Source organism: Typopeltis vanoorti, chromosome 1 (assembly GCF_054136105.1).
Source record: "Typopeltis vanoorti isolate ZY-2024b chromosome 1, IOZ_Tvanoo_1.0, whole genome shotgun sequence".
Taxonomy (NCBI): Eukaryota; Metazoa; Arthropoda; class Arachnida; order Uropygi; family Thelyphonidae; genus Typopeltis; species Typopeltis vanoorti.
This window is the reverse complement of record NC_143549.1, coordinates 76584219-76810146: the sequence shown is the minus strand read 5'-3', so window position 1 is coordinate 76810146 and position 225928 is coordinate 76584219. Positions and strand designations below refer to the sequence as shown.

At 36.7% G+C, this 225928-nt stretch overlaps 1 protein-coding gene and 2 non-coding genes across 3 annotated transcripts; 2 read left to right on the top strand and 1 right to left on the bottom strand.

The window, feature by feature from the left end:
• Positions 1–26165: 26165 nt before the first annotated feature.
• On the top strand, positions 26166–26238 carry TRNAR-UCU (transfer RNA arginine (anticodon UCU)). The gene has a single exon. It is a non-coding gene; the product is annotated as a tRNA-Arg (tRNA).
• Positions 26239–28767: 2529 nt separating this feature from the next.
• Positions 28768–28840, top strand: TRNAR-UCU (transfer RNA arginine (anticodon UCU)). Its single transcript has one exon. It is a non-coding gene; the product is annotated as a tRNA-Arg (tRNA).
• A 32707-nt stretch (positions 28841–61547) lies between these two features.
• Positions 61548–194285, bottom strand: LOC150110107 (putative carbonic anhydrase 3). Its single transcript, XM_090414356.1, has 9 exons — positions 194144–194285; positions 191930–191971; positions 191649–191696; positions 166248–166295; positions 143758–143922; positions 130678–130832; positions 108750–108809; positions 84010–84234; positions 61548–61673 (listed from the first exon to the last, which is right to left on the bottom strand). Exons 1-9 carry the CDS (start codon positions 194283–194285, stop codon positions 61548–61550), a joined length of 1011 nt encoding a protein of 336 aa, XP_090270482.1.
• Between the last annotated feature and the right edge of the window lie 31643 nt (positions 194286–225928).

Genomic DNA, 225928 nt, shown 5'->3' with positions numbered 1-225928 from the left:
GGATTTAGACGTTTGGCCGTAGTATACCTTTCTACAATCACATAAGATCTCGTAGACTCCTGGAAACTGAGTTGGAAGATGTTTCCCTTTAGGTTTACTAAAGTATGGAGCGAAGTTTTGGGAGCGTAGTGAAGCAAGTTCTGAAGTTAAATTTCTTGAGAATTTTAGCTAGTTATGGTGAAAGAGAGCTGATGTAAGGCAAAGAAATAAAGGCTCTGGGGGAAAAGGGATCTTCAGAAGCAGTTGAGTGACGGAGAGAAAGAAATTTTCAATCTTATTAGGAGTGAAACCATTATTGATAAAAGTCTTTTTAAGAAAAAGTTCATTTTCAATTTCTGTCTCTTCTGTTAGTAAAGATTTGGCCTGGTGTGCTAAGGTAGAAATAATACCAAATTTTTGCGGAGGGTAGTGTTGGGAAGAAGCATGAAGGTATCTGTCAGTATGAGTAGGTTTTCAAAAAATTGAGATTTTAATACTGTTATAAAATCTGGTAAGCTTCAGATCTAGAAATAATTTATTTTTGGACCACCTAAACAAGTTTCATGAAAAAATCTCTTTTACCTTCGAACTGGAATCCGATGACTGCCTCCCCTTTCTAGAAGCTTACCAGATGAAGCTTACCAATTTTCTGAAAGTATTAAAATCTCGGTTTCCAGGAGTCTACAAGATCGTATGTGATTGTGGAAAGCATACTACAGCCAAACTGCTAAATCCATCCTTCTACGTTTGGAAGAACACCGTAGAGATATTTCCTACAACAGGACTAGAGCCAGCGCTCTCTCTTTAGCCACGTCCTTTTCTCCATTAACTCAGATGAAGGCCGCCAACACATTGTGGACTGGACACAAACTCCTAATATCCATGTGTGCTATGAACTTGAAAGAAAGATTGTCGAATCCAGAGAAATTGCCTTAGATTCGTCCCATATAAATAACTCCCTAGGTATCAATCTTTCTGACGCACACATTGCCTCTGTTCAATACTGGCGCACCCGTGACAGCACGTAATCAACTTTTATTTGGAACTCAAGCTCGCATTACTGTTTTCAAAATGTACTACTGTTTTTTTGGACTAGTACTGTTAATGCAATTTTTAAGTCTCTGTTATTTTTTGTATATGTCTTTGATTGTGATACCTGAAGAAGTTGATCCATTCAACGAAACTAGTAAACTAGTAGTATCTTTTTAAATAAATCATGTTATCTCTTTATCTCTCGGTATCAGTCATTTAAAATAATATATATATATATATATATATATATATATATATATATATATATATATATATATATATATATATATATATATATATATATATATATATATATATATATATATATATATATATATATATATATATATATATATATATATATATATATATATATATATATATATATATATATACCGTATTTTCTGGTGTATAAGACACTCCTATGTATAAGACGCACCCAAAAATTTAATACAATTTTCTGGAAAAAACCTAAACTTTAAAGTATGATTCTGATAAACATCGGTAACTGATTACTCTGATAAGATATTACGAAACTTGAATAGGGACTCCCTGTTCTTAGCCAATGACACGCTAGGATTACTTCGTATTATTCCTCTTTATAAGGCGTTGATACGTCCATATCTATCTGAATTACTTTGCTCAGTTCTGGTCACTTGAATTCCTTGGAGATGAGAAAGTGGTAGAAAAGATTTCGAGGAGAGTGACCAAGTTGATGAGTGGTGTAAGGAATGCTCCCCTACATTGATAGATTGAGAGTTTGCGGATTACAGAGGTTAGTTGATACGGAGAGAAGAGGAAATATGATAGAAACATTTAAATTACTAAAAGGTTTTTATGAGATTGATGCAGAGGAAATATTTCAGCAGTGGGATAGTGGTGGAAGAACAAGAGGTCATCCCTGGAAATTAAGTCAGAGTGTGGTTAACAAGGGCGTGATGGCTAGATTTTTCGTTTGGAGAGTGGTGATGAATGGAATACATATGGCCTAACTCAGTTGTGAGTGCTTCGTCTGTAAATGAGTTCAAGAAGAGGCATGATAGATATTGTGTGGATAGTTAAGGTCTCCCACGATGAGTCTTCTTCTAATAATAATAATAATACATTGGTTTGTGTGTGTGTGTGTGTGTGTGTGTGTGTGTGTGTGTGTGTGTGTGTGTGTGTGTGTGTGTGTGTGTGTGTGTGTGTGTGTGTGTGTGGTGGATTATGGGTCAAAATTTTTAGTTTTGTCACAAAAGTATATAAGATACTGCATAAAACCAGGTGACTAAATTTGAGCACAATAGCTCAAGTGTGGTTTGACCAGTGCTTTATGCAGTGGCTCAACCACTTCCTTATCCCTACATGTTAGAGTACTTCTGATTATAGCATCACTGTGATGTGCAGTCTTTGCAACACTTGCAATATGCCCTCTAAATTTAGGTCTACTGCTAACCATTACTCCCAAATCTCAAATCTCATCCACTTCTTGCAAGTACAGCACCATCAGTATAATACATAGCCTTATATTTTTCCCTTCCAAACTATATATAACTTTTTATAACTATAATATAACTATTTTTCTTTCCAAATTAATTTAATAATTTTAAAGGCAAAACAATATGAACTGATAAAAATAGTTCGCCTATCTTGGTGGAATTTAATGATTACTATTTAAGATCACTTTGTAAATCGTCAAATTATTATTATCATTATTACGATGATTCAGGCCTCCATGGAGTCACAAAACTAATCTTGGGAGACCACCCTAGATCATACCACTACTTGAACTCATTGACCATTTGTGCTCTCACCACACTATCAGACAATGCATTCCATGATTCAATCACCGTCCACGCAAAGAAACCACTTCTTACCCTCTTCCTCACAACTTCCTTTCGTAACTTACAGGGATGGCTCCTTGTCCTCGCTCCTTGTCCTTGTCCTTGTTCCAACAAACGAAAGACCTCCCCAGTGTAAACCCTGTAACTACTTCTCAACAGTTTAAAAAGTCTCAATCATATCACCTCTCCTTCTTCTATCTTCCAAATTCTGCAGCCCACATTCCTTCAGCCTATCTTGGTAACAATATACAGTCCTGATACCATCTTTGTTATTGGCCTCTACAATCTTTCCACAGTTAATTTATCCCCTTCAAATCCTGAACCAAATTTGAGTACAATAGTCCAAATGTGGTCATATCAGGGCTTTATGCAATAGAATAACAACTCTATCTCTGCAGGTCAGCATCCTTCTCAGTATTGCAGTAATCCTCTGGATTACCTTCACTGTTTTTGCCATACATTCCCTGAATTTCAGGTTTTTATCAATCATCACCCCCCCCCCCCTGGATCCCTTGCCTCCTCCCACTTCCTTCAACAGAGTATGCAGCCTCCCAGCGATGTATTCAAAACTTGAAGGCTTTACATTTAGCTGAATTAAACTGCCACTCTCATTCAGTTTATTCAAATCCTCTTGCAGGGCTACTAGATTGCTCTATCTGCACTATTATTAATAACCCTTCTCAAGTTCACATCATCTGCAAACAACTGAATATCCTTCTCCAATCCATTTACAATGCCATTGATATGATTTGCTTCAGCCTTTACGACCTGTTGCGTGGTAGACCAATTTCTATTTGGATACTTGGAATTTGCATACCAGAATGCTTATTATATCAAATATTTACTTTCAGAAATACTGTTAGAAATAAAATATTCAAGAAAAATATTTTGTTCTGTTAATTCTGTGGAACAGTATACTAATTTGGCGTTTTGAGCTAATTTCTCTCTTATTCCATATAAATTTATTTAACTGGCTCACCACCATATCAAATTTGCTTGTTTTATTTTCTATTTTCCAAATTTAACTTGCCATCTTCACTAAAATTGTACCTAAAGAGTGTAAACTATTATTATTATTATTATTATTATTATTATTATTATTATTATTATTATTATTATTATTATTATTATTATTATTATTATTATTATTATTATTATTATTATTAACATCAGACCTCCATGATGTCAAAAGACTCATTACAGAAATAATTTTACTTGTTTTATAGTATCTCTGTAGAGAAAGATGTTTTCCATGTTTCTGCTGATTTTCGGACTTTTTTTTTTTTCTTATTATTACTGATTTTCATATAAGATTTGAAGTAGCAGTTATTCAGTTAAAGAATTAATTAAAGAAACGTGTATTGGAATAATTTAAGAGTATAACATCATCTACACAAAGTAAATTTGGGTCATTATCTCTGATTCTGATATCACGTTTAATGCAACTCTCTCTTTCATAATGTGATTCGCATATTGGATGAATAACAATGAGGATAGTACAGAAAAACCTCGCTTAACGCGATTAATTAATGCATCAATTAATGTGCGCTAAGCGAAATCGCGTTAAGCGAATACAACAAGCAATAGGAATAATTATAATGCATCCATCAGTTAACGTAAATTTGGAAAAAAATTACAGTATAAGCTATATTAGAGGATAAAATCATCCAAGTTAATAAAAATCAATTTCTTAAATTTTTATTTCATGTCTAAACATTTAATTGAGCTACTTTTTTTTTACAAAAAAAAGTAAATAAAGATGTTTGAATCGTGCTTGACTTTTTTATCTTGTCATGCAATTTGCGATAGGCTGGCGATCGCTTTATCAAGAATTCGGCGGACTTCGAAGCTTCGTTCCACATCAGGATCAGCATTAAACAAAATTTCATTAACATACTCAATGTTATTGAAAATTGACTCAAGTTCTTTTGCAATTAGCTTCTTAGTCGTAACATTCACTTCTTGTTCACACTCCTTATCATCATCATCATTATCTCTTCTTCTTCTTCTTCATATGGACGCTGTTCTAGTTGAAGGAGATCATTCTCGCTTAACTATTCTGAATGGAATCGAGCAAGTTTCTCACATCTTTATCATCCAATTCATTAAATCCAAGTTCTTTTCTAAGTGTGCTGATTTATTCAACAATGTTAGATCTCTTGGATTTTGCGCACGATAAACTAACATAGGGTTGAATTTAAACTCGCCTTCTGCATTGCCTCCTAATAAAAGCATAAGACGATCTTTAGATACTTTGTATCCTGGTTGTGATGCTTCGGTTTTAGCTAGGAAAGGTTTTGTTGGCATACGCTTCCAAAAGAGGCCAATTTCATCGACATTGAATATTTGCCGATCGTAATAATCACCCTCCTGAATTATTATTTGCAATGCTTCAGGAAACGTGACCGTAAAATCTTTATCAGCAGTAGCAGATTTCCAAGTTATTCTTACGTTATGCAGTCCAGTTCGATTTTTAAAACGGTCAAAACCGTCCTAAACTCTCAGTAAAACTTTCACATGCCTCTTGAAATTTGGTCTTTTTTAATGAGTTAAAAATATTGAGAACTTTTGCCTGAATATTCTCTGTACTAAGAGGTATTCTTTTTTGATTATAATCCTCAATCCAAAGGGATAGAAGACGCTCCATCTCGATCATTCAATGGCTTCTATTTCGGATGATCTGCATGCTTAAAGAAGCAGTAGCAACTTTTCCTTGTTCTTTGTATTCTTTGCTCTTATTTAACATAGTCTAAACTGTAGACACGCTGTATCCCAGGTCTCGCACAATCACTGTATTACTAGTGCCACTTTCATGTCTCTTAATGACTTCCAGCTTTTCCCCTCGCTGCAGATTGGCGACAAAAAATTTCGGGTAACGTAAAATTTGGCATAACGTAAAAAATCGCGTTAACTGATTAAGCACTCGCTTAAAACGGGAAATAGTATCATTTCACTCAATCGCGCATATCTAATTCGCGTTAAGCGAGGTTTTCCTTTAAAAAGAAGTGATATATGGCAACTTGGTCACTTGATGTATAATTATGTCTTGCTTCTATCCTGTAAAAAATTGGCTGCTAAGGAATCTGGTATTTAATGGTAACATTAAAGTAAGAAACGAAACTTGCGAAATTATTAACATGAACTCCCCCAGGAAAGTAGAAATGATCGTCCTCTGGACGTCGTACCGCACGTGCCAAACAAATTGGTTGCATTACACTTTAAAAAATACGGTAAAATAGAGTTTATATACAATATCGCTACGATTAAAAATGATGATTGGGTACATGTTCTCAGCAATAAAAAGAAAGTTAGTCTAGAATTAGAAGAAGGAGTAAAAATTGAGGAAATTCCGTATGTTATCCGTATAAAGAAGATAATCGGAATTGTGGTGATTCCAGGAAGAAAACCTTCATGCTTTAGGTGTAAGAAAATAGGTCATCTGAGAAGGTAATGTGTGGAACCAAAATGCAAGAATTGTCTTGGCATCGGACATAGTGTTGATAATTGTACAGGAAGTACATATGCATCGGTTTTAAGGAGGAAAGTGGATGACCAGGTAATGAATGAAATAGAAGAACTAGAAGATGACGTGCAAGATAATGAAACAGCAATAAAGTCAAAAACACAAGAAGAAATGATTGAGGATAAGAAAGTTATGTCACAGGGAGTTATTCAGATAAATTTTCATCCTCTGACAGAAATTAGTGGAAAAACTGAAGAGCAAATTGAAGCAGAAGATGATAAAAAGTGTCCAGTACACTGTAAGATTATGCCACAAAAGAACCTAAACAAACAAAAAAATTGAAGAAAGTATTTAAAAATAATAATAAATGAGAAATACTTGGGAACAGAATCTGAACAGAGATTGAAAAAAATAGAAAAACAGACGAAAGTATTAAAAAACAAAACAGAAAAATTCTAAATACACTGGAAACAGAATTCGGACAGGAACAGGAAATTGAAATTGAAATGGAGAAAAATGAAGAAACAAAGGATGTTCCTGAAACTAATGGTAACATTAAAATGCAAAGAGGAATAAAGTATATATTAGTAGTCATAACGAGTGGCCTTTGTAACTCGAAACAGAGAAGGATGAAAATAAAAGTCGCTCCAAATATCACAAGAGCAAGAAATAAAAAAGGCAGTGGAAAAAGAAATCCGTACGAATAATAATATAAATAACACACAGCATGAAAGTTATGAGCTTAAATTGTAATGGTCTAAATGAGTGTTTCTCAACCTGTGATCCGCGACAATAGGACAGGTGGTCCGCAGGCAGATTTAAATTAAGTAAATAAATATATATGTTTTAATTATCCTAACAAAACAAATTAAAATTGAATAAGTAAGTAAAAATTATTGAAATAAAATTGATACTTAAAAAAAAACAAATAGCGGCAGAATGACGAGTAATAAACGAGGAGTGAAGTGAATAACAATATGGTTTTATTGCTTCCGCCTTCCCTTGCTGTTTTGTCAGATTTGAAGTAAACATGTGTTATTCACATTTCAACCAAAGTTAATTTCGAAAGTTTATTTATTATTGAAAGTTTTCCTCCTTCAACCAAGGCTCAGTATATCTTCAGAAGTGCTAAGTGATACTTGGACAGAGTGTATTGTGAGTTAACCTTAATATATATATATATTTCTCGGAAACGTTTTTTAATAATGGAAAAGTAGCTTAGAATCAGTACCATTGACAGGGTGTAGCATAGAGGCAGCCTGCCTCACGGCGCGGCTAAATAAGGGCGCTCGTTCAGCCATTTTGCGTAGGCACCGTCGCTATGCTAACATTTCCTGTTAGCGAAGCATTTGCTACGCTAACAGGAAAGAAGTTCTTCCAAACTTAAACTGATTAAAAATTATTTGCGAACAGCAATGACCCAAGAAAGATTGGTTGGTGTCTAGCAACTATATCGATAGAGGCGGACATAGCTTATAATTTCAATTTAGAAAGCTTATAAACAGTTTTATTGTGCGATATCCTCGTAGAGCAAACATTTAATTAATATTATTATCATGTAATCGTTTTGCATTAATGTTTCTCTTGTAACAAAAACAATAGTAATTGGAGATTTTCTTATATTTTTGTCTTATAATCCATCGGGGGTAATATTTAATTGTTTGCCTCAGCGCACGATCTAATCTAGTTCTAAGCACGGTCCTGCTTAGAACCAGGACTTTGAAAAGAAAAGCGGGTGATGCTAACCCTAATTATGATACACGTGTTGTAACGGCGAGTAAATCTGATAATGTAGAAGAAACAAGCAGTTCAAAGAAAAAATACGGTAGGAAATATAACAGTTTCATATTTGGAATTCGGGTTTACTTGGTGTGGAGATTAAAATGAGCAGAAACCTCAATGTGCTTTGTGTTGTCGAACGAGTGCATGAAACCCGCGAAACTCCGAGGAATTTAGAAACTAAACATTGCGATACGTAAAATAGGCCAATCGAATTTTTTCAGCGACACTTAGGGACATTAAATCATGCGCAAACTTAAGAGATAGGATGCTTCCACTGCCTTGCTAATGGAACCCATGGCCGAAACTATATCTTCCATTAGCAAGGCACTGGAAGCATCCTATCTCTTAGGTTTTGCGCATAGCAAAAACAGGGAAACCTCATTCTATCGGGGAAAATTTACTACTTCCAGCTATAGAAGATGTGGTAAAAACTACGAATATGTTTGGGCAACAAGTAACTAAAAGATGTTGATTTGATTCCTCTTTCAAATGACACTATCGGTCGCAGAATTATTGATATGGCAGGTGGCGTAGAATCTCAGTTAATCGAAAGAATTACGAAGAGACCTTATTATGCGTTACAAATAGAGGAGATTATAATCTCGTCTATCTTGATAGACGAGATATGCGCATGATAACAACATTCATGACGATATTCTGTTTTGTAGAACTTTGTCATTCCGAACAACTGGAGAAGAAATATTTCACATTCAATAATTAAATAATACACCAAGGGATCCAGTGGGGAAAATGTATAGGCTTCTGTTCGGATGGAGCTTGAACCCTTACAGGCAGACATAGTGGGTTTGTTTCTAAATTCAAGAAAGTAGCTCTGGATATGAATCGGGTACATTGTTTCATACATAGGGACAATGTATGAAAACCTTCAAAGAAATGCCACCAGAATTTAAAACTGTGATATACAACGCTGTAAAGTTAGTTAATTTTATTAAAGCACGACTGTTAAATAACAGGTTATTTTCAGTACTCCGCGATGAAATGGGCAGTGAATATACACAACTTTCATTCTGAAATTCGCTGGCTTTCCATGGGCAAAGTACTAACAAGGTTATTTCAATTAAGGCACACGAAGTTTTATTATTTGTAAATTAGCGAAATTTCCAACATTGAATTCCAACATTGGAATTCAATGTTGGAAAGCCTTTTTAGTAGAAAAAAAAAAAAAAAGGGTCAGTCACGAAAATGACCTTTCGTTATCGAAAAAAGAACAGTTAATTAACTGAGCTTTCAAGTGACAGTGGGCTTAAAATGCAATTCCGTGATCTTGGTTTGGCTCGATTCTGGATCTCGCCTTCAGTCAGAAGTGAATTTTTTGATTTATCTGAAGAAGCACTGAAAATCGTCATGCAGTTCTCTACAATTATCTTTGTGAGAAAGGATTTTCATCTCTCTTTCAAATAAAAAAAGAAATCGTCTTAGTGTGTGTGTGTGTGCCGATCTTCGACTGAAGTTGACCAATATTGAGCCAGATATCCAGCAACTCTGCAAGGGCCGAGAAGCTTAATCTTCTTCTTCTTCTTCTTCGCGTTATTCCCGCTTCCTATGCAGGGTCCGCGTGTTACTTTAGATGCGACTTCTTGTTAGTACTACTCCCAACCGACCCGTCGCCTGGTCTGCCGCTGGGGGGATATATTTTTGACTGTAGAGGTGTATGTTCACGGGGCCGGTTTGCCTGTTTTGCGGGATGAAAAACGCCAGATAAACTGGCGGAAAAAACCCTACTGACCATGCCCAAGACCGGCTAACTTGGCTATGCCTGAGGAAGATCCTCAAATTCCTCACGTCTACAACGGGAATCGAACTTGGGACACTCCTTCCCCAGTCATATGGTTGCGAAGCGCAAAGCCACTAGGCTAACCGCGAGTTTAATCATCTCATTAAAATTAAGTAGTGACATAGAGGGATTTGTTTCATCAGGAAACTCGGGTGTTTCCTCCCTCAGAACAGACAAACCGGCCCTGTCAGCACACACGAATTTATAGTTATATAATACATATACTGTACTTAATCCCTCACCAGGAGGGCTCAACACGTTCTAACGGACGGGTGAGAAAAGGGGAGGGAGAGTGGGAGTAAATCTCATACGAATGAATAAAGACCACATCGGTCTTCATATCCGAGATTTTTTTTTTTTTTTTACTATTTCTGTCATAACAACATTCACTATCTAATTCTTAAAGTTTTAAATTTTTTTCGTGTGAGAGGTATATACGAAACGTTTTATTTTCTTTTTTCGTGAAGTAAAATAATCCGAGGTGCGAGATACGACATCCTTTTCAAGGACATGCTCGCGATGACAAGCAGTGGCATTTTTTACGCCAGATCACGTGTCGTCTAGAATCGGAGGAAAGACTAAAACGACTCTCATCTGTAAAAAAATTGCATTAGCTCATTGGTGTCTTGTCCAATTTTTCTGCATACAACACGACTAAAAATGAGCTGTGAATAAAGGGGCGCAGAAACTACAGGCCTTTCGGCGTAGAACTACTTGTCCCAGACGTCTTGCCACAGTTGTCGAGATATCTGCGTATCAGGGGCGAATGCTGGTCTTGAAATTCACGCTTGCTCTTGTTATCATTCAGGGAGTGAGAGGTGTGATTGAAGTCTGATTAGTGGAATAATGAATTACTGACCATTTAAAACTATATATTTAGAAATTTATGTACATTTAATCATACAAATACAGCATTTATTTTACAAATGATATTCTATCATTTGTCCTCATTTGTCAACACATTCTATCATTTGAATGTGTTGAAAAGTAGCTACTTGAATACAAATTCTACCCTACAGTTCTTCTTTATGAACTGGTCAATAACATCGTCATAAAAAGTTGGTTGTAACTTAATTTTCCCAAGCAACACGCAAACTTGTAAAGGCTGGCTGAAGCTACTTTGACTGCGTATGTCCTGTGTTTAAGACGACGTGAATGGAGCGGAAATGGCTATGCGCGCGCATGAAATCACAGTGTTGCAGCGAGGACCTGGAAGCTCTGACAACCTTTCAAGCCAAGGTATAGTACGCCCACAGATTCGAGACCCTTCGACACTTCTGCGCATGTCAACAGGAGGAGAATCCATTCCGATAATAGGGTAAATGATATAATCACGTAATCACAAGAAAGATATTTATTTAACCAAATATTTCGGTCTGGAAATAGCAGACCATCGTCGGTGGTATTACAAGAACAGTTTAAAAAATATACAAGCTAGAATACTAATAATAGATCGTTGAAATTAGAACATGCCGCGTGATGTTATATCACTAAGTATGAAACGAAATATTTTGAAGTAGAAACATGATTGAATTTGCTATTAAAAAAAAAAAAAAAAATTATTAATGAGTAATCTTGATTAGGCTTTCCCAGATTTTTGATATAGATATGCAGTCATTACGATTCAGGTTGGGATGATGGAGCAAGGCCTCCACGCTTTCCTTGAACAAACGTTCGAACCTATAACGGGATCTATGTAAGAGGCGCGTTTTGGACCAAAGGATGCTGTGGTCAGTTTCAATCCCGTGTTGAGCCAAACCAGACTTTTCAGGTTTATTGTGAAGAATGGATGATTGATGTTCTTGGATTCTTTTTTCAAGAGAACGTCCAGTCTGTCCAAAGTAAGAGAGATCACAGTTGCAAGGAATTTGATAAACTCCAGGAAGAGATAAAGTTGAGCGTTTGTCTTTAGGAGAAGGAAAATGAGAAGACAATTTGTTAATAGGAGAATACGTAGCTGTTAAATCATATTTCTTCAGAATTCTTGCGATAGGTTCTGAAATACCGGAGATATAAGGAATAGGTACTCGACGTATTGAATCTTTGTTGTTTTGTGGAGGATTATAAGATGTAAGAAGACGTTGAATACTTTTTTCAGAAAAGCCATTGAGTTTCATGTGTTGCTGGATAGTAGAAAGTTCTTTCTGTAGATAATCAAAAGTAGAACAATTAGTTTTGGCTCTTTTGATGAGACATTTTATAATTCCTGTTTTATGACATGGATGATGGGCTGATTCTTTCAGAATATAACGACCTGTGAATGTTGGTTTCCTGTATACTGTAGTTGTAAGAATATTTGAAGATGATCGGATGAGGAGAACGTCTAAAAAAGACTTACAACTACAGTATACAGGAAACCAACATTCACAGGTCGTTATATTCTGAAAGAATCAGCCCATCATCCATGTCATAAAACAGGAATTATAAAATGTCTCATCAAAAGAGCCAAAACTAATTGTTCTACTTTTGATTATCTACAGAAAGAACTTTCTACTATCCAGCAACACATGAAACTCAATGGCTTTTCTGAAAAAAGTATTCAACGTCTTCTTACATCTTATAATCCTCCACAAAACAACAAAGATTCAATACGTCGAGTACCTATTCCTTATATCTCCGGTATTTCAGAACCTATCGCAAGAATTCTGAAGAAATATGATTTAACAGCTACGTATTCTCCTATTAACAAATTGTCTTCTCATTTTCCTTCTCCTAAAGACAAACGCTCAACTTTATCTCTTCCTGGAGTTTATCAAATTCCTTGCAACTGTGATCTCTCTTACTTTGGACAGACTGGACGTTCTCTTGAAAAAAGAATCCAAGAACATCAATCATCCATTCTTCACAATAAACCTGAAAAGTCTGGTTTGGCTCAACACGGGATTGAAACTGACCACAGCATCCTTTGGTCCAAAACGCGCCTCTTACATAGATCCCGTTATAGGTTCGAACGTTTGTTCAAGGAAAGCGTGGAGGCCTTGCTCCATCATCCCAACCTGAATCGTAATGACTGCATATCTATATCAAAAATCTGGGAAAGCCTAATCAAGATTACTCATTAATAATTTTTTTTTTTTTTTTTTTTTTTTTTTTTTAATAGCAAATTCAATCATGTTTCTACTTCAAAATATTTCGTTTCATACTTAGTGATATAACATCACGCGGCATGTTCTAATTTCAACGATCTATTGTTAGTATTCTAGCTTGTATATTTTTTAAACTGTTCTTGTAATACCACCGACGATGGTCTGCTATTTCCAGACCGAAATATTTGGTTAAATAAATATCTTTCTTGTGATTACGTGATTATATCATTCAGTCTTATGTCGCAAGTATCCTTAAAACAACAAAGATAATAGGGTAATCAGTCCGTCTTGTGGGATGAGTTGTTTATTATTACACATCGGAAAATTAACTTCTCTTTTATGATCATTGTAGTTAACTATGTTGCTTGTATAACTGTTGGAAAATTTTACCTATAAAGCACGTGATTTCGCATGTTGGCGAGCAATTCGTACGTCCTTCATTTCTTTCTCCTTTTCAGCATAAATCGACTATTCTTGGCAAGACGCCAAGCAGAGATCTACAAACTGTGGGCGAACTATAGCTTTGACTAGACGAGCAAGCATTGGCATTCGATACACAACGCAAAGCTCAATTATTGCCGAGCAAACTTAAGACGTCTTCAGTCTACAAAAATAAAAGCCTAAATGGAATGCTTATAAATGCATGCATTTATTAACAAATAAATATTACTTCTTTCTCAATTAATGAGCTTGCGCACCAAGCATGGAGCATTCGTCCCTGCTGCGTATCTTGACAAACTGAAAGGAGCTAACTTGCTAACTAACCTGCCGTGGTGCGTTGATTGTGTTTTTCCGTTAAAACAAAAATCTGTCTTCATGCTCCGTGGTAAAGCAAGCACGACCTCTTAGCACTTCAGTTTTCCAATAATTCTTCCCCACGTGAAATCATCTAGATGCTGTCTTTGGGGGGGCATTACAAAACATCCAAGTTTGCAACTTTATTCCTTCACGAAAAGAGCTCCCGTCAAGCATAATTCGATTAGCTCAGCCTTTTACCTGTTGAGTGATACCACGTGACCACTTTGCGCGATACGAACATTGAATGTTCACCTGCTCTCTACTCGAAATCGTCAGTGACACAAATTGCCACAAGCTGGTTCGTTTGAATTTGCGGTTGTAATCTTCAGAAAATGTTCGTCCTTAGTTTTTGGACACCAGTGTATTTCTAAGGGTATGTGACATTTTTATTTTTCTAGTTGCTTGATTAACGAAGAAGCACAAAATAAATGAAGCCACTGTGTTTGCAGTGAAGCTGAATCTTGAGCCTATTTCCTTGTGTCCTGAGGGAATAAACCATTAGGGATAGTTCCTGATACATGAGACAATCAGTCACTTCCTACAATCAGACACAGAATGGAAAAGAAAATCGTACATAAAATTTGTTTTATTTAAAAATAAAAGCATCAGAAAATCGTTTTTAAAGATTCGCGTCCTCAATGGAATCCTGCCCATGTATATCATGGATAGTAATTGCGCTATGGAGGATCACTGCTCTCAAATATGATTTGATGATAACATATGAATCATATCGATACAAAATTAATAACGGAAAAAACTCACGTACAAAGATTATTTAATAGTATAATTTTCGCCTGTGTGTCACAGGCATCTTCAGTAGGCTGACCAGTGATTCAAATTTGCGTTTTAGCTTGTCACGAGAATCATTAAAGACCTTCAGGTAAGAACTCGAAGATATGCGCATTATAGTATAGTTCGCCCACCGATTAGAGGTCCCTCGACACTTCTGCGCATGTCAGAAAAAGGAGAATCCATTCCGATAATAGGGTAATCAATCTGTCTTCTGGGATGTGTTCGTTTATTATTACAGGTCGGAAAATTTAGCTTTTCTTTTACGAACATTTTAGTTTTTAAAGTGTAACTATTTTGCTGGTATAACAGTTGGAAAAATGTACGTAGAGTATTAACAAAATTAAAAAAGGTATAGCATAAAACAAAAATTTAACTAAGTTTATTTTTAAGAAAGTTTTCTATAAAATAAAAATAATTATACAGAAAAACAGAAAAATTTTCAAATGAACTTTAGATATTCTAAACTCACAGTTGAGAGAAATGAGATACTTGAATGTCCTAAGCCGATTAATTATTTATGACTTGTTGTGACTCTTTTAACAAACCCATGCAAAAAATGTTGGAATACCATTATCAAATCGTTTTAATCTTCATAGTCATCTGAATCACTTTCACTTAAACTGATCACCAAAGGTTCGCATAATTCTTCGATAATTCCGTCTCTGTCCCAATACATATTTTCCAGTGAGGTGACATGAAAGCAATATTTCCCCCAGTTTTGAACTGTAATACTTTCAATCGCCTGTTAAAGCTTAAAAAGTTTCGAGATGTCAATATCTCCAGTTGCATTGCGATAGCGAATGAAACTTTTCACTTCTGCCCAAACATACTTAATAGCATTAATATCGCAATGATATGGGGTAGCCTCAAAGCTAGAAATCCATGCTCTTTGAGCATCGTGTCGAATTTAAATAGTTTAGTTGTGGGCGAGTTTCTTTTGACCAAATTAAGCAATTCAATTTTTCGCATATCTGGGGAATGAGAAATGTTATTTGCAGAGAGCCAATCCATAAGAACTTGCTTCTTATTAGACCAATTTGGAACTTTGTTTAATCGAATAGAGTGATATGAAGCGTTATCAATTATAACAACAGCATTTTTAGGAAGGTTTGGAATCAGTTTTCCTTCTGCCCACTTTTCGAAGATCGCAGAATTCATTTGCCTATGATAATTGGCTTTGTATAGTAAGTTTGAATTCGGTAAAAAACCATTTCTCCACCCGCACACAAAATTATTATGCGCAGCAGGCATTTCCGGTTTGTAGCACTCCACATTCTTCTTTAGACTGCCAACATTTTCCATAAGTTAAATTACTATCAATCCAAGTTTCATCTAGATCAACACAATCGGTCTTTTCTCCTCCCTGAAACGTCTCATTGCTCTCAAGTACTGCGTTCTAGATAAAACAATGTCACTTCGCTCCATGATAAGTTTCCTTTTATTCTGAGACTTTTTAAAACAAAATTCGATTTCATGAAGTATTTTCCTTAAAGTTTCTCTTTTCCAAGGAAAATTATGCGTGCTTCTGATTTCACGCGTGTGCCAATATCGCATAGCAGAGCTGAAAGAGTCCGGTAGATTATAGCTGAGGTTATTATTTATGTGATGAGGTTCCATAACAATTTCCTTAGACTTGAATATGTTATGGACCCTCATCACATAAATAATAACCTCAGCTATAATCTACCGGACTCTTTCAGCTCTGCTATGCGATATTGGCACACGCGTGAAATCAGACGCACGCAGCTACTTAACATAGAACTTCAACACGGACTGTAGCTACAGTTCAAATCTAACTGATTTTGTAATAGTCGTTTTATAGTGATCCGATGTTTCTTATAGTGTTTACTTCCTTATTTTGGAAAAAGTGAGCACCAGCTGAACTTCACAGAGGTTCTGATCTCACTTCGAATCTAAAAGAACGGTTTCGTTTAGTTGAACAGAACCAAATTACTAACACACCGATAACATTACAAACACGCAGATGCATTTCACTCATTTCTGAATAAATACGTGAACATGTTTCATTTCTAAATCTTTGTTTGAATTTCGTTCAAATCTAGCAGCATGGAACGTATTAGAAGAAGAGGAAATGTTTAAAATTCTTGGTATCCCTTAAAATGAAAAAAAAAAAAAAAAAGCTTCATGTAGCAGAAATTTCGAGAATTAAAATATAAATATTAAAAAAATCTGACATAAACTGGCATTTTAAATCATTATCATTATTAGGCAGTACTAAACTTATTTCGCTTTCTGCCTCATTAGCACTAAACTAGCCTCGTAGATTATCCTTGAATTTGATGAAAAAATAGTGCCTTCATTCACTCTAATTAGATACAAGAGTTGAGAGAGAGAGAAAGTTGAAGGAATACTTCGTATACGCCGATAATCTTAAGACAGGAAGATGTGACGTTAAAAAGACAGCTTCAGTATGATTTTCTTTGTGATACAGGATCATGTCAAAAAATTTTTCTGAGTTGCGATATTAGTACTTGAGTTTCTGCGGTGGAAGTGGGGGGGGGGGGAGATTCTACTTAATATTGAGTAAATCATGAATCACCTGTGAGCAAAAAATGAAAAAAAAAAAGACCTTGTCAGTGACCAGAATCGAACATATAAAATGTTATTTACATATAGCATTATTAACATCATCGCATGGATCGTAATAATAATAATAATAATAATAATAATAATAATAATAATAATAATAGAAGACGTAAGAGTAAGATAAAATGTGAAATCTTACAGGTTTATCTGAGCTGTAGACAGGGAATTCTGCTTCCATTTCAAGCGGTCTTCTATACTGTCGAAATGCAGTTTTAAGTTTGTCTTCCCATTCGAAGTAGGAGTTAAGCTAACGAAATAAAAGGAGCAATGAGATTTTAAAAAAATCATTCTGCATGTTTTGCTAAGAACGATTTCAAGAATGCATTCTACCTCCTTAAAATATGCCTATCTATATTTATCTCCAGTTTTCATATCACCTTTATCATCTCTAATTCTTGTTTACACTCTTTCCTCCATTTCTGAGCTTTTTCCACAACCTCCAGAATATCTTGTTTGGGGGCGTTTAAGGGTCAAAGCTGTACAACTTTCAGAGGAGCTCCCCTTCCCCCTCCACACACACATAGCCTTTAACACTTTCATTGCCAAGCTGAAAATTGGAATTTCGTGTGGTGGCCAAATTTTTTTCTTTTTTTATTTAGTTAGCGACGTCCACGCGATAACGCGTGATCGGTCGTTTGGTGAGAGCTCGCAACGCGCGATATCGCGTGATTGGCAATGAACGTGTTAAAGGAATACGGAGAACCGACCATTGCTTCTGACCTAATGTCCAATCCTCACCTTCTCGTGGTGCACCTTGTTAGGTATCTGCCTGGATACTGAACGAACGAGGATGGGCTGGCAATTTGGGATTTAGCCGACTAAATTGTATTCTTATTGGCTTAAACCACAATATAAAAACAATATAAATATTTGTTCTGCTTTTGTTTGTAAACTTAAATATGAACTTTCCTTCGTGCTTAATAATGTCGTATTGAAAACTTAATATCATTAATGAAAAGAATTTTTTGCCTGTGCACTGGAATGGTGGCGACACTTCCGAAGGGTCTGTCTTAGAGAGAGAAGTCAGGTTTTGAGAAATATTCTAAACTGCAGAAAGAACTCTCAATTGATTACGTAGATAGATATCTTTCCTTATAGATCTTCACTGATATTCGAGTGGAAATCAATGTATGTATTAATATTTCAAAAATATTATACTTAAAATATACTTAACTTACTTAAGCCAGAACCTTCTTCTTTCTCTCCTTTGCTCTTGATTCTGTCCTTTTCTGAAATATTAACATATCGAAGTTATAAACACATGTAGCATATATTTCTGTTCTGATTTAAATGTTTACTTATGTTATTTCATATATAGAAAAATGAAGAATGCAAATTTGGTCATTTTCCATTAAACATTACCTATTCATATTGGTGTTTTGAAATCATTTTTAATTGTAAAAATAAAATCGTCTTTCCTAAAATGTCAAAAAATAATTAGTATTGATTTTTATCTAATATGTTTTTTCATTAATTTTCAGTCAGTTGACGATTAGGCCATGATCTAAAAAGATCATGGCCTTACTTACTCATTGCATCAACTCAGGATACTTCAAATTTCAGGATACCATCTATAAACAAAATCATGGTCTTGCAATGGGTAATCCGTTGTCTCCTGTACTTGCTAACATCTATCTAGAAGATCTGGAAGTTAAAGCCATCTCTTCCTATCCTTTAAAACCAATAATTTGGAGAAGATATATTGACGACATTTTCCTCATTTGGAGCCATGGCCGTGAATTTCTCCTGAACTTCCTTGAACATCTAAATAGTCAACACCCAAACATAAAATTTGCGGCTGAGTTTGAAACTAATGGTTCTCTTCCTTTTTTGGACATCAAACTGATCAGTTCTTCAGAAAAACTTAAAGTCTCGATTTACAGAAAACTTACCCACACCAACAGATATCTTAACGGTCAATCCCATCATTATCCTCCTCAAAAGTTTGGAATCATTTCCACTCTAGGACATCGTGCTCGCTCTCTTCTTGATGATAAGATAGAACTTAATAAAGAACTCGATTTTCTCAGGTCTACTTTTCAAGTAAATGGTTATTCTCAAAAAGCTACTGATAAATTCCTATTAAATCCTCCCGGTCGCTATAATGAAGAGACCAATAGTGTAAAAGGTAATATTTCTATTCCATACATAAGCTCTGTCTCACCCAAATTAGCCAAGGTTCTTAGGAAATACAACATAGGAACTTTATTTACTCCTCTTCCAAAAAATCTGCTCCCTAGTGATCCATCCGAAACCTAGACATCATAATCTTAAATATCCTGGTGTTTACCAGATCTGGTGTAACTGTGACATACCTTACTTTGGCCAAACAGAGAAGTCAGTCGAGTTAACGCATTGAGGAGCACAAGAGAGACGTCACTTACAAGAGAACGCGAGCCAGTGCTTTGTCTGGTCATGTTCTATTCTCTACCAATTCTAATGAAGAAAACGCTAACCATACAGTCCTATGGGACAAGTTTAATAACATTTTCCGTTGCCATGATGAATTAGAAAGGAAGATAATAGAATCAAAAGAAATCATTCTCAACCCCTTACATCTCAACGACCCGAGTTATATATATATATATATATATATATATATATATATATATATATATATAACCCTACTTATATATTCCATTCATTCATGAAAAAAACATTCATTCACTTCAACTTGCAAGTGCGATTCTCTTTCTTGTCCTCTCTCCTACAAGATTTTGAAAAATCTCTGTATTTATGCTGCAAAAAATTTTGATTTGTGACTATTTTTTCCAGATGATAATATAATGCATTTTCCCTGTTTCTGCAATCAGTTGATAATGCAATCTGAAGCCAACTTGAAATTACTTATTTAAATTTAAAAAGAAAATCATGTATTTAAATTTTAGATTTGTATCTCAATAAACACTTTTGTATGATACTCACATGTCTAGTTTAATATTATAGCATACTAGGGACCTCCGCCCCCTGGCGTCTTCGGCGCTCCCCCTCCCCTAGTTCCGGACTGGTAGGCCAGTTCTCCTTGAATTTTTGATGACTCAAATTTTGAAGACTCGACACTCAGGGTAGACCCTGAGTTTCAAAACGTTTCAAATAACTTGACAAAAAACGTGACACAAAAACGTTACATAAAAAGGCTTATCATATCGGTCTTGTTTTGTTCATTGTTCTAAAAAAATTAAATATATTAATCCTTTGAGAGCTTATATATGCACACAATTTAATTAATAAACGTAAATCAATACGTAAAAAAGAAAACAGGCTTTATTCGGTAATTTTTTAAGTTTTTTAAAAATTACTGAAATTTTTTTTTAAATTTCATTTATTATTTTATTTTATTTTTTTTTGTATGTTTGGTAGGAGAGAAAAGCTTTTCTCTTCGAGTCCTATTTTTATATAATTCCCAACCATGAAAGGCTATAATCCTAGGACACGTTTATACCGCGAGTACGTCAGGCTCAGGATTTTTTGTTTATTTTTTTTATATATTTTACACATTTCTTGCATTTTATTTATATTTTGTATAATTGGTCATACCTGCGTTGTAAAAACGTACAATGGTTTCAAGCCACTTAAGGCTTCCTATTAGCGGGGAAGTGGTTCCCACCTAAAAGAAAATCACAAATATTTATGCCCTGTTCGTTAGAGCAGTGCTTCCCAAACTTATGGATGCCAAGGCCCCCTTTGAAAAAATTAAAATATTTCACGGTCCCCGTCGAAAAAAAAAATCGTAATATAAACATATATTATTATAATATTTATTGTATTTATATTCAATACAATTTATATTCAAGATTTTACGTTTATAATATTTTTTGTGCTTCTTATCAATACCTTTGAAATGAAACTTATATGAATAAGCATATATTTACTAATGTTCATTAAGCGCCGAAATTCGCAGGAAGCAAAATTTGTGAACCAACACCAATGTGTGATTTTTTTCCATTAAAATATTAAAAAAAAAAAAAAGAACAAAAAAGAAATAATAAATAATAATTTTAAGTACGTTTCTTTTAAGATTAAAAAACATCTACTTAGTCTTAAAACATTTTAAATTTGTTTTCATTATTTCACCCCCCCCTCAACAAAACTTACGGCCCACAGTTTGGGAAGCGCTGCGTTAGAGAACATATATGCTAATAACACGGTTAATCATGCCGTGAAATTTCTAATAAAATGAAGTAAATTTAGCTATCTCTGAGAGAATCAAAATTCCTGTCGTTACTGTGTAACTATAATCTTGTAAGATTCAGCGGAACGTACAGCCACGGTTCACACGAGTATTTACAGGGGTTAAAAGTCGCCGAACTTTCGAAGTTGGATTCAGTGAGTAACTTAATTAAACCTAATTAAAAACAATGGTTATTTCGATTAACAGCGATTCCAAATAGTTTGCACTATTCTTTTGAAGTGGCCTTATTATTATAAATGTTGATTTTCTATTATTTATTGTTGTACCTAAAACGCAAGTAAATTTCTTGCACTGAAATGTGTTCGGGGAGAGAAAAATAGTTTCATTAAGACTTTGATTATAGCTGAAGAGTACTTTTGCGATAACTTTTATACAATAATCTCCATACATGATTTTTTTTGTAATTATAACTTTTTTTTTTTTTTTTACTAAGTGGAACTCAGATTTTGTATGTTGTCAGATTACCAAATCCCACCAGGATACACCGACTGAAAGTTCACAAGAATAAGCAGTCATTCATGTCTCTCATAAATTTTAAATTCTGAGTTTGAAAAACAAGTGCATTTTTTTTTTAAATTCCGACTCTCATTCAGAAAACCAAAACTTGTTGAAATGCCTAAAACTGAATGCCTTAACAAAAATATGTCTTTGTTAAATTTTAATTCTGCATTCCAAAACACACGAAAAAAAAATATTTACACAGAAATGTGTACAGTAAAAGAAAAGTCCATTCCATTATGTATTAACCTACCACTCAGAAATATTAACCTTTTTCCTTTTTTTTTTTTTTTTTTGAAAAAAACACGATTCTTTTTACTTATGAAATGCTTACTCTCCAGCTTGGTGAGGATTTGTTTGTTGAAACATGTAGACAAAGTTACCTCGTTGTGAAAAGCCAATCCAAAGAGAGAAAGAGAGTGACGTAACGTGATGGGGAGGAGTAAATTACAGTCTACACACCAATCCAAGCAACTGAAGTGACATAGTTTTTATACTTTGTTTACGTATGTGAAGTGACGCAATTTATTACTCTGCGGGTAGGGACCACCACAGCCCTTCTATCACTCAGTCATCCAAGAATGGGGAGAGAGAGTTCAGGTTGCAGCAAAGCAAAGAAGCGAAATGCACAAAGTATGCAAAGATTATTTCTAATTGTAATTTGCAATCTGCTTCTTACTATTCAGTCACTGTAGTACTCATGAAGATTTTTTTTTTTTTTTTTTTTGTGAAACAGATATGCGGTATTTTGTTTTAGTCTTTAGGTAACATGCTAAATTAAGAACGTGCAGTTCTTTAAAAATATCGATATGCTCATGTGAAAAAAGATGTGTTTCTCTACAGCAGAATTCAAATAAAATTAAATATGTGTATTGTTTCCTTATTTTTGCAGGGTGGGGGATGAATATTTTTTTCACACTCTTCTCTCTCACGTGGATGGTTTTTTTTTTTTTTTTACATAAATTGTTTCTAGGTTTTCATGGAGAGTTATTTTAATATTTCCGTTTTGCTTTGTTCCGAGTTTTCGTAGTAGCGTTCGGTGAGTCTGAATCAATTTCCAGTATGGAAGGGAGGGGAGGGGGGGTTTGGTGGTTGCGGTTTTATTTTTTTAAAAGATAATTTTTTTTTAAATTTTTTGTTTTGTTTTGCAAGTAGATTCGAAAACTTTCGTATTTCTCTAGTTGTTTGACAGTTTCCGCAGAAGTTAACGGTTACCTTTCCCGAAAACGTAACTTCTTCTCCCCACTGCCCGTGTGAAGAAGGGGAAAAAAAAAACAGTGTATTTAGCAAGAAATACAAAACCCAAGAATGAGATTTTTTTTATCCGAAACATCAATGCATATATTGACTTTTATTATTTCTGGTCGGATATAGCTATTAAACATAATTTGGGTCTTCTTTAGGCCAACTGTTTCTCTAGTAATTTGGAGTTCATGGATATGAGTCTGTAATTCATGTAATTCGTGCGCAGTTGAAGTAAAGATAACCATGTCATCTGCAAAGCAAAAATGGCGTAAATATCTAAATATCTTCCATTTATCTTCAGACCTTTCCCTTCCCAATCAAGAAGTTTGAATATTTCTTCTAGGCACCCTGTGAATAATTTTGGAGATATTGTGCCACCTTGTCTGATACCTCTCTGTATTCCCACAGTAGAGATGTTTCCATTGAAATGAATTGCTGCTGTTGCATTGGTGTATGCTGATTTGATGGTCCTGACGTTTGGCTCCTCCACTTGTTGGTTTCGTAATGCTTTAAGTATTGCACAAGTTTTTAGTGAATCAAAGGCTTTCTCATAGTCAATAAAACCGAGACATAGTGGTAATTGATATTCATTACATCGTTCGATAATCTGTTGCACAACTTGAATATGGTCCATTGTATTAAAGCCACTTCGAAAGCTTTTCCTTTCTTTTAGGCTTACACGGTGATCCTAATGCATTTTTGAAAATTATGGAGACAACTACCGTGTTTGAATAAAAACTTTAGTTTAATATAACTAAAATCTACATTCGACGTTTCGACCTTTATGTCAAGGTCATCTTCTGGAGCATACTACTATACACAGGAAACAAGCTATACTACAATCAAACTGGTTTGTTAAAGACACTGACCAACCGCTACAACAATTGTTGGCCTGACCTCTGGTGGAAAAAAAAAATTATACATCAATGCTAGAGTCCTATTATTAGTGTTATCTGTTGGTTGTAGAAATACGTTGGGCGTAACAACAAGTATCTATCTATACACATATATTAACATCATACTTGTACATTCCAGCCAGTTGGTATGGAATGGTTTCTAATACTAGCTGAAGATTGGCTAGAGTCCGGACTTATGCTGGATCTTATATATTAGGTAGGCTGAATGTGTGCCTTCACCATTACAGCTAACTTCGCACAGTCCAAAAATGTGCCATTTTAGTCCCTTTAGCAATTCAGTTAGTTCAGTTAGCCGTACTTCACTGCTCAGAGTCCTACAGTTTAATATTCCAAGGAGGTCTATTTTCAATGGCAGCATGATCTGGTTACCCGGGGATTCTTAACACCGTCTGCCTTCATGCTTAACTGCCTTCTGCCGTGGTTGGTAGCAATCCGGCCTCCGAGGAATGAGGGCAATTTTATTTCTGTCTGATTCATCTTGGAAGGTTAGGCCATAAATTCACCACGCTGGAACAGTTATGGTGAATGGCAATATTTTGACATGGGATTGCCAGTCCCAAAACCACTGGTCCACGACTCTTTCTTCGACATATTCAGAGCCGCCCTGATATCCAACGGGTGGTAGTCAGGATTTTTCCCCATCCGCCACCCAGGGGACGCGCTCAGTAGCCCATGGGAGCCGCGATATATATACAGGGCCGACGCTACCATTTAGGCAAACTGGGCAACACCCTAGGGTACAAGCCACGAAGGGGCGCAAAACTTCAAGCTATGCTTTATTCATACTTTACTAAAATATCAAAATCAAATAGTGATATATGATTTAGCTATCGATTTTTTCCTTATCCTTCACACATCTCACTATTTTCCTATTTAACTCTTGGTTCTTTTGTTCCTTACTTAAATGATTTCATGTTACCGCAATTTAAAATTCAGTTAAGATAAATATTTTAAAACGTTAACATTTTAAAATATTAAATTTCGGTATTTTATAACCTTTTTTGTAAATGAATTATAACAGAGAATTTTCAAATTAATTACAAAAGAAAATAAAAAAAGTCCTATTAATTTACCTGTTGATTTAACCTGAAAGACAATTTTATTTTGTTTAATATCAATTAGAAACATTTTAGTTTATGAAATAAGGGGCGCACTTGTAAACTTTGCCTAGGGCGCAAAATAACCTGGCACCGACACTGTATATATACATGAAATTCCGTATTTAATTGTACAAAGAAAAAAAAAAACTATTTTTTTTTCCCCCTTATAAGTTTAAATTAACCGGGATTTGATATCTTATTCTTTGGAAACTATAAAATAAAATAGGAAGATTATTACTTAGTCCGAACGGTTAGCCTAGTGGCTAGTGGCTATGCGCTTCGCAACCATATTCCTGGGAAAGGACTGTCCTGGACTCGATCCCCGTCGCCGACGTGAGGAGTTTAAGGATCTTTCTCAGACATAGCCAAGTTACCCGGTCATGGGCCTGAACAGATATCTCCCCAGTTTATCTGAGGGGGTTTTCCTCCCGCAAGCAGGAAAACCGGCCCAGTGAACACATGCAGCTACAGCTATATATATATATATATATATATATATATATATATATATATATATATATATATATATATATATATATATATATATATGGCGATTAGTTTTTACTCGGTTGTTATACATTTCAAAAAATAGATTTAATGACTCCAAGACCGAGATAACATATAAAGATTTTAATGATAAATACTACTAGTTTCGGCATATAGCAGCCTTCTTCAGGTATTTATAAAGGAAAGGAATTGAATTAAATAATTCAATGTTTATTAGTATTCCTTTCCTTTATAAATACCTGAAGAAGGCTGCTATATGCCGAAACTAGTAGTATTTATCATTAAAATCTTTATATGTTATCTCGGTCTTGGAGTCATTAAATCTATTTTTTGAAATATATATATATATATATAGAGAGAGAGAGAGAGAGAGAGAGAGAGAGAAGAAACTAACGAAGGGCATTGTCACCATAGATTACAGGACCAGGTTCTTTTAAAGGCGAATTCATGACAATTGAATATTAAGTTTAAAAGTTCGATTTGTGTTGAATCTTTCTTTTTTGTTAATCGAAATTTAATATTTAAAAAAAAACAATAAAAAAAATAAGTGTCCCTGTAGCGCAGTGGATAGCGCGTTGGACTTCTAATCCAAAGGTCGTGGGTTCGACTCCCACCAGGGACGAACGTTTTTTTAAAGCCTGTGTAGCTCAGTGGATGTGGCGTTTGCACACCACCGTGCTTGGCCGCACGAAGGAAGACTTCATTTCGAGTCTAGTCGGCGACTAGAGGAAATTTTTCTAAGCCTTTTTTCGACCGGTTCCCGAGTTAGTCGATCTCTGGCACGGGCAAGCAGGTTTTTCCTCCCGGAAACTCGGGTTTTTCGTCCTGTAAACTCAAGAAAATCGACCGTAGAACCCACATTATTTCAGACATTAAAAATATATTGTGTTAGGGCTAGGGACCACGAGATGGCGGCACATTTGAGCCGTCTCTCTTCACTGCGTACCGCTTAATTAGTGATAGCTTTGGGCCATCTGTCTCTGATTGGGTACCAGTGGAGATTGAACTGCCCACTCAGTCTCCAAAAGTTAGATAGGGCTAAATGGCCTCGCCTACGCCCGTATATGGGAATAAAAAGGCATTAGCTGATTTTTTTTTTTTTTTTAAATTCGGTACTTTAATAGCAAAAGACGCTAATAACAGAAGAAAACGACAAATAATGTGTAGGTAAAGAAATATCACCGAATCTTATAATGGCCTAATAACAACCTTCTCTTCAAAGAACAACAAGACCTAAATAACTACCTACTTCTGCCACAATTCACTTATAGCAAACAACATTAGAAAAACGCAAATGCTAATTATAAGAAACCCAAGAGTAATCATGCACTCAACATCACTAACAATATGCAGTCAGCCATATTGAATATGGCACTTGCATTAACAACGGCAGCTGTCACTGTTCCGAAATGAAATCTGCAACATACGCTGAAACCTTCGGTCTTTACATAGGCAGCATTTGAAATGGAATAAACAGAGAGATTCACTTCAGTGGAATTAATAAAATACCACAATAACTCAGCCAGCAATGGCCTATTAAATTTAGAAAAAAGGAATTGATAGGTGACTGTTTGCTGTGTTCAGAAAAGATACACGGCAATATATCAGCAGCACACCGATATAAATCGCATGTGTCTCGGCGCTCTATCGCATATGTGTCCCAAGCACAATCTGTATATAGCTGTAATGTGCTATAATGGTTCACACGGTGCAGGCTGTCAGAGAGCATCTCATACCTACAATACTAAAAAACCTGAAGATACAGAAAACTAGAGAACCTGATACAGTCTATTAAATAATTTTCATGGTTATTAGTACTTTAACTGTGTTAGTCGATTCAGCTGACGAATAATAGCGGTAATAAATATGTAACAACTAAAAATAATAATAATTTAAAAAACATGAATATTCTAGACATTTTGAGTTCAATTTTAACGTAGAAATGTAATAAAATATTTTAACTACCTACCTATATGTATGGAAATACACTTTTGTCATCTTTAAAAAAATCTTATTATGATTTGGATGCCAATATTTTACCGTAAAAAAAAAAAAGATGTGAAATGAAAGCTGGAAAAAAAAAAAAGCTGGCTATACCATGGTACCATAAAAACAAATGAAATTTTACACTCTCTGAATATAAAATCAATCAATTATTTCGTAAGTAAATACAAACCAAAATGGATAGAATCTAAATCGAAAATTATTATCCCTCTCCAAAGTACAACACTTGGGTGCATCGAAGATGAATTTCTTAATAATTCAATGCTAATAAACAAGAACAAAATGATTGCTATTAAAAATCCAAGAACAGCACCAATTACACTACTCAGTTACACCTGTCATTCTATTATGAAGGTCAACAATTTCTGAAACTGCACCGATGACACAAGCTACTGCAAAAATACGAAGATACGGCATAACAATCTGTGCAAACACCGCCCTGTTGAAATTAGAAATCGTGCGCAGAACACCTTTTGACCTCATCAAAAGATGGAAACGTTTTGGCGAAAGAAAGTAAACTGCATAAACCGAAGAAAAAGATAGCAGAGTACTGAAAAAAAAAAAGTTGTTGGTTCCTACTAGTGCAGGAGATATTCTTTGAAACAACAGCTTTCTTTGATGACAACAATTCATGGCGTGAACAGATGCTCAAGTTTGTCTGAAAACAATGTAAGGACCTCCACAGTGTCAGTTACCATGAAAAGATTTCTATGGAGTTACTTACATTACGGTATATCATTCGAAAGGACTGTTCTGACGTCGTGGTGGAGTCCAGTTCTTTGCAAACGAAGGGCATTGTCACCATAGATTACAGGATCAGGTGATCAGATTCTTTTAAAGATGAATTCATGACAATCGAATATTAAGTTTAAAAGTTCGATTTATGATAAATCTTTCTTTTTTGTTAATCGAAATTCAATATTTAAATTTTTTTTTTTTTAATTCAGTACTTTATAACAAAAGGCGCTGATAACAGAAGAAAACGACAAGTAATGTGTAGGTAAAGAAATATCACCGAGTCTTATTGAATACATTATAATGAAGATCAAGAAGGAAAAGAATTGCAGAATTGGAAAATGAATATTTGTCCTTTTCTGTTTGCACTCTCATCATTGAGATTCAGCCAATTCAATGCTTAAAGACAAGTGTCCCTGTAGCGCAGTGGATAGCGCGTTGGACTTCTAATCCAAAGGTCGTGGGTTCGACTCCCACCAGGGATGAACGTTCTTTTGTTCTCTTTTCAAGAGAAGTGGTTCTTTTTGGTGTTCATGACCTACAGCGTGTTACTATTGCTTTCTGCAAACAGTATAATGTATATAAATTTTTATTTACTCTTATTATTTTCAAAGCTTATTATTCTCGAAAAAAGGAAATATATATTTGAGATATTAAAAATATGATTTAATTTACTGTATTATTCACAGTTAGATTTATACTCTTAATTATTATATTCATATGGTAATTATATATGGACGAACGTAGAATTTTAAAATGTATTAAAATGATATTGTTATGTTCTTATTTGTACTACTTATTCAATGTTTTAATAAAAATTAATATGAAAAAAGACAACAGAATTAAAAACGTTGGTGGTAGGAAGTCAACTGAAAAATTTTCAGTTGACTTCCTGTCAGTTTTCGGTAGTCCATCACTGTGATGGGCTGTATCTTGATGCTATCGGTGACATTTTTGGTGGTGATATAAGAGATCTTTAGATTGGACATGGTGGCCCTAAGAGACATTATTTTTCGCGGAGTATGGAGGTACCTTCTCTCTGTTGGAGGCAGAGGGGTCCGAAACTGGGCCATCTTCTTCCATTCCATCCTCTTTTGTTGGTTCAGAGGCCGTGGTTTTTCGCTTCTTACGCGCTCGGACCCTCTGTGAAGTCTGAGGGGGGAGAGATCACCAAGTCCAGCTTCTCTTCTATTGGAGCATTGTCGTCACCCTCTTTGTCATCCCCGACACAAAGTAAAAATTGATTTCAAATTTTTTTAGAATATTTTTAAGTATGTTTATGGCTAGCCCTCTGTTTAGTGACTCTACCAGGGCGTCAGCGTCAACTTCGCACATTTTGAGAAACTGAGGTGTAAAAGCATTGTTTAAACTGAAGTCTGCGTAAAAGTTCCGTAGACCCAGTCAATGGTCTACCCGCAGAGAGAAACCCGCAGCCGCAAAGGACTGCCAACAAAACCGAGCGTTGGCAAAACGCTCGAAGTCGCAGCAATGATTTTAATTAAAAATCAACCCGTGATTTAATGGGGGCTGTGTGATTCAGGACCTGCCTTGTCTCTTCTTTCCACCAAGTGTAGACCGGAAGTCGAAATCTCCTCAGGGAACAGGAGAGGGCCTGGGAAATTTGCATTAAAGCAGAACCTTACCTTGCGCTTAACGAATCCAATCGGCAAAATCCTTACAGTCAAGTCCGTCGCATAACCATCACAATTCACCCTCAGCATAATGAAGTACTGTATCGTGTTTATTTATAATTCTTACTAGAGAGTAATAGTTTTGTTTCTTCAATAATTAGGGATTTTTTAAATTTCTTTTCAGTATTAATTTTAAGAATGAAAACTTTTCTAAGTAAATATATATATGCAAGAACTTCCAACATAAATATTTTCATTTTACTGTTTATTTATTGGAGTGTTCTGTAAGGAGATATATCGAATTAAACTATGCTTTTTTTTTCTTTCTGGCGCCATCTATATTGCGTCAACAATACTTTCAATTTATTTATTTTTTTTAAATGATTAACAAATCAGATTTTTCAGCTTTCAACAGACGAACGATGTTCGCCACGATAAGAAATTGGTACAAAAAAAGTATGAATATTTGGTTAAGTGAATAAATCATGTCGATATATAAATATAAAAATTATAACAATTATTTGGTGATGTCCAGCGGAATCCAAACGAAAATATTCAAACATAACCTGGTGGGAGATATTTTAGATGGAGGACGAATCTCATCCCCTGGCGTGAGATAACGTCTGAGCTTATTGGAGGCCTGAAGTGACTTGACCTAATAAAAATAGATAACCGAAAACAAATTAATAAAATCAGTAAACATAGAAAAAAAAAAAAAAGTTCACCCACGGTACGAATGTACCGTTGTGAGAGCGACATATGGAAAAAATATCTTCTCGCATTTGCATTTTCCTTTTTTTAAATTTAAATTTAATCTACTCTAAAAATATATTTAAAAAAGAAAAACGCAAATGGGAGACATTTGCGTTTTTCTTTTTTGACAGTGATTTGAAAAAATGGGTTGAGGAATTTCAACCAATTCCAATTACTGGAATTGGTTGAATTTTTATTGTCTATCCTCTCAACTTAACGTTGACTGATGCATCAGAAACATATTGTTCAGGAGTACCAAACACAATATTCATATTCAGGGTTCATAGATTTTCGAGACAACGGTTCGTTTCGTGGGGTTTATTGCTTTCTTCTGGTATTACCATGTATTGATTTCGATTTAATAAATGGTGTTTTAGAATATAATTAAAATGTTTATAGTTGGTTTCTTAAGTATTCCGAAACTACAACCTGCAACTCTTCAATATATATATATATATATATATATATATATATATATATATATATATATATATATATATATATATATATATATATATATATATATATATATATATATATATATATATATACAACAGTGAAATCATGTAAAAATACGAACATGTTGATTATAAAATATATATGCAAATACATTGTTTGAGTTTTTTGTATTTTAACTCTCTTAGAGTAATTCGTGAAAAGGAGCATCGTTCGTGTATTATCTTTGCAACAAGTACTACCAATCATTACCGTATAATCAAACTTTCTAAATTCTTTTCATTAATATATATTAGCTAAATTTATTTTGATTGAGAACTGTAATAAATAGTACTTTAAAATAAATACTTAAAATAAATAAATTAATTTAAAAAATTAAATAACATGCGACATTTCTCTCTCTTTCTTTCTCTTAGTCCAAGATCGAGGTCAACACTGAAATGAATAAAAGATTGAATCCGTCACGTCTATTTGAATTAGAAGATAGTTTGTAATTGAATTGTAATTGAATTAAAAGAAGAACGAAAATGCTCGGAAATCAAACCTTTTCTTCAGAGAAAGTGGGTATCGAACTTCCAAATAGAAAGCAAGAATGCATCACTTAATATTCATCGCAGTAACCTTTTTCTATGATTATTTAAGAACAATACAGTTTGAAATTATTACTTAAAAATGAAAACTACTCAAAAGAAATGTTTCCCAAACTTTCAGTACCCGCTTACCCTTTTTTAAAATTTTGTAACTCCGAGGTAGTCTTCTTGACAACTCAGGGAAGACAATTTGGGAGCAGTTTTGATATTTAATTATTGAAACACGAATAATTATACAAGAATTTATTATAGCCTTAAATAACCTGGCTGTAATTTTAAAACGGTCCAGTTTAGGTCATTGATCCTGTTTGCTCTGTCTTTTTGTCTGCTTACAGAAGAGCAATCGCAAGATTGATGAATGAATGTTAAGTTCAACTATCTCAAATGGAATGACTCCCAAAAGAAAACCCACAGATCACAATAGCGTAGCAATCGAGATTGTTTGCAGCACTATGCTCCTCAATGGAAGCTTCTTACACGCAGTTGTTAATACATACAGAAGTGAGATGGTTATCTCGTGGATGGACGAGTTTTTTCAAGATTTTATGAACTAAAAGAGGAAATTCTAATTTTTTTGACAACTCAACAATCTGAGTTATCAGATTTTCTTAGCGATGAGCTTTGGTGCAGTGAGGTTGCATTTCTTGCTGATTTATTTCAATCTTTAAATACACTTAATGAAAGTATGCAGGGAGACCGTGAAAACATTCTTACTTCCACTGACAAAATTAACGCATTCAAGGAAAAACTAATGCTTCGGGAAGAAAGAATCAGAAAAGAAAATGCAGTAAATATGTTTGAACTAACGAAAAAGTGCAAACTGAATGAAAGAGGATGATCCTATACATATTATCCTTCGAGTGGATAAGAGATCCGTTTGTCTTAAGAACGTGTAAATTGGGAAATTTAAAGATTACAGAAGAGGACGAATTAACAGATATAAGAAACGACAGAGGTATAAAAGTAAAACATTCAACAACAGATACTACTTCGTTTAGATTATCTCTAAGAAGTGAATTTCCCAATATTATCAAAAAAGCAATAGAAGTACTCCTTCCATTCTCCATGTCATATTTACTCGAATCAAGCTTTTCGCAATGAATATTATTAAGAATATTCATTGCGGAATATTCTTAATAATATTCAGAGCCTTGGAAGATGATTTAAGAGTATGCCTATCTAAAATTCGACATCGCACAAAAGACATTCTGAAACAACATCAAGCTCAAATATCTCATTAAAATTAACTGCAAGTATGTATATTATTTAATACATTTAATATTCATTTAAAAAAATCAATAAAAAATTTTTTAAATAATTTTGAGTATTGTTTTTCTTACTCAAAATGTCAAAAATATAGTTTAAATTTCTTTGGAGCAAAAAGGATAAGTAATTACTCTTATTAATATCTTGTGTGTGTGTAAATCAATTAAAATTATGCCTATTTTTTGCCAGATCGTCAAAAAATTTAAAGAATATATGTTTAGTGTCTCGCAGAATTTTAATAATTAGTCTAGGTGTGCCATATTATGATAAAGGTTTGAAAATCACTGCTCATATTTTAGCTCAATAACACCCATCCACACATTTTCTTCAATCACATCGGTCCATCTCCCAAAAAAAAAAAAAAAAGGAGCTTTCTCTAGTGTCTAAGTCGAGGATAAAAACAACAAAAAGAAACTGATAAATACAGACAAGATAACACAGGCAAGTAAATAAATAAGCGAATAATCGACTAATATAATATTAAAGTTAACTAATAAATACAATATTGGCACAAAATAATTGAAAATGTAAGATTAAATGTAAGAATAACCGTAACGGGATCTAGCGCTCCAGAAATAAGAATTGGTTGCTCATTATTAAAAGTCCATATAGAAAAAATAAATTCGTATCTTGAATTAATCTAAATGTTCAGTGTTTTTGAAATAATCAGATTGTTTGAATTTTATTTACTTAAAACTTTACATTTTGTATAAAGTTTTAACTAAAATACAGTAAAACGTCAATTATGGTAATTAGGAAACGCTAGAGACCGGTTAATTGAAAAACACAGATAATCCAAAATAGGTTTTAATGGGGTAAATACATACAAAAACATAACATAAACATTCTTGTATATAAATTTTACTTGTTTTCTTTTATTTTTCTATTATTTCCAATGTTATTTAAACTACGCAGCAACGACTTCTGTTATTAGACGAATTCACTCATAGAGAATTTGAAAAAGAAAAAAGAAATTTGTATGTACTAAAGAGAACCACGGATAACTGAACCTCGGATAAGTGGCGTTTTACTGTACTTCTTACATAAAAGCTGTTAACTGATAAACAAAGTATGTATTAAATATTTTAATAACACTGGTATTAGTTATTCTTATCTAAACCGCTTTATGTTTACTTATATTTTTGACTTCGTTTGCTTGACAGCGTTTTTAGTCAAATAAAAATAAATTCCTCAAGTAACTTTTCTAAAATTACTGTCAAAGAAAGTATAGGCACGAATCTCAGTAATACATAGTTAAGTAGCACAGTCCTCAAATAGTGACACGCATTTATTAATATAGCTGTTCCTCTAGATTAATTAGTCAAAAGATAATTGCTACGTGCTTGTATAAATAATTATAGAAAGTAGTTACAATATATCATTAATTAACTCGTAGTATTGTATAAATAACCCATCAATTGTAATTGGCGAATTTTTTGGAGGGGAGATGACTTGAGTCCTTGACTCTTTATCCCTTCATCTGATGAAGAAAATGTGTGGATGGGGTGTTATTGAGCTAAAAGCTCTAGTCATGGCTGGGTAACGGCAATAACCGAGCTTCAGTTAAAACTTCATTGGCTACAGCATTGCCATCTGTTACACTGGGTACAACTCTACTTCCTGTTTACTATACCGAAATTGGTGAATATTGGAAAAATTGAAATGTTCTAATTCCCTACACTGTTTTAATTTATGGTGTGGGATAAAATATTTTATTTTATATAATTCGTCATAATTTCTTAAAACAAATTAAAAATTAAAGTAAAATAATCTTTTCACATTAATATTATATAGTTATAAGGGTAGGGATCCCAGATACATTGAAAAAAAAATACGGGACACTTATGACTGAGGACGAAAGTTTATTTTGCGCATCCATCACATATGCCAGTCTTACAAAACGATTCTAACTTTCCAAGTATGTGCGTGGTAAGGTTTACTATGCACACACTTTACTAAGTATAAGTAAACAAATAGTAAATCCAATTATTAGGCTGCATATTTTCATTAAGCCACTTTAAGTTGCCTTCAAATGGTTTTTTTTACTTACTATTATAGATAAAAAATAGATTGCTAATACGTCAATATCACGGCACATGCCAAAATGTCATTGCACATGCGCAATCTTCTAACGAACTTATCATAGTTGCAGTGTTGCCATCACTTGCCTTGAGAAAATAACAACACGTCTACAGTTCCCTGGAATGACAGAGAGCGATGTTTGTAATAGAATAGAAATTGTAACTCATCGATTTTGTTATTCAGTCTTGAACTCTAAAATACAGGAAAAAAAGCTGTCCCGAAAAGTTTTCTCTGGACAACGGGACGCATTAGCCAAAAACGGGACGATCTCGTATTTTACAGGACGTCTGGGATCGCTATATAAGAAATTTCTCGCAAGAAAGCTAGTAAAAGATTGTTGGATTGGGTAGATTGGAATAATTGATGAAAACTTAGATTTAACTCCCAATATGTCATCAAATTGTAATAAATTGTTCATTTTCTTTCTTGTGGCTACATCAATTGCTTTATTTATCAGAACTTCTACGCATTAAATTTGGTCCATTTCTTCGAAAACATTAAAGAGATTCGTAACATTCGCAAATGTTAGCTGTGTTTCTTAGGCATCCGAGATGATTAAAAACATTAACAATCAATTAACCATGTTGTTCGAAAATTGTCATAATTCCTTAAACCATTTATATAGAGCGTTCAGGGGGATATCGCCAAAGTTCAGGGATTGATTACTTAAGTGATTTAAGAATAAATAAATTAAAAAAAAATATATTCAAAGTGGATCTGATTGCTAACTGTATGGAATAACAACAAAACTACAAGAAAGTGTGACATTTAGATAACTGTGACTAACTACTTTCCCACTTTTCAGGTGGGAAAGTAGCTAGCTCACCTGAAACTGTGGGCTAAACTACTTTCAGGTAGTTAGCCCACAGTTTCAGGTAGGTCACCTTCTAATGAGACCATCTAACTCATCCTCATTTGAAACGCTGTGAAAAAGGTTTTGGGCATCCTGGACGGGATTCGAATCCAGTTGTTTCCGATCAAAGTCATCGGCGAAGCCATCTATGATGACTCGTATTTCACTATTAAGGTATTCAAAAAATTTAAATTTTTTTTAAAGTTTAATAATAATAATAATAATATTTTTTAGACCTTAATTTCTACATTCTAAATCTAATTTCATGTAAAAACTTACTCTTAAGTTAAAAGAAATTATTTCAAGGAATCAGCATCAATAGAGCTCTTACTTTTGTCAAAATTGCTTTCTGCCTGGATACAACCCCCCCCCCCCGCATAGTCGTATTAACTATTCCCAGTAACACCATTGTTGCTAATTTGATTCAACTGTTTCAGGGGGATTTTTCACAAGCCCCTAAATGTTTAATACGAGTTTACTCAGTCTATCTCGAGCAGGGTGACCACCACTAGTACTTTCGTACTAGATCTAGTACTTTTTATAAATTTTTAGTGTTCTAGTACAGTACGTTCATCAACAGATCTAGTACTTTTTTCCTTTCGAATAATAATAATAATAATAATAATAATAATAATAATAATAATAATAATAATAATAATAATATGAGAGTTAGACATGAGTTTAATACTTTTCTCTTCTCCCACCTCCCCATATGTCACATTCAGTGACACAAGAATATGATTTCTTTTTCTTTTCCCCCTACCCCTCTCACTGTTCGCTACTCTTCCCCCACCCCGATCCCGTACTCACGCAATCCGAATGGCATTAGCCAATGAAATTATATTCTTGCTGTTCAAACACTTCTCGCGCGTTATAAGAAGTCCAGTGTTTTTATTAATTTTATTAACAAAAACTTGTTTAATTCTTCATAGAAAATATTATTATTTAGATTTTCCTTTTAAACATGGACAAGTGACAAGAAAAACTTTCTAAATTTAAATTCGATTCTAAATCTCAGGGGAAAATGTGTAGTACATCAGTCAGTAAAGTACATAAACGAGCCATTGAAAGTGAAGATCTCAATGCCAGCCCTTCCCACTCACAAGAAACCATTTCTGACAAAGGTAATTCAGATGAAAGAGAAAGTGATGCTAGTTACGATTCAAATTCAGATTCAGATTTACAAGGCTCATCTAAAAGATGAAAAAATCATATAAGCAAAAATTCAAAGAAGAATGGTTGGAGGATCCCATTCTTAAATCCTGGATCAGTTCAGGTAAGAGTAAAGGACACGCTGCTTATTGTAAATTTTGTGATATAAGCATTAATGGTAGCAAATGTCTATTGATTTGTTATGCAAACACTCCAAAACACTAGTAGAATGTAGAATCTAAAAGAAGCACACTAGGTATAATGTTTAAATCCAGTTCCAAATACCAGTCGGAAAAACAAATTAAAGAGGCAGAATTAAGATTATGTGCATATGATGCAGACAGGCCCCTTCCGTACCGGGGTGCAAAGGGTGCAATGAACCCAGGCGGCACAATAGGGGCGGTATTCGAACACGTTTATAAAAAATAGGGAATAAATAATACACTGAACTGTTTGTGCATATTTGTCACCTTCGAATGTGAGAGATTTCAGTGAGGAGCTGAGTCGCAGGGTAGTTAAATAAATGGTACGAGCTTCAACACAACTTACTTTAATTTCTGCTCTCAGCACACTGAACAAACATGCTAGGAGTATCTTGAGTTTTCTTCTTGATGGACCTGTGTTTCACTAAGGATTTCTCCATGAGTGCAGGTCACGAAGATGCCTCCAACGATCTCGATCTTGAGCCTCTCTCTTCCATGTTATACCCATAGATTTCACTAGTGGATTTTCCCATCTTGTAGGTGGTCTTCCTGGTTTTCTCTTTACTCTTGTTGCCAGCTGAATATTCTATATGTCCATCTGTTATCCCTGAGTCTGGCTATATGACCTGCCCATCTCATCCTGCTTTCATATACTGCAGTTACCACATCTTTTATGCCTGATCTCTTTCTTAGTTCCGTGTTTCTAACATGTTCCGTTTTGCTTATGTTACAAATCCTACGTTCTATTCTGAGAGTCTCTTTTTCTTCTTTTCTTGTCGTGTTCCAGGTTACATTATAGGAGTATGTTTGTTTACTATGTAAAAATAAGTTTTTTTTTACTATTTGTGTTTTTTACTTTATTTTAATATACATCCTCTTAATGTGCACTATAATAAAATGATTCGTAACGTGTTATTGTACTTCGGGATCCTTTAATTTTTAATGGAAAGGGGGCACAAAAATTTTGCACTCAGGAGGAGCAAAACAATGGAACTGCCCTGCATGCCGAACACAATCTGCTTTTGTGGCTTATGGATACTCTTCCAACTCTATTGAAAACAATTGCAACTGATAGTGAAATTGCTAAGAAAATACGGTGTGGACGCACTAAATGTAACTATCTTATAAAAAATGTTTTGGCTGTAGATTCACGCAATGAAATCTCAAAAAAAAAAAAAAAAAAAAAAAAAAAAAAACCTCCTTTGGTGAAATGGACTCCTTTTGACAAAAGAAAAATTGAAACATTCATCAGCTACAGATTTTACTATTTCTGAAGAGTTAATTAATTTAGCAAAATCTGATAAAAAATAATGAATAAACTTGTGTGTGGGAACCCCTGTATATATGTAAATAGCATAATAAATAACTGAAAATTTAATGTTACATTATTTTAAACACTAAAATGAGTCTAAAAATTATATGGTAAATTAATGCACATGTGAATACACAACTGGGACTTCTATTATTATGATTGACAACTGCAGCTCTTGGACTCATAGTGAGTTGAGTTTTGACTTTTTTTTTTCTTTTCATATTTGTTGTACATGTGTTCATTTAGCGGTTTTACATTGAGTTCATTTATGATAATAAGGAAGTAATATCGTAAAATGCCCTAAAAATAGAGTGAAACGAAAGCAAATAAAAATGTATTCTTTTCTTTTCTTTTTTTTTTTTTTTTTTTTTTTTTCAGATGTAGTACCTTTTTCTTGCTTAAGTTAGTAAAAAAAAATTTTTGCTGTGTGGTCACCCTGATCTCGAGTGAACGTGGGATCATACACGAATAAAGTGTACCGTCACACATCAGAATTTTATAAATACACAAGGATTAAAGTTTACTCGATGCTCATAATAGTCTCTTTAAGATGTTTGCCTTGCAAAACTGGTACCGATGTACAGTATATATTCTTAATATTCAGACTATTTCATTATTAATTCTTAATTAATATATCAATTTTAATTAATATGCTTCTAATGTATATAACGTAAATTTAGAACACTTCTCTATAAAAGAGTATCCAAAGAAATAAATTGGATTTTTAAAGAAATAATATAACTGTTATGAGTTTAAGTATTAATTAAATAATTAATTAAATAATAACAAGCCGGACTGGTTGGCCGATCTCAAAAATCCTATCCAATAGAATCCATAAGTACCTACAGAAATTAATATCTCCCGCACAGACTTGTGCAATTAAGGGCAGAAATATAGCAGACACAATTACTCATTTAAGATCAGTATACGAGTACTACAGTCTGACTAACAAACCCTGTGTCCTACTAGGCTTGGATATAGAAAAGGCGTTTGATACCATAAGCCACGTATATATATTCAAAGTTGTAGAGGAAATGGGATTTGGCCCAAAATTTAGGAACTGGCTGCAAACTTTCTACGAGAATGCAGAAAGTCAAGTAATCGTGAACAGGAAGCTATCCGCATCTTTTAAAATGAAATGCTCAGTGAGACAAGGAGACCCCCTCTCTATGGCCCTCTTCGTCCTTGCACTAGAACCAGTCATCAGAGCGATCAACTCCAACAAAGAAATCAAGTTGAAAGTTTATTTTCCACTTGGTTAGAGTATAATAAATTTAGTTTAATCCTTTATCCAAGTGTGAGCAAACAAAGTTTGCGCCTGAAAGTATCTTCAGGACTGGGTTAAGGTGGTACACACCAGGGCAACTCGTTGCAAAGGTGGAGCAAGCTACCAACACTCCTATCCTAGTATCTTCTATAATGCAAAACACATCTCCTTGCGGATATGTCTAATGTTATGCATTAAGGGAAGGGCCACTACCCAGACCGGTTTCGACCTTCATTGAGGTCTCTTCAGTGGGAGCCAGGCCCAAGTCGGGATATCAGGCAGAAGCATTAGCAGGTCATCTCCACCTATAGGAATTGCCAATTGGTGTGCCACCCTTTTTTAATAAATTACTCTGGATTTAGAGAAAGATGTTGAAAGTTTATTTTCCACTTGGTTAGAGTATAATAAATTTAGTTTAATCCTTTATCCAAGTGTGAGCAAACAAAGTTTGCGCCTGAAAGTATCTTCAGGACTGGGTTAAGGTGGTACACACCAGGGCAACTCGTTGCAAAGGTGGAGCAAGCTACCAACACTCCTATCCTAGTATCTCCTATAATGCAAAACACATCTCCTTGCGGATATGTCTAATGTTATGCATTAAGGGAATAGGTGGAGGGAATAAGGGAATAGGTCCTATAGGTGGAGATGACCTGCTAATGCTTCTGCCTGATATCCCGACTTGGGCCTGGCTCCCACTGAAGAGACCTCAATGAAGGTCGAAACCGGTCTGGGTAGTGGCCCTTCCCTTAATGCATAACATTAGACATATCCGCAAGGAGATGTGTTTTGCATTATAGGAGATACTAGGATAGGAGTGTTGGTAGCTTGCTCCACCTTTGCAACGAGTTGCCCTGGTGTGTACCACCTTAACCCAGTCCTGAAGATACTTTCAGGCGCAAACTTTGTTTGCTCACACTTGGATAAAGGATTAAACTAAATTTATTATAAAGAAATCAAGGGAACAGACATTCACGGGGAGAGCCAAGCAAAAATATTGGCATATGCTGACGACATCACATTAACCCTAGAGACGGAAACATCCATTGAAGAGTCAATGAAATTACTAGACGCCTTTGCAAGAGCTTCTGCCCTGAAAGTAAACCTAAATAAATCTCATTGCATGCTAATAGGAAAATGGGAAAAGAACCCTGAGATTCCTCAAGGCATAAGAACTCAGGAATACTTACCGGTTCTGGGAGTTAAAATAGGCGGCCCAGAAACGTATGAAAAACAGTGGAAAGAACTCCACGCAGCTGTTGCGTGGAAAATAAATACTATGCGCCCAAGACAACTATCTGTAAGAGGAAAAGCGCGAATATGCAATATATATTTATCCTCTCGCATCTGGTACAAAGTGAACAACATCCCGTACCATGGGCAATGGGCAGACAAGATCCACAGGCTGTGCGCCACCTACATCTGGGGCTCTCGGTACGAACCGATGAGGAGAACAACACTCTTTCACGAATTAGAAGCAGGAGGTCTAGGTCTAATTAATATCCACTTAAAAACAGTTATCAACAGAGCGAAGACGGCAGAAACAGCAAACATCAAGTCATACCACGGATATGCAATAGCATTCCTACAGAAATGCCTTCCACACAGAATAATCAGCACAATGCCAGAGATTCACGGAAGAGTTCCCAGAATGTTTACAGAGATGGCGGAGGGATACGTATTTGTAACAGAGCGCATCAACACTGAAACCTTAATAAGTCAAAAAACAAAAGCAACATACTACAAACTAAGCAGAACAACCATTCCCATACCACAACATAGAGAATTAAGAAGAGGACAAATCACTCTCAGCCCGGTATTAAACAATATCTTCAAGCTCCCAATACATCCAAAGTATAAAACCTTCTTCTTTAAAGTACACCATGCCTGCCTACCAACCAAGATGTGGATAGTGGCTAAAGGCATGTAAACTGGCATGTTGCATGCCCTTGAAGGGCATGCAACATGCCAGTTTTGCCAGGAACCGGAGACACTATACCACCTAATGTTATATTGCAAGGAAGCAGAAGTAACTTGGAAAGCCGTTAAAAGATGGCTTCCAGAAATCAAAGTAATCAATGAAGAAATGTTATTCTAGCTAAAAGGAAAACATATAAACAGGGTGCAAACAATTGTTCTAATCCTAACGATGTACGCAATTTGGGCTCACAGATGCGACCAAGCGTATGGAAGGGAAGACAGTCCCGGAACAATATCGAAATTACATCACTACATCCAGGAGGAGATCACCAATTCGGTCCAGTCCAGAAGAATGACTACAGAAGAATGGACACACTTAACCTCCAACCTTACATCCGACGAACCCTCCAACCAACAACAGAACGACACCTTCATCACTCCTAGTGGAAATGGGGCAAATCGGAAGTAAATTCGGAAGGATACTAACTCTCCACCTCCACCAGAGGAAACAGCACCTGAGTCACTTGGAACAGATCTCCTACCGCAGGAAAAAAAAGTGCTCTCCTACTTCATTGCATGCGAATGTTATTTCGCTATACAGATGTATATATGATTTATCTTGTAGAATATATAGATTGTTAAATATATATAATAAGTGTGATATATAATTATATATATGGTATGTAAATAGAATTAACTGTATATTTAAAAAAAAGCTGAATTATACCTTAATTGATGTAATAGAGAAAATAATGTGTCTGTAACTAACAGATGAGATTCCCTGTTTATAAGCAAATGAAGTTAAGGCATTTTAAGAGAACAGTAATGTAACAACTACATTATAACATGATGATATAATATAAAATGAAACTTCGATTGAAATAATGGTATAACAAATGTATATATTGTATATAGAATTCATTATGATGTAAATAATTGCAAAAGTTTATAATAAAGTTGTTTAAACTGAAAAAAAAAAAAAAAAAAAAAAAAAAAAAGTTGGCCGAGTGGTTAGAGTATCCACTCTCCAGCCAAAAGGCTGCGGGGTTCGAATCCGCCCTGGGCATGGATGTTTATGAATGTCTGTGAAAAGTGGTGGTTCGGCGGTAGATGGCGTTGGTGTAGATGATGAAGGAAGTTGCGGTGGAGACGGAGACTTGTAAAGTAGGTACCCTCTCTCGATGAGTCTTTGGACCTCCCTGGAGGTATTAATGAAAATCGTATATTTATAAATGGAATAAAATTGAAATCCCTACTCATTTTTAAAATAAGGATAGTAAATAATTTCTTTTTTATCTGTATGTCAGTAAAGGAACTGAGTGTCATCCGAGGCAAAACTTAAATGAATAGATTAGAAGCAGGGTGACTACCCAGCAAAAATATTTAGTACCAGTTTATGCAAGAAAAAGGTACTAAATCTGAAAAAAGTACTAAATTTTTATATGCTTTCGTTTCACTCTATTTAGTGCACTTTAAGATATTACTATCTTATTATCATAGATGAACTTAATATCTTCTTCTTCTTCTTCTTCTACTACGCGTTATTCCCGCTTCCTGTGCAGGGTCCGTGTGTTATTTAGATGCGACTTCTTGTGCATCAATAAAAGGTGGTTACTCATATTAAAATGCTTAATTTTTCCACTTGTTTCCTTTGTTGTAATGATCGCGCGAGAAGTGTTTGAACAGCGAAGAATATATTTTCATTAGCTAATGCCAGTCGGATTCTTGTGTCACTGAATGTGACATATGGGGAGGTGGGAGAAGAGAAAAATATTAAACTCACATGTCTACCTCTCATGTTGTTGTTATTGTTGTGGTTATTATTCGGAAGGAAGAAAGTACTAGATCTGTTGGTCAACGTACTAGAACACTAAAATTTATAAAAAAAAGTACTAAATCTAGTACGAAAGTACTAGTGGTGGTCAGCCTGAGATTAGAAGTCAAAAACACCGCTATTTAGACAATATGAGTATTAGTTACTGATGGAATGTAAGAATGAGCGAATATCAAATTAACAAACTAAAGAAAACAGGATAAAAATACAGCGTTATTTTCTGAAATAAAGCTAATCTCTGTATGAAATGTGAAATATTATATTAAGTCGAATCTTTCGTATAGCATTCCGGACTATTTACCATCTTTCAGCAGAGTAATTCTCGACATATTAACATAAATATGCGTTATTATTTTTAATGCAGTTTTAGTACCTATTCTGATTTAAGATTTGCCGAAAATAGCAACCTATTATTTGATTAACAGTTTTCACTCTTAAGGACTAAGAAAAGTAAATTCACAAAATGAATTACTTGCAACAAATAGTAAATATCCTTAAGGAGGTTAAAGCATATGTAAATATATGATGTATATATCTATTTGTGATGTATTTATTTGTTATTGGTTTAATAACATATACTCAGTAGAAGCTGCACTTGCATCCTCTGCGCTGGCCGCTCAAAGATAGAGTTAAGTTCAAGTCTCGCTAACTGGAGGAACTTTTTTCTAAGCCTTTCTTCGACCTGTTCCCGAGTTACTTGATCTCTGGCACGAGCAAGAGGGTGTTTTCTCGTCTCGTCCCGTAAACTCAAAAAATCGACTGTAGAATTCACATTATTTCAGACAATAAAACATCCTGTTAGAGCTTGGTACCAAGAAATAGCAGCACTTGTTTGTCCTCTTCATCGGTTGCTGCTTATAATTAGTGATAGTCATGGACCAATTACCTTTGATTGGCTACTGTTGAAGATTGAACCGTCTACTCAGTTCCAAAAGCTACGAGTCTGGAAAGTTCAGATAAATACTTAGAACAAAAATTATAACAATTAGCAACTGAAAGCCATAAGAAAGAATATATCTTAAAGCCCTTTAACTCCTTCACCCTTGTTTCATAATATTGTCATAATTTGTTCTTTTCTTATATAAGAAGACATAAAATTAATTAATTTTTGTTCTAGGTGTTTATGAGAGAACCTTAAAGAGCCCTCCCCCCTCATAGATAGGGTTAAAAGGCCTTGTCTACTCCCTATAGAATAAAAGGAGTTAGCTGATTTATAATTATAATTTTCATTTATAAAGAGAGTAAAGCATGCAGTATCTTTATGTGCCAAGTACTGGACTATGTTCTATAGATGATGTTATATAGCAGCGTTTTTTTTTTTCCTATGATGGAACACTTCACAAATCCTGAAATTTTCACAAACACCTTGGTTATTTTGTAATGTATTAATAATTAATTATGGCATAATCATAAAGAGTATTAGTACACTAATGTATATGGTGTGGCATGTTGACAAACATAAAATTACATTTAAATCGGTTATCAATCACTGAACTAATGAAATCTTGTAGCATATTGTAGTTTCCTCAGGCCAACATCATTAAATTAATTTGTGCTGATTTTCATTGACATATCCCATTTTGATCACCAAAAATTTATAATATTATTATAAGTACTTACGAGTGAATGCAGACTTTTTCTCCTCTGTGCTGGTAGTTTTACCCTGCTTTTATACATCCTGGAGATCGCTTTGTAGCCTGGTGGTGGATGACTCACTATCTGTTGCGTCACAAACACTTTCAATAAGATATTTCTTAATACCAAAATTAAACAGTCCCTTGTCTCTTATTCATATTAAAATTTAAATCTGTAGGCCTATTACTTTTAAAAAATCATGGCACTACGGTTTCGAAACAAGCACTTTCGCCCTACAATATGAACTTGCGAAGAAAGTATTCAGTGTTACTAGATTTGAGAAGAGGATACAGACTACTTTGATCTTCAATTTTAGTGGAAAAATTTTCTTTATACTTCCTTACTTATTGGGCACTAATATTTGCAACACAGATGTTATTTCATTCAGTTTTGAGAACAGAGAATATGCCGCCCATTATTGTAATCAGCATGCAGGCAATTTTTATGACAGGATCATAAACAGCGGTATTCCCTTTCCCGAATTACTTCCATGTTTAAAAATACACGACTTGGTCACTGACATCACAGAACACTTATTCACTTTTGGGAAACCCTATTATATGGAATATGTCAGTTAAAATAATGTGACCGGCTGTTAATTGTGGTTTATTTTATTGATTCATATGGGGTTTCTCCCCATTCCTCAGGACTGTTAAGAGCTCCTAGTGAGGGATTTAGTATGTATTTTATGACTGTAGATCCGTGTGTGTGTGTGGTCAGTTTGCCATTTCTGAGGGATGAAAAACTTGAGTTTCCTGGTGAAAAAACCTTCTACCACTGTGTTAGACCGCTTATCTCACTTTAGTCAAAAGAGACAGATAAAGGTAGGTTCCTCATGTCATGGACAGGAATCGAACCCAGGTCTTTCGACTATACCGACTGAGCTACGGAAGCTCATGTTAATTGTAGTAATAGGATTATAGTGACGTTATTATCCCATAGGCTCGTGCATAGGCACTGCAGAACTGCAGCATCCCAATTTTTCTCAATATATAAATATATTTATTAATTTATTTATATTTGCTTGTAATATTTAATTTTATCGTCAACAATCCTATACAATTCTCTTGTTTTGTATAAAAAAATAATACAAATCCATCTTGTAACACTTAGGAGGGCGAAGGATGCTAGCAGCACTGTGTTTACCATAGTGTCATATTGCGCAAGCATATGCACGTCATTATGAGATGCGAGCTATTAGCGTAATGCGGCACTGTCCGTCGCGCAGTTGTACTGTTGTTTATATGCAGTTTGCGCCAGTAGTAGAGTGTTCGTACTCCTTATCGTGTTTACTCGGTCTCTTTAAATATTTGAACATTTCCAAAAATTGTAAATCCATTCCTTTAATTACAATTAAAGTAATGGATTCTATTTTTAAGTAATTTTGAATTATACTAAACTGTATAATTTTATCGATAATAAACAATGTTTTTTGATGTTTAATTTTTTTTTTAATTTTTACCATAATTTTGATATTTTATCTGAACAGCTATACACTGTATACTTACAGTGTATAGCATCCCCCACGATTTCAAGCCACGAGCCGCCACTGTATCTCAGTATCTGAGAAATTAGATTAAGCTTTTGTGAACACGGTGTGGTCAGTGCCGCCGCTAGGGTCTTTGCCACCCGCATGCAATGTCTATCTAAGCGCCTTTGTAATGATCCAGGTGTGTGTGTGGTTCTTTTACGATAATAAAAATTTAAATTATTTGAAATTTCTTAAATAAATTTTGACAGAACAGCCACACGTTGGTTCGCTAAATGTAATGAACCGGGGGTGTTGACTAGGCAGGATAATCATTAAAAACCCGAATATTCAAAAAATTCTCAAAAGTTATTCTCAAAAGTTAAAGCAAAATTTGATAAAGCCACTTCACTTTAATCGTTGAATATAATGATACAGGGATTATAGCCATCTCACCGACCCTAATCGCTAACAAAATTAAAATGAATTTTAATTAAAATAAAAATTTATTTGAACTAAAGTTTAAAAAATTCTTGCATTTTACTAAATTCTTAGTAAGTTGTAAAATTTTTTTAATAATTTTTATAAGTGGAACTATCTTTTAGGAAAATAAAAGAAACTTAAGATAGATGACAAAATAAGAATTCAGAAACAATAATTAGAACATTTTATTAATATTAATATAAGTATTCAAAAAATAAAATCTTTACAGAATAACAGAAAATAAATTAAATTACATAAATATACTTGAAACTTTTTTATTAAAATTTTAGGGTTCTTGATTTCATATTGACCAAATTAGAAATAATGTTCTTAACGTCTCATTCCGCATATACATCATTTTCAATAGCTATTAACGCAAAACTAACAAGCCTTTTTGTGACATACTTGTCCTTAAGTAGGTTTTAATCAATTCCAACTTGGAAAAGGAACGTTCACCGCTCGCTACACTAACAGGTAAGGTTAACAGTATTCTTAAAGCAATTGAAAAGTTAGGGAAAGATAAATTATTGGACACAATAAAATTAAGAATATCGAAAGGGTTTTGAATATTTAAATTATCCTTCCAAAAAATATCCCGGAAAGCACATAACTCGTCATATAGTTCTATTGCATTTATGTCTTTATTGTCGCCGTCCATCAAGAGAATCTCTAAATCGTCACAATTTTTTCATAAATCTTCGTTATTCATTTGTAATTGTCAAATTCTCGTGTCTTATTTCGTCGTCGAACTTCCGTACCAGTTTTAAATTCTTGTTCTCCATCCACCTCTTCACTTAGTTCTTTTGCTGTTTTTAGAACTTCTTTAAAATTTGTATCTGATCTTGTAAGAATATTTTTAAGTTTTCGATAGATTCTAAAGCAAGTGTAATGTTCATATTTTTGTCTTGAAGCATTTTACTCACAGGTTTTATTCTGTTAAGTAAATCATGCCAAGTTATAAGAGAACAAATAAATTTATAGTCCTTTATTTTAGCACATAATGTTTGTGCTTCATGCTGAATTTCTTTATTAAACTTTTCATTATTTAAAATTTCAAAAAGTGCATCGTAAATTTCTCCTAAATGATATCGTAGAGGGCGGACTGCATTAATTTTACTTTCCTATCGTGTTTCTGATGGCTGTTTCAATATTATATTTTTTACGAACTTTAAAAGGATTGCCTAACGTTTGGAGGAGAATGAAATGAAATTATATATTTCTTGAATAATTGCCAAGAAACTAATTGTATCTGCATTTACTTTGACTTCATCGTTAATGATTAAATTTAGAGTATGAGCAGCACATGGCACGTAAAAAGCTCGAGGATTTTTGTTCAAAAGCAAATTTTGGAGCCCATATTTTTTTCCCTTTCATATTTTCCCCATTGTCATACCCTTGACCTCGCATGTCTTCAATGGGAAAATTCCATTTTTCCAGTTGTTCCACTATTGTTGCACATAAACCACATCCTGTGGAATCTGATATATCTGCAAAACCTAAAAGGTTTTACCTGATCTTGACAATTCCATTGTCACAGGAAACAAAGCGAATAATAATGGTCATTTGTTCTGTTTTACTTGCATCAGGTGTGCAGTCTAAAATTATGGAATAATATTTAGATTTTCGAATTGATAATAAAATTGTATCCCTGATTGCATTACTTAAAGTTTCCAATATTTCATTTTGACTGTCTTTACTCAAATAGTGTACCCTATTGTTTCCTTGTAGGGCCCTTTCAATATGATTTTCCATAACGGGATCAAACTTCGCAAACAGTTCGACTAATTTTAAAAAATGGCCGTTATTCCTTTCATATAATTTATCACATGATCTGCGAAAAGCTAAATTTTAGCTACCAAGGAATTTTATAATTTCAATCACGCGTTCTAAAACACTCGTCCAATGTTTCTTTTCCATTTCATACAGGCTTTGAGTCTGGCAATCAATAGTAGTTTTTTTTTTTTAATTTTTATCAAGTTCCTTCCATTTTAAGAATTTTTTCATGTGAGCTTAACTAGTCTCATGTCTATGCAAAGTGGTACTTACATTTCTCCAATCGTTATAACCTTCTACAAGACTACTCGATTCAGTAGGTGCGAAAAGTTTGCAACAAAATCAAAAAACAGAATTTAAAGTTTCGAAATAAATGAGCCATGTTCTTGGCACGAGCTCACCTTTTTCCATTTTTCTATTATAATACGTGTCGCCAAATTTACGACCATATGTATCTCTGCGATATATTATATTTTTCTTTTGAATAGGCTCCATTCCAATTAAAACAACTCGTAATTTTTCATCAATATTTCCCCATTCACCTGGATCTTCTAAATTTACAGAGACTAACAACGTGTTAGTTTCGTGGTCAACTACAACTAAATCTTCTCCTAACTGTTTTTCACTTAAATCCTGCGTCTTGTTATCTTGTTCAACAGTTGTAATAGTACTTTCATTCAAACTGGATGATGTGCACGGTTCGTCAACTCTGATTTCTGATGCATCGAGTGGGTTACAATCTGCATCAGAATATTTTAATATTTTAACAAATTTATTAAGAGCCCCAGTTTGTTTCTTAATATCTGCTTCTTTCGCAGCATGACGCTTACGATTTTGTGCACCAGATAACTTTTTTTAAAGTTTTGATTCCATTTCTATTTTATACCCACAAGAAATTATTGCACAACACGACACAGAGACGAAACAATAGTCAGCACTGCACTACTCTCAGTAGCCTATTGAGATGCATACTGTTATAAACCTACTGTTGCTATCCTGTCATTACTGCGACATTGTAAAATTTTATTATTATTTTAACTTTGTATACTTTTAATTTCTATTAATTACTTGTGATGTCTTTTTTCTTTACTTTATACTTTATTCTCCATTATTCTAATGTAACTGTGTGCACTTTCTCTCTCTCAGAATCTCTCTTGTTTATATTATTATGTGCTATGTTTACAAGAAAGTCAAATAACATTTATTTACATTACTATGAAATGTACACGAATTTAAACATTAGGAAGATTGCTTTCTCTATCCTTCTATAAAAACTCTTTAGCAAAATTTAGAACCTTTTTTCTTCAACTTTAAAATACTTTCTTTAACACAAAACGTTATCTACTCTCAGTTTACAAATTTTACTTATTAAACTCCAAGCTTACTTGCAAAGAGGTTACTATATCTCTCTGTTAAGTTATCTTTACAAATTTTATATCAACTTCTAACATGCCAATTGATTCTCTTAAGGACATTTCTTAACCTTATTAGACATTAAACATATATGTTAGAAGTCTTTCTAATACAACTATAAGAGGAATTATATAAAAGGTTTGAACTTACAAAGACTCTGTATCTCACAATTAGTCAAAAGTCTTTCACTAAAAGTTCTATGGCAATTCTTTCATCTCAGATCTTCATCGGGAATTTTGGCTTCGGCTATATCAATTGAGAATGTAGCAGGACTCGTACAGTTCTGGAAAAATGTTATTCTCCCACGGCGAAAAGAAAAACTTACGAACGAAGGTACTTCGGGAAATTTGCCTCGCCTTTTCTCCTCTACTTGGGCTCGTCGAAAATGCCTGGACGACTGCCGTCTCAAGTAGCTTGAATTGCTGCCTCTAAGAAACTGAAAATGATGCCTCCAAGAAAAATGAAACTGTTGTCAACTATCAATCAGAATCCCTCTGGACTGGAAACTTTTCTCTTCTACGGCGTTTGGGACTTCTCCTTTTGGCAATTTGAAAGCTCTGTCTGTGGCCTAGAAGTGGTTTCTCTCTCTCTAGCGAGGTCTAGAACCGAGAAGCTCCTTTCTGGAAGCGGAAAACTCCTCTCTCAACCAACGTCTGGATCTGGGATGCTCTCTGACGATGTCTGGAACCGAGCAGCTCTGTCTCTCTTCGGCAACGTCTGGGACCGGGCAGCTTTAGCAATGTCTGGAACCGAGCTGCCTCCTCTTTGACAGCGTCTGGAACTGGGCAGCCTCTCCTGTCTCTCTGTGAACGTCTCTGGAACCAGGCCCCCCCTCTACTTCTGCAGCAATCTCTGGATCCATGCAGCCCCTTCTGTTTGCTTCAGTCCCTTTTTATTATACCTCCTCTGAGACCTTGCATGAAGTTTGGCAACCCCCAAAGAATCAGTATGATTCTTTCATTTTAAGTTTCAAGTTCGGCACGCCTTTTGTTCTCCTCTGCTTTCTTTTAATTGTAAGTTGCCGGCCATCGGAAAGTTGTTTGAACCTTTCTGACTGACTTAGCAGATGTTAACACTTAGAGCCTGCAAGCCTTTCTCATACAAACAAATTTTAATAACAATCTTTCTAATGCCGCCATGTACCTCTATTACATGCAGCTGTGGCGATATAAACATTGCCTTTGTTTTTAACACTCTAACATATTCTTATTAAAGCAGTATATACAGTTAACTTCCAGGGTGTTATTTACAATAACATCTAAAACAAACTATACAGAGACAAAGTTTATTTTTACAATATTCACATGGGACTTAACCTAAGTAAACAATCGAATGTAATGTGCTTTGGAATATTTTAAGCTACAATCGAGTTTTTACAGTACCATATGACTGGTTACGTAGCAACAAATGTTTTGTACGAAAATTCGTTTCTGCGCATAAAAACCGTTCACCGTTTCACTTTAGATTCTGGAGGCGAGCATTTAGCCTGCTCTCACTGCAAAATTGTAAACAGCCGGCAATATACAATTTTTTTAAAATTTTTATTCGGTGTATCCAGCCTTATTTATTTTAATATTGATCATTCTAAGAATTTTTTGTTTTTATGATAAAAATTTTGTTTCTTAAAAATGAACTTAGGACCCTTTCCCTGGCGCCCCCTTCGTAGCGGCGCCCACATGCACCGCATGTCCGCTTCCGCAGCCCTGGGTGTGGTTATTGTTTCTGAGAAGCTAGATTAAATCCGCGAAGCTAGACTGAGCTTTGGTGAAGACAGTGGGATTATTGTTTACTCTGTGTTTTAGTGTGCGTTTTCCCTTTAGCTTCCAAGCTAACTGATCATGTGTAGCCTTTCAGTGCTCTAGATGTATCGTGCTAATTGTTTTGGAACGACTTCCATAGTTTTTGTTTGAGTGTTCGATAACTAGTTTATTGTTTTAAGTTGTATAGAAGTTTGTTGATTATAGTAGGTATCAGATGCTCTTTCGTAGTTTGTGCCATATATATAATTGAAGCGTTTGGTAAAGTCGAACGTTGCAGTAGGCTGCGTTATTATGAGGTATGTGTCTACGTTTATGGCAATCATTATTGAAGTAGTTGTTTAATATGATTAAGTAGTATTAAGGGGTGATATGGTTAAAATTTTATGTAAGGCCATTAAATGGCATTGCAGGCTTATCATCACTCATAAGAAAAAAAAGCGACATACGAATAATATCCCACAGCACCATAATAGAACACAGAGCCCTCGAGGTTGAAGTGTCTGGGGAGATCAAATAGTGTCGTTAATCAACATCTACGGCCCTACTGATCACAACAACAAGAACAAAAAAAATACTTCTGGGAAACACTTGAAAATAAAATGCTAAACATAAAAAATATCATAGCAGCCGGGGACATAAATTTACTGAAAACAACAATATAGACAGGGAAATTAAAAACACTTCAACAAAGCACAACTTCACACACATAATACAACGATGTAATATGAAGGACACATTTCGCATACTATATCTTACACGGAGGGAGTATACACACTTTTTCCCCCCCCACCAATGCCTCACAGCTAGACAGAATATACATAAGCCAGCATCTAAAGTCCACTGTTAAAGAAGCTTACTATGCACCACATCGACATTGAAAACGCCTTTGACTCAATGAGTCATCTTTACCTAAATGAAGTCATCAAAGCCGCAGGTTTTGTGGGGAAAATTCAGAATCTGATTTCAAATATTACACCACAGCAGAGTCGCGCCTAATCATAAACAAGAAACTGTCCGCACCGATCAAAATTAAATGCTCGGTCAGACAGGGAGACAGCCTCTCTATGATCCTCTTTGCTCTCGCCTTAGAGCCAGTGATACGAGAAATATCAAAACATCCTGGCATAGCTGGCACTCACATAGGAGGTGAAGGAAAAACAAAAGTGCTCGCATAATGCCCGACAAAGTAATACGTTTCCTTCTGCATTCGAGTGGTAAAACACCAAGAATGTTCCATGAGATTGCGAAAGGCTACAACTTTATCAATAAATACATAGGAATAAACGAATTCTTGAAGATGAGACCTGAAGCAGCACACACATCAAACTCACGCACACAGTTATACCATCACCACCACAACACCGGGAGATTGAAAGAGGGACATTAAGACTATCAAACGCACACAAAAAAGCTTTCAATCTGTCCATAAATCCAAAATTAAAAACCTTCTACTACAAAGTACACCACTCTTGTTTGCCCACCAAAACATGGTGGACAGCAAAAGGGATCCCACTTCAAGTCACAACAGATGTCATTTTTTCCCCCCAACCAGAAACACTTTACCACTTAATGATGTACTGCCCTCACACCTCCCAGATATGGAACACGGTTCAAACATTCATAAAACACAAAGAACCCTTAACAGAACACACATTATACTGGTTAAACGAAGATAACATTAACACAACTAAAGCAATCATCATCATAACAACAATGTACTCGATTTGGACATACAGATGCGACAAAATATACGGAAGGGAAACAGGACCAGATATACTCAGGAAAATAAACAACATATTAAAAGAAACAATCACCGATACCATAACCAGAAACAAAATAACAAAACACCAATGGCGGAAAATAGGTCTCATCACAGAATTCAAAAAACAACTGCAAATCGTAGAAATAAAGGACTCATCATAAATAAATACATAAACATGTACTTATTTATGGTGTATTTATTTATTTATTAAACAAACCCACACACGACCTTTTGTAGAACACCAAAGGATAAAATATATTTACATAAGCGAATGAAAAACGTATTGTGCAGTTTTTCATCAAGCTGTATAATCAATTGCACATTGATTTCTTAATACTATAATTAGTTGTATTTTTGTGCATAATATTGATCAACTATAGAGGTTGTAGTTTAGTTTTATGTATCAAGAATATCAATGACAGTCTATATAGTGGAAGAGTGTGACGACACTCTACTGATCCTCTGGGTAATCTCAACTCTCTGCCAAAATGTAACCCTCTCGTTTATGTTAAAGCAACACTGCATATGTATATACAGAGTTGCCATCCAAAAGAGATAATAATGGCGGAATAAACTATGTAATGATGTACTGCAAAAACAAATTTTAAAGTAATTATATGTAAAGAATATGTATGATATGTAAAGTAATTACCCAAATAATGGTGAAGTAGTCTAGGTGGAAATACAGGGTCCCAAAATTCATGCAAGAAGTAATTTTGATAGAAAACACAGGTTTTTAATTAAAAATTATAATTTCTTATTGATTCATAAAGTATACAGTATAGGGTTATGCATGGAATAGCATATCGGGTAAATGGCCTCTATGGCTTTGCTGGCACATACGCACTCTTTTGTCGAAATTTTCCATGACCGTTTTGCATAAATGTGGCTGAATTTCGTTGATACAGCGCTCAATTTCCTCCTTCAAGGCATGGGTGGTCGTGGGCTTGTTGGCATAAACCTTAGACTTCAAAAAACCCCAAAGAAAAAAAGTCCAACGGCGTTAAGTCACATGATCTGGGCGGCCAATTCTGATCACCAAAATGGGAAATTACACGACCAGGAAATGACTCATGCAGTAATGGAATTGTTTCTCGGGCCTGTATGGCATGTGGCACCGTCTTGTTGAAACCACATGTCATCCACATCCATATCTTGCAATTTAGGCACAAAAAACTGGATTATCATGTCGCGATAGCGAGCACCATTAACTGTTATTGCCTTACCAGCCGCATTTTCGAAGAAAAATGGACCGATGATGCCTCGAGCCCAAAATCCGCACCAAACAGTGACACGTTGTGGATGCATTTGTTTCTCAACAATCACTCGTGGATTTTCTGAACCCCAAATGCGACAATTTTGTCGATTAACGAAGCCATCAAGATTAAAATGAGCCTCATGGCTGAAGATGATTTTGTTCGAAAAATGTTGTTCCATAATCCATTCAACGAACTCTCTTCGCTGTGTGTGGTCATTTTTAATAACCCTGAACTGTTAGCTGTCACGCTGTCATTTTTTTTCTCGTTGGCAGCACTTTACCGCACAAATGGCGCTAAATTTAAATCTTGCATGAATTTTTGGACACCCTGTAGATACTGAGCATGTTATAGTGTGGTATATGAAAATAAAATATCAATGTAAAACCATTGTATATAGAAAAACATCGTATGTATGTAAATAGCAATTTATTTCCTTAGATAAGATAACAGCATTGTATCAAATCAATATGTAATTTATACTATATGACAAAAAATGACTGCTTAAAGAAATAAACAGGACTTTGGGTGAAAATAGTCTCTGAGCTTGTCAGTACATGAATATGAAATACCAATATAAAACAATTGTATATGGAAACAAACATCGCATATATGTATGTAAATAGCAATTTATTTCCTTAGATAAGATAACAGCATTGTATCAAATCAATATGTGACTTATGCTGTATAAAGAGAAATGACTGCTCAAAGTATTGTAAAGGACTTTAGGTGGAAATATCCTCTAAACATGTTATAGTGTTGTACATGAAAATGAAATATCAATGTAAAATTTTCCTTTGAAAGGCATGCTATATATATTTATTCTGAATGTATATAGATGCTTTGGATTAATAAAATATTAGGAGCCTGTGTAGCTCAGTAGAAGTGACGTTTGCACTCTTTGGCACTTGACCGCACGACAAAAGGCATTCGAATCTAGGCGCAGCCTAGAAGAACATTTTCTAAGCCTTTTCTCGATTGGTTTCCGAGTTAGTCGATCTTAGGCACGGGTTAGTGGGTTTTTTCCCTCCCGGAAACTCGGGTTTTTTATCCCATAAATGCAAGAAAATCGGCCGAAAACCAACACCAGACATTAAAGAATATTGTGTTAGGGTTAGGGACCACGAGATGGCGGCACTTGCCAGTCGCCTTCACTGCGTACCGATTAATTAATAATAATCGGTACGTTAATAATAATAATAATAATCGGATTAATTAATAATAATTGGGCCAGCTATCTCTGATTGACTACCAGTGGAGATTGAACTGCCCACTCAATCTCCAGAAAGGTTAGATAGGGCTAAAACGACTTTGCCTATTCCCTATACAGGAACAAAAAGGCGTTAGCAATGTTTGTTTTTTTTACGGTTTACAGTGTTCTCGTAGACTGTTCTGCCATATCTTAGTACTATTTCACAGATGCTATGGTAGATAATTTTCTTGATGTTGATTGGTGTCATTCAGTAAGGGAATGATACAAAATATTGGTATCATTCCCTTTATTTGGAACAATTTAACTGCAGTATGCGATTTTTCTTTAACATGTTCATTGCCAATCAAGCGATATCACGCGATGCGAGTTCTCACCAAACGGCCGATCACGCGTTATCGCGCGATGCGAGTTCTCACCAAACGGCCGATCACGCGTTATCGCGTGGACGTCGCTAACTAAATAAAAATAAATAAAAAAATTTGGCCACCACACGAAATTCCAATTTTCAGCTTGGCAATGAAAGTGTTAAAGTATTCAATGTGTTTCGTCCATTTAAGGCGACTCTTAACACAGCCTATCTAAGGTCGACAGGATGTGTTACGGATGCAGTTTCAGGACAACTGCATCCTAACACAACGGCAGTTTTTCATATTGATAGTACAATGATGCGTGTGATTGTGTAGCGTAATTGGCACAGGACATACAATTCTTGGGTTTTGAGTAACTAACTCTTCTGTTTTGGTATTGTTTATGACAGAACTGTTATCAAAATATTGTGTTAATTCATTCAGGTAATGTTGTGCTTTGGAGAGGGTGATGTTAATATCTTTGCGGATTGTTAGTAGTGCAGAGTCGTCTATATACTGATATGTCTAGCTATATATACTGAATATGAATTGATGTATATTTTTTCAAGGTTTATGCGTTTTTGGTTAGCCAGCTGGTAATTAGATTAATGTTGTGTAAGCTGTGTTGCATCATTGTGAATGGACACTATGGCTGGTGTCATCTGTGTATTGGAAGATACCACTTTTTAAGTGAAGTTGGTTAATGTTGTGTATGTATATGTTAAATATAATCTGAGAAAGAACAGCTCCTTGTGGTACTCCACAGCTTACCAGTAGCTCTTTACTGTGTGCTGATCCTATATGTGATGTATTTTATGTTTTCCACATATGCTTTGAACCACAGGAGTTTACTTCTGTGTCTTCTGATTATTTTAAAAACTACATTGTGTTTTTGGGAATTGGAATTTTTCAATGTATTTGGAGCTTTTTCTGAGCCTATCTTCAACCATTCCTGAGTTAGTCGATCTCGTGGCATGGGCAAGCAGATTTTTGGTTAGCCAGCTGGTAATTAGATTGATGCCATGTAAGCTGTGTTGCATCATTGTGAATGGACACTATGGCCGGTGTCATCTGTGAATTGGAAGATATCACTTTTTAAGTGAAGTTGGTTAATGTTGTGTATGTATATGTTAAATATAATCTGAGAAAGAACAGCTCCTTGGGTTTTTCGTCCCATAAACTCAAGAAAATCGACCGTAGTACCCATTTTATTTCAGAGAGTAACATATCCTATTAGGGTTAGGCACCAAAAAATGGCAGCACTTGTTTGCTGGTCTCATCATCAGTAGCTACCTATAATTCATGATAGACATGGGCCAGCTATCTCTGATTGGCTACCGGTGGAGACTGAATTGCCCACTGTCTCCAAAAGCTAGATAGGGTATAAAGGCCTCGCCTACTGTTTATATGGGAATAAAAGGCATTAGCTGATTTTTTTTATTTTGGTATATTATTTTATATCTGACCCTTTGTTGGGGTTCATTTGATGAATTTCAACTGACAGTTCTTCCCATGTTACTGTTGGGAACTACGTTAACTGGATTGCCCGTGGTCCTAAAAGAGAATATTTCTTTGTGTGAGGCAGAATGTTCTCTGCAGTTTTTTGGGCAGAGTTTACAAAGTATTGATTAAAGCTGTTGCCAGCTATTTGAGGGACTTGAGCTCACAAGCAAAGCTGTGTTTTATAATAATAATAATAATATATTTTTTTTGGAAATATACTATCATAGTTCTGTTTTGCTTCTGCACACGAGCAGGGTGAACCTAGAATTGAAACTATCTGGTAAATTGAATAGGAATTTCCTTAAATGGCATCCAGGCAGTGTGAATTTATTATAATCTCGAATCATATTACTTATAAAATGGGCCGATACATTGCAAAATTAATCAACATGGATATCTTCTTTAGGGAAACATTTAAGGTTGTTTGTTGTGGCCCCTAAACTATAACTTTTAAGAAACTTACCCCTCTACTGAGTAAATTTTATATTATGTCTACCGAGATGATGGAACCTTGTAAAGTGTAGCCCTTATGCAACTGAGGAAGAGAGCAGAGATAATGTCTCGCACGCAAGTGGAAGGAACAGTATGAAGCAAAATAAATGCAGTTTAAATTTACATCGTGAAGTTCGGATTGTAAAGAGAGCAAAATAATTCCTTTGCATAAGGCAGGTGTTTAAGACTGCAATAGCAAAGTATAGACTAATCAGTATCTCAGGAGTGGTGGTGAAAGTACTGGAAAAATTAATAAAAAAAAAAGAGAGAATTTGAAATGGGTGGATAAGAATATGATACTCTATAAGAGATAACATGGATTTGTGATGTGTCTGTCATGCCTTAGTATTTACTAACTTTTTATAATAGAATAACAGTAGTTTTGGATAAAGGAAATGGCTACACAATGATTCTGCTAGATTTTGCAAAGACATCTGACAGAATACCACTTGGCTAGAATACTAATTTGTGTAACACATAGAACTCAAATTAGAATAGATGGGGATGGATATGACATGGGTTAAGTGGATAAGTGCATTGCTGCTGGGCAGATATCAAAAAGTAGTATAGAACAGCAGAATCCAGATTAATAGTGTGCTAGGACCACCACTGCTTATTTTGTACATAAATGATACAGGGAATAATCTGAAAGGAAATATTCAATTGTTTGTTGAGGACGCAAAATTAGGTAGAGTAACAGTAAATCAAGAAGATGTGGAGCATTTGCAGGGTGATTTAAATAGGCTATTATGGACAAAAGATAATGGATATCAGTTTAATATGTAAAAATGTAGTTGTGCGTTTTGTGATAAATAGATTACAAGCAGTGTACCACATTGATGGAACAGTACTCCAGTAAGTATATGAAGCTAGAGATTTAGGGGTTGTGTACATAGATTCAGAGCCGTCGCCAGATCAGATCACACCCTGAGGCAAACAATTAAATATCTCCCCTAATGGATTATAAGACAAAAATATAACTAAATCTCCAATTGCTATTTTGTTTTTATTACAAGAGAAACATTAATGCAAAACAATTACATAATAATATTATTATTATGTAATTGTTTTAAATAATAATATTAATTAAATGTTTGCTTTACGGGAATATTGCACAATAAAACTGGCAAGCTCTTCTAAATTTAAATTATAAGCCATGTCTGCCTCTATCGATATAGTTGCTAGACCAACCAATCTTTCTTGGGTCATTGCTGTTCGCAAATAATTTTTAATCAGTTTAAGCTTGGTAAGCACCTCCATAGCGCAATTGGAAGAACGACGGTACGTTGCACTCTTTGATTAGAAAAGGCCTAAGTTCGATTCATGACGGGAGGAATCTTCATATGGACTTTTTCAATTGAAGGTGAGTTAGCCAATCTCATATGGAGGTGGCAGGGTTTTTTCTCCCAGAAACTCGGGTTTTTCATCCCACATACAGACAAATCGGCCCTTCAGAACACACGCAATTTACTGACAAAAAATACTAGCGGTGGTGGTTGTGGGCGGTAGATGGCATTGATGTAGGTGATTAGTAGTAGAGGCTGCGTAGTGGTGGAGACGGAGAGTTGTATAGTTGGTGTTCTCCTGCGACGAGTCTTCAGACTCCTTGGAGGTGTCATGAATAATAATAATAATGACTTCTTTACTGCAATATGGCTGAACGAGCACCCTTATTAAGCCTACTATGCTACACCCTGTCAACGGTACTGCATAGAAGGTTGAAGCTTAGAGGACATATGCTAAGGTAGCTCATAAAGATTACTTGGCGATTGAACACACTAACAAGTACAGATAAGGAAGCTAGTATTCTTCTTTATAAGGCCTTGATACATCCAAATCTGGATTACTGTGCTCAGGTCTGGTCTCTTGGGGATGAAGACATGGTGGAGAGGAGTTGGAGGTGAGCTCCCAAGATAGTGAGTGGAATGTTCCCTATGAGTATAGATTGAGGGTGTGGATTTATTATTATTATTATTATTACATCACACCTCCAAGGAGTCCAAAGACTCATTGAGGGAGGGCATCTACTCTACAACTCTTTGTCTCACTACTCCACCAACCTTCATCATCTAACACCAACGCCAACTACCACCACTGGTACTTTCACAAACAATCACAAACATCCATACTCACGGCGGGATTTGAACCCGCAGCCTTTTTGCTGGAGAGCGGATACGCTAACCACTCGGCCAACCAGGCCAGCATTACAGAAGTTGGTTGATAGGTGAAAAAGAGGGGATATCATGGAAACAGTTAAGTTACTTAAAAGATTTTACATGAATGAAGCAGAGGAAATGCTTCAGCACTTGGCTAGAAGGTGCAGAACAAGAGGTCATTGCTGAAAGTTGAATAAAGGCATGGTTAGTAGATTTTTCGTTTGGAGAATTGTGAATGAATGAAATGGGTTGCCAAAGTCAGTTGTGCACTTGGTCTGTTTATGGGTTCAAGGAAAGGTATGATAGATTGTGTGAATAGTTTGAGTCTCCAGTGATGTCTTCAGACTTCATGGACATGCCCTTATAATAATAACAACAACAAGAATAATAATAATAACTTTTGTGATACTAGATATTATAGTTGTGATATTATAGCTATTATATATTATAATAGCTATATATATGCCTGTTATTACATTATTTATTTTAACTCTTATATTATAACTTTGCATCTTAAAGCATAAGCTAAAAAATATAATTACAATTATAATTTAGTCAGATTATTTATTGATTGCAGGCAAAATTTGTTCACAGAGCATTCTTGAATGATGTAAACTATATTCTTGCATCATAATATTTTTCTGATATCCGCAACATCCGATCATTCAAAGGTTGAACTGGACGAAAGTTGTCTACCAGTGGTTCATGATTTAAACACTTTAGTCTTCTGAATTCTTGAAGCTTTAGAAAAAATAAAAATGAACATCACAGTCTTATAACTATGAATATCAAAAAATTCCATGATTAGTTATATAATAATTAAATGTAATGATGCTGCATGCCAGTTCAGGTTGAATATTATTACTTAAATTACTAGGTCAAGGTCTATATTTTGCAAAGTTAAATCTCCCCCCCAAAAAATTAGAGTTTCGCATTCTTATTTACCCATTCCTGAATTGTGGCCTGGCCATCTTTTCCAAACCTGAATCACCACTTCTGAGATAGTGATAGGTCTAAAATCTGCCCTATCTTTGAAACCTCTCTTATGTAAGTGAACAATTCTATCCTCCAGAATCGAGTCAGTACCGAGACTGCATTTAAACAGTCTGATCAAAAACACTGACAATTCTCTTACACATTCTCATAATATAAGGTCTGATATCCCAACTAATACCATAGCCATATTCATTCAGATTTTATAATAGCCTATGCACCCCATCTTTTTTCACATTAGTCACCAAATCATCTCCACCTGGATGATACATCCATCAATATGATCAATTAGAAATTCAACTAATTCTTCTGTCTCTGTCACTTCTGCTTCTGTCTGCATTCAGTAAAGTTATCCTTCCATTCCTTTTACTCATTACATACCAAAAGATCACTATAAAATTTCCTTTGACCTTCTTAGCTAATTTACTATTATAATATGATTTTGCCTTTCTTAGTATCCTGGTCATATTTCTTCCTGTGCTTTGTATTATCCATAAGCTTGTTCATTGTATTTCCCATTATATTCCTTTCCATAGAATTTTCTTTTTATTGCTTGTTTTGATACTTGATAAGAAATTAAATTCTTACTGTCATCCATTTTTTATGCTGTCATAAGCAAACTATAAAAACTATTATTATTTTTATGATTAATACAAATTACTTGCATAGCGTGATATATTTAGGTATAACACAAACCTGACTATAAACTCCCCAGCAAGAAGAGGAATGCTTGAAAACTTACTAACACAACAACTGTTATCAATCACATCGATATAAGGAAGTAACATAAGTTTAATAACATTGCCTCAACATGCCAACTTCAAGGTCTTCCTCATCCAACCATGTGCCACTTATTCTAACGATTTTGGGGATTAACAGATTCAATCAATGCAACAATTTCCCTCTTGCATCTCTACTTTTGTATGGACATAAATCTTTCTCTATCATCATTCTCTATCATATATGATGATAGAGAAAGTGAGATGTATACTGCAATACATTATGGGTGGGGTCACTACCCAGACCAGTTTCAACCTTTTTTGAGGTCTCCTCAGTGAGCAGCTATTCTTATGGAAAATACTAAGAATAGTGATCAGGGCTTTACCCACCTTTACAATGAGTTGCCCTGATGTTGCACCACCTTTAGACTTGAACTACATTCAGGTGCAAACTTAACTGTTTGCGTACTTGGGATTAGAAGTAAAATAACCAAGTTTATAAAATTACTTGGTAACCCTAATACATTATTCCCAAGATAAAAAAAACTTATTTACATCTATATCTCCTCCAGAGATTCTTATTCAAAATAAAAACACCTTGTAGCAACTTGTATAGGTAAAGTTGATAAGGCTCTGTATTACTAAAACCTTGGTATTTAGGGTCTAGCTACTCACTGAGGAGACCTCAAAAAAGGTTGAAACCGGTCTGGGTAGTGACCCCACCCATAATGTATTGCAGTATATACATCTCTTAGTGAGATGTGCTTTACATTATGGAAAGTACTAAGAATAGTGATCCGAGCTTTACTTACCTTTACAATGAGTTGCCCTGGTGTTGCACCACCTTTAGACTTGAACTACGTTCAGGCGCAAACTTAACTGCTTGCTTACTTGGGATTAGGAGTAAAATAACCAAGTTTATAAAATTACTTGGTAACCCTAATACATTATTCCCAAGGTAAAAAAACTTATTTACACACACACACACACACACACACATATATATATATGTGTGTGTGTGTGTGTGTGTGTGTGTGTGTGTGTGTGTGTGTGTGTGTATCTGGAAAAACTTACAAGCATATCAGTCAACCGTTTTTCACATGGGCTAAAATATGCAGCAATATATCATCCAGCCCTATAATCTTATTAACATCCGGTCTATTCAACACCTTGTACACATCTCATCTAGTCCCTGTAGTACTGACCCTCTTCTGGGCTGAATAATTTGCCCACATAATATTACCATTATGAAAGACACTGATACAGTGCCAATTAAATAATTCCACTACATCATCTACAGTCATCACTTTATCACAATCTCTATCTACCATTTACTCTTGGTTACCACATAACCTTCTCAATGCAACTTGCCATTTTAATATCTTATACATACACCATAACTTTTTCCACAATGCTTGCTTAATTTCACTGTTTATTTCTTTCCTCTCTTAACTTATCTGCCTTGTTCTTGATTACAGGTGTATGTTACAAATGTATTTTAACCAATTCCCATGTTCTGTCAACCACTTTTCCTCCAGCTCTTATTTCTTGATATTGATATCAATTGACTACAGCGCTTTCTGTAATGATGCACATTACAGTTCCATATATTATTATTATTAACATCTGACCTCCATGGAGTCAGGGACTCATCATGGGAGGTACACATCATTGCACACAATGCTCATCCAACCATGCTTTAAACTGATTCAATGTGTCTACATTCACAACACACTCGGGCAATGCATTTCACTCCACAACCACTCTCCGTGCAAAGAACTCCTCACTCCTCTGCTCACACCCTCCTTATACAGTTTCTAGTGATGGCCTCTTGTTCTACCCACCTCTGCCATTCTATGAAAAATCTCTTCCATGCCAATCTGATAACAACCCCTGACTAGCTTACATGTCTCAATCATATCCTTCCCTCCCCATCCTCATCCTATTCATGAAGCTTTGCAACTTACATTCTCTCAATTTGTCCTCATACTAAACATGGCAAAGACCACTGAACCTTTGTGAATCTTCTCTGGAACTTTTACAACATATCCACATCACCATAAAAACCCTTGACCAAATCTGTGCACAATAATCCATATGAGGCTTTATCAAGCCCTTATACAATAATATCAAAACCTCTATTTCTGAATGTCAGGGTCCTCCACATCATTGCCATTATCTAATGTGACATCATCACAACTTGTGCAATATAGTCCTTGAATTTCAGGTTCTTGTTCACCATCACTCGTAGATCTCTCATCTCCTCTACTTCCTTTAAAGTTTCCCCACCAAGTGTGTACTTCGCATTCCATCATTGCTTATCAAAACCTTATACTTTGCAACATGGAACTGATAGCTCCACTTACCTGCCCCATTCATGTAATCTATTCAAGTCCTCCTGTAAGGCCATAACATCTGCTTCACTCTGCATTGCTTTTCCCAATTTTGCATCATCTACAAATAGCTGTATATCACTAGTAAAACCCATCCCAATATCATTAACATACAAATTTAACAACAATGGTCCCAAAACTGACCCATGCAGCACATCACTAGTGATCTTCCTCTTTTGGGATACTGCACTGCCATATACAACTTTCTGATAATACCTGACAGCCAGTCACTGATTCAACTCATAAATCAGTTATCCAATCCCATCTGTTTCAACTTATTTAGCAGCTTGTCATGTGCAGTCTATCAAAAGCTTTTGCAAAATCCAAGTACACTACTCCATATACATCTCTCCTGTCCAAGATATTTGTCACCTTGCTACAGTACACAAGTAAGTTAGTAAAACATGATCTCCCTTTAATAAACCCAGAAAATACTGCTGTTATCAACTAATTTTAGTATCCTATTATCAAACAATCTCTCCAGTACTTTCACCACAATTCCAGATACACAGATTGGCCTATAATTTGAAGCTACAACCTTATTACCACCTTTATGCTGTGGAACAATATTATCCTCCTTCCACTCCCTTGGAACCTGTGCTGTTATAAGACTCTTATTAAACAGGCATGACAAATCCCTGGAACATTCCCTTAAGATGCACAGTGATATGTCATCAAATCCTATCACCTTATTGACATCAAGGTTATTTATTTCCTCAAATACCCCCTGCTCACTCACAATTAAGCCATACTCTCCTACATCCTCTACACTTAAGTTCTTCATGATTCCACCCTGATCAGGATGAAACACCCTTATAAATTGATCACTGAATACCTCAACAATGTCTTCTGTAGCAGTTACCTTTTTACCATTTTCATCCATTAACATCATCTTACCATGATCATTCTTCCTTCTACTTGCCACATATCTAAAAAATTGTCTAGGGTTTTTCTTCGCACGATTTGCTAATTTCTGCCATACTGCAATTTTGTTGTCCTTACTAACTGAGTTACTCTCTCCTGGCTTGTTCTTTATACTCTTCATGCAACTGATTATTACCATTATTCACCTTGTACTGTCTCCATGTGCCTTCTTCTTCTTCCAGATTTCATGCTTAAGCCTCTCCATGATCACTTTCACCAACTGGAGGAAAGTGTGAAACCCCTCTCACAATTACATCTTCTGATGAAATGATCAGATCTAGAACTCTCAATCCTCAAGTATCCTCCTCCACATGATGCCTGAGATAGTTATCTCTCAAGAACTCAAGAAATTCAATTTCCTTATTCCCAAATGCTATCTCTTCATTCCAATCTATACTGCCATAATTAAAATCATCATAATAATTACCCTTCCTTTGTTCACTAATCCAAGTTGTTTGTACATTTCTTCATCACCATCCTCCACGTTTCTGGGCCTATAGCAATATCCAACTAAATATGTCTTCCTTTCAACAACCACATTCCATACTGCCTCATAACCATTGCCAATATTTCCCTATTTCATGTCTACCTTATGTTGACATAATTCCCCTTCTATCATCAGCATTCCCCCTCTCTTCTTGTTCTTTCTATTCTTGTGAAAAATACTGTATCCTTCGATTTTTTTCACATTAGAATATCATCTTTGTTCAACCATGTTTCACTTATTCCAATGATTTTGAGGCATATAAACTCAATCAGTGAAACCATTTCATTTCCCTTATTTCTGATACTTCTGGCATTTGTAAATAAATACAGTAATTCATTTTTAGATCTATAACCAGTCCTATCGAAGCCACTTGTTGGTTGTGATTTCTCCACCACACCTGCCCAATCACATTTATCACCACTTACAACATATATTTGCTCAGCGTCAACTTCCTCACCCACATTGCAATATACTCCATCTTCATACACACATTGACTGCCACTTTCAACATCTACTCTCCTTATGCCATGTCTTTCTGTCCAACCAGGCTCCCCTGGTTTCCCCCGTTCCTCTTGTATTCCTGTTCTCTCTTTCTCTCTTCATCTCTCACACTACTACTGTTTCCCCTGCCAATAATAAAGTGACAATGGAGTTGGATAAAGGAAATTGCTAATCTGTGATATTATTGGACTGTGCAAAGGCATTTGATAAGATTCCACATAGAACTGTGTTGTATAAATTGTATAAATTGGGCTGTGCAAAGGCATTTGATAAGATTCCACATAGAACTGTGTTGTATAAATTGGAGCAAATAGGGACAGATATAAATCTGGTGGTTTGGATTAGAGCGTGGCTAATGGATACATATTAAAGAGATTTTTATGGAGGAGTTAAGTCCAAGAGAAGGCATGTAGCCAGTGGTGTGCCACATTTCCTATAGCATCAGTAATGTGGGAAACGATTTGGCAAGAAATATTCAGTTATTTGCTGATGATGCTACATTGGGAATAGCAATGGTAAATGAAAGTGATCCGGAGATCCTGTAGAAAGACTTCAACAGAGTAGTAGTATGAGTAAAGGTAGATGGTTGCCAGTTTAATCTCGCTAAGTGTATTAAGGTGATGCGCTTTGGAAAGAAGAGATCACAAGTACAATATTCATGCAACTAAACTGCCAGAAACTGAGGAGGCCAGGGACTTGGGAATGACTGTGGACAGTAAATTAAAGTTTCAAGGACATTAAATTAAAGATGCCAAGAAATTATATTCTTGGTCTAATCCTTTTATGGAGTATAAGTAAACAAAGTTTGTATGTGAAGTATCTTTACAACTAGACTAGACTATTTATATAGAGGCTACTGACTTCACATCACTTGTCTTGGTATCTCATAATTTTTTTGGACATGTATAATACTATGCATTATGGGAAGGGTCACTACCCAGACCAGTTCTGAACTTTACTGAGGTATGTTACAGTGCAGGGATACCTCTTTAAAAACTCTGAGTAATCAACAAGATCACTCTAAATCTCACTGAGTGGATCACTACTAAACTCATCACTCAGGACAGGAAACTTAGCAGTGGCTCCACTCAGTGACAGGCAAAAATTCACTACCTCTCTTACTGCCTCTCTACTACCCAGGAAGCCAAGCCAACCCAAAGATGAACCATCATTAAATTGTTTAAGTGCAGCAGGGGGGGACCTCTAAACACTTGGGTGACCCCCCCCAACAATGAGTGATTCTAAGGATCATTTAGGCCATTACTCAGCAGTGGTTCTACTCAGTAACAGACCACCTCACAATTGAACAGAACCCTTAGCAGTGGAAGGCTCACTGTACCAGCAAGTAGAAGCAGAGTGGCTCATATCCTAGGGAAAAGCATTCATTGCCAATGTGGCCACAAGACCACCTCAGTAAACTTCCCACATCCACAGTAATCTGTTTAAGTGTGGAGTTACCGCTTCAAAAACTTGGGTGATCTGGGGGATTCACCCAGTTACAAGTGACCCAAAGGATCATTTAGCTCGTTGCTCAGCAATGGTATGGTCACCATACTATTGAGCAAAGCTGCTCATATCTCAGGAAAAAAGCATCTGCCAAAGCTGATGTGAGACCACTTCAGCAGACTTCCCACTATATAAATAAAGGGAATTCTCCAAAAAAACTCAGGTGATCCATCCAGATCATTCTAATCTCAAGGACTGACCCAAAAAATCATTTAATTCATTACTCAGCAATGGTTCTACTTAGTGACAGGCCCACTCCACCATCAAGATGAACCCTCAGTGGTGACTGCCCAGTGGCAGGCCTGGCCCACCATAGAGCAGAGCCACTCATATCAGGGGAGAAAGGCATCCACTTCAGTGGTATCTTCATGGAAACCACTTCAGTAAATTTTCCCACATCCATACAAAATTGCATCAGTAGCAGCCAGACCCAGAAGGGATATCAAGCTTGCAGAAGTCATATATTTCCTACATACAGTTAGTGAAAAGGTGTATCATTACTGAAATACTCTGGATCAGAGATAGATGTCGAAAGTTTTTTCAGTTAGTTAAACAATTCCTTTATTGAAGTGTCTTCACATGAAGTATCTTCACAAAGGGGTTACTTGTATATAGAGGCTAATAACTTCATATGCCTCAGTATCCCATAATACAAAGCACATCCCCTTTCTTGGACATGTATAAAACTGTGCATTATGGGAAAGGCCACTTTCAACCTTGATATCTATTCTGGGTCTGGCTCCCACAGATGAGACTGCAATAAAAGTTGAAACTGGTCTGAGTGGTAGTGGCCCTTCCCATAATGCATAGTATTATATACATCCAAACAGGGGGTATGCTTTGCATTATGGGATATAGGCAAGTGATGTGAAGTCATTAGCCTCTATATACAAATAGCCCAGATGTGAAGATACTTCACATGCAAACTTTGCTAGCCTGGTTGGCCGAGTGGTTAGCATATCCGCTCTCCAGCCAAAAGGCTGCAGGTTCAAATCCAGCCGTGGGTATGGATGTTTGTGATTCTCTGTGGTGGTGGTAGGCGGTAGATGGCATTGGTTAGGTGTGGTTAGTTGTAGTTGGTGAAGAGTTGTAGAGTAGGTTCCCTCCCTTGATGAGTCTATGGACTCCCTGGAGGTGTTATGTAGTAATAGTAGTAACTTTGTTTGCTTACACTTGGATAAAGGATTAAACCAAGAATATAATTTCTTATCATCTTTAATTAATTGTCTAAGCAGGTGAAAAACTTTCAGCACATATCTCTGGTTTATAGGACATGTTGCAAAGGTAGTCACAATAGCACATCAGATTACATGGTTGTTGAAGAACACACTAACAAGGCAGAGATAGAGAAGTATTTGTTCCCCTCTATAAGGCTTTAATAAGGCAACATCTGGACTACTGCACACAGATCTGGATACCTGATTCTGTGGGGATGAAGAAGCGGAGAGGGGTCCGTAGGTGAATGACAAAGATTATGGCAGCTCTATGAAATCCTCACTATGAGAACAGATGGTCTGTGGGCTTCAAAAACTAGCTGATAACTGAAAAAGAGGAGATATGATAGAAGCAAATATTAAAGAGGCATTAGAGGATTGATAATGAAGACTTTTTTTCAGAAAGTCAACAAGGAGTTGCCCAAGGAAACTGTGTAAGTGTGGTTAGCAAGGATGTTAGGATTAGATTTTTACTTGGAGAGTAGTGAATGGGCTAGAACTGGCTCTGAATACTTTGGTACTGAATGAGTTTAAGGAGAGGTATAATAGGTATTGAGTGAATAATGGCTACCATGTGAATAATCAATCTCTTGTGATGAGTCCTCTGATCTCAGAGATATATGTATAATGATAATAATAATAACTCCTGAAATTCACTCTCTTTCCAGTATCCATAATTATATTCTCTCATTAGCATCATTCTCTCTTTCTTTGACCAGCAGTTTGTTTTAAACATTATTCTTATTACACTTAATAAATATTATGACACTCTCCACGGAGTCCACAGACTCGCCGTGGGAGGTTCATTCAACCGACAGCATAATTATCATATAGAATCTTAAAATCCTTAGCACTCCTTGCATTAACAACACATTCTGGTAATGCAATCCATTCACTGACAATTCTCCATGTAAAAAATCTACTACTTACATTCCTCTTCACCACACTTTTACATAACTTCCAGGAATGATCTCTTGTTCTTCCCCTCTCACCTTCTACTCTTTTTCCCATCACTCACTGCTCTACAAGAAAAGAAAAACTAGTACTACGTACTTGAACTACGTGCTTTAGCTTACGCTAGTAGTCATCGATATGTTTATAGTTACTATATTCGTCATGAAACTCTTTGATTCCAATCTTTGAGTTTCTTATTTGGTTTTAAAACAGTGTGGGATTTAATATCCCCTTAATTTAAATAATGTTTACATTGCCGAAATGAAGCCTATTGGTTCTTTATTTTAAATAATTTATGGGGGTGCACCTTTTTTGACAACTCATATAGTGAGTATAAGTTCTTTTCGTTATACCCTTAGTATTATACTTTGGTCTAGCTACTCACTGATGAGATCTCAATAAAGATCGAAACTGGTCTGAGTAGTGACCTCCCACCATAATGTATAACATACATACATCATACATCTCCTAGGAGATGGGTTTTACATTATGGAAAATACTAAGAATAGTGATCAGAACTTTCTCCACCTTTGCTATGAGTTGCTCTAGTTTTTACTACATGCTTTAGCTTATGCTAGTAGTCGCCGATACGTTTATAGTTACTATATTCACCATGAAACTCTTTGATTCCGATCTTTGAGTTTCTTATTCGGTTTTAAAACAATGTAGGATTTAATATCCCCTTAATTTAAATAAAAGAAAAACTAGTATTCATACCATTCTTCACTGCATTCATGCTTAACTTCCAAGGATGCTGTCTCATCCCCCCCCACCTTCTATAAAATGAAAAATTCCATCGACTAGTGTGCTATATGGTCCTTTCAGGAATTTGCAGGTCTTTATCATATCACTCCTCTTTCCCCTATCTGCTAGTGTCAGCAGTTCACATGTTCTCAATCTGTTCTCATAATCTACATTTCACAGTCCTGATATCATCTTTAAAATAATCTAAATGAAGCAATTAGAAATACAAAAAGACACTGTTACAGAAATAAATGAACTGCAACTCAGAGTGACATAAACAAAACTTGGCATCTGATCAATGAGATGTTAGACAATACACATAAATATGCCTGCTTGATTTTCCCTTTTCAGTCGTTTCCTACTGTAGGTGACTTTGTAGGCATTGCCCACAAAGTATTCCTGGTGAGATTTTTACAGAATAGTTCACCATTGCTTTCCCCAACCCACCAATTTTATCCGGGCTCAGGACCAGCATATCTCTGGGACATATTCATGACTATAATCTACAGGGTGTTCGGGATAAATTTGACAGTTTCGTAAGGAAAAAGAAAATCTTCTTTGTATCTATTAAATTTAATGAATTGACAAAAAAACATTACAGGCAGAGTTAATTACAATACTATCAACAAGATTTACTCAAAATAACCACCATTAGCATCGATCACAGCTTCAATTCTGCTTCGGAACCTCGAACAAGCTGATGCTACAGTCTCCCTGGGAAGGGCCGCAAAAACTGTTTTAATTTTATCCATTAACTGGGCTTTTGTATTACTGGAAGTGCGATTGGTGTCTTTTTCAACTGCGCCCCATACAAAATAATCCATGGGGTTAAGGTCTGGGGAGTTTGGAGGCCAAACATTTGGACTGGTGAAGTCGTAGAAATTTTCAGACAACCATTTTTGACTTTTCCCAGAGGTGTGGCAAGGGGCCGAATCCTGCTGCCATACATACGGCCTACCATTGGCTACCCTTGTTATCCAGGGCTTGACTACAGTTAGCAACTCCACGAACAAAGCCCGAATTCCAATGCCAGGGTTCTTCAACACCTGTTCCTGCAGATTTGCGAGGAATTCTGCTGTACGAACGCAATCAGATCGTCTGCTAGGGATCTTTCTTCTTGCTACATCCTCGTAGTCACCATTGCAAGTCTCTAGTTCATGCCTGATTGTTTTTACTGTATTCAGGGAGCATTGGGCAGCAGTCGTAATATCCTTATTTTGATGGCGGGCACGAATCATCATGATACAAGTTATTCTCTTCCATGATTCAGGTGGGTTCCAGCTATCCATCCTTTCTGACATCTTGTATATGAATGAAGAAGGGTCCAAACTTTTAAATGAAGAGAAGTGTGTGTTAATACATGTAACTTACGGAAAAATATAATTAATTATAAATATGTCAAATTTATCCCGAACACCCTGTATGTGTGTGTTCATGGAGCTGGTTTGCCTGTTCTGGGTGATGAAAAATCCGAGTTTCTGGGTGAATAAACCTCCTACCTCTGTATGAGACCAGCTAACTCACCTTTCATCAAAAGAGACCAGATAAAGGTTCCTCACGTCACTGACGGGAATTGAACCCAGGTGTTTCTGACCAAATGGCTTTGTCTAAACTGACTGAGCTAAGGAGGCTCTACACATAAATCTACCACCTCAAAAATGATAAAACATAACTCTTTGCATGAGTTCAAATCCCTCAAACAGTTGGCAAACAACTTCAATCAGTACTTTGTGAACTCCATCCCAAAACTTCAGACTCCACTAGGACCATAAGCAAGCCAGATAACATAGTTCCCATAGGAATCAAAGGAAGAACTCTCCCTTGTAATCCAACAAATTAACCCAAACAAAAGACTAGGTAGTATAGATAGAATCAGATTAAAAGAAATCAAAAGATATTTGACTTGTTTAGGGCTGATTTAGAATACCAAACATGTTAAATAAAATCTTTGAATGGGTATATACACTCTACCAATAACTGTCTGGACACCCCTGTTATTTGAAGTGATATGATCAACAAATGGAGATGTTCTGCCATCACTAGTGCAGGAAAACACCTAGAGTGACCACTGAAAATGATTGATGGTCTGTGCCAGCTAAAATTGGCACAGACCATCTGTGATGAGTTCCAGAGCACCAGTAACACCATGGCGAGCACGAATACTGTATGAAAAGAACTCCATTTACTGGGTTTCCATGGAAGAGCAACAGCACACAAGCTGAACATCACAACAACGAATAAGGTGGCTCGTCTGGTGCAAAGAACATATGAACTGGACAACTGACCAGTGGAAACAGAGCAATGAATCAAGGTTCATCTGTTTACCAGATGAACCTTGTTTACCAGATGTATACCAGACTGCCTCCACACCCACAAAAGGTGTGGGTGTAGAGGCAGTCTGGTAAATGCTTATTACCAAAGTTTGTTGTACCCATAGTAAAGTTTGGTGGTGGAGGAGTAATGTGTAGGGTTCATTCAGCTGGTTTGGAGTGGGACCATTGATCATTGTCCATGGTTCCATGAAGACAGCTCATCACCTTGATATTCTGGATAATCAGGCTGCCTACACTGTGGAGGTTTTATGGAATGGACCCATGTTACTATCAAGATAACAATGCCCCATGTCACAAAGTTGTAGCTGTTATGGAATGGTATGAAGAGATGGGTGTTAAACAACTGCCCTGGCTGGGCAGACTCCTGACTTCAACCCCATCAAACACCTGTGGGATGAATTGGAGTAGCGATTCAGAGCAGCATGTCCTCAATCTGTTGCTGAAATCAGTGCTGCTTTGGATGGAGGAATGGAGACCAATATCACCTGATGTCTGCTGGACAATAGTGGAAAGCGTTCCTCAAAGGGTGCAGGGAGTGATTAAAGACAAAGGTAGACATACCCAATATTAGGGTGTGCCTGCTGGTATCAATTGCAAATGGCTAAAGTGTCTGGACAATTATTGGTAGATAGTGTATACCTGACACATTAAAGGCTGCTCTCATATGTTTTTTATTTTTTATGGTAATCACATACACATGAGATTGTTCAACCCATAGCAGACTCTGTTATGTGTTGACCACAGACAATGATATTTGAAGAGAAAGTAGAAATTTGTGCCCACTGGATTTGAAGACCTGCACACTGTACTCTTTAAGTAATATACAAGAGGAAATAAACTCTTTAATAGCAGCTTAAAGAATCAATGAATGATGAGGAACACTTGTACTGTGAGTTTGAAGTTTGACTGTGTGGAACATGGAATAGCTACTTCATGTGTTTTAACAGATTTAGAAGAAAGTGAGGAAATTACTGATACCAAACTCTCATGAACAGTAACTATGGGAATATCTGTAAAAAATGCAAACAGAAACTAAATTTTCTGTTTCTGTTTGCATTTTTATGTTTGCATAAAAATCTCAGAGAGTGAGAGAGAGAGAGAGAGAGAGAGAGAGTGTGTTATGAATTGGCTATAAATCAATGTAATTTCTCTCTTCTACACTGAGCCAAGTATTTTCAGGGAACTCTTAGGATGGCCACCCCAAATGTGAGAATGTTATATATTGTTGGATAGATCTGTGATTTCCATAAATTTAATAGTTCAAAGATACAGTACCACTTTGAGATAAAGAAAAAACTTAATTCTTGGATGCTGAAGAGAATATTTACAATATTTTTATGCCAAGAAAGCTTGAAAGAGTTACTACCACTAAATAAGACCACTAAATATTTTTGTTGCCTTTCAACTAGTCAGAAAAATCTTCACCTTAATCACTTCTCCAAAGGACAAGCTTCCACATCTCAGTTATCCAGGTGTCTATCAGATTCCTTGCTCTTGTGGATTATCTTATTTCAGACAAACAAAAAGATCTGCCTTTATTCAGCTAGAAGAACATCAGTCTTATATTCAATACCTTGAACCTGAACCGCCTGGACTTGCAGAACATGCCATCAACACTAGACATAGAGTTCATTGGAACAAGGCAAGAGTCCTACACAAAAGTCATTTCCTCATGGAATGGCTTTATAAAGAAACATGTGAAACTTTACTTCACTCTCCTAACTTAAACAGATCCGATGGTTTATGTCTATCCCCCCCCCCTTTGCGAGAGATAGAACTTTATAAATCAGCTAATCTTTCCTAACTTTTTTTAATTGTATATATATATATATATATATATATATATATATATATTTTTTTTTTTTTTTTAATAAGTTAGGAAATTTATTTACCTTTTTTAGTTATCTTAAATTAGCTACTTAGGTGGTGCCTTTTGGAATTGTCAGTTATTGTTTAATTATCTTTATACATGTATTGAAGATGCCTGTGATACTTAGGCGAAAATTATACTAATAAATAAGATTTTACATGAGTTAATTCCGTTATTATAATTTTAATTAATAGGGTGACTAGTGGAGTGCACTAGGGCTCTTTAATTTGTACATTAACAACAGCAGTATAAACTGGGGAGAGGAAGATGCATGTAGCAATAAGGGAATGGAATTTCTAGAATTCTTGAGGGACAAATGTTTTAAGCAACATGTAATAGAGGGAACAAGAGGTTCAAGAGTTTTGGATTTGGTTATAGCATCAGAAGAGTTGATAATAACTGAGATGACATCTCTCTCACCAGTTGGAGAGAGAGAGAGAGAGATCATATGGTTTTGACTTGGAAAATGAATAACATGCAGAAGTATCAAAGAGACGGGAACATATGTGGAATTATAAGGCAGGTAAATATAATAGTCTAAGACATCAACTTGGAGAAGTTGGTGGAGATATTGTGGGATAAAAATGTGGGAACATATGTGGAATTATAAGGCAGGTAAATATAATAGTCTAAGACATCAACTTGGAGAAGTTTCATGGAAGGAAGAATTGGAAGGCCGGGATATCATTAATGCGTGGGAAATTATGAAAGAATATTTGTTAGCAGCAAGGGTAAGTTGTATACCACGAGTGAACAAGAGGACACAATTTGGAGTAAAGTGGATGACAAACAATATTAAACAGGAATTGCATGCGAAAAAGAGGCTGTGGAAGATATATAAGGAGACAGGTGAAGAGAAGATGCATGAAGAGTATAAGACGCAGGCCAGAAGAGTAACTAGTATGGTAAGGAAGACGAAACTGGAATATGAGAGGAGATTAGCCCTAAGATCCCCAAAGAAAATCCTAGGGAATTTTTTAGATATGTGGCCAGTTAGGAAGTGATATTGTGGGATAAAAATGGGAATAGAGTGACTGATGCTGGAAAGGTGCCCATGGAATGGAAGGAAGGTAAGATAGTGCCATTGCATAAGGGCAGTAGAAGACTGAAAGTGTCTAATTATAGACCAGTTTGTGTCATCAGTAGTTAGTAAGATCTTGGAGAAAGTAGTGAAGGACTGTATACAGCATTGGGCAATGAGGGTAATGTTATCTGTGAGAGTCAACATGGATTTGTGAAGGGGTGCTCTTGTTTTAGCAATATACTAGCCTTTTATGATAAAGTTACAAGAGCATTAGATGAGGGAAAGGCATATACTGCCATTTTCTTATACTTAGCGATGGCATTTGACAGGGTGCCACATGATAAGCTAATATTTAAGTTGCAGCACATGGGTCTGGATGTCAGATTGGTCAACTGGATTCAGGATTGGCTGTCCAATAGGTATCAGAGAGTTGTGTATGGTGGGGCAGTTTCAAGGAAGCAGAGGGTTACAAGTGGGGTCCCACAGTGCTCAGTACTGGGACCTATATTGTTTAGCCTTTATATCAATGACATTTTCAGTGGATTGCAAGGGGATATTCAGTTGTTTGCAGATGATGAGAAGCTGGGAAAGATTATTAGTAATAGTGCAGATGCGACAGCCCTGCAAGAGGATTTGAATAAGCTAGATAGATGGGCAAATGAATATGGATGTCGGTTTAATGCAGAAAAATGTAAGGTCTTGAGGTTTGGGAAACTTAGTATAACTCCTCCCATAGAGTATGCAGTATCCCATCAATGGGGCACTGCATACTCTATGGGAGAAGTTATACTGGAGGAAGTAAGGGAGACAAGAGATCTGGGGTTGATGATTAATAGAAACCTGAAATTTAGGGGACATATTGCAAAGGTGGTGAAGGTAACACAGAGGATTGCTGCAATAATGAGAAGGACACTGACCTGCAGAGATAAAACAGTTATCATTCCGTTGTATAAGACCACTCTTGGACTATTGTTCTGTTCTCAGATTTAGTCCCCAGGATTTGAAGGGGATTAACTTTGGAAAATGTACAAAGGCAGATAACAAAGATGATTTCAGGACTGTACAATGATAGTTATGAGGATCGGCTGAGGGAATGTGGACTGCAGTTTGGTGGATAGAAGAAGGAGAGGTGATATGATTGAGACTTTTAAACTGTTTAGAGGTGGTTACAGGGTTGACACTGGGGAGTTCTTTCGCTTGGTTGAACAGCGGGTTAGACTTTGTGTTTCTTGGGGGGGGGGAGAGCTCTCCCTCGATGAGTCTTGATAGACTTTGTGTTTATTAGGAAGGACCTCCCACGATGAGTCTTTTGACTCCATGGAGGCCTGAATAATAATAATAATAATTAATGATATAGCAGAAGATTTGTGGGGGGGATATTCAGTTGCTCGCTGATGATGTAAAACTGTGGAGGACAATAATTGCTAAAGGTGATGTAGATATCTTAGAGGATGATTGAAATAAATTGGCAGTGTAGGCAAAGGACAATGGTTATCAATTTAGTTTTGTAAAATGTTAGGTAATGCACTTCAGGATGAAAAGATTACATGCTTCATATTATATTGATGGTACTAGATTACAGGAAATTGATGAGGCTAGGGATCTGGGGATGATGGTGGATAGAGATTTGAAATTCAGAGGACATATTGCAAGAGTTGGCAAAATAGCTCAGAGGATTACTTGGATATTGAAGAACACATTAACATGTAAAGATAAAGAGGTTATTATCCCTCTTTATAAGGCCATGATTCAGCCACATGTTAACTACTGTGCACAGATTTTGTCACCAGTGTTTCTACAGGACAGAGACAAGTGATCAAGCTGGTGACAGGTCTGTCGAATGTTTCCTATGAGGATAGAAGGATAGTTTGTCACAGAGTATAGTTGATAGTAGTGGAGGAAAGGGGATATGATAGAAACTTTAAGATTGACACAAAAGAAATTTTTTAATACATGGCGAGTAAGGGGAAAACAAGAGGGTCATTTGGAAATTGTCTATGAGTGTGGTTAGTAAAGGTTGTGAATGAGTGGAATGGATTGCCAGAGGTGATTGTGAGCAGCCCAACAGTAAATAAGTTTAAGGAGATGTATGTTAACTATTGTGTTAATGGATAGTGTAGGTCTCCCACAATAAGTATTTTGACTCCATGGAGTACCTGTATAAATAAGAATAATACTTATCTCTCTCTCTGCACTCTTTCTCAATTCACTACTGTCACATCTGGGCAACATGCTAATGACTTTTCCAACAACATTATTATCCTTTATCTGCCACAACAACTTCCTCAAGTCTCTGTCAACATTCTATTTTTTACCAACTAAGTCATTTGCACCCACAACTACCACTAATTCTGATGCTTGCTCTTTTCTTTTGTTCGAAAAGAAAAGTTGTTTTGTGTACTTTCCTAGTCATTATACCTTTACTGATCGAGTCCCCCTTATAATGACATACAATTATCTTTGACTCTTTCTTCATAATACTAACTTCCTCCTTTTCACTCAGATCAGCCTGTTTCTTCTCAGGTGTTTAATCTCATCTTTCAGATGTTTAATTTCACTTTTCATTTTCACTAACTCTTGCCTAAGCTCTTTTACTATGCATGCCTCTAGTGAACCTCCCATTTCTAATCAATCCAACCTATCAATACTCTTTTCACATACATTAATGCTTTCCTTCTTTTCATTAGCTATGTTAAGTGAATCTGGAAGGTTTAAATTTTCCACATGCAATCTATTTCCCCTTGCTTAATTTTCATGCCTGCCATTTAAATTGAAACTGGGAGAAACATGGAATATATATAGTAATGGATTATAAAGAATCCATTACTATAGTTCATGCACATTGGGCATTTCACACAGCTCCTCTGCAAACAGTGCCCCCCCCCCACGCCTTCCATTTTCAGATCAGCCAGCAAGACTATTTGCTGGCTGATCTGAAAGCCTCTTAAATTGTTACCATTACGTTCAATTCAGTTCAGAACATTATTTAGCAGTTTGTTAGCAGAACAGCTATTTTAAAGCTGCAACCTAAAAAAGAAAGAAAGAAATGTCGTGTCCCTCCATGATGTTTAACATAGCTTTGAAAATATTGCTCATATTGTATGATGGAAGTAATTATTATTATTATTATTATTATTATTATTCCAGGCAACTCCAAGGAGTCGACAGACTCATCGAGGAAGGCCCTAACATCATGTCAAGAACAACTATTTGACATTCACACAGCATCTATCATGCCTTGCCTTGAACTCATTCATGGTCATAGCACCCACAACAGACTCTGGCAGCTTATTCCACTCATTCACCACTCTTCAAGTAAAAAACCTAGCTCTAACACCCTTGTTAACCACATTCTTGCCCAGCTTGCATGCATGGCCCCTAGTCCTCCCACCACCAGTCCTATTTTCAAAAATATCTTCTGGATTAATCTTATAGTAACCCTTCAGTAATTTGAATGTCTCAATCATATCACCCCTTTTCCACCTAGTGACCAATTTTTGCAACCCACAAATCTACAACCTATTCTCATTAGGTTCATTCCACAGACCTGCTATCATCTTGGTCACTCGTCTCTGGATCCTCTCCACATCCTCCCCATCAAGAAGAAACCGTGGCACCCATAACTGGGCACAGTAGTCCAGATGGGGTCTTATCAAGGCTCGATACAGAGGAACAATAACTTGTTTGTCTCTGCATGTTAAAGTATTTTTCAGAAACCAAATGATTTGATGAGCTGATTTAGCCACTTTTGCAATGTGCCCCCTAAACTTCAATTCCCTAGCCACCAACACTTCCAAATCCCTGGCCTCATCAATCTCCTGGAGTACAGTTCCACCAATGTGATATACTACTGCTATTCTTTTCACCCCAAAATGCATAGCCTTACACTTTGCCACATTAAATTGACATCCATTTTTCGTAGCCCAGTCCTCCAAACTATCCAAATCGTGCTGTAAAATTTTGACATCCTGTGCACTCACAATTGCTCTACCTAACTTTGCATCATCAGCAAACAAATGAACACTTCCTCTCAGATCCTTTCCTATATCATTGATGAACAAATTGAAAAATAGTGGTCCAAGAACAGAGCCCTTCGGCACACCACTAGTCACAAGCCGTCTTTTAGACTCAACTCCTGAATAAACCACTCTCTGGTATCTCTCCATCAACCACCCTCCTATCCATCTCACCAACCCTATATCCATCTCCATCTGCTCCAGTTTACTGATTAGGGTTCCAAGTGGTATCCTGTCAAAGGTTTTGGCAAGGTCCACTAGAATCACTGTAAACCCATTACCCTTATCCAGTTCAGCCGTCACTGTGTTATAAAACGTGAGCAAGTTACTGAGGCATGATCTACCCTTCACAAAACCATGTTGTCCCCCATACAATATCCCATTTTTATCTATCCAATCCTGTATTCTTTTCTTGACTAATTTCTCTAAGACCTTGACAACGATTCCTGAAATGCTAATCGGTCGGTAATTTACAAATAGCAGTCTTGGAACCACCTTTATGCAGTGGAACTATTTTCCCTTCTTTCCACCCCCTCTGGACTAACCCAGACCCGAGACTCAAATTAAACAAAATGGTCAAGGGTACTGACAATTCTTTAGCTGCTTCTTTACGACACAAGCTGGTATACCATCCAATACCACAGATGTATTGACATTGAAGTTATGCAATAGACTACTCACCTCCATTTCATTCACCACAATTCCCGTATAATCTACTGGTTCATTCATCTCTGCAATGTCACCACCTGGATGATATATTCTTGCAAAGTGCTCACTCAGTAACTCAACTATATTAACTGATTCAGTTGCCTCCCTACCATCGGAATTCTTTAAAATCATTCTGTCATATACATTTTTCCTTTTACTGCAACATATCGAAAAAACTGTTTAGGATTCTCTTTAGCCTGCATGGCCAATGTTCTTTCGTAATCCTTTTTTGCTTTTCTTACCACACTCGTTACCCTTTTGGCCTGCGCTTTATACCATTCATGTGCCTGCCGGTCACCTTTCTCCTTAAATTCCCTCCATAGTTGTTTCTTTTTTTGCAGCTCAAGCTTAATGGTGTTATTCATCCATTTAACCCCTACTTGATTTATTATTCGGACTCTAGGTATACAGTCAGCCATTGCTTCATGCAAACATTTCTTAACTGCCTCCCATGCACTATCAACTTCTAGTCCTTGCAGTTGTACATGCAATGGCACTGAACCAATCAATCTCCTAAGCTTGTCATACTTTCCAGCCCGATAATTCCACATGTACCCTGTCTTAATTGTAAATTTCACACCTTTAGCTACCTCCCAAGTCAAGATCCTATGATCACTCTCACCAATTGGTGGCATTGTGGTCATATTTGTTACAGCCAAATCCTCAGATGTAATTACTAGGTCAAGCACTCTCTGACCCCTAGTATTTTCCATTACATGCTGTCGCAGATAGTTATCCCTTAATAACCGCATAAAATCCAATTCCTTCCTCCCATGTGTCTTCTCCTCACTCCAATCAATACGACCACAGTTGAAATCTCCCATAATAATTATCCTCCTTCCACTCATTTCTTCTATTTGCTTGTGCATACTGTCTCCACCATCTTTTCCATCACCTGGTCTATAGCAGCACCCAATTGTATATTTTGTTCTGCTAGCCACAATCTCACACCAAATGGCCTCAAATGTGCTCTCTTCTCTATCCTGCAATTCAACTTCTATTCTCCTTGGCTGCAGCTCATCAGCTATCATCAACAATACTCCTCCCCCCCCCCCCATTTTATTCTCCCTGTCATTCCTAAACACACTATACCCATCACATTCAATCCCACTAGCTATATCATCTACAGTTAGCCATGATTCACTAATGTCAATAACCTGTGGTCTGGAAGTGCCAACCATGGCCAAAAACTCTTCCTTCTTGTTCCTAATATTCCTAGCATTAGTGTATATGAATTTAAGACCCTCCATTAGCCCCATCCCTACCTTGATGCCTTATATCAACTATCCAATTCTGATTTGTTGTCCTTATTTGCTCGGGTATATTATACTCATTCATACATTCAACTGCCTCCCTAAGGTCTGTATATCTACTCCCCCCCCCCTTAATAAATCTAGTTTCCCTGATTTTGCACATCCACTACATTCAGCAACACTTTTTCAAGTCTCCTTACACCGTATCCATTCAAATGCAAGCCATCCATCTTATATAGATCCTTTCGCCCATCGAACTCACTCCACACATCCACAAATTCCACACCACTCGTCATACATAACCCATGCATAAAGTCATTTGCAATTATGGCCCTCCTTTTAAACATTTCACTGTCATACCGTGGGAAAAGACTAATCATCCTAACGCTCTCACTCTTTTCTTTTGCTACCTCAAACAATTCATTCAGGTCCTCTATCATTTCCATTTTATCTCCTTTCAAATCATTCATACCTGCCACAACAATCATTTCTTTCACCCTTTCCTTTTGCTCTCTAATAGACTCAGTTACATCCTTTATGGTCGCACCAGGTTGGCATGATTTTGTCAAATCCTCTACTAACACACCTCGTACTAACGAGTCTCCATACAGCACTCTCTCCTTCATTTTGTTTACGTTCACGCTCATACGCTTATTTTTCCTATCATACTTTTTATTATTGGCTGGTACACTCAGTTGACTTTTGTTCAGACGCTCTAGCTGCCGCTTTACCCTTTGTATCGCTCCGCTCAATAACGCGATCTCACTCATTGCATCTATCTCATCTTTTTTTTATTCTCTGTAAAATCATTAATTTGCTCTGCACTACGTCTTTGTTTTGGAATTCAGACATGGTTTTTTAACTGGTTCATGCTTCTGATAAGAAGTATGAAAACCATGTTTGAATTCCAGAACAAAGACCTAGTAATTTTTTTTTTCTAATTTTTTGCATTCCTGCAATATGAGCAATATTAGCAATGTGGTGGTATTATTCCAAGTGAGTAAACTTATCTACTACCACAGAGGTGCGGTCTCACCTCTGAGGGGTATAAGCATCACATCTCAAATATTACTTTCTCTCTTAGATAGTTTCTTCCAGCATGATAGTTCAGTTCAGGCAGAGGATTTGGTTACTGCAGACCAATAGGAATTCACTTCAGTTCAGCAGCTATACATTGTGGTGGGAAGAACGTCATTTCCTGATATCAGCATTTTAGTCTTCTGAGGTTTGGCCTAGACAATGTAATCATATAATCTTATGATTTTAAGAAGAATGTCTTCATCCTCTTTTTGTCCTAGTAATAATAATAATCATAACAAAAGGTTCTGCTGAACACAAAGAAAGGCACTGCCTTTACAACAACATGAATTCTAGGCTAAAAGTAAATATTACACATATATTTTAAAAAAAATTCATATAATGAGATTATTATACATACTTGTTCAGAACTAATGGATATTGGATGGTGAAAAATTGTCCATGACACATTTTCAGTATGGGTTGTGGTAGTCAGAAAGTCTCTGTAGCGATAAAATTTATTTTGATTTTCGGGTAACAATTCTTCTAAAAGCAGACCTGAAATTTTCACTGATGAATGTGCATCCCTTATTATCTGGAGGTTCTCAGTAATAGGCTTCAGAGATGGAACATCATTTTCACATATCTGAAAAACAACAGTGAAAACAGAACAATGGCATGCACAAATTTCATCAGTTATTTGTTGGTGTTTATTGTTTACATGAAAGTTAAAATTCTATAACAGGAGATATTTTCATCATCATCATTATCATATGGACTCTTCATCTGTCTGAATTCACAGAGTCTAAATACTCAGTGAAGGAGACCCACATTAATAATCATTCAATTATGCCAATAATACTTCTACTTAAATTTACTCACTAGCGATGCATTCAACTACACCTGCTAATCCATTCTTCTCTTTCAACACTATCCAAACAAAACACCAAGCCCTCACACCTTTGCTAATCACATTCTTGCACAACCTGAAAGTTGTGCAAGATCTCTTTAGTGTGTTTAGTGATCCTTTTGTCTCCTTTTCCTTCCCCCTTATCATATAGTGAAAATTTTTATTCTACATCTATTCTTCAAAATACTGCCAATATCTTATATGTTTCTATCATATCACCTCTTTTGTATTTATTAACCAAATTGTAGTCATAACGTTAATTCAATCCTTATAGGGTGCATTCTACAAATCTGTTACCATCTTGGTCACTAGAGGTGGTCATCATATTGACCAGGGATCAAGAGGAAACAGATGGAATTGAAAAGGGTTCTAAAATGAAGAAGCAGAAAGGGAAATGGCCCCAATCCAGCATGGAGAGAGATGACATCGAGTGAGTGGTATCAGTGGAACTAGCTGTAGATCCAGAAATGAGCTGTAGTGTTTGTATACCAATGCTAGAAGTATAAGAGACAAGGCGGATGAAATGGTTGCACTAATTGTGTCTGTTCACCCAAAGATTGTCGGAATGAGTGAGACATGGTTAGATGAGGATGACATCCTGACAGGAATAGAGATGGAAGGGTATGATATGTTTCGTGAGGACAGAAGGGGTAAAAAGGGAGGGGGAGTGCTATTGATGATAGAGAAAGAGTTATGTCCATACAAGGTAGAGATGCAAGAGGGAAATAGGGCCAGTGGTTTTGAGGCAGTATGGTGTGAGATAGAGGTGAATAGAATGAAATACTTAGTTGGATGTTGTTATACACCTGGTAATATGGATGGTAGGCTATGAAATGTATAAGAAAAGGGTGATTATTATGGGTGATTTTAACGATGGCAATAGAGACTGGGATGATGAGATAGCAACTGGAAGTAAAGAAAATGAGTTTCATGAGTTTTTGAGGGATAACTACTTCAGACAGTATGTAACAAAGGGCACACGAGGATTGAGTGTCTTGGATTTGATCATCTCATCAGAGGATGTAATTATAAATGAGGTGTCAAATCATCCACCAATTGGTAAAATTGACCATGAGGTGATTGATTACCTGGGTAGTTGCCAGCAGTGCAAGGATCCCTGTGAGAAAAGGGTATATGTGGAATTACAAGGGGGGGGGGGACTGGAAAAGAGATCAATGCAGCTTGGAGGATTTTCAAAAACTATCTAGTAGATGCAATGTCTAAATGTATTCCAAGGGTGAGAAGGTTAAATAAGGTAGGTGTGAGATGGATGAATAAAGAGATTAAGCATGTGATACAAAGAAAAAGGGCATTGTGGAGGCAGCCTAAGAGAAGTGGAAATAACCAATTTCATGAGGTCTACAAGGACCACGCAAGGAGGGTGACTTGGTTGGTGACAGTAGCTAAAGAGAGGTATGAACAGCAGTTAGCTAATGAAGCCAAAAAGAATCCTAAGGAGTTCTTTCGATATGTTGCCAGCAAAAGAAAGAATGATTATGGAAGGATGACATTGATTGGAGGAAATGGTATAAAGACAGCTGTTGCAGGATGTGTGGTGGAGATACTTAATGAGCAGTTCATAAAGATCTTTCAATCTTGTGAATGTGTCTTCATGGAGAGATTGAGAACAGTTGATAATGGGGAGGAGAGACTGACTGTAAGTGAGCAAGAGGTGTTTGGGGAGTTGAGTAAATTAGATGTAAATAAGGCTGTGGGACTTGATAATATATCACTGCGTATTCTGAAGGAATGTGCCAGAGAGTTGACACCTGCCGTGACATATTTTTTTTAATATTAGTCTTGCACTTGGTCAAGTTCCTAAAGAGTGGAAGGAGGGCAAGATTGCACCACTTCATAAAGGAGGTGATCGAACTCAAGCATCAAACTACAGGCCTATCTCTTGTGTCAGGTGTTGTGGTTAAGTTGTTGGAGAAGCTTGTGAGAACTAGGATCCAGAGTTGGGTTGACAACAATGGTATAATCTTCGATGGACAGCATGGATTTGCTAAAGGGAGGTCATGTTTTAGTAATCTACTTACTTATTAGAATAAAGTGACTGCTTCCTTGGAAAGAGGAGAGGGATACAAAGTAATATACTTGGATTTCGCAAAAGCTTTTGATAGAGTACCTCATGATAAGTTGACAGTCAAACTAGAGCAAATGGGGTTGGATATTAGATTAGTGCATTCGATTGGAGACTGGCTATCTGATAGGTATCAACAAGTTGTGTATGGGGGTGCGATATCCAGGAAAAGGAAACGTCACTAGTGGAGTGCCTCAGGGGTCTGTTTTAGGGCCATTACTATTTAACTTGTATATTAATGATATTGGCAAAGATTTGGATGGAGATATTCAGTTGTTTGCAGATGATGCAAATTTGGGACGAACCATAAAGAGTAGTGAAGATGTGGCCTTGCAAGAAGATTTGAATAAATTGAGTGATTGGGCAAGGAAATGGGGGTTTGAGTTCAATGTTGCAAAATGTAAGGTTTTAAAATTTGGAAAACAAAGATGGGATGCAGAATTTATGCTTGGTGAGAATATATTGTTGGAGGTAGAGGAAATAAGAGATATGGGGGTGATAGTGGATAAGGATCTATAATAAGATTGGTGGAAACATAATTCAAAAGTAATCCTGAGCTGTGCAATCGAGGTGCTTGGTGAGACATCTGGAAAGATTAGAGAGCAGAAGGAGGGTTGGTGGTGGAATAATGATGTACAAGTGGCAGTGACAGCTAAGAGGAAGGCAAAGCAGAAGTGGGATGAGTCAAGAGTGGAAGAGGACAGAGAGGTGTACAAAGAGAGAAAGCAAGAAGCCAAGAGAGTTGTCGCCCAGGCGAAGGCCATGGCATATCAAGATCTGTATGATCAATTAGAAACAAAGGAAGGACAGAGAAAAATTTACCAACTAGCGAAATGTAGAAATAAAGCAGCTAAGGACATCTTACATGTGAGGCAGATCAAAGATGCTGAAGGAAGAGTATTATGGAGGGATGTGGACATAAGAAACAGATGGAAAATATACTTTGAGGGACTTCTGAATGAGGAAAATGCAAGGACTCACAGAGGAGATGGGCAGCCTTCTGAGGGGATGGTGCAGAATATCAGTAGAATGGAAGTGACGGAGGCCATGAAGAGGATGAGGAATGGAAAACCGGTGGGCCCCAACAGAATTCCAGTGGAGGCATGGAAGGCACTGGGGGAAGAGGGAATTGACCTGCTGTGGGACCTGTTCATGAAAGTTTGCCAACAGGAAAATATACCCGAGGAATGGAGGGAGAGTACTCTTGTTCCCATCTACAAGGGTAAAGGGGATGTACAAGACTGTAAAAATTACAGAGGAATAAAGTTGATGTCCCACACAATGAAGATCCTAGAAAGGGTTCTTGATGGTAGATTGAGGGAGGAGGTGGAGATTGCAAAGGAACAATTTGGCTTCATGCCTGGTAGATCAACAACAGATGCTATCTTTGGGTTACGACAGATGATGGAAAAATATCGAGAGAAACAAAGGGAGCTACATCTGGTATTTATTGATCTGGAGAAAGCATACGATAGAGTGCCAAGGCAAGAAGTCTGGAGGTGTCTGAGGGAGAAGAAGGTGCCGAAGAAATATGTCAGGTTGGTGCAGGAAATGTACAGAAATGTGAAGACAAGTGTTCGGACCTGTTTGGGACAGACAGAAAGTTTTCAAGTAACAGTTGGCTTGCATCAAGGGTCAGCATTAAGTCCGTTTCTGTTTAATATTGTGATGGAGGTGGTAACAGAGGAGGTGAGAGAAGATGCACCTTGGACAATGCTGTATGCAGATGACATCTTGCTGTGTGTAGATTCAAGAGAAAAAGCGGAAACTAAACTGGAAAGATGGAGAAAAGTACTGGAAGAGAGAGGTATGAGACTGAGCAGAAGTAAGACAGAGTATATGTGTTGCGCAGTGGGCGGTGGCCCGGAGACAGACCTGGAGCTGGAAGGAAATGTCATCAGGAAGGTGAGAGACTTTAGATACTTAGGTTCGACAGTGGAAGAAGATGGAGGAGGTGAGAAGGAAGTGGGATGCAGGATACAAGCAGGTTGGAGGAACTGGAGGGAGATGGCTGGAGTATTATGTGATAAGAGGGTGCCGATCAATCTGAAAGGCAAAATTTATAGGACAGTAGTGAGGCCAGCTATGACATATGCTATAGAAACTGTGGCCCTGAGGAAAAATAACATTAGCAGGATGGAAGTAGCAGAGATGAGAATGCTTAGGTGGATGTGCGGTGTGACCAGAAAGGATCATCTGAGAAATGACTATGTCAGGAGAACAGTGAAAGTTACGAACTTAGGAGCGAAAATACAGGAGGCAAGGTTGAGATGGTTTGGTCATGTGATGAGGAGAGAGGACGAATATGTGGGAAGAAGGGTCATGCAGATGGATGTGCAAGGAAGGTGGAAGCGTGGGCGGCCAAAGAAGAGATGGAGGGAGCTGGTAGAAGAGGACTTGAAGATGAAGAACTTGGATGTGGTGACAGCCCAAGACAGGAAGGTGTGGAGGAGACTCATAATAAACAGTGACCCCACTTAAGTGGGAGAAGCTGCAGAAGAAGAAGTGGATAAGGATCTAAAATTTAGGAGACACATCGCCAAAATTGTGAAGACAACACAACACAAACTTCTGGGAATGATGCGGAGGACACTGACTTGTAGAAGTAGGGAGATTCTTGTTCCATTGTATAAGGCTTTGATTAGGCCACACATGGACTATTGTGCCCAGATTTGGTTTTCAGAAGGATGTAGAGATGTTGGAAAGGGTCCAAAGGCAACTGACTAAGGTAGTTTCTGACCTCTGGAATGTTGAGTATGAGGAAAGATTGAGAAGATGTAATTTGCAGAGTCTGGTGGAGAGAAGGAAGATTGGAGATATGATAGAGACCTACAAGTTGGTAAGGGGTTGTTATAAGATCAATGGTGGAGAAGTTCTACAGAGAATAGTGGGAGATCGGGGGGGAGAACCAGAGGTCATCCCTGGAAACTGTATAAAGAGGGTGTGAGTAGGGGAGTGAGAGGCAGGTTTTTTTCATGCAGAGTTGTGAATGATTGGAATGCCTTGCCTGAGATTGTGGTGTCTGCAAGGAGTTTGAGTGTGTTTAAGACACGGTGTGATGAGATGTGTGTGTGTGATAAAAGGACCTCCCAGATGAGTCTTTATTTCCATGAAGTCTTGGATAATAATAATAATAATAATAATAATAATAATAATAATAATATCAATTTACAAAGAGGGATAATAATCTTATTCCTAGTTGGTATGTTTTTCAACCCAAGGGACCTGTTATACCATTTTGCTCAGTTTTGCAATATGTCCTCTGAAATGCAATTCCCTGTCTACCATCATCCTCAAATCTCTAGACCTATTAATTTCATGTTGTACAATCTCCTCAATGCAATACACAGATTAATCATTTCAACCAAAAGTACATAACCTCACACTTTATCATAGAGAAATGGTAACCATAATCCTGTGTCCATATCAATGTCTACTTAAATCATCCTGCAAGATTTATTAACTTCCTCTCCAGTTTAGTATCATCAACAGCAGATGATAAGATATTTACTTCCCAAATCATTTATGATATCATTAATATATAAAGGGAGCCTCCGTAGCTCAGTCGGTATAGATGAAGCCCTTTGGTCGGAAAGCCTGGGTTCGATTCCCGTCTGTGATGTGAGGAACCTTTATCTTGTCTCTTTCGATTAGAGGTGAGTTAGCCAGTCTCATATGCAGTTACAGGTTTTTTTCACCCAGAAACTCGGGTTTTTCGTCTCTCAGAACAGGCAAACCGACCCCGTGAACACACACGGATTACAGTCACGAATACTTATGACAATGTATGGAAGAGATAGGGTCCTCACCACATAGTTAACCACGAGTCACATCATGATAGTCAACCTCCTAGATAGGAAAACGACACATGAATGGGAATATATAAAATGAACAGCAATGGTCAAATTACAGACTTGTAGATTATCATCTGTAACTTATTTATTTATTTATTCTTATTATTTTTATTTATTTTATTTTATTTTATTTATTTATTTATTTTCCTCAGAAGACAGGCTATGGTTGTCAATGGTTGAGTAAGTAGTTATTCTCAGCCCACTGTAGTTTCTACCGATGTAGCTTGTGATACATTGTATATATACATATTCCTGAAGATAACCTTGATATTATTATTATTATCTGAGACGTCCAGGGAGTCAAGGACCTATTAAAAGAGGCTATAAATCACCAAAACCAGCTGTCATATCTTCCCTTAAATTTATTCACACTAGATGCAGTCACTACTCCTAAAGGCAAACTATTCCACTCACTCATTGCTCTGTGAGAGAAAAACCTAGCTCTTACTCCTTTCTTGACTGTAAACAAACTTAACTTCCATATAATGAAAAATTTCATCAGACAATATACTATAACACCCCCCATTCAGAAGTTTATAACCTCTGTCATATCGCCCCTCTTTCTTCTGTTAACTGGAGTCTGTAATCCACAAACTATTAATCTGTCCTCATGATCTGCATATGATCTTTGCATCTCTTCTCTGTACCCTTTCCACACCTTCTTTATCAACTTGGAACCCGGGAGACCAAATCTGCACATAACAATCCAGGTCTGCTCTCTTATCAAGGGCTTATAAAGGGGAAAAATGACTTCCTTATCCCGACATGTAAAGGTTCACTTCAACATCACAATTATCCTCTGAGTTGTATTTACAAATTTTGCTATGTGACATTTGAACTTCAAATTGACGTTCAAATCCACCATTATTCCAAGATCCCTAGTCGCATCAGTTTCTTGTAGCATAACCCTGATAATATATCATGCCACTGGAAATCTCATCATGCCAAAGTGCATAACTTTATACTTACTAGCATTAAACTCATAGCCATTTTCGTTTGACAAAATTTACAGCCTATTCAAATCATTTTGTAAGTGCTGGATATCATTTTGTAAGTGCTAGATAGCATCCCTGATTGCCCTGCCTATCTTCGCATAATGAACAAACAATTGCACATCTCCCCCAAGGGCTGAACCCTGAGGTACACCACTGGTCACCTTAAATCTGGCAGATTCACACCAACCATATACCATTTTTTGATATCTGTCTGTCAACCATCCACTGATCCAAGTCAAGAGTTTATATTCAAATCCCATATTCTCTAGTCTATGCAACAGCCTTTCGTGTGGTATCCTACCAAACACGTTAGCAAAAATCCAACATTATCATAATGTATCCATTCCCTTTATCCAACTTGTTCATAAGATTGTTATGAAATATGAACAAATTCCTAAAACATGACTTTCCTTTAGTAATCCCATGCTGCTCTTTGCAGAGTATAGCTTGTTTGTCTACCCATTTCTGTATGTGAGTTCTTTCCAACTTCTCTAAAATCTTCACTACTACACCAGAGATACTGATAGGTCGGTAGGTAGACAAATCGGTTTTTGTACCATCCTTGTATAACATCATACATTTCTTCCATTCCTGTGGTATCATTCCTGAGCTGAGACTCAAGTTATAAAAACATGTGAAAGGCCTAGCCAATTCGGTTAAATATTCTTTTAACTGAATTGGTGTATATTTTAACTGAAATATACACCTGACTGATATATCTTAGCAAAGTGAGTACTCATTAATTGAACAATAGCTAGCATCCAACACTACAGTACCATCTGTATTCAGTAAAGTTATTCTTTCACATTCATTCTTTCTTTTTCTTGCGGTATAACAATAAAATTCTTTTTGATTGTTCTTTAGTCTGCATAGCCAATTTCTTTTCATACTCTGATTTAGTTTCCTGCACAATACTTGTTATTTTTCTGGCCTGCTCTTTTTTATATTTCATTACTTCTCTCACATATGTTATCACAATATTCTTTCCACATCATCTTCTTCTTGTAGATCTCTTGCTTAATAAACTTACACGTCCATTTCATGCCCAACCTATTTATTCTTTGAACACCAGGGACACATTCAGATACCACCTCATTTAAGCACTTTTTTAAAAATTCTCATGCATTGCTGACATTTTTCTCCATTCAGTAACTGATACCATGTAACCAAAGACAGTATTCTCCTAAGTTGGTTATAATTTCCAGCTTTTTAGTTCAGTATGTAACCTGTTCTAATGGTAACATCAATATAATTTGTTTCCCAAGAAAGCACAGCATGATCACTGTCACCAAGTGGCAGTAAAGGAATCATATTCTTAGTAGAGATCACCACTTTTGATGCTATGAACAAATCTAACACTCTTTGACCTGAAGTTCCTTCTTTCACATGCTGCTTGAGAAAGTTATCCTACAATAATTCAATAAATTCCTCTTCATTCTTATCATGAGATTTCTCTTCAACCCAATCAATGTTTGGATAATTAAAGTCTCCCATAATGATCAATTGTATTGTTTAGTACTCATAAGTCTAAACAATGCATTTCTTCATTCCCCTGCAACTGAGCTGCCAGGTCTGTAGCAACATCACATCATATATTTCATTTTGTTAGCCTCCACTTTTTAACACTGGTGACAGTGTTAAAAATTAGACTGAAAGCTATACTTCAGAAACATCAACAAAAAAGGTTTAATTTAAGAAAGTTAAAAAACCCAGAGATAAGAAACAAATTGAGTCAAGATCTGAATCAAGAGATAGCACTTATCAAGAATGATGACGTCATGAGGGTTGATGAATCATGGGACAAATTAAAATCTGTCTTCATAGAGAAATGTACCAATACCTTGTTTCCTGATAGAGCAGTAAAAAAGAAAGATTGGATAACTGATGAAATTCTTTCTCTCATGGATCAACGCAGATCATATAAAAATCACAGTCCACAACAAAATATAAAGAGGTTCAAAAAATTATTAAAGGCAAGATCAAACAAGCAAAAGAAATCTGGATGAATGAAAAATGTAGAGAAATTGAAATTCTACAAGAAAAGCATGACAGTTTTAATCTACACAAAAAGCTGAAAGATGCCTCAGGTATATTTAAGAAAAAACAACTATGTGTCCTTCGAAACAAAAAGGGAGAAATAATATCAGAAAAAGATGACAAAATACAAGAATGGGTGAAATACGTAGAAGAACTCTTTTCTGATAACAGACAGAACCCAGAAAATACTTATGAACAGATGGACAGTCCATGCATTCTAAGATCAGAAGTAGAATGTGCACCAAACTCAGCTAAAAATGGTAAAGCCTTAGGGCCCCTGATAGAATACCAGCAGAAATAGTAAAGTTATTAGAGGGTGACAACATTGCTATATTAGTAAAGCTATTTAATAAGGTCTACGATACAGGCATATTCCCACAAGACTGGGTACAGTCGACCTTTATCATGCTACCTAAAAAAGCAAATGCAAAAACTTGTAATGACTATAGAATGATCAGCCTAATGAGTCATGTTCTCAAAATGTTCCTGAAAATAATTCAAAAAAGAATATACAGAAAATGTGAAGACACCATCAGTAATACCCAGTTTGACTTTAGAAATGGTTTGGGAACAAGAGAGGCTCTTTTCTGCTCTCAAATCTTATTCCAAAAATGTATTGATCAAAACAAGGAAGTATTCATTTGCTTCATTGACTTTGAGAAAGCATTTGATAAAGTCCAACATACTAAAATGATTGCACTATTAAAGAGAATTGGATTAGATGGTAAAGACATCAGGATCATTCAAAACTTAAATTGGAACCAAAAGGCATCTGTTCAAGTTGATGACATTATTACAGACCCCATTAATATCAAACGAGGAGTAAGGCAAGGATGTGTGCTGTCACCTCTTCTTTTTAACATATACATCATCATCATCATCATCAAATTCCTGACATGTACCCTCAAGGGGGTGTACAGGATATGATAGTACTACATGAAAAATTTACATCATTACTAACTTCCTATCTACAATTTTCCTCCAAATCAGTCTGTTACTTGTCAAGACTCCAATATCATCATTATCAGATCTTATATTTCTATCATCTAAGGCACATTGTACCGTATCAATCCACCTATATCTTGGTCTTCCTCTGGGCCGTTTTCCTGCCAACCTGGCGGAGAACACTTGTTTTGCTAATCTTTCCTCGCCCATTCTGTTTAAGTGACCATACTACCTGAGATTAGCTCTGCTAATGCATTCCTGGATGCCGACAATGTCAAGTTATTTCCTAATATCCTCGCTTTTAATATGATATTGCCATTGATGACATCTGTTCAAGCCTCTAATCTTTCTCAGAACTCTTATATCTACGGTCTCTAGTCTTTGGTCAAGTGTTTTACTTCTAACCCAGCTCTCAGATCCATAAGTTAAAACTGGTTTGAACACTGTCTTGTATACAGCAAATTTAGTGTTCCGACTAATTTCTCTCTTATTCCATATGAATTTATTCAATTGACTTCCTACCATACCAGCTCTGTTGATTCTGTTGTCTATTTCCATATTTAATTTACCATCTTCACTAAAAATCGTGCCTAAGTAGCTGAAATGTTTTACTTGTTTCACAGGTTCCCCGTTCACAACACAGTTGACATTTTCAACATTTCTACCTATTTTCATTGTCTTTGTCTTTTTAATGCTCACCTTCATACCATATCTATTACAACAGTTATTCAATTTAGTCAGGGACTTTTGCAAACTTGTAGCAGATTTATTTAGAAGTATAACATCGTCTGCATAAAGCAAAGAGCTGACATTAACATCTCCAATTCTGATATCATGTTTAATACCACTTTCCTTCATAATGTGATCCATATAGATAATGAATAACAGAGGGGATAATGTACATCCTTGTCTTACACCAGATTTAACATTAAACAATCTTCCTGTACTTCCTTCAATTCTAACTGCCAACTCAAATACAGACTAAGTATTGCTTGATATAATGCCCCATTGACACCATATAACTGTAGCGTATTGAATAGCTTCTCTCTTGGCACCTTGTCATATGCCTTTTCCAGATCGACAAAACTTAAATACAGATCTTTGTTAACATATACTCAGAAGCCATATTTCAAAAAATCTTAAAAGGAAGAGAGGAAGAGATTCATGTAAATGGTGAAATCATCAGTAACATCCAATATGCTGATGACACAGCTCTTCTGGCTGACAATATTCAGGATCTTCAAAATCTTCTGGAACTAGTGAATGAAGAGAGTGAAAAAATGGGATTAAAAATAAATGACAAAGTTTAAATATCTCGGATGCTGGTTAAATGAAGAATGTAATCCAGAAATGGAAATAAAAGTTAGAATTGAAATGGCAAGAAAAAATTTTCTCCTGATGAAATCAACACTGTGTAACCACAACTTAAACTTAGAACCTTAGAGTATGCATGGTTAAATGCTATGTATGGTCTATATTGCTGTACGGTGCAGAAACTTGGACCTTGAAGACAACATCAATAAAAAAACTTGAATCCTTTGAGATGTGGTTATACAGACGAATATTAAAAATCCCATGGACAGCAAAAACATCCAATCAGGAAGTACTGGAACAAATGGGGAAATCACGTGAACTTCTAGATACCATAAAAAGAAGGAAAACTGCATATCTTGGTCACCTACTTCATAATGAAAAATATAAAATACTTCAATTGCTTATAAATGGAAAGATAAATGGAAGAGGACAAGGAAGACAAAGAAAATCTTGGCTGGCAGACATCAGACAGTGGACTGGCATGAGCTCTGAGGGACTGTTTAGAGTGGCTGAGGATCGCTCAAAATTTGCAAAGGTGGTCGTCAGCCTCCAATAGGAGATGGCACTCAAAGAAGAAGAAGCCTCCACTTCACACCAGATAGACTCAAACTCACTGCTACATGGGACATTGTTACCATAATTGTTTTTTTGTGTTTCTACCATAACTGGACTTAAGGTGTCTGATATCATTAGTAGTAGTACTCTCCCTCCTCTCCTATCTCTTTTGTCATTCCTAAAAATAGTATACCCATTATACTCAATCTCAGTTACCATATCTGATTCTGATACCTAGTTTTCACTAATGCCAACAATCTTAGTATAATATAAATTATAAATTAATATAAAGGTTGAAACACTAAATTTTATTTTAATTTTCATTTGAGTAAGTTATTAAACATGGTGGGATGTCTTCATAATTATTCATAATGATTGCTGATCATCACGTAACCCTGAAAAAAAGGTAAGATTCATTCTGAGTTTCATAATATATAAGTGTAGTGATTGTTTGCTTACACTTGGATAAAGGATTAAGCCAAGAATATAATTTTTTGGCATCTTTAATTTATATTTAGCAAAGGTATTTCATAGGATGCTGTGTAGAATCCTTTTCAGCAAATTTATGTATATGATACTGATATAATGAGGAGTAGGGGTAGGGATGGCTACTGGAAAAGTTGGTTAAAACAAGAATTTTATTCACCTTCAACAATAAATTGACATTAGAGTGGATAAAAGAAATGATTTGACTAGACTAGACTTAGCAAAGGTGTTGCAAGTTTATATACTAAATGTATATAGTTATATATTAAGGCAAGTGATGTGAAGTCATTAGCCTTTATATACGAGTTGCCCAGTTGTGAAGTTACTTCACGAGCAAACTTTGTTTGCTTACACTTGGATAAAGGATTAAACCAAGAATATAATTTTTTGGCATCTTTAATTTATATTTATCAAAGGTATTTCATAGGATGCTGTGTAGAACCCTTTTCAGCAAATTTATGTATATGATACATAAATTTGTATTTTTATTATGATTTATTATTTATGATGAGGAGTAGGAATAGAGATGGCTAATGAAACAGCAATCGGAGTAGTATATATGTTAGAGTGGAATATGGAGAAGGCAGGTGACTTCACATCAAGGTTGTTCATATCGCACCTTAAAAAAAAAAAAAAAAAAAAATTTATACTCCAAATTCTCATTCACAATTTTTATGCCTCTTCTGTATCTTCATTTTTTCAATAAATATTTGCATTTAAAGTAGGTGCATTCTTTTTTATACACTATGCCAGGTGGAAGAGAATAAAGGTTTATACCTAGAATCGGAAAATAACTGATAGGCATATGAGGTCTAAGTTAAGGTGTATGGTGAGCAAGAGAGAATAGTTGCTAGTAGGAAGGTAACCTCACATTGAACTTGTTCACCTTCACTAAAAGAGGTAGGTGACCACACTCAGTAAATTTCTGCAGTCCCTGGAGGTACCTAGGTAATAACAATAATAATAATACTTTGCAGATTAGCCTCAATTATAGCCTTTTTTTTTTAGTGTGTGTGTGTGTGCATGCATGCGTGCGTGCGTGCGTGTGTGTGTGTGCGTGTGCAATGAAGTTACCATCATATCTCAAATAAAATATTTGAATGTCATTCCTAAGACAGAAATAACTGTAAGAGTAGTGCACTGTATTTAGTTTTATTAACAGGACTTCAAATTAATGGACCATTCATATCCAAAGTTTTCAGAAATGCTTTTAGATGTTTCACAGGAACAAGAGGAGGGGGATATAATAAAATTAGTTTAATCCTTTATCCAAGTGTGAGCAAACAAAGTTTGCGCCTGAAAGTATCTTCAGGACTGGGTTAAGGTGGTACAACACCAGGGCAACTCGTTGCAAAGGTGGAGCAAGCTACCAACACTCCTATCTCGGTATCTCCTATAATGCAAAACACATCTCCTTGCGGATATGTCTAATGTTATGCATTAAGGGAAGGGCCACTACTCAGACTAGTTTCGACCTTTATTGAGGTCTCTTCAGTGGGAGCTGAAGAGACCTCAATAAATTATATTCTAGAGGTTAGAGTATAGTATATTATACTCTAACCAAGTGAAAAATAAACTTTCAACTTCAAGAGGAGGGGGGGGGGCTTCTTTGCATTGGTTAGTGCAACCTAGCCAAAAGTTATAGGTATTAGTGAGACTTGGCTAACAGCAGATGATGTAGTTACCAGGATAGAATGTGAAGGGTTTAGTATTTTCAGGGAAGACAGAGAAGATAGGATGGAAGGAGGGGTGGGGTACTGCTGATGATAGTGGATAAATTGCTTCTGAAAAGAATAGGAGATAGGTGGGAGGGTGCCTCTTCATTTGAAGCATCTGGCCAGTAAGACAAAATATACAGTTGGTCATTGCTATAGGCAAGGGGTTTCATAGACGATATGGAAGATGTGCAGCAGCGAATTAGTACAAGTAGTACGGATCTAGTGATTATTACTGGGGACTTCAATCATGGAGATATAGACTGGAAGGAAGAAAGCTCACCTGGAAATAAAATTTATACGCCTACTGAGATATAATTACTTGAGGTAGCATATAATGGAGGGCGACCAGTATGTGAGAGAATTGGACCTGGTCATGAGATCAGAAGAGCTATCCAGATAGACACATTGACTCCGACTAACAAAAGAACTAAGCAGTCTTGACTTGGGAGATTGTAAAACATGAGGAACATTCTGTCAAGAAGGGGTATATGTGGAACTACAAGGCAGGTGATTATAACAACATTAGGAGGAAGCTTAAATTTGTGCCATGGCAGAAAACACTGCAAGGAAAAGATTTTAGTATTGTATAGGAGATAGTTAAGGGTTATCTAGAGGAAGGAATATTAAATTGTATACCTAAGGTAAGGATGATTAATCAGGTTGATGAATGAGCAATATCACTTAGATGTCACTTATCAGTTAGATGGATGAGCAATATCACTAAGCATGAGCTGCAGAAGAAGAAAATGCTGCAGGATATATATAAAGAGTAAGGTGACCAGCAAACTCATGAACAATACAAGACTCGGGAAAGAAAAGTGACCAGCATGGCAAGGAAAGCAAAATCAGATAATGAGAAGAATTTAGCCAAGCAGGCCAAAGGAAATCCTAAAGAGTTCTTTCAATATGTGGCAAATAAGAGGAAGAATGACTATGGAAGATTAACCTTAATGAGTGATGATGGTTACGTGACAGAAGCAGATAAAATAGTTGCATTACTGAGTAACCACTTTGCAAGGACATATCATCCTAGTGAGGTTACTGCTTTAACATATGTGGCAGACACTAATGTGAGAACAGAGGTGGACGAATTGGAGGTTCTTAGGATACTGCAGAATCTCAATGTAAATACTGCTATGGTTTTAGAAGGGATATCAGCTCGAGTTTTGCGAGAATATGCAAAAGAACTTGCAATTCCTCTGACTAGCTGTATAATTTAAGTCTCATCTCTGGTGGTGTTCCAAGAAAGTGGAAAGAGGGCAAAATAATTTCCTTGCATAAGGCAGGTTCCAAGATTGCAGTAGCAAATTATAGACTAATCAGTATCTCAGGTGTGGTGATAAAAGTACTGGAAAAATTGTTCAAAAAGACAATTCAATAATAGTTGGATAAAAATATTATTACTGTATGAGGGACAACATTTGTGAAGGGTCAGTCATACCTTAGTAATTTACTCTCTTTTTATAATAGAGTAACAGCAGAGTTGGATAAAGGAAATGGCTATATGATGATAGTCTGTGCAGTTAGCCTAGTGGCTTTGCGCTTCCCAACCATATGCCTGGGGAAGGAGTGTCCTAGGTTCAATTTCTATCAATGATGCGAGGAGCTTAAGGATCTTCTTCAGCCATAGCCAAGTTAGCCAGTCTTGGGAGTGGACAGCAGGGTTTTTTCTACCAGTTTATCTGGGGTTTTTCATCCCACAAGCAGGCAAACCGATCCTATGAACACACACGAATTACAGTCAGAAATACTGACCCAGCCATAGACTTGATTCGTCAGCTATACCGGTTCCGAGCCTGGATAAAATTTGGGGGGACTAAGATGGTGCCGTACCTCCCAGTAAAGAGAACTCACGGCTGTTATATCATCATATGATAATTAATTAATTACACAATGATACTGCTGAATTTTGCAAAGGCATTTGACAGAATACCACATGGAACTCTGTTATTATTATTATTATTATTATTATTACCACCCCGAGACCTCATGGAGTCATCTGGAAAGACTCATCTGGAAGGTCCTTTTATCACACATACAGCTCATCATACGTGTTTTAAACACATTCAAACTCTTTGCAGACACCACATTCTCAGACAAGGCATTCCAATCATTCACAACTCTGCACGAAAAAAACCTACCTCTCACTCCCCTACTCACACCCTCTTTATACAGTTTCCAGGGATGACCGCTGGATCTCCCCCGATCTCCCGCTATTTTCTGTAGACCTTCTCCAGCATTGATCCTATAACAACCCCCTTACCAACTTGTATAGGTCTCTATCATATCTCCCCACTTCTTCCTGTCGACCAGACTCTGTAAATTACATCTTCTCAATCTTTCCTCATACTCGACATTCTAGAGGTCAGAAACTACCTTAGTCAGTCTCCTTTGGACCCTTCCATCTGTGGCCTAATAAAAGCCTTATACAACGGAACAAGAATCTCCCTACTTCTACATGTCAGTGTCTCCACATCATTCCCAGAAGCCTTTGTGCTGTCTTCACAATTTTGGCGATGTGTCCCCTAAATTTTAGATCCTTATCCACTATCACCCCCAGATCTCTTATTTCCTCTACCTCCAACAATATATTCTCACCAAGCATAAATTCTGGTTCCCATCTTTGTTTTCCAAATTTTAAAACCTTACATTTTGCAACATTGAACCTCACATCCCAATTTCCGTGCCAATCGCTCAATCTATTCAAGTCTTCCTGTAAAGCCACAACATCTTCACTACACTTCATGATTCATCCCAACTTTGCATCATCTGCAAACAACTGAATATCTCCATCCAAGTCTTCACCAATATCATTAATATACAAGTTAAACAGCAATGGACCTAAAACAGACCCCTGAGGCACTCCACTAGTGACTTTCCTTTTCCTGGATATCACTTCCCCTTCCACAACTTGTTGATACCTATCAGATAGCTAGTCTCCAATCCAATGCATCAATCTAATATCCAACCCCATCTGCTCTAGTATGACTGTCAACCTATCATGAGGTACTCTATCAAAAGCCTTTGCGAAATCCAAGTATCTTACTGTGTATCCTTTTCCTCTATCCAAGGAAGCAGTCACGTAATTGTAATAAGTAGATTACTAAAATATGACCTCCCTTTAGCGAATTCATGCTTTCCATCAAAGATAATACCATTGTTATCAACCCAACTCAGGACCCTAGTTCTCATAAGCTTCTCCAACAATTTAACCACAACACCTGACTCACATATAGGCCTATAGTTTGATGCTTGAGTTCGATCACCTCCTTTATGAATCTTGCCTTCCTTCCACTCCTTAGGAACTTGACCGAGTGCAAGACATATTAAAAAAATATGTCAAGGCAGGTGTCAACTCCCTGACACATTCTTTCAGAATATGTGGTGATATATTATCAAGTCACACAGCCTTATTTACATCTAGTTTACTCAACTCCCCCACACGCACCTCTTGCTCACCTACAGTCAGTCCCCCCCCCCATCATCAACTGCTCTCAATCCCTCCATGAAGTCACATTCACAAGATTGAAAGATCTTTATGAACTGCTCATTAAGTATCTCCACCACACATTCTGCATCAGCTGTCTTTATACCATTTTCTCCAATCAATGTCATCCTTCCATAATTATTCTTTCTTTTGCTAGCTACATATCACAAGAACTCCTTAGGATTCTTTTTGGCTTCATTAGCCAACTGCTGTTCATACCTCTCCTTAGCTACCCTCACCAACCAAGTCACCCTCCTTGCATGGGCTTTGTAGACCTCATGGAATTGGTTATTTCCACTTCTCTAATCGCATGCTTAATCTCTTTATTCATCCATCTCACACTCACCTTATTTAACCTTCTTACCCTTGGAATACATTTAGACATTGCATCTACTAAACAGTTTTTGAAAATCCCCCAAACTTCATTGATCTCTTTTTCAGCTAACTCCTCATTCCACGCTACACCTGCAAGCTGTCTCCTGAGCTCTTCATAATCCCCCCCCCCTATAGTTCCACATATACCCTTTTCTCACAGAGGTCCTTGCACTGCTGGCAACCACTCAGGTAATCAATCACCTCATGGTCACTTTTACCAATTGGTGGATGATTTGACACCTCATTTATAATTACATCTTCTGATGAGATGATCAAATCCAAGACCCTCAATCCTCGTGTGCCCTTTATTACATACTGTCTGGGGTAGTTATCCCTCAAAAACTCATGAAACTCATTTTCTTTACTTCCAGCTGCTATCTCATCATTCCAGTCTATATTGCCATAATTAAAATCACCCATAATGATCACCCTTTTCTTATTTATTTGGCTAATTTGATTGCACATTTCATTATCACCACCATCCACATTACCTGGCCTATAACAACATCCCACCAAGTATTTGATTCCATTCCCCTCTATCTCACACCATACTGCCTCAAAACCACTGGCCCTATTTCCCTCTTGCATCTCTACCTTGCATGGACATAACTCTTTCTCTATCATCAATAGCACTCCCCCCCCTCCCTTTTTACCCCTTCTATCCTCACGAAACATTTCATACCCTTCCATCTCTATTCCTGTCAGGATGTCGTCCTCATCTAAGCATGTCTCACTTATTCCAACAATCTTTGGGTGAACAGATGCAATTAGTGCAACCATTTCATCCGCCTTGTTTCTTATACTTCTAGCATTGGTATACAAACACGACAGCTCATTTCTGGATCTACAGCTAGTTCCACTGATACTACTCACTCTCGATGTGATCTCTCCATGCTGGACTGGGGCCATTTCCCTTTCTGCTTCTTCATTTTAGAACCCTTTTCAATTCCAACAGTTTCCTGTTGATCCCTGGTCACCCCATTCCTTTCTTGCCTACACATGCTCACCTCCTCTTGGAGCATCCACCTTTCTCATGCTGTGTATACCCCTGTCCACCCTGATCCTCCCCATTTCCCTGCTCCTCTTGCATACCCATTCTCTCATTTTCTTTACTCATACCACTCACTTCCCCATTCATAACCACCTCTTCAATCTCTCCTGTCTTACTCTCCCACTCTTCCACATCACTTCCCACTTGATCTGATTCATTCTCTCTATTCACTTCTCTACTTTCCAGCAGCAGTCTCTCCAAGCGACTCACACCATAACCTCAAATGCAGTCCATCACTCCCATATAGCTCACTTCATCCCTCAAACTCATTCCACACATTAACAAACTGTACTCCCATCTCCTCACACATTTCAGCCAGCATATCATTCATAATCCTTGCTCTCTGCCTCATTTCACTACAGTCATACCTAGGCAACACGCTAACTACCCTTCCTGTCACACTATTCTCTTTTATCCTTCTAAGCAGCCTCCTGATATCCATTCTGACACACTCTTTGTCCTCTCTCAAATCATTCATACCTATTAACTCTTTTGCTCGCTCCCGCCTCATATCCAATGCCTCGATCACTCTACTCATTTTAGCACCTGGAAAACATACCTTGTGCATTCTATCCTCCAGCACACCTTTAATAATGGAGTCGCCATACAACGCCACTTGCTCATCTTTCAATGATGTGATATCAGAATGTGTCCTGAGGTTAGAAGAATAAATAGAGTAGGAGTCAAATGGATGTGTAATCTTATTAAGCAAGAGATCCATAAGACAGGATGATGAAGAAATACTGTGCAGAAAGCAAAGTTTGAGTGTGAAAAGAAAATGGCTTTGTGTGCTAAAGATAACCCACAAGAATTCTATCAATATACTGCAAGTAAAAGAAAGAAAGAATGAATGTGAAAGAATAACTCTTATAAATGCAGATGGTATGAGGTAACAAATGCAACAAAGGTTGTTCAACTAATGACTGCCCTTTTGCTAAAAGCTATCAACCTGGTGTATGCAACATTGAGCTCACTGTTACCTCTTCACTGGATGAAGAAACTTAGGTGTATGAGGTTAAGGCATTAGAGCAGTTGCACAAACTGAATAGAATTCAGCAACAGGGACTGATAGGATATCAACATGTGTGTGAGTCACAGAACAGGGAGGATTCTGCAGGAATAGAAAGAATGTATGGCAATTCCACTCAACAAGCAAGCCCGTTCTGTACTTGGGGTGCAAAGGGTGAAATGAACCCGGGCGGCACAATTTAGGGGCGGTATAATCGAACATGTTCATAAAAAATAGGGAATAAATCATACAGTTCAGTGTATTATTTATTCCCTATCTTTTATGAACAAGTATTATTTATTCCCTATTTTTTATGATTGAACACGTTCATAAAAAATAGGGAATAAATAATACACTGAACTGTTGGTGCATATTTATCACCTTCAAATGTGAGAGATTTCAGTGAGGAGCTGAGTCACTGGGTAGTTCAATAAATGGTACGAGCTTCAACACAACTTACTACTAAACAAACATTATAGGAGTAAAATAGAGAATGCACAGTGGGTGCATGTAATAATGGCTGCATACAGTAAATAATAAGGATGGTAATATAAATATACAAAAACATAAAGTAATTAACACTAAACAAAAAACAAATATTTTATGCTTAATACATAATGGAATGGGATCTCTTGTTTTCGTAATGAAAACAAACATACTATTCCAAATTATTTGAGTAAGCTTCTTCCGTATTTTTTCATCTTACTTAATCTAGAATGGCCTAGAGTGTAGAGTTTTTTTTACATTTTTTTAACAATACCATTAACAGTTGCTTCTGGAGAAAGATCCTTTTCAAAATTAAAAAATTAATAAAAAAATCACTTATGATCAAATATATCACAAGAAAGATTTAAAAAATTATCCATATTAAGTATAGAAAATGAAATATGTAGCAATTTAGATTTATAAGATATCATAAAAGATTTTTCTGTAATGAAAGCCAGAAGAACATCTTAATAGGAAATGAATAAAAATAAGGTTTTTTTACTATTTGTGTTTTTCCTTTATTTTAATATCCATTCCTCTTAATGTGCAGTATAATAAAATGATTCATAACGTGTTATTGTACTTTGGGATCTTTTAATTTTTAATGTAAGGGGGCGCAAAAATTTGCACCCAGGAAGCGCAAACTCACAGAACGGCCCTGTGGTGTAAAGTCCAATGTATCCAACTATCGACCAATTTGTATCTCAGAAGTGGTGGTGAAGATTTTGTAAAAATTGGTTAGGGCTCACATTCAGAAATGGGTTGACAGTAAATCTCACTAGTTTGCAATGAGCAACATGGGTTTACTAAGGGAAGGGCATGTTTTAGCAACTTGCTCACATTCTATGGCAATGTTACCATTGAACTAGACAAGGGGAATGGATACACCATGATACTTTCGGATTTTGCTAAGGCTTTTGACAAAATACAGAATGGTAAACTGTTGCATAAATTGGAGAATATGGGTTTGGGTTATAGAATATTAGCATGGATAAGAGGATGGCTGACTGACAAATATCAAAAAACAGGGGATGTGAGTCTGCAAGATTTAAGGTAACCAGTGGTGTACCACAAGGATTAGTGCTTGGTCCACTGTTATTTAATCTGGTCCACTGTCATTAATGATATTGGAAAGGATTTGACAAGTGACATGCAGCTATTTGCTGATGATGCAAAGATAAGTAGGGTAATCAAGAATGCTGCTGATATGCAGTACTTGCAGAATGATTTGAATAGGCTGAAATTGTGTGCATTGGAAAATGGATGTCAGTTCAATATCAGTAAATGTAAAGTCATTCACATCAGCTTGATTAGATATCCAATGCTGTGTTATATTGGTGGGATTATGCTAAAAAAATTATGAGGCTAGGGATCTTGGAGTGTTAGTAGATAGGAAGTTGAAGTTCAGCGACCATGTAGCAAAGATTGCAAATACAACTTAAAAGATAATTGCAATCAGTGGTGGCTTGTATACATAAGCACTGCGACACTGCAGCACGGCTAAGGAAAAAAACGAAAAAATTAACTTTTGTTTTGTTTATAAATAATAACAATGCTTACAACATTATATAAATGCAATACTACATGTTAAGGGTTACAGCTTATGTTTTGACATTGATTGAATAGTTAATAATTGGAATTGTTCAATTAACGCTTTAGATTTTGAAACAAATGCACTGCGATCTAATGCAGTGTCGGAATTATCATGTTTGGTCATTTGTGGCTAGACTCGCCAATATTCATTTGCACTAGTCACTGCAAATAACAAGTGAATCCGACACTGCTCGTTGAGCAGTGTTGCTACAGATAAATTGTATGCTTGTGTGCATTTTTTCTGTGAGATACGAAACTTTTATTATTGGTGTGTGTTTGTGGTGAGGGCGAAATATATTTGGCAAAAATATTTCACCCTCACGATGAATGCACACAATATTTTTGGCAAAAATATTTCACTCTCACCACGAACGCACACCAATAATAAAAGTTTTGTATCTCACAGAAATAATGCACACAAGCATACAATTTATCTGTAGCAACACTCACTTGTTATATGCAATGACAAGTGAAAACGAACATTGGTGAGTTTCAAAATTCTTGAAGTATGTAAATTTACATATTCTTGAATATGTAAATTTACTTATTAATAAATTGGTTACTGATTAGGAAAAAAATGAATTATTTTTCTTATTTTGTATATGCAGCACCCTACTTAAAATTTTCAATGGCCACCACTGATTGCAATGCTCAAACAAATATTCAGACAAACGTAAGATAAGAATCCCATTTTACCTCTTTACAAGGCCTTGATAAGACCTCACTTGGAGTATTGTGCGCAGGTCTGGTCTCCAGGTTTCCGTTGTGATTCTGATATAGTAAAGAGAGAGAGAGAGAGAGAGAGAGAGTGTGTGCAAAGGAAAGTGTTAAAAAATTATAAGGGGATTGTGGAATATTGATTATGAAGACAGATTGAGAATTTGCAGACTGCAGACACTAGCAAACAGGAGAAACAGGGGTCATATGATTTCGACTTACAAACTTCTGAAAGGGTCATACAGGATTGCAATTGATGGAATTTTTCAATTTTTGGAGGGTGGGGAAAGGACAAGAAGGCATCCTTGGAAGCTGAGAATAAATGCTGCTAAGAAGGGAGTGAGGGCTAGATTTTTCTCTCATGGGTGGTGCATGCTTAGAATGGATTGCCATTGGATGTTGGGAGTACAAGCAGTGTGAATGAATTCGAGAATAAGTATGATAGCTGGTGCGTGTAGTATGTGGCCTCCCCTGAGGGTCTCTCTTAATAATAATAATAATAATAATAATAATAATATATAGCTAAGGCTGATAAAGTAGTTCATAAGATTACTTGGCTATTGAAGAACACATTAAGTAGAGTGAGGAAGTTGTTATTCCTATTTATAAGACCCTGATACGTCCACTACTACTGTGAAAGTGGTCAAGAATATTCAGAGGTGAGCAACCAAGATGGTGAGTGGTTTGTGGAATGTTCCTTATGAGGATGGATTGAGGACATGTGGATTGATAGGAGAAAAAGAGGGATATGATAGAAATATTTAAGTTGCTTAAATGGTTTTATTGGATAGATGCAGGGGAAATGTTTCAGCATTTGGTTAGAGGGCCAGAACAAGATGCCATTCTTGGAATTTGAATAAAGGTGTGATTAGTAGGGGGTGTGAGGACTAGATTTTTTGCTTGGAGAGTTGTGAATAAGTGGAATGGGTTGCAAGAGCCAGTTGTGAGTTGCTTCATCTGTTAATGGACTCAAGGAGAAGTATGATAGATTGTATGTATACTTTGGGTCTCCCAAGATGAGGCTTTGGACACCATGGAGGCGCACATACAATAATAATAATAATGTTTTTAAGAAATATTCTAAACAGAACTATAAAAAATGTAACATGCTGATTGGTTAATTGATCTTCCTGCTTCTGGCTATTCTAAAGACAAAAAGGATATATATATATATATATATATATATACAAGACTGAGATAAAAAAAAAAAAAAATATATATATATATATATATATATATTTTTTTTTTTTATCTCAGTCTATATATTACCTAATGTTGGGTAAAGGCCTCTCCCATTGTGGGATGGTTGGGTCTACTTCTCCTATAGTGACCCATTCCATCATGAACGAGTGTGGATAACTTGTGTGAATGAATGTATATAAGTGAAAGACAATTACAAACACCCATGCCCACAGCAGGATTCGAACGTGCAGGCTTTGGCTGGAGAGCATATAGACTAACCACTTGGCCAACCAGGCTGGCATATATATATATATATATATATATAATTATTTGTATTCATACATCTCACAAATAAATATCTTACCTCAAGAAAGACACCTAAAATAGCTAATTCACCTCTATTATTGACATGTACCATGTGAAGCTGAAAAATAATAACTTAGTTATATTTCACATTCTAAACTGCAGTGCATTAATTTTGTTTTGATATTATTGACATATTTCATATAGTGAAACCTCAATTCATTGTTTTTTAGGGGAATGGATAACAAAAATGATATATATGGGAAAAGGATAGTTCTGGGAACCAATAAAAATTATATATAAGAACCATTTAATAATTAATATTCACTGAAATACAGTATATGATACATTACAGTATATTTTAAACATTACTTCTTGCTGGAAAAACCTTTCATTGACATTTGTTTTGTGCAAACTTTACCCTTCGAATCAAAGTGTGATCTTTCAAGACCTGCAACACTTTCACAATCATAATCCTTAAACCCTCGTTATCCAGCCATTCTTCTTCTTCTATTTTTGTGTTATGACCTGCTTGGTGCAGGGTCTGCATTTATATATTGCATGCATTTGCATTTGCAATATATGATATGCATTTGCCCCTCCATTTCATTCCTTTTGCAGCATCGGTAGGATGGACACCCACGGCCTGCATGTCTTCTTTTAGGTTCTCCATCCATTGCTTTTTCAGTCATCTTTTAGGTCACTGGCGATCTGGGCTAAGTGTAAGGGCCCATCCTGCAACAGATTCCTTGTCAGTCCTGACCACATGCCCATATGATCATAGGCATGCCTCCCTCACCTTCTCTAGAATTGGGCAAGACCAAGGATTTTCTAGGTGTCATCATTTGTGATATGATAATAAGTTGAGTGTATCCCAGTGTCCATTGGAGCATCTGTATCTCCATAACATGTACTGCCTGTTCATGTTGTTTTGTTACAGGCCAGCTGCTACATAAAATACAACTGGTCGGATGACTGTGCAATAGATCTTGGATTTGAGATGCTGGGGTATTTTCTTATCACACAAGACTCTAGTGACCTGGTGCCCATTTCACCCAGGTAGCATTAATTTGTGTTCTAGTATCTCGGAGGGTAATACTATCAGACCTCACATGGGATCCAAGGTATTGAAAGTTAGAAGTCTTAGTAGTTCAGTACCAGTGACTAGAATTGTGCCATATGTTTGGGTGCCATTCTAAATATTCAGTTTTTGTCGGGTTGAGTCACAAACCGAAGTCGTCAAATCGTGTTTTCCATTGGTTGACCAGTAAATCAAGTTCAGCTCTGGTCTTGTGGGCCAGCAGGACATCGTTGGCATACAGTAGGGGATGAGGCTGTTTGCAGGTCTGCTGTCACTGTGTCCATGCACAGGATAAACAGAAGTGGGCAAATCTTCGGTGAATGCCTACCTGAATGTTAAATAGCTTGGTGATGCCAGCAGCATAGCAGATGGAACTGGTGGTGTCAATGTAGAGGAACTGTACCCACAGTATATAAGCTTCAGGAATGTTGTGGGTGCATAGAGAGCACCAAATCAGTTCATGTAGCACTTGATCAAATGCTTTCTCCAGGTCCAGGAGGACCATGTGGACCATCTTTCTTTTCTCCCTGTGTCTTTCCATTAGTAGATGGGAGGTATGGATTGCATCTGTCATCCCATAACCTTTTACAAAGCTACATTGATTTGGTTTAATATGTCTCTTAAATGGGCATCGATCATACATTCAAAAATCTTTATGGTATGGCAGAGGAGACAAATGGGAGGGGGTGGTAGTTAGTGCAGACAATGATATCACCTTTGCCTTTCCAAATGGGTACTGTAGTGCTAGTCTGCCAGTCAGATGGAATCTCATTTTCCTTGATGCATTTGTTGAACAGTCCTGTCAAAAACTCTATCCAATATTGTCCTATGTATTATTTTAATGCAATATGTAATGAAGAGTGCCTGCATCCACTGATTCCCACTGCTGATCCTGTTCTTGAGGTTGTACCACTTATCACACCCACAGATGGCATTTGCAACCTCTGTGGGTGTGATAAGTGGTACAACCTCAAGAACAGGATCAGCAGTGGGAATCAGTGGATGCAGGCACCCTTCATTACATATTGCATTAAAATAATCATGCCATTGTTTGCTAGTTGTTGCAGTAGCTATCCTTCTGCTTCTTTGGCATATGATTGATGTCTGGATTTGGGTAGTCTGTATATGTCATTAGCTTCTTCAGGTTTGTCCAGGTGAATACACAGGTTGTGGTAATGTTCAGCTTTTGCTTCCACTAATTCTTGTTTAGCAATTTTCTTGAGTTGGTAGTAGTGAGTGAGGTTGTCATCAGTTCTAGACTAGCCAGTTCTTGTAGGCATCTTTCTTGGCTCCCACCATGTGCTGGATATTTTCATTCCATCACCAAACTTGCTTGTCTATGAATCAGTAGTCTGGTTTAGTTGCACTTAAGATGAATAAAGAGGTTGGTGGTGGTTAATATTCAGGACTGAATGATTCTCTATGAAAATCTGAATGGGTTTATTAAAGAAGTATGTTTTAGGATTTTATTTACATATTACATTAGGATGACATATGCTGGATAAGGGAGATGCATATATAATGGTATATCTTGATTATGCAAAGGTGTTTGACAGAATGCTAAATAACAAGGTGGTATGTAAACTGAGATGAATAAATTTGGATTAATGGATTAGTAATACAGAAGATTAGCTATCTAATAGATATCAGTACTGCTTTCCCTCTGTTTGGCAATGAAATGAAAAGAGTGTTCTGGAACAAAGTGGAAGAGCAATTTTTTCTGCATGTTACAGAGTTGGGGACAGTTATAAAGACTAAAATTGATGTGGGTTTTCATGGGCGATTTCAATAAACTGTATGGGGAAACACTAGGTTCAATGTTACAAAGTATAAGATTTTGAAATTTAGAAATAAATAATGTAACATCATCATCATCATCAAATTCCTAATAGGTACCTTTGGACGATGTAGAGGATAATTATGATAGTGCTACATGAAAAAAATTACATCATTAACTTACACAATAATGTAATATTATGAACTCAATTATCTGGAAATGTATTGAAGAAAGTGAAAGAAAATAGAGAATTGGGATAATGGCAGACAAGACCTGAAATGTGGGGACCATTAAAAAAACACAATGGATTATAGCAATGATGAGTAGAACCAAATGTACAAGGGTTGCTCAGTCCACACTTGGATAACTGTATAAGTTTTGATCATCTGGTTATTGAGGCAATGGAGAGAATTTGGAAAAGGTCTAGAAAATAGTAACTAAGGTAACTAAGAAAATAGTAACCTTAGTTACTATTTTCTGGTCTCTGAAATGCTGAGTAGAAGTATAGATTGAGGAATGCTATCTGTAGAGTCAGATAATTAAGAAGAAGGATGACAACAGTGACAATGCTGGTGAGGGGTTTGTGCCAAATTACTGCAGAAAAAATTTTTCATGGAGTGGAGGGAAAGAAAAGGCAGAAACAAAAGATCCTTCCTGGGAATTGTGTGAGGAGGATGTGAATAACAGAGTGAGGAATTATTTTATATAATTATATATTTAATTATATAATTATAAATTTCAATTATAAATATTTTATATAATATAATAATGGCAAATATCTGTTGGATTTCTGCTCATGACATGTACTGGTTATTATTAACACAATGTTCCAACATAAAAATATGCACAAATTCACATGGAGAGAAGAGTCTTATTAACTATGTTATTTTTGATAGTGATGTTTTTTCCCTGTGCAGAACACTAGGGTGTACAGAGGATTTGAAATTGGAACTGATCACCATTTAGTCTTGACCAGGATAAAATTGAATTTTATATTAAAAAGAACATGTAAGAAAGTTTTCAAGCAAATAAAAGTTGAGCAGCTCTCAGATGTGAACTGTAGACTAAAATACACAAACATTATTTAAGAAAAAATTAAAGAGTTTGAGAACAGGAACCAAACCTTGGAGATTCAGAGGTAAGCACTGAAGAAAACATTGATTGATTCAGCCAGAGAGGTATATGGTGAGGTTGTGTGCAAAGGTAGAAAAATCAGAACTCCATGGTGGACACAGGAAGTTAAAGAGGCAGTGAAAGAAAAGACAAAAGAATATCAAAAGTTCCTCACAAATAAGTCAGCTTGTGCTCTTAGAGAATACAGGGACAAAAGTCTTTCTTACAAAAGTCTTCCCATCATGGGAAGACTTTTGTAAGAACATAGAAAATAAATATCAGGAAGGTGGCAAGATATTCTGGAGGTTGTTGAAGAAGAGCTCAGAAATGGAGGAAAGAGTGATGTAAAAGAAATTAGAGATGATAAAGATGACATGAAAACTGGAGAAAAAGATATCCTTGATGTATGGAGTAATTCCCTCAAAAAAGTGCTAAATGAAACAATCATGATAGCACAGTGGTAAAAAACAATCAACGGGCATGCAATCAGGAATACATATCCATACTTGAAGTAGAAAAAAGCCATCAAAAGTCTGAAATGTGGAAAGGCAGCTGGAGCAGATGATATTCGACAAGAAATGCTGAAGTATGGAGTAGCTGCACTGCATGGTTCAGAAGGCCTGGACAGAGGGACGAATTCCAGATGATTGGAGTAGAGTTCTCATAGTACCCATATATAAAATAAGAGAAATAAAACTGAATGTAAGAATTACAGAGGTATTTCCCTACTGAGTGTTCCTGGTAAGATTTATGCAAATATACTTGAGAGACAATTGAGAAGGATTGTGAAAGGAAAGTTTGGTGAAGGGAAGATGCAGATCTCACCTCCATAAAACACGTTTGGGATGTAATAGGGAGATGCAGTGCTGCTTGAAATTCTCTTCCAGAAAACAAACAGGGCCTTTTTTTATGTTTGGCCCATACACGAGAGGTTGGCTGATCAACCTATAGTACTTTAGTACAGTATATAGGTTGTGGGTTGGGAAAGGAGAAACTTGTTGACATTCGATTTAAAAGCCTGCATACTGTATTCCTTGGGATATACGTCAGGGAGACTGTTCCAGAGTATAGCAGTAGCAGGGATGAAGGAGGAGTAAAATAAACTTGTTCTGTGGGTTTCAAGGTGTACTGTGAAAGAATGTTGAGCAGCAGCTGTACATGTTCCAATGGGCTTAGTACAGAGTGAGGAAATTATTGATGCTGTTTCAGATGAACATTTCCTGTGGAAATGTTCATCTGAAACAGCATGAGTTGGTAAGAGATGGGTCATTTATCAGTCTAATTGCTTTCCTCTGTATTAAGTCGAGCATTTTTGAGGGAGCTTTTTGGATCCCCACTCCAAATGGGAGAACAGTATTTTGATAGCTGGGTGGATTTGTGATTTGTATAAGGTTAACAGCTGTTTAGAGGTAAAGTAACATCTTGAGCAAAAGAGGAATCCTAGTTTTTTGGAAGCTGGGGATGCAATGATAGTGATGTGTTTATGCCAGGAGAGGCATGATTTCAGAGTAATTCTGAGAAGAGAAATCTCATGTTGTCTTGGAATTTGAGTTATCAAAAATAATACTGGAGTAAAATGGTTCTTTTTTGAAGGAAATAAGACAGAACTGGGTTTTACTAACATTGAAGTTGACAAGGTTATCTGAGCCCCATTGGAGGATGGCTTGGAGGTCAGAATTAAGGGAAGTTGTGGTTGAGGTTCTGTGGGTCGAAGTGAATTGTATAGGGTATGGTTTGTCAAATGTAAGGGAGAAATGTGATGTGCTGTCATCTGCAAAAAATGTGTATTAGGTTGAAGGTCAACTGAAGTGGGTCATCAATATACAGAAGGACGAGGGTCAGTGAGAGAACCGAACCATGTGGGAACCCAGCATTAGTTGGATGTGAGAGGATAGGGAGCCATCTACCATCACACATAATGTGTGTCCAGACAGAAAGCTGGAAATCCATCTGCAGAAGTCCTGAGACAGTCCAAATGATGGGCGTTTGCTTAGTAAGCCTTTGTGCCAGACCTGGTCAAAGGCTTCAGAGATATCAAGTGCAACCACTTGGGATTTGCCAAATTTCTCCATGGCATTTGTCCAGAGATGGGTAATATATGAGAGCAGATCCCCTGTTGATAGGCATCGACGGAATCCGTGCTGGTGGTTGCTTAATAGCTGGGTACCTTCAAGTTAGAGTAGGAGTTGAGAATTGATGGTCTTCGCCATCACTTTAGATAGGACTGAGGTGCGTGAGATAGGTGGTCTAGATTTGTCACCCTTTTTAGGAATGGGTTGAATATAGGCAAATTTCCAGGCTTTGGGATATATATATATATATATATATATATGTGTGTTCAGGAACATTGACTCAGTTGTTTTGATACATTTTTATAAAGAGATTTAATGACTAAAACCGAGAATAATTGTAAGGCTTTAATGATATAAAACACAACTAGTTTCGGCTTTTGACAGCCTTCTTCAGGTGTCTTCTAAAAATAGGAAACAGTAATAAAAACACTGAAGTTTAAAACTGAGAAGCATAGGAAAATTGCTGTTTTCCTGTGCTTCTCATTTAAGTTGTTCTTTCAAATGTGGCATTGTTTGTTGAGTGTGTGCATACAGACTCTCATGAACGCCAGTATTGAACAACAGCAGAGTGGCTATCAGGGATGTTGTAGCTCAAATTATTATTTAAATGTTCACGATTAAGGATGATTTCTCTGGACCCCACAATTTTTCTTTCAAACTCATCATGGCAACGAAAGATGTTTTTGGATCTATCCCAGCAGACTGAATGACCCTGGTGTTCATCATCAGGATTGTTCGGGAAAAGAACATGACTAGACAAGGCACTGGCATGTGTTCTTTTGTAAGAGATGTCTCTCTTGTGTTTCTCCATACGTAATTCAATAGATTTATTTGTTTATATATATATATATATATATATAAAAAGGTTTAATGAAAAAAAAAATGAATTTTGAAAAAAAAAATATATATATATATATATTTATAAAATTAATTTAACTGACTAGAACCTGAGAAAGTATAACAAAAACTTTTAATAAATCACGACTAGTTTCATCGGTGCTCCGACTTCTTCAGGTGAGAAAGAAAAAACATAAGACTTATAAAAATAACAAGGTAAAAAACATGGACTTTCCAGCTTAATAAAAAGAAGTAGAATAGTAACAGTCATATTTGAATAGGTGACCGGGTGCTCCGTTGGCATGAGTTGAATGTGTGCGACAGCTAATTTTAGAGTGCAATTCTGGATTACTGCGCTATGGGAATCAGGCAAATTGTAGCTTAGATTGTTATTCAAGTGTGAAGGGTCCAGAACTATTTCTTTTGATTTGATAATTCTTCTTTCAAATTCATCCTTGCATATATATAAATTAGTAGTGTGTTCCCAATCAACTTGGTGTGGCCATTCTTCAAGGTTAGAGTTTGCTGAGAAGAGGACATGACTGGAAAGGGCGCTTGCTTGTGTTCTACTGTAAGAGATGTCACGTCTATGTTCCTCAAGACGAAATGAAACAGATTTATCTGTCTGGCCAAAATAAGGTCGACCACAGTCACACAAAACTTTATAAACACCAGGAAAATACAGTTGGTTATGTTTTGGTTTTGGTTGACTCAGAAAAGAACGAAGTTTTGGCAGAGTAGTATAGTCGGTCTTTATGTTGAATTTCTTCAAAATCCTAGATAGTTTTGGGGTGAGAGAGCTGATAAATAGTAACTGTATATGAGTGATAGGGTTGGGATCATCTTCTTGTCGAGGATGTTTGCGTGGTCTCATCCGTTTAGTGATGTTACGAGACGAATATCCATTATTTAAGAAAGTATTTTTCAGGAAGTTAAGCTCTGTTTGAAGGTCTTCTTCTGTGGAAGTGAGACATCTTGCTCGATGGGAAAGGGTGGAGATGATGCCCAGTTTCTGTATATATATATACACACACCAGTGGAGTAAGAGAGTATGTACAGACGGTATAGGATAGGAGTCAGTTCTGGTACACAGACCTTCAGGACAATTGGAGGAATGCCATCATGATCCGGAGACTTTTTTTTGTGTCTAATTTAGACAACAGGTTTATGATCTCTTTCTGGCAAAAGGATAAAGGGGCATTGCATGTTGAGCAGCTGGGCAGTTGAAATGACTTGGGGGCATTTGCCATTGTCAGTAATGCATGCATTGGAGGAGTGTGAAGCTAGCAGATTAGCTTTTTCTGTGAGTGATGTTGCAATTGAGCCATCTGGGTATGATAGGGGTGGAAATAGTGTAGGGCAAAAGTTATGACCGATTGCTTTGGCAAGAGACCAAAAGGCATGGCTTCTGCCGTTTGGACAGGCTGCAAGTTTCCTGCTTTTTGCCCATACAAATTCTGTTCTGGAAGCATTGATGATTTTCTTGCATCTGTTTCGGGCTCCAGTATAGAAATGAAGGAGAATGAAGTTCTTGATTTGAGCCAGTTGTGGTATGCCTGATATTTCATTTGTACAGCCTTGGCACATCTTTCAGAGAACAGGGTTTAGATAGTGGACAGCAGTTCAGGGAATGCATGCTTTTACCAGTGAGGATTACTTTGGTGATATGTTCGGTGCATATGTTTAGATTGGAAGACACAGAAACAGTAGTCCAACTTGGGAACGAAGCATAGTAGTCTCAGAGGCTAAAGTTGTTAATGATGGCAAATGTTTCAGCATCTCTGCCTGCAGGATCTGTACAACTAGAAGAGGAAAGTCAGTTGGTGTTATGGACATTAAAATAACCTACGAGAATGATTTCACTGTTAGGAGAGTGGGATCGGAGCACTTTTAAGGAGAGGAAATTAAAGAGCCCGAAGTGATTGGTGGTATTAGGGGAGCGATAGAGACAGCGGATGAATTTGACTAAGTGTGTGTGTGGGGGGGGGGATATTTTCAACCAAAGAAGGTCGAAGTTGGATGATATTAGGTTAGGTGCTCTCCTGCAGGGTATGTCAGAGCGGATATATGCGCAGACACCACCCTTGGGTCGAAAAGAGTTAAGTAGTGTATAGTTTAGAAGGCTGAAATGGATAGTGCTGGGGAAAGGTGAGATTTGGGTTTCTGTTAAAAAGAGTAGGTGGGGTTTGGTGGACACTGCAGATAGTAGTGGACACTATTAAGGTTGGAGTTGAGGCCACAGATGTTGGTGAAGTGGATATGCAAAGTTCTGTGAGGCATGGATTTGACTGCAAGGGTCCTGCATGTTTCCTATGCAGCACCTGCATACTGTCTCCTTGGTGGCTACTGGTGGTGTCACTTGATTTTTGCACTAGTTTGGTTTGTTTATAGTCTATGATCCACCTGTTGTCTCCATTTTGACATTTTTCTTCTAGTTGTCTTCAGAGTTGGCATCTTTGTTCCCTCTAGGCAAAAGTTAAATCAGGTTGAGCCCGTACGCAAGTGTCCTTTAGCTTGTTATTGTCAATTAGTCACCCTAATTCTGCTGTATTCCACTCCACAATATGCTACTCCTGGCGTCTGTCAGCCAACTGCTATCTTCCACCTTCATATCCATTCCCATTAATTTCACCTGATGTTATAGTTTTACAAGTGGTAATCTAACAAATGACTTTTGCAAAGTCCAGCAGCATCATTGTGTAGCTATTTTCAATCCAGCTCTCACTCTATTATAAAATATGAGTAGATTACTAAAGAAGGACCTATTTTTTACAAAGCTGTGCCATCCACCATAGAGTACCATATTTCTATCCACCCATTCCTGATTCTACCTTTAATAAACTTTTCCAATACTTAACCATCACTCATCATCATCATCATCAAATTCCTGACATGCACCCTCAAGGAGTGTACAGGATATGATAGTACTACATGAAAAATTTACATCATTACCAATTTCCTATCTACAATTTTCCTCCAGATCAGTCTGTTAAATGTCAAGACACTAATATTATCAGGTCTTATATTTCTGTCTTCTAAGGCACATTTTACCATATCAATCCACCTATATCTTGGTCTATCTGAATCTTTTTCCTGCCATCCTGGCAGAGAACAATTATTTTCGTAATCTTTCCTGTCCCATTCTGTTTAAGTTACCATACCACCTGAGATTAGCTCTGCTAACACCTTCCTGGATGCTAACAGTGTCAAGTTCTTTCCTAATATTCTTGTTTTTAATATGATATTGCCATTGATGCCATCTGTTCACACCCCTAATCTTCCTCAGGACTCTCATACCTGCTGTCTCTAGTCTTTGGTTGTGTTTTATTTCTAACCCAGCTCTCAGATACAATCGGTTAAAATCAGTTTGAACACTGTCTTGTATACAGCTAATTTAGTGTTTTGACTAAATTCTCTCTTATTCCATATAAATTTATTCAGTTGACTTACTATCATACCAGCTTTGTTGATTCTGTTGTCTATTTCCATATTTAATTTACTACTAAGTAGCTGAAATGTTTTACTTGCTCTATAGGTTCTCCATCCACAATGCAGTTGATATTTTCAATGCTTCTCCCTATATTCATTGTCTTTGTCTTGCTATTTCTGACCTTCGTACCATATCTATTACAATAGTTATTCAATTTAGTCAGAGAATCTTGCAAACTTGTAGTGGATTTATTTAGAAGTATAAAACATCATCAGCATAAAGCAAACAGCTAACATTAACATCTCCAATTTTGATATCAGGTTTAATACCACATTTCTTCATAATGTGATCCATATAAATAATGAATAACAGAGGGGATAAGGTACATCCTTGTCTGACACCAGATTTAACATTAAACAATCTTCCTGTACTTCCTTCAATTCTAACTGCTGACTTACAACTCAAATAAAGACTAAGTATTGCTTGATATAATGCCCCACTGATACCATACAATTGTAGTATTTTGAATCTCTCCAAATCTACAAAACTTAAGTACAATTCTTTGTTATATTCCCTTGATTTTTCAACAATTTGTTGCAAAGTGAAAATCTGATCCTGACAGCCTCTATTTGGCCTGAATCCAGCTTGTTCTTCACCAAGCTTCTCTTCCACAATCCTGCTCAACCATTTCTCAAGTATTATTATAATTATTCAGGTCTCCATGGAGTCAAAAGACTCATCATGGGTAGTCCTTCCTAGGAAACACAAAGTCTATCAAGACTCATCGCAGGAGATCCCTCCTAGGAAACACAAAGTCTATCATACCACTCCTTGAACTCATTGCCCATTCTCGCTCTCACTACTCTATCAGGAAATGCATTCCACAGTTCAACCACTCTCCATGCAAAGAAACCACTCCTCACCCTCTTGCTCACAGCTTTCTTTCGCAACTTCCAGGGATGGCTCCTTGTCATCACTCCTTGCTGTTCAACCAAGAGAAAGAACTCTCCAGTGTCCGCTCTGTAACCACTTCTCAACAGTTTAAAAGTCTCAATCATATCACCTCTCCTTCTATCTACCAAACTTTGCAGTCCACATTCCCTCAGCCAATCCTCATAACTAACATTGTACAGTCCTGAAACCATATTTGTTATCTGCCTCTATACCCTTTCCACAGATAATTTATCTCCTTCAAATCCTGGGGACCAAATTTGAGAACTTCTATCTCTGCAAGTCAGTGTCCTTCTCAGTATTGTAGCAATCCTCTGGGTTACCTTCACCAGCTTTGCATATGCTCCCTGAATTTCAGTTTTCTATCAATCATCACCCTCGGATTTCTTGTCTCCCCTACTTACTCCAGTACAGCTCCTTCAATCGAGTATGCAGCCTCCCATTGATGTATCCCAAACTTCAAGACTTTACATTTTGCTGCATTAAACCAATAACCCCATTCATTTGCTCATCGGTCTAGTTTATTCAAATCCTCTTGCAGGGCTACCACATCTGCACTATTACTAATAACATAGACTGCCTCCTCGTGGTGCACCCTGGATAACGCTAAATAGTCTACAGCAACAGATGGATCCGTACTCTCCTAGCAGAACTCACGGACACAGGCTCTCAGATAACTGACACAAATCTACCGAGGATTTGAGAATCAAGAATGTGGGCTCACTCTTAAAAATATGCCAGTTAAACATAGAAGGCATAAGTAGGGCTAAATGCGAAGTTTCTTACTAAGATCCTGAATTACCATCAAATAGATGTAGTTGTAGTACAGGAAACTCACACAAATGATCTAGATCTACTAACGAGACGGAAAATATATGGTTACAAGATGATTAACTGCATAAACCAACCCAAATATGGTGTGGCAACATATATAAAAAAATGACATTTCTAATTATAAGATCTGTGAACCAACTGCCAGCAAGGACATATATAGTGTATCTATTATAATATCTGGTTATACTATAACCAATGTGTATAAACCTCCCTTAGCTAAATGGCCTGATCAAGTACTGTCCCAGCAGCAACATCCGAGCATAATCCTGGGAGATTTTAATAGTCATCACTCCCTTTGGGGCTATAGAAAAGATGACCTAAATGGTACCCTACTAGTGAACTGGATGGAAAATCAAAACCTCTATCTGATCTTTGATGCCAAAGATAAACCGAGCTTTCTCTCCTCTAGATGGAAAAGAGGATATAACCCTGATTTGTGCTTCTGTACTGCAGATGATTATGGCGGCCAAATTCCCATCTCTAGGAAAGTATTAGACAATTTTCCAAATAGTCAACATCGACCTATAATCTATAAAGTAGGCCTAAATATTCCAATCATAAGAACAATATTAAAACCTAGGTGGAACTAACTTTCTCAAAGCTGACTGGGATTCTTTTAAGAAACAGGTTGCCACTGTAATAAGTTCATAAAACTGTAAACAATTACAATAGATTTGTTGGCGTTGTTATTGGTGCTGCCAAAACTGTATAAAGAATTCTCTACTAATAATAACCCTATAGTAGCCACTGAGTTACTGAAGTCCCTTGACAATGCTAGAAAAGACAAATGGATTAAAACAATGAACAATTTTAATTTTACTCATTCCAGTCGAAAAGCTTGGTCCCTGGTTAGGAAGCTTGATCCTAATACAAGGACTTCTGGTAAACTGTCTGCCATAGATCCGAAACACATTGCAAACCATATAGTCTCAATGACTAAATATCCTCAAGATAAAGTAGCTACAAGAGAGGTGAAACAAAAACTAAAAAATCTCAAAACAGATCTTCCACCATCATCACTATCTCAGGCTTTCACTTCCCAGGAACTTACCCAGGCAGCTAACTCATTGAGGACTGGGAAGGCAGCTGGACTCGATAACATCTACCCTGAATTCATTAAGAACTGTGGACCAAAAACTATTCAATGGCTTACTGCTATGTACAATAATATCCTGGACTCTGGCATACTTCCATCAATTTTTAAAAGATCTAAAATCATTGATGTCTTAAAACCTGGCAAAGACCCTACAATTGCTTCCAACTACCGTCCTATTGCCTTGTTAAGTATCTGCCTGAAACTTCTCAAAAGAATGCTATACAACAGAATTTCTTCAAGTATACATAACAGAACTCCACAGGAACAGGCTGGCTGGCTTCAAACCTGATAGAAGTTGTTGTGATCAAGTACTGGCCTTGACAACATTTATAGAGAACGGTTATGAAAAACAATTGAAAACAATAGCGGCATTCGTGGACCTCTCTGCTGCCTATGACACAGTGTGGAGAGAGGGTCTTATCTTAAAATTCCTAGAAACTATCCCATCACCAAAGCTAGCCAACCAGCATCATAGAGATTCATGTATGCTGACGATCTTGCCATTGCAACTCAACATTCAACATTCCAAAAAGCTGAGAATACCTTAACTGAAGTTCTGGCTGTACTTGATAAATACTTTAGACGATGGCGATTACAACCTAACCTGAACAAAACTGAAGTAGCATCCTTTCATTTAAGTAATATCCAGGCCAACTATATCCCAAAAGTTTACTTCAGAAATAAACAGGTGAAATTTAACAATCATCCAAAATACCTAGGAGTTACCCTAGACAGAAAAAACTTGACATTCAAATATCATCTAGAAAATATTGCTGGGAAATTAAAAACTCGTAGTAATATACTGCATAAACTTGCTGGTACTTCTTAGGGTGCTGATGCCTACAAACTGCATACTACCACACTATCTTTGGTCTATTTTACAGCAGAGTATTGTGCTCCTGTGTGGCTGAACAGCACGCACGCTTCTTTGGTCGATGTCCAGCTGAATCAAACTATGAGGATAATCTCTGGAGCTTTAAGATCTACTCCTGGCTACTGGCTCCCAACTCTCAGTAATATAGCCCCCTCCCTCGTTCCGCAGGACCCAAACATTAAGCAAACTATGGGCAAAAATAATTAGAAACAGTTCCTTGCCTATCCACCAAGACATTTCCTTCTATACTTCACAAAGACTGAAATCCAGACACCCTGCCTGGAGGACTGCAATACACATAAACAACCTGAACTTCGACCTATGCGAGTCATGGGGAGAGTATTGGTTTCAACAATCATCCAAAATAGAGATCTTCAATCCTCCAATCTTCAAATACCCATCACCAATCCGACATCTCATCTGGAGAACTTCAATCTCCCTAGACATGAATGGACAACTTTAAATCGGATCAGAACAGGACATAGGAGATGTAAGCATCTCTTGCATAAATGAACTGGTCCAATACTCCAAACTGTGAATGCAGAAGAGGGATCCAGACTATCAATCACATTGTGCTTGAGTGCCCTATCTACTCATCTTGGATTCTAAAGAGGACTTTTTTAAATTGACCCCAGAATCCCTGGAATGGATCAGGGATTTAAGGATTAAGCTCTGACTCCTGATTCTTAATTTTGATGTTTAATCATTTCAACCTAGTGTATCCCTTTTAATATGATTTTTACAATTTTTTTTTTGCTGTTTTATGTAATTTGTGTGTTTTATTCTGAGACCTGTACATCATACACTAAATAAAATAACTATTACTAATAACCTTTCCCAGCTTCCCATCATCTGCAACCAACTGAATATCCCTGAAATCCACTGATATTGTCATTGATATAAAGGTTAAACACTATAGGTTCCAGCACTGAGCCCTGTAGGACCCCACTTGTAACCTTCTGCTTCCTTACTATTGCCCCACTATACACAACTCTCTGATACCTATTGGACAGCCAATCCTAAAATCAGTTGACCAACCTGACATCCAAACCCATGTGCTGCAACTTAAATATCAGCTTATTATGTGGCATCCTGTCTTCTTGGATTTAGCGAAGGCTAAATCCAAGAAAATGGCAGTATATGCATTTCCCTCATCAACCAATACTCAATGCTGTATACGGTCCCTCACTAATTTCTCCAAGATCTTAACAACTACTCATGACACACAAACTGGCCTATAATTAGACATTTCCAGTCTGCTCCCACCCTTATGCAATGGCACTATTTAACCTTCCTTCCATTCCCTGGGCACCTTTCCCATACCCAGACTTTCATTGAAAAGCCAGGTCAAAGGAGCTGTCAGTTCTTTAGCACATTCTCTCAAAACTCATGGTGAAATACCATCCAGTCCCACATCTTTACTGACATCCAGAGTACTCACTATTTGGAACACACTCTCCTCCTGCACCTCTAAACCTCGAACTTGCCCTATCCCTCTAGTATTAAAATTTACTCCTCCAGGATGAAATACTCCAATAAAGTGTTCATTGAACAATTACACTATGTCCTCTGCATCAGTCACTCTATTCCCATTTTTATCCCACAATGTCATTCTTCCATAATCATTTTTCCACCTAACAGCCATATAGCTAAAAAATTTCCTAGGATTTTCTTTGAATCTTAGGACCAATCTCTTCTCACATTCCAGTTTCACCTTCCTTACCATACTAGTCACTCTCCTGGCCTGTGTCTTATATTCTTCATGCATCTGCTCTTCACTTAGCCTGTTAGAGGGCACTATCAGGACTTTTAGGAGAACAATAGCTTCATCTCTTCATTTTCAGGTACTATGTTGTATTGCCTACATGCATGTGCCTTTTTTTGTAAGTTCCTTTTGAAAATGGCAACATGACGTTGCCATTTTCAAAAGGAACTTACAAAAAAAGGCACATGCATGTAGGCAATACAACATAGTACCTGAAAATGAAGAGATGAAGCTATTGTTCTCCTAAAAGTCCTGATAGTGCCCTCTAACAGGCTAAGTAGGTGTTCTTGGCCGTTGGGCTGAAGGTCTGCTGATATAAGCCTCCCAAATTTGGGGCAGTCGCATATAACCAAATTTGTTGAGGTTTAGAGAGTTTCTTAGGGCTGAGGCTGATTCCATAAATATTCTTTCGAATTTGTATTTGCTACGGTGTATTACTGTAGCTTTCTTCCACCGTATTCTGTGGCACGTATCCAAAGAGAAAAAGAGGAAAAAAACAGCCTCCCCCCTTTCCTAGACACACTAGTCACCCGCCAGCCTGATGAAACCTTGGTTTTCTCAGTTTATAGAAAACCCACCCATACAGGCAGATATATTCACCAACAATCCCACCACCCTCCTCACAACAATATGGAGTGGCGAAAACACTATACAACAGGGCTAAACTAATCTGTTCTAACGACATGGCCCTAAACACTGAACTAAATCACATCCTTAACGCTTTCTCAGCAAATGGCTACCCCCCCCCCAAAAAAATCCAAAAAATATGAAACCTACAAACCACAGCCACCCTCCCCCCCCTCTCCACAACAAGGATTACTCTAAATCCATCACCATTCCCTACATCCGAGGCACCTTGGAAAAAATTACCAAATTCTTAAAAAAACATGACATGACCTGACCTCCTGTTACAGGTCTTACAGAAAATTGGCATCCCTTATCCGCTCCACCAAAGACCAACCACTTCCCCTAGACCTACCTGGTGTATACCAGGTCCCTTGCAGTTGTAAACTGTCTTACTTTGGCCATACAGGCAGGACAGCGAATATCAGAATTTCTGAACACAAGGACTAGATCCGTTTTCACAACTACAGCCAATTCTGGTCTTGCAGACCATGCTCTGGATACGCACCACAGAATACGGTGGAAGAAAGCTACAGTAATACACCGTAGCAAATACAAATTCAAAAGACCATTTATGGAATCAGCCTCATTCCTAAGAAACCCTTCAAACCTCAACAAATTTGGTTGTATGCGACTGCCCCAAATTTGGGAGGCTTACATCAGCAGACCTTCAGCCCAACGGCCAAGAACACCTACTTAGCCCGCTAGAGGGCACCATCAGGACTTTTAAGAGAACAATAGCTTCATCTCTTCATTTTCAGTTACTGTGTTGTATTGCCTACGTGCACGTGCCTTTTTTTGTAAGTTCCTTTTGAAAATGGCAACGTGACGTTGCCGAAATATTGGAAATATTTATTAAAGTGTAATTTAATTTATATTCGTATCTACGTTGTTCAATTCCTTAAGTGATTTAGTAATATATCTCTTCCATAGCCTCTTTTTCACATGCAGTTCCCGTTTAATATTGTTTGTCATCCACTTTACACCAAATTGTGTCCTCTTCTTTACTGGTGGAATATAGCTTACTATTGCTGCTAACAAATATTCCTTCACAATTTCCCAAGCACTAATGATATCCCAGCCTTCCAATTCCTTCCTTCATGAAACTTCCCCAAGTTGATATCTAAGACTATTATAATCACCTGCGTTATAATTCCACATACGTTCCCATCTCTTTGATACTCCTGCATGTCTATTCATCTTTCAACTCAAAACCACACGGTTGCTCTCTCCAACTGGTGGGAGAGAAGTCATCTCAGTTATTACCAACTCTTCTGATGCTATGACCAAATACAAAACTCTTGAACCTCTTGTCCCTTCTATTACATGTTGCCTAAGACTTTTGTCCCTCAAGAATTCTAGAAATTCCATTCCCTTATTGCTACATGGATCTTACTCTCCCCAATTTATACTGCTGTAGTTAAAATCTCCCATAACATTCATTCTTCTTGCACTTGCCAAACTCAACTGCCTAAACATCTCCTAATCCCTTCCGTCTGTGCTCCTTGGTTTGTAGCAACACCCCACTAAATATCCTGTCTTGCCCACCTCTACCTCACACCATATGTTTTCAAAATCATTACTGTCACTACCTTCCAAAGCCTCCAATCTTAGAGGACATAAGTTGTCACTTATCATAAGCAGTACTCCACCACCACAATTTCCCTTCCTATCCTGCAGAAAACTGCTACTTTATTTTTATATCCTCTTCTGTCAACCATGTCTCAGTGATCCCAATAATCTTTGGCCAGGCTGATGCTATCAGCACCACCAATTCCTCCCCTTTATTCTGGATACTCCTGGAATTGGTATAAAAAAACACTCATTCGCCCAAACAAGAATGACAGTATACTTGCATAAATCTTACCAGGAACACTCAATAGGGAAATACCTCTGTAATTCTCATTCAGTTTTAATTATCCTTTTTATATATGGGTACTATGAGAGCTCTACTCCAATCATTTGTAATTCATCTCGCTGTCCAGGTTTCTGAACTATGCAGTGCAGCCACTGAGACTTTTACACCACCACACTTTAGCATTTCTGGTTGAATATCATCTACTCCAACTGCCTTTCCACATTTCAGGCTTTTGATAGCTTTTTCTACTTCAAGTATGGATATGTATTCCTGGTTGCATGCCTGTTCATTGTTTTTTTTACCACTGTGCTATCATGATTGTTTCATTTAGCAATTTTTCGAAGGAATTACTCCATACATCAAGGATATCTTTATCTCCAGTTTTCATGTCATCTTTATCATCTCTAATTCCTTTTACAGCACTCTTTCCTCCATTTCTGAGCTCTTCTTCAACATCCTCCAGACTATCTTCCCACCTTCCTGATATTTATTTTCTATGTTCTTACAAAAGTCTTCCCATGACTTTTGTTTAGCTAGTTTTACACAGTGTTTACCTTTCTTACATTTGTCTCTGTATTCTCTGAGAGCACAAGCTGACTTATTTGCCAGGAACTTTTGATATGCTTTTTTCTTTTCCTTCACTGCCTCTTTAACTTCCTGTGTCCACCATGGAATTCTGATTTTTCTACCTTTGCACACAACCTCACCACATGTCCCTCTGGCCGAATCAATCAATGTTTTCTTCAGGGCTTACCATTGAATTTCCAGGGTTTGGTTCCTGTTCTCAAACTCTTTCATTTTTTCTTGAATAATATTTGTGTATTTTAGTCTACAGTTCACATCTGAGAGCTGCTCAACTTTTATTTGCTTTAAAACTTCCTTTCGTGTTCTTCTTTTCAATTTGAAATTCAATTTTATCCTGGTCAAGACCAAATGGTGATCAGTTCCAATTTCAAATCCTTTGTATGCTCTAGTGTTCTGCACCAGGGAGAAAACATCACTATCAACAATAACACAGTCGATGAGACTTTTCTCATTCCTTGCCTTTTCTCTCCATGTGAATTGGTACACATTTTTATGTTGGAACATGTGGTGTTAGTAATAACCTGCCCATGTCCTGAATAGAAATCCAACAGGTTGCCATTATTATTAGCTTTGCTCTTTTCTCCAAATTTTCCCAAAATATTTTTGTATGTCTGACAATTATTTCCTACTCTGCTATTAAGATCCCCAACAAGGACCAACTTTTCATTTTTCATTGTGTCAGTTGCTTTCTCTAAAGCCTTAAAATATTCTTTCACTTCGTAGAACCTTCAGTAGGACCATAGGCACAAATAAGTCTCATTGTCCAGTTCCCCATCTGATAATATTTGTCCACATCACTCTACTTGAAACTGTCATTCAAGAAGATTAGCCTCGTATTTAGTGTTGGATACTGTGGCTACTCCTTCTTTTCCTTGATTGTCATTGCCTGAATATAAGATTTTGTATTTATTGCTCAGAAAGATCTCACCAGTTTTTGTCTTTTTTTTTTCAATTACCCCTATTATGTCGATCTGGTACTTATCTAATTCCTCAGCTAGCTCCATTTCTTTGCCATTCAGGCTTCTTATGTTGACAGTACTGATCTTGAACTCTGATGATGTTGAGTTGGGAGTGTGTTTTAGGATTTGTTCCAGTAGCTGACTTTTTGCTGTTCACCCTGGCAAAAAAAAGAACAGAGGCCTGAGGCCTTGTTTGACCAGACGACTTCCCAGCTGGCATAAAATTCTGTCATGTTGTACCATTATTTTATATTGTGAATTAAGCCAATAAGAATACAATTTCCTCAGCAAAATTCCTTAATTGCCAGCTCATCCTGGTTTGTTCAGTATCCAGGTAGATACCTAACAGGTTGCATCATTAGAAGGTGAGGATTGAACATTAGGTCAGAAGCCCTGGTCAGTTCCCTGCATTCCTTTAAAGGCTATGTGGAGCTCTCCTCTCAGTTATACAGTTTTGACTCTTAAGCACCCACCATACAGTACTACCATATTGCTATCCACCCATTCCTAATTTCTACCTTTAATAACTTTTCCAATACTTACCCATCACTCCTGATTTACTAACTGGTCTGCAATTTGTTACTTCTGTCTTGCAATCTCTTTTATATAATTTTAGATTAAACACCTTGGGAAGAGGAAATGCAGTCTCTTGAACAATGTAATGACACACACAGGCTGATGTAATCCAATCCAAATGCTGTTTTTATTTCTCAATATGCTACATGCCTCCAGTCTGCCATCTCAATTCTTGCATCAACTTCTCTCACATAGGCAACTGCAATATCTCCATCTGGATGATATACCCTTTAAAAATGATCACTTTAATAATGCAACTGTTTCTGTCACTGTCCTATCATCAGCAGTGATTAAGTTGTCTTCCATAATTTTTTCTTCCTCTTTAATATTATCCTATTTCCTTTGGCATGCTAAGCTAATTTTCTCTCATAATTGATTTAGCTCTCCTAACAGGGGCAGTCACCTTTGTTGCCTTTGTCTTCTAATGATTAGCATGCTAACCATCTTGTGTTCTTTATATTTTTTGACATTTTTCTTTTTTCAGTTCTTGTTTTATGTTGAATGCTCATCCGTTCAACTCCCACTTGGTTTGTCCTCCTGTCTGTGGTTTACTGGGTAATACCACTTTCCTTAAACAATCCCTACCATTTCCCATGCACTACTGCAATGTTATGACTTTGTTCCAAGCTGTCTCCTAAGTTTGTCATAATCACAAGATTTTAGTCCCACATATATCTCTTCTTGAATGAGATTTTCCCATTTTTTGCAACCTCCCAGAATAAGACTATATGGCCACTTTGCATGGTTGTATCAGTTGCATTACTGATTGTTGAAAAAGCAGGCATGTGATAGAAACATATAACTTAGTAAACAGGTTTTATAGGATAATGCAGAAAAAAATTTCAATATTTTCCACAATTTCATTTTAAATTTTCGATTTTTCAGTACATGACAAGAATGGAAAGCATATGGGTGCAAGTCCCCCTTAGATATTGCCTAAGAATATGGTTAGCAAAGGTGAGAGGACTTGATTTTTTTGCTTGGAGAGTGATGAATGAATGGAATGGTTGCCAGAGGCACTTGTGAATGCTTTGTCAGTAAATGAGTCAAAAAAAAAAGAAAAAGTATGATAAATATATTCCATTAATAATGATTAATGTGGGCCTCATATAGGTCTTCCTACTCCATGGAGATGACCCCCGGAAATTCAGGTTTTTCATCCTGCATATAGCCAAATTGGCCCTTCAGAACACATGCAATTTACAGACAAAAAAATACTAGCTGTGGTGGGCAGTAGATGGCGCTGATGTAGATGATTGGTAGTAGGGGATCGGTGTAGTGGTGGAGACGGAGAGTTGTACAATAGGTGTCCTCCCACGATGAGTCTTCAGACTCCTTGGAGGTGTCATGAATAATAATAATAATAATATAGTAATAATCAAATACTTGAATGTTTGCTGGAATACAAAATTGATTTCCTATGTTATATTGTAGTAGCAGTTCCATTCATGTGTCTTCTTAAAACTAGACATTGATTTGATCAATTCAGTATTGTATTCCAACAGACTTTAAAGTATTTTAATTCATATATCATGTTTGCAAGCTAGGTTTACATACCTCTGCAGGATAGCATTTTCTATTAAGAATATGTTCTGCTCCACGATCATTACTACTACCCCAGTGAAAGTGAAGCTGTTTAAACTTGTATGGTGGTGAAGGCAAATCTCTACTAAAAATATAAGGTCTGTATCCAGTTCCAAATATTACCATTGCTGAAACCATAACAGGGGGGAAAAATCTTAAATATCATAATTTTCCTATTACTTAAACAGTAAAGAATTATCTAGAATAATTTTAAAAAAAAAGGTGCATTTGAAAATAACATTATTGTATAGTAATATCATTAATTATTACCTTAAATAGATAAGCCTAGAGTTATTTTTTGATGTACTGTAGAGAATTCCTTACTGTCATTTGCATTTACTGTTTGTAATGTTGTATCATTTTGCCTAATTTTGCTCACTAGAAAGGATTTAACTTAAAACTGGGATGACTTCACAAATTTTAAGAACGAGCCTAAATGCTATATTTATTTATTCACTGTCTAGCCTAAGCAGAGTTCTAAGTGTATATGAAAAGAGTAAAAAAAAAAAAAAAAAAGCAAAGAAATTACAGTATAATAAAAACATTACAATTACAATAAATTATGAACATCACTAGTAAAACCAGTAAATTTTTGATTGTCGAAGGTAATGAATAAGATTATAGTTTGTAATAGTCTTGTAAATTTAAAAAGACCATTTAGACATTTAGACATTTAATATGTGTAAAATGAGCCATTTAATATATAATAAAATTAAAGACTTAATATATTTTATAAATTTTATTAATATTATTATCACTAGTCCTCCATACAATCAAAAGGGTGCTGGAGAGATGGGTCTTTTGACTCTAAATCATTCCACGTAGATGCTAGCCTATGCAGAATTCATTCCATTCTGCAGCTGTCTCAGATTGAACATCACAAACAACTCATTCCACTTCATCCTACATATGTTCAAGTGGATTGCTATCTGGTGATTGAGCAAGCCTATGACATATGGTAAGTAAAATCACTCTCATCTCTTGAAACCATTCCTGAACAATATGTGCCATGTGAAACAGAGGATTACATGTCAGCATAAAAGGATATACTTGGATGACAGCATTGTAATATTAGTCTGTGGCCTTCAGATGTTGTCCCATGAGTGGTAAAAAATCAAATCCATGAATGACCATTGCAGTACTGCTACCAGCCTGCAATGAATCAACTTCACACCAATGAGTACACTGATTCATGCTGCTGTTACTATACCCTGGTTCTACTATTACCAGGCTAACTCATACTTAAAGAAAAGCTTCAATTAGTCATGAAGATGCTTCACATGCAAACTTTTTCTTGGAAAATATAAATGTTTAAACAAGAATATAATTTCCTATCAAGTATAACTCAGTGTGCACTTTAAAGGTATGGAGTAAATTTCATGAATGATAGGACTTACATAAGACTGAGAGAGAGAGAGACTGCACTTGAATGCATTTGGAGTGCAGTGTCAGGATAAGTGATGTTCAGGAAAAACAAAATGCAAAGAAACTAGACCTTTTTAGCATGAGATGTCAAAGTATGTAAGTGCTAGAATGGAAGAAGATCGAAAAATTATTATTATTATTACCACACCTCCATGGAGTCAAAAGACTCATTACAGGAGGCAAACATTGTTATAAAAAAAGTCCATCAAACTGTGCCTTAAACTCATTCAGTGTATCTGCATTCACCGCACTGTCAAGCAATGTATTCATTCACTAACAACTCTCCATGCAAAGAACCTGTTCCTTATGCCCTCGGCTCACCCTCCTTATCCAGCTTCCAGGGATGTCCCACTTATTCTATCCCCCTTTTTCCATTCTATGAAAAATTTCTTCCACATTAACCTGCTAACAACTTTACAAACTTAAATGTCTCAATCATATCCCTCTCTTCCTCCTATTCACAAGGCTGTGTAAACTGCCTGCCCTCAATATGTCCTCGACAGAAATGGGTTGATAACAGCAGCATTCTCTGTGGTTATCAGTATGCAATTGTTAAAGGGCAATCATGTTTTAGTCATGAAGATGTTTCACATGCAAACTTTTTCTTGGAAAATATAAATATTTAAACAAGAATATAATTTTCTATCAAGGTGACAAATACCTTGGAGAGGGAAGATGCATATACAATAATGTACTTGGATTTTGGAAAGACATTTGATAGACTGCCATACAACAAGCTGTTAAATAAATTAAAACAGATGGAATTGGATAACAGACTTCTGTTATCAGATAGCAGAAGATAACTTCTGATAACAGACAGCTGGATCAGTGACTGGCTGTCAGATAGGTATCAGAAAGCTGTATATGGCAGTGCAGTATTCCAAAAGAGGAAGATCACTAGTGATGTGCTGCAGGGTCAGTTTTGGGGCCATTGATGTTCAATTTGTATATTAATGATATCAGGATGGATTTTTGCTAGTGATATACAGCTGTTTGCAGATGATGCAAAATTGGGAAGATCAATGCAGAATGAAACAGATGTTGTTGCCTTGAATAGATTGCATGAAAGGGCAAGTGGAACTATCAGTTCATTGTTGCAAAGTTTAGAGTTTTGAAACTTGGTAAGCAGTGATGGGATGCAAAATATACGTTTGGTGGGGAAAGGAGGTAGAGGAGATGAGAGATCTGGGAGTGGTGGTGGTGGACAAAGACCTGAAATTCAGGGGTCATATTACACAAGTTGTGAAGACATCACATTAGATAATAGCAACGATGTGGAGTACCCTGAAATGCAGAAACAAAGAGGTTACGATGTCATTGATAAGGCTTTGATCATGCCTCATATGGATTATTGTGCACAGATTTGATTGCCAGGTTTTCATGGTGATGAGGATATGTTAGAAAGTTTCCAGAGAAGATTCACAAAAGTGGTCAGTGGTCTTTGGAATGTGGTGTACGAGGACAGTTTGAGAGAATGGAAGTTGCAAAGTCTCATGAAAAGGAGGAGGAGGAGAATGAGGGGATATGATCGAGACATATAAGTTAGTCAAGGATTGTTATCAGGTTGACATAGAGGAGATTTTTCACAGAATGGGAGAAGGGTATAGCACAAGAGGCCATCACAGGAAACTATAAGGAGGGTGTGAGCAGAGAAGTGAGGAGCAGGTTCTTTGCATGGAGTGTGGTTGGTGAGTGAAATGCATTGCCTGAGTGTGTTGTGAATACAGACACATTGGATCAGTTTAAGGCATGGTTGGATGAGCATTGTGTGCAATAGTGTGTACTTCCACAATGAGTCTCTGACTCCATGGAGATTAGATGTTAATAATAATAATAATATCACACATCCTAAAGACCAGTTATGATCTTAGTCAGTCTTCTTTGGACCCTTTCCAGTATATCCTCATCACCATGAAAACAAGGGAACAAATCTGTGCACAGTAATCTATATGCTGCCTGATCTAGGCCTTATACAACCAGGTCCTCCATATCATTGCCATAATCTGATGTGATATCTTCAAAACTTGTGTAGTGTTACCTCTGAACTTCAGGTCCTTGTCCACTACTACTACTCCAAAATCTCTTATCTCCTCAACTTCCTCCAAAATTTTCCTGCCAGGTGTACACTTTTGCATCTCATTGTTGCCTACCAAGTTTCAGAACCTTATACTTTGCAACACTGAATTGACAGTTCCATACCCTGCCCACTCATTCAGTATATTCAAATCTGAAAGCCCACAACATCTGCTTGATTCCTCATCACTCTCCCCAGTTTTGCATAATCTGTAAACAGTTGTATATCACCAGTTAAGCCTATCCAATATTATTAATATACAAATTAAATAATAGTGGTCCAAAAACAGATCCCTGTGGCACACCACTAATGACATTCCTCTTTCATGATAGTGCCCCAACCCTATACACAACTTGCTGACACCTATGTGATAGCTAGTTACCTATCCAACTCACTAGTCTGTTATCCAATCCCGCTGCTTCAATTTAGTGACCAGCTTGTAGTGTGGCAAGGCATTCTATCAGTTGAAAAATCCAAGTATATTATTGTATATGCATCTCTGTTGTCCAATACATTTGTCACCTTGTTATAGTACATGAGTAAGTTGGTAAAATACGACTTCCCTTTACAAACCCATGTTGACAAGCACAAAGAATACCACTGTTTTCAACACACCTTTGTATCCTATCTCTCACTAACCTCTACAATACTTTAACTGCAACCTCAGATATACAGATTGGTCTATAATTTTTAGCCTTAGCTTTATCACTACGTTTGTGAAGTGGAACAATTTACCTTCTTTCTACTCCTTTGGGACTTGTACTATTGTAAGATTCTTGTTAAACAGGTAGGCCGAGGCTGATGCTAATTCCTTGGAACATTCCATGAAGATATGTGGTGATATGTTAAGTCCTAATGCCTTATTGACATCTAGCTTACTTAACTCCTCATATATTCCTTGTTCACTCACCATTAAGGCTTCTTTCATTTCATTCTCTACACTTGAATGTCTGATTTCATACTGAGGATGAAACACCCTGATGAACTAATCACTGAATACTTTGACTATGTCCACTGCAGAAGTTATTAATCTCCTACTTTTTTGTACTAGCTACATATTAGCGTGCACGTGCGCGCACACACACACACACACACACACATATTTAGATGCCTCCTGAAACAAGTGAGTATGAGAATCAAAAAGTACCACATATAGTTTCTCAGGTCTGAAATCTGAACAGGCTCCATGAAAAAACAGCCTTAATCCTCTCTTAAAGATTGCTTCTGATTTTCATTCCTGAGCTCTCTGTTAAAACAGTTCAAGTTTCTAGGTGCCAGGAATGTGAAAAACATTGCGGAATATTTTTTTTGCCTGAGGTATCTGGAAAAAGTAGACCTTGCCTGAGGGTGCAGTGCTAGTCATTGAGGATAATCCAATATTTATTTTGATGTAAGACAATATGTATGCTATAAAGGCATGTCAGGAGTACTGTGTTTTCAGGGAGAATGTAGAGAGAGAGAGAGAGAGAGAGAGAGAGAGAGAAAGAACAGGATGGGAGGGGAAGAGCATTACTAATGAGAGCAGAAGAAATTGCAGCCAACAAGAGTAGAAGACAGGAAGGATGAGGGAAGCAGTTCATCTGAGACTATCTTGGTGTAAAATAGAGTCCAGCAAGACCAAATATATAGTGGTTAGGCCAGGAATATGTAAGGAGAGATACAGAGGCTATGTATTAGCAGACTTTCACAATGAGTACAGAATGAGTAATCATTATGGGAGCTTTACCTATAGAGACATGGATAGGAAGGCATAAAAGCATGCATGGCATGAAGAAAATTGAATTTATGCAGGTAAGCAGGTACTTACTCTCAGACTGTGAGAGTCAGTACCTGACTCTCAGACTTTGAGTCATGTACTAATCTGGTGACAACATTAAAAATATTTAGCCATTGCCTCAAACTTCAGAGTCAGTGATCATGAAGTCTTGCCTTGGGCAGGCAGTCACTAAACAGGAAGCATGGAGTAGTGCTATGGTATAAGAAACCAAAAGAGAGGGATGTCAGCCGAGCAGGGGAGTTTGGTATGTCAAGGGATGTTTAGAAAGATAGTATCAGACTTACCTAAAGTCAGGAAGATAACTTGGACAAAACTTAACTGGATGTGTAGTATTAAGCCAGAAGCTAAAAATTAAGTTGCAGAGGGAATATAAGTAGAGAGAGAGAGAGAGAGAGAGAGATGATCAGCAGTATATAAGAAAGGCAAAATCAGACTATGTGAGGAAACTACCTGAGCAGGCCAAAGATAATCCCAAACAGTTATTTCATTACATGACAGGTAAAAAGGAAGAATGACTATAGGAAGGATAATTTTAATGAGTGCTGATAGTAGGAAGGTAATAGAATCAGATGAAACAGTTGAATTACTGAGTGACACAATTCACAAGGATGTACCATCCAGGTGGGTATACTGTAGTGCCAAATGTAGCAATGACCAAAGTAAGAATAGAAGTGGATGAATTAGAAGTGCTTAGGATACTTCTGAATCTTACTGCAAATATGGCAGTAGAGTAGATGGAATATTGGCTCATGTGCAAAGGAATTGACAGCTCATCAGAGAAAACATTTTAATAAGTCCAGCTCTAGTAAGGTCACTAAGGGAGCAGAAAGAGTGAAAAATAGCTCTTTTACAAAAAGTAGCTCCAAGATAAAGTAAATTAAAGACCAATCAATATTACAAGAGTAGTGGTTAATGTATTAGAAAAGCAGGTTAATTAAGCAGAATTTCAGAAATGGGTGATAGGAATGACTCTATGGACAGTGATACTGCTGGAAATTTGCAGGAAGTAGGCAATTTTCCAACCATAGAGAAAGCAACTTTCCTCATCTTATATAATGTAAACCACACAGAAACAAATTGGCAAAAATTTATTTATTTAACACCTAACTAGATCCACTAAATAACTGGTTCCATGCTTGAAGAGGTGAACCATATGGAACTAGCTGAGTGTTAAATAAATATATCTTTACTACCAAATTGTTCTATGTGGTTTACATATATTTGTTATATGTGGTTAAGCATTTTAATAGATCATGTCCTCCTACCACAAAATTCTTTGAAATGACATGCAACTTTCAATTGATGGATCGTAAAAGTCAAGACCTTACATTTCGTTACAATAAACCGGTATCCCCAAATCATATGCCCACCTGTCCAGCTTTTTCAAATCCTTCTGAAAACTTGATATTTAAACTACATGCTGCATTGGACTATTACTAGTAATTAGTAGCGGCTCGTGGCTTGAAATTGTGGGGATGCTGCACCTTTCGAAATATACATACACACTGTAAGTACAGTGTATACGTGTTTGGATAAAATATCAAAATTATCCAAAAAATATATAAAAATTAAACATGAAAAAATATTGTTTATTATTGATAAAATTATACAGTTTGGTATAATTCAAAATTACTTAAAAATAAAATATATTCTTGTTTGTTTTGTTTCATGAAAGAGTGTTTATTATCGATAAAATTATACAGTTTAGTATAATTCAAAATTACTTAAAAATAAAATCCATTCTTCTTGTTTTGTTTCGAGCAGTGGCAGCCCGTGAGAATTTTAAGTGGGGATGCTACATATGCAGAAAAAAAAAAACTTTTTTTCCTAATCAGTAACGAATTTATTAATAATAAATTTACATATTAAAAAATTGCTTTATTAATTTCATCCTCAACACGAACAAACACCAATAATAAAGATTTCGTATCTCACAGAAATAACGCGTGCATGCATACAATTTATCTGTAAGCGACACTGCCCAAACGAGCAGTGTCGAAATCACTTTTAACGTGCAATGACAATCATAAACGAATATCAGCAAGTCTAGATGCAATTGGCCAAATGCAATATTTCTGATACTGAGTTAGATTGCAGTGCATTTGTTTTGTGTAACGATAATTGAAAAAATATAATTCTTTTCATATCTTCAACAGTGACACTCGTCATAATTCAGCCTTGTATCTATAATAAATAAATAATTATATGTTATTTTAACAAAATAAAATAGTTCACCCTCACCATGAACACGCACCAATAATAAAAGCTTCATATCTCGGAAATAAAGCGCGCAAGTATACAATACACTGCCCAAACGAGCAATGTCGGAATCACTTGTAACGTGTAATGAGAAGCACAAATGAATGTCGGCAAGTCTAGATGCAATTGGCCAAATGTGATAATTCCGACACTGCGTTAGATCGCAGTGCATTTTTTTCGTAATCTAAAGCGCTAATCGAATAATTCCAATTATTAACTATTCAATCAATGTCAAAACTTAAGTTGTAACCTTTAACATGTTGTATTGCATTTATATAATGTTGTAAGCATTGTTATTATTTATAAACACAAACAAAATTTAATTTTTTTTCATTTTTTCCTTTGGGGATGCTGCAGTGTCGCAGTGCTTATGTACGAGCCGCCACTGATTTCGAGTGTAATGTCCAAATATTTAAAGAGATGGAGTAAACACGATAAGCATTACGAACAGTCTACTGCTGGTGCAAACTGCATATAAACAACAGTGGAACTGCGTGACAGACAGCACCGCATTACGCTAATAGCTCGCATCTCACTATGACGTGCATATGCTTGCGCACATAGCAAATACTAGCAATATGACACTGTGGTAAACATAGTGCTGCTAGCGTCCTAAGTGCTACAAGATAGATTTTTATTATTTTTTATACAAAATAAGAGAATTGAATAGGATTGTTGATGATAAAATTAAATATTACAAGCAAATATAAATAAATTAATAAATATATTTATATATCAATAAAAATTGGGGTTGCTGCAGTTCTGCAGTGCCTATGCACGAGCCGCCTCTGCTAATAACTCTTTCCAGCTTCACATCAACTGCAACAATTGAATATCCCCCTGCAATTTACTGTCAGTGTCACTGATGTAAAGGTTAAACTGTAGTCCCAATAATGAACCTTGTGGAACCCTCACTGCAATTCATCGACATAACAGTTAAAAAGCAGAGGTCCCAATACAAATCCTTGTGGAATCACATTTCTGACCTTTGATACTGCTCCCTCATATAAAACTCTCTATCTATCAGACAGACAATCCCAACCCAATTCACTTGATATTTAAACTACATGCTGCAATTAGCTTACCATGTGGCACTATATCACATGCCTTTGAGAAACCAAAAAAAATGGCAGTATTTGATTATCACTCATCAACTGCTTTTGTTAATTTATTATAAAAAAAGCAATCCAGATTACTCAAACAAGAATGTCCCTTAACAAATGTATACCGACCCCCACAGAAAACATTACCTTCACCTGCCCAATTTTGTATACGATCTCTCACTAATTTCTCCAAACGTTTAACAACTATAGAAAAAATACAAACTTTCATTCACATCAATTATGTTTGGGCATAATAACTCAATCAAAGCAACAAACTCAGCACCCTTATTCCTGATAATGTTTACATTAGTATATAAACATAACAGTCCCACTCGTTTTGAGGCCATCTCACTAACACCATTACTCCCTGTTCTAGTTAGAACAGTACCTTACCCCCCTTTCACTCTCTCTCTCTCTTTCTTTCTTTCTTTTCTGTCTGATCACTCCCATTACCCTGATCCTAACTCGATTTCCATTCATATTCCTCTCATCTCCACCATTATGCATTTCATCCATCACTCTGTCCTGCCATAATCACATCACTTTGTATCCATCTTCCTCTTATCTTTCCACAACCTGACAATCTCTCTCTCTCTCTTTCTTTCTCTGTCTCTGACCCTTAGCTATACTAACTTTATTTTGACTCTGTGCTCTCTCTCTCTCTCTCTCTCTCTCAGGAAACAACAGTTTCTCCAAACGTCCAACACCGAATCCATTCAAATGAAATCCATCATCACCTTAAACCATTCCAATTTCTCTTCAAATTCACTCCATAAATTCACAAACTGAACACTCTTTGTCTCGCATAATTTAGCCATTTTGTCATTCATTATCTTTACCCTCCTTGATAACACACTATTATCATATCTGAGCATGCTAACCACTTTCCCAACAACACTATTATCCTTTATCCCTCCCTGCAAAAACTTCCTTTTGATCTTTGTGCTTCGAATGTGCTGGTTTAAAATCGAGTGAAATATATTAGCTGGTTAATAAATAGCGTGCGTGTTTTGTTTTTGGTTACTTTAATGCTGTAAATCATTAAAAAAGGCATAATTGCCAACATTTACAATAAAATATGTCTACTGAAAAAGAGAGCCAAAAGGCTTCACTTCGGCAATGCAAATTAATGCAATGCAATGTAAATTAAGTGGATATTGAATCTAACATTATTTCAAAGCTGAATGAAAAAACTACAAGAGTTTCGTGCCGAATATAGAAACTATAAAAGTTTCAGCAGATTCAAGCGTAAGCAAACCTTTTATGACAGGGGCAACTCATAGTAAAGGTGGCATAAGCTCTGATCACTCTCCTTAGTATTTCACATAATGTAAAACACATCTCCTAGTGGACATGTATGATGTTATACATTATAGGGGGATGTCACTACCCAGACCAGTTTCGACCTTTGTATAGGTGAAGCGAACTCTAAAAATTAGGTGATCCCGAGAGAACGCCTAACTCAGCGTTGTTCCACTCAGTTACAGGCTCACCTCGTCACCGAGAAAAACTTCTCAGCATTGGCTATACCCAGTGGCAGGCTCACCCCAACACCAAGCAGAGCCATAATCTCAGCTGTGGCCCCACTCAGAGACAGGCAAAAACCTATCCCCCAAGCAGAGCCTCTCGGAGCCACACGCGAACTGCTTTCGACCTTTCTTGAATATTGAAGTACAGGTCAAACTGCAAAAACTCAGCGTAACAGGCTCAACCTGCCACTGAGAAGAACTCTCAGAACCAGTTGGCTCTACACTGTGGCAGGCTCATCCCACCACCGAGTAGAGCCACTCATTTGCTCATATCTCATCCGAGGGGTAACAGCAAAAGCCATGCCTCAGTTAACTTCATGGGCTACAGCATTGCCATTCATCACCCAGATTTCCAACCGATTTCAGCCTTTGTATAGGTGAAGTGAGTTCTAAAAATTAGACGATCCAAAAGATTGTCCAACTCAGCAGTGTTTCAGTCAGTGACAGGCTCACCCCATCACCGAGAAGTACCTCTCAGTATTGGCTCTACTCAGTGGCAGGCTCACCCAACACCAAGCAGAGCCATAATTTCAGTAGTGGCCTCCCACTCAGAGACAAGCAAAAACCTACCTGCAAGCAGAGCCTCTCGGAGCCAGACCCGAAGCGGTTTCGACCCTTTGTATAGGTGAAGCAGGCTCTAAAAATAAGATGATCCCGAAAGATCGCTCACCTCAGCGTTGTTCCACTCAGTGACAGGCTCACCCTGTCACCGAGAAGAACTTCTCAGCATTGGCGCTACCTAGGCAGGCTCACTCCACCACTAAGCAGAGCCATAACCTCAGTGGCCCAACTCAGAGACAGGCAAAAACCTATCCCCAAGCAGTGCCTCTCGGAGCCAGACCCAGACCGGTTTCGACCTTTGTTGAGCTCTGATCAGTGGGAGTCAGACCCAGATGTAAATACTCAGGTTGAAGTGATGCAGAATTTATACTTTACCATACGAGTTGCCAAAAAAGATGTCACATCACAAAAGGCACCAAGAATTACTGAAAAAACAGAGCCAAAAGGCTTCACTTTGGCGATGCAAAATTATTCAAATTAAGTGGATATTGAATCCAACATTACTTCAAAGCTGAATAGAGAAACTACTAGAGTTTAAAAAAAAATCATTCAGTTAATGCCATTTTGTTTCTGTATAGGGAGTACGCAAGGCGGTTTTTAAGCCCTATCTAACTTTTGGAGACTGAGTGGGCAGTTCAATCTCCACTGGTAGCCAATCAGCGATAGCTGGCCCAAGGCTATCACTAATTAATCGGCACGCAGTGAAGAAGGCGGCTAGTAGGTCCCACCATCTGGTGGTCCCTAACCCTAACACAATATATTTAATGTCTGAAAATAGTGGGTTCAACAGTTGATTTTCTTGAGTTTACGGGATGGAAAACCCGCTAGCCCATGCCAGAGATCGACTAACTCTAGAAAACTGATCAAGAAAAGGCTTAGAAAAGTTCCTCTAGTCGGCGACTAGATTTGAACGCCTTTCGTCATGCGGTCAAGCGCTGTAGAGTGCAAACGCCACTTCTACTGAGCTACACAGGCACGAAACTACAAGAGTTTCGTGCTTAATATAGAAACTATAAAAGTTTCGGCAGATCCAAGCGTAAGCAAACCTTTCATGACAGGGGAAACTCGTAGTAAAGGTGGAGTAAGCTCTGATCACTATCCTTAGTATTTCCCATAATGTAAAACACATCTCCTAGCAGACATGTATGATGTTATACATGATGGGGGGGGGTCACTTCCCAGACTGATTTCGATCTTTGTTGAGGTCTCGTCAGTGGGAGCCAGACCCAGATGTAAATACTCAGGTTGAAGTGATGCAGAACCTATACTTTACCATACGAGTTGCCAAAAAAGGTGTCATATTACAAAAGAATTACTGAAAAAAAGAGAGCCGAAAGGCTTCACTTTGGCGATGCAAAATTATTCATGAAAGGTTTGCTTACGTTTGGATCCACCAAAACTTTTATAGTTTCTATATTTGGCATGAAACTCTTGTAGTTTCTCTATCCGGCTTTGAAATAATGTTGGATTCAATATCCACTTAATTTGAATAATTTTGATCACCGTGGTGAAGCCTTTTGGCTCTCTTTTTTCAGTAATTCTTCGTGCCTTTTATAATGTGACACCTTTTTGGGCAACTCGTATGGTAAAGTATAAGTTCTGCATCACTACAAACTGAATATTTACATCTGGGTTTGGCTCCCACTGACGAGACCTCAACAAAGGTCGAAACCTGTTCGGGTCTGGCTCCGAGAGGCTCTGCTTGGCAGTAGGTTTTTTGCCTATCTCTGAGTGGGGCCACCCCTGAGATTATGGCTCTGCTTAGTGTTGGAGTGAGCCTGCCACTGGGTAGAGCCAATGCTGAGAAGTTCTTCTCGGTGATGGGGTGAGCCTGTCACTCATTAGAACAACGCTGAGTTGGGCGATCTTTTGGGATTGTCTTTTTTTTAGAGCCTGCTTCACCTATACAAAGGTCGAAGCCGGTCTGGGTAGTGACCCCCCCCATAATGTATAACATCATACATGTCTGCTGGGAGATGTGTTTTACATTATGTGAAATACTAAGGATAGTGATCAGAGCTTACTCACCTTTACTATGAGTTGCCCCTGTCATGAAAGGTTTGCTTATGCTTGGATCTGCCGAAACTTTTATAGACTCTATATTCGGCACGAAACTTTTGTAGTTTCTCTATTTGGCTTTGAAATAATGTTGGATTCGATATCCACTTAATTTGAATAAATATGTCTCTTTGTGCCAAATCCTACTTATTAGCACAGTATGTTAATACTCTATCAATACTGCAGAATTAAAAAGAAGAACAAACAACATAAACGTTTCTATTAATTTATGTATTATATGTGTAATGCACACAAACAAATTCTTACCTGTATGACCTGTATTTTTAAGTTTTGCTTCGTCAAGTTCTAAGTCATATCCTTCAAAACGTATGCATTCAAGAGTTTTCAATTTGGCTCTGGAGTAGGTTAAGGCAATTGGTGACTGCTGTTTTATATTACGTGATTGTAAAAACTTGGACCAATTTTCAGGACCTGTGCAAAAATTACACTCAATAAAATGTATAAATTATTCAATATGATAAAGCATAAAATAATTATTTCAACTGTGTGATAAACAGCAATATTTTCCCTGGAATGTAAATTACAAAGCCTCGTGGATAGGAGGAGAGGGGAATATGATTGAAACATATAAGCTAGTCAGAGATTGTTATCAAGTCAACATGGAAGAAATTTTTTTGTAGAATGGGAGAAGTGGAGTAGAACAAGAGGCCACCCCTGGAGACTGTATAAAGAGGGTGTGAGCAGAGGCATGAAGAGCAGGTTCTTTACATTGAGAGTGGTTGGTGAGTGGAATGCATTGCCTAAGTGTGTTGTGAATGTAAACACATTGAATCAATTTAAGGCATGGTTGGATGAGCATTGTGTGCAATAGTTTGTACCTCGCACGATGAGTCTCCATGGAGGTCAGGAAAAGATTACAAATTGTAATAATAAAATTTGTAATCTTTTCATCCAAAAAGGCAAACTTTGCTACACTTTGCCACATTGTTATCTTTAGTTCACATTTTCATTCTTCTAAAATCATTCTGCAGGATCTCTATACAGAAAAACCTTGCTTAAGGGGATTAATTAATCCATCAATTAATGTGCGCTAAGCAAAATCCCATTAAGTGAATACAATAACAATAGGAATAATTATAATTCATCCATCAGTGTAAATTTGAAAAAAAAAATTATAAGCTATATTAGAGATCAAATCATCAAAATTAATAAATATCAATTGCTTAAATTTTTATTTAATGTCTAAACATTTGATTAAGCTACTTTTTAAAAAAAAAAATTAAGTAAAAATGTTTGAATAGTACTCAACATTTTCATTTTGTCATGCAATGTGCGATAGCTTGCGATCACCTTATTAAGAATTTGGCAAACTGAAGCTTTGTTCCATATCAGGATCAGCATCAAACAAAATTTCCTTAGCATGCTTAATGTGATTGAAAACTAGCTCAAGTTCTTTTGCAGTTATATTATTATTACGTGATCCCTCTGGGGAGTTCAAAGACTCATCGAAGGAGGGCCCTACTCTACAGCTAACTGTCTCCACCACTCAATCCATCAACTACAACAAACCACAACTGCCATCATCTACTCCAAAGCCATCTACCACTCACCACCACCACTAGTATTTTTACAGACAATCACAAACATACATGCCCACAGCAGGATTCGAACCTGCAGCCTTTTGATTGGCGAGCGGATACGCTAACCACTCAGCCAACCAGGCCAGCAATAGCTTCTTACTTTTAACGGTATCCGGAGAGTTCATCGAAAGACAATTCATCGAAAAGGCAATTCATCAAATGACAAATCATCAAAAATGCAATTCATCGAAAAAACAATTTACCGAAAATTAAAAATTTTTTAAAATGTTATGAAAAAATCGATCCATTTAGGACAAAAACCGAACCGTGCATAGGGAGATAGCAATGCTACTTTAATAGGAAAAAATTATAGAACAATATGGTTTCCTATAGTCTTTCTTGCCCGATAACTGTTTTATGTCTGTTCATGGGACTGATTTGCCTGTTTCCGGGAGGAAAAGCCCAGCCATCTCCTTATTATGCCTGCTAATTTACCTTTAGCTAAAGTACTGATAAAAATTATGTGTGTCGTACATGGGATTCCAACTACCCAGGTCTTTCTAACTAAACGGCTTCGTTTATACTGACTGAACTAAACAGGCTCTATTATTATTATTATTGTTGCTTGTAGTAATATGCAACTTCAATACTGCAATTATTATGGGATGAATTTTACTCAGATTCGCTATTTGAAACTTTTACAAGAAAATGTTGAACCGATCCAGTTTTCAGTTCAGCTATATTCGGGGCAACAAAGAAATAATGTGTCCAAATTATGTATTACAATAACTCTCTGACTTAGCAGAATTAGTAGAAGTTGCCAGTACAAGAAGCTCTCTGCATGGTTCAGTTTTTGTTCTAAACGGATCACTTTTGTCATAACATTATCGAAAATTTAAAATTTCTGGTGAATTGTTTTTTCGATGAATTGCATTTTCGACGAATTGTCATTCGATGTTTTATTCATTCGATGAATTGCCTTTTCGATGAATTTTCATGGAACCAGTTTTAACATTCTCTTCTTGTTCACACTCCTTATTGTTTTTATATGCACGTTGTTCCAGTTGAAGGAGATCATTCTTGCTCAACTGTTCTGAAAGGGAAGGCTTGAGTTTAAAGTTGCCTTCTGTGTTGCCTCCTAATAAAAGCGTAAGATGATCTTTAGATAATTTGTTTCCTGGTTGTGATGCTTCAGTTTTAAGTAGGAAAGGTTTTGTTGGCATATGCTTCTAAAAGAGACCAATTTCGTCGACATTGAATATTTGCTGATTGTCATAATCACCCCCCTGAATTATTATTTGCAATTCTTCAGGAAACTTGGCCATAGAATCTTTATCAGCAGTAGCAGATTCCCCAGTTATTCTTAGGTTATGCAGTCCAGCTCGATTTTTAAAATGGTCAAACCATCCTAAACTCACAGTAAAGCTTTCACATTCCTCTTGAAATTTGGTCTCTTTCAATAACGTAAAAATATTGAGAGCTTTTACCTGAATATTCCTTGTACTAAGAGGTATTCTTTTTTGGTTACAATCCTATCCAGAGTGATAGAAGAGGTTCCATCTCAATCATTAACTGGCTTTTATTTTGGGTGATCTGCATGCTTAAAGAAGCAGTAACAACTTTTCCTTGTTCTTTGTATTCTTTGTTCTTATTTAATGTGGAGTCTCGCAGAATCACTGTATTACATTAAGAGAAATGGAAGTGGCACTTCCATTTCTCTTAATGACTTCCAGCTTTTCCTCTAATGCAATTACTTTTTATTACTGCCACTTTGTTTATCAGTCTCTCTTTTCCATATCAGGGGGTGAATATAATAAAGCCCTATAGGTATCTAAATTAATGCAAAACGAAGGAAAAGATTGGGTAAGAGAGCAGAGTTTGCCCGTGTGCTTCAGATGATAGCTTTAAGTCAACAGCCGAGCATCGCCCCAGCAACCACAAACAGCACTGCCACTGCCCACTGGTTGCTACATTGACAAGTGCCATGATCGCTGCAGATTGGAGACAAGAAATTTTGTGTAAAAAATTGTGTTAATTGATTTATCACTCGCTTAATGTGGGAAATAGTATCAGTTCACTCTATCGTGCTAACTGATTATCACACATTAAGCAAGGTTTTCCTGTATCTCCTTTATTAACAATTATCCACTCTAGTTTTTTCATTATCAGCAAACAACTGGACATTCCTCCTCAAATCATTCTCTATATCATTAAATTACAGAGCCCAAGTATAAAATTTTATAGCCCATGTTTCTTTCCTGGGATTTCTACTCTGTCGCATAGTAATTTTTAATGCCTATTATCCATCTGTATTTTATAGCCAAATTCAGAAAGAAACTTAAACCTTTCAGAAATCTACCAGTTTTTAAGAACATAACCTTCTTGGCTAAAAGGCAAGCAAATGGGAAAAGAGTGATCACCATGGGTGATTGAATGATTTCAATATAGATTGGGATGACGAGATTGCAACCAAAAGTAAAGAAAATGAGTCTCGATTTTTAAGGGAAAACTACAGAGAGCATAACAGGATTGGGGGAATTGGATTTAATTATCTCATCAGAGAAGGCTATTATAAAAGAGGTGTCAAATCTCCCTCCAGTTGGTGAGAGTAACCATGAAGTGATTATCTGGGTAGTTGCCAACCACACAAGGATTTCTGTGAGGAATGAGAATATGTGAAACTACAAGGCTGGTTATTATGAGTAGCTGAGAAGACAGCTTGCAGCTGTAGCATGGAATGAGGAGTTGGATGGAAAGGAGATAACTGCTACTTAGGTCATATTCAAGCAATGTGTAAATGCATTTCAAAGGTCCGAAAGTGTGAAATGGATGAATAAAGAAATTAAGCATGCAATACAGAGAAAAAAAAAGGGCATTACAGAGGCATCATAAGAGGAGTAATAAACATCAATCCATGAGGAATACATAGAACAGGCAAGGAGGGTGACTTGATTGGTTAGGGTAGCAAAAGTTCAGTATGAGCATTAGTTCGCTAATGAAGCCAAAAAAAAAAAATCCTGGGGGGAGTTCTTTTGATATGTAGCCAGCAAAAATAAGAACAATTATGGTATCATGACATTAATTGGAGAAAATGGTATAAGTGCAACTGCTGCAGAGGAAATGGTAGAGATATTTAATGAGCAGTTCATAAAAGTCTTTCATCCTTGTGCATGTAATATCATTGTGTGTTTGAGAGCAGTATATGAGGAGGAGGAGAGACTGCCTATGAGTGAGCAAGAGGTATATGGGGAACTGAGCAAATTTGATGTTAATAAGGCTGTGGGACTTGATGATATCACCACATATTTTGAAGGAATGTGCCAGGGAGTTGACATCTGCCTTGACATATTTGTTTAATATGAGTCTTACATTAGGTCAACATCCAAAGGAGTGAAAGGTAGGCAAGATTATACCACTTCATAAAGAAGGTAACAGAATTCATGCATCAAATTATAGGCTAATCTCTGTGTGTGCGTGTGTGCGTGTGTGTGTGTGTGTGTGTGTGTGTGTGTGTGTGTGTGTGTGTGTGTGTGTGTGTGTGTGTGTGTGTGTGTGTGTGTGTGTGTGTGTGTGTGTGTGTGTGTGTGTGTGTGTGTGTGTGTGTGTGTGTGTGTGTGTGTGTGTCAGGTGTTGTGGTTAAAGTGTTGGAGAGACTGGTGAGAATCAGGATTCCAGAATTGGATTAGCAACAATATGGAATTATTTTTAATGAGCAGCATGAATTTGCTAAAGGGAGGTAATGTTTTGAACAATCTACTTACTTATTGTAATAAGGTAGCAGCAGCAGCAGCATTGGATGTGGGAGATGGATACACAGTAGTATACTTCTTTGTAAAAGCTTTTGATAGATTACCAGATGAAAAGTTGATAGTCAAACTAGAGCATGTGGGGTTGATATTAGACCAGTGCAAAGGATTGAAGATTGGCTTTCCTGATAGGTATCAACATGTTATGTATATGAAAGAAATATCTTAAAAGAGGAAAGTCACTAGTGGTGTGATTCATGATAGGTATCAACATGTTGTGTATATGAAAGAAATATCTTAGAAGAGGAAAGTCACTAGTGGTGTGATTCCTGATGGGTATCAACATGTTGTGTATATGAAAGAAATATCTTAGAAGAGGAAAGTCACTAGTGGTGTGATTAGGGGTCTGTTTTAGGGCCATTGATTTTTAACCTGTATGTTAATGATACTGGAGGAGAAGATTTGAATGGAGATATTCAGTTTCTTTGAAGATTATGCAAAGTTGGATGAACTAGAGAAGATGTTGTGCCTTACAAGAAGACTTGAATAGATTAAGTGAATGGACATGAGAATGGGGATACCAGTTCATTGTTGCAAAATGTAAGGTTTTAAAATTTGGGAAACAAATATGGGATGTAGAATTTATACATGGTGGGATATATTGTAGCAGGTGGAGGTCTTGGGATCATAGTGGATAAGGATCTAAAATTTAAAGGACAAAATTGTGAGGATAACATAACTTCTGGGAATGATGTTGAGGATAATGACTTGTAGACGTAATGAGATTCTGCTTTCATTGTATAAAGCTCTGATTAGGCCACATATGAACTACTGTGCACAGATTTGGTCACCTGGTTTTCAAAAGGAGGAAGAGATGTTGCAAAGGGTCCAGAGGTGACTAAGCCAGTTTCTGATCTCTGGAAGGTTGAATATGAGGAAAGGTTGAGAAGATGCAATTTACAGAGTCTAGTGGATAGGAGGAAGAGGGGGATGATATGATAGTATCATATCATCCCCCTCTCATCCTTACTAACTTACCTACAAGTTAGTAAGGGATCATTATAGGATCAATGTTGAAGAGATTTTACAGAAAATGGTGGGAGATCAGGGATGAGAACCAGAGGTTATCCCTGGATGCTGTATAAGGATGGTGTGAGCAGGGGGGTGAGAAGCAGGTTTTTTGCATGCAGAATTGTGAATGATTGGAATGCCTTGCCTGAGAGGGTGGTGACTGCAGAGAATTGGAATGTGCTTAAGACACAGTATGATAAGCTGTGTGTATGACAAAAGGGACTTCCTTGATGAGTCTGTAACTCTATGGGTTCTTAGGACAATAATAATAATAATAATTATTATTATTATTATTATTATTATTATTATATCCAGCTCCATGACTCTGATAAGTCAGATCTCGTCACTCATGACATATCTATGAGACACAGAATTTGCTGGAATAAGACTAAAGTTTTAGTCAAAACTTTTATAAACAAGCCAGTTTTCATTAGAAAGATTGTATAAATTGATAGTCAAACTAGAGCAGATGGGATTGGATATTAGATTAGTGCACTGGATTGGAGACTGGCTATCTGATAGGTATCAACAAGTTCTTGGAAAGTCACTAGTGGAGTGCCTCAGTGGTCTGTTTTAGGGCCATTACTGTTTAACTTGTATATTAATGATATAGGTGAAGATTTGGATGGAGATATTCAGTTGTTTGCAGATGATGCAAAGTTGGGACGATTGATTTGGTGTTTGATTTATAGTTTATTTGGCACAAAAAACTACAACGGTCATACTGTGCCATACCAAAGGTTACAACATCAGTATTTACAGAAAATTGGAAACAATATGTCTATTCAAGAATCTAGTTCCACAAAGCAGCATCTATAGATAAACAGAACTGCTACAGAGGGCACAGCAACACACAAGGTCAGAGGTTATTAAAGTAGTGCAAAAATAGTTAACAATATAGTTAATACATATAATACAAAACACTAAGCCAAGGAATGCAGTATCTACATATATATAAAATTATAATATATGCTTTTATAGCAGTACAAAAATAGGCAAAAAGGGATTATCATATAATATGCATGATTGAAAATTAAATTTAGCAATGTAGTATAAACTGAATTTAGCAATACATATAAATAGAATTATTAGAAGGCACAAATAGACAAGGTGTCCTGCAGCACTATATGATTATTAGAAAAATAAAGTAGTAAATAAGATACATACACAAAATGTATGTTAAGCAATGCCGTATCTACATATAAACAAAATTTCTGCAGAGGTTTCAGCAGTACATAAAATTATGTAGTGCTGAAACAGTACAAAAACAGTAGATAACAGTACAGGTTAACATATGTATATACAAAACAAGTCAAGGAAAGCAGTATCTACATATACTAAGATTACAACAAACATTATTATTATTATTATTCAGGCCTCCATGGAGTCAAAAGACTCATCGTGGGAGGTCCTTCCTCTTCTTCTTCTTCTTTGGTGCATCAATCTGAAAATTGGTAAATATAGCAGCACATCACAACATCCTGTCTTATGACTTCTTATCTCTTCATAACTCTTAGCACCAGTTAGCATCATTATGTTATTTATATATGAAATTCTTGGTCTGCCTTGGCCTCTTTCCTTCTACAGTCCCCTCCATTATTTCTGTAATAAGTCCCTCATGCCTCAAATGGTGTCCAATTAGGCTTTTTCTTCTCTTATTGATGTGTTTCATTAATGACCGCTCTTCATGAACTATATTCAAAACTTCTTCATTACTTTTCTTTTCTGTCCAACTAATTTTCATCATCTTTCTCCAGCACCAAATTTCAAATGCCTCCAACTTTTTCATGTCTTGTTTTGTTAGCGTCCAGGCTTCACAATCATATAATGCAATGCTCCATATGTATGTTTTCACTAGCCTTTTTTTTTGAGCTGGATGCTAAGTCCTTTACTGGTAAAAATGTTTCTTCTGTCATAGAATGCTTTTTTGGCTAGGATTATTCATGCTTTAATATCTGATTGGTTCCTTCCATCTTCTGTGATAAGACTTCCAAGATATTTAAAAGAGGATACCTGTTGTAGTAGGTTATTATTTATTTCCAGGTTTATTTTCCTTGGATTTGCTTTACTTGTAATTAATAATTTTGTTTTCTTATAATTAATTTTTAGGCCGTACTGTGTGAAGATTTCTTCCATCTTTGTTAGGGTGGCTTTCAGTTTGTTTTTGTTATCAGCTAAAACTGCTATATCATCCGCAAACCGTAGCCAGTTAATATCAATTCCATTTATCTTAATTCCAGTTTCTATTAGTTCTTTCAGTTTATTTATTGCATCTTCAATGTACAGATTAAACAATATGGGTGAAAGAGAGCACCCCTGTCTTACACCTCTATGTATTTTTGCTATTGCAGTTTTTGTTGTATTGCTGGCTGCTTCTATTAGGGCTTCTTGATGCTTGTAAAGATTAAATGTGAGCCTTCTATCTATCCATTGTTCTGTATCTTTATCTTTATATATATCTTTTATATATCTGTATCTTTATTGTTTTTAGCAGGTGAAACATTTGATTCCAGTCAATACTATCGAAGGCTTTCTCCAAGTCAAGAAAGACTATCAGAGTATTTTGATTCTTCTCCAATCTTCTCTCAATAACTGTTCTTAGAGCTAGGACTGCTTCTCTTGTCCCCTGCTGTTTCCTGAATCCAAACTGGTCATTGCCAACATATTCTTCAACCTTCTTTGTTAGTCTTTTTTGTATAATTTTGAGTAGTATTTTCGAAACATGTGATATTAAGCTTATTGTTCGATGATTTTCACACTTGTTTGCATTATTTACTTTAGGAATGGGTATGATAGAGCATTGAGTAAAATCTTTGAGGATGATCCCTGTTTCATAAATATCCTTTATGATCTTGAAAAGGTATGACTTAGTTATGTTTCCTGAGTATTTTATTAATTCTGAGGGGATGTTATCAGTGCCTGGTGCCTTGTTGGCTGACAATTCCTTCAGTGCTCATTCAAATTCATCTTTTAATATAGTTGGACCAATTTCTTCCATATCAAGTCTTGTTTCATCTTCTATAGCCTTGGCATCTAGATCTTTTCCACTATATAGATCTTCTAAGTACTCCTTCCATCTTTCTGAAATTTCTTCCTTATCTATAAGTATGTTCCCCTGTTTATTTTTGATAATTGTACTTCTTGTCTTGTTTTGCTGGCTTATTCCTTTTATAATGTTATAAGCTTTATCGATTCTTCCAGTCTTTGTTAGATCTTCTATTTCTTTACATTTCTCTGTATACCATTGTTCTTTTGCTTCTTTACACTTTCTATTTATCATATTTTTTATATGTTTATATTTGTCTTTGCTTTCTTCCTTTAGAGAGGTTTTGTATTTTCTTCTTTCATCTATTAGATCTAGAATGTCCTGGGTGATCCATGGTTTTTTATTTGCTTCTTCCTTAACCCTATGCAGTCATTGGCAGCCTTGATGATTGTATCCTTCAAATGAGTCCATTTTTCCTTCTATGTTTTTCTTTTCCCTCTCTCCAGTTTTAATGCTTTCATCAGTTTGCTGTTTATTGTTTCTATGGTTTTCCTCTGTTTTCAGGTTACTTATGTTCCATTTTGGGCCTTTTCCTTGGTTGTGACAACTTTTTAAATTTCAGATTACATTTCAATAAAACCAAATTGTGATCACTATCAACATCAGCTCCCGGGTAACTTTTGCATGATTTTACTTGATTTTTAAATCTATTTCTGGTCATAATATAATCTATTTGGTACCTTCCTATATCGCCTGGCATTTTCCAAATACACCTTCTTCTTTTTGGTACCTCATACCAAGTATTAGTAAAGATCAGATTGAATTGGTGGCAGAACTCCAAAAGTCTATCTCCTCTTTCATTTCGGCATCCAAGTCCATACTTTCCTACCTCTCTACCATCTTTGCCTTCACCAATGACTGCATTCCAATCCCCCATGACAATAAGATTATCTTCCTTCTTGGTCAGTTTGATTAGATTCTCAATATCTACATATACTCTCTAACTTCATCATCACTGTGGTCGCTAGTAGGCATGTAAACTTGTATTATTATAATATTTGTTGGTTTTGCTTTAGTTTTACCATTATCAATCTGCTACTACATTTTGCTGAGTTGATTACTCTTCTTCCCCATTCCTTATTGAGAACCACAGCGACTCCATTTTTTGCTGTCTCATCATCACCTGAACAGGTCCTTCCTAAGAAACACAAAGTCTATCAAGACTCATCGAGGGAAGGTCACCCCCCCCCCTAAGAAACACAAAGTCTATCATACCACTCCTTAAACTCATTGACCGTTCTCGCTCTCTCACCACTCCATCAGGCAATGCATTCCATGGTTCAGCCACACTCCATGCAAAGAAACCACTCCTCACCCTCTTGCTCACAGATACCTTTCATAACTTCCAGGGATGGCCTCTGGTCATCACTCCTTCCCGCTGTTCAACCAAGCAACAGAACTCCCCAGTGTCAACCCTGTAACCACCTCTCAACAATTTAAAAGTCTCAATCATATCACCTCTCCTTCTATCCACCAAACTCTGCAGTCCACATTCACTCAGCCGCTTCTCATAACTATCATTGTACAGTCCTGAAACTATCTTTGTTATCCGTCTTTGTACCCTTTCCACAGTTAATTTATCCCATTAAAATCCTGGGGACCAAATCTGAGAACAATAGTCTAAGTGTGGTCTGATCAGAGACTTATACAATGGAATGATAACCCTTTTATCTCTGCAGGTCAGTGTCCTTCTCATAATTGCAGCAATCCTCTATGTTACCTTCACCACCTTTGCAATATGTCCCCTAAATTTCAGGTGTTCTATCAATCATCAACCCCAGATCTCTTGTCTCCCCTACTTCCTCCAGTATAACTCCTCCCATAGAGTATGCAGTATCCCATCGATGTTTCCCAAACCTCAAGACCTTACATTTTTCTGAATTAAACTGAGACCCCCATTCATTTGCCCATCTATCAAGCTTATTCGAATCCTCTTGCAGGGCTGCCGCATCTGCACTATTACTAATAATCCTTCCCAGCTTCGCATCATTTGCAAACAACTGAATATCCCCTTGCAATCCACTGATAATGTCATTGATATAAAGGTTAAACAATATAGGTCCCAGTACCGAGCCTTATGGGACCCCACTTGTAACCCTCGGCTTCCTTGAAATTGCCCCACCATACACAACTCTCTGATACCTATCGGACAGTCAATCCTGAATCCAGTTGACCAATCTGACATCCAAACCCATGTGCTGCAACTTGAATACCAGCTTATCATGTGGCACCCTGTCAAATGCCTTCGCTAAGTCTAAGAAAATGGCAGTATATGCCTTTCCCTCATCTAATGCTCTTGTAACTTTATCATAAAAGACTAGCATATTGCTAAAACAAGAGCGCCCCTTCACAAATCCATGTTGACTCTCACAGATAACATTACCCTCATCTGCCCAATGCTGCATATGGTCCTTCACCACTTTCTCCAAGATCTTACTAATTACTGATGAGACACAAACTGGCCTATAATTAGACACTTCCGGTCTTCTACCACCCTTATGCAATGGCACTATCTTACTTTCCTTCCATTCCATGGGCAGCTTTCGCACAGCCAGACTTTCATTGAAAAGCCAGGTTAAAGGCACTGTCAGTTCCCTACCACCTTCTCTCAAAACACGTGGTGAAATACCATCCAGTCCCACAGCTTTACTGACATCTAGAGTACTCAGTATTTGAAACACTCTCCTCCTGTACCTCTAAAACCTCGAACCTGCCCTATCCCTCTAGCATTAAAACTGACTCCTCTAGGATGAAATACTCCAATAAAGTGCTCATCGAACAATTCCACTATGTCCTCTGCATCAGTCACTCTATTGCCATTTTTATCCCACAATATCATTCTATCACAGTCATTTCTCCTCCTACTGGCCACATAGCTAAAAAATTCCCTAGGATTTTCCTTGAATCTAAGGGCCAATCTTTTCTCATATTCCAGTTTCGCCTTCCTTACCATACTAGTCACTCTCCTGGCCTGTGTCTTATATTCTTCATGCATCTTCTCTTCACCTGTCTCCTTATATCTCTTCCATAGCCTCTTTTTCCCATGGAGTTCTTGTTTAATATTGTTTGTCATCCACTTTACTCCAATCTGGAATGTAGAACAGTAATACAGCTCCTAGGAGCTGGGTTTCACATTATGGGAAAATACCAAAGAACAGTGATCGGAACTTGCTCCACCCTTACTATGAGTTGCCCCCATGCTGCACTACCAGATGGACTATGAGTTGCCCTGGTGTTGCAGTATCCAGGTATTTGCTTACGCTTGGACTCGCCAAACTTTATATAGTTTCTATATTCGGCATGAAACTCTTTGAGTTTCTTATTCGGCTGTGAAACAATATGGGATGTAATATCCCTTAATTTAAATAATTACATTATTATACTAATATTTAAAGAGTCAGAAAGGAATTATTATACAGCATATATGCATAAAATTTAAGTTTAGCATTATGGTATTTACATATTAATGAAATTATAGAATGGTGATACAAATATACAAGATCAAGGCCTACGGTAATACATAATTGTCAGATTTAATCTATTGAATAATGTGTATGTATAAAAGTTAAGTTAAGCAAAACAGTATTTACATATAAACAAATTTATAGTCAAATGTGTTTGTACAAATTAATTCTTTCTAAAAAATTAAAAACATCATGCAGTTTGCCTGAGTCTGCTAGCATTTCCCTGAGTGTACATGGCTTGATTAAATAGGTGAAAATTTCATTCCTCTCTCAAGTAAATTTTTGACAATCTACCAGAATATGATGAATAGTGAGATGTGTGTTGCATTTTTCACATATGGGAGGGTCATCAGCTCTCAGTAAATGAGAATGCGTAAGGTGACTGTGACCCAGTGGCGCACTCAGGATTTAATCTTGGAGGGGGCCGAGTACTCATAACTTAATCTTGGGAAGGGAGGGGCAGAGATGAGCAGACGATTTGAGAATACACACTACGCATTGCATACGACCTATGACTAAGCATCTGCAGTGATCGCCAATACATGATACCTGTCATCTCTGGCTCGGCTCGGACAAACAAAGTATTTCCCGAGCACTACTTCGTTTGCTTTGCGTTCACAACAGCCGTGATTCCTGAGAGCCAGAGGAAATTCGCACCTTATGCCACTGCTAATTCATAAGTCGTATAGAAATAGAAGACACGACACAACAGAAATAAAAAAAATAATAAATTTCATTAAAAAAAGATTTTTGGAAATTTTTCTAGTCTTTTTTTTTTTCGTTTTCTTTTGGGGGGGATCCAGGGCCCCTTGGCCCCCTCTCTGGGTGCGCCAATGCTGTGACCTATGCAGAGCCTAGCAAGAACAACCTCCTCCGTGTAAATTTTTGACAATCTACCAGAATATGATGAATAGTGAGATGTGTGTTGCATTTTTCACATATGGGAAGGGTCATCAGCTCTCAGTAAATGAGAATGCATAAGGTGACTGTGACCTATGCGGAGCCTAGCAAGAACAACTTCCTCCCTTCTCTTTGTAGATTGACTAGAGTGCCAGTGTTTAATTTCAGGTTTAATGTTATATAATTTGTTTGTTAATACTTCTTGCCATGTTGACTCCCACTGTGCAATTAGCTTTGATCTTATAAGCTGTCTGTAGTCTGTATATGGAACTGTCAAACAGTATGAGGAGAAGGTATGGGCTGATTTAACAGCTACATCTGCAGCCTCATTTCCTTTAATTCCGATGTGGCTGGGAATCCAGCATAACTCAACATCAAAATTAAGAATTTTCATTTTGTGAAGCAGGTGTAGCACCTCATAAAGTACTGGATGTGGATAGGAGAGGAGATAGCCTGTAAAGAGCTCAATGAGTCTGTATAAATTATACACTTTTGGTAGCAGTTTTCTTTTATATGCATAAGTGCAAGCTGAATGGCATGTAACTCTGCTGTATAATTACTGCAGTCTGATGGGATCTGATTTCAGATAATAATGTCAGGAAACACAGCAGCACAGCCAACAGAGGTATTAATTCTTGAACTATCAGTATAGATGGTTAAGAAATCAGCGTGTGCTGCTCTGTGTGCAATAAATAATTGCAGGTAGATGGATGATGGGTATAAGATTTCTGTAGCTGACAAAGTGAGAGGTTGCAGGATGGTGTGCAAACCTGCCATGGAGGAATGCTGTTATGTTTAGTGTAGCTAATGTTGTCAACATTTATACTGACAGCTTATACAGTTTCTTTAACATGTAGACCAAAAGATTGTATAGCGGTTTGATGTGTGTGATATTGGGCTTCCCAATGCAGGGAGAAGATACTATTCCATGTAGGGTGATCTGGGAGAGATTTTATTTTTAGGGTGTAATTAAGAGATAACTGTTTTCGTCGAAGTGATAGAGCTGGTTCATTTGCTTCAACATAGAGACTTTGAGTGGGTGAAGTGTGAAAGGTAGCTATCCGTATACCCTGATGATGGATGGAATCCAACCATCGTAAGTTACTCTGTCTTGCAGAACCATAGACTTGGGACCCATAATCCAGCTTTGAACATATAAGTGTATGATGAAGATGGAGCAATGAAGCTCGATTAGCACCCCACTCAAAAGAGGATAGAGTGCAAAGGAGGTTCAAAGTTCTTTTGCACTTTTCTTTTAGTTGACGAATGTGTGCTAGAAAAGTAAGTTTTCTGTCAAAGATGAGTCCCAAGAACTTGGTTTCTGTAGCTACTGGAATAACAGTATGTCCCATTCTTAGTTCAGGATCTGGGTGATGAGTGCGTTTTCGACAGAAGTGTACACAGACACTTTTCCCTGTTGAAAACCTAAATCCATTATTAAGAGCCCACAGAAAGACATGATCAATTGCTTGCTGAAGTTGCCTTTCAATTACCCTCATGTTACGTGAGTGACAGTAGATTGTGAGGTCATCAACATATAGAGCATTGTTTACAGTGGGAGGAAGCTGTTCAATGATTGAGTTAATTTTAATAGCAAAAAGGGTCACACTTAAGCCATTATCATAAGAACATCATCGAGAACAGGGGAACACCCTGTTCTTGATGATATAAACGAGATAGCATATTTCCCCTCTGACTTGGAAAGTTCGTCTGGACAGAAAGTTTTTAATAAATATAGGGAGGTGTCCTTTGAGATCTAAGTTATAGAGGTCTTTTAATATGCCATATCTCCAGGCTGTGTCATAAGCTTTTTCTATGTCAAAAAAAAACTGAGACAAGATGTTCTTGCTTCAGAAATGCATCTGTCATACAAGTTTCTAAATGAACCAAATGGTCCAAAGTTGATCGATGTCTATGGAAACCACATTGTGTACTGGAGAGAAGATTGTTCCTTTCTAAATACCAGAGAAGTCTGGCATTAACCATTTTCTCTAGTATCTTACAAAGACAGCTGGTCAGAGCACTGGCCAGTAATTATTTGTTTGTGTTGGATCTTTTCCTGGTTTTGGGATAGCAATGACAATTGACTTATGCCAAGAATTTGGAGACTCTTCCTCTGCAAGTATTTTATTGTATAGTAAGAGCAGGAGATCCATAGAAGATGATGGTAGATGTTTTATCATTTCATAATGGATGTCATCAGGCCCTACTGCACAAGGGTGAGATAGTAGGAGAGTTTAGTTCTTCTTTAACAAATGGTTGATTGTATGGTTCAAGAACATTGGTAGAAAAATTTAACCTTTGTTTCTCTTACTGTTCTTTCAGAATTAAAAATTCAGGAGGATATGAAGCTGTTGCTGAGATTTTGGCAAAATTTTCTCCCAGAGTGTCTGCAATGGCTTTGGGATCAGCAATAACACTTCCATTATGGTCTAAGGTAGACAAACAATGTGTTCTATATATCTGCCTTTCATTTTCCGGATTTTATCCCATACAATTTTTGGACTGGGCATTTGATTAATTGATGTAGTAAATTGGATCCATGATTGTTTTTGACTTTGATGTCTCACATAACGTGCTTTGACTTGAGCATGCTTGAAAGCTATTAAGTTTGATGAATTTAATATTCCCCACACAGAGTATGGGGCATATTTCGTAGAAATATGCCCCATGCTCTGTGTGGCTCTTTTTTTGTCTGACAGTCTGGGTTTTGGATGGATTGGAAACCAAGGCTTTGGATGGATTGGAAATCGAGATGATGTTTTTGGGATGGAGGCTGTTGCTGCCTGGACAATGCATTCTGTTATATATTTTACTGCTTCATTGATAGGTGTTTGATTGATGGCATCAGCATTAAATTTTGCAAGATGAGAGAAAGTGTTCCAGTCAGCCTGGTCAATTTTCGATAAAGGTATCCATGTGGGTGAACATGGTTCCTGTGAAGACAACGTGCAGAGAACTGGAAAGTGATCACTTCCATATATGTTCTCTTCAGTGTCCCACGTGAATAGTGGAAGAATGGAAGGGGAGCAGATTGTAAGATTAATTGCAGAATATGAACGAGTAGGCATATGGAAGAAAGTATTGAGTTTATTATTTAAAAGGGAGAGGTTGTTATTATCAAGAATTCTTTCAATGATTCGACTTGAGCATCTATTAGTGTTGGCACTATCCCATAGAGTATCGTGACCATTAAAGTCATCCATCAAAAGTATGGGTTCAGACAGTTGTGAGATAATGTTATCAAGATCAATTTCATTTAACTCGGCATTTGGTGGTAAATAAATTCAACATACTGTAATAAGAAATCCCACAGAGAAGCGAATCGTTACTGCTTCCAGAGAAGTATTAAGTTGAACCTGATGGAAAGGAGTATGACTGCCCACTAGGATAGCTATTCCTCCATGAGCAGGACCACCTCCAGTTCTGTCCTTATGTACAACAGTGAAATTTCTAAAGGTAAGGTCCTCATTGGGTCTTAAGTACGTTTCCTGTAGACAGAAACAGAAAGGTTTGTGTTTCTGCAACAACATCTTGATATCGTCAATATTCTGGAGGATCCCACGACAGTTCCATTGTAAAAATTTTCCTATTGTCTTGATTTTATTGACTTGTCTGGTTTTCGGGAAGTTGAGGGCTTACCTTTGTCAGATTTATATTTATCCACTGTTTTAGGGACGTATGAACGGCCAGTGTCCATCTCTTCCTCTGGTAGAGTGTTCAAAACATCAAATGTGTTAGGGTCAGTTGGTATGTTTAGTTTGCTTTCAGTGGGTACCGAGGTATCCATTTTTCCTGTGTATGTGTTTGGTGGTTTATCTTTGAGTGATGTCTCTGCCATAATTTTTTTGACAGGTGAGTTTTCATCGAATGGGACCATTTTTGAAGTTGTCTCTGGAGTAAGGACATAGGTCTTGTGATTAATGTGCTCAACAGAGAAGCACTTGCGATCGTAAAGTTCAGGTATGGTGAAATTATCAGATGGTGGAATAGACATACATGTTTGAGTTGCTGTTGGTACTTTTTTAATTGTTACTTTTTCAGCATAAGAGGATCGTAGAACAGGTGTAATGGTACCAGCTTTCTTTTTGCATCCTGATATGTTATGTTTTGTTCTGTTTTAATTTTTTGTATCTCTTTTTCATCTTTCCATTTCTGACATGTACGTGAGTAAACTGGATGATCTCCCTGACAATTGACACATTTAGTTTTTTTTTCACAGCAAGATTTATTATCATGTTCTTTACTACCACATCGGGCACAGGTAGTAGAACCATGACAGGCAGTTTGGGCATGTCCATATCTTTGACATTTAAAACATCTCAGTGGGTTAGGAATGTACATTCTAACAGGACAGCTGAGATACCCTGCTTTTACAGATGTCAAAGGCCTAGGTGAATCAAAAGTAGGGATGATGTTCTTGGTTGAGACCAGGCGACCATCCCTACGTATCAGGATGAGCCTCACACCCATCACTCCTTGATCTTTAAGCTCTGAACATATCTCCTCATCAGGAACATCAAGGAGATCCCATTCTGATATCACTCCTCTACTAGAATCGAGTGTTCTGTGAGGTGTTACTGAAATTTGTACTCCACCCATTGTCGTTGCTCTCAGTAGTTTCTCGGAATGTTGTTTACACATTGTTTCCACAAGGATATCACCAGAACGCAATTTCTTGACAGTTTTGGGAGGTCCTGCCAGTCCTTCTAAACCTTTTTGGATGAAGAAGGGTAACATTTTCCCAATTGGTTTTTCATCTGTTGCGTGAATGATTAAAAAGGTTGGTACATTTATGTTAGTATCCGATATCTTTTGTTTCTTGCTTCTGTTTCCATATGCTGTATCTATGGTATCAGTATTTGGTTGGGAATTTTGTTAGGGTCCCCGAAAAGTTTGAGGATGAAGAATTCACATTTAAGGAGTTTTTAGTTTGGCACCAGAGCTCCCCACCCACCACGGAGCCACACATGGACTCCCACTACCCGGCAAGCAAAGACTGTGCTCAGTAGTGGAACGCCAGGGCTACCCTGGACACTATACCGGCACTGCAGCAGGTCTATGATACCGACCCTGGACCATGAGGTGAGAGACTTACTGCAACACCACTGATCCTTGCAGACAAGCCCACTAGCCGATTGATCCTGGCTGGGCCATCCAGGACTGCCCATCTTGCCAAAGCAGGAGCCAAAGTAGAGCAAGACTACCAGGATTCCCCTTTCCGGATGTCCACGGGTCGCACCGCACGGCAAACACGGCAGCAGGGCATTGGATTCCAATGATGGTGGTCTGGAAAAAGGATAGTGAAAAAGACTCGGGAGAAGTAGAGCAAAGAAAACGGGAAGAAAAGCAAAGAGAAAGAGGAAGAATGAAAAGGGCCAGTACCATCACTGGGAGATCCCCTCCACCACGAATAGGTGCCCCGCACGGAGGGGAAGTTGGAACAAACCATGAAGAGTAGTGAAGATGTTGTAGCCTTGCAAGAAGACCTGAATAAATTGAGTGATTGGGCAGGAAATGGGTATGTGAGTTCAATGTTGCAAAATGTATGATTTTGAAATTTGGAAAACAAAGATGGGATGCAGAATTTATGCTTGGTGAGGATACATTGTTGGAGGTGGAAGAAATAAGAGATATAGGGGTGATAGTGGATAAGGATCTGAAAGTTAGGGGACACATAGCCAAAATTGTGAAGACAACACAAAGGCTTCTGGGAATGATGTGGAGGACACTGATGTGTAGAAGTAGGGAGATTCTTGTTCCGTTGTATGACTTTGATTAGGCCACACATGGACTATTGTGCCCAGATTTGGTCACCTGGTTTTCAGAAGGATGAAGAGATGTTGGAGAGGGTCCAAAGGCGACAGACTAAGGTAGTTTCTGACCTCTGGAATGTTGAGTATGAGGAAAGATTGAGAAGATTCAATTTTCAGAGTCTGGTGGACCAGAGGAAGAGGAGAGATATGATAGAGACCTACAAGTTAATAAGAGGTTGTTATAGGATGAATGCTAGAGAGTTCTACAGAAAATAGTGGGAGATCGGGGGAGAACCAGTGGGTCATCCCTGGAAACTGTATAAAGAAGGTGTGAGTAGGGGAGTCATAGGCAGGTTTTTCTCATGCAGAGTCGTAAATGATTGGAATGCCTTGCCTGAGAGTGTGGTGTCTGCAAGGAGTTTGAATTGTTCAAGGCATGGTATGATGAGCTGTGTGTGTGTGTGATAAAAGGACCTCCCAGATGAGTCTTTGACTCCATGAGGTCTTCGGGTAATAATAATAATAATAATAATAAAGAAAGCTGTGTGAAGCTTATATTCACCATCTGAACCTAAAATAACTTAATAACTAAAACATTTTCAATTTTGGCAGTTATCTGTACAATACTCCTCATGATTATGTTAAATAATGTATTAAATTGGAATAAAAATTTCAGAATCATTTCCTCATGTATTATTGCATGCACTATTTTCAATTGTTATTTATTTTATTCTGTCTCTTTAGCCATTCACATTAAAAATTATATTGAAATAAGACCAAAAATTCTGTTTCATATTAAATATTTAGTTCTACTGTAAGTGAATTTCCATATTTGATTTGCTTATAGTTTAAGAGAGAAATTGTAAAGATTAGCAGCATATAACACAGAGTTTAAACTGATTTTTACTTATGGATCTGAAAGTTACAATTAGAAATAAAACAGATGATCCATGTTTGTGAAAAATTAAAGAACCAAAGAGATGAATCAAAGGCAAAATCCTATTAAAAATGAAGTTATTAACAAGGAACTTGACATCATCAGCATTCAAGAATGTACAACAGAGCTCTAAGATCTTGGATTAATGGGAGAGGAAAGGTTAGCAAAACAGCTGTCTGAAGCTAGGATGCATGTAAAAGACCCATACCTGAACCAACTCTAGGTGGATTGATACCGTTAATTTAGAAAAAAACTGCTGATAGGAAACTTGTAGTATTTAAAACCAAAGTTAGACACTATACTCATTTGAACAGATAATGCAAATAGTGCTTGCATTATCATTATTGTTTTCCTGACATATGGAGTCACAAGATTTATCATGGGAGGTCAACAGTAAACAACACAAAATCTATCGTACCATTCCTTAATATTATCCACGGTTTGTACCTTTACCACCTTCTCAGGCATGCATTCCATTTTCCTAACAATGACCCATGCTGTTGGTACACTCTCCCTCGATGAGTCTTTGGACTCCCTGGAGATGTCAAATAATAATAATAAATCTCAATCTTGCATTCAATGTCTGTTACATGTTGAATGAATTTAAAAAGTGATGGTTTATTATTTAGAAATATCCATGTTAATACTTCTATATATTTGTGTTTATTGTATCAATCTGAAGAAGTGCAATATTATTGTATGAAACTGGGCCTTGATTTGTTTAATTGTTTTTACTCTTTTATATAGTTTTTTTGCCAGTATTGTTAATATAAACTCCAAAAAACTTACTTATGACCCTCTTGCACAATACTTCCTTCTGCAAATTCCAGGGATTGCTCCTTTTCCTTGTTCTTCCTTCCTCTTTTTTCTACTATAAATAATCTATAAAAAATAATCTGATCTGATGATGATCTTTCAACAGCTTAAATATCGTGATCATATTTTCCCTTCATCTTCTATCTGTCAAACTTGCACAGTTTGATATATATCTTTATACGATGGGACCATCTTTCTATTTTTTGTGGTTAGTGCCCTCCTCAATGTTACAGCAATTTTCTGAACTGTCTTCACAACCTTTACAATATGTCCTCTGAATTTTTAAATTTCATTGACAATCATCCCTAAATAACTCGCTTCCTCACTTCTTTCAGTATAACTTCACCAAGTGTCTATAAAGTATTAATATGTGGATCCCAAATTTCAGAAAAACATACATTTAGTTGAATTAAACTGATATCCCCATTTATTTCATTCATTTGCCCATTTTTCCAGCTTATTCAAATCCTCTTGAAGAGCCAAATCATCAGAACTATTGGATTTTATTTAAGTATTTGTGGATACCGTGTTCAACAAAATGAAAAGGAATGTAGGTGAGAAAGAAAAAAATGCTAATAAAAATAATAGCTATTAACTGAAAGGAGAGATAATCAAAAAGAATCAATAGAGGTGACATAATTCAATCATCAGGACTGTTTCTGTGAACGCATACAAACATCAGCTAACAAGATTCTCTTGTTTTAACAACTAAAAGTTTACAATAGTGTACAGTTCATTTTAAGTGTTTTTAATGTATGTTATTATTACAGAATCATTTGGTCAAGAACCCATTCTCCTTATTATTATTATTATGTGGCACCTCCAAGGAGTCCGAAGACTCATCAAGGGAGAGCACCTACTCTACAACTCTCTGTCTCCACTACTCAATCCACCAATCACAACAAACTGCAACTATGCCAATGCCATCTACTGCCCACTACCTCCACTACTAGTGTTTTCACAGAAATCCATACCCATGACAGGATTCGAACCTGCAACCTTTTGGCTGGAGAGAAGATACACTAACCACTCAGCCAACCAGGCCAGCCATTATAATATATCATCATCATCAGCAGCAGCCATTGTTGATCCACTGCTAGATGAAGGCCTTTCCAAGATTACTCCAAAACTGCCTCTCTATGGCTCTCCTTTCCCATGTCAGTCCTGCAAATCTAATGATATCATCAATCCATTGTGATTTAGGTCAGCATCATGGTCGTTTTTCCTCTCATGGAATCCAATCCAGTTCTTCTTTTGTACATTATAATAATATTATAACATATTTCACTATAATATAACGTTATTGTAATATGTAGTCCTATGGAAGTATGATTCTCAAAATTTAATCAGTTTTTCTGCACTATAATTTTTTAATTTACATGATTAAAAAAATGAATAAAATGCAGTAAGAAAATTTTGAGACAAGACAGCTAGCTATAGTATATTCCATATATTATATGTAAAAATTAGGAACATTTACCTGTTGATTCTGAATAACACCAAGTGTTAAACCAAAGAGTGCCTTGACCTAAAAAATAAATAAGTAAAGTATATATTCATTTATGAATTATCATATTTACTATATTATTATTATTACTTGATCTCTATGGAAGCAAATAGTCTTACTGAAAATCTACCCAAACCGTGACTGTGCATATCATACCATTTCTTACATTAATTTAGTGTCAATGCACTCACCATTACATCCAATGCAACTCTATGCAATTGTTGGAAGTTTTTCTACTTGGTTATACTATAAATTAAAGATGCCAGGAAATTATATTCTTGGTTCAATCCTTTATCCAAGTGTAAGCAAACAAAGTTTGTGCCTGAAGTATTTTCAGGACTGGACAACTTGTATATAGGCACAAATAACTTCACATCACTTGCCTTAGCAGTGGCGCACTCAGGATTTAATCTTGGAGGGGGCCGAGCGCTCAGGATTTAACCTTGGGGGGGGGCGAGTTGAGTAGACGTTTTGCGAATACACACTACACATCGCATACGACCCATAACTGAGCATCTGCAGTGATCGCTAATTCATAAGTAGCACACAACATAAAAAAAAAATGAAATTTAATTAGGAAAAGATTTTTGGAAATTTTTCTAGTGTTTTTTCCTTTTCTTTGGGGGATGCCTGGGCCCTTTGCCCCCCCCCCCCCCTGGGTGTGCCACAGTGCCTTAGTATCCCATAACGTAAACCACACATCCTTACAGACATGTATAATGTTATGCATTATAGGAAGAGTCACTACCCAGATCAGTTTTGACCTTTATTGAGGTCTCATCAGTGGGAGCCAGACCCAGAGGTGATACCAAGGTTGAAGTAATGCAGAAGTCATATTTCCATATTTCCATATGCAAGCAGCCAAAAGGTGCCACATCTTATTATTAAAATACTCTGGATTAGAAAGTTGTTGGAAGTTTTTCAACTTGGTTATACTATAAATAATACTATGATATATGAGTTGCCCAGTCCTGAGAATACTTCAGGTGCAAACTTTGTTTGCACTTGGATAAAGGATTAAACTAAGAATATAATTTCTTGGCATATTTAATTTATAGTATAACAAAAAAAAATTTATAGTATAACTTGGTATCATCATAATTTTTCCTCTACAGACAAAGGAGAATATGAAAAGCACTAGTATCACCTCTGGGTCTGGCTCCCACTGATGCACTTTAGTGCTGAGGTGGTGGCTGCACAGAGATATGAGAGGCTCTGCTTGGGTGTGTGTGTGGGGGGGGGGGGGTTTGCCTGTCTCTGAATGGACCTAATGCTGAGATTATGGCTCCGCTCGGTGGTGGAAGTGTCCCTGCCATTGGGCAGAGCCACCGCTGAGGGTTCCTCTCCGTGGCAGGTTGAACCTTTCACTGTGTGGAACCACCACTGAGTAAAATTATCTTAGAGTGATCTGGGAGATCGCATGATTTTTTGGAGACTTCCCTTCACTTATATAGTGAAACTGGTTTCAGACCAGTTTCACTATATAAGTGATGTGAAGTCATTAGCTCTTATATACAAGTTGTCCACTCCTGCAAATACTTCAGGTGCAAACCTTGTTTGCTTACACTTGGTTAAAGGATTAAACCAAGAATATAATTTCTTGGCATCTTTAATTTATACTATGCAAAAACTAGTACTGCCAAATGAGAAACAAAACTGAAGTGCAATTCTGTCCTACCCTCCCCCATTGCAATAAGAGAAAAGAGGTAACTGGAAACATGGAATGAGAGGAGAAGAATTAGTAGTATGTCTATTAGTGGAACATCTTAGCTATGGGTCAATTTTCTGTAAACTAGCTGGAAGGAGTGTCAATTAATATGCCACCTTCTTTCTGTTAAAAGGGAAGGTTGCTTGTTCCACTATCAAAAACATACTCTGTTTTTCTTCATGTTCCCTCTTTTAGAGGGAATATCAGATGTTGAAGAAGGAATATGTTGAATAGGGAATATGACATACTATGCCCTCCTAGTTAATATTCCAAATCAAATTTTGTCTTGGAATATTTGTTATTTGTCTTGCTCTTCATTCCTGAAAGCTACATACATGATATCTAATCATAGTCAATATGAGGTCCTATCAGGGTAGTATTTTTATTTTTATATTTTATTTGTTATATAACACTTCAAAGGAGACCAAGAACTCATTTCAAGAGAGCACTCCACTACTTAATCCTCCATTTACACACATTGCTATCTACAACCAACAGTATTTTTGCAAACGCTGTTTTCATAAAGTGTTTTTTTTTTCTTTTTTTACACGATGAGACTCAAGTTTCCAGGAAAAACCTTGCTATCTCCATATGAGTTCAGTGAACTCCCCCTTCAACTGAAAAAGCTCAAAAGATTCCTGTCATTCATAATGAAAATTGAACTCGTATCTTTTTTCCACTGAAAGACGCAATGTCCCATTGTTTTTCTAATTGCACTATGTAGGAACTTACTCAGGGGTCCTACAGAAACATGAATTTGAATCACTGGATTCCGAGTCCAGAGTGCTATCCATTACACTTGATTCATGTTTAGGTTTCATGAATAATAACTACATCAAAACAGGAATGAAAATAAATAATTTCCTACCTAAATTAAATTTTTACAACCTAAATATAAAGAGGCTAATAAGCTTAATTTCAGCGATATAAAGGGGATATTGAATCACACATTGTTTTAAAACCGAATAAGAAACTCAAAGATTGAAATCAGAGAGTTTCATGCAGAATATAGTAAACTATAAAGTATCGGCGAACACTAGCATGAGCTAATGCAAGTGACCCTAGTACATAGTACAATACCGGACAACTCGTAGCAAAGGTGGTGAAGTTCTGATCGCTATTCTTAGGTATTTTCCATAATGTAAAAACTCATTTCCTAGGAAATGTATGCTGTTATTACATTATGGTGGAAGGTCACTACCCAGACCGGTTTCAGCCTTTTTTGAGGCTTCATCAGTGAGTAGCTAGAATGGGAGTTAATGTCTTTCATCATCGGCCTTTGGAGTATAAAGATTGCTGAGGGTCAGCAGGTAGTAATAGGGGAGGTTAAAGAAAGGTAGAGTATGATAGTAGTAGGTAAAAAGAGGCCTCAGTCAAACCGTTTAGCTGTATAACCCAGAGGTTGTGGCTAAAGACCTTTTAGAAGAGCCAAAGAGCTAAAACATCATCTCCTTACACCTGTTCTAAAAAAAAACTTTGAAATAAACTTTTCTTATATGCGTTCGTAAAATACTTTTAAATTAAACTGACCAATTGAACTGACCAGGTGTCTATGGAGGTCATCTCCTAACTCCTGTTTTAGTATAAAACTTAAGCCGGATTTTTTTTTTTTTTTTTCTCGGAAAAAAAAAAAAGAACACTTAACTATGGGAGTCAAAAAGTAATATTACTGTGGGACTGAAAGCATTTCTGTGTGAGTTAGCGCCTGAAAGTTATGAGCGTTTTTTTTTTTTTTTTTTTATTTATTTATTTAAAGAAGCAGTAAAAGAACTGGCCAACCTTACACCACAGGAAAAGCAAGATTTGGGGGAAGAATCTGGCCCGGGAGATGCCGCTCACAAGGAGCAGCACCGCCTCGCTGTAAGCCTTCGCAGCCCGGGTTCTCAGATCTTCCCCCTCCTATATGAACTGTAAGAACTCGTGAAGAGAGAAAAAGAGAAGGAAAAAAAAACAAAACATATATTTCTGTTTAAAGGAAGAGACACAGTATGATTAAGCCCTGTCTCAGGACACAGAGGATAGGAGGTTCGCACCATTTATTTACAAACCTCCCATCCCCTAGTATATGTCTTTCTTGTGCGAAAAACCTAGGTAGGTAGAAATAGATCCCACTGAGTATTCTGGCTTGTATAATGTTTTCATCGCTGATTTGGGACTTTTTCCGCACTTTCCAGATGTGAAACTTGATCACATTGATGAGAAACATTGTAAATTTCTGAATTTTTTTGACTGGTGGGGGAAATTGCAGGTACAAGACCTCCTCTAGTGTAAGGCTGGATTCCCAGTACTGCATTTAATCTCTGCCATACATGTCAGGGGGGGGGGGGGCACAAGTAAAAGAAATGTCCCACCGTTTCAATGCTCTGGCAGACGTCGCAGAAGGGGTCGCACGGTCTTGAATTGTATCGGGACATAACCAGTTTCACCGGTAGCTGACCATAGGCTATTCACCATGCCAGATCCAGGTGAAAAGGCTGTCCCCAGCTATTTCTGATATTTTGAAATAGCGTTTCCATGTTTGTTTCTATATTTGGCATATCACATCTGGAAAGTTGAAAGAACTCCCAATATCTTGCTTGTGGCTTTAATTTTAGGATTTCCATCCCTTCGGTTTTAAATTTTTTAAGCTGTTGGCATGATGGATAATACCATTCTGGCACAACCTTTGTGCTGGGATCAGCATGTCCCGTGGTCCCAAAGTAGGGGAGAAAATGTCCTAGAAAGTATTTAATTAGGGATCCTGAAATATGGTTAGATTTTAAGGCCTTCCCTATGGTTTTGAGACTGTTTGCATAGAATAGGCAATTTAATTTCGAAAGTGAGAAACCCCCTTGATTGGTTTTGAGTTTTAGATATTCTTTTTTAACCTCATGCTTTCTTCCGTTACAAAAAAAATCTATTAGTATTTTGTAAAGTTGATCTTCTTGGGTTTTTTTTAAAATAGTTATATTTAGTGTATGCATTAGCATGGGGATTATTACTGTTTTTATTATTACTGTTCTTCCATAGAAGGAGAAATAATTGGGTTTAAAAGGTTTTATTTTCTTTTCGCACTCTTCCCACAATTTCTTAACAGGCAGTACCGGGCTCACCGTGAATGGGACGCCTAGTACTGTTAGAGGCTGAGTTTGCGGGACTAAACCACAAGGAAGGTTATTTCTATGGAAATTTCCAAAAATTTTAATTTTGGTCTTTGAAGTATTAACGTGAAGACCACTGGCCATGCTGAATTTTTGCAAAATGCTGAAATAAATGTAGATGGACTCAGAATCTCTGAGCGTCGCCACTACATCATCAGCATATGCTACAATTTTGCTCTGTCTGGAGACTAGGGGTAACAGTATTCCTCTAACTGCAGGGGAGTTATCTATTCTTCTTATGAGGGGTTCTAACGCGAGTGAGAAGAGGAGAGGGCTTAGTGGGCAGCCTTGTCTTACCCCCTTTTTAATAGGAACTGGTTCCGAGAGGACCCGTTGATAGCAATTTGGGTAGAGGCCTTTGCATAGATGTTTTTGATTGTTTGCCTAAGCCTCCAGCCCACACCTATTTTCTGAAGGATGTCCTGCAAGTACGTGTGTCTGACGCTGTCGAACGCCTTTTCCAGATCCGTAGAGAGAAGTGCCAAAGGGTAATTTTTATTTTTGGCCAGACGGATTAGATCTCTTAAGAAAAAGAGATTTAATTCCATCGATCTACCCGGTATTCCGTAAACCTGGGTGCTTGCTATGATTTTTTCTATACTGCATTTGATGCGGCTGCAGATAATTTTTGCAAATATTTTGTAATCCGAATTAGTTAGGGAGATCGGTCGCCAGCTATCTACCAAGGTGCGATCTCGATCTTTCTTTGGGATAAAAATTGTGTAGCTTTTAACGAATTCCTCGGGGATATTTCCCGAAGTGAGGAATTCGTTAAATATTTTTACTAAAACTGGTAGTGCGTAATCCCAGATAGATCAGTAGAATTCTATCCCTAACCCATCTAACCCGGGGGATTTTCTTGCCTTCATTGTTTTGCAAGCTTTTTTTATTTCCTCAGCAGCTATCGGCCTGTCATGCAGAGCGCTAAGATGCTCGGGAAGACGTGTGATGTCCCATTCATTGAAAACATCTGCGCTCTGCTGATCAGAAAAAGCGCCGAGGTACAGCTGATGGAAAATGCGAAGTATTTCAGGGGTTGATTTTATCAGTTTGCCATTCTCTTGGGTCTGGAAAACCGTTCGCTCGTCATTTGCCGCCACCCGTTGTTGATTGTAGAAAGCGGCGGAAGATGTTTCCAAATATCTAAGATAGAGTCTCGCTCGAAAATCGAGGTCCTCGACTCTACTCTGCCGCTCTTGCTGTAGCTCGATTTCTACCTGTCTGATAACATCGCTACAGGGAATTCCTCTCCGCTCGCTGGTGCGGTACCAGCCGAGCTCCCTATAGAGATCCCTCAGACGTTGTCTCTGTTGGTGTGCCCTTTCACGCCCACACCGCTGAAAGAATTCCCTTGCCTGCGACTTGAACTGTAGACAGATTTCCCAGTCCCAGTTGGTGTCTCTCCATTCGTTACAGAGGTGCTGTAGCTTATCGCTGAAAAGACTAGGGAAATTGGAAGGGAGACTCCAAGGACCTCTGGCTGTTTCTATCATTTCTGGTATCCTTATTTTTAATAGGACCATTTTGTGGTCTGTTAGCAGACCTCTCACAGCGATATGACGTACCCCAAGAACATGTGATTCTAAAAACTGGGATACATAGAACCTGTCGAGCCTTGTTGATATCTGACCACGGCACTACGTTGTTCCGACTTTTAGTGGATTCTTCCGTCACCAGACATCAGCAAGGTCGAAGTTTGCGCAGCAATGTTTGAGTGTTGCAAACCCGCCAGTTCCGTTATTACCGTTTCCGCCTATTTTGTCATATCGTGCATCTTCTATACAGTTCCAGTCGCTCGCCACGATTAGGTGTTGCGCACCTAGAAAATAGATTTCCAGTGTGGCAAAGAAACCGTTTCGTTGGTGGGGCCTATTCGGAGCGTAGACAGCCACAAACCGGGTGTTACGGCCACCGTACTTCCAGTCCACCGACAATAGACGTCCCGTAGCGTCTTTCTGGACATTGAAGAACCCCCCCGCGATTGGGGGGCGAATTAGTATCCCCACCCCTCGCTAGTGAGCCTCCCCGAAACACCAGTAGCTAGTGACCGGGTAGCTTCTCGAAAAGTTCTCTATGTCCCAAATTAATAGCAAAGTGTATAGCGAAAAGAACTTATATACTCTGCTATACAAGTTTCCAAATAGGTGCAACTGTTAAGTTACTTAAATATAAAGAGCTAATAAGCTTCATTTCGGCGATATAAACATTATTTAAATTAAGGGAATATTGAATCCCACATTGTTTTAAAACCGAATAAGAAACTCAAAGATTGAAATCAGAGAGTTTCATGCCGAATATAGTAAACTATAAAGGTTGCACCTATTTGGAAACTCGTATAGCAGAGTATATAAGTTCTTTTCGCTATACACTTTGGTATTAATTTGGTCTAGCTACTCACTGATGAAGCCTCAAAAAAGGCTGAAACCGGTCTGGGTAGTGACCTCCCACCATAATGTAATAACAGCATACATTTCCTAGGAAATGGGTTTTACATTATGGAAAATACCTAAGAATAGCGAGCAGAACTTTACTGCCTTTGCTGCGAGTTGTCCGGTATTGTACTACGTACTAGGGTCACTTGCATTAGCTCTCGCTAGTGTTCACCGATACTTTATAGTTTACTATATTCGGCATGAAACTCTCTGATTTCAATCTTTGAGTTTCTTATTCGGTTTTAAAACAATGTGGGATTCAATATCCCCTTAATTTAAATAATTTTTACAACCTGATATTTTTCCAGCTCTCAAGCTATCATCAAAGGCACCTTGATCACATACTTAGTAAACACTGTAAATAAAATGACCTCCAGAACAAGGACAGTCATATGTATAGAAGGTGACAGTAGCTCTCTCTCTATGGTACTGTTCTATGATTACTATTGATATATAGATAGGGCAGTGCATCAAAATTTGTGTAGAACTACACTATTAGTTCTGTTGCAGTTCACTGGATTCTGTAGCACATGAGTCACTTCCAGAAACAAACTGTTTCTGCGATAAACCGGCATCTGTGTAGTAGATTACTTTCTTCTACTTTGTGAAATGTCTTCATTCAAGACATTTATGCTGGTTCACTTTTTGGTTGTCCATACTGAATATACTTTTTATGTTCTCTTTTTTTTTTTTTTCCTCTTACAATGGTAGTCCATCCTGTCTATCCAAAGTATTGAATCCTATATTGACAGGGTACGCTGTAGATCAGGCATTCCCAACCCTATGCCCGTGGGCACCATGGCGCCCATCGACCAATTTGTGTGTGCCTGCCGCTGTTCAACCGTGTGCCGTATAGTTTGAAATAATCACGTGCACATCACGCAACAATTCGTGGCATGCTATATGATGCATGCGTTAATGACACATGATGAGTATTAAATGCAGACAATGTAAAGTAGATGTGCATTCGAAGTTGTTCATTATCTATTGCTAGTTATATGAGCATAATTTTAACGGTGTCTTGTACTTAAATTTTTGAAATATTTTGATTTTTAATCCTAAAATGAGTGAATCAAGTAAAAGACAACGAACCTATAATTTTAACACTGACTGGGAGAAAACAAATTGTTTCATTAATTTTAAAGATAATTGTGTTTGTTTGTTGTGCAACAGTAGCATTGCAATTCTGAAAAAACATAATGTTGGACGTCACTTCCAGACAATGCATGCCACTTTTAATATGAATTATCCACTTAAATCTGAAATAAGAACGAAAAAAATAAATCAACTAAAATCGATCCTGTCTGCCCATCAATCGGTTTTCACTAGACATGTGGTAACATCTAAAAATGCCACCATTGCTTCTTTAAAAATTTCTCACATGCTCACGACTCACTGATGAGCATCTTGATGATTTTAAGAACTGGAATATCATCATATTCTCCTAATTATGGAGCACTGGCCAATGAGATGCAATGCCAAAAATCACACTAACTTACATATATATTTAAATTTTTATATAATGTAAACTTTTAAGTAATAAAACATTTGATTATAATGTAAACTTTTTGTATGTATTCATTTAGCAAAAGACTTCAAAAAATTTGCTTGAAAAAATAGATGGTGCCCACCAGTCGCCCTATCGGTATTTTAGAATGTGCTCTAGAAAACAAAAAGGTTGGAAACCCCCTGCTGTAGACACTAGAGAAAAGGGAGAGGATATGACGAAAATCGATTTGCCTGAGGAATGTGAAGATTTTGTCCAGAGGTTTGTAGACTGTTCTAATTTTGCGTTGTTTTAGTAGAAAGCTCAGTTTCTCTGTTGTATCTTTAATGTAGGATTGAGATATGGTATATAATGTCCAACCACAGATATAAGATCCTCAACTAGCAATGTGCCAAGAAGAGTCAATTCATGTTGAAGGGAAAAAAGAATAAAGCGATATACGAATTCGTTACCGGCCCATAAAATCGTGTGCTTTATATGTAAAATTTTATAACTGTTGTACAAGCAAAATAGTTGCCACTTTAAAAAGTAGACTTTTCATAAAAGAAAAGCTAATTTTCTGACATATTATAATAAACACTCATCCCATGAAACATTGATTATTCTACTATCAGAATGGATTCGCCTTCTTCTGCCATGTGCAGAAGTGTCGAGGGGTCTCGCATCTGTGGTCGCACAGTATGTATATATCAGTGGTTACATTCAGCCAGGGCTCTCTGGGGATAGGCCCCGAAACTTTTTTTATGCATTAGGCCCAAACCTGGAACATTTTTCTGTTTTATATATATATATATATATATTTCTTAGTTTTAACACATTTACAAATTTTATTACTGCTTTGCGAACTCACACATATCTAATTAATAACAAAAGTTTTTAGTTAGATACTGTGTTTGCTGGTGCAACATATGGTTTTGCTTGAGTCAATACAACATAGTTTCTGTATGAAGGGACATGTGATTCGTTAATTAGTGTCGTTTTTATCCCAGTTGTCTCTAGTTGCCCAATTTGTTGAGAAATATATTGCACAGACTGCTCATATCTTATTCACTGACTTTTATTATGCTACTGCAGTATAGTGGCTATTGGGGAGGGTGCGGGAGCATTTACTATCGCCCTGAAGTGAACGTGTGTAAGCTTATTTTCATGTGCGAGGTATATGCAAAACTTTTTAATTTTTTTTTTCCAAAAAAAAATCTTCTCTTTCGTTAACTCTTCTCCTTCATTTTCGATAATTAAGAAATGGGCTACCCAGTTTAAACGTGGCCATACCAGCCTTGAAGGTGATTCATGTGATGGACGTCCAAAAAGTAACAACAAAAAATGTAACAGAAATCATTTATCAAATGCACAAGATGGTATTGGATGACCGGCGAGTAAAAGTGCTTGAAATTGTAAGACTATAGGCATTTCTAAAGAACATGTAGGATATATTTTGCATGAAAAATTTCAAATGAAAATGCTTTGAGCAAGATGGGTGCCACGCTTGCTCACAGCAGATCAAAAACGCACTCACATGAAAATCTCTGAACAGTGCTTGGAGCATTTTAACAAAAGTAAAACTGATTTTGTGCATCAATTTATTACTATGGATGAGACTTGGATTCACCATTACACACCAGAATCCGAACAACAGTCAAAACAGTGGACATAAGCCGGTTGTTCAACACCAAGAAGACAAAGTCAGTTCCATCAGCAAAGGCATTTTGTTTATTAATTATCTTGAAAGGGTAAAACAATAACCGGGGAATATTATTCCGATCTTTAACCAGACTAGACGAAAAAATTCGTGAGAAAAGGCCCAGTTTGCAGAAGAAAAAAAATCATCTTTCATCAGGACAATGCACCTTCCCAGAAAAGTGTTTTGGCAATGGGAAAACTAAGGATCTGCACTATGAATTGTTGGAACATCCACTCTATTCCCAGATTTGGCTCCCTATGACTTCTATTTCTTCCCAAAGCTAAAACTCTTCCTCGCTGGTCAGCATTTTTCTTTGCATCAAGAGATGATTGCAGCTGTAGAGGGGTATTTTGCAGATCTGAGAACCACTACAGGGACGGGATAAACAAATAAACGGGTCAACAAAACTCGATCATATTAAATAGCACTGTCGACAACCTTGTAAAAAATACAAACTGGAATTACCTACTTTAAATAAATGATCCTGTAACATTATATGAGAATTTCCAACTAAAGTTCACAGAAATATACAAAAAAAGCAACAAAGCCTACACAAACGAGGCGACAAACAGACAACAATCCATGGATAAATGACTACATACTAAATAGTATTACTGTAAAAGAAAATCTATGGAAAAAAGTCACCCAGTAATACACACATTTACAAACCTTACACAAAAACACAAAAAATCAACTAACAGCAAATGTAGGGAAAAAAGACACCACTACTTCCAAAAATTCATGGAATATAACGACAACATGAAATAAACATGGGCAACACTCAACGAATTAGTAACTCGAAAAAAGAAAACTTCAGCACAAGATTTTATTGCAAAAAGTTTCGGTCAGGATACAAACCAAGAGGAACTACAGAACTACAGACTCATTCAACCATGCCTTCACAAACAATATATCACACAACTCAAAAAGACAATCTACCAACGATCAACAAAAACTACCGACACAAAGTCAACAACAAACTATGTATTTTCCCCCTGTAGCAAAAGAGAAACTGAAAGAAGCACTCTTACAGCTAAAACCAAAGATCACTCCAAGAATAGACAAAATAAGACTCACAGACCTTTTAACACACTTTGAACAAATAAATCGAGTACTTTTTGTATACATGCCAATGAATTATTTTGGCCACTTGATCATGGCAGTATTTATAATCAGTTTGATCTATCATGCTGCAGGCACTGATTAGATGTTGTATTGTACACTCTTATCTTTCATTATCTGCATTTGCTATTATTATTGACATTCAAAATTTTTGCTTTGATTGTATTAGTTTGCATGTTCTTGGGCTGCTAGAATAAATCCTTTTGTTTCTTTTTTAATATATCCGTACTGTAGCAATTGCCACGTCTTGGTCACGGACATTTTTTGATTAAGTATCTCAAAGAAATTGGCCATGCAAAAGTTTATTTTCCCAGCGCACATATCGGTTATTTTGCTGTTCCTTTTTTTGTAATCAGATTTGTTTCCTCTTGCTTTTAGAAGGCCTTCTTCTGAAGTGCTTGCAGCATTTGTTCGGGACTATTGTCGATGTAATTTTTTAAACTAATTTCTTCTTCTTTCAAGTATGTCTCACTTCGTCCCCATCTACCTATTTTTCTTAGAAGATACAGCCGAAGAACATCACTTCGTGGATATAATTGCATGATCATAATCATTAATTTTCTAGTTTGGTGGTCCAATTTGTCCAGGTCTTCTTTTGCCAAATCTATTATACCAGCTGTGTATAGCAGAAGAGTTCATTGCTCTAATTGTGTTTAATCCATCAAGTTTTGTTTTCAGAATAATTCTGGCTCTTTTAGTGTATTCTGCTGCTGCTTGTTGTTTAACTTTCGACGCTAAATGACGCTAACAATTTTAATTTTGATCAGGAGAAATATATGAAAGCAATAATCGTAGGTAATTATAGTGTTCGTTAGCTGAAATTGCTTTTATATATTTCTCCTCATCAAAATTAAAATTACTAGCGTCATTAATTTTTCCTCGTTTAATATATAAAATTACATATTTATTCATACCATGGCGCTTGACCGCACGAAAGAAGACCTCTTAGTTTCGATGAAATTTTTCTAAACCTTTTTTCGACTGGTTACCGTGTTAGTCGATCTCTGGCACAGGCAAGCGGGTTTTTTCTCCCGGAAACTCGGGTTTTTCGTCCCGTAAACTCAAGAAAGTCGACCGTAGAACCCACACTAGTTCAGATATTAAAATATGAGTGTTAGGGTTAGGGACCACGAGATGGCGACACTATTGAGCCGCCTCTTTTCACTGCGTGCCGCGTAATTAGTGATAGCCTTGGGCCAGCTATCTCTGATGGGGTACCAGTGGAGATTGAACTGCCCACTCAGTCTCCAAAAGTTAGATAGGGTTAAACGGCCTCGCCTACTCCCTATATACGGGAATAAAAAGGCGTTAGCTGATTTTTATTATTATTATTTAGCGTTTTAACTACCTTTTCAGGTGTACCCTAGCTATAGGAAATAGCAATAGTTATGCTGTGTTCATATATCTCAAGGGCGGGATGGAAGTATGCAGTATTTCATCTGTCTTACTAACAATGTAGATAAACGTATATCTTATCTTGTATTGCTAGTTAAAACCATTGGTTAAAAAAAAGAAGAAGAAAAAAGATACATAGATAGAAAGAAAAAGAAAAAAGAAGAAGTGTATCATAGATAAGTATGATAAGAAGTGAATGGGAAAAGTTGTGCTACTAAGTCAAATATCTGTGCCTTTATGTGTAGTATTTAAAGGATAAATACACAGAGCTTGCATAGTAGCTCTGTGGAAATGGTTCGTTTCCATAGTGTTAAACCAACAAAAGAAACGCCCACTGAAGGAATTTTTTTCTGGGCTGTTTTCCAATTAGTCGATCTTTGGCACAGGAAAGTATGATTTTCCTCCTTGAAACTTCGCCATGCTAATCGCGAAAATGAGGTTAGGCATCGCGCGATGACGTAAGATGTTTGCCACACTCTCCTCCCAGTATGCCTGATGAAATCACTGACAGCCTTGAGCTAGCTATAGTGATGAGTAAGTGTGAAGAGTGTCCTTCCCCATTTTAAAAAAAGTCAGAGCTAAATGACCTCGCCTTCTTGCGATTGTTTATAAAAGTATCTTTCAATATGCATTATATTTTTATAAAGAGAAAAATATAATACTCTATTTGAAAGAAGCTGATGAATGTGTCTAGGAAAGACAGATAGTTATTTGGTTAATTTTCGATAGTGAAGCGTATTTTAGACTGCAGGCTGTCTAATATTAAAACTGTATCTAATTTATCTGAGCCATAGGGTCAAATTGTAAGCATATACATAGCATAGTCAGACTAAAGGGTGAAATGTGACTGATGAGTCAGATTTCACCCTTTAGTCTGACTTTAGTCGAACTATGTAACTGGGTTAATAGAATGCGGAGAGACAGAAAAAGAGAAGACACTGCAATGTTATCTAGTTCTTTGTGCATCTTTTCTCTGTATACAAAATAACCAGCATGAATTTGAATAATTCTAAAATAGATAACGATAGAATTAGAAATGAGTAAATAGAGGTGAAATGTGTTAGCTGATTATGATGTCTACATTTCTGAGTATGCATTTTTTTATATATTTTTTAAATAGTCAAAGCACTAAAATAAATATAATCTTTAAACCTATTTAAACCACACGTCAAATTAGCAACTTATCTGTTGTCCTAGGAACGAACTCTATCCTTTGGTATAGCTAGAACTGGGTTAGATCGGGTCATTCAGAATGACGGCTGAAGCAACTGAAGTCGGTGTATTATGTCTTTTTATTAAATATGTTCTCTGGCAGGTAAGTTTGTTCTGTGGAATCACCTTCAGTCGAAAAATGCTTATAAAGGTTCCTCGCGTCCTAGAAAGATCTGAATCAGGTCCTTCCAACCAAAGAACAAATGTCGCGAACACATCCAGAAGCATATAAAATGCCTTGTACATGCAACCTACCTATTATGGACAGAGAGGAGGAACTGTTAACCTCTGCCTTGAAAAACAGAAGAAAAACGTATTATATTTATAATTATCATCATCATCATCAGTGGTCCTGACAGGCACTTTAAGCGCCTACGACTTTCCAACTATTCCTGGACTTTGCAAACCGCAACGGTAACTGGAGGATAAGGTGGTTAGGCCTATACCTCCTGGTGTGTCCAATGTCTGTAGATGCGTGTGTTCACGGGGCCGGTTTGCCTGTTCTGGGGAACGCAAAACCGGAGTTTCCGAATGAAAAACCCCTCGTATGAGACTGACTAACTCACCTTTCGTCGAAAGAGACCAGATAAAGGTTCTTCATGTCATTGACGGGAATCGAACCTAGGTCTTTCCGACCAATGGGCTTCATCTATACCGACAGAGTTACGGAGGCTTCATTTTTACAATTACTATTGGAAATTAAGAGCCTCTGTAGCTCAGTCGGTATAGATGAAGCCCATTGGTCGGAAAGACCTAGGTTCGATTCCCGTCAGTAACGTGAGGAACCTTTATCTGGTCTCTTTCGACAAAAAAGTGAGTTAGCCGGTCTCATACGGAGGTAGGGGTTTTCCTGCCCCAGAACAGGCAAACTAGCCCCGTGAACACACGCATCTACAGACATAAGACACTCCTGGAATAGGACTGACCGACCTATTCAGTGGGATCTCCGGTTTCGAATTGTAATAGGCCACGAAGCCTAATACGTAATAACTGTAACAGGCCACTAGGCCTAATACATAAAGGAAGAAGAAGATTGAAAATGCCAGTTCAAATTATTAATATCCTTCACACAAATTAAAAAACTACGGTACTACATACAATTTGTTACACAGCTGAACGACTGTTTTGGAGTTAACATAAGCAATAAAGCATGTCTTAACAAACCACTTTCAATCCAAAGATTGTAGACCACTTTAAATCTAGCCCTAGATAGCGCCAATTAACATGAGTTATTTTTTACGTTACAATTTCGAATTCTTTACACAGTTATATAATTGCTAGGTGCGTTGTGTTATGTGACATGTGCTGCTTGTGATCTGAAGATACTCGATTTTGGCGCAGGCAGATACGATTTTTGTTCTCTGTCATCATTCGAATTTCTAATAACGAAGATCAGCAACTCTTTGCTTCCCACTCAGCAATGGGGAATTAGGACTAGAAGTATCGCTGACTCCCTTTTGGTGATGAAAGAAGTGTTAATGAAAAAATGCGATCAATTTCCCCTTCCAAAATAAGTGAAAAAAAAAAAAAAAACTTAGTTCCAAGGCGGTCATACAGTTAGTTGCATGGATGAGCTAAGGTTAGATAATCCGATTCCTCTACCATAGTGACCAAATATGATACTTCAGGTCATTTCAGACCTCTAATAGCGAGGTGGTGGTGGTGGTGGTGGTCTCTCGCTCAGCGACAAAAATCATCTACAACCTAATAACTTTGACAAACGACCACGACACAGTGGAGATTTGCTCTGCTCGTTATATCCAATATAATATATGTACATTTTTATATTAATAAATATAAAAAAAACAATCGTTCGATGTTGTTGGCACTCTTCTGAGGACTGACTATACTCACAGGATTAACTTCGGCCTGCAAACTGATGTACAGTATGTTAGACCTCTGTACCCTCGAAAGCACATGGGGATATGACATGACACTAAGAAAGAAGATCCCAGAGGACTACCTAAAGGGGAAAAAAAAGACTGAGAAACGCCGCTGAATCTAAAAAAGAGTATAAAAATAGTTGAAAGAGAATTAACTATCAAAAGGCCAATCTCAACAATACTACTAGATCAAAACGGAAGAAGACACACAAACGGGACAAAAATGAAAAAGATAGTACAGGTCTTCTACAACGACCTTTTTGCATCAAAATATCCTTTACCCGAACCAAAACTTGATAATATATACGATGTAGCAGAAGTGCTCCCAGGTGAAATAGAATATGCACTCAAAAATATGAAACCAAATACAACTTCCGGCATCGATCAGATGAAAATCGAGGATTTTCACCAAGGAGGACCACAATTTTATAAAGCTCTGGCCGAAATATTTATTTGGTACATAAAAGAAGGAAAAATACCATCAAAATGAAAGACTTATGCACACATATATATGAGCTGATGACAAAAATTATATCAAATAGAATCAAAACCGCCCTTCAAGAAAATGATGATAAACAACAAGGAGAATTTTTTAAAAAAATAATAAAATAAAAAAAGGATATTCTACAATAGATCACATACAAGTAGTCACTCAACTTACAGAACGATGCAAGGAAAACCAGATTTCCCTCTTTGATTTCTATTTATCGACTTTAAAAAATTGTCTTCAACAGCATAGAACATAATGCAGTTTTAGCGGCACTACTAGAATAAGGCATCGATCCATGTCAATCTAATTAAAGAAATTAACACTAATAGCTCTACACAAATAACTTTATTCGACGATCTTATAACTATCACCGTAAATGGAGGTGTGCAACAAGATGTTATATCACCAAACCTTTTTACGTATGCTCTGGAAAGCGTTTTGAGAAAAACGACTTAAAGGTGGCATAAACATCAATGGAGAGCTGCCTCAAATATTAATGTTTGCAGACGATATAATACTCATAGCCTCCGCAACTTGAAACAATGCTTCATCAGGTGCATAATGCCTGTAATAAAATAGGACTAAAAATTCACCATGACAATTCCAAATGTTTGAGGAACAAATACTGCCAAACCCACACCATCCAACTAAATAATTTTATCGGAAAAAGTGTAGAATCCTATAGGAACCTACGGTCAAACAATAAACATGGACAACGATATTTCTGAAGAAATATCAAAAAGAAAACGCTACATGGACCTCCTTTAACCGTATCAAATCAATAATCACAGATCCTAAGCTAGATATCAAAATAAGAGCTAGCATGTTCAACAGCTGTGTCCTCCCATCTCTAAACTACGCCTCTGATACTTGGAGCACCACACAAAAAGAAGAACTTAGTCTACAAACCACCCATGGAATGAAGAATCTTAAGGATGGAATCCACCAAACTACCCATGGAATGAAGAACCATACTGAGATGGAAACGCGGGGAATCAACTGCAACACAAATACAACTATCAGAAAATTAATCGGAGTAAAAGAAGTAGCGAAAACCATATATGACAACAAGGCACAGTGGACAGGTCATATTAAAAAACTCAACGACAACAGGTGGACCTACCGTGTCACACACACACTGGTATCCAAGATCAACCAACTAGACCTCCAACTAACCAGAGTGATAGGAAACAAATGGCCAAGATCACCATCGCTGGAAACTTTGCAACCTGAATTCGTGGAGACACCCAGAATGAAACAAAAGGCCCATCAAGGTAATAAGCAAGGCGGTGGTCTTTTATTTAATGAAAAAAAAAAAATCATCTACAACCTAAAGACTGGCAAAAACAACCACGACACAGTGGATGTTTCACTTTCCCGGCGTATAAATTGCAAAGCGGAAATGTTATATCCAAATATCCAATGTAATATACACTGGTTGGAAAGAAGTCAAAGGATACCATCGTGCCATGTAACGAGTCACGTGTCTGTAGCTGGTATAAATTGGAGAAATATGATGCCCACAAGTCAATGCAAATTCGTCAGGGTGAAACGGCTGCGAGAAGGAAACTGACGGAATTTCAAACAGGCGTTGTGATGGGATGCCATGTCGCAGGCCTATCTGTTTGCCAAACTGACAAGTTGGGCCATCCCATCCCAGTCACTGAGATGGAAACGCAGGGAATCAACTGCAAATGCTACACGCAGTGGTCGTGGGGGGGGGGGGGTAAAAGGATAATATGCAAAAACCGCCATTCGTCGGCTGACACGTTGAATATGGAATTCCGAGCATCGACTGGAATGCGAATCTGCACAAAACATACAGAACCGAGGCTCAACAACACAATATGCAAGCCCCACATTACCCGAACTAACATGCGTCGTCTTCAGTAATGCAAAGAATGTATACAGTGAGACGTAAAAACTTGGAAAGCTGTATTAAGGAACGAGGAATCACGCTAAACCCTCTACCGATCTGATAGACAGGTGTGGGTGTGGCGAATGCCCGGTGAGCATCTCTTAGCAGAGTTCGTAACCCCAACTATGAAATTCGGAGGTGGCAGTGTGATGGTATGGTGCTGTTTTTCCTGGTTTGGCCTCGGACCTCTGTTTCCGGTGCCACGAACATTAAATTCCCAGAGATATGTGAACATTCTGGACAATGAAATGCTTCCTACTTTGTGGTGTTTTTATTGAGCTGACCATTGTCTCTTTCAGGAAGACAATGCACCATGTCATAAGGCTGCTGTTGTAAATGCGTGGTTTGTGGACATGAACATCACTACACTTGATAGGCCTTCAGAGACTCCGATCCCAATCCTATTGAACATATGTCGGATGAACTCGAGCGTCGTGAGGTCAAGGTACGTCTGCCCCCACAACAGTCCAGGACCTCATTACATGCCTACAGAAAGAATGGTCGAAAATTCCCACTGATTCGCTATCATGCGCTTGTGAAAAGTATGCCGAATAGGAATGCTACAGTCATCGCAGCGAAAGAAGGTGCTAAATCTTATTAAGGTGGGCTACATGGCAGTTTGTTCATCATACTACGGTGTTCGTTGACTTCTTTCCAAGCAGTGTATGTACATTTTAAAAAAAGAATTTTATTATTACATGCACTGAAAAGGTCCTCTTAGCACAAGGATTATCATTTGAAATGTTAATAATATAATTTCAATAAATTACTAAATGAGGTCTATATTTGAAAATTGTTATATTGGTTATATAACTTCATTACTTTCTTTCTCTGTTTCACTTAATTCTTCCCTTGCGTCTATCCTTTCGATAATACTCTTTAGAGGCTGTAGAGATGAAGTAGAGCTCGAAGTTGCTAGCATTTTGAACAAGAAAGAAAACTTCGTGTGAATGGCAAAAATACATATTTGATATACAACATGCAAGGGATTGTTGCTATGCAACAATTATGAGAATATAACTTAAATTACTAACAATTGTTTCTCTCCCTCTCTCTCTCTCCTAAGTTGCTAATTATTGACTGAGAAAGAACCAAAAAATAGCAATCTGCTTATCAAGAGTTCGGTATAATTTTAATTTAAATCTTTAAATATAATTTAAAGCTATCTGCTTAATAATTTCTTTTTTTTTGGGGGGGGGGGGAAAGAAGACGTGATTCTGGCTTAACTTTTTTTTCTTCTTAATTTTTTTCACACTGTTACAAACCGCAAGTGGTTTGAAAGACAAGGCTATAGAATTAAAAATCATATTTCCGGTTTATTCTGTTTAATCTGAGTTTTAATCTATAGGCTTGTCTTTCAAACCACTTGAGGTTTGTAACATTTATTGGCAAAGAGAATATAGTGTGCGTTTTATCTCTAAGAAGGGCACATATTTTATTCAAAAAAAATTTATAGACTTTTGTACAGCTTTGTGCTGGTACAAATAAGATTTATAATGGATTTTCATTTCCAAATTGTTAATTACTTAAAACTTGCTTACGTGTTTCACATTTATCAAACATTAAATGCGCTCGAATTGTGTAAATCAGGCGGAACGAAAATTGTAATGCACCTAATAAGATTGTTGCTGCTAAAGTAAACGAAGACCTGCGGAATTAAAAGATTATTATCATCATAATCATACGAGAAGGTTCTGCAAACATCCAATATAAACAAAAAGACAATGAACAGATGTCGGATGACACGCACTTTCTTATAATATTTTAAGCGATAAACTTATTGGTCGTAACTATGGAAGAGGCATACATTAGTACCATTGCTGAGGATTCGATAAGCAGTAAATCCTGCTCTAGAGATCATACATAGAACTTTAAAAAAAAAAAAAAAAGTTGAAGCCTCTAAGTAAAGAAGGTGGTAGTCACGCCACGCGATGGAGTTCATCTACCACCTAGGACATTCATCGTATCCATGCCTAGAGTGGGATTCGAACCCCTGATCTGTTGTTGCTGAATTGGAACGCTATCCATCCAGTCGATTAGGCCGACGTGTGTTCTCTGGTCCGATTGCACGTTTTGAGGGGGTGGGGAGGAAAAGCTATACCTTGTAAGATGAAGCATTCTTTATCTACGATAAAGAATGCTTCAAAATTTCCAGCATCCTTTGGAGCCTTTCCGATCAAAGAGTAGAGTAAACGAAAAGTTCCTTTGACTGAGCTATGAAAGCAGTTTAGAAAGAATAGGTAACAAAGTGATGAGCAATTTCAAATTGAAACTGTGTAAACAATTCAAAGAAGAGCTGACTAGAGCGATTATTTGATCAAATGAACACACTGTAATGCAGTATTTTTTTGTTTCTGAACCAGAGGATCAAGAGCATCATCATAATTATTATTATTATCAGCGCTTCAGAAATAAAACTTAAATCTGCTATCCCCCCCCCCCCAAAAAAAAAGTTTAACTCACCTAAGGAATTGGTCTATTTTATATAAATACTGTTATAGGTGATGTTAAAAAAAAATTTTAAAAATGGCATGTTGACAAAAGAAAGTAATACATTCTTTAAATTCTCATTATACAGTATACCTCATTATACAGAAATAGGCTTTCTTTTAAGGTGGATTTAAAATGTACGCCACACCACAGCTCATCACAACTCAGTTTGTGTTTTCTTTCGTTGATTGTTCATAATAAAGGGTGAATTAATATAAATTATCCACGATAATAATTTGACAGGGAAAATAAATAATAAAATTCACGAAAACAATAAAGTAGGAAGCACTCGATGTGGAACCAGACTCACTTTTTACAATACACTGTTACATGATCCAGTCTAACCGATTTGCAGGATATTTAAAAAAAAAAAAAATAATAATAACAGTATTAAAAAGAACCTGCTTTATGTAAAATTTCACGCATTTAATGACACCAACCTCATTCATGTCATGAGCTGTGAAACTAAGCTTAAGACAATACTGTATTACAATTGCATATCTACTTAAGGGTAAAGGCGTTCGAAGAATAAGATATATATACATGTGCTGCAGTATTTAATTAGATTGTGCCAATTTTAATTTTTGTGTTTATAATTATCGTTTATTTTGTTGATGAAAGTTTATTGTAAGAAAAGTGCAATTTAAAAAATAATAATAATAATAATAGATTATCTATTACATATGTCGTGCGTGTATCGAACTAAAATGCATTGATGTGATTGTTATTTATTAGAAATTATAACTATAATTTAATTTAAATGCATATACAGTATATGATATGATATGATATGATATGATATGATATGATATGATATGATATGATATGATATGATATGATATGATATGGAAAACTTTCATATTTTCTCGCACACATAAAATGTGCGATTTACTGTTTTCAAGTAAAGCGCCGTAACTACACATAATGGCAGAGCATTCTTACCGCTTCATGCAACAAAAATCGAAAGGTGTCGCGTAGTGAGGCATGCGTGGAATGAAAAGAACATTATGTAAAATTGTCACGTATTTAATTATACTAAGTTCATTCAAGTTGTGAGCTGTGAAACTAAGCTTAGAGAAATTATATTTTTGGAACTCTAAGTCGGATATTTATGAAGTCTTTCACGTTGATAGAAAAACGTTTATAAAATGTCAACTGTTACTTGACTACAATGACGACAGAACAACTGTTTGTGTGTGTGTGTGTGTGTGTGGAGGAGGGGTAAGTTATGGCAAGTTGACTTTTTAATTACTGCGAAAAAACAAACAGTTTTTCATATAGAAAGAAAAATGAAGTTCTAAACATTAAAGGAGATAAAAGAAAGGAAGAAAATTAAGATAATCGGCTTACGTTATGACTTTTACAGAAAACCTGTAACTAAATTTGGTTTGGTGATTCTTTGAAAGTGAACGCTGTAGTGTTCATATTAAGGATTTCAGATCCAGAAGTTTTATTTCGAACTCTCTGGAAATTAAAACTTCCTAATGAACCCGTTATCAAATAACTTGACAGTGAATGAGATATTTTAAGAAAAATAAATTGTAAATTATGCGCAAAAAAAATAATATATTTCGAATAATATATGCATTTAGAACGAAGCTAAATATTCACTCGCCACGTGTATTTGTTTACTCGCCTGTGGCGAGTGGGCGAGTGAATTTCTGGTGCCCTGATTATGATTATTATTACGTGGAGAGGGCACTCTGCTCCGCTACATACATCTCGCCGTCTCTCCTACTACTTATTTTTCCAATTATAATAAAACGACACTACTTTAACGTCCATCACCAAAAAAGTATTTTTGTGTTTAAATTGTGTGTTCTCATGGCCAATTTGCCTGTATGCGTAATGAAAACAGAGTTTCATTTTTTTTCTCCCAGAGTTTCCGGGAGAATCTGAAATGATAATGTTCTTTTTTGTTTCGCTATTCTTTTTGGCCATTTTATTTGGCAAAATGATTCGAAATGATAATAATTCTTCTCTGGATTGACAGAATGGCTACCGTTCATATGTTAAAGAGGCTCTAGGTTAACTCTTATAATATGAATAGTGTCACGCATCTCTTTTATAGTTGTTTCCATGATTTCCTTACTTCAAAAGAAGTCATGGAAAAATTATTTATTTAACCGTAAAATGTATATTTGAAATTATGATGTCAGAAAGTCGAGAAGAGTTTCCCATATCGCAGGTGTACACATACTCAAGAATAGTAATGTTTGCCGTTGGTATCTAATATTAATACATTGTCTGCACAGTTTAGTGGCTTTGCGCTTCGCAACCATAGGCCTGGGGAAGGAGTGTCCTAGGTTCGATTCCCGTCGACGACAAGACGGGTTTAGGATCCTTCTCAGCTATAGCCAAGTTCGCCGGGCTTGGGCGTGGATAGCAGGATTTTTCATCCCGCAAGCAGGCAAACCGGCCCAGTGAACAAACAGGCTACAGTCATCGGGTATAGTACTTGATCTCTCATTAGGAGGGCTCAACCGTTCCTGGGGGGTAAGGAGGTCGAGGAATGGGTGGAACTCCACCCGAATAAAAAAAAATTAATACATTTTCGATGTACGATGGATTATTTCATAATATCGTTTTCTGTGTGACAGTATCACTCAGAATGGTTAATAAATAAATATATTAATATATATATATAGAAGCCTGTGTAGCTCAAGGAGCCTGTGTAGCTCAGTGGATGTGGCGTTTGCCAACCACGGCGCTTGGCCGCACGAAGGAAGACTTGGTTTCGAGTCTAGTCGGCGACTAGAGGAAATTTTGCTAAGCCTTTTTTCGACCGGTTCCCGAGTTAGTCGATCTCTGGCACGGGCAAGCGGGTTTTTCCTCCCGGAAACTCGGGTTTTTCGTCCCGTAAACTCAGGAAAATCGACCGTAGAACCCACATTATTTCAGACATTAAATATATTGTGTTAGGGTTAGGGACCACGAGATGGCGGCACATTTGAGCCGTCTCTCTTCACTGTGTATCGCTTAATTAGTGATAGCCTTGGGCCATCTATCTCTGATTGGTACCAGTGGAGATTGAACTGCCCACTCAGTCTCCAAAAGTTAGATAGGGCTAAATGGCCTCGCCTACTCCCCGCATACGGGAATAAAAAGGCGTTAGCTGATTTTTTTTTTTTTTTTAATATTATATAAGAAGCGGATATCAGATACAGCATTATTTCAAAGCTGAATGTAGAAACTATGTAAGTTTCGTAAGGTAAGTTGACCAGAGACCTTACGGGAATACATCCCCGGCATTCACGAGTTGCCTTAGTATGGACAACTTAGAACAGTGCTTCCCCAACTTCTGGATGTGAGGGCCCCTTTGGAAAAATTTGAATATTTCACGGCCCTCCTCAAAAATAAATCCTGATATATACATATATTATTATAATATTTATTGTATTGTATTTATATTCAATACAAAACATACACAGCGATATTGCAAAAATCAAATTACATTTTTAGCATCTTACATATACATTTGACATGGCACATTACCTCATATTTTTATATAGATAGTATCTTGTTATTGTACATTTGCAGTACAAGCACATGAAACGTAAAACGATTAGTAATAAAGAAAGAATTAAAACATAAAAGAAGTTTAATAACAATTTAATGTGACGGATGTGTTTCAATACTGCTACACAAAAAGTCAATGTCAGGTGAAATATTTGAAACTGCAATTCGTAGATTTCTGCTTTGAAATGAAACTTATATGAATAAGCAGATATTTACTAATATTCATTAACCGCCTGAATAGGCAGGATGCAAAATTTGTGGACCCGCACCAATGTGTAATTTTTTTCATTAAAATATAAAAAATAACAAAAAAGAAATAATAAAAATTAAATACGTTTCTTTTAAGATTAAAAAAATCTACTTAGGCTTAAAACATTCACTTTTAAGACTAAGTAGATTTTTCACGGTCCTCCTCAACAAAACCTACGACCCCCAAGGGGGACGCGACCCACAGTTTGGGAAGCGCTGACTTGGGAGGCGCCTATGTCTTCTTTACAAGAAGACATAGGCGCCTCCCAAGCGTCTATATTTCGCCCTTTATTAGTCCATTTTGATAAGGGATAAGGTTTCACTGACCTGACAGCTGTTTCGAACGGTTGGTTCTCTTCAGAGATCAGATAAAAAACCTTAAGAGAACAAAAAACTCTCGTTCAGTACTACCAACCAGTTTTTACGAGTTAATGTAGCTATATATGAAAATATGATGCTAATATTTAAACTTTTGTGACCATTTTTTTTACTATGAAAAGAGAGAGGCGAGCATAAATAGTTTACGATAAAGAAATTTTGAGCATGTAAAATTTCAACATACAAGAAATCAAAAAGAATTGCAACTACAATTCATTCTATACACTGAAGGAAAATCAGAGACTCTTACCTGTAGACCTTGAAGAAGACCATGTGCTACTGGTATCTGAAATTTCATCTATAAAATAAAAATTAATGTGCTTCTTTACAAGTTAACATAGCCATATATGAAAAAATGTTGCAAATACTTAACCTTTACTGGCTCTTTTTTGCTATAAAAAAGAGGGGGGAGGGAATAAATAGTGTACGATGAAGGAATTTTGAACATTCAAAATTCAGCATGCAGAAAATCAAGAAAGAACTGGAACTACATTACATTCTATGCATTGAAGGAAAATCAGGCACTCTTACCTGTTGACCTTGAAGAAGACCAAGTATCACGGGCATCTTCATCTAAAAATAAAAATACATGTCTATGAGTTTAGATAATGTAAAATAGATAATGTAAACTTATGAGTCATTAACATGACTCCAGTTTCATAGATGTTTAAAAAGTAGTCAATTCCGATTGTTTTTTTTTCCTCAATTGTGACTATCTCATATTTTCTTAAATTAGTTCAGTTTCGATGCATACACACAAGCATACGCAACATCGATCACCTACCATCTTCCATGCAGGAAAAAAAAAAAAAAAAAACTTTCAATCAGGGGCAAAACTACATTGCACTTCTCAGTTGGCACTTCTTAGTAAAGATATGATTTGGGATGTCAGGAGTATTCCTGTTGTAGAGACCAGAGAGGTTCTTAGGGAGATTAAAAGCGTCCACCGTAAGCTACGCTGTCATCTTCTTTATTGTATGAAGCATTACCTTTACTCAATTTTCCGAAATAGTCAATCGCTTCCCCAGCTTTCTTTCCCCAAAGAAATTATTTGTTTCTATTCAATAAGTACTTCTCAATATTTTCGATTCCTCATATTCCTAGTTTCTACTCATCTACATATTTCTTGTACGTGTCTTTTGTCAAATACTATAGTGCCCCAGTTTCTCAGCATTCATTAGCACAGCAATAAAGTAGTTCTGCACGCCCGCTAACTAATACCTAGGTCTGAATCAGATTGTAAAGCATCAGGAAGCTTCCAGATCAGATAGAGAATAATTCACCTGCCACTTACACTGTGGCTTTGTGTCTGGAGAAAATGCAGGTATGCACAAAATCTATATCACTCCAACCAGAAGGATAAAAAACGACACCAAAAGTCCAGAAAAACGACAAAAGAAAAGTTGCTAAAACTCAATATCTATTTCGCTAATATTAATGGTCTTGATACAAACATAACGATGCGGGCACAGTAGCCCAGAGGACCACATCTGGTTTACTGTTAGACAAATCTGGACATTTGAATTTCTTGAGGAAGTGGTGGTGAGGACTCGGCGGGGGACGATCATGGTAATAATAGTGTAGGAATTTGGAATAATCCCCACAAGGATAGAATATTTTGTGTTACAAAATTTTGGTTGATGGGTGCAAAAAAAGAGAAGATATGATAGAAAATGTCAGTTACTAAAGAGATTTTATCTCTTTAGTAACTGACAGATGCAGAATGAATTTTTCAGTATATGATAGCATACGAAAGAATTAGCAATCAAACCTGGAAGAAAAGAAGTGCGTGCGGTTAGCATGTGAGGGCATTTTTTCATTTAGAGAATGCTTAATAACTAGAATCGGTTAACAAAAATATGTGTGTGGCTGTTATGTCGGCAAATGAATTTATTGACGACACGACGGACTTCGCGAGATAAAGTCCGGAGGTTTCAATGTCGTAGTTTGTTATTATAGTACATTTCCATTTATAGAATTAAAAACATTATTAATGTTTTAATGGTATAAATTAAAATCAATTCACAACAAATGAATGAAGTTGTAGTAACAACTGCATTCACTTGTGAACTGATTAGTTTGCGACCTCTGCGAGGTCTAACTCCCAACGTTATACTCAAATTCAGTATACAAATTACTGAGTACATTTATTTTTGAAAAATAAATGTATATACAGTATAAGATTGTCGTAAGTTCAATTCTAGTCGAAGACTAGAGGAACTTTTATTCGCCTTTTTTCGACTGTTTCCCGAGTTAGTAGAGCTCTGGCACAGGCAAGCGAGTTTTTTCTCCGAAAACTAAAGTTTTTCGTCCCGTAAAACTCAAGAAAATCATAGAACTGATACCATTTTTCAGACAGAAGCATAGCGTTAGGATTAGGGATCACGAGATGGCAGCACGTCTCGGCCGCCTCTCTTCATTGGATGCTATGTATAAATGATATTAGTGATAGTCTTGTGCCAGCTATTTCTGATTGGCTTCAGATGGTACTGAACTGCCCTTGTCCAAAAGTTAGATAGGGCTAAAACGGCCTCGCCTATTTCCTATACCGAAATAAAAGGCGTTAGCTGATTTTGACTTTTGGATTTTTTTCATATATAGATAGATATATGCCCTTCCCAGTATGCCACAAACTGCATCCTTACACATTGTGTTCCACAGCAGAACACAGCTGGTGGGGGACTGATGTTGAGCACATGCACTGGCTCTCAGCGCTGACAAGTTATCAGGATGATCCCGATAAACCCTGTCCAAGAAAACCCCACAGCCAGAAGTCACAGGTAATCAAATCAGGTGAATGAGGTGGCCATGCAGTGGAAAATGTAGGGCTGATCACACTGGTTTCTGTGAAATACTGTACGGATTGACCAATGTCCGAAGGCCCCATCCTGCATGAAAATTACTGAATCCATCAACAGACGCTGCTGTGGTCTGTGGTTATGGCACAACAAAATTCTTATCATATCGTGATACCTCTTGGAAGTAACTGAGCAGGTCATACGACGACTAGTGAATGTCCTTTTAGTTACCATCTGGTGCTGAAAATCCACATCAAATAGTAATTTCGAAGGAATGCAAAGGAATAGTGGAATTGCATGTGGGTTTTTGTAGCCCATACCTGGAAATCGTGGGTAGTCACAGCTCTCTTCACATTAAAGTGAGTCTCATCTCCCCCACAAAATCATTCACGGTCATGCAGCATCCAACTCCACTCAAGCAAGGAGTCGGTCAACTTTTAAAGCCTTGCAAGCAAAACTCCTGTGTCAGGTTTATCTCGAATGGGCAGAAATGCAGAATCTTCCATAGAATTTTCCAGACCGCTGTGTAAGGCATATCCATGTTTCTTGATATCACGTGCATTGCATGAACCAACGCTATCATTCATGGCCTGCTCCGCAACAGCAGTAGCAACTTTATTCACTTGTTGTGAAATGGCTGATTTGCAACCTCTGCCAGGTCTCACTCTCAACTGTTCCATTTCTTCCCGTTCGTTCAGTCGAGGAAATTGGCGGAGTGCAGTATCAGCATAGCAATTGTTTAGGTAGTACAGCTTCACAAGCAAAGTATGTTGGAGCAAGGTCAGTGTCATTACTATGGATGGTATTAACAACCGGAATGAAAGGAAAAATCGCGTGTCCATATTTGTAAATCCTCCTTCACTTGCAGAGTTGGGTGATATGCGAATTCCATGCATTTGATTTTTACACTCCCCAAATTTGGAACTACTTTTTTTTACAGATATCGCTTCTGCATTACACAATGTATTGATGCAAAGTTTTGCAACTTTGGTGATGGATGGCTCCACAAGGCCTTAAACTGGGATATTTTAATTTTTATCACCCTGTATATACACCCACGATTGTTTTTGTTTCTGCCGCTGAATTTTTGTTTGTTTGTTTGGGTAGTTTTTCTGCTATCTTCTTCCAAACTTATGCTGAGCTTATCTCAGGAAGATATTAGATGGCGGTGGTGCCGTGGTTTTGATTTAATACCCAAGGCGAGCCAGGTATCGACTTATCTGGTTAAATGGATGAGTGTGTTCTAGTTATCTGATATGTCGTTCTTGTTATTCCGTTGGTTGGACTGAAGTAGTGCTTTAGAAAGATTGGGTAATGGAATAACTGGTTTATTCTAAATATTTTGTGTTCTGTCGTTGTGATAAGTATGAGTGTGAGATCTTTTCTTTCTTCCCAGAATATGTTTTACTTACCATTTTATTTTGAAACGATTGTAATCTGTTAAGTTTGTAGTGTGCACAGAATGCACATGATTTCATTGTATATCTTAAAATATTTTCACATAATGCCATATAGATTAGTATTTTTATGTGTCTGAGCAATGTCTTTGGATCGATATATTTTGCATGCTATTATGCTCAGTTTCATGTGGAGATAATTTGTATGGCGATTCCAACTTTGATCAGTCCAAGTGTAGTTCAACATAGTGTGTTCTTTTCACTTCTGTGATGGTTGTGGTTTTCAGTTCTTTGTGTATAGGAGGATGGATGTCAGATAGTGATATATTTAGTGCCTAGGATTTGGATTGGGCTGATTTTGAATATCATTAAATTTGTTTTTTCAGTTTATATACATGTTCATGTTTCAGTTTATATACATATACAATCACCAACTGACTTCAGATAGCCAGTTGGTGATCAGATTGATGTCGTGATGCATACATATATATATATATATATTGCGATTCCTAAAATTGAACACAATATACTAGTGCTTCATTGTCCTCTTCACGAGGATAGTAAAGCATTAGTGCTTCATGAAGAGGGCACTTTTTGATGCGTAAGCATTGCGTCACATTCGCGTTAATAGGCTGGGTGTACTTTCAAAATGCATATACCTTTGAGCCCTTTGAAAAGATGCAAAGGGGATACAGCGGGTAAATTCTTATCGTTTTAGTATTTTTAAACTGATGAGAAGGCAAGGCTGGGTGAGCTCACATTTTGAACTCACTGAGCACCTAGAAGCTGTGATTGGTTATTGTGTCAACCAATACAATTGAATGTTGTCACTTGTCATGAGTTCAGTGCTTTCTGTATCTGATGGCTGTATTACAAACAGCTGTCACACATATTTTCTGGAACTGAAAATTTGAAAGTGGATGTTAGGAGAAAAATGCTATTTTTATTTTATTTATTTACTTTTTTTTGTACGATAGACAGCATTTGATTCAGGTCTTTCCAGCCGAAGGGCATCGTTGATACCGACCGAGCTAGAGAAGCTTAAACCAGTACAAATATGTTGATTATAATCCAAAGTTTTCGGGTTTGCGGTCCTTATTTGATCAGTCAAAATAAATTTTCTTCATTTGTTCTATGGTCCCACTCGGCATGTCCAGCTGTTTTTGTGAGAAATTTCATTTCTGCTGTTTGAATTCGTTTTTCATCTTTCCTTTTTATGGTCCATGTTTCGCTTCCGTATAGTAGAGTTGGTTTTGATAACAGATGGCTTAAATATATTATTTATTATGCCATTTACTTTACAAAATTTGATATTTTGGTGTCTATGTCTTTTTCTTCTTCTTCGTATGATAAATCACATCCCAAGTACTGTATTTGAAAGTATTTACTTGCTCTAATATTTTTATTATCTATCACTATTTTACTTCTTAATTGGTTTCTCCTTTGAATGCCATTATTTTAGTTTTTCTTTAGATATTGTCATATTATATTGTTTTGAGATATCATTTAATGATCTTTGTAAATCATCTTCTGATATAGCCAATACTATTTGATCATCTGCAAATAGTAGTGTATCTATTGTCATTTGTGGGATTATTTGCTTACCAAATTGGTTATACTGTTTCCAGATTGTTATAAGTTTATTTATAAAAATTTAAATTTTATTTAAAATTTTTGAAAAGCAGAGGAGAGAGGGTATATCCTTGTCGTACTCCTCTTGATATATCTTTCCATTCTGAGATGTGTTCTAATTTAACTGCTATTTTATTTCCTGCATATATCTCTTGAATGGATCGTAAAAGTTGGTTTGGTATATTTAATTCGGTTAATATTTTAAACAATTTTTGTCTACTAATTTTGTCAAAGGCTTTTTCATAATCATTAAAGGCCACCTGTGTTTCTTTTTGAAATTCTCTTCTCTTTTCCATTAATAATTTTAGAGTAAAAATTGGATTTATGCAGGATTGGCCTTTTTGGAAACCGTTTTGTTCTTCTAGTAGTTTGTTCTCTACAAGAGTTAGGAGTTTTTCCAGACATCTAAACCATATTAAACTTATATATAAATTAAACTTATATATTATATAAAAAATTACAGAAGACGTTCATTAAATTTTTCACCGGCATATTTGTATAGTTCTATATTTATATTGTCTTCTTCTGGTGTTTTCTTATTTTTCATCTTCTTTATTGAATTTTTCAGTTCTAACATTGTGATATTTTCTGTTAGGTCATTCTTTGTTTTATAAAAGTTTATTCCATTGTGTAGAGCCTGTGTAGCTCAGTGGATGTGGCGTTTGCATACCACCGCGCTTGGCCGCACGAAGGAAGGCTTGGTTTCGAGTCTAGTCGGCGACTAGAGGAAATTTTTCTAAGCCTTTTTTCGACCGGTTCCTGAGTTAGTCGATCTCTGGCACGGGCGAGCAGGTTTTTCCTCCCGGAAACTCGGGTTTTTCGTCCTGTAAACTCAAGAAAATCGACCGTAGAACCCACATTATTTCAGACATTAAATATATTGTGTTAGGGTTAGGGACCACGAGATGGCGGCACATTTGAGCCGTCTCTCTTCACTGCGTACCGCTTAATTAGTGATAGCCTTGGGCCATCTGTCTCTGATTGGGTACCAGTATAAGTTAGATAGGGCTAAATGGCCTCGCCTACTCCCGTATACGGGAATAAAAAGGCGTTAGCTGATTTTTTTTTTTTTTCCATTGTTCTCATCTGTCCTGAGATTTTGGAAATAGGACATCCATTTTTCCAAATCTACTATTTGTATTTTTATATTTCTTTTATATCTTTATTAATGTATTTTATTACTTTGTAGATTTTGAGTTGTAGCTTAAATATATCCTTTCCTAGTTCTGTTACGAAATTGTTCCATCTCACTCTATGTTTTTTTCCTTACTTCTTGTTTTGCAATTGGACTGTTTCTTTTATATTCTATTTCTGCTTCTATTGTTTTGGAATTTAGTCATTTCTGGTAACTGTGATTTTTTTTTATTTTGTTTTGTTTTCATTATATTTTCTATTTCTTTGTTCCAGTCTCGTAATCCTCTATTTCTAACCCATTTGCGCTTTATTCCTAAGCTTTGTGTTGCTGCTTGTGTGAGAATGTGTTTCAAAATTTCCCTTTCCTCTTCTATGTCATTTAATTCATGTATAGTTTCTGTTTTTAAGTTTATGCATATTGGATATTCTTGTCTAACATGGAGATCCTGTAATGGAGAAATTTTGTAAAGGTTGATAAGACTTTTCAATTTTATGTACTGTATTTTCAGCCGCTTTGATTTAAATCAAATTTTTGCTGATGCCATACAATTTGATCAGAGTTTAATTCAAGGTCTCAACATGCTCTTACGTCTAAAATTAACTCCGCTAATTTAAAATTTGCGATAATGTCAGCCAGAGGATGCAAATCGGTAATTTGTATCCTGTGGCTGACCAAGTATATTTATGCATTTCCTTGTGTTCAAACACTAACATATTATTATAAATGAAAAATCTTGTAGTCTATGACCATTTTGATTGCATGTATCTTTGCCAAATTTACCTATGTTTGTTTTGTATTTTTTGCTTCCTATTCTGGCATTTAAATCTTCTGCTAGTAGTAAATAGTCATTTTGTTTGTTTTATCTATTGCACTCTGTAATTCTTTATAAAATATATTACTATCTTCTTCTTTTCCCCTCTTCTGGTGCATATGCACCAATTATTGTACAGAAAACGTAATATATATATATATATATATATATATATATATATAAATCAGCTAACGCCTTTTATTCCCTAATAGGGAGTAGGCGAGGCCTTTATACCCTATCTAGCTTTTGGAGACTGAGTGGGCAGTTCAATCTCCACTGGTAGCCAATCAGATATAGCTGGTCCATGTCTATCACTAATTATAGCAGCCATCAATGAAGAGGCTGGCAGACAAGTGCTGCCATCTCTTGGACTCAACCCCTATCACTGTCTGAAATAAATAAATAAATATTAGTCAAAATTCCCTAAAAATTAATATCTTCCAATGCGCAAACGACGACACAGAAAACGACGACAAATATGTACCCCATCAATCTGATCACCAACCCGCTAAGTGAAAACGACATACAGTGTGTGTGTGTATATATATATATATATATATATATATATATATATATATATATATATATCCCTGAAAAAAAAATAAGCTAATCATATTCAAAACTCCCAGATCCAACCCACAGAAACTGAATATCTCACTATCCGACATCCATCAGCCATATGCTTTGTAAAAGAACAATCATTACAGATGAATACAACACGTTATCTCGGACTTCACTTCAATGCTGATCAAAGTTAGAATAGTCATATAAATTATCTCTACAAGAAACTCAGGAAACTCAGCAAAGTAAAATATATCGATTCAAATACATTGCTCTGACATATATAAAAATACTAATCTATATGGCATTATATGAAAACATTTAGATACGCAATTAAATTATACGCATTCTGCGCAGACTACAAATTAACAGATTAAAATCGTTGCAAAATAAAACGGCATAGTTTGTTAGCTGCTTTTAGGGTATCTATCTTCCTGTACAAGTCTCCGATGCATTTTACTCTTTTTATATATTTTATTAGTTTTTGTATATTACGACAATAACTTATTTTATTTTACTTATTTTATGCCCAACTTTTTTTTTTTTTCTGTTGATTTAAACTGACGAATAGGACTAAATTTCGCTTGGTGTAGGGGACAGAGAGAAAAGCCCACACTCATATGGACCGCAATGACAGAACACGAAATATTTAATGTAAAACACTCATGCCACTACACAGTCATGCTGAAATATTGCTTCAATCTAACCTACTCAAAAAAAAAAAAAAAACTGTAACAAATTCCTTTCAAACACCAATACAAGGACACAACCACGCCCTATATCTCCCCCCTTCAAAAAGGTTAAATTGCACAAATACAGCCGCTGCAGAGGGCCCGTTAACCAGAAAAATGCACGCCGCACGTGTGTGTGTGTGTGTGTGTGTGTGTGTGTGTGTGTGTGTGTGTGTGTGTGTGTGTGTGTGTGTGTGTGTGTGTGTGTGTGTGTGTGTGTGTGTGTGCATGCGTGCGTGCGTGCGTGATACACAGTTTGTAATCTGTTTATTCCAAATTCAGAACTTACACTTTTCCACATTGAACTGATGTCTATTATCTTTGTGTCTTACTGTTAGCCTAATTAAATCATCCTAATCCTCAGCATCGCCTTGATCACCAAACTTTGCATCATCAGCAAACAACGGAATATCTCCTTCAAATCATTTCCTATGTCATTTATTTACAATTAAGCATATTGGTCCCCCACCCCTCCCCTTTGCTTGTACGGAGGAACAGAGTCCAACAGAAAACAGGTGATTAGTTGTATGCCACAAGGTTCTTGGTATCTGTCCATCATCCAGTCTTGTATCCATATCACGAATTTCATATCCCAAATTCTTCCAATTTGTGTAACAGTATCTCATAAGTTATCCTGTCAAATGCTTTTGCAAAATCCAGTCATATCTCCGTGGTCATTCCCTTTATCCAACACAGCTGTTATAGAAATATTATCCATCACAGCTGTTAATAAATTACAGGCAAGACTGACCCTTTACAAAACCATGATTGCCCTCTCATAGAATATCATATTCTGTCCACTTGTTCCTGAATTCTGGCTTTGACCAACTTTTCCGATACTTAAAATTATAGACCAGGTTACTAACTTCCAACTTGGTAACTGGTCTATAACTTTCTGTTACAGATCTATAACTTCTGTTAGAAGCTGTAGATCTGTCAGTTATAGCACTTACAAATCCTTTGCAAATTCTTGTAATACCCGAGCTGCTATCCCATCCATACCCACGGCGGTATTTGCATGGAGATTCTGCAATATCCTAATACATCTGATTCATCAACCTCAATGATCATATCCAGTGCTCCACAAATTATGTAAATCCTACTCGCCGTTCATAACAAAAGGAGTACTTCCCTGTCCAAGTTTTATTAAAGATATGTCCCAATAATCAGTTAGGGCTCTATAAAGTGATTAATAGTGTAATAACGTGGTTGAAGATTTCTCTCTCTCTCTCTCTTTTTTTTTTTTCATTGAATAAAAAATATTCTAATTTGTCCAGTCAACAGCTAGCTAGCAAAATCTACTCGCCAGGGACGAGTGAGTGAGCGCATTTGCAGAACTCTGCTCATATCAATTTCTGTCACATCAAACAGAAATATCCTCACTTAGGTGATACTTTCGAAAAGTGGTCACTCATTTCAATAGGCTGTCACCTCGCTACCATCAGCACATACTAAAGTTATCCTTCCAAAGACATTCTTCCTTTTACTTGCCACGTAACGAAAAATTCTTTGCGATTTATCGCTGTATTTTTTGAGATATTATAATATCTCAAAAAATAATATATAATATCTCAAAAAATAATATATAATATCTCAAAAAATAATATATAATATCTCAAAGGTAATAATGATTACAATAAAAATGGATAAACAAAGTGATATAAGTTTTCAGCAAAATATTGCCAATTAATGAATACGAAGCTCATTCAGTTTACTTAATTACTAATTTAAAAGTTAGGTATAAATTAATACTGTTTTTTTTTTTGGTAATTAAAAAAATACATGTATCAGGATTTCACTTAATTCAAGGGCCAAGCGTGTTGAAAGGGTAGAGACACTTCATTTATAGAGCTATATACGAAAGAACCGTTCTCTTACAGAACATTAAATAACACATTTTATAAATACAAAAACTAATCATTTAAAAGTAGCACAATTGTATATACATATAAGCTTAATGATATACGCACATGTGTTTCCAGTTACTGATGATGATGTGGAGTAAAAGTGTGGAAAAAAAAAAGATATATATTTAATTACCATATCGTAGATAAAATTTTGAAATAGCCACATATTTCTTTCTTTTGAGAGCCCTCTGGTGTTCTGAAGCCCTTTATTAGCAGACTTAAAACTTAATAAATTGAAATAAAGGTTTATTTTATACGCCGAAATATTTTATCTTTGTTATGTTTATGCTTCCACCAGAACAAACGCAAAATATAAAAAGGAACGTAAAGAATTCAGCGAATTGTTGTACATCGAGCAATATAATTAACGGTCATATCAAGCAATTATTTCATCAATGATTATAGTTACTTTATTATTATTATTATTATTATTATTATTATTATTATTATTATTATTATTATTATTATTATAAAAATCAGCTAACTCCTATTTGTTCCCGTATAGGGAGTAGACGAGGCCGGCTATGTGGCATCTGATTGAGTACCAGCGGAGATTGAACTGCCCACTCAGTCTCCAAAAAGTTCGATATGGCTAAAGCGGCCTCGCCTACTCCCTATACAAGAATAAAAGGCGTTAGCTGATTTTCTGATTTTTTTAATATATTATTATTATTATTATTATTATTATTATTATTATTATTATTATTATTATTATTAATGTGTGCTCCTCCAGGGAGTAAAAGGACTCATCGAAGTAAAGTCTAAGCACTTATAGTAGATTACGCCTCATATAAATATAATAACTTTTTTCAAACAACACTGAATTCTAAAATTTCTTATTTTGTTTCTTAATTGGAAAATATTGCTTTATATATATCCTCTTTCAGTCATATGTCAACCTCCCTCGTCAAGTGGAGAAAAATGTTCGTGCAAAAGGAACTCAGATGACTGAGAATTGTCGGAAAAACATAGCTTTTTGGTGAGAGGAAATGCAAATAAGGCAGTAGGAATCTTCTGCCTCATTTGTATTTCTTCTCTTCTCTTCTCTTCTAAGATTACTGCCTATTTGTAAATAGATGTTGCAGATATTATAAGTTAATGACGCACTCTTCAGCAGAGATTATCCCAGATGAAAAATAATGTCCGCTTAGGGAGAAGCCGATGCACCTGAAACTAGAGGCGCATGAGAAATATGCTATGGTGTGCAAAAAACTTTCCTGTATCGTAACAACGAACCGCCGCATCCAACTGAAGCCAAAAAAGTTCTCATTAGTGGAATATGATGGTAGTTTCCCTTTCAGTCGTTTCTGACTCTAGTGACTTTGTAGGTATTGCTGCCCACAAAGTGTTCTTGTGAGAATTTTTTACAGGGTAGTTCACCATTGCTTTCCCCACCCCAATCCCAATTTTATCCTGGTTCTGGACCGGCATATGACTGGGACGTATTCATGAATCCATGTGTGTTCATGGGGCCACTGTGCCTGTTCTGAGACATGAAAAACTAGAGTTTCCAGACGAAAAAAACCTACCTCCGTATGAGACCGGCTAACTCACCTTTCATCGAAAAAAGATCAGATAAAGGTTCCTCGTATCACCGACGGAATCAACCCAGGTCTTTTTGACCAAAGGGCTTCGCCTATACTGACTGGGCTATTGATGATCTATCCGTCGTTTTGTATGAGATGGATAAGTTTCGTACAGAGAAGGGACACTTATCTTGGGCAGGGTGATTCCACTTCACTGCCATAAAATGGTATTTAACATCTCAAGACTAATTAAGAAGGGCAATCCCAATAAGCATGGGTCTGGAAGCCACGCATTTTGAGATACACATCATCAGCAATCTGCAACGTAGATAGAAGGCAAAAGGATGCCAAGAAATGATCGCACATCTCATCATAACAAGGAAAAGAATCACTGCACGATGAAAATATCACAAAGCAAGTGTTCAAATGACTTTCGTGGCCAACCACGCTGCAGTTGACATCTCGCCATTAGCAGCTTCATGCGATTGAAAGTTCTTATGCTCTGTTATCAGACACCAATTTCGCCATGTTATAAACATTCCATTGCAGTTCAGCATTTCTGCTGTCTGGAGTATGCCAATGATTTCAAATAGTCCCAAATAAGAATCCACAGTACTTAGGTCAGCTGACTAGAGGAGGAGGTCTTGTAATTGGTCCAGTTCAACCAATCCACCTTTCAGGAAACACTGATCGAGAGACCTTCTATTCTCCAGACTGAAGTGCACTGGAGCTCCGTCATCCACGAAGTACATGTTTCTCGTTCAAGATACTTCATTATTACTTTATTTACTTTATTACTGAACTCATCGTGAAAGCTTTCTAACAGGTTATTTGAGGAGTCATAATGCAAATGTCCAGTAAGCCTGTTTGTTTAAAATTACTAAGTTAGCATAAATAGAAGAATCGTCGAAAAATAAAATTGTGCCTCTCGTAAAAAGTTCTGCCCGGGGAGGACTACCCCCTCCGCACTCCCTAGCTACGCCACTGGTTGGAGTGTTCACAACCACCTGGGACAATTATTACACTCATTCATCACTCTCCAAATAAAGAACCTAGTCTGCACACCCTTAGTAACTCCACTCTTAGACAACTTCCAAGTGTGATCCCTTCCTTTCCCCCTGCTCCACATGTACTGAAATTTTCTTTTGTGCCAATCTTATAAAATTTCTTTAGTAACTATAAGTTTCTATCATATCCCCTCGCCTCTGCCTGATAGCTAAACTCTGCAACCCACAGAGCTTCACAATCTATGCTCATAGAAAACATTCCATGGACTTGTTCCATGGAATGTTTTCATAGAAAGCATTCCATGGAATCACTAGCTCGGTTACTCGTCTCTGAATCCTTTGCACCACATCCCGATCTCCAAGAAATGTAGATGACCAAATCTGTTCACAGTACTGACATGTGGCCAAATCACATCCTCATAAAGAGGTATAATAACCTCCCTATCGTTGCATGTCAATGTGTTCTTCAGCATCCAAGTAATCCTCTGAACTAATTTCCCAACACATGCATTATGCCCTCTGAATTTGAAATCTATTCACCATCAACCCCAGATCCCTAGCCTCATCAATTTCCTGTAAACTAGTTCAGTCAATATAATAAAGTGTGTATTCTTTTCATCCAAAAATGCATTACCTTACATTTTACAACATTCAGTTGACAACCATTGTCCTTTGCCCACACTACCAATTTAAATCATCCTGTAAGATATCTACCTCACCTTTATCAACTATTGTCCTCCCTAGTTTTGCATTATCTCCAAACAAACGAATATCCCCTCCCCTTCAAAGTGTGATCCCTTTAAATCTTCTTCTGCTGTATTATTAATATACAAATTAAAGCATAGTAGTCCTAGTACAGAGCCCTGGGGCACTCTCATTCCCCTTGATTCCACTTCACTATACACCACACTTTGATGTCTATCAGCCAACCCGCCCCCATCCATTCCCATTTGCCCCAACTTTTGTAACAGTCTTCCATGCAGTGTTCTGTCAAATGCCTTTGCAAAGCCCAGCAGTGTCATAGTGTAGTCATTTTCGTTATCAAATTCTGCTGTCACCCTATTATAAAATGTGAATAAATTACTGAGGCAGGACCTACCTTTTACAAAGCTCTGCTCCCCCAATAGAATATCATATTCCTATCCACCTATTCCTGAATTTTACTTTTACCCAAATTTTCCAATACTTTATCCACCACTCCAGTGATACTGATTGGTCTGTAATTTTCTACTTGTCTTGGAGTCACCTTTATGTAATGGAACTATCTTACCCTCTTTCCACTCCCTTGAAACCTTGCCAGAAGTGATACTTAGATTAAAAACAACTTCGTCAGCGTCACTGCGAGTTCACTTGCACATTCTCGTAGCACAACAGCTGTCATACCGTTCAGACCCACCACTGTATTCACATTGATATTTTTCAATATGCTGAGTACCTCCAATTCATCTACCTCAATTCCCACATCGGTCTCTGTCACCTCGGTAACTGCAGATTCACCACCTGGATGATATACCCTAGTAAAGTGACCACTTAGTAACTGAACTATTTCTTTTCCTGTGACTTTCGTATCATTAGCACTGAACAAAGTTATCTTTACAGAATCATTCTCTTACTTGCTACGTAGCGAAAATACCTTTTGGATTTACTTTAGCCCGCTTAGCTAATTTTCTCTCGAAATCTGATTTAGCCTTCCTTATCAAATTAGTTACACTTCTTACTTGTGCTTTATACTGCTCATGGGCATGCTGATCACCTTATTTATATTCCTTTCACAATGCTTTCTTTGTTTGCAGCTGCTGCTTTATATTGTTAGTCATCCACTTAATCCGTACTTGGTTTATCTTGTTGACCCAGGGTATGCACTCTGATACCACCTCTCTCAAAAATTCCTTGACCACTTTCCATACTAATGATATTCATTCCATGAAGTTTCTCATGCCATGGCACTGCTCCAAATGTCCTCATAAGTGTGTCATAATTGTAAGCTTTGTAGTTCTGCATAAACCCTTTCTTGAGTGAAATTTCACATGTTCAGCAACCTCCTAGGACAAGACTGCATGGTCACTTTCCCGACTGGAGGTAGAGTTGCTACTGCAGTTAGAGATACGTCATCTGATGCTGTTACCATATTCAACACTCTCAAACTTCTGGTCCCTTCCATCACGTGCTGTTTCAGGCAAATATTCCTTAGTAAATAAATTCCATTTCCATTTTGCCATGTACTCTTTCGTCCTTCCAATCTATATCATGAACTCTCCCATGATAATTGCTCGGCCTGCACTTATTGCGCTAATTTGCGGATGCATGTCGTCCAAATTTTCTTTTGGATCCCTAGGTCTATAGCAGCAACCAACAATATATTTTGTACTACTGGCCTTTATCTCACACCAGATAGCCTCAAATGAACTATTTCAATCAGATCTACAATCTTCCATAACATATATTTTTGTTGAACTTTATTTGTTGAAGTTCTTCAGCTATCATTAATAACACCCCTCTCCTTTCCCATTTTTTCTTTGAAAATGCAATCCCCCATTACATTCTACCGATGTAATTACGAGTTGTACATCATTCTCTAACAATCAGGTCTCACTGATGTCAATCATATTTGTCCAGTTGAGCTGACCAATGCTGTAAGAAAATCATACACAATAGACTAGAAACAATTAATACAAACACAATGGTACATACAACTAAGTAATCAGAATAAAAACATTAAATTCGTTAATGCATGCGCATACATGTTGGAACACTGCTCGGAAATCATTTATCTGGTGGTAGGCTGATGTACTTGCGGTCATGATGAATAAAAGTACTGCTGCAGTGATGATTATAATAGCAGTACAATTTCTCCTAAAATATCTTATTTTTATTTTTTTAAAAAAGGAAATACTATTAATTTTTACTACTCTTAAAAATGGCACCAAAAACTCGTCGTAACAAGGCAGTCCCTAAAGCACAAGTTTTTGGTATTGAGGAGAGTGTTTGTCCTGATGAACAAAAATACTGCGCGGTGATGATGATGATAATTTATCTGATGATAAGTTGACATTAGAAATATCTCGATTAAAAGAAATTATTAGAAAATCGACCAGAGAATTGGAAAAGGCGGAGAAACGTTTTTCTAAACTTAGACACGATAAGAAAAGGGATCAGAACAAGAACAGGAAGGAAAGTACTGAACTTGGTAATCAAAATATTAATAACGAGTTAAGTCAGTTAAAATCTAAGAAAAAAGTGGTGATATGGTAAAACAAAAATCTAAATTATAATGGATTAAATTAAAATTACAGTGTAAAATCGATAATATTTGTTTGCAATCGTTTTTATTTGTTTCTTTTTTATGTAGTATATAGGAGTGAATGAAAATGATAAGTAGAAATAAAGAAGTTATGAAATTATTAATAATTTGAAAAAAATATTTTTACTTACAGTCAGAAAGTACTTAAGTATAAAAAGAAAAAAGAAAATAATAGGGCCATCACCCGTGGAGTCTGCTCGGGGTGCGAATTATCTTGGTCCGGTACTGTGTCTAACTACCGATCTATCAGTATCTCTGGTGTGATAGTGAAGATTTTAGAGAAGTTGGTAAGAACTCGCATACAGAAGTGGGTAGACAAACAAGCAATATTCTGCAAGGAACAGCATGGGTTTACTAAAGGAAAGTCATGTTTCAGCAATTTGCTCATATTTTATAACAATGTTACGGCCTAGTTGGATAAAGGAAAACGATACACTATGATAATGTTGGATTTTTCTAAAGTATTTGATAGGATACGAATGGCTGCTGCCAGATTAGATCGCGCCCTGAGGCAAACAATTAAATATCGCCCCTGATGAATTATAAGACAAAAATATAAGGAAATCTCCAGTTGCTATTTTGTTTGTATTACAAGAAAAACATTAATTCAAAACGATTACATAATAATATTAATTAAAGGTCTGCTCTATGGGATATCGCACATTAAAACTGTTTATAAGCTCTTCTAAATTAAATTGTAAGCTCTGTCCGCCTCTATCGATATAGTTGCTAGAAGACCAACCAATTTTTCTTGGGTCATTGCTGTTCGTAAATAATTTTTAATCATCATCAGCTTAAGCTTGGAAAAACTTATTTCCGCACTTGCAACGCTAACAGGAATTGTTGTGAGCTTGGCGAAAGCTTCTACCGTAATATGGCTGAAAACGAGCGACCTTATTAAACCGCTCTGTGAGGCAGGCTGCCTCTATGCTACACCCTGTCGAAGGTACTGGCTGCTGAATAAACTGGAGAATAATGGATTGGAATGTAAACTCTTGACTTGGATCAGGGGACGGTTGACAGACAGATATCAAAAAGTGGCATACAGTGGGTGTGAATCTACCAGATTTAAGGTGACCAGTGGTGTACCTCAGGGTTCAGTCCTTGTGCCATTATTGGTCAATCTATATATTAATGATATCAGACAGAATCTAACATCAGATGTGCAATTATTTGCCGCTGATGTAAAGATAGGCAGGGCAATCAGGGATACTACTGATATTCAGCAATTACAAAATGTTTGAATAGAAACATTTTATAATTGTTTGAATAGAAAAATAAAAAGTTAGTAAGTGTAAAGTTATGCGTTTTGGCATGTTTAGAGTTCCAGCGGCATATTATATTAGCGGGGTTATGCTATAAGAAACTGAAGAGACAAGTGATCTTAGCATATTGGTAGATAGGAATTTAAAGTTCAAATTTCACATAGCAAAAGATGAAAATAAACTCAAAGAATAATTACTAATTGTGCTGTTGAAGCGAACCTTAATATGTAAGGATAAAGAAGTAATTTTGCTTCTTTATAAGGCTTTGATAAGACCACACTTGGATTAATGTGCATAGATTTGGTCTCCCGGGTTCCAAGGAGATAATGAAGTTGTGAAAAGGGTCAAAGAAGAGTTATAAAGATTAAATCCAGATTATGGGATTTAGATTATGAGGACATATTGTGAGTATGTGGATTGCAAACTCGGGTTAACAGGAAAAAGGGGGTGGATATGATAGACGTCTATAAACTTTTGAATGGGTTATAGGATATCAACCGATGAAAATTTTCATTATATGGAAGGTGGGGAGAGAACACTGGGACATCCTGAAAGTTAAGCTTGTTCACAGTCAAGAAAGGGGTAAGAGCCAGGTTTTTCTCGCAGAGAGCAGTGCGTGACTGGAATAATTTACCCTTAGGGGTAGTGAGTGCATCTAGTGTGAATGAATTTAAGGTAAGGTATGATAGTTGATTTGGGTGATTTACAGCCTCCCTCAATGAGTCCTTGACTCCCTGGAGATCTCAGATAATAATAATAATAATAATATTTTTGTTTGTTAGAGTTCTACAGCTATCATTAATAACACCCCCTCCTCCTTCCCTATTTCTTCTTCTTCTTCCTTTCCAGGCTAATAGGCCAAGTGGCCTGTTCCGGACTCAATTCCATCTTTTTAAGGGTCTTCCTCTGCATCGAGTGCCTTTTGGGTGGTAATTTAGAATTTGTTTAGGTATTCTGCTTCTATTCATTCTTAGTATGTGTTCTATCCATTTTTCTCTATAGCAAATAATTGTTTCATTTAGGGAGCTTGTAATTCCAAGTATGTAATTTCTATTTCTTCTTTCTTCTCTGAAAATGCAATACTCATTACATTCTATCCATGTAACTACATCATTCTCTGACAACCAGGTCTCATTGATGCCAATCATTTTCGGCCAAGTTGAGCTGACCAATTCTGCAAAAAACGTTATACACAACAAAAGACTAGAAACAATTAATACAAACATATAAAAAATATATATAAATATAAAAAAATAATGGCCAGCTGAGCAGAAGAGCGGTGATGTTGAATGGTATAATAGCGAGAATGTGTCGGAAGAGAGGTTTTGAATATGTGGATACTTGGAGTGCGTTTGAGAGCAGAGAGGAATTGTATGCGAGCGACCTTGCATTTGAATGAGGAAGTACGTAGGTATCTGGAGAAAGAGATTGCTGTTCTAAACGAGTCAGTGTGTCCCAGTGTGGATGGTAGCAGGGGGGTGGCCTCTTGTGGGAATGGGTACTTGGGAGAAGGGGAACGACATCAGGTAACGCTGAGCCCAGTGGATTATAGAGGAGATAATGCTGTGTATAGGAACAATAGCATTTTTATGCTTTATACCAATGGCAGGAAAATTCAGAATAAGGAAGAGTAATTGGTGGCACTGATAGCATCAGCCTGGGCAAACATTATTGGGATCAATGAGACATGGTTGACAGAAGAGGATATAATAACAGAAATGGAAGTTTCTGGGAGCAGCATTTTTCGGCAGGATAGGAAGGGTGGTGGTGGTGGAGTACTGCTTATGATAAGTGATGACCTATATCCTCTAAGAGTGGAGGCTTTGAAGGGCTGTGACCCTGATGATTTTCAAAACATATGGTGTGAGGTGGAGGTGGGCAAGATAGGATATTTAGTGGGGTGTTGCTACAGACCAAGGATCACAGCAGGTGGAGACCATGAGATGTTGAGACAGTTGAGCATGGCAAGTGCAAGAAGAATGACTGTTATGGGAGATTTTAACCACAGAAGTATAGATTGGGAAAAGGAAGATGCATATAGCAATAAGGGAATGGAATTTCTAGAATTCTTGATGGACAAAAGTCTTAGGCAACATGTAACATAGGGAACAAGAGGTTCAAGAGTTTTGGATTTGGTTATAGCATCAGAAGAGCTGATAATAACTGAGATGACATCTCTCCCACCAATTGGGGAGAGTGACCATATGGTTTTGACTTGGGAAAAGAATAGACATGCAGGAGTATCAAAGAGACGGGAACGTATGAGGAATTATAAAGCAGGTGATTATAATAGACTTAGAAGTCAACTTGGGGAAGTTTCATGGAGGGAGGAATTGGAAGGCCAGGATATCATGAGTGTTTGGGAAATTGTGAAGGAATATAGCTGTATAGCAGCAATGGTAAGCTGTATTCCACAGTGAAGAAGAGGACACAATTTGGAGTAAAGTGGATGACAAACAATATTAAACAGGAATTGCCAGCGAAAAAGGCTATGGAAGAGATATAAGGAGACAGATGAAGAGAAGATGCATGAAGAGTATAAGACACAGGCCAGAAGAGTAACTAGTATGGTAAGGAAGACGAAACTGGAATATGAGAGGAGATTGGCCCTAAGATCCAAAGAAAATCCTAGGGAATTTTTTTTAGATATGTGGCCAGTAGGAGGAGAAATGACTGTGGAAGAATTGTATTGTGGGATAAAAATCTCTCCCACCAATTGGGGAGAGTGACCATATGGTTTTGACTTGGGAAAAGAATAGACATGCAGGAGTATCAAAGAGACGGGAACGTATGAGGAATTATAAAGCAGGTGATTATAATAGACTTAGAAGTCAACTTGGGGAAGTTTCATGGAGGGAGGAATTGGAAAGCCAGGATATCATGAGTGTTTGGGAAATTGTGAAGGAATATAGCTGTATAGCAGCAATGGTAAGCTGTATTCCACAGTGAAGAAGAGGACACAATTTGGAGTAAAGTGGATGACAAACAATATTAAACAGGAATTGCCAGCGAAAAAGGCTATGGAAGAGATATAAGGAGACAGATGAAGAGAAGATGCATGAAGAGTATAAGACACAGGCCAGAAGATTAACTAGTATGGTAAGGAAGACGAAACTGGAATATGAGAGGAGATTGGCCCTAAGATCCAAAGAAAATCCTAGGGAATTTTTTAGATATGTGGCCAGTAGGAGGAGAAATGACTGTGGAAGAATTGTATTGTGGGATAAAAATGGGAACAGAGTGACTGATGCAGAGGACATAGTGGAATTGTTCAATGAGCACTTTATTGGAGTATTTCATCCTGGAGGAGTCAATTTGAACACTATAGGGGAGCAGGTTCGAGGTGCAGGAGGAGAGTATGTTCCACATACTGAGTACTCTGAATGTTAGCAAAGCTGTGGGACTGGATGGTATTTCACCATGAATTTTTGAGAGAATATACTAAGGAACTGACCCTTCACCTGGCTTTTCAATGAGTCTGGCTGCAGGAAAGGTGACCACGGAATGGAAGGAAGGTAAGATAGTGGCATTGCATAATGGCAGTAGCAGACTGGAAGTGTCTAATTATAGGCCAGTTTGTATGTCTAATCAGGGCCTGCAGATCATGCGGGCGCTGCTACGAAGGGGGCGCCGCCACCGGGGCTCCATTTATAAGTTCATTTTTAAGAAACAAAATTTTTTTCATGAAAACAAAAATTCTTAGAATGATCAATATTAAAATAAAAATTAAAACAAATTGGTTACTGCCGCCTCTTTGAGCAGCTGGCTGTTTACAATTTTCCAACGAGAGCAGGCTAAATGCTTGCGACAGAATGTTGTGTCTACTGCAGTCGTCTATCTAAAGTGAATGGTGAACGGATTTTATGTGCAGAAACGAATTTTCGTACAAAACATTTGTTGCTAGTTAACTAGTCATATAGTACGCATCTCTGTAGGCTACTGACAGTAGCGCAGTGCGGACTATTATTTCGTCTCTGTGTCGTGTTGTGTAATAATTTCTTGTGGGTATAAAATAGAAATGGAATTAAAAATTAAAAAAAGTTATCCGGTGCACAAAATCGTAAGCGTTATGCTGCGAAAGAAGCAGATATTAAGAAACAAACTGGGGCTCTTAATAAATTTGTTAAAATATTAAAATATTCTGATGCAGATTGTAACTAACTCGATGCATCAGAAATCAGAGTTGAAGTACCGTGTACATCATCCATTGTGCATGAAAGTACTATTGCAACTATTGAACAAGATAACAAGATGCATGATTTAAGTGAAAAACAGTTAGGAGAAGATTTAGTTGTAGTTGACCACGAAACCAACACATTGTTAGTCTCTGTAAATTTAGAAGATCCAGGTGAATGGGGAAATATTGATGAAAAATTACGAGTTGTTTGAATTAAAATGGGGGCTTGTTCAAAAGAAAAATAATATATTGCAGAGATACATATGGTCATAAATTTGGCAACACGTATTATAATAGAAAAATGGAAAAAGGTGAGCTCGTGCCAAGAACATGGCTCATTTATTCCGAAACTTTAAATTCTGTTTTTTGCTTTTGTTGCAAACCTTTCACACCTACCGAATCAAGTGGTCTTGTAGAAGGTTATAACGATAGGAAAAATGTAAGTACAACTTTGCATGGACATGAGACTAATTTAACTCACATGAAAAATTTCTTAAAATAGAAGGAACTTGATAAAAATTTAAAAAACAAAACTACTATTGATTGCAAGACTCAATGGAAAAGAAACATTAGACAAGTGTTTTAGCCTGATTAAAATTATAAAATTCCTTGTAGTCAAAATTTATCTTTTCGCAGATCATCTGATAATTATATGAAGGGAATAACGGCAATTTGTTAAAATTAGTCGAACTGTTTGTGAAATTTGATCCCGTTATGGAAAATCATGTTGAAAGGGCCCTACAAGAAAACAATAGAATACACTATTTGAGTAAAGACAATCAAAATGAAATATTGGAAACTTTAAGTAATGCAATCAGGGATACAATTTTATTATCAATTCGAAAATCTAAATATTATTCCATAATTTTCGACTGCACACCTGATGTAAGTAAAACAGAACAAATGACCATTTTATTCGCTTTGTTTCCTGTGACAATGGAATTGGCAAGATCAGGGAAAAGTTTTTTAGGTTTTGCTGATATATCAGATTCCACAGGACTTGGTTTATGTGCAACAATAATGGAAAAACTGGAAAAATGGAACATTCCCATTGAAGACATGCAAGGTCAAGGGGCAAATATGAAAGGGGGAAAAAATATGGGCTCCAAAATTTGCTTTTAAACAAAAATCCTCGAGCTTTTACGTGCCATATGCTGCTCATACTCTAAATTTAATCATTAACGATGCAGCCAAAGTGAATGCAGATACAATTAGTTCATTTGCTACTATTCAAGAAATATACAATTTCTTTTCATTCTCTTAAAAACGTTGGGCAATCCTTTTAAAGTTCGTAAAAAAATTAACATTGAAACAGCCATCAAAACAAGATGGGAAAGTAAAATTAGTGGAGTCCGCCCTCTACGATATCAGTTACGATAAATTTATGATGCACTTTTTGAAATTTTAAATCATGAACATTTTAATAAAAAAACTCAGCATGAAGCACAAACATTATGTGCTAAAATAAAGGACTACAAATTTATTTGTTCTCTTATAACTTGGCATGATTTACTTAACAGAATAAAGCCTGTGAGTAAAATACTTCAAGACAAAAATATGAACATTACACTTGCTTTAGAATCTATTGAAAACTTACAAATATTCTTACAAGAGTATCGATCTGATACAAATTTTAAAGAAGTTCTAAAACGGCAAAAGAACTAAGTGAAGAAGTGGATGGAGAACAAGAATTTAAAACTGTTACGGAAGTTCGAAAGAAGGACGACGAAAGAAGACACGACAATTTGACTACGAGCATCATGACAAAACGCTACAATCGCCAGAAGATAAATTTAGAGTAAATGTGTTTTATAAACTTCTAGACGTTGCAATGTGTTCATTAATAGAACATTTTGAACAATTAAAAACATGTTATGATGATTTCAATTTCTTGTATATATTACTACAAATTAATAACGAAGATTTACGAAAAAATTGTGATGATTTAGAGATTCTCTTGAAGGACGGCGACAATAAAGACGTAAATGTAATAGAACTACAGTATATGACGAGTTATGTGCTTTCCGGGATATTTTTCGGAAGGATAATTTAAATATTCAAAACATGTTCCTTTTCCAAGTTGAAATTGATTAAAACCTACTTAAGAACAAGTATGTCACAAAAAAGGCTCATTAGTTTGGCGTTAATTGCTATTGAAAATGATATATGTGCGGAATTAGACGTTAAGACCATTATTTCTAATTTGAATATGAAATCAAAAACCCTAAAATTTTAATTGAAAAAAATTTCAAGTATATTTATGTAATTTAATTTATTTTGTTATTCTGTAAAGATTTTATTTTTTGAATACTTATATTAAATGTTCTAATTATTTCTGAATTCTTTTCTTATTTTCTCATCTATCTTGAGTTTCTTTTATTTTCCTAAAAGATAGTTCCACTTATAAAAATTATTAAAAAAATTTTACAAGTTGCTAAGAATTTAGTAACTTGTAAAATGCAAGAATTTTTTAAACTTTAGTTCAAATAAATTTAACTTTAATTAAAATTCATTTTAAATTTGTTAGCGATTTGGGTCGGTGAGAAGGCTATAATCCCTGTATCATTATATTCAACGAGTAAAGTGAAGTGGCTTTATCAAAATTTGATTTAACTTTTGAGAATTTTTTGAATATTCGGGTTTTTAACGATTATCCTGCCTAGTCAACACCCCTTTTCGTTACATTTAGCGAACCAACGTGTGGCTGTTCTGTCAAAATTTATTTAAGAAATTTCAAATAATTAAAATTTTTATTACCGTAAAAGAACCACACACGCCCGGATCATTACAGGGGCGCTTAGATAGACAATGCATGTGGATGACAAAGACCTTAGGCCGGCTCTGTCTAATTATAGGCAGATGAGAGTAATGTTATCAGTGAGAGTCAACATGAATTTGTGAAGGAGTGCTCTTGTTTTAGCAATATGCTAGCCTTTTATGATAAAGTTACAAGAGCATTGGATGAGGGAAAGGCAGTGGTCTGTTGGGACCGACTCGTGCGAGCCAGTTGTTAATGTTTTTAAGTCGGGCGAGCCGGTTATTAAAATTCTTTATGAAAGGATAGATGATGGATAGTGGTATATACTTTTTCTCGTAAATATTTTGAAATTGTATAATAAACACTTACATATATTATTATTATTATTATTATTATTATTATTATTATTATCAAAAATAAATGCATAAATGAGAATTCACAAAACACAGATTCAATTTACGAACGGGAATTTGGAAACGATTTTATTTACTAAACAATGTGTGTATTCATTAAAACACAAACACGTTATCAAAACTCCCGAACTGGGTATTTGAATAAACAATGATGCCTTATTTTTCTGCGAATTTCCAAAAACTTGCAACATTAAGTTCTTGGAAATGCAACATTGTTGCACTATCGATAAATACAAAAATTCGTCGCGATGGCTACAATCTCTGGTCAGTTGATCGACTATGAGTGGTAATATTAGTGTTACATTTTTTTTTTTGTTGTTGTTGTTCAGGATTTCATTTGATAATAGATAAATTGTGGGTATTATAGGTAAATTTTCTTTAATATATGTTTTTATTTCGGTTATTTCTTTTTTTAATAATTAAAATAATTTTAATCAGGGTTAGAGTTTTGCGGTCGAAAAAACGGATAGCCGTTAGTTGAAAAAATGAAATAGAACGAAACTTCTTAAACATTAAAAGGACAAAATTTGAAGAAGTAGAAACAAAGACATCTGAAGATATAATAGAACTTTGTGAAGAATCAAATTTTTCATAAAGCGAGCAGGTTGTTAAAAATTTACCAACACACCATTGGGGAAAGGCATATACTGCCATTTTCCTAGACTTTGTAAAGGCATTTGACAGGGTGCCACATGATAAGCTGATATTAAAGTTGCAGCACATGGATCTGGATGTCAGATTGGTCAACTGGATTCAGGATTGGCAATCCGATAGGTATCAGAGTTGTGTATGGTGGAGCAATATCAAAGAGGCGGAAGGTTATAAATGGGGTTCCACAGGACTCGGTACTGGGACCTATATTGTTTAACCTTTATATCAATGACATTGTCCATGGATTGCAAGGGGATATTCGGTTGTTTGTGGATGATGCGAAGCTGGGAAGGATTATTAGTAATAGTGCAGATGTGATAGCCCTGCAAGAGGATTTGAATAAGCTAGATAGATGGGCAAATGAATGGGGTTTATTGGTTTAATGCAGCAAAATGTAAGGTCTTGAGGTTTGGGAAACATCGATGGGATACTGCATACTCTATGGGAGGAGTTATACTGGAGGAAGTAGATGAGACAAGAGATCTGGAGTTGATGATTGATAGAAACCTTAAATTTAGGGGACATATTGCAAAGGTGGTGAAGGTAATACAGAGGATTGCTGCAATAATGAGAAGAACACTGACCTGCAGAGATAAAATCGTTATCATTCTGTTGTATAAGACTCTGATCAGACCATACTTAGACTATTGTTTTCAGATCTGGTCCCCAGGATTTGAAGGGGATAAATTAACTGTGGAATGGGTACAAAGGCGGATAACAAAGATGGTGCTGGGACTGTACAATGTTAGTTATGAGGATCGGCTGAAGGAGTGTGGACTGCAGAGTTTGGTGGATAGAAGGCGTGGTGCTATGATTGACACTTTTAAACTGTTGAGAGGTGGTTACAGGGTTGACATTGGGAAGTTCTTTCGCTTGGTTGAACAGCGGGAACGAGTCATGACAAGGGGCCCATCCCTGGAAGTTACGAAAGGAAACTGTGAGGAGGAGGGTGAGGAGTGGTTTCTTTGCATGGAGGGTGGTTGAACCATGGAATGCATTGCCTATGGAGTGGTGAGAGCAAGAACAGTCAATGCATTTAAGGAGTGGTATGATGGACTTTGTGTTTCCTAGGAGGGACCTCCGTCAATGATTCTTGATAGACTTGTGTTTCTTAGAAAGGACCTCCCATGATGAGTCTTTTGACTCCATGGAGGCCTGAATAATAATAATAATAGAATAATAACAGATGAACAACTTACAACAGTACTTAAGCTTATCTACAAGAGTTCAGAGAGAAACATTGCCAGAGTTATATTGTTTTAGCTGCAGAGATCACATTTGCAAAATAATTTTTTGGCCTGACTAGTTATTTTAATCTAACCCCCCAGGATTCATTTTTAAAACCTGCATTATACAATACTATATTATTATTCCTGACACCTCCAAGGAGTACGTAGACTCATCGCGGGAGGACACCTACAACTGTCTCAACCACTACACCGAACCTCTACTATGAATCATCTTCATCAAAGCCATCCACCACCCACCACAACTAGTATTTTTTGTCTGTAAATTGCGTGTGTTCCAAAGGGCTGATTTGTCTGTATGCGGGATGAAAAACCCTAGTTTCCAAGAGAAAAAAACCCTGCTATATAATATATATAATACTATTGAATTATTTATAATATTTTGCAAACAGAAAGGGGACTTGAGATATGCTAATTCTAAAAAAAACAGCATTAAGTATCTTTATGGACAAGACAACACAAAAGTTGCAGGATCAGAACAGAAAGCATAATTTAAGTAGGGCTAATGCTATAAGAGATAAGTATAGCATTTGTGTAAGTATCACATATGGCAAATTAAAAAAGTGCTAATTTACAAAATTTAATTAAGAATGTAGAATTATTTCTTTCTCAGGCTTCAGGTAGCTTGAAACTGCTTAGTATATCTGTCCTAAGTTTGTTATCTGTATATTTAATACTTTCTACACTACAACTTCCCCTTCATTGGTGATGATCGATTCGGCGAGGAAAGATGTAATTTATAGATATAAAAGCATTTAGAACACATGTGGTGTGCTGAATCTGGTAAATTTTGTGTATCTATTCCTCCAGGTTAATCTCAACTAATTTTTTTCATTTTATTTATGCTTTAAAGGAAAGCTCAAGTACCGCACATTCACAGAAAATTATAAAATTTCCCAAACATTTTGGCTGGAAGTCACAGGACACTCCCATATTTTCCAATTTTCAAAACTTAGATTTAGAATGTTTGTGTTGTATGTGATAGACTGACAAAGTGTGAATGAAGTGGATGCTGATGAAGAAGAAAACCATTCTTTTAGAGTTTCTAGAGTGATACTTGTAGCTTTCATCAACAATTATTTCTTGATACCTCTACGGAGTAATAGGATTCATCCTGGAAGGTCACTTCAGCTATACCATTACATTTATAAAATTTTGTCTGTCGATTGCACATGTTCACTGTCTACCTCCACTCTGAGACTTCCCACTCCACCTTTAAAAATTGCTCCATTTCATTTTTGCCTATCAATAAAACTTTACATTTTCTTTTATTGTTACATGGTGATCAGCATTTATTTTGTAAAAATTATGGAGACAACTATATTTCCATTATTAGTTACATTAATTATGTAACTAATTATTGTGAGTAAGCAGGAGATATATGGGGATTGAGTAAACTTGATGTTAATAAAGCTGTGCAACTTAATAATATATCATGTGTTTTGAGGGAATGCACACCAAGTTGATATTGCTTTGTTGTACTTCATGTTAAAAATGGTTATCACGAGTCTTGTAATTGGCTATGTTCCAAGGAGTGGAAAGAGGGCAAGCTTATTTTGTTTCATAAAGGAAGTGACAAGACTCAAGGTTGCTTCAAATTATAAGCTACTTCGTTTGAAGTTGTGATTAGTATTGGTGAGTTTGATAACAGTAGCATTATCTTTGATGGTTGACATGAGTTTTCTAAAGGAACAACATATTTTAGTATCTACATAAGTTAGTATTTACATGTAATAATAAGGTGGTACACCTTTTGGCAACTCATATAGGTAAATAAGACCTCTCCGTTGCTTCTGCCTTAGTATCACCACTTCTGGGTCTGGCTCCCAATGACGAGACCTCAATAAAGGTCGAAACCGGTCTGGGTAGTGGCCCTTCCCTTAATGCATAGCATTATACATGTCTGCAAGGAGATGTGCTTTGCATTATGGGAGATACTAAGACATGGAGTGATGAGAGCTTGGTCCACCTTTACCATGAGTTGCCTCAGTCCTGAAGATACTTCAGGTGCCAACTTTGTTTTGTTTACACTTGGATAAAGGATTAAACTAAATTTATTATTATTTTAGTATCTACATACTTATTGCAATGAGATGATATATTGCATTGGATAAAGGAAATGTACACAGTAGTGTACATGGATGACTGTGAATGAGCAAGTAAACTGTGAATGAGCAAGTAAATGGGATTACCAGTTCAATGTTGCAGAGTGTACAGTTTAAAATTTGAGAAACAAAGATGGGATACAGAGTGTGTGTGTGTGTGCGCGCGCGCGCAGTTTTAGAGGAGGTAGAAGAAATGAGAGATCTGGAAGTGATGGTGGATAAGGACCTAAAATTTATGGGGGAAATGCCATTAAAATTGTGAAGATAGCACAACAGATTCCAGCAATGATACAGACATGGATGTGTAAAAGTAAGGAGATTATAGTTCCTTACTTCTAGGGATTACTGTGCATAAATTTGCTCACTTGGTTACAAAAGGATATAGAGATTTTGGAAAGGGGTCTAGAGGCAATTGACTAAGGTGGTTTCTGGAATTTGAGTATGAAAAAAGGTTGAGAAAATGCAATTTGTGGAGTTGACCAGGCATGAGAAGGGAACATATGATTGAGAAATATACGTTGATAAGGGTTTATTACCAGATTAATATAGAAGAGATTTTTCATAGAATGGAGCAAACAAGAAGTCATCCCTGGAAGCTTTATAGGATGCGAACTGGAAAGTAAGAAGTAGATTTTTTTCTTATATATCACTCCTATACACGAGAGGTCATAAAGCCTACAGCAGTTGGAATACAGTAATAGTGGTGAGTGCAGAGATGGTGAATGTGTTTAAGGCACAGTTTGATTAGCTCTGTGTGTGGTGGGGAAGGACTGCCCATGATGAGTCTTTTGACTCCATGAAGGTTTGATGATAATAATTATTATTACGAAATGTTGAGTAGTTATGTTGAATTTTTTCTTGACAATTATTCATAAGACTATTACACTTTTTTTATATAATCTTTGTCAAGTAGCTTTATTTTATCCTCCTACATGTTTCGCCAATTTTTCTATTGGCATCCTCAGGGAATACAAACTAGTAAGCTAAAATGAAGGTTACAGACTAGGTTATAACTGATGAGAACCATCAGTTATAACCTAGTCTGTAACCTTCATTTTAGCTTACTAGTTTGTATTCCCTGAGGATGCCAATAGAAAAATTGGCGAAACATGCAGGAGGATAAAATAAAGCTACTTGACAAAGATTATATCAAAAAAGTGTAATAGTCTTATGTTGAGTAGTTATTTTAATTTAAAATAACTACCTGACATTTCATAATAATTATTATTATTATCATCAATTTTGACCTTTATGTTAAAGCAGTGGTTTTCAGACTATGGCCAAGAATACAATTGTGAGTACAAGAGACTGATGGAACAAACTGAGTGTGATTTCCTGAAGGAAACAACATAAATGATGGAACAAAAACAAGTGTGATTGTCAGTATGAGAGATGGCAAGTGAAAGGGATGCAATATTTAAATAATGAGTTGATCAGGATGAGAAATGAGTTATAATCACAATAGGATAAGACATGTTGTATACTCAGATGAAAACATCTGAAAGAATAAAATGAAAGAAATTAGCTAAAAAGAGATGACGAATGACTTGAGAGTGGTGCTGTATGGAAATTCTGTTATTAAAGGTGTGGCAAATGAGAGGGTATATAGAGTAATTAATTGATACTTTGAATATAATAAGTAAATGAGTCCTGAAAATATCTTCAGGACTGGGATAAGGTATTATCCCAGTTCTGATGATATTTTCAGGCACAAACTTTGTTTGCTTGGATAAAGGATTAAACTAAATTTATTATAGTCTAACCAAGTGAAAAATAAACTTTCAACATCTTTCTCTAAATCCAGAGTAATTTAATAAAAAGGTTGCACACCTTTTGGCAACTCCTATAGGTAAAGATAACCTTGTTATTGCTTCTGCCTGGTATCTCCACCTCTGGGCCTGGCTCCCACTGAAGAGACCTCAATAAAGGTCGAAACTAGTCTGGGTAGTGGCCCTTTCCTTAATGCATAACATTATACATATCCACAAGGAGATGTGTTTTGCATTATTGGAGATACTGGGATAGGAGTGATGGTATCTTGCTCCACCTTTGCTACGAGTTGCCCGGTGTTGTACTACCTTACCCCAGTCCTGAAGATATTTTCAGACGCAAACTTTGTTTGCTCACACTTGGATAAAGGATTAAACTAAATTTATTATAGAGCAAGATGGTTGTAGGAATCAACTATTTGGTTGGTCAAAGAGAGAATGTGAGGATGGATATCAGGAGATTGTTGGTTGAGGAGAATGAAAAAAACAGTGTAGCAGAGGTATGACAATAATGAGTTGCAATGGCAAGCAAAAATTCTGAATGGTATGTTGGCAGAGATGGGTGAGGAGAAAGGGATGAAAGATGGTATTGTATGAAAGTGATGGATTGTATTTAAGTGGATTTAGTGTGAGCCGGATAATGTTATTAGAAAGAACTATGAGTGATGCAAACAAGAGATCTAGGAAAGTAAGAAATGATGCGAACAGAAGGGGGGGATAGAACAGATGAGACAGAAGTACTTGCAAATGGAGAAAAAAATAGTCACAAATGAAGAGTAAAAGAAAAGGAATGCATGATGGTCATAGGTTTGAATACCACTAAGAGCATGGATGTTTGTAACCTTCTTTAAGTAGAAGATGAAATTCATTGCCCAGTGAGTGACCCCCACTTACTGGAAATCTGAGTAGCTTGAAAAAAAAATAAAAGCCTCACATTTGATTTCTTGAGTAGGATTTTTGAATTGTGTAAAAAAATAATAATAAGAGGAAACCTTAGCTCACCCATGGTACTTTTGTACTACAGGTTTATAACTTTTTGTGGGTAGGAATCATAAAAAAAATTAGCATTTGAGATTCTCTTTTTTTTTTTAATGCCACTTTAGATCTCTAATAAGCATTTCAGTGATGTCACAACAAGCAGTGAAAATCACATTCCACCTAAAGTTTCACAAACAGATGTACAATGGCAAAGGGGTTAATACCCAACAAGCTGAGGGAGCCCAGTAAATAAGGGTTTCTTTCTGCCTAGCAAATCACAAATTATTTGGACTTATAGCAGAGGATAATAGGAGAACAGATAAAGTGAATGCTTTCTTTCTTGATGAGACAGATAGTGCTCGCACTCATTTTGAAACCAAAAACAGTCATTGCTAAATACTTTTATGCTGAGTATCTTGTTAGTCAGTTGCACCACTTAGTTTGTTTGTTTTTTTTCAAAATTTTACCTTTTACAGACTATTGAATCTAATATTATTATTATTATTAAACAAGACCTCATGGAGTCAAAGACTCATCTAGGAGGTCCTTTTATCACATATACACATCTCATCATACCGCGTCTTAAACACATTCAAACTCCTTGCAGACACCACACTCTCAGGCAAGGCATTCCAATCACTCACAACTCTGCACGAAAAAAACCTGCCTCTCACTCCCCTACTCACACCCCCTTTATACAGTTTCCAGGGATGACCTCTGGTTCTCCCCTGATCTCCCACTATTCTCTGTAGAACTTCTCCACCATTGATCCTATAACAACCCCTTACCAACTTGTAGGTCTCTATCATATCTCCCCCTCTTCCTTCTCTCCACTAGACTCGGCAAATTACATCTTTTCAATCTTTCCTCATACTCGACATTCCAGAGGTCAGAAACTACCTTAGTCAGTCGCCTTTGGACCCTTTCCACCATCTCTTCATCCTTCTGAAAACCAGGTGACCAAATCTGGGCACAATAGTCCATGTGTGGCCTAATCAAAGCCTTATACAATGGAACAAGAATCTCCCTACTTCTACACGTCAGTGACCTCCGCATCATTCCCAGAAGTCTTTGTGTTGTCTTCACAATTTTGGCGATGTGTCCCCTAAATTTTAGATCCTTATCCACTATCACCCCAAGATCTCTTATTCCTCTACTTCCAACAATATATTCTCACCAATCATAAATTCTGCATCCTATCTTTGTTTTCCAAATTTTAAAACCTTACATTTTGCAACATTGAACTCACATCCCCATTTGCTTGCCCAATCACTCAATTTATTCAAGTCTTCTTGCAAGGCCACAACATCTTCACTACTCTTTATGGTTCGTCCCAACTTTGCATCATCTGAAAACAACTGAATATCTCCATCCAAATCTTCGCCAATATCATTAATATACAAGTTAAATAGTAATGGCCCTAAAACAGATCCCTGAGGCACTCCACTAGTGACTTTCCTTTTCCTGGATATTGCACCCCCATACACAACTTGTTGATACCTATCAGATAGCCAGTCTCCAATCCAATGCACTAATCTAATATCCAACCCCATCTGCTCTAGTTTGACTGTCAACTTATCATGAGGTACTCTATCAAAAGCTTTTGTGAAATCCAAGTATATTACTGTGTATCCTTCTCCTCTGTCCAAGGAAGCAGTCACTTTATTGTAATAAGTAAATAGATTACTAAAACACGACCTCCCTTTAGCAAATCCATGCTGTCCATCAAAGATAATACCATTGTTGTCAACCCAACTCTGGATAATAGTTCTCACAAGCTTCTCCAACAACTTAACCACAACACCTGGCACACACAGATAGGCCTATAGTTTGATGCTTGAGTTCGATCACCTCCTTTATGAAGTGGCACAATCTTGCCCTCCTTCCACTCTTTAGGGACTTGACCGAGTGCAAGACTCATATTAAAAAAATATGTCAAGGCAGGAGAAACTCTCTGGCACATTCCTTCAGAATATGCGGTGATATATTATCAAGTCCCACAGCCTTATTTACATCTAGTTTACTCAACTCCCCAAACACCTCTTGCTCACTTACAGTCAGTCTCTCCTCCCCATTATCAACTGCTCTTAATCTCTCCATGAAGTCACATTCACAAGATTGAAAGATCTTTATGAACTGCTCATTAAGTATCTCCACCACACATTCTACAACAGCTGTCTTTATACCATTTCCTCCAATCAATGTCATCCTTCCATAATCATTCTTTCTTTTGCTGGCTACATATCGAAAGAACTCCCTAGGATTCTTTTTAGCTTCATTAGCTAACAGCTGTTCATACCTCTCTTTAGCTACTCTCACCAACCAAGTCACCCTCCTTGCCTGGTCTTTGTAGACCTCATG

Coding starts and splice junctions, on each gene's coding strand:
- LOC150110107 (XM_090414356.1), bottom strand. CDS start 194,285: ATGGGGCCTTCGGACATTGGTCAATCCGTACAGTATTTCACAGAAACC. Junction 130,833..143,757: donor TAAAAATACAGGTCATACAG/GTAAGAATTTGT, acceptor TTATGGTTTCAG/CAATGGTAATATTTGGAACT. Junction 108,810..130,677: donor GAAAATGCTATCCTGCAGAG/GTATGTAAACCT, acceptor ATTATTTTTCAG/CTTCACATGGTACATGTCAA.